This window comes from Tachyglossus aculeatus, chromosome 17 (genome assembly GCF_015852505.1).
Source record: "Tachyglossus aculeatus isolate mTacAcu1 chromosome 17, mTacAcu1.pri, whole genome shotgun sequence".
Lineage (NCBI taxonomy): Eukaryota > Metazoa > Chordata > Mammalia > Monotremata > Tachyglossidae > Tachyglossus > Tachyglossus aculeatus.
In genome coordinates, this window is record NC_052082.1 from 47,610,402 (window position 1) to 47,895,072 (window position 284,671).

Below are 284,671 nucleotides of genomic sequence, written 5' to 3' on the forward strand. Positions count from 1 at the left end.
CTCTTCCCACTGAGCCACGCTGCTTCTCTGTGTCCAACCTGATTAGCTCGTATCTACCCCAGTGCTTAGCACAGTGCTTGACACGAAGTAAGCTCATAAACATTAGTATTATTATTATGAAGGAAAGTGTTTGGTTGTAGTATTCACAGTGTAGGCCGCCAGGCATCTGTGCATGGGGTTTCTTCCGACTGTCCAAACAGGCTTCTGTCATTAGGTGAATAATGATGGTATTTGTGAAGCACTTACTGTATGCCAAGCACCGTACTAAGCGCTGGAGTGGCTACAAGCAAATCGGGTTGGACACAGTCCCTGTCACCATCAATCATCATCATCAATCGTATTTATTGAGCGCTTACTGTGTGCAGAGCACTGTACTAAGCGCTTGGGAAGTCCAAGTTGGCAACATATAGAGACAGTCCCTACCCAACAGTGGGCTCCCAGTCTAAAAGACTGTCCCACGTGGGGCTCCCAGTCTCAATCCTCATTCTACAGATGAGGAAACGGAGGCACGGAGAAGTGAAGCGACTTGCCCGAGGTCACACACAGCAGACAAGTGAATGGTCCCTAGCTCCCTAACAGTGTTTTAGCCAAAAGAGGCAGAATTTGGGTGTGCAGAACGGTCTCCCTCCCTCCCTTCGATGTCCAGTGAACATCAGAGGGAGCTCTAAGACCGGGATTTCCTGACCATTTTGACAGCTTAGAGGCCTCCTCTCCTCCTCATGATGGTATTTATTAAGTGCTTACTACATGCAAAGAGATGAGCGATAACCCACTCAATTATCCTTACCCAAGTCCTGCGGTAAAACCGGCTTTCACCCTGGCCTCCCGATTTCTCCGTGATGTCCAAAGAGCGGCCCAACTGCCGTCGTGCTCCTGTCTGCGGAGAAAGGCTGACTTATTCAGGCACCTGGCAGGGAGACTAAGGGCTGCCCGTCCCGTTTCACCCCAGGCTGGGGACTGTAACCCCCTCACTCGGGCTTGATCCTCATCTATATGTTACCAATTTGTACTTCCCAAGAGCTTAGTACAGTGCTCTGCACATAGTAAGCGCTCAATAAATACGACATGATGATGATCCTCGTCATCATCCATATTTATTGAGCGCTTACTGTGTGCAGAGCACTGTACTAAGCGCTTGGGAAGTACAAGTTGGTAACATATAGAGACAGCCCCTACTCAGCAGTGGGCTCACAGTCTAAAAGGGGGAGACAGAGAACAAAACCAAACATACTAACAAAATAAAATAATCCACCTCAGCATCCGATGAGGCCGGAAACTATTGTCTTTCAGAAAGACCATCTAATTTCCCTAACATCAACGAACCTTGACTTTTATAGGCTGGCGAGTGTCATGTCTCCTGCTAGTCTATTAATAATAATAATGATGATGGCATTTGTTAAGTGCTTACTATGTACCAAGCACTGTTCTAAGCACTGGGGGCGATGCAAAGATGATGATGGTGTTTGTTAAGCAGCGTGGCTCAGTGGAAAGAGCAAGGGCTTTGGAGTCAGAGGTCATGGGTTCGAATACCAGCCCCGCCACCTGTCTGCTGTGTGACCTTGGGCAAGTCACTTCACTTCTCTGGGCCTCAGTTACCTCATCTGTAAAATGGGGATTAAGACTGTGAGCCCCCCGTGGGACAACCTGATCACCTTGTAACCTCCCCAGCGCTTAGAACAGTGCTTTGCACATAGTAAGCGCTTAACAAATGCCATTATTATTTTTTTTAAGCGCTTACTATGTGCCAAGCACTGTTCTAAGCGCTGCGGGAGATACAAGGTCATCAGGTTGTCCCACCTGGGGCTCACAGTCTTCATCCCCATTTTGCAAATGAGGGAACTGAGGCACAGAGAAGTTAAGTAACTTTCCCAAAGTCACACAGCTGACAAGTGGCAGATCCGGGATTAGAACCCATGACCTTTGACTCCCAAGCCTGGGCTCTTGCCACTAAGCCACGCTGCTTCTCTAAATCAATCAATCAATCATATTTATTGAGCGCTTACTGTGTGCAGAGCACTGTACTAAGCACTTGGGAAGTACAAGTTAGATGATGGTATTAAGTGCTTACTATGTGCAAAGCACTGTTCTAAGCACTGGGGAAGTTACAAAGTGATCAGGTTGTCCCACGGGGGGCTCACAGTTTTAATCCCCATTTTACAGATGAGGTAACAGGCACAGAGAAGTGAAGGGACTTGCCCAAAGTCACACAGCTGGCAGTTGGCGGAGCCAGGATTTGAACCCATGACCTCCGACTCCAAAGCCCTTGCTTTTTCCACTGAGAATCAGGGTGTCCCACGTGGGGCTCAGTTTTTATCCCCATTTTACAGATGAGGCAACAGAGGCACAGAGAAGTTAAGTGACTGGCCCAAAGGCCGGGAGGATCTCCACCGGAGGGTTCCCACAATGTTTGACCTAGCTAAGGAAAGCTACCCATTCCAAAGAGTGGTAATGATGGTGGTATTTACCGAATGCCTATCAAATGCAATGCACCGTGCCAAGAATGAACAATGGTATTTATTAAGTGCGTGCTGTATGTCAAGGACTGTTCTAAGCACTGGGGTAGATGCAGGCGAATCAGGTTGGACACAGTGCCTTGCCCCCCATGGGGGCTCACGGTTTTAATCCCCATTTTACAGACGAGGTAACTGAAGCACAGAGAAGTAAAATGCCTTGCCCAAGGTCACACGGCAGACAAACGGCGGAGCCGGGATTAGAACCCAGGTCCTTCTGAGTCCCAGGCCCGTGCTCTATTTAATCAATCAATCGTATTTATTGAGCGCTTACTGTGTGCAGAGCACTGAGCGCTTGGGAAGTCCAAGTTGGCAACATGTAGAGACGGTCCCTACCCAACAACGGGCTCACAGTCTAGAAGGGGGAGGCAGAGAACAAAACCAAACATACTAACAAAATAAAATAAATAGATATGTACAAGTAAAATAGAGTAATAAATATGTACAAACATATATACAGGTGCTGTGGGGAAGGGTTACTCGGCCGTTCTGCTTCAGCAGAATGCCGTTTAAGTCCAGCAGAATGCCTCTGTCAACCGTGTAGCCTTTTCAGATGATTTCTAAAGGTAAAATGTGATCATTGACGCCGCTGCAGTTTCTATTTCCTAAGTTTTCCCTCTGTCCAGTCTCTCATCCCCCTTCTCAGGCCTCTTTAGAATGACCCCAAATAGTGGAGGAAGGGAAGGTACAAAGCTAGAGGGAGGGAGAGTGGCCGCCAGATATCTCGTTGGTCCCACCTGTCCCCACGGAGCCATGGGTCACTACACAGCACACGCTATATGTTTGGGAGGCCGCAGAAGCAGCTGGAACTCACCCTGCCCTTATAATAAGAATAATGATGATAATAATAAAAAATAACAGCACTAAATGTTAAGCGTGGTACTTGTTAAGCGCTATGTGCGCTTACTGAGAGCTGGGGTAGATGCAAGATACTTCTAGACCGTGAGCCCACTGTTGGGTAGGGACCGTCTCTATAGGTTGCCGACTTGGACTTCCCCAGCGCTTAGTACAGTGCTCTGCACACAGGAAGCGCTCAATAAATACGATTGATTGATTGATTGATACTCAGGTCCAACGTGGGGCTCACAGTCTGAGTAGGAGGGGGAATGATATTGAACCTCCGTTTGGCAGATGAGGGAACTGAGGCACGGAGGAAGGGAAGTGACTTGCCCAAGGTCACACAGCCGACTAGTGGTGTCCCAGAAGCGGCATGGTGGAGCGGATCGAGCTTGGGCCTGGAGTCTGGAGGTCATGGGTTCTAATCCCGGCTCCACCACTTGTCTGCTGTGTGACTTGGGTAAGTCACTTCACTTCTCTGTGCCTCAGTTACCACATCTGTAAAATGGGGATTTAGACGGTGAGCCCCACATAGGAAAGGGACCGTGTCCAACCCGATTTGCTGGTATCAATCAATCAATCAATCGTATTTATTGAGCGCTTACTGTGTGCACACAGTAAGCGCTCAATAAATACGATTGATTGGTTGATTGATTGTGCAGAGCACTGTACTAAGCGCTTGGGAAGTACAAGTTGGCAACATATAAAGACAGTCCCTACCCAACAGTGGAATCACAGTCTAAAAGGGGGAGACAGAGAAATGCTCTGCTCCACCCCAGCGCTTAGTACAGTGCCTGGCACATAGTAAGCACTTAAATACCACAGTTACTATTATTACTATTATTAATAATGTTCTGGTTAAAAAGCTGGCAAGGGAAAAATGTATTTTTTGGAAAAAGACTTGGAATAGAATTACAGTTCTACAATTAGATGTTACCAAGTCATTACTGAGTGAGGTTTAATGCCCCTAAAATAGCAAAGCCTAAATACTCCAGCTAATGCTAACCTTTTCTGATGGATCAGGCAGGTGTCAAAACTAAAGGAAAATAAATTAGCGTATCAAAAGGAAGACTTTTTTGGGGGGAATGGATCCTGGGTAAAGGTTCTTATCTAGGTTTCGCTTAATCAATCAACCAATGGTATTTATTGAACATTTACGGTGTGCAGAGCACTGTACTAAGTGCTTGGGGGAGTACAATAATACGTCACCTCCTACCGCCGTAGGTACCTGTGAAATGACTCACAATCTAGGAGAATGTAGATACAGGCATTATCGCTTTTACTCTACAGATGTTCCTGGGAATTTTCATTATCCCATCTTCCCAATTGGAGTGTTCACTTCCCTCTGGAGAATTGGAGGAAAAACATTAGGTGAAGATTCTGCCTCTCGCCCAAGAATTTTCACATATCTCAACTTCCCAACTGGGAGTGTTCACTTCCCTCGGGAAAACTGGAGGAAAGGAGTATTCGCTGAAGTTTTCAGCAGGAATTGCCGTAGAGCGCTGGTGGTGGTGTTCCCAGACCTAATGTGGACCTTTTTTGGATCCACTAGGCCACAGACCTTGCCCAAGGGCCTGAGAATTTACAGGATGGTATAGCCAAGCCTAAATTTCCTTCCATAAAGCACCATCTTTAAAGGAGAAAAGACTCTTTCATTTGACCTCGTGCAAATTCTCATTTATACTGTATGAGGCAACTGGAAACAGATTTCTTCAACACTTGCAGCCCCTCCTCCTGATTCATTAGGACCACCCAGGGCGGTTCAAAGCGTCTCAGTCAGTGACCAAGTCTACTTTCACCTCCTAGAAAATATCTGTATATAGTAAAGTCCGGGATGCGGAGGAGGAGGCGAGGAAGGATTGGGGAAGAGTTAGTGCCTTTATCCCGCTAAGTGACAGAAGCCTCCCCTTAAGGCGACGAATGAACACTGGTCACCGCCAAATAAAATCAGACCCAACAGCACATCACCCTTATTGACGCACTTAGCGTGGCGCTCTGTACAAGTAAGCGCTCAGTAAAGACCATTAGTCGATCGACAAAGTACCAAAAAAACTCTGCGACTCTTAGAGTAGGCTGAATTTACAATTTACTTCCAAAAAAAGGGGAAGTACATACATGAGGAAGGTAATGGGGTGGAGAACAACAATGGTTTGAGACCGTGACTTCTACAGTCTTACCTACAACGACCAATTCTGGCTTTTTTTCGGCAGTATTTCCCCTGCTGGCGTAACGTTCGCTTACGGTTTTAACAGGATTGTAGATAAGGAAACATTGTCAAAGTTTAGGCCGAGATGGAAAGAGGAGGAAGTGATCATACACCATGTAAGTTTATAGTACACAGCATTTCTTTAAATGACAACGCAGTCGCGGGAAGGAGACAGAAGTTAACGATACTAACACGAGAATAATCAAATTTGTATGTTATCCATGTACAGCAACTAACTGCTTTACAAAAAAGCAAAATAATACAATATATCGTCACATGTATTTACAGTGTAGTAAATATACTTTTCTGTCAAATTTTACACAAAAACTATTTACAGGTGAATATACTGCATTAAAAAAAAATCATGTGGCTGACACTGAGTGACCTTTCAGTGGTAAGTCTGTTGCATAACATTTTAATAAGACATGCTTCAATACGTCTGGAAAAATAAAGTAAAAAATCAAAAGTAAAATAAAACCCTAGAACAGAAAGCCCTAAAAACCTACCGATCAGTTAGGGGTAGAGCGATGGCAACTTTTCCCAAAAGCTCAGTTCCCAAAACCTAACAAAATATTTCTCTTTTACTGAAAATAAGTGCATGCAAATGAGAGTTGAGCCATTGGTTTAATAGGTTATGCACTATTACAATATAACTGAGTTAGCCTCCCTTCCCTTCAAAAAGGAAAACAAGGGAAATTATTAATGGTTTCTTTTTTTCTTTTTTTTTGGATTTTATACGTCTTGGGTAATGCACAACGAGTAACATGCTCTAAGATTCAAATAGTCAAACAATAGATTTCAAGTACCAGGTCTGAAAAAAATGGTTTAATTTGTTCACGGAAGAAGATTTGTGAGAAAGTTCCATTTCGTGGCCAAACTTACACAACATTCGTTTTAGTCACCTGGAAAAATCTTAGTTTCCCTCAGTTGTCCCGGCACTGTTATGCGATTGGAGATATCCTGCACCTAAATTGGTTTTCAGTTCCCTAAGATAAACGCTTGTCAATCACATAAACTTTGGTGCACTTCACTTCTGATCCGGGCCACATTCATCACCTGACACGAGAGAACGCTGAGGGGAATGAATCCTTAAATCAAAGTTAGGGAATCAGTGCCTTAGAAAACGGGCACGGGGCGGGAACAAGTCAAATGGGTTAAAAAGCTAACATTTTCTCTAGCATAATCGAGCATGGCAAATTGTTCAAATTCTCTTTCGAAGGAAGAATTAAACAGCATCCTAGTCTTCATCCTCAGATACCTAAACTCTTAGAAAAAACTACCTAAGATGAGCCTGAATGAAAATCATCGAAGTCTTACACTGATTGATCGGGACTAGCACCTAACCAGCTGGGTGGGAGAACCAAGAGGGCATACACACACGATAGTTCAGTACCTGGCCACGGGTCACTGGCCTATTCCAAAATCCAGTTCTAAATGCTCCTACCTAGCGCCTTCGTCGGGTTAGGCCCTCTGAATGATTACATTTCTACTGCAGCTTCTATAGGATCAAGAATTTCCCGTTGGAAAAAGTTTGCTGAAATTGCACAAGTCGTCAGTATTTCCCCACGCTACCTACTTCGATATAACTAACGCTACGTCCTCTCTTATTTTGGCAAACTATTTGCATATTAAGTTTGTGTTCATAGTTTTTCCAGGACTGTAAACAAATAAAAAGAAAAACCGTTATTCTCAGAATACAATAAAGGCAAGTTTTTATTTACATCAACTTGTTACGCTGTTACTTTGTGAGTAAATGTGGATTATGTGCTATATTATTAAAATCTGAACACTTACTTGTACCATTCTCTATTAACTTAGCTGTGGAATCGGGTTCACTAAGAGCCACTAATGAGGGAGCACTAGAGGAAGGAAACAAACAGAAAACCAAACACAAAATAAACCGCCCAAAGGGATTTCTTGCCTCCAGAGCCTTTCGTGAAGTGTTAAAAGTACGGACGTGCACGCGCCAGGGACCCGGTGCTGGGAGGCCGACGATACCTTTTGCAGTAAACGTAACCGTAGCCCTAAAGTTGAACCCTCGACTGTCAGGGGGATTTCAAAACACCCCAGTCTTGAGTCTTGAGTCTCTTGGGGCTGTTTGCCAACCGTCCGGCAGAGCCGGGGCATGGGCAGCACCTCTTCGCCCCGCCTTGCTACTTCTCTACTACAGGGTGACCGGGCTTTCACAGTGAATGGATGCAGTCTCAAGTCAGCATCAACTCCACGCCCCACCCCGCTACGTTTTTTTTTTTCTGTTTGTTTTTTCCCCAAATTCGAACTACAATTCCACAACACAACTTACCATGAAAATCGCTAACATAAATTGCACTGCATACGCTGTCTGAGGCTGCATTTCAGTAAAGGAAAGCAGGAGTGTCAGTTAATCACCCCCTCCAAAAAAAAAAAATCTCGTACCATTTTCACTGCGCTCAAGAGCACATGCTCACTGGGAGGGGAGATCGAAATTTCCTTAATTAAATGCCAACGTAGATGAGAATTCCCTTTTGGTAATCTCCACCTCCGACTTCACAGGCTATCCTGGAATTAGTTGCAGACGGGAATCTGAGACGGCATTAAGCAGGAGGAAGGAGAAGAGGAAGGGACAGGTAGAAACATGTAGGCATGCTCCGTTTTGACTGGCCTGAATTCACAGCAGAACTGTGTTTGTAAATTCAAAGTTTAACAGAGGAATATCTGGGGAAAAAATACCAGAACCAGCCCGCCCCAGCGTGCATTCCACCAGGTCTTCTATTCAGCCCCAGGCAGGTCGACTTTAGAGTTGGGGAATGGAAAGATGTGTGCGAGAACACTTCTCCCTCTTGTAATTATTGCTAAAGCCCAAGAAATATTTTCTCAAGAACATACAACAAAATGCACAGTCTTCTTAAAAGTACCTCTTCTGGTTTGGCTTACAGCGTGACATGCCATCGAGGCACAATGCCTGGGATTCTTTCGACTTTGGATAGTGGAAAAAAAGTCCTTGACAAAGAATCAGACTGAAGTAAAGTGGGGTCACGCCATTTTTTTTTTTCCAGAAAGCCGCTAACTAGAAAAGTGTGCAAATACGACCATCACTTTTCTTTAGAAGACAAACGGGGTGAAGGAGAGAAGCAAGGTCGAACTATATGACAAATGGCTTTCAAACCTCAAGAGCACTGTTCAAAAAACCCTAGCCTCTCCCCTCATTTAAAAGATCCTTTTCCAAGTTTCCTAATCTTCCAACTGCTCACTGGAGTTGTTCAGAAACACTGGCTTAAACCAACAGGATGACACTAACGGTTGTGTGGAGGGAGGGACGGACGGTGGAATCGAGGAAGAAAAGGGGACATTCGAGCCGGGCACTGCTTCAAGAGTTGATCGTCTGGCAACGTGGCTGACCGAATGGCAATGTGGAAAGTGCAGCATCACGACTGGAGGTGGTGGCGGGAGTGGTCACTAGTGAGAAGCCCACATACGGTTAAGTCTGTTTTCCGAAAAAAGAAAAAAAAACGAAAAGGGGGAGGGAGGGGGGCGAGGAGAAGAAGAGAGGAGGAAAAAAAGCTTCACACGATCTTCTTGATACTGTGACGTTTGAAACTGCCGGCGCTTCGCTGCTTCTGCACTTGGCTTGCGGACCCATGACGCGTCCTCCCACTGTTGGAGTGGCCAGTGGTCGGAGACAGCTCCACATTCTCCTTGTCAATGCCTGGAGGGAAACAAAAGGCAGCGGGGGTTACTCGACCCGGGGGAAAACTCTGCGATGGCCTTGGCTCGCTTTTAGAGGAGGTGCCCGCGTCCCCGCAGTTCTTCCCACTTATCCAAAAGACGACACTGGTGACGACAGCGGGGGAAACAGTCGAAGGTGCTCTTACGGACACCTCGAATTCCTTTCGGCAAAGGTTTATGGCCCAAAACAGCGCAGGGGAAAGAAAATAAGAAATAGGGTTGGGGGGGAAGCTAGAAGCAGGCAGGCTTTAAGGCTGGCCATCAGGGAATGGAGTTCCTGATGCAGACTCAGTACAAATCTTACCGGGGACTTCTAGCAGCCATCTGATTCCAGTTAACTACAGCTATTCACATCCCCTCAGAGATCATCACCTCCCGAGACACGGTGGGCTGAACTCAAGCTGAAGCCACCATTTTCAACGGAAAACCAGGTGAGCTTTTTGACGTTACTATGTCAGATAAACCATTTTCTGGCCACCTGGGGTTTTTTGATGGGTACCAATGACCTCATATTTTGCTTGGAGAAGGTATGCCCTTCAGTGTCTTGCTTGAGGCTCTCCCAAGTGGTAAGTTTCATTCCCAAAGACCACAGCTTTCCAGTACCTCATGTCTCCTAACCTAACAGGTTGTCATATATGTCACCTCGGTAAAATAAATGAGCATGGACTGCCTGCAGGTTCATTCAAGAGGTAAATGCAGAGAGTACACAGACTGAAGCCCAATCACTCCCTAGCACATAGATGGGTATAACTCAACCATCCACTACGCCTACACAAAAGAAAATCTACAAGTTTAAGAAAGAAACTGCCTGGAATACTGCATCGTGGCACAATAGGCACAAGGGCAGCCATTTTCCCAACAACGAGGTATCCTGGGCAATGTTTGTGAGAAATGCGTGCCCACCACTGTTTTCCAGAGAGATGAAGATAAGTAGAACCCTCAGAGTTTGGAGAGTTTGCACATGTGTTTGAAAACTGGAATGAGAGACTTAGATATTTGAAATAACCATCAGAAGTGTAAACTGGTGGCCAGATCAGTTGCCAGGCTGCCACTGGCAGTCTTCCCACCCCTGCCCACTACGATGCACCATCCCCGATGCACAATTCACTGGTGATTCTGCTACACTGGGAGCCAGAAAAAAAACAACCCAATTAGGGACTTGCTTTGCCCTCTTCCATCCTCAAGGCTCGGGGTGGTAAAAGGACACTGAGAAGGGAGAAACCAGAAGGGAGTCTTTGGAAGTCGGGATTCAGGATGTTCCAATATGATAATAATAACAATAATAATAATAGTATTTATTAAGCGCTTACTATGTGCAAAGCACTGTTCTAAGTGCTGGGGAGGTTACAAGGTGATCAGGTCGTCCCACGGGGGGCTCACAGTCTTAATCCCCATTTTCCAGATGAGGTAACTGAGGCCCAGAGACGTTAAGTGACTTGCCCAAAATGACACAGCTGACAAGTGGCGGAGTGGGATTTGAACCCATGACCTCTGACTCCAAAGCCCATGCTCTTTCCACTGAGTCACGCTGCTTCTCTAATATCTGGGAAGGCCACCAGGACGGCAGGAGGAATTCATCTAGGATTTCCCATTCGGAAGTATCTTCCTTCCTCTTCTCCAGTTTAGCCTTTATTCTGTTGGATTTTGGCTTATTACTTTGTTTGTCGGAGAGAACCAGACATGGCGTGGCAGTGGCTAGAGCTCTTGGGAATTCAGGACACGGGTTGGGCCAGGAACACTCAAACTAAAAGCCAGGGGCATGATGCAGCCTCAACTTGCTCTCATAAAAAAATCCCACGGGTCCCGTGGAAGAGTCGGACCTGGCACCAGAGCCGGGTAAGACCCCCCACGGGCCTGTTGCCCTGGTTACGGCGACACTGGAGCGTCTCCCCAGCACCCGGTGAGAAGACCCCCCTGGCCCTGATATGCCTTTCTGAGCAGAACCACCGTGTGGATGAATACCTCAGCTGGGCCCCGGGATGGGTGGTGCTTTCTGGTCGCAGCTGGGGCAGCTCGGCCCAGGTAGGCTCTGTTGCTGCGGAGGATTTGGGGGCCGGGAGAAGGGGAGGAGAGGACGAGGGAGGGGGTGGTCCACCACTCCCGCTTCTCTCCCCTTCCTGACTTTCGGAATCTGAGCTGGTTGGGTTGGGGCTGTTGTTCCACGCCCTTCCTGCACTCTGTTCCCAGCAACAGGCCAAAACTGCAAAGACGAGAGGGATGTGGGATGGGGAATGACTGGGAGGCAAATGTGCTCCATTTGGCTACGCCTGGATAATAATAATAATGTTGGAATTTGTTAAGCGCTTACTATGTGCAAAGCACTGTTCTAAGCGCTGGGGGGGATACAACGTATGTCCCATGTGGGGCTCACAGTCTTAATCCCCATTTTACAGATGAGGTAACTGAGGCTCAGAGAAGCTAAGTAACTTGCCCAAGATCACACAGCAGACATGTGGCGGAGCCAGGATTCGAACCCATGACCTCTGACTCCAAAGCCCGGGCTCTTTCCACTGAGCCACGCTGCTTCTCTATGCCAGCCCTGGGTGGAGACTGCAATGGCAGAGAGCCCTTAGCCTGGGGGCCTTGGACGTCAGCCCCCACCCACGAGCACTTTTTTTAATGGCATTTGTTAAGCGCTTATTATGTGCCGGGCACTGTTTTAAGTGCTGCGGTAGATACACGGTAATCAGGTTGGACAGTGCCCGTGTCCCACCTGGGGCTCACAGTCTTAATCGCTATTTTACAGATGAGGTAACTGAGGCACAGAGAAGTGAAGTGACTTGCCCAAGGTCACCTGGCAGAAAACAAGAGAAGCAGCGTGAGTCAGTGGAAAGAGCCCGGGCTTTGGAGTCAGAGGTCAATCAATCAATCGATCATATTTATTGAGCGCTTACTATGTGCAGAGCACTGTACTAAGCGCTTGGGAAGTCCAAGTTGGCAACATCTAGAGACAGTCCCTACCCAACAGTGGGCTCACAGTCTAAAAGGGGGAGACAGAGAACAAAACCAAACATACCAACAAAATAAAATAAATAGGATAGAAATGTACAAGTAAAGTAAATAAATAGAGTAATAAATATGTGCAACCATATATACATATATACAGGTGCTGTGGGGAAGGGAAGGAGGTAAGATGGGGGGATGGAGAAGGGGACGAGGGGGAGAGGTCATGGGTTCAAATCCCGGCTCCGCCAATTGTCAGCTGTGTGACTTTGGGCAAGTCACTTCACCTCTCCGCGCCTCAGTTACCTCATCTGTAAAATGGGGAGGAAGACCGTGAGCTCCCCGTGGGACAACCTGATCACCCTGTAACCTCCCCGGCTCTTAGAGCAGTGCTTTGCACAGAGTAAGTGCTTAATAAATGTCATCATTATTATTACTATCATAAGAGGTGGAGCTGGAATTAGAACCAGGGTCCTTCTGACTTCCGTCCCGTGCTCTATCCACTAGGCCACCCTGCTTCTACGTCCTTGCCTTAATCCAGCACAGCATGGCTTCCGGCATCCAGCTGGTCCACGGACCCAAAGCTCGCCGGGCTGGCCAGCAGCAAGTCATTCTTAGACCAGACAGTGCCGAGCTGAGCAGGGCTGGGTGCTCTGCAAACAGATGCCGGGTCAAAAGAAAAGAGCAAGACCAAGATAACGATGTAACTGTTTTCCTGCTCGCTGCTGTGGCTCTGCACTTCCCCACTCCGGTGCTTGTTGCAGCTAAGCCAGTTCAGAGAAGAGTTTGGGAAAGCTCCCCCTGCTCACCGGCGGGCTGGGTGTGAGCCCACTGTTGGGTAGGGACTGTCTCTATATGTTGCCAATTTGTACTTCCCAAGCGCAGTGCTCTGCACACAGTAAGTGCTCAATAAATACGATTGATGATGATGATGGGTGCACAGCCAGAGCCATTTCAAAGAGAAGCAGCTGCAGTCTCTTTAACCAGTAGGCTCTGCAGGACTGGTAGGTCTGCAAAAATTCAGGGTTTTGGGAGGGCCAGACATCCACTATCATCCAGGCCCTTTGAGTCTGGCTCCACGGCTCGGCTCTGCCTCGCGTCTCTACAGCTCCTACGGCAAGTTTCCAAGACGTCGGAGAAAATGTCTTTTTGTGGAGTCCGACTAAACCCCCAACTTCAACTCAAAGCTATTCTTTTCCTGGCCCAATACAATACAGTTCTATTAACGCACAAGACACACACAGGTTGCTGTTCTTCTATACTATTTTCACTCCATGCCGAGAAGCAGCGTGGCTCGGTGGAAAGAACACGGGCTTGGGAGTCAGAGGTCGTGGGTTCTAATCCCGGCTCCGGCGCTTGTCAGCTGTGTGACTTTGGGCAAGTCACTTCACTTCTCTGTGCCTCAGTTACCTCATCTGTAAAATGGGGATTAAGACTGTGAGCCCCATGTGGGGCAACCGGATTACCTTGTAACTACCCCAGCGCTTAGAACAGTGCTTGGCACATAGTAAGCGCTTAATACCATCATCATCATCATCCACTCCCTTGCTTCCATCTTTTAGACTGTGAGCCCACTGTTGGGTAGGGACTGTCTCTATATGTTGCCAATTTGTACTTCCCAAGCGCTTAGTACAGTGCTCTGCACATAGTAAGCGCTCAATAAATACGATTGATGATGATCTGAGGCTGCTTCTCAAATGCCTGGATTCCATAACTGCCTTGGACGGTTCTTTTATATCTAAAGTGGGGCCGAGGATCATAGACTAGAAGGGAAAACGGAATTACCTCAAGTTTCCTATTCACTTGCTGGAAGTAAATCTATGGGGCGCTTAAATGATAAATGAGGCTGATTAAAAGCCACGTAAACAAATCTAAGGTAGATGTGAAATAATAAGAATATGGCCCTAAAGAATTACCAAGGTGGCATGCCGGGGGCAGAAATGCTGTCTTAGGTAATCGCACGCCCGGGGTCCTAAACTGAGTTTTACACTCATTTCCTCAGCCCGTGTGTACAGATCAGGATTAGGAATAATTTGGCTAAGGAAAGGCCCACCTCTGAATTGGTTCCTTAGTCTCCCTCCAAGGTTCATACGTTGTTGGGTAAATTGCTCCTGGGCATCTCTTAAAGCTGTAGTCTCAGGAGAGGTAGCGTCCAAACTAGTAAGAACCATCTCTCTGAGGAATCCCTATTTCAGTCCACAGGCAAAACCTCATTTGAATTCAACCCTGGCAAACAGCTACAAGCAGCAGCATGGCTCGGTGGATAGAGCATGGGCTTGGGAGTCAGGAGGACCTGTGTTCTAATCTTGGCTCCGCCAAACGTCTGCTGGGTGACTTTGGGCAAGTCACTTCACTTCTCTGTGCCTCAGTTACCTATCTGCAAAATGGGGATTAAGAGGGAGAGCCCCATGTGGGACAGGTATTGGGTCCAACTTGATTAACTTGTATTTATCCCAGCGTTTAGAACAATAATTGAATAAGCACCATTATTATTATTACTTTCCACCTCTACTGTGTGACCCTGGAGAAGTCACTGAACTTTTGTACTTTAGTTCCCTCCTCTGTAAAATGGGGATTCAGTACCTGTTCTCCCTCCTACTCAGAGTCCCATCATCATCATCAATCGTATTTATTGAGCGCTTACTGTGTGCAGAGCACTGTACTAAGCGCTTGGGAAGTCCCATGTGATACAAAGACTCTGCCCGACCTGATTATCTTCTATCTACCCCAATGCTTAGTACAGTGCTCTTTCTTTTAATTTGTTTATGGTTTTTATTAAGCACTTACTTTGTGCCAGGCACTGTACTAAGGGCTAGGCACTGTTCTAAGTGCTGGGGTGCATACAAACTAATCAGATTAGACACAGTCTATGTCCCAATGGGGCTCCCAGCCTTAATCCCCATTTCACAGATGAGGTGACTGAGGTACAGAGAAGTGAAGTGAGCCGCCCGAAGTCTCCCAGCAGACAAGTGGCAAAGCCAAAATTAGAACTCAGATCCTCTGAATCCCCAGGTCCACGCTCCAACCACTACTCACTCTGCTTCCCATATTAGTGCTTGGCACACAGTAAGCATTTAACACATGCCACTCCTTCAAAACCGACTAGGTTGGCTGAATGGAGATTCGGGTGGAGTTCGAACGTTTGGCCAAACAAATTAGCGGTGACAGTGGCGGCCAAAGTTCCTAGGGATGGTCTGGGATTGAGTCCTAGTCAGAATTGGAAAAAGTTTTCAGCAACAGGTTGGCCCGGAGAAGCGGGGTGTGTTTGCCCCGTGGCAATCATTTCCTAAATCCACCCCTATCGCTGGCCCCACTTTAATGGCTGAAAAACCTGCACTGACCCAGAGGAGTCAAAGAGCGTGAACTGCCTCGTTTACTAGGAAACATATTACCATCACAGTATTTAACACCCTCTTGAGGTAAAGAGGGACTGAAACCCTGACACTTCCTTGGAAACTGAGGCCCAGAGTGTTAGGCGATTTGTCGGAAGTCAGTCACAGCGAGTCAGAACACGAAAACCCGAAACAGAATAGACCCCCCGGCCTGCACCTCCACGCGACCACAAGAGCCCCAGCCTTACGCTTCACCTTCTTGAAGTTTCCTTATTGAAAACCCAGAAATTACTTCAAGGAGCATGTTCCTCTATTTATAACCACGGGGGAAGGTCTGAGTGCCAATTTCAAGGAGCATACGACAGGGGTGGTTGGGTCTCCTGAGGGGTTTAATTGGAGGGCACATCAGATCTATCTATTTCCATCTCGCTTTGCCTGACCCGTAGGTTTAAGAATGGATACGGTTTTTCCTCAGTTGGAGAAAAACATTTTTGTAGCACTGTGATTTGAGGTTCACTGTTCCTCCAGGCTGATGGGCAGAAAATGTCTCGGCAGCTGAGGGGGATCCAAGTTTGGTTAACAATGGTGGAGCTCCCTGCAGTCAGCACACACGTGGGAGAGAAGGCAGTGTGGCCCACTCCTTTCCCAGGAAATGTCAGGGACCAGCTGAGGCTGAACTGTGTGTGAATCTTCAGAAAACGGCGATCCTCTGGACCGAAAAGCGAGCATGCGTTTTTTGCCTAACCCCATTTTCTGTTTCCATTCTACACTAGCTGCTTTTCCATCGGGGGAAGCCGTACTGGGGTGCCACGCTGCACACCTGCTTGGAGGTTTTAGGTGGAGTCCTTCCTGGGTGCTCAGGATGCCCCCTCACATCCTGAATGGAGAAAATGTGCCGGCCCGGGGCTTCCAGGAAGCACCCTGCAATTGAGCTTGACGAGAGAGGCTTGGTAGATTCCCTTTTGGCTACCTGAAGCCAGCCCTGTGCTTGTGGGGATTAGTAAATCACTTTTCATGCTGTGTGCCCAGCCCTGGTGCAGCAGGTCAAAGCGGTATCTCGTGCAAACAGGATGAAAGTAAACAGAAAGAGTACCTGAATGAGGAAGCGGCTGCATGAAAACTGCCGATTTAGAGCAAGGCAGAGAAGCTTCACAGACATGGGATGAAAGAAAAAACAAAAGTGAGTAATGTCCATGAGAGTAAAAATGGGCAAAGAAACCAAATATTGGGAAAAATGACTTGGGTTTCCGGCCTGAGCTTTCTAGGGACAACTAAAGAAGGGCGATGGAGCACAGAAGAGTCTGTCTGATATTGGCAAATAATTTCAGGCATACAGACTTGGAGCCAAGAGACAAATCTTGCAAAATCTGCACAATAATTGATGAATGTGTGCCCACTGCCATTATGATTGGAGTGAAAACAGAAATAGCACCTAATAAAATACATACCAACCAGTTGCTTAGTCTGAAATAATTTCTCTCTTTCAGAATTGGGTAGAAGTAGAGGGGGAGATCAGAGAAGGGAGAAAGGAACGTCTAGACTACAAAGATGATACAGACCTCCAATTAAGGTGTAAACTCATCAAGAAAAACATTTTAAAAAGCATGAAATGACTACCGAGGTTTCAGAATCCATCTCTCTGGCAATATCACTAATTATTCGCTAAGTGGGTCACTGCTTCACAAGGCACAGGGATGATGAGGACTGTACTCATTCAACTGTATTTATTGAGTGCTTACTATACAGAGCACTGTACTAAGCACTTGGGGGAGTACAACATAACAATAAACAGACACAATCCCTCCCCACAACGAGCTTACAGTATACAAGAGGAGATGGACATTAATATAAAAAAATAAATTACAGATATGGACATAAGTGCTGTGGGGCTGGGAGATGGGCTGAATAAAGGGAGCAAAGCAGGGTGATGCAGAAGGGGTTGGAGAAGAGGAAAGGAAGTCTTATTTAAGTTTAGATCACCAATACTGAAGCTAAATAAGGCCAATCATAAGGTGGCAACCTTTCGGGAATTCTAAGCATTTATAATCGCTGCCTGACCCATATAGTTTCCATTATGGAAGGCCAGAATTACGGGAGGAAAGAGTGGCCGATCAAAAGCCCTCAGATTTTCCTGCAAGTCACCCCTGTCACGGTGACATTTTCAAAGAGCGTGCATTCTTAATCCCAGCCTTGGGCCCAAGCTGCTAAATTCAGCTGGCTCCTCATTGATACCTGAAACACAGACCTAAAATTAGTGGCGGCATGCCCTCTCTTCCCATTACCTCTCTAACATCAATAGTTGAACATGCAGCTACTTGGCAGAATAGCCTACGAGACAGTCCTCTAGCCTGAAAGCTTGCTGTGGACAGGGAACGTGCCTACCGACTCTGTTGTTTTGTACTCTCCCAAGCGCTTAGTGCAGTGCTCTGCATGCAGTAAGCACTCAATAAATACTACTGATTGATGAAGCAGATTTCTGGCTCCCAGAGAATACTGCCCAATCAGATGCTTCTCACTCTACATCCTAAAGAAAGCTTGCATAATGCCCCTGGCCTGAAACATTTCATACTTTTGGTTTTAATCCAGTCCTTTCAGATCTCCTTTGTGATCCCCTATTGAGGTTTTCAGAGGCAGGGTGGGTCTCTATATAATAATAATAATAATAATAATAATAATGGCACCTGTTAAGCGCTTACTATGTGCCAAGCACTGTTCTAAGCACTGCAGAGGGGATACAAGGTAATCAGGTTGTCCCACATGGGGCTCACAGTCTTAATCCCCATTTTACAGATGAGGTCACTGAGGCACAGAGAAGTGAAATGACTTGCCCAAAGTCACACAGCTGACAATTGGCGGAGCCGAGCCAGGGTTTGAACCTATGACCTCTGACTCCAAACTTGTACTTCCCAAGCGCTTAGTCCAGTGCTCTGCACACAGTAAGCACTCAATAAATACGACTGAATGAATGAATGATAGGAAGACCTATTTTTACATTCCTATTTCCTGCTGCCCAAACATAGGTGATGGAGAGTAACTACTTTTGGAACATTTTTTTGAATGGTATTTGTTTAAATGCTTACTATGTTGCCGAGCATTGTATTAAGCCTTGGGGGTAGATAAAAACTAATCAGGTTGGACACAATCCACATCCCACATGGGGCTCACAGGCTTCATCCCCACTGTATGGATAAGGAAACTGAGGCACAGAGAAGTTAAGCGACTTGCCCAATGTCACAACACAGGCAAGAGGTGGAGCTGGTATTAGACCCCGGATCTCCCGACACCCAGGCCCAAGGTATTTCCACTAGGCCACACTGTCTCCTGAGAAATTCACAAACACTAATTACTGGTGCCAGTTACCCAAGGAAAACCCACCAGGCTTTTTACCAAGAGGTTAGAAGGGAGATCCCCCTGAAGACATAACCTTATAAAGTACTTTAAAGTGACTAAATCTGCCAACTCTTGACTTCCAAAATACTCACTGATTCTATTGCTACTGACAGACAAGACACTACTGACAAGTAGTCATGTAAAACATGTAAAAGTGCACATTTACTTTACTTTCCACATTTACTTTCTCATCTTCATATCCATCTGAGAAAGTAAAGCAAAGTAAAGCCAAGCACTGTATTAAGCCTTGGGGGTAGATACAATCTAATCAGGTTGGACACAATCCACATCCCACACGGGGCCCACAGGCTTCATCCCCACTGTATGGATAAGGAAACTGAGGCACAGAGAAGTTAAGCGACTTGACTTTACAGTGCTTCTCATCTTCATATCCCTGTTCCCTTCTTCCTCCTATCTGTGCTTCATTTTGTGCCCGTTTCCCCTGCAAGACAGTATGTTCCTTGAGGATAGGGAAAACTTCTTTGAAATCTACTGTGCTTTCCTAAGCACTTTGCACCCAACAGGCATTCAATACTACTGATTGAGTGTCTAAAACAACTTAAGTGGACAATGGTTGAAGTAGGGTGGATTTATCAGTTGACTTTTGGCCAGTGAAACTTATAAGAATAACTGTGTAAAATCTAAGAAGCTTACTTTTTTGGGGGCCAGGTTTGACCCTCATTTTAAGAGACAGATTCAGGGAGAAGGGGATGGAAAAGAAGTTCGAACCCTAAAAATCCATACCTGAAAGATAAAGTGAAGACTGCAGGGGAGAGCTTTTTTTAAAGATAAACTAATATAATTCTGGCCCTCCCTGCTTCTCCAAAGATTAAATCAATCCGGGGTGCACTTGGGCTAATTAATCGGCCACCTTCCTAACAGACAATCTCTACCTACACAGCCTGGCAGTTCTCCAGGGGGGTTAGCGCTGCAATAAACTACACTTTATAAGGTTATTCTCCAAGATCACCTAATACATTCCAGAACCGCCAAGCTTTCTGTCATTTGGATGGAGGTGTGAGAGCTGGAACTTCCCCGTACCAAGATGCCCCACTGCCTCAACTGGCTGAGCAGTTAAGTTTCCCAGATGTAGAGAATCAGGTTTTTCCCTTACTCTCCTTGACGCTGGGAAGCTGGACCAGTGGACTGCGTTCATCCGCCAGAGAGGGAACACCCTCGGAGGACAGCGGTTGAATTTCAGTAACTACCACTTTTCCAAAGGGGGATCGGTTTGATGAATTAGCACTTACAGTTGCCACAGAGCTGCATGGCTGCCTGTCTGGATGATGCCAAAGCACAGGGATCTTTAGCCTGTTTGATTTGGCACCGGAATAGGTAGCAGAGCAGGAAAACAGTCCGAGTTGATTTTGCAGTCACCTTGAGGGTGACCTCAACCCTGATGTAAATTCCCACCTGCAAAAAGCCACCTCATTCCCACACAGTATTTTCCCATCCCAGCTTTCTGGCCATGTCCCTCCTTGAATTACTCAAAAACTTTAAAAGCAATTCTCTGTGATTTTTTTTTTATTGATTTACTCATCTATTTGGGCTGATTATTTATATTACTCTCACCCTCAACTATTTCATCAGTTTATATAACCACGCTTCCATTAGACTGTAAGCCAGTCAAGGGTAGGAATCCCATCTTATACTTCTGGAAGACCCCCAGTGCCCAGTTCAGTTCGCTGTGCACAGTAAATGCCCAGAGAGTACTGTTGATTCACCTGACATGGTCAAAACTTACAACAATCTATCCGCTAAGAACCGCTTGAATCTCTCGATTTACAACTGTCCATTCACTGATATACCAACTGCTAGCTTTTCAAGGTTTCTGTCTGGCATTCATGAAGTCCTCTGAGAAATCTGTTCTGGATTCCGCTGATAAGGCACAGACTTAATTCAACCTAGGAGCTGATATTCCTGTGATAAGACCATCAGCAATGCTGTGCGGTTCAGCGAAAAGAGTCCGGGCTTGGGAGTCAGAGGTCATGGGTTCTAATCCCAGCTCCGCCACTTGTCAGCTGTGTGACTTTGGGAAATAATAATAATAATAATAATATTTGTTTAGCGCTTACTATGTGTCAAGCACTGTTCAAAGCACTGAGGTAGATACAAGGTGATCAGGTTGTCTCACATGGGGCTCACAGTCTTAATCCTCATTTTACAGATGAGGTAACTGAGGCACAGAGAAGTAAAGTGACTCGCCCAAGCTCACAGGGCAGACAAGTAGTGGAGCCGGGATTAGAGCCCATGTCCTCTGACTCCCAAGCCCGTGCTTTTTGATGATGATGATGATGATAATAATAATAATAAAAACCATTAAAAACTGAAGATACAACCATTCTGGTTTGGCCAGATTTACTTCTAGTCCAAGCAACAGATTCTGCATCTGTGAAGGCTCTAAACTACCCCGTGCTTAGCAGACAGGGCACAGACATCACTCACACACAGAGTTTGCTTCTGAACTACTGGTTCTGTTGAAAGACAGATTTGTGATTATATCTATTTTTTTATTTTAAGGGTGGGAGGAAGGGTGAGCTCCCCAAATAAGCCATTCTTTCAACCATCCTCTTAGTCTCCTACCCTCTTCTCCAAAAGAGGCACCATTTTCCAAAATGCCATGAGCAAACAAACATCAAAGACAAAAATGAAAAAAATATCCATATCTACACCACGTCAGCCTTTTGCAGGCAAAGGATCCTTGCGGGTGGAAAGGGCCTTTAAATGCACATCAAATCAATCGATTGTATTTATTGAGTGCTTACTATATGCAAAGCACTGTACTATACTTGGGAGAGTACAATACAACAGAAGTAGCGCTTAGAACAGTGCTTTGCACATAGTAAGCGCTTAACAAATGCCATCATTATTATTATTAATTAGGAGACACATTCCCTGCCCATAACGAGCCACCTCTGGAGAAATGCTCAGGGAAGCAGCCGTTACTTCCAAGACACTCTCCTCTTCTAATTAACATCTTTAAAACACGGTTTACAAAGTATGCTTGCCTAATTTCCTGAATCAAAGAATTACCTTATACACACTAGGGGAATGAATGAATAAAATCCAGAGTAAGAATGGATTGCTGACTTTGGAACAGCAAGACAGATCCAAATCCCCGGAGGAAGCAAGAATCGATAAAAGCTCTTTACAGTGAGTGCTGGGTCTTTGGCAGCTTCGCTGAGATATTAGGGTCTTGTCCTAACCTTGGGTAGGTGAAATGCTATTAGAATAGGAAAAATGGACAGGAAGCAAGAATGTTGTAAAACTGAACTAAAAGCGACAGAAGACACCCAAACAGGGGCTGCTAAAAATACTGATTATTACCCGGGAGAATTAGACTCGGTCAATCGTATTTATTGAGCGCTTACTGTGTGCAGAGCACTGTACTAAGCACTTGGGAAGTATAAGTTGGCAACATATACAATTTAAGAGACATTCCCTGCCCAAAAGGAGTTTATGGTCTGAAGGGGGAGGCAGACACTGACATAAATAAATTACAAATATGTACATAAGTACTGTGGGGCTGGGACGGGGGGGGCGATAAATAAAGAGAGCAAGTCAGGACAATGCAGAAGGGAGTGGGAAAAGAGGAAAGGAGGGCTTAGTCAGGGAAGGCCTCTTGGAGATGTGCCTTCAATAAGGCTTTGAAGGCGGGGGAGAATAATTGTCTGTTGGATATGAGGAGGGAGGGGGTTCCAGGCCAGAGGCTTGACATGTGTTATGTGGGCCTGACTTGCAAGTCACAAAAGAACTGAGAGATTGAAGTACAGCACTTCGTAATTAAACTCCTAACTATACCTTTGATCTCTCGATGCTTGTTGGATGAAAACAGCTTGTCTCTTTACTGATTTTCTAAACTGCACAGTTCGGTGTTTGTTAAATTAGCCAATCATTTGCACACATCAGATGGACTCTTAAAATGTAAAGGTGCCTGGGCAAAATATTAAGGAGAATTTAGATCATGAACAGTACCAGTGACTATGAAGAAGGGCTTTGCAGGTATTTTGTTTTCAAACCAGTTGGTCAACAGACATAGCACATGTTTTCAATACTTATTCTGGATAGAAAGTGACTGCGGATTAAGGGGACATTCTTCCAGGAATGCAAGTCCGTTGAGGAACCTGACTTCTGAAGAAACAGTTTGCACATGAATGTGGTGTTGGCCATGGCATTAGTACTTCAATGCAATTCCCAACACAAGAGTCTTTTACGAACATAACATTCCCACTTAGGAGAACATACTGACTGCAGGCTAAGATTTCAAACTCACCGGACCCTTGTGCTGGGGCTGGAAACTCTGTGAGAAATGAAACTTTTGCTCACATGCATGCTTTTGTACCTAAGGGCCTTTTCTCTAGCTACCTCACCAAAGCTTCTCCACCTGGGGGAATGGAAGATTTGGTCGGCACCCTTCGAACACAGAAAGTCTCCTCAGTACCCGGTCTACGCTTGGAAACAGAAAGCCCAACATGTCCTATGCAGAGTGACAAAATTCTAGCCAATGAAAGCATTAAGGAGGAACACACATCAACTCTGAAGCCAACGGAGCGTTACAAATGACTTGTTATAAGCCAATATCCCAGAGCATGCCTCCTTATATTAGTGGTGCTTGCGTGTGGCGGCTCGGATACAAAAATGGAATTTTTGAGGTCCCCGACTAAGAATGTCCACATGCGTATTTACAGAGACGCTATACCGACTGACCTGGGGAATGCTGAGAAGTTGCAAGTGAGGTCATGGAATTAGAAAGGTTAAGATTAGCAGTAATGCTCAGCTGGCTCTGCACTGCTGGAGGGTAAGGAGAGGTGGGGGTGAGTAAGGACTCCTCACTGGCTTCTTCATCAATTCCAGGCAAATACGTGTCGATCAAGGCATCGAGAAACTTCACGATCAGCTCAGCATAGTCTGGAATTTGGGTTTGCTGTAAGAGAAAGCGCAAGTCATTTGCGGCGCATTCCTTTTCACACTGATTCTCCTTGCGGTCATTAAGACGCACTCATTTTTCTCCTCTGAGATAAATGTACTATTTCCTTGCAGTTATTTTTTTGCACTGAAGTAGCGGCAAAGGGTTCCCTTTCAGAGACGATAGCCAGCCCACATTTAATAGCTTCAGATTAATTTGTATACCCTAAAATTCACCTCTTCTGCCTTTCGCTACTCCTGGGAAAGACCTGAACCGATAAAAGTTGAACCTGGACCGCTGGATGCACAATCATGATGAAAGACTCACGGCTGATTATTGCCAACTGCAGAAAAATCAGACAATTTCCCTCCTTCCTACCCTACTCCTGTTGATCATCAGTGTAGTAATAATAATAATAATAATGATGGTATTTGTTAAGCGCTTACTATGTGCAAAGCACTGTTCTAAGCATTGGGTAAAGCTCTAACCCCATAGGTAACTAATTAATTATGACACTTGTTAGCACTTACTATGTGTCAAGCACTGTACTAAATGCTGGGGTAGATATAAGTTAATCAGATCAGTCCCTGTCCCACATGGGGCTCACAGTCACAAAGTAGGAGGGAGAACAGGGATTGAATCTTCATTATTCCAGCTGTTTTATTGATTCCTAAACACTTTCCTTCACTTCCCTTCAGCAGAAGGAAGCAAAGAATCAGAGGGGGAGAGAAGAGATCTCTGCCCCTTCCACTCGCACTTCCATGCCATCTCCTTCCCTAGCCGACAAAGTGGAGAATTTGGCCTACATGAGTCACCAAATAAGTTGCTGGAGATGGGAAAGGGGAGGAAGGGACGGGGGAAGGAACCTATCTTCCCTGCAGCGGACATAACAACGTGCGAGGCTTATGCATCCTCGACTCTGTCGGGTATTAGAGCACGATGTATCTGAAACTTGCAGAGAAGCAGCGTGGCCTGGTGGAAAGAGCATGAGTTTCGGAGTCAGAGGTCGTGAGTTCTAATCCTGGCTCCGCCACTTATCAGCTGTGTGACTCTGGGCAAGTCACTTCACTTCTCTGTGTCTCAGTTACCTCACCTGTAAAATGGGGATTAAGACTTTCAGCTCTACGTGGGACCGCCTGATTACCTTGTATCTACCCCAGCGCTTAGAACAGTGCTTGGCACATAGTAAGCACTTAACAAATACCATAATTATAAGACATTGATGAATAGACTTAGGTAATACCGTCAGCTCACAGCCTGATTCCCAAAGTCTAGGGAGGTATGGAAGGTAAAATGTTCCTGAGGCATTCCTTAAATAGCTCCTCTGCCTCTTTCTAATGTTGAGAAACTGAAAGAAGGTATATCCATTCTTGGTTATTGAATCCGTCAGGAGAGGAAAACCGTTATGAGCAGAAAAGGTCCTTTTGAATGTTCTCCACTATACCTAAGCATACTGTTTTGTACCTCACAGAGGCTCAATAAATGCTTTAGTCATCAGTACTATTCACAGAAATATTTTTGAGGAGGCTGTAAGAGAATGGAACACATTACTCTTACCTTAGAAAATGGTCCCGCAAACCTCCACAAGCCATTAAAACCAAAACCTACAACAATAAATCAAGTATCATCAACTCTTGCACTTAATGTTGCCTTTCAAAAAACACCCCCCCCGCCCAAAACCCAAGAAACCCCAAGTAAGTTACAAGGTTTGCCTCATTGTCTAAACACTGAAAACAATTGTTCAATATGAGGCCAAACGGATAAAGCGGTCTGAAAACTGTCAGTGGGGAGAGCTTTTATATTTGAAATACACTTGGTTCTTTCGTCATGAACCCTTTCACTATGCGTTTTGGAAAGAATGCGGTTATCCGCAGGGTGAACCTCTCCAGATAGAATGAGATGTGTAGAAACAGTTGTAGGCATACACTCATTACCGGTCAAGCCATGTGGACTAGAACGCGAGGGGCTTTGACAAGAATGTAACCCGTGCATTACAGAACTGAGTGTTCTCATTATTTTTAATTTAGCATTAACGGCAGGTTGAAATATAATGCTTAGGAGATTCTAATTCAAAAAGGTGAGTACATTTAGTTGATGGAGAAAAAGCAAGAATTTTCATACAGAGACTATGTTTCAACACCCTCCCTCCTAAAAATAGTTACTTTGTAGGTAGGAGGTTTGGTATTGTGGTGGCGACTCTTCATGATAGACCACGCTCTGCACGATCCCATGGATCGGATTCAGTAGATTTGGATCTTGGCATAGCGACAGGAGGGTATTAATCTTGGAGTCCAACAGATTGTGCCTAAGTGAAACAAGAGGGTCTTTATTTTTCATCAGGTGACACACGGTAAAAGGTATAATAAAGGACTCCCTTTCTTATCCCAGTGGGACCCTACATTAAAACAACACAAATATCTGAAATTTCAAATGAAATTAGCCAAGTAGAATATACTGGTACTGGGGAGAGGGAGGTCAGGCTTCAAAGAAAATACACTTCACACAAAATGTTCATTTAGCATTACAATGAGTTCTTCCAGTCAACCGACACCCAAAAGTGATCATTCTAGCTTCTGAGACACTGAACCTGGATTACCTTGCTTAAACTCTTGCCTAAGTAATCGGAACGGCTCCCTTATCGCTGCCATGGAAAACACACATTCCCCCAATACTTCCATCCTTGCTCTGGATGTAAATGAGTTGTGGACATAAAATGTTCACATGCACTTCACAAAATGCCTCCTCACTGCCCACCCGCTGATTTGTGGGAACCTTCTGCCCCAGTGGTAACACCCCTGGTAGGGAGAGAGAGACTATGGAAGTGGAACCACGTATGCCACTAGCAATTCCTCTGCACAGGTTCTCAGTGCCTCAGTCTTTGTGTGTGGCTTGTCAAGAGGGGAGACTATCATCCTCATAACACACACACGCTAACACATACATATATAAACACACGCATACACACACACACACACATATATACCCACATCCACGTGTACACACACAAGCGCGGGCACACACATACATATATATGCATATTATAGTTGCCTTTCACATTCAGAGAAGACACCACTGCCAGAGGAGTTCACTTATGAGTGCATGTGTGGTTGAAAAGGCCCGGCCAAATGGAGCACATAAAGTTGCTCCTTGCTGTGCGGCACTTAATGTTTGTAGCGCCTGGCTCTGTTCTCTCTTTCGCCGGCTCGGCTCGCTCTCCAGAGGGAACCTTTGCTCCAAGGGAGCTACTCCCTTTTTAATGGCAGGGTGCCAGGCAGCTCTACCCTCAGCATTTGACTTCCGATTTTCAGCTGGGAAGCAGCACTGTGGGAGTAGGGGTGGGGGCTGCTGTTCCTACTCTACATTTGGGGAAATTGGGACTTAGACGCTCAACAGCGTAACCAAGGCCACAGTGATGCTCTGATGGAAACGCCTAACATTTGCAGTTGGGCTCCACAATGATGAGTCGAGGCGTGCCCAACTCCATTTGATCATATCGTTAAAGATGAGAAATGCTAAACGCCATCCCATCCCAGCTTCTCGGGGCTCCTAAATATTGCCCAATAATAGTTTTCCCAGGCCTCTGTAAAGCATCTGACTGAAGGGATGTGAAAAATAAGGATCTTAGCAACTACTTACACAACTGGAAAAACTTTAGGGAAGACAACACTGGCCTCGGCTAAATATTCATAAAGGATCCGTTGATCAAACTCATCTGTAGTGTATTTTACCAGTGTAGCCTGCCCAGGAGAGAGGAGGAAAATTAGATACCAACATTCACATCTACCACCAACGCTGCGATCTGTCCTTAAATGCTCCTTCGATGAAAGAGCTTCTTTAGTTTGCTATGTCTGCAAAAAAAAATCCTATAATGCTAATGATAGCTAAAAGTTTTCTTAGTCTTTGAGCAAGCCACTGATTTCAAAAGTGAACAGTATTAAAATGAATAAACACGGCTCCATGTCAACTGATTTGCAGCCACAGAGATAAGCACTGATGTCAGGCTTAGATTAAATCTGGAAGCTTTTCCCAGGACTCAGGAAATTCTCCCATATCTGGCCTGGTGAGATGGGAAGTAGGGATTGATTATCTTTAACTTTTTTTAAACCATAAAAGGCCTACAATACTCAAGGGCCACAAAACAATAGACACACACAAACCTTGCAAGTATTTTCTTACCAGGACAGTAAGCAGCAGGGCTTGGATTTTGGGATCCGTTAGAACTTCTTCATCCAGAAGTACATTTGATTCAGACACAGAAACTTTGCGCAGGTGTGGGTGCTGTTGGGGTGAAGAGATCCTCTGGGTTTCTGCACAGAACAGAGTGACGGCCACAGTCAAAAATACGATATGCAAGTTAACAATTTCCTAATTCTTACTCTCATTCGACAAAGTCTGAACTACCTCAAGATGCACCTTTTCTGACAACAATCACATTTCAGCACCTTGAAATCTTTATCATTTTTACCTTTGTGCCAACAAACTGTGTTAAGCACTGACATGGGGAAACGGTTCCCCTCCCACATGGGGCTCCCAATCAAAGACATAAGAAGACCATGTATCTTTATCCCCCTTTTCACAGCGCTTAGAACAGTGCTTTGAACATAGTAAGCGCTTAATAACTGTTGTTATTATTATTATTATTATCATATGAGGAGACTGAGAGGTTAAGTGACTTCCCCTAGGTCATTCTGCAGGTTAGTGGCAGGGAAGGGACTAGAACCCAGGTATCTTGACTCCAGGTTTCAAGCCTATTACACTACGCTAACTGCTCTCCTAGATGCTACTTCCCTGCCAATAAAATCTGATGAATCTGCATGCTACGTGTAGTATTTTGGCTCTTCTACTTTGAGTGGAAAGCTGCCGATTCTACAGATGACAAAATTTTACATAAGTAGCTCAACCCCCCACTCCCGGAAAGATGCTAAAAAGCAAAAAGAAGGCGAATTTCGTTAAAACAATTCTCTCGTCCATGTATATCATTAAATGAAAAAAAGGGGTGGTCTTATTTCTCACCCATTTCATAGTCATTCTCGGCCACTCTCCTCATTTTGGGAGGGGTGGTGATCCCAGATTCCATTTCTTGCCTTTTGGGAGCCTTTGTGTCTGATATCAAGTGGTCAAAGCTTTTCCTGGTTCCTAAAAACAAAACAAAAATTACAAAAATTATCCCAAAATTACAAAACACTCAAAGCCTAAGGTCTAAATATAAAAAAGAGGTCTGGGGGCAAAGTTGATTCTGACTGATCCATATTTGAGGGCCTGGGACCATTCTGTCTGGGCCAGATGGTCCTCCGTTGTGGGTGCTCACTGGTCTCTGTTTCATTTCAATGACAAACTTATTCCGTGTGGCTTTTTATTTCAGGGGAGGACACATTTTGCTGGTCTAGGCGGGCCTTAGATTTTTTGCTCCACAATGAATGTGATTGGTTACACAATCCACTAAACGTTTCACCACCTTAGGGTTATCATTGATTTTTAATCTAAAAAACTAGTAAGGTGGTCCTCCACAGAAGGAACATAATGATAAAAGAACATCAGTACTGCTAATAAAGCAAAAACTGACTGTGTCAGAAAAGTTGGTATAAAGCAGAGTGAAAAACATCCTAACCCTACTTCAAGCCAGCAGGTGCTCATCTGCTACCTCTGGCATGGGGATTGCATATTACTTCAAATTTACTGTAACTATTAGTTCCCTGTGCAATGTTAATGAAAATGGAGAAAGTTTTCCATTTTCATTTTACTGTTTTTTCTTCCAAAGCTACAGTTTGGCACATTTCACTTTCTTATAAACACTACACTTCCTTCTAGGCTAACTACAATTCACTCAATCAAGATATTGGTCAGAATTCCATTCATTTCTTGTCAAGAAACAGTGAGGACCGTGAATGGACTCTTGTCTCTCAATTTTGGACTTCCTATGTAATAAGTTAGACTTATGTTTTAGGATTATGTCCTAATATACTCCTGTTCTTGCAGGGGCAACAGGTCTGATGGGTCTTAGATGTTTTCTATTTTTCATTAATAAATGTCTTGACTCATATGAATCTTAAAATCTTAGCATTCCTTATACTCCTTTACATTTTAGAAAAAACGAAAGGAAATAGATTGGCCAGGTACTGTTTCTGAAAGCAGCAGTAAGTCTGAGGAGCCACTGCCAACAAAACAGACAGGATGACTTTACTTCTTTTATAATTTATTTATATTAATGTCTGTCTCCCCGTCTAGACTGTAAGCTCACTGTGGGCAGGGGATGTGACTGTTATACTTCCCAAGCACTTACTTAGTATTGTGCTCTGCAAACCAGTAAGTGCTCAATAAATACAACTGATTAACTGAAGCTGGCTTTCTTCAAAATACTTCAGTTGTACAATCAATCAATCAGTGGGGCATACTGTGTGCAGAGCACTGTTCTAAGTCATCATCATCATCAATCGTATTTATTGAGCGCTTACTATGTGCAGAGCACTGTATTAAGCACTTGGGAAGTACAAATTGGAAACACATAGAGACAGTCCCTAACCAAGAGTGGGCTCACAGTCTAAAAGGGGGAGACAGAGAACAAAACAAAACATACTAACAAAATAAAATAAATAGAATAGATATGTACAAATAAAATAAATAAATAAATAAATAGAGTAATAAATATGTACAAACATATATACATATATACAGGTGCTGTGGGGAAGGGAAGGAGGTAAGATGGGGGGATGGAGAAGGGGACGAGGGGGAGAGGAAGGAAGGGGCTCAGTCTGGGAAGGCCTCCTGGAGGAGGTGAGCTCTCAGCAGGGCCTTGAAGGGAGGAAGAGAGCTAGCTTGGCGGATGGGCAGAGGGAGGGCACTCCAGGCCCGGGGGATGACGTGGGCCGGGGGTCGATGGCGGGACAGGCGAGAGCGAGGTACGGTGAGGAGATCAGCGGTGGAGGAGCGGAGGGTGCGGACTGGGCTGTAGAAGGAGAGAAGGGAGGTGAGGTAGGAGGGGGCGAGGTGATGGACAGCCTTGAAGCCCAGGGTGAGGAGTTTCTGCCTGATGCGCAGATTGATTGGTAGCCACTGGAGATTTTTGAGGAGGGGAGTGATATGCCTAGAGCGTTTCTGGACAAAGATAATCCGGGCAGCAGCATGAAGTATGGATTGAAGTGGAGAGAGACACGAGGATGGGAGATCAGAGAGAAGGCTGATGCAGTAGTCCAGACGGGATAGGATGAGAGCTTGAATAAGCAGGGTAGCGGTTGGGATGGAGAGGAAAGGGCAGATCTTGGCAATGTTGTGGAGCTGAGACTGGCAGGTTTTGGTCACGGCTTGGATGTGAGCAAGTATTTGGGAAAGTACAATATAACAGAGTACAGATAAGTTATTTCATAAAATACGCAATGGTAGGCTTGATTATCAGTGTGGGCATACAATACTGTCATCCACCATTAATGCCATATGAATTCCTAGCATTCTGACATTATTGACAGATAAGGTCAATAGCCTGAGCAGCTGGAGAATCAAGACTCTCAGGATATCAAATCAGGAAATCTGGAGGGAGGCTGCTCAAGGGCATGACAGGGCTGTGTGCTCACATGTGTCAGGAGGGTGAGGGGAAAGAGGCACGGGCAAAGGAAAATCAACGCGGCCAAAACACAGGCCACTCTAGACTGTTTAACAAACAGTGAAACTAGCTGACGTGGCAATTAACATAAAACCCGAAGCCAAAACGTACAAATGCACCTACTCTAACACTTGAAGACTAAAAATTACAATGGGTGAATTGGGAGCCAGGGATAAATTGGATATAATCGGCAATTTTGAGATGCTATGGACGAAAGAAAAAAAAAAAAATCAATGATACATAGTGCAGCCAGCCACTAAAATCAGGCAGGAATAGGTGGAAAAGTGGAGCCGTAGGGAGAAACACAGGCAGTAATGAAGAAGTTCTTGCTTTTCTATAAAGGAAATCTTTTAGGTAGAAATTTATTACAAAAAAAAATAATAGTGGGCTGAACAAAAGATTTTCTGATCATGATCAGGCAAGTGGGCAGGAAATGTTAGATAAGAATGGGGAAGCTGCAAAATCAGAGTCAATACTAGTGAGGGAGGATTCCCACATCGAATGGATGAAAGAGGACAAAAAGTGGAAATCAGGTGTTTGAAAAGAGTGAAAGTCCTTTCAAGGATAACTTGTTCTAAAGCCCATGAGGCAAAATAATAAATACCTTGGATTTAATTGTAAGTAGTGAACAAGACCTGCTGCTGGAAATATACACTGGAGAGCCATTCTGCAATGCTAAATTTGCCTTTCTTGTTCTGAAACTCCAATGGCCCAAAGATAAGGGCAGGGCAAGTACAAAAATGAAATTATATGAGCCCAGGATGGACTTGAGGAGCCTTGCAAGAGCTTCCAGACACAACAACAACAACAACAATAACCCCACCCCCACCCCCAGATAAAATTAAAGTCTGGAAGCCACATATGGAATCACTGTGGCCATTTCATGATCATGGTATATAAAAGAACACTATGGAGAAAGCAGAGGCAACTCAATGACTTCTTTACTGCAGTTTTTCCTGAAGAGGATACTACAGAAGATCCCATCCTTGATGGCAGGGAAACTATATTCATTTGCTCTTAGCTTCTTGGAGTTTCAAACTGAAAAATTTGATGTACACAAATCATTAGGGCAGAATGGATTCTAAAAGAACAGAGACCAAAAAGATTAGGTCTTCACTCTGGAAGGTTGAAGGATGAGACACGATGGCACGATGAATAATGAATGAGGTGAACACAGAATTAATGTCTGCCCCGTCCCACGCCACCACAAAACCGAATAAAGGAAATGGTGAACTTCTCGCTACAGTGTAGGGGAAGCAAATGGGATTCATTGCCACCGAAAGCTGGGAAAGCCGAAAACATCAGCGGATTCAAGCCATTTGGATACATTCATAAATGAGCAGTCCAATAAAGGTTACTAAAGGAAAATTAAGACTATTGACGGAGAGTTGGGGAGGCTGCTACATTTCTAAATGTTAAGGTGGCTGTTTTGAGGGCAATCACACGGGTTCCTCCAAGTATTCTATTGGCACTGCTGAGGGTGAAGATGAGGAAATGAATTAAGGAATACATCTAACTCTCTGTTCTGGGCTCAGCATACTTACTGAGTGCCTACTGCAAGCAGAGCACTGTACTAAGCACCTGACAGAGTTTAATCGACTGAGAAGACACACTCCCTGCCCCCACACCGCCCCAGAGCTCACTGTCCAGATAGGAAACTCATCTGAATGACTTGTTCCACAGACGCCGCCGAATTAAAGATTTCAATACCTCCTTTTCCTCATCAACCACTTTTCCCTCCCACAAAAGCCCCAGATTTTATTCTGAAGGGCCAAGTAATTGCTTATCCCAGTCCTACAGAAAGGTTTTATCCTGCAAGGGTGTCAAAACAAAAAACAAAAAACCCAAAAAACTCAGTCCTAACAGCACATGCAAACTAACCAAGTACATGCAGACTAACCAAGCAGCTTCTTAGTGTTGGCCTGGGAAGGCTGTCCCATATCCAAACTCATGGACTTCCGGGTTCGGGGGCTGGTCTGCCCAACAGTCGGGTAGCTGGCGGCGAGATGTCTCTCAGAGCCCTTTGGGGAAGACCATGGTTGATTTTCCTTTAGTGTCCTGAAAGTGTCAAACAGTGAAAGTCTCAATTCAACCAGAGACATAGCCTTGTCTTTTTTTTTCCGTGAAATTTTCAATTACCAACATCAATCAGCCAATTGACTTTTAAAATGGCACCATTTCCTCAGAAGGGCCTCAGGGGACAAGCCAAAGTAGCACTAATTAAAAGAGTTCCAGCAACTGCCTGCAAGAGTCAACAAAACATCAGAATAGAAGGTATCCCTGTCACCCTGCTAAATTAAGTCGGTTTGAGGAACCACACCTTACCCTGAGTCTTGGAGGTCAAGAAAATAAACCTAGGCTGACACACTTGGGGAGTGAAGAATGCATTTTACCTTATCCTTATTCTTAACAGAAGTAGGTATGACATAAAAGCAATGTGAAAACAAACCTAAGTTAATTAGGGTATTGGAACTCTTGTAAAATACTCAGCACTGTAATTAAGGAAATCTTAAACCTTGGTCGTAGTGATAAGTGAAGCAGGACCCTGTGACATAGTACAGATACCCCCTCAAAGGAAAAGGATTAAGGAGCCCAGGTGATGAGGTGAAAACAAGTACAGGGAGAGACCGGTCTTACGGGAGTGCAGAAGAAAAAGTTATAAATCTCATTCTCAAACCAGGACTATGATATTTATATATTCTCTTTAGTGGCTTAACCCACTGGAAGGAGATGGGTTTGGGGCAGGCCTGGAAAGGAGGAGTGTTTCCTAATGAATATTAAAAGCCAGAAGCAAATCATCTGCCTAGACAGAGCGGCGTAATTACTTTTAACACTTTACTCTGTTACGTCGCTCTCTATACCACCTAGAGAAGCAGCATGGTTCAGTGGAAAGAGCCCGGGCTTTGGAGTCAGAGGTCATAGGTTCAAATCCCGGCTCCGCCAATTGTCAGCTGTGTGACTTCGGGCAAGTCACTTAACTTCTCTGGGCCTCAGTTACCTCATCTGTAAAGCGGGGACTAAGACTGTGAGCCCCCCATGGGACAACCTGGTCACCTTGTAGCCTCCCCAGTGCTTAGCACATAGTAAGTGCTTAATAAATGCCATTTTTATTATTATTATTATTAGAGGTCCCTAAAGAAACTCATTGTTTAACAAGAGTTCACTTGCCTACAACTGGGATCGTTGTGATGGATGGGATATGTGTCCATAGGAACATTTTCCATAGAGACATCAGTCAGCAGGAGTGATTTCCTATGTTTTAGGCTGCAGCGACTTCGCACTTCCTCAGACACTGTAAGCAAAGCTGAAAAAACAAAGAGAAGTTTCAGTGTAGGAACACAAGCTCAGCCCAATGTAAAGCAAAGAGATATAATCTTTCTCCGCCCCTATTTTCCAAGAAAGGTCACACCCTGGCACACATGCCCTGGCTGGTGTTGCCTTCGTCATAAAAGAATAGTCCTTGGCAGAACTTTGAGGTTTTCTCATCTTCAAATTATTGAACTCAAAGCCCAGCCCAGATTATTCCTACCAGTCGTTCGCTTTGTTTAGTCAGTCAAGCACTTGGATGAACTCAAGGCCCTAAGACTACCTAAGCCCACTTTGGTTTCATTGGAAATTTCCATGACAATTTCTGTGTAGATCTTTTGAGTTTTTACCTGCTAAGTACGCCACACTCTGGGTATTCACTTCAAATTTGTCACAGTTCCTATGTTTGTTAACCAGAGCTAGTAGTGTGTGTAAGATCCTTACTGTTCTTGCAACAATGATGGGAGATGGATGCCTGTATCCTAAAACAGAAGATGGCAAAAGAGTTAAAACGTTGCTGGAGAACAGCAGTCATTAATTCATTCATTCAATCGTATTTATTGAGCGCTTACTGTACGCAGAGCACTGTACTAAGCGCTTGGAAAGTACAAGTTGGCAACCTATAGAGACGGTCCCTACCCAACAGCGAGCTCACAGTCTAGAAGGGGGGAGACAGACAACAAAACAAAACATATTAACAAAATAAAACAAATAGAATAGTAAATATGTACAAGTTAGAGTAATAAATCTGTACAAACATATATACATATATGACATTTGGGTTTTTTTTGAGCTTTAGGATATTATAAATATAAATAAACCTGGTGACCTTTCAGAACATGAAAGCACACTGTGGGAATCAAATCCAAAAAAACCTCTTTCCTCCAGAGAACTGTATAACATAACATCTCTGGGCATTTTTCTATCACCACCTTGGAAGAGAAGTCATCATTTTTTCCACACAAGCTATTGACACCAAGGTGCTTTAATAACCCTCAAAGTAAACTCCCTGACTTGTTCAAAATGAAGCTGCTAAAAATGGAGTATGATTTGAACCCCATCCTGTGCAGGCACTGAATCTGCTGGTGGGGAAGGAAGAGGAGAGGAAAAGTGTGGCTTCCAGTGCCTTTTTTTGGGGGGGGGGGAGGGGGTATGGGGTTGGAATTTATTTTGCAGGACTTTCCTTGAAATGCTGGTTCCATACCTAGACTGCAAGCTCACCGTGGGCAGGGAATGTGTCTGTTTATTGTTGTACTGTACTCTCCTAAGTGCTTAGTACTGTGCTCTGCAAACAGTACATGCTCAAAAAATACAATTGAATGAATGGGAAAAAATCTTAGGGAGGCAAGTTTCACTTTACCAGAAAGAATGCCCCATAAGGGGCAGGATGGCATAGTGGAAAGAGCACGAGCTTGGGAGTCAGAGGTTGTGGGTTCTAATTCCCGCCCTGCCACTTATCAGCTGTGTGACTTTGGGCAGGTCACTTCATTTCTCTGTGCCTCAGTTACCTCATCTGGAAAATGGGGATTAAGATGACCTTGTATCTACGCCAGAGCTTAAAACAGTGCTTGGCACATACTACGTGCTTAACAAATGCCATCACTATTAATTATTATCGGCTCACCAAATATGCTGCCCCAACCCAGAGATGGAAAACCACACGTTATTGCTGCCCAGATCAAGGACCTGGCTGAGAACAACCTGTGAGGCACTACCGATATTAATTCTAATATTACTAAGTACTCAGCAGAGCACGCGACTGGGAGCCAGAGGACCTGGGTTCTAGGCCTGGCTCTGCCACTTGCGTGTTGTGTGACTGTGGGCAAGGCACTTCACTTCTCCGTGCCTCAGCTTCCCCAACTGCAAAATGGGGATTCAATACCTGTTCTCCCTCCCACTGAGAGTGTGCGCCCCATGTACAACAGGGGCTGCTGTATTTGGCCTGATTAACTTGCATCTATCCCAGCTCTTGGAACAGTGCTTGACACATATTAACAGCTTAACAAATACCATTAAAAAAGCCCACTGCATTTAGTATCTGTATTTAGGTATAGAATACATATCTGTAATTTTTTTCTATTAATGTCTGCCTTCCCCTCTAGACTGCAAGCTTACTGTGGGCAGGAAATGTGCCAGTTTATTGTTATATTATACTCTCTCATGCACTTAGTACAGTGCTCTGCAAATAGTAAACACCGAATAAATACAACAGTGAAATACTACTGAATGAATTTTGATGCTTAATATGTACAGGCTAAATATTTCATGCTAAATAACATTTATTTAGATGCTCAATGAATACTGTTCGTTATATATACATTCTGAACCATATTTCTTTCTTCAGAAAGAAGTTACACTTGAGAGTATGACAATGAAGGCAGGGCAAAAAATATTATTTAAAATCCACCGATGAATTACGCATTTCCTACGTAGCACAGTCTTAATTTGGGACCAAACAGATAAAGGCATATCGATTTGCTTAGAGTTTTTTTTTTAATCCCATCTGCTTCTTTTGGCAATAATCTTAACATAATACCCCTACCTTTTAAAAGGTGGCCTACTAGTGCAAAATTAAAATTAGAGTTAAAATTGAGTCCAACAAAATGATCCATTTGTTTGCAGTGCCATTCAAGCGGATTCCGGATTTCCATGAAGACTTCTTCTGGACTCTGTTAAAAAGAGTTGTAGGCAAAGGGTGGTAATTCAGGTTAGGTTTCTCTTGCAGTTACAGATTAAGCTTTAGAGGGGTTTAGACCCACAAAGGCATGTTGACTAAAATAACCATTTTCAGGAAAGGCCTGAATTCTGCCAATATCTGTGCTGTCGATATCTTGAAGCGATTCTCAACCACTGAGAAGTGGTGTGGCCTAGTGGATAGAGTGTGGGTCTGGAGTCGGAAGGACCTGAGATCTAATCTCGGCTCCGCCACTTGTCTGCTGTGTGACCTTCGGCAAGTCACTTGACTTCTCTGAGACTCAGTTACTGCATCTGTAAAATGGGGATTGAGGCTGTAAGTCTATACGAGTCATGGACTTGCCCAACTTGTATGTACCCCAGCACTTATTACAGTGCCTGGCACAAAATAAGTGCCTAAGAAATACCACTCAAACACAAACAAACAAAAAAAACGATTGGATATGTTATCAAGTCCCACAAAACCTACCCCAAGGCATTTGCAGAATGGCTGCATAAAGCTAGAGAAAATCCCCTGCAGATGTGGGGCGAACTACTGTAAAGGGGAGTTTTAAGGACACAGATAGAAAGTGATCCATGACAAATGACAGCTTTTAGGAAGCATAATAAGTTATCAATTCTTCAAACTTGCTTGTTTTTTTCTTCAATGAGAAATTGAATTCTCATTTGCATGCATCTGAATCGAGATGTTTCAGTCAGGGAAGAGAATCCCAACCAGTTCCTTAATAAAAACAAACCAACCAACCCTTGGGAATTTCATGTACAAATGAACTAACGGTAATAACACGGGGTTACATTGGAAGAGATACATACCTTGTCATTGAATACCCGGAGACTATCTAATGTGTGCAGATTCTGCTCAAGAAGTGCTGTCCCAGCTGAATACAAGTTAACTTCATCCAGCTGCAACACAGCCATAGCCACCCAAAAGAGGGCTTTGTGCATAGGAGAATCCTATTAGGGAAGAAATGGCTTGGAACGTTAATTGCTAATAATATCCGAATTACATGGTCATTCAAAGCACGTTCGTGGTCTAACAAAGCCCCCCCGCGACTCCTCCACCACATTCTATTTATTTTCTTTCTATGGGGATTGTGTGCTTAGGAAAAAATGTCTCTTCTCCAACCCAGGCAAACAAAGCCAGTACTGACTGGGTCTTTGTGATCTCTCTCCATTACAGCAGCCTCATTTTTATCCCTTCAAATGATCAATCTTGCTCGGCAGCTTCACTAGTGGTCCTCATCTGATGCTCAGGCCAAGAAATTAGACACTCAGGGCCGTTGCTGGATGGGCAGGCGAGGGAGAAGCAGTGTGGCTCACTGGAACGAGCACGGGCTTTGGAGTCAGAGTTCATGGGTTCAAATCCCGGTTCCGCCAACTGTCAGCTGGGTGACTTTGGGCAAGTCACTTCTCTGTGCCTCAGTTACCTCATCTGTAAAACGGGGGTTAAGACTGTGAGCCCCACATGGGACAACTTGATCACATTGTAACCTCAGCGCTTAGAACAGTGCTTTGCACATAGTAAGAGCTTAATAAATGTCATAGAGCTCACCTCCTCCAGGAGGCCTTCCCAGACTGAGCCCCTTCCTTCCTCTCCCCCGCGTCCCCCTCTCCATCCCCCTGTCTTACCTCCTTCCCTTCCCCACAGCACCTGTATATATGCATGTACATATTTATTACTCTATTTATTTTACTTGTACATATCTATTCTATTTATTTTACTTTGTTAATATGTTTGGTTTTGTTCTCTGTCTCCTCCTTCTAGACTGTGAGCCCACTGTTGGGTAGGGACTCTCTCTATATGTTGCCAATTTGTACTTCCCAAGCGCTTAGTACAGTGCTCTGCACACAGTAAGCGCTCAATAAATACGATTGATTGATTATTATTATTATCATTTGACAGCAGCTGGGTGTAGTGGCGGTAAGATTCTTTGGGGATCAGAAATTCCTCTATTCTCTCCTGCCTGAGATTCTCCTACCTGGTTCCTGGGAAAAGTTTGCTTGCAAGCAGAGAGTCAGTTGGATTGGAATCACCCAGCCCACTGAGCCCAGGTGTCCCGCAGAGGCATTAAGTGCACTTATTCCTCATGAAGACACTGCACCCTACCAAAGGACAATGACTCAGGAGGATAGGAACTTTTAATAATGATGTGAGTTCTCCAATCCCATCTTTAAGGCTGCCTTCTATACTATTTCAAAGAAAATTAACTTTGTAGCACGAGACCTTTCAAAGGGAGAAGGAAGATCTCAGTGACTAGTACTTTAACAGTTCTTTGTCCTAGTCATTGTAAAAGATTTACTTACCTTGGATAACTGCATTTGGGCATTCATTTCCTAATAATTACCTTATTCAAAAGTGGCTGTAATTTGGTCAGTGCTATTACTGTGGCTTCTATCAGAACTTGACTGTTGTAATTATCAGGTCCCTTTAGACAGCTCTCAAGTCCCTATTTTAGAAAAACAGAGAGTGAATCTGTATCCACTTTCATTAAGTTCTACACCATATGTAACTATAGCTTGGTGTCAGTGCAAAGATACATGAGCCTCAAAGCAATTTCTACAATGGGGAATACAATTTCATCTTTAAAAGCCTAGTATTATGTTATATAGGCATCCATTACTGATATTGTGACAGAATGGGAAATTTATAAATTGGGAAGGATATGTGCCTTTGATACACACGGACTGAATTTTGAACCTCAAAGATGGCAGAAACTCAGGCAGTGTAGCCATGTTAAAAGGCAATTTCTCCAAGGGCTCAAAAAGTAACCAAACTTAATAAGATCTCATTACAATAGAACTCTGTTGCTTCCTTGGCCCAAAAGTCACATCTCACATTTTAAAAATCTCTCATTTTTTTCCCTTCTCAAGGAATCACAGATCTGAAAATAACCACACATTTTGAAAGGGTTCATTCAAAAGTGAAATATAATATCTTGTTACATTCAAGACAGGACTCAAGTTAGGACACCATTCAGAACTGACGAATCAAGGAGGTCCGGGAGGGTAAAAAATACCTTGCTGAGAATACGAATAATCTGTTTTATCTGACCATGAGATACCCTTTTGCTGATACAACCAAAGACAACAAGAGCTCTTGGCTGGAGTGACGGATTATACTGGAATGCAAATCTGTAAAAAGCAAAAAAAATGAGCATCACATTAAGAGCTTTTTACTATTACCACATTCACACCGAGCTCCAGCTCAGGAAACCCACACGATAGTTTATGGAGTGGTAACACCTGCCTAAAGAAAATCACACATCCCCTTAAAGTTTAGATTTCATTTATGATACACCACGTACTTTTGTGCTAGTTCCGTCCATTGGTCCAGCCACTTGCACGTTGGAATATCTCTCATACAAGCCTACAAAATATGAGCGTATAGGCATACGTGATTAAGTATAACATTAAATAACGATAATGATAATAATAATGGTGGTATATTTTGAGGACTGTACTAAGCTTCTGGGAGAATACAATATAGCAATAAAGACACATCCCTGCCCACAAAGAGCTCACGGTATAGCTTACAGTCGTACAGTAAATATTAGCAATTTATGCATGTAACCCAGGCATAGCTGCACCATTCTCATTTGCTGCGAACAGAACTCATGTCCCTTTTTCCATTATTGATTTCCTGCAGCACCCCACTGTCTTGCCAATCTTACCTCCATAATTTCCAGCAGAGCCTCTGTCACAGTCTCCAGGGATGTCAAGGCAAACGTCTCCCTCTCGTAGGAACCGGGTGAGAACGACCTGTCCCGGTAACTGGATCGGAAGGCTATGACAGCTGCCGACTTGACTTTGCTGATGCCAAACAGCAAATAAAACTTGGGTAACGAGAACTCTGTCAAGCTGAGCCTCAACACTTGCTTGGTCTCCTCTGTTAAGTAAAACACATATAAATACATTAAACTCAACAGTCAACACGCAACATGGCCTAATGGATAGAGCCTGCGAGTCAGAAGAACCTGACTTCTAATCCCGGCCCTGCCCTTTGTCTGCTGTGGGACCTTGGGCAAATCACTTCACTTCTCTGGGCCTCAGTTACTTCGTCTGTAAAATGGGGATTAAGACTGTGAGCCCCATGTGGGACATGGACTGTGTCCAACCTGATTAGCTTGTATCTGCCCCAGAACTTAGTAGAGTGCTTTGCACATAATAAGGGCTTAACAAATACCATTAAAACACAAAACAAAATCGAATGTGAACTTTCCAAAACTCAGATGCTATTTATAATTCCATACCCCAAGAAGCAGAATGTTAGTTCAGGATCTGGAGACACAATTATTTTCCTCTATCACTCAAGCAATTAGCCCTCTGACTTCATATTTTTCTGATCGACTGGCCGGGTAATTATTGTCTTCCAGAGATGGAATATTTCCTCAAAGTGGTCTATAAAGCTACCAAATTTGCAAGTTCTATACAATGTTCTGAAGTAGGATAGGCTCTAGTCATGGTATAGTAGCTATATAGCATGGTATAATAACTTCCTTTGTATTACTTCAGGCAGGTGTGACAGGATTTTTAAATTTTCGATACATAGAAACATAAGAAACCTAATTATTGGGCCAGATCACTGGTGAGTTGTATACTTTCTTCGATAGAGGAGCCCCTTGCATTCACGACACAATTTGTTCCTGAAAACTGCATCTTAAGTCAAAACATTTTAAGTTCAATTTTCTCAGAGGAAACACGTCTCTCATGGGAATAATGCAATAAATGTGGGACTGGTTCCTAATTCCTACTCTACCCCACATTATCTCGATCTGAGCACTCGGTCTTACATGAGTAATAGAGCTACATTAATGTATCTGTACTGAATCAGAGATGTCCCAAGATAGAGTAGCTACCACTTCTACTTCATCAAAAGTACAACAGATATATCCATTCTCCCTGGTACCTCTGCCTGGTGATGAGATAACCCTCACTTTCTGCTCTTTGACCTCTCCCTCTCCCTGCCCTCTTTAATCTTACCCCTCAGTGGACTGTGTTTTGTGGCTTTTAATTTTTTTCCCCCACCTCCCCATGGCTCAGGGGCACCTCCCTAGAGCCAGTGCCACGCAGGAGGCCAGGGTGAACACCGATGTGTTGTACAGCTGAAACAGGATGTAAATTTAGAAACCGTTACTAAAGGGCCATTCACCTTAACTTGAAACATCTAAAGTCAAAATTTTCAAAATTTCCTGTAGTGACAACTGGATGCTTGGAGAAACTATGTGACAGTTGTCTTTTTTGACATTAGTCGCACCGTCAGGAATATAAAACAAAAATCCCTAATTTTTTTCTATAACACCAACATTTCCTTTAGTAACCCATTATGGATAGCTTGCCCATGCATTTAGTTGAACCTGCTGATAATAATAATAATGGCATTTATTAAGCGCTTACTAGGTGCAAAGCACTGTTCTAAGCGCTGGGGAGGTTACAAGGTGATCAGGTTGTCTCCTGGGGAGCTCACAGTTAATCCCCATTTTACAGATGAGGTAACTGAGGCCCAGAGAAGTGAAGTGACTTGCCCAAAGTCACACAGCTGGCAATTGGCGGAGCCTGGATTTGAACACATGACCTCTGACTCCAAAGCCCGGGCTCTTTCCACTGAGCCACGCTGCTTCTCATGATGTTCTGCTGCTTCTCACGCTGCTTCTGCTGATGTTTTTGGCTTGTATAAATTTCCTTTGTTAACAATCCCACGTGTTTACCAACTGCCGTGTTATGGGAATAAATGAAAAGCTCTTTGCCTGTCCACATTCTTAATATTTCGGAAACTTTAATCATGCCCTTCTCCATTTCTGCCTTGCAGGAGTTTAACTTGTTCAGTCTGTCCTCATATGGAGGGCTACTTATTTCTGTCAACATCTTGGTTGTTCTTTTCTGGCTCTATTATGCCCTACGACGCTAAGATGGGGCACCCAGAATTCTGGGTGTGTGTCTACTGTACTTTTGAAAAGCATCCAAATCATGTCCCTCTCTTTGGACAGCTAAAGAATTAATCCTCAAACTCTCCAGCCCAGGACCACTTCAGCTGGGTTTAAAAAAAAAAAAATCCTCATGAACTGCTCTTGCGTCCGGAGGATGAGAGGGAGAAGAAAAAGGGCAAGTGAGGATGGAACTGCGCTGGTCCCCAGATTTCAGCTGCTTTCCTGGGGGTGCCAATTTCTTGAGTAGGAACGCGCACGGAGAGACTCAAGAAGACGTGGAAGTGGCTGACTGCATACGACCAGTGGTCCGTAGCTCCCATTTCGAAAACCACTGTGCTTACAACAACGCAAAAATAACAGATGGAAGAGATATGAGTGAAGGAATCCAAAATAACACCCTGTTGGAACTTACCACTGAAATGAAGCTGTGAACAGGTGCACAGAGAATGAATGATGTTGATAACCAGTCCGTGAGTGGAAGCTCTAAGGGACAGAGGACCAGTGGCCACCAACAGAGTAACAACATGGAAGAGATACGGCAGGTGGGCTGCCACGTCAAGAGAGTTGTTAAAGGACAGCATCAGCATGTATCGGGCAAGGATGGCAATATCATCCCACATGAGGTGTTGTTCTAAGGTGGGAGTTGGCGACAGGCAGGTCTTGTCGATTATTTTGCACATTCTCCCGATGACCTGGAAAGAAGCAGGCACTCGGTCACAACATCGGGGTAGGATTATATCTAACTTCAGAACGATTGTCTGTCAAAAAGGCCTCGATCTGGGACTGCTGTAGAGTAAGTGTCGAGAAGGTAAGATGAGATGAAGGCCCTACCTTACTCGAAACCAGTTTCACATTTCCGGAAGCAAGAGCTACGGCTGTGTCTGCCATCACCTCAGCCTTTATTGACCCCAAGCCACCAGTTGCACTGGTTTTGATGAAACTGTCCAGTACGACATCGAGCAGATCTGTAATCTAATGGAGAAAATGGGTAAAAGGACTATTCTTGCTTTCCAGCCCCATCACTGTACCTGAGCATTTTTCCAAAAACTTTCAGGAAGCAGACCACTAGGCAAGAAAAACCCCTGCTCTTTCATCACAAATCTTCAATTAGAGAATAACTGTTAATTATTTAACACGGCATTTCCAATAATGCTCAGGAGGACTCATCATCAAGCTCCTAGTGGGCAGGGATTGTGTCTACAAACTCTTGTACTTTCTCAAGAGCTTAGTACAGGGCTTGTCACACAGGAAGTGCTCAATAAATACCAGTGATTAATTGGTAGATCTTCTTTAGAGCAGGAGTGGGCAAGCTGATCGTAAAGCAGAGCCAAACAAAATCCATACTAACCTTTGCCAAATCTGGCCTCCTGCCTCCCCCTTCTCCCTGCTTTCCCCCTTCCCTTCCTCCTCCATCCCCCCACCCCACCAAGGGACAGCAGGCGAGAGGCCATAAATAAGGCTCTTTGGACGTCAACTGCTCGATGGGCTCGTTTTGGGTTTGCCTCGTCTGCCAAAAAAGATCGCTCGAGTATTTCTGGGTTTTTCTGCATCTCGCCTAGTTCAAGATCAAATGGGTACGTTCTCTGGCAAACAAAAGTGGATTGAGATAGCAACGGAAAATATGTTCAAAACCGCCTTTTCTTCAGGTTTCACTAAGATTCAGTTCCCTTAAATGTCAACTGGACCCATAGGTACAACCTTGAAAGCAATCAGCCCTTACGACCTCTTGTTATATCAAGGTCTCACCTCAGCGTGAAAAGGACCACCCTGAAAATGTCCTACCTGTCCAAGACTTCCCCAGATCTTGGCTTGGATAGATGGATACATCTGTTTCTCATTAATCGTCATTGTTATGAGCTTGTCAAGGATGGCAGTGACTCGCTGGCGTTTGGCATCATCATTGTGTTTACAGAAACGCACAAGATTTGAGAGCCAGGGAGTCATATATTCTAAGCATAGGTGCTTCAGCTCAATACCTGGAAAATAAGTGCACTTTATTAAAACGGGTGTTCGATGAGCCTACCACTGAGTCATTTTTCTTTGGATAGCAGAATGATTGGCACACCTTGATTAAAATGTGGATATTCCAAAATTAAGTGTAGGTGTTCTGAAGAGAAAGAGGTAGAAGAGCAAGACCCATTACCTGAAAGAATTGAAATAGGGAGATATATGTATATATAAATATATATACACACACAGTACACATATGTCTAAGGGCACTTGAAAACTGGGGAAGAATCCTTATCAGGTTGACAGGGCATGTTTTCATCCCAGAAGAGTAATCCTATCTGCCTTATCTCCAGAAAACAACCTATTGCAAAATCAAGGCTTTCAATCCACAACTTATGAGGGAACTATAAAATGGAGTAGAATGCCAGAAAAAACATTTTCCACTTTTGTTTTAGGCTGTGGACTCTTTGAGGGCAGGGATCATGTCTACTAATGCTTACTGTACTTTCCTTAGGGCTTAAGTTCAGTGCTCTGCACAGAGTGTTCAATAAGTACTTCTCATCAAATGTTTATGGTCACCATCTGAGAAGGTCTTTTTTGATTAGGAGTTATGAGCTAATGTAAAGCTGTACAACATTTTTTTTTTAAATTCACATTTGTTTGATTCAGGGTCTGTTTCCAGTTTAAGGGTTTTATGCCTAAAACGATCCTTTATGTCAAGTGCACTACAAAGACCAAAAATCAGGAAATGGCTTGGATCAACTTGGGTGAGTTTTTCAATTCTCAGTTTTAGCCTTTCACTAGAAAGAGATAGTTCCTAAATCGGAATTGAGATTTAGGAATGTCAAACAAAATGTGTGGCTGTCTGTGAAATGCAATCATTTTAGCTTTTTAACTGCAGTCTAGATTAGCAGATTTCTTGAGGGGCGGGAAGGGAAGTGACAGGCCTGACACTATTTCATATCACCTGTTGATTAGCCCAGAGAGATGGCCTAACAACAATAGCTTCAGATGCCCTTATTTTTTTACTAACCAAAGTCTACTTTTTAAATTATCATTATTATTATATTTGTACCTTTTGAGCAAGATTGTCAACAACCCAGGGAGGCTATACTTTATGAACGCTACAATAAAGTGATCCCCTCTGAATGACCTCAGACTCATTATTAAAGTTGAAAAAAAAAATTACCACTACTTACTAGATTTGCTAAATCCAGAAATACACTCTTCCAAAAACTCCAGAGTGAGGTGTGGCTCATTAGCTGCCAAGGTCTTACTAATAGAGACAATAAAAAGGGTGTTGTTGGCAGGGATACACAGACCTGAAGTCTCTAGCAACTGGCCCTCAATCTTTAAATTAAAGGTACAGGTTAAGGCACACAGAAGATTATAGGCAGCTGACCTGAAAGAAAACACAAGTGAAGCCATTTAAAAACGTTTTTCATCTACCAAACAGGTCATCACACAGCAAGTATCAATAATACATTACTCTATCAGCAACCCATTCAGGGTAATGAATTATTTTTACATTTCAGATCAATAGGCATTATGAAGCTCAAGTTCTGGGGTCAGAAGGGAATTCCTTAAACTGCAAGGGATCGCCTTCTTTCGAGGGATCCTGTCTGACGTATCTAGAATGGCCCTAAAAGCCGCCTTCGGGAGCCAGGCCCATCCAACCCTGTATGCCTCGGATGCTGATCTGAAGCCCTGAAGTCCTGAAGCCACGAGGCTCAGGGGAGAGAGATTTAACATCCTAGCAGGGATGACTTGAGACGGTAAACCAGTGGGGCGATTACCTAAGGGCACACCAGCTAAAATGTAGACAGCCCCTCCCAACGTAGGCAACATGTATGAGAACAGAGACCTGGACGGGGAATTTAGTGGCTCTGAAGTAGGGGGGTGGAGAAGGCAGTGGAGGTTTTGGGACGGACCCCCACGGGAGAAATGCTCTAGTTTACGGGGTTCAAAACGGCTTCCGTAGTGATTATGTTGCACTGGATGCCTACGCAGCGTGGCACACTGACGCCGTATGGACCAGGAGGGAGGCTTATCCGCAAGCAACCCTCTCGTTCTCAGATGAAATCAAAATAACAGACACAAATCCAGTTTTTGGGGGGGCTGGTTTGAGGATGCAAATGAACCTACGTGTGCTTGGATAAAGCATATTTCTACAGAGAGCGTGGATGTGAGGTGTGAAATGATGCAACTAGATGCTGCAAGCTCTAAAAAAGTGGGGGCAGGGCGGGAAAGGCCCGGTTAAAAATCTCCAAATTTTTTAAACAACATCACTGAACTCTTTGGCTGAGCCATTCAACCAACACATGGCAAAAGGACTAAGAAACAACCAGGGGAAGTAGTGTCAGAAATAGTCATCATCATTTGAACGGCCTTGAAGGTTCTTTTTCTGGGAAAGCAGAAGTGGAAGTTCCTCCACCACTTCATCAGGACACACTATGTCTGCAAGGGGAAGAAACCCGTCGGGGGAAGGTTGTTCTTGGGGAAACGTAATACTGATTCAAGGGGACAGCTGCATCAGAGTGCAGAAGGGAGACACCCGTAACACAATTACTAACGATCGAGTAGCTCTGGCTGATGGTTAGAGACATTACAAGTGTACTGATTCAAGACTAAACTTCCGCCCATCCGCAGCTACCTCACAGGGATATGCGCAGTTCAGTTTGGCCAATTTTTAGTCGGAAGATAGTGCCCAGGGGAGGGAAGGAGAAAGGGTGGGAGGGGAGGGATTGGTGGGGGCTGCATCTGGCTACCTGGGATAGCTGATAACCGAGGCAGGATTTCCGGCACTGAGACTTCGTGTCTCAAAAAACCACAACAAACTGGGCTCTTAATCATAGTATCCAGGGAAATGCAGTAAAATGAACAGACATTAAGAAGCAGACTGTAAGCTGTTCCTTGAGGGCAGACAGCACACCTACCAGCTGTATGATACTCTCAAAGTCTTTGTACAGTGCTCTGCACAAAGTAAGCACTCGACAAATACCCTTAACTGCTAGAACCGACCCCAACACAGTCAACATCTGAATTCTCCTTCGGATCCCTTTCCGACAGTAACTTTTTTTTTTTCTCGGTATAATTTCTAACTACATAGCTGCTCGATGAAATATTGAGATTTTCTTGGTTAGGCAAAGAAACGGATTTGGGTCTTGATAAATCTTCTAGGGGCGTGTATTACAACACTCGAAAACTATACCTATTCAACCACTGTGGCCTAAGGGAAAGAACAAGGGTCTGGGCGTCAGGTTACCCGGGGTACTAGTCCCTGTTCTGTGATGTCAGTTTCCTCATCTGCAAAATGGGGATACTGAGACCAGCCTCTACCTAAGTCCCGGGGACATTGCGAGGACTAGAAGAGGTAACTGATTCGAAAGTGCTATAAAAATTCAAAGAATGATAATTCAGTCAGAAATCTGGGGAAAAGAAGAGCATGGCTAAATTTAGGTGGAGACAAGGGAGAGAGGTAAGTGGGGATGTGTCCTAAGAGAAGCAGCGTGGCTCAGTGGAAAGAGCACGGGCTTTGGAGTCAGAGGTCATGGGTTCAAATCCCGACTCCGACAATTGTCAGCTGTGTGACTCTGGGCAAGTCACTTAACTTCTCTGTGCCTCAGTTACTTCATCTGTAAAATGGGGATTAAGATTGTGAGCCCCCATGGGACAACCTGATCACTTTGTAACCTCCCCAGCGCTTAGAACAGTGCTTTGCACATAGTAAGTGCTTAATAAATGCCATCATTATTATTATTATTATTATTTTGGAAGCTGCCACTTCAACGTGGTCCATTTTATGAAGAAAGCTTCCCGTGGGCAGAAACCTCGTTTACTTTGATTTGCAATTGCCTGGAGCACTATGGGGAATGAAAGTTGATGAGTAATAATGAAAAATGGTAAGTGTGAAATTTATTAAGCACGTACTATGTGCTAAGCGCTGCACTGAGAGCTGAGGCAGGTACAGATTATGAAATCAGACATAGTGCCTGGGCCACCTGGGACTCTCAGTTTAAAGGGAAGGGAGAACGGGGATTTAACCGCCAGCGTACAGATGAAGAAACTGAAAATCAGAAAAGCGAAGTGACTTGGCCAAGGTCACACAGAAGGCACGTGGCAAAGCCGGGATTAGAATACAAGTCCTCTGACTCGCAGGCTTAAGCCCTATCCACTAGTCCTCACTGCGTATTTGATGGTGATGAGAAGGATGATGATTAAATCACATTTAGTCCTACAGGGATTTTTTGTAGACCCTGGTAATGGTATAAATATTTGCCTGCACAGAAGGCAACACCATTGCCTTCTCAAACAATGGCATTTATCGATCACTTCCTGGGTAAAGAGCACTGTACTAAGCACTCGGGAGAGTACGATACAACAGAGCTGGTAGACCCCTTCCTTGCCCAAACGTACTGCTGGGGTAGACCTGGGATAATCTGGATTTGTGCTCATTGGCAGTATCAGGAAGCTGCCAAAAACTGGAAAGGTGTAACTGCTGTTCTGGGCCCACGCAGAAATTAATAGCATTACTGGGGTACGGACTAAAGGGACCAGCCTGCAGGTCATTTGGTTTAAAAAATGGCATTAAACAAATCCGGTTCAATCCTCAGGACTCGGGTATGTATGCTGGCTACACAGTCATGTTTTCAGTGGGAAAGCCCTTTGGAAAGTGCCCCAGATAAAACGCCAACACATGTAAGATATCTTTTTTACCGTAAACTAGGGTCTGAGCTGCCCAGATTAAGCAACGCGATATTCAGGAGTGTTCCAGGGACATCCTTCGGCCGGATTTTCGTGTGCTGGGGGATGGAGTCGGGTTGAGACAGCTCCCACCGTGTCCGTATGTGGATGATGGACTGAACGATGGCTTCGCACTCCTGGTGCATGAAGGTGAGTGGAGTGCCTTGGTTAGCAATGGTCAAAGTGAACTGGTTTTCATCCACGAGGCAGATCTCCTCGATCTCTGAAGCGTAGTAGATGTCGTTCAGAAAAACCGACTGCCCCAAGACCCTCGTTCGTTCGGCTGATGTGACCTGAACAGCGGTCGAGCCAACCTGGAGGGGGGAAGGAAAACGGAATTGAGTCTCAAGAGTGACGAAAATAGGAAGCTCAGACATCACTAGGCTTTTGGTCTTTTACGGAGAGGCTACTTTCTGGATGGCAAATTTCAAGAAAGAATGTTTCATGGCGCTCCCGAGCAGCGAAAGCACTCACGCCCGATAAATTGCAGGACATCTTTCGCTGGTCAAAACACTTATTTCTCTGCTTACACCTATCCGTAGGCGTTTGTCTATTCAACTATACACTCTATTATTTATGCTGAGTCCACTATTTATGAATATTTAATGCCCCTCTCTACCTCCTGTCAGAATCGTAAATTCCTGGTGGAAAGGGAATATGTCTTGTGCCTCTGCTCGGCTTTCCCAAGAGCTTAATGGCATTTATTGAGCGCTTCCCACATGCGGAGCATTACACTAAGCATTTGGGAGAATACGACAGAGTTGGTAGACACATTCTCTGCCCACAGTGAGCTACAGTCTAAAGACAAACTAGTCTAGTCGCATGCATTGCAACCAGGGCGGGGAGGACGGGGTGTGTGTGTGTGTCACTTGATAAACACCGCTACTTCTGACAGTACGATTCCAGAGGCGGACTCTTCCCAACCCGAAGGCTTAGGCCTCACCGTTTAAAAAAGTGTTTAAAGACCACAACTGGCCTCTGCTCTCTCCTAGGAAGTCCTGGCTCTCCTCTCCGCTCGGTCTCAGGAACAGGGAGTGAAGGTTGTGAAACGAGATCGTTAATCATTCACGTAAGGTGAAACGAAGCTTACTTTAATAGAAACCTTGGTGTCTTTGTGGGCCAGTTTGAGAGCATTGTGGAACACCTTCAAATCCTCTTCTAAAGCCAAAGTGGCAGCCGGCAGTTTCTGCTGGTCGTGCTCGATGTGCTCGGCCAATTTTCCAGGCGAGTCTATGAAAATGAGTCTCTTGCTGCCTTTGAGGCCCGTCAGTAATCTCTCGTGGTATTTGGTGTACTCCCTGACCCAAGAATTACAGTTGTAGATGTAAACGGCAGACACATTTTCATAAGCAAAGCCAGGGAAAACGACAAACCACTTGGAGAGAAAGTCTGTTTTAAAGCGATTGCTGGGGCCCGCGTGGGTAAGGTCCACGACGATCTCATATGGCTTGGCATAATATGGCTTCAGAGTTAACAAGACATGGTATATCAGCAAATCCCCATTGATCTGACCGGTCTTGAACCTAGGAAAACAACATAGGGACACAGATAAGTCAATGGTTGGTTACACAATCAACCTATCTTTTGTGTTAATTCCTTTACCAGGATCTTGCAGATCGATGGTATGGATATAGTTGTGTTGGCTACACTGCATAAAGTAATAATAATAATAATAATGGCATTTATTAAGCGCTTACTATGTGGAAAGCACTGTTCTAAGCGCTGGGGAGGTTACAAGGTGATCAGGTTGTCCCGTGGGGGCTCACAGTCTTCATCCCCATTTTACAGATGAGGTAACTGAGGCACAGAGAAGTTAAGTGACTTGCCCGAAGTCACACAGCTGACAACTGGCTGAGCTGAGATTTGAACCCATAACCTCTGACTCCAAAGCCCGGGCTCTTTCCACTCAGCCATGCTGCTTCTAAGTATGTGATTCAAGTGATTCTTACTTCAAGTAAGAAAGTAAGTGATTCAATGGCTATTGAAGCCTGAAGGAACTAGTCTCCAGGGGCCTTCATCTGGAGCAGTAGTGAGAGACAGGTTAAAGAAAAATATGGGGAGGTTTGGGGTTATTTTTTTGGTTTTTTAAAATGGTATTTCTTATATGTCAGGTGCCGGGGTAGAAACAAGCTAATCAGATTGGACACAGTCCGTGTCGCACTGTAATCCCCATTTTATAGATGATGTAACTGAAGCACAGAAAAGTGATTCACCCAAGGTCACACAGCAGGCAAGTGGCTGAACCAGGACTGGAACCCAGGTCCTCTGATTCCCAAGCTCATTCTGCTCCCACTACACCATGCTGATGGAGTTGTGCTCACGTTATGGAAAAGTCACATCATAGTAATCACTGATTCAGTGGGAATTAATGGGTTAGGAAGTGGATGGTTCAGAGATACATTTTTCAGTATAAATTCCTCTATTACTCTAGACGATTACTTAATCATCACTTTGCCACTCACTGCTACCTTGCTACTAAATATTATAAAGTTATAAAAACATGAAGCAGAAGCATGACAATGGATAGAGCATGGTCCCGGGAACCAGGAGGACCCGGGTTCTAATCCCAGCTCTGCTATTTGTCTGCTGAGTGACCCTGGGCAAGTTACTCAAGTTCTCTGTGTCTCGGTTACCTCACCTGTAAAATGGGGATTAAGACTGTGGGACATGAACTGTGCCCAACCTGGTTACTTTATATCCACCGAAGTGCTTAGACCAGTGCCTGGTACACAGTAAGCGCTTTAACAAATGCCATCAAAAAAATGAAGGAACACAAACGGCTGGAAAGTACAATAAAGTGGAGGCAGAGGATCAGCAGCATCGCCTTCAGTGACGTCATACGCACAACCACTTGTCTCTATACTGAATCAATGTGGCCTATTTTGTGGACAAAAGACTCATGAGTGGGAAGAATGTTCTCTTATTCATTCACCATCATCACTCAATAGTACTTATTGAGCACGTATTGTGTGCAAAGCATTGTACTAGAGAAGCAGTGTGGCTCAGTGGGAAGAGCCCAGGCTTTGGAGTCAGAGGTCATGGCTTCAAATCCCGGCTCCGCCAACTGTCAGCTGTGTGACTTTGGGCAAGTCACTTAACTTTTCTGTGCCTCATTCCCTCACCTGTAAAATGGGGATTAAAACTGTGAACCCCCCGTGGGACAACCTATTCACCCTGTAACCTCCCCAGCGCTTACAACAGTGCTTTGCACATAGTAAGCGCTTAATAAATGCCATTATTATTATTATTATTACTAGGTGCTTGGGGGAAAGAGAGTGAAGAGACATGGTCCCTATCCTTAAGGATTTTATAATCTAGTGGGGGAGACAGGCACTAAAATGAATTACAGTCCATTAACTTTAGCAAGACAGAGATCATTGGCGACTTTAGAGAGAGAGGGAGCAGCGTGACCTAGAGGAAAGAACACAGGCTTGGGAGCCAAAGGACCTGGGTTCTAATCCTGGCTCCTCCCCTTGCCTGCTGTGTGACCTTGGGTGAGTCACAACTTCTCTGTGCCTCAGTTACCTCATCAGGGAAACGGGCACTAAGTCCGCCTCGCTCCTACTTAGACCGGGGCTAAGTCCAACCTGATAATTTTGTACCTACACCAGTTCTTAGCACAGTGCTTGGCACATAGTAAACACTTAATGAGTATCATTAGAAAAAAAGAGAGGACTCCATGGAGTGAAGCAGGAGAATACCACATTGCTGTGGAACCAGAAGGGAGATGGAGTTTCAGTAGGTATACAAAATCTGTTCGAGGAATATAGGCAGGAATGGGAGGAGGAAGACAGGGCAATAGTTGCCAACTTGTACTTCCCAAGCGCTTAGTACAGTGCTTTGAACATAGTAAGCACTTAACAAATACCATCATTATTATTATTATTATTATTATTATTATTATTAATGGTGGACCCCACTGCACCACCCAGCCATCGCCCTGCAGCCATCCTGCGTTCATTGAGCAGCAGCGTGGTGTAGAGGCTAGGCACGTGCTTGGGCAACAAACTTCACTTCTCTGTGCCTCAGTTACCTCACCTGTAAAATGAGGATTAAGGCTGTGAGCCCCATGTGGGACAACCTGATTGCCTTGTATCTACCCCAGTGTGTAGAACAGTGCTTGGCACACAGTAAGCGCTTCACAAATATCACTATTATTATTATTACTATTGTTCATTCATTCATCCAATCGTATTTATTGGGGAGACAGTGGGCGGGTTTGAAGGCAGAGGGCGAAAAGAGAAAAGAAGCAGCTACTGCGAACGACCAACTGTGCCAAAAAGTCAAGCCACTCAGCTATCAATTCAAAAAGGAAGAAAAACGCTATTAGTGCGCGTCTTCTCGGGATGAAAAGAAAGGCTCTCTGTTCATTGGACCAAATGAAGGGGAGAATTTACGGGAACACCACCAACAGAATACCCAAAAGGCAATGAATGGAAGTGTTAATTATCTCCTGCAAAACATTAGGCTGCATTCTTTCGGGCTGGATTCACATTCAGACACACGCTAATTCACTTCTCCATCTACTCAGGCCACACCCAGGCTGCGATGCAGGAAAGGTTATTGACTTCAGTGGTGTTTTTATAATTAAAAGTCTGCTGGCATTTCCATTACAAACCTCTTTTGAAGAGCTTGTAACTCAACCATTATATCTGCCGCAGATGGAAAGCTTGGCAAACCTCCCGCTTCGTCGGACGTGCCCAAATACCCAGGGAACAGACCCAATCCTTGCTTCCCTCAAAGATGCAGCTTTTGATTTAAAGGAGCTTTATAGTCTTTTCCTCCTTAAAGCATCCCGCTGCTTCCTGCTACAAAAATCTTTTCTAGCCCTTCGGAAGGGCCGCCACCCTTTCCCAAAACGCAATCTCCAGTGAGCTTGCTAGAACGGATCCCAAATAAAACCCTCTCCCTTCCCGGTGTGAGGAGAGGTCTGTTTATACCCCTAACAATATCTGGACATCCCTTAGAAGGCACCAAGCAGGACAGGGTGATAATTTTTTTTGTGTGTGTGTATGTGTGCGTGTGGTAACAAAATCATTTAAGAGGTGCGACTGGACTAAAGACGGCATTTCCCATTTGGCTCCGAAAGCCAGCAACTAGATGCAAGATTAAATAAAAAATAATCATCAGGTAAGAATACGGTCAGTGGAAAATCTACTCAGCCCTGGAGGCGGAGATTTGTCCCACACGGCTTCCTGTCACACCAGTGGCAAACTGGGCGAGACGGAGTTTTTTTCTGACGTGCCGTACTTGCAGCAGAAAGGAAATGTGTCATCATGTGGTTTAGTTTTAAAAGTGGAAAGCTAGCAGAACATATCCTTCTTTAGCTGCAGATTTACTTTTAATTTCAACATCTGTACGTCTCCTTTGCTTTAGGTTACAGGCAAACCGTGCTTCAAGAAGAGAAAACACCAAGAAGTGGTTTGCTAAAATATTCACTTTATAATCAGATTTGATCAAACCGTTTTGTAAGGTAGGTTTACATAGATGCTTTTTTTGTGGGGGTGGTGGTGAACTTTAACTTTGCTTAGAAATCCGTTAAAACTGGTGAAGGGCTGTAACTCAGGAATGCATTTTTCAAATATGAAGAACCTCACTAACAACTCAGGTCATAGGTAATAACAGTGGAATTTTTCTTCTCTTTTGATATGAGTCTAGCCTGAAAATCCATTTTAACTCTGTAAATGGAGAAGACGCTAGTTAAGCTTAAAATGATAACATTCTGATTTTCAAAAAAGTACTCTCTTTTCAACTCCCAGTCCCGTTATGCCTAGGCACCTCAGAATTTACAGTTCGGCGTCTTGCGGGAAGATCGCTTAGCTACGATAGGGAGATTTTAGGACCAAGTGGCAGGTCTTAATTTTGAATTCTCTTGCTTTGGAGAGGTTAAGTGAAACCCTTATTTTGTCAACACAGTTTGTTTATTTCTGGATGGCAGTACATCTGGCAGGGGACAATCAACAGTAGACCTATTATCCTGCCAGTGGTGAGCTGTGTTACAACTGCGCATCAGGCAATGTCGTGTGTCTTTAGCTACTATTTTTACATTGCCGAAGACCAAGATTCAGCACTAGCCCTCCATTTTAGGTTATTTGCAAATTACCAAAGATTTTAAAGCCCCATGTTTACTTACTCCAAAATTTTAGGTGTAACTCTGTTACTGGATCAGGTGTAAATAATCTGTGACAGAGACCTCCCACTGCTTTAAAATGTGAAAACTGGAGAACATTTTAACCTTCAAAATAACTCTAATATTATGATTCTGGTATTTGTTAAGGGCTTATTTTATAGTAGTAACAATAATTATTATTATGGTATTTGTTAAGCGCTTGCTATGTGCCAGGCACTGTACTAAACGCTGGGCTGGGTACAAGCAAACTGGGTGGATACAGTCCCTGTCCCACCTGGGGCTCAGTCTCAATCCCCATTTTATAGATGAGGTAACTGGGGCACAGAGAAGTAAAGTGACTTGCCCAAGGTCACAGCAGACAAGTGGCGGAGCTGGGATTAGAACCCATGACCTTCTGACTCCCAGTCCTGTGCTCTATAAATGCTGGGAAAGATAAAAGGTACCCAGAATGGACACAGCCCCTGTCCCACCTGGGGCTCACGGTCTAAGTAGGAGGGAGAACTGAGGCGTCGAGGTTTCTTGACTTACTTATAATACACTCATGACATCAGAATGAGAAAGTCTGCCCTAAATTTAATCCTAAAGCACCTAGTCTAGTAGACTAACCTACAGGCTAACATCAGCTTCTGGGTTTTGGAGCCCATAATTCAAATGCTAATGTTCATCCTGTTAGTTCTACAAGAGGTCCACACATCATGCTACAAGGGAGAAATCTGGGGGTCGATTTTCAATTAGCAGTCCACAGTACTTCCAAATAATAATTTTCTCTGAAAGAAATTCAGTGAAGACAAAACGATATTTATTTTCGTCTCCGAATACAGCTGTTATATAATCGAAATGACAATTAGTACTGCACATTATAACAGGTTATGAGAAAGTACACTGGATTCTTAATAAGAAGCCATTTTAATCAGAGCAAAGTGGCCTACGTGCTCTCTCTACTTCCTTCTCAAGAATACTGAACAGAAATATTCCGAGCCACAAGACTACTAAATATGGGGGTGGGGTGTATGTGTGTGTGTGTGTAGTGTAGAGGATTCACAATTGTTTCACTGGAATTTAACAATGGCAAGAGACAGTTAGGTTACCAGTACAGTACCATTCATTCATTCAATCGTATTTATTGAGCGCTTACTGTGTGCAGAGCACTGTACTAAGCGCTTGGGAAGTACAAGTTGGCAACACATAGTACCAGGAACCCAAATGCCAGCTTCACGTAAGCCTTTTAGAAAGCTGTATATTTAAGTTTCTTCAGCAGGAAACGTGTTTCCTTTTCAGGGAGCTGAAAAAACTTCAGGCAGAGCAAAATAAAGTGTAATATGAAAAGATAATGGAAATGATTTATACAGACATACACCATCTTTGAACCACCTGTGTTCCATCTTCAAAGAGCTGATTTGGGCCGGGCGATCATGTTGCATCAGGAAAGCTTTTGGTTTCTTTTCTGATGGCTTGTCTGGTCCCCATTTCTTTCATTTTGCTCTATTGCAAGTATAATGCTAAAGCCTACATTACTCCTTTTTTCCACAAAGATGGCTACCCTCCAGGGGTGGAGAAGTTTCTGCAAATAATTCTTCAAAGGCTTTAGAAAACACTAAAAAAAGATCTCCAAAGCAGAAGTAACAGTCTCCACGCTGCTGTACCCTGATATGTTGTAAAGGAAGAAACTGCTACATATTTCTCTGGACACCATTTTGTGAGGCTTCACTACACATTAGTAATGTCCTCATCTCCAACTGCTGCCACTAAAATAAGAACGGTTTCACTTTTTTCCGATCCCAAATGCCAGTCTCAAAGGAGGTAATAATTAAGTTGTTCAAAGGTACCAATAAAATGGCTGCCTTGAAGATCTTAAAGTTGTAAGCCTGAAATGCTTGAAATTCTACTTGGTTGGCAGCAGCCCCTTACCTGTCCCCTCAAATAAAAATCACATCATCGGAAGCACTATTTCACAAAGCCTTAACCCAGCATTTTTCTCTCCCTACAGATTTACTCACGGACGTGGGATTGATGGGGCAACGCTACCTGTGTGTGGCTTTCCTGGTAACGACGTCCTTTTCCCTTCCTCCCCAAATACTGGCAAACTACACGTATTTCTGGGATACAGACGGTACCGACTGGAATCACACCAACCCAAACCAAACGAACGGAAACAGTGACGGGAGGAATGAAAGTTTGAACCTGGTGACTCGTGAGGCAGATTACGAAGGCACATCCACGAGTACTCTTGGAACGCCAACATCATCTGCTTTTCTATCTTTAGCTCCTGATTCAAGAGAAGGCCTTTCTACACCACCCCCTACCCAAAACAGCTCTCTTACAACGTGGGGTAGTGGGACCACAAGGAAGATCCGGAATGAGAGTACCAAGGCGAGTAACTGTGAAGAAAACAATAAAATGGCGATGCTGGTTTGCCTAATTATAATCGCGGTGCTTTTTCTTATTTGCACCCTTTTATTTCTGTCAACTGTAGTTCTGGCAAACAAAGTCTCGGCGCTCAAACGATCAAAACCAACGGGCAAGCGCCAGCCCAGAAGCAACGGAGATTTTCTGGCAAACAGCGGCCTGTGGTCGGCTGAATCAGACACATGGAAAAGAGCAAAACAACGCGCAGGGCCCAACCTGATGATGCAGTCCACTGGAACTCTCACAGCTCCAGGGGAGGGAGAAGATGAGGAAGCAGCCAGGAAACTGGCTAACTAATAGATGAATCGATGTGGAGAGAAAAAACAAGACCACTGAGAAGGCCACGAGGAAGAAGTGAAAGGAAATCTGGTTCATTTTGGATTGAAAATTAAAGATACGCTATGCCCCCCAAATCGACACCCTTAGACATTTCACTCTACAATGGGAGAGCTGTGAGACAGTTATGGGGGTGGGGATGGGGAAGACCACCTAACCACTTCATTAACTGCACTTAAGCCTCCACACTGATCAGTTCTAAGGCCTACGATGCATGGAATGGATCGTTTAAGAATCCAAAGACTTTCCAGAAGTCTTTAAAGATCATGAGCTGAGGAATCTCGGAAAGAGCGGTAAAGAGGGCTCGACAATATTCGAGGCGCGCCCCTTTTAAGGGCCCTTGTTCGAAGCGCAAGTAAAAGCTGGTAAATTACAGAACTATTAGGAAGAGTTTGCTTCTCTATCGTAACAGTTCTCACTTTTCAAGGAAGAGATATGGGCAGAGCAAAGAAATGTGGATAGCTAACTGGCTCCAAGTACATCTTAACATTCAGCAGTACATTTCCACTTCCAAGGATTACCTTTAATAAGAGCCATTATGACAAAAAAAACCCCTCATTTTAAAGCAGGAAGCTATCCTGCCAAGATGTACTTTTGTTCTGGAGATGGCAAGATCTAGCTGGACAACCTTCATTACTTGAGGATGAATTTTACAACACGTGTTGCACGAAGGCACAGAAAACTTGCTTTATTAATATTATTAAAATAAACTTTAAATGAATAAAAGTTCACTAAACACACACAAACCTGAACATTTCTATTTTACTTAACTGTCCTTGGGCACGAACAGCAACAAACAAGAGGTCCACTGAGGCAGATGGGTGCCTAGCAGTTCTTCAATGTAGAGGACAAACACAGAGCAAAAATGCTTTTGGGTAAATGTTTCACGGAACATCTTTCCAATAGTCAATCGTATTTATTCAACGCTTACTGTACAGAACTGTACTGTACAGAGCACTGTACTAACCGCTGGAGAGAGTATAATATAATGATAAACAAATACATTCCCTGTCCACAACGAGTTTACAAGAGGGGGAAACAGACAGTAATGTAAATAAATAAATGTATGCCTCATTGGAAATAATAGCTAGAGTGGATTTCAAGGATGATAGGAGATCTTTAAATAAACAGAAGCAGCTACCTTTTATTTCCTCCATATGCCCAACCTGGTTATTTTGACTTACCCTGGTCTTTATCACAGTGCTTAACACATATTAAGCGCTTAAGCAATTCCACAGTTATTACATATCCAGAAATGGTTGTGTGTTGGCACTGGCTGGGCAGAAGGAGATACGTTTGCAAATGGCCAATAACAAGGCTACAGATATTTGGAGGAAAAAGCCTCACCAGAGAAATATTCCTAGAGAAAAAGACCTATTACATTCAAACCTAGAATCACAGGGTTAACTAAGAATTCATCTTTGATCTATCTCTTTGTTAAATATAAACTGCAAGCAGACTACTTGCTGCTTCTGTCCTCATTTGTAACGGACTGAAAACCAAGACTGGTGGCATGTTAAATTGAGACATAAGGAAAATGAGGAAAGTAAATCCAGACTAGAACCTACCCTCACTTCAGCAAACGCTTTAGAGAAGGCCAAGAGACACCCAGGACATATTTCTAATTTTACCAATTGTTCCTCACATTGTCAGTAACTTTTCTTCCGGTAGCTGTGCAGCAGACACTGCAAGAGTCTAGGCTGCACCGTAAAAAAAGTCCAGGAAAGGAACTGGCTCCTAAACAAGGCTGAAAAATATATTACTTATTTTTGGTAGATCATAGGGCTTCCAAAATTTGGATACAAAATTCACCAGGAATTAGGACCATCTTCTCTTGGAGTGCGATTTAACCCTGGTTTAAAGGGGGAAAACGAAACACAACAATCAACTGCTAAAAATCTGATGAGTTTCCTTATCAAGCTGTTTCTTTCGCTCAAATATCAAATCCTATTCCTTTCAAAACATGTAGGCTCAACCTGATGAGATCATTAGTGAGAGCAAATCCAGCCAAGTGACTATTTCTGTGCAATTATGCCATAGGCCAAAATTTTTCTGCCAAATTCAAGCCTCCTCTGGCAAGGACATTCAAATGCATCTATCAATCACAATCCATTTTATAATCAAACATCCATCAGTTGATTGACTGCCTGAACTCTCAGATGTAGTTTTTAACTTCCTGATTTAATTGACAGGTAAGCCTTGGCAGGCTGGCTTCATCCTGGATCCTAAACAGGGTAAGTATACCCTTCAAAGGACCAAGGACTGTGATTCACTTTCACTTTCCTCACATCCCTCTTACCGATCAACATTTTAACTGGCAGGCAAAAAGGTGGAACTGCTGAAATGGGAAATGCAACCTAGATGCAAAACTGTTTATTCATTCATTCATTCAATCGTATTTATTGAGCGCTTACTGTGTGCGGACCACTGTGCTAAGCGCTTGGGAAGTGCAAGTTGGCAACACAGAGACGGTCCCTACCCAACAACGGGCTCAAACAGCATGGCCTACTGGAAAGAGCCAGGGCCCGAGTCGGAGGACCTGGGTTCTAATCCTGGTTCTACTGCTTGTATGCTGTGTGACCTGGGGGAGGTCACTTCACTTTTCTGTGCCTCAATTATCTCATGGGCAAAATGGGGAGTCAATGCTTGTTCTCCCTCCTGTTAGATTGTGGGACCTGATTATCTTATCTACCCCAGCACTTGACACATAGTATGCATTTAACAAATACCCCAATTACGATTATTACCTGAAACAACACATCACAGTGGAGTCACTCCAAAAGAGGAGTCAAAATGGGCAGGCACGCTCCAAGTGGCACTGTCCACATTCATTAAAAAACTACACAGAAATGACCACCATCTATGATTTTCCTCCCTCACCCAGTACTGTGAACCGAAAGCAGGTATTTAAGATACCTTAGGCTTGCAAGGGAAATGTATTAGACAAAAAATCTGAATACCGGGATTGCTCAAAAATGTTAACCCACTCAACGAACACAAAATTTGGTTTAAAACGGTGAAATTCTTAGTCATCTCACTGCTCATGGCACTTCCTGGTGCAACTGTTGATAAACTTCCTCTTTTTTTCTGAAACCATTTTTGTCACTAGGGCAAACCATTTTTAATCTGAGTTCAACCACTATTTTTGCTTTGTCTTAAACCACCCAAATGTCCCCTTAGGACAAGAACAGAGCCTCTTGCAAGAGAAGTTCCTGAAAAGGTAAGATACAGTTTTCAAGTAGCAAGTTTCGTCTAGTCGGCTTTGTTGTAAACAGGATGCCTGCTTAGTCTGAATCTTTGGTCTTTCATTGTTGTCTCATAGTTTAAAAAATGAAGTTGATCAACATGGGTGGTTTGTATGACGATGTGGGCTTCATGTTGGGACTCAGTTTACTGGCTCCCAAACATATGCAGAGAGTTCTGTTATTGGAAAAAAAAAAGACTCCATGCTTTAAGGACTCTAAGTTATGTCTTTCTGGGTTTTCACTGAGGCATTTTATTCAACAAATCAGGACAGTCTGTTTACTACAAGTGGATTCGGTATGTAAAATTCTTCACTAACAATGGCCCCTGCCCTTTGTTGTGTTATGGTCTAAAAAATAAACCGAAGCAGGTAGGAGAATAAGCTGAACTACAGTATCAAATCTTGCTTTGTTTTCAGCATAGGCTACCTGGTAGCCGAGAAGCTACAGAATCGACATTACCATACCTGTACTCTGTTTTTAATATTAAAGTACCAAAGTCTTCTCCAAGGAAACATTCAGGTTCAGCTTCATTTAAAACAATCAAAAGGAGGACGATAAACTGCCCAAATAGTCAATGTTTTCTTTTTGTCAATTGTTCATTTTAAAATATTCAAAATGACTGTTTTTAGCAATTTTACTCTTCACCTCATACACAACTAGAAGAATAAGTACATATTTGATTTTATGTGCATTATGTGTTTAGGCTACCTACATATTTAAATAACGTCTGTCGCTCTAGTACAAAAACAATTTAATTTGCCAAACTCGTTCCCCATAGAGAACAAAGCTGAACTGGCCTAATATATTGCAGAACGGTTCTCCCCATGCCCTGCTGTAACATTTTTTTCTGTGCCTTGATTTTCCCCATTCTGTAAAGGGAGAACAATAAAACTGGCCTACTTCACAGGGAACAGAGTGAATTAAAGTCAGTTGGAATCAAAAGCATTAAAGAAATTCAAGTGGCTTGACTACGCCAAAGGCACTCTGAGCTCTGGTATAACAACTGAACATCCTAAAAACAACGAATTTGAAAATGATTCTTACTGTAAAAAGCTTCAACCTATTCTCAACAAGCTGTCTTTATAATCCCATTATGGATTCAGAATATCAGACTTGCAATATGAGAGCTTTCTCTGCCTAAGAAAACTCAACAGCTACTCCTATTTTCTTCCTTCACAGAGATGCCTAAGGCAAATTTTACATATAATCTTGATTTTATGACCCGTTTTTGATCTCCTTTGATTTCATAGTACAAATAAGAAGCAAGGCCTAGCCCCTTTCCTAATTACCGTTCTTTCCCATTTCATTCATTCATTCATTCAATCGCATTTATTGAGCGCTTACTGTGTGCAAAGCACTGTACTAAGCGCTCAATGAGTGCCCAAAGGCTTCTGGATTCTTTTCCTCTTATTTCCTCTACTATTTCCAAACTGACCTTCCCTGAAGGATATTCTGAAGCTGTTGGAATGTAAAGGATTTCTTGGAAGACACCCAAGGTAATTCAGGTCTCCCAGAATTTTCCAGGTAATTCACTAGATCCAGCAATTTGAAGTGACTTATTCAGCATGCTGTGGGCTTTTAATTGCGTTTAGAGCATCACAGGGCTGGAAGGGACTCCAAAGAACCATTTCTTTCTTCTCCCTGCTGTTGGGTCCAAAACCACCACCGGAAGGCACTCATTTAAATTCTTTTTATTGCCAGAGCTGATTCAGAAATGCTATTTAGGTAAAGCACATCCCATTGCCACACAGCCATTAGGACCAGGAATGTTTTTTTTCCTTCAAGATGGTATTTGTTAAGCACTTACTACGTGCCAGTATTAAGCCCTGGGGAAGTACAAGAGGATAATAATAATAATAATAATGATGATGGCATTTGTTAAGCGCTTACTATGTGCAAAGCACTGTCCTAAGCGCTGGCGGGGGATACAAGGTGATCAGGACGTGGGGCTCACAGTCTTAATCCCCATTTTACAGATGAGCTCACTGGGGCACAGAGAAGTTAAGTGACTTGCCCAAGGTCACACAGCAGACAAGTGGCAGAGCCAGAATTAGAATCCTGGTCGTTCTGACTCCAAGGCCTGTGCTCTATCCAAAAGGCAACCCTGCTTCTCATTACTGTTCTTCATAATATTTAACCTGCCTAAAAAATCTCTCGTAATTTGGGCCATTTTTCTGGGTTTTCAGCAGAAACAGAATACTTGCTTGCTACTACCCACCTCTATCGGCTTTGGTAACTACCCTGGTGGGCTCAGCAACACTGGTAGATTTTAAGCATAATTTTTGTTTTGAGTCCTCCATTTTTCCATCATTTCCTCCAAATGGCGGTGACTTTTCTGAAAGCATGCAGGTCTCACTCTTGGAAATGCTGGCACCTCTCTCATGTCCCTTATGAGGCTGTCACTGATCTTTCCAGTTTACCCTATCATAACAGACTCTAGTACTTATGGTAAATGTTGGATTCTCTCACAACTATTAAAGCTGTGAGAGATGGCGGGCCGGAGGGAGCCCGCGGGGCTGCGGGCCGCGCTGCGGGGCCTGACCGCGGTCAGCCGGAGCCTGGAGGCTTGTGTCCAGGTGCTGGAGGAGTCTCAAAAAACACTAGAAAAATCCATTCAGAGACAGAACTTCTTAAACTATAGTGTAGGTCCCGTCCAGAAAGGATTTATGCCGAAAGTAAAATATCCAGAGTGTTCCTGGGAATGCAGCAGTTTAACTCATCAGATTTTCTACCAGTTGCTGTAACCAGCCATATCGTGTATGTTGTCATTTCATTATGTAATTCTTCATTAAAGCTCTGCACAAACTTAAAAAAAAAATCTTCCTCCCTTCAGGGCCCTACTGAGAGCTCACCTCCTCCAGGAGGCCTTCCCAGACTGAGCCCCCTCCTTCCTCTCCCCCCATCCTCCTCTCCATCCCCTGTCTTAATTCCTTCCCTTCCCCACAGCACCTGTATATATGTATATATGTTTGTACATATTTATTACTCTATTCATTTATTTATTCTGCTTGTACATATCTATTCTATTTATTTCATTTTGTTAATATGTCTGTCTCCCCCTTCTAGACTGTGAGCCCACTGTTGGGTAGGCACTGTCTCTATATGCTCCCAACTTGTACTTCCCAAGCGCTTAGTACAGTGCTCCGCACACAGTAAGCGCTCAATAAATACGATTGATTGATTGATTGATTAAAGCCACGGAGTGAAAAGCCTCTCAGGCTCTGTCACACAAGTGACAAACTAGTCCAGCCCCTACCAGGTGATGGGAAGTCCATATATCCAGAACCGTTTAAAGGCGTGGAAACTCCAGTTCCCAGAGGTCTGAATTTGGAGAAGCAGTCATAAGCAGGGCTCTAAATTATCTTTATCACTCTGTCGCGGGGATCCTGGGGAGACAGATGAGCTCAGAGATTCCCAGCAGCTGAGACAGACTTATCACCAAACTGAGAAGGGAATGAGAAGCTAGCAGACCCTCACAATCCAAAATCCCCGGAGTACCCAGTGTACACCTTCAACAACAAATAAACTTGGTCCCTTCCTGTTACAATCTAATGAGAGAAGGCGCTAATGATATTGATTATAATTCAATGAGAATCAATCATACTCACTGAGTGCTTACTGTGTGGAGAACATTGTACTACGCGCTTGGAAGAGTACGATATAACAATATAACAGAATTGGTAGATACATTCCCTGCCCATAGCAATCTTACAGCCTAGAGGGGGACGTGTAGGATGAGAAATTACAATAATGACAGGACTTTATTCAACAGGAAAGAAAGAGTGATAGCATTGTTATGCCTCTGGTGTGGCTCCCATACTGTTCTCAAAATCTCAGCAATTTCAAATTGATTTCCAGGTTGGGCGGGGACCTCCATTTTTGAAAATCGGTTACTCCTAATCTTACCCCAAGTCCAATGACTGTTGTAAATTGTTATATAATAAGATATAGAATTTTAGCTACACATCTATACCTTTTTCTAGCTACTCCGAATATAATCCAGCAAATGTAACGGCACAAAAACTTCAGAATTCTCCTGATTCCACATCAACACAAAGAACCAAATTTCCAAGTCCAGTGTTTCAAATGATTGGGAACAGGGATCGTCCCACTGACAATTTAGTATTTCCTTACTGGCACAACAGAAAGCATGGGATAGTGGAAAGAGCACGGACCTAAGAGTCAGTGGACTTGGGTTTGAATTTCGGCTCTGCCACTTGCTTACTGGGTGACTTTGGGCAAGTAAGTTTTTTCTTTTATTTTTTTAATGGCATTTGTTATGCGGTTACTATGTCAGGCATAAGCTCAGGGGTAGATACAAGCTAATCAGGTGGGATACAGTCCACGTCCCACATGGGGCTCCCAGTCTTAATCTCCATTTTACAGATGAGGTAACAATAATAATAATAAGGCTAGTATTTGTTAAGAGCATACTATGTGCCAAGCACTGTTCTAAGCGCTGGGGTAGATACAAGGTCATCAGGTTGTCCCACGTGGGGTTCACAGTCTTAATCCCCACTTCACAGATGAGGTAACTGAAGCACAGAGAAGTAGAGTGACTTGCCCAAGGTCACACGGCAGACAAGCGGCGGAGCTGGAATTAGAACCCATTTCCTTCTACTTCCCAGGCCCACGGTCTATCCAGTAGGTTATTTCACTTCTCTGAGCCCATTTCCCAATCTGTAAAATGGGGATTAAATACCTGCTCTCCCTCCCCTTGAAACTGTGAGTCCCACGTGGGGAAGGGACCGCGTCTGACCCGATTATCTTGTATTTGGTCTAGCACTCAATACAGAGCTTGGCATATAGTAAGCCCTTAAATACCACACATTTTGCCATTACTACAACTTGGAATAATTTCTGGAGGACCAAATGCAAGCAAAGAGGCGCAGCAAATTGAAAGTCAAGCTCGTGGTGGGAGGCCAGGGAGTTTTAGCACCGGCTGCAGGGACTTACACCATCACCTCAGGACTGGACTGGCTTCATATCAGTGACCAGATTCAATCCGACAATCTCATCCCTGGGCTCTTCTGGGGCTGTTGACTCGAGCTCTTCTAATGCTAGATTAAAATCGTTCCTCGCAGAACTAAGTTTCTACTGAGCCTCCCTCATGATGATGTCAAAAGAGGAACCTTAGCATAGTTCCTGAAACGGAGAGTGTGGTGGTAAAGATGCCAGTACATGGAGAAGCAACAGGGCTATAATGGGTATGTATATATTAAGAGCGTATGTCTATTTCCCTAAATGGTTCATTTTGAATAAGAACCTTGCCAGTCAGACAACTGTATTTATTGAGCACTTACTGATGCAGAGCCCTGTACTAAGTGCCGGGGAGAGAATTCCGGGCCTCCAAGTGGGCATCGTTAGGTCTTCTCGTTGGGATTCTGACCTACTCCCCATTATCCATGCGGCTTGGAATTTATGGAAAGGAGAAACTTTTTTTTTTCCTTATGGTTTCATTGTAGGATTTTCAAATGCACTCCTGAAAAGTGGCTTCGGAGAGCTGACATATAGCCAGCGGGAGGGGGAGGAAAGGGTAAAGGGCAAACTGAGAAAAGTGGAGATAGTGGAATTTTGGGTCAGTTAGATTTAACCTGTAAAAGTAGAGTGGAAAAAAAAGAATCAAGAACCTGAAGTTAGCATTCTCTGTGGCTATACAGGAAACTAAATAAAATAATAATGAAAAAACCCCCCACCAAAACTTCACAGGCTTGAATCAGATCAATAATTCCATTTTGGCATTCATTCATTCATTCATTCATTCAATTGTATTTATTGAGCGCTTACTGTGTGCAGAGCACTGTACAAAGCGCTTGGGAAGTACAAGTTGGCAACATATAGAGACGGTCCCTACCCGACAGTGGGCTCACGGTCTAGAAGGGGGAGACGGACAACAAAACAAAACATATTAACAAAATAAAATAAATAGAATAGTAAATTTGTACATTATTACTATTACTATAGCCCATCACCAACCCCTGGGGCTGAGAAAAAAAATGGCATTATGTCCTTTCCTAATAATGTCCTTTCACAGTAATATTCATTCATTCAATCGTATTTATTGAGAGCTTACTGTGTGCAGAGTACTGTACTAAGCGCTTGGGAAGTACAAGTTGGCAAAGAACTTGGACAAAGAACAAGAAAACATTGTGGTGACTCTCCCCGCAAGCAAAGCCACAACAGAAAAAAAAAAACCCATTGGGCTCCACATGTGGCCATTGCTTTGGATTAACTTTTAATTTATGTGAACTTGTTAAAAAAAAAAGCAATTTTTTTCTAAAGTGTAGAAGGAATGGTTGGGTGTTCTATGAATGTTGTTGACTGGCAACTAATGCTATTATCTCTAGAAATGGGGAGAAGGGAAAACTTACTCCCCAAAACACCTTTCCAGAAGGAGCAGAACAGATTCTGGAGGTGCCAACAGGAAAATGACTAAAAAGCACAAGGGGATAAAGAGCCGTAAAAGACTTGGAAAAACAACACTGCCAAAATCCACCCCTTCCTCTCCATCCAATCTGCTACCACAAGAATGCAAGCACTTATCCTATCACTATCCTATCCTAGAGAAGCAGCGTGGCTCAGTGGAAAGAGCCCGGGCTTTGGAGTGAGAGGTCATGGGTTCAAATCCCGGCTCTGCCAGTTGTCAGCTGTGGGACTTTGGGCAAGTCACTTCACCTCTTTGTGCCTCAGTCACCTCATCCGTAAAATGGGGATGAAGACTGTGAGCCCCCCGTGGGACAACCTGATCACCTTGTAACCTCCCCAGCACTTAGAACAGTGCTTTGCATAGTAAGCGCTTAATAAATGCCATCATTATTATTAGTATTATCCCTCCTTGATTATTGTATCAGCCTCCTTACTGACCCCCCGCCTCTTCATTCAATCATATTTATTGAGCGCTTACTGTGTGCAGAGCACTGTACTAAGCGCTTGGGAAGTCCAAGTTGGCAACATATAGAGACAGCCCCTACCCAACAACGGGCTCACAGTCTAGAAGACTTTGAAGTGGGGGACAGCAATTTTTTCCACTCCAGTCCATACTCCATTCTGCTGCCTGAATCACTTTCCTTCAGAAATGTTCAGAACACGTTTCCCCACTCAAGAAGCTCCAGTGGTTGCCCATTCACCCTCGCATCAAACAAAAGCTCCCCACCACTGGCTTTAAAGTATTTAATCACCTTGCCCGCTCCTACCTCACTGCACTGCTCTCCTACTACAATGCAGTCCATATACTTCATTCCTCTGGTGCTAACCCTCTCACTGTACCCTGCTCACGTCTATCTGGCCGCTGACATATTGCCCAAATCCTAAACTCTGGCCTTGAATGCCCTCTTTCCTCATATCAGACAGATGAGCCCACTGTCGGATAGGGACTGTCTCTATATGTTGCCAATTTGTACTTCCCAAGCGCTTAGTACAGTGCTCTGCACACAGCAAGCGCTCAATAAATACGATTGATGATGATGATAATTGCTCTCCCCCACTTCAAAGCCTTCTTGAAAGCACATCTCCTCCTGGAAGCCTTCCCTGAATGAGCCCTCCTCTCCTCTCACTCCCTTCTGCGCCGCTCGTACTTACTCCCTTACCCATAGCATATATGTACCTACCCGTTATTTATTTACTTATTTATTTATTTACATTAATGCCTGTCTCCTCCTCTAGACTGGGAGCTCGATGTGGGCAGGGACTGTGCCTGATTCACTCATTCATTCAATCGTGTTTATTGAGCGCTTACTGTGTGCAGAGCACTCTACTAAGCGCTTGGGAAGTCCAAGTTGGCAACATATAGAGACGGTCCCTACCCAACAGCGGGCTCACAGTCTAAAAGGGGGAGACAGACAACAAAACATATTAACAAAATAAAATAAATAGAATAAATATGTACAAATAAAATAGAGTAATAAATACATACAAACATATATACATCAATCAATCAATCGTATTTATTGAGCACTTACTGTGTGCAGAGCACTGTCCTAAGCGCTTGGAAGTACAAGTTGGCAAGTCGGCAACATACATATGTTCTGATGTTCTGCTGTACTCTCCCAAATGCTTTGTACAGTGTTTTGCACACACTAAGTGCTCAAAATGAATGAGTGAATGTTAGTAAACTTCCTCCTGAATATTTGGGTAACTGCAACCTCCTTGTAGGCAAGAAACATGTCCGCCAACTCTGTTATACAGTACTCAAGCACTTAGTACAGTACTCTGCACACAGAAAGCACTCAATAAATACACTGATTGATTGGCTACATTGGCCCATGGTGAATCAAAGGTACACAATTAGGAGAAACATCACACCGTGCTTTTATTATTTAAGCTAAGCCAATAATTACCCCAAATATGTAACAAATGCCATTATTAATATTCTAATCCCGCCTCCCGTCAGCTGGGTGACTTTGGGCCAGTCACTTCTCTGGGCCTCATCTGGAAAATGTGTGGGACACCCTCATTACCTTGTACTACCCCAGCGCTTAGAGCAGTGCTTGGCACATAGTAAGCGCTTAACAAATGCCGTTATTAATGTAACTCCTAGTGCTCATTAAGTGCTTTGCTCGTTGCAAAAGGTTAATAAAGCCTAACTACTGACTGATGACCTTTAACCAGATTTTTTTTCCTTTGCAGTATCCACTTCAACACCGCTTGCAGCCTAGCGAAATGGCCATCAAATATTTTATCGTCATTTTTTTGTGTGGCAATGTGGGGCACGGCTTTCGAGCAGCAGCAGCGTCAACTCAGCCTCCTCTCTTTGTTTCGACGGTAACGGGGACCTCAGATGACATGGAAAATACCACCGAAAAGTCACCCGGCCAGTCACCCCAACCAGCCAGAGTCCCTTCCACCCAGCCAACCCAACCTGCCGAAGTCCCTTCCAACAAGCCAACCCAACTGGCTGGGGTCCCTTCCGACAAGCCAACCCAACTGGCCGGGATCTCTTTCGACAGGCCAACCCAACTGGCCGGGAATTCTTTCGACAAGCCAACCCAACTGGCCGGGATCTCTTTCCACAAGCCAACCCAACTGGCCGGGATCTCTTCCGACAAGCCAACCCAACTGGCCGGGGTCTCTTTCGACAAGCCAACCCAACTGGCCGGGGTCTCTTCCGACAAGCCAACCCAACTGGCCGGGGTCTCTTCAGACAAGCCAACCCAACTGGCCGGGGTCTCTTCCAACAAGGTAACCCAACCGGCCGAAGTCTCTTCCAACTGGTCAACCCAACCAACGTGGGTCCCTTCCAGCCAGCCGACCCAACCGAGGAGGGTCCCTTCTATCCAGCCAACGCAACCGGACAAGGCCGCTTCCAGCCAGCCGACCCATCCGGCCGAGGCCGCTTCCAGCCAGCCGACCCATCCGGCCGAGGCCCCTTCCAGCCAGCCGACCCATCCGGCCGAGGCCTCTTCCAGCCGGGCAACCCAACCCGCCCCTTCCCGCCAGCCAACGCATCGCCCTGCTATTTCGATTTCCTCGACATTGCCAGACGGGTTCCCCCAGTTTCTTTCGGAAGCTAACAGTAAAGCGGGTTCTCAAACTGAGTCCCAGTACTCTAATACAAATTCAGCAGCTGCGCTGTTAATTGGGATCATTTTGACTGCTATGATGCTACTTATAATAGCAATTGTTCTATGGAAATGCTCGAGAAAACCTCTTCGAAACGACCAGACCTGGGCTGGTCGCTCTCCATTTGCAGATGGTGACACCCCTGACATCTATATGGACAATATTAGGGAAAATGAGGAAGTCACAAAACGCACCTCCATTATTTCACTCTTACCTTGGAAGCTGAGCAAAAACACTCTACTAGCAGATGACTTGGATATTAAGTTGTTTGAATCGAGGGAAAACGTGGAATCATCAAATTACCCGACCGAAGAGGAAATGCAGGACCCGACAGACCCTGCGTCAAAGGACAGCGCTGACGACTTGGCACTTGGCATTCCAGCTTGTCCGCTGAATGATCCAGATCTCCCACCACCCCCTCCATCTCTTGTTGATCTGGAAACACTGAACAGCCAGGAATGCGAGCCACCCAATTCACTCCTTCAGCCCGGCACCTCTGATCTGCCACGGCCCCTGGAGGATCCCAACCGGGTCCAGAGGGCCGACTCTGACGCCCAAGAGTCACTTCCTCCACCTCCTGTTGACCCCCTCGGTTTGCCACCTGCCCCGGAAAGTTTCAACGCCCAGCAAGACCACGCCACTGAGGAGGTCAAGTCACTTTCCCCTGAGCTTGAGACTCAATCTCACCACTTCCCTAGTCCTCCGGATCTGGACCGCCACGACCTAGACGAAACACTGCCACCACCCCCCGATGAACTGCTGTAAACTATCCCTGCTTGCCGTTCGGTTGATCTTACCAACTGGCTGGTTTGAGTCGGGAAAGTACTACGACATGAAACCCCAGCTTTCGGTTTGGAAAGTCTGTAATGACCCGCTTACCACCCATTTACAAAGTCCGTGTAGAAACGATAATGCCAAGGAAACAGAAGAAATGACTAACAGTGTGAGTCTGGTGAGAGACAGGGATTGTGTCCAACCTTATCATCTTGTATCTATCCCAATGCTTCGGACAGCGCTTGGCACAGAGTAAGCACTGAACGAGTGCCACCATTCTTAGGAATAACAGTATCTTCTGTTGATGATGCTGCCCCAAAAAGAGATTACGGACTGATGCTAGTTGATTTCCAAGACACACAAAAACCTCTGTTGGCAAATTATCCTCAGAATTCGGATACCTCTGGGAAATAAATGTCAAGAAACGGGCATCACATGAATGGACAGAGACCTTGTCACAAACAAAATGTTTTCATGTATTTCCTAACTGAGAACCCTGAAAGAAAGCATTTTATTCATTTACTATTCTAAGTGATTAAAAATTTAAAACATCAGTGGCTGCAGAGACTTTGATTAAAATGAAACCTGAAGTTTGACTCCGGGATTCTTAGCAATCACTCACTTAAAAGAGTGACCAAAAAAGCACTTTTATAAGCACTATAATTTAATCAATCTTATTTAAATATGTAGTCAGTGACCATAACAACCTAATTTCCTGTTGGGAAAAAAAAGCATTTTTTAAAAAACCACATCTTCACACTTTTCTACCTTCAACCCAAAGTTTTTAATGACGCTAGACTATATCAGAAGGAGCATGGCATGGTGGATAGAGCATGGGCCTGGGAATCAGAAGGTCACGGGTTCTAATCCTGATTCCGCCACTTGTCTGCTTTGTGACTCTGCTTTTCTGTGCCTCAGTTACCCCATCTGTAAAATGGGGATTGAGACTGTAAGCCCCACGTGGGACAACCTGATCACCTTGTATCTACTCCAGCGCTTGGAACAGTGCTTGGCACATAGTAAGCACTTAACAAATACCATCATTATTATTATTATTGTTATTCTTGCCCCAGCGCTTCCCACCTCCAAAGCCCTTCTAAAATCTCACCCCCTCTGGGAAGACTTATCAGATTCCTAAGTACTCCAGTCACTTCCACCCAACCCCACGGTTAGCACTGAATCACTTCCACCCTATCCTCAGTGTTTATTATTTTACTATTAGTAATGATAATTTATTTTGTATATTCACATATCATTTATACAGCTATTTTGCCCTGATATATCCTTCTAGACTGTGAGCCCGCTGTTGGGTAGGGACCGTCTCTATATGTTGCCAGCTTGTACTTCCCAAGCGCTTAGTACAGTGCTCTGCACACAGTAAGCGCTCAATAAATAAAACTGAATGAATGAATATCCGTACAGCTTCCCGTTAGATATCTGTTCTTCCTCCTATTGCCACTATTTGCAAATACTTTCTTATCATCTGACCCACCCCAGTAGATTGAAAGGTCCTGAAAGGCAGTCATCCTGGATCTCGTACCTATTATCTTCTCTCAGGAGCTTTATACAGTGTTTTGAAATCACTTAGTAAGCACTGATACCACTGAGGATGTTGCCAGGGTATCGGTGCAATGGTATTAAGAATTCTGGTGCACAGAACCAAAGCGAAAGATTGGCCTGATAATATCTTCAACCTCGTAGATCATTTTTAAATGGAGAGACCAATAGACTTGAATTTGGAGCTGTGTAATCCTAGTCATTAAAATCAGTAGCTGTTTCTAAAACAACTGAAATTAAATGAAGGGCGTAGAAACTTAGAAACAATTCAATATAAGGGGATGCCAGATTTCAGTTTTCAAGACTTTGACAAAACAGAGCACCATAATTATTAAGAGTAGCACTGCCTAGTGGATAGAGGACAGGCCTGGGAATCAGAATCAATCAATCAATCAATCGTATTTACTGAGCGCTTACTGTGTGCAGAGCACTGTACTAAGCGCTTGGGAAGTACAAGATGGCAACATATAGAGACAGTCCCTACCCAACAGTGGGCTCAAAAGTCTAAAAGGGGGAGACAGAGAACAAAACCAAACATACTAACAAAATAAAATAAATAGAATAGATATGTACAAGTAAAATAAATAGAGTAATAAATATGTACAGACATATATAAATATATACAGGTGCTGTGGGGAAGGGAAGGAGGTAAGATGGGGGGATGGAGAGGGGGACGAGGGGGAGAGGAAGGAAGGGGCTCAGTCTGGGAAGAAGAAACCTGGGTTCTAATCTCGGCTTGCCCCTTTGCTGTGTAACCTTGGGCAAGTTACTTCACTCCTCTGGCCCTCACTTACCTCATCTGCAAACTGGGGATTACGGCTGTGAGCCTCAGTGTGGGGCATGGACTGTGTCCAACTTGATTAGCTTGGACCCCAGTGCTTAGGAGAGTGCCTGGCACAGAGAAAGCACTTAACAGATGCCATAAAAAAAAAGTATTTTTCAAAAGCACAAATCCTAGACAAGTAAAACATCCACTTTACCCATTTCTGGGTCTGCTGTTATCCTGTGGAGGTGATGGCTCCACATCACCCAGAAATTCTGTGCCGATCTCTGCAACAGCTGCTTTCTCGCTGTTACACTGGGCTCTCCTCACCAGCTTGAACTCTTCGCTCTTCCCCATCACACTTAACTGCACATCACTCTCCAACCCCTTGCCCATGTTGCCTCCTCTCTAACTGGACCCCCCTGTGCCCCCTCATATCTGGCCAGCCATGTCTTTCCCCCCGTATCTTCAAAATCCTCCTATAAAAATCACCCCTTCAAGAAGTCTACACTAATCGATTCCCGACATACCAAGTTATGTCAACAGTCTCCCTTAATCAATTATATCTACTGAGCACTTACTGTGTGCAGAACACTGTACTAAGCGTTTGGGAGAGGTACAATACAACAGAGTCGGTAGACATGTTTCCTGCCCACAATCATGAGCTTACAGTCTAGAGGGGGAGACAGATATTAAGATAAACTATGGATATGTACACAAGTGCTGTGGGGCTGAAGGAAGGGAATGCAAAGCATGGCTCAGTGGAAAGAGCTCAAGAGGTCATGGGTTCAAATCCCGGCTCCGCTAATTGTCAGCTGTGTGACTGTGGGCAAGTCACTTCACTTCTCTGGGCCTCAGTTCCCTCATCTGTAAAACGGGGATTAAGACTGGGAGCCCCCGTGGGACAACCTGATCACCTTGTAACCTCCCTAGAGCTTAGAACAGTGCCTTTGCACATAGTAAGCGCTTAATAAATGCCATTATTATTATTATTATTATTATTATATACAAGTCCCTTGGCACTTAGGTACTCAAACCCATCTACAGCACTTAACTGCATATGCAGACAATCATATATTCCATTATGTTTTCAGCTACTCCCATCTGCCATAAGGGGACTACTACCTGTTGTATATTTGTTCTTCCTTCCTGCGGCTTCTTTCTGTAAACACTATATGTCTGTCTTCCTCCCCAAATTACGACGGAAGTAAAATCCGCGGCGTGTCCGAAATCCATAATGCTGCTGACTTCAAATAATACACTCAAAAAATTAATTTATCAGCTTCTCCGGCTCAAGGATGGACAGCTTCCTTCCCCAAAAAAGGAATGACTACACTTAGCAATGCCACGATGAAAGGCCGATCAAATGAGAAATGTACTTTGCCAATCAGAGTGAATATAAGACCTAGTTTAAAAACCCACTTTTCATAGAATGGGGATAACTTCTTAACACATTAAACTCGACAAAAGAAAATGCCAGTGCTGAAACAGTTTTGGTAGTGAATTCACAAGCACTGGACTTCCTACGAGAGGCATTCATTCCATTAAAAAATATTCACTTAGCAGAAGACTTCAGAGATTAACAATCAGATTTCAAATTTCACTACTCAGGATTCAGTAGTGGGAATTGGGGAGTTTTGCAAAGAGAGGTGGAGGGAACTAAGGCACGGGGATTCTATTAGTGGAACAGACTCATGGGCGGCAGGTATTATAAAGAAGGGCATTACCTTGAATAATTTTTCTTTTTCAAAACTGAAAGCAACCTTTCAAAAGACAGACAAAAAAGACATTTTAAACTGGGGGTGTGACTCTCTCTACATCAATAAACTGGCCATCAGGCGAAGGCAATCTGCTGGAGTTCCCATAGCACCTTATTAAACTTTGATTTTAAGTACCACCCACCTTTCCATTAGAATCCCTCAACAAAGCAAGAGTTATCTAAATCGGCATCTTAAAGAAACCACCAAAAGGCTGAGGAAAAGAAACATGCTCACCAAATAATTGTGAATGGGCACGGGGACTCTATTAGTGGACCAGACTCATGGGCAGCAGGTATTATGAAGGAGGGCATTACCTTGAATAATTTTTCTTTTTCAAAACTGAAAGCAGCCTCTCAAGACAAAAAAAAAAGACTTTTTAAACAGGCGGTGTGACTTTCTCTACATCAATAAACTGACCATCAGGCGAAGGCACTCTGCCTGGAGTTCCCACGGCACCTTATTAAACTTTGATTTTAAGTACCATCCACCTTTCCATTAGAATCCCTCAACAAAGCAAGAGTTATCTAAATCGGCATCTTAAAGAAACCACCGAAAGGCTGAGGAAAATAAACAGGCTCACCAAATGACTGTGAACTGTCGTCCCCCTCGCCAAGACCCCCCAGCCAAAAAATAGTTGATTTGTATGCCTCTACTCAAATGTGGTGGCAGAATTAGTTAAGCTGTGGGGCAAACTCCACCGTTCCTGCAGAGTTCAAATCAGGGCAATTACTGAAGCACTCAGAGCCACATCCTTGGAAAACCGGCAGGAACTGAGGGACCCAATTTCCAGCCATAAAATGTGATCCGAATGCAAAGTAAAAGGCGCCGGAGAAAGCGAAACGAGACGTAGCCGGCTGAGCGGACCGGGGCCCAAATCGAGGCAGAGCCGCTAAGTGGGGAGGGGGTGGGTCCAGCCTACATTTTCAACCGGATTCACGGGTCCGTTCAACGTCAGGTCGAGAGCCTGTCCGTTTCGGGAGCGGGCGCCCCTCGCAATAAATTGGAGTCAGCACCAATGACAGCTCTGCAGTCCTCCGATGTGGTGCTGCTGCTGATCAGGTGGTTGCAGGGCTCCAGCTCATAGCAACACAATGCAGCTGAAGAGGCAGGCTCCATCCACAGCCAGAAACTGGAGCTACTCCCCACACCGAGGCGACCTTTAAGCTCAAATCTTGGGAGAGGAAAAAACGAAAATGTGCTGATGTGGAAGACGACGTTCCGGTAAGCCCACCTTTTGAACGCTGACAGAAATCAACGACAGATTTTCTTAAGGGCTGGTTTGACGGTGGGCGATATAGTCTGTCCTAGCAAGTGCATGCACCAGAAATTTGCTGCAGTGGCAGTTGAGGGATTTCGTGCTAAAAAAGATTTGCCCTGTAAGTAGACAAATGGTTTTCCTCTGTAAATCGGGAAAAGCGTATTCAGGAAAACAGCATCTTGAAAGATGTGGAACTTGGGGGCAGCGTGGGGTCTGAATTTCCAAACGTCTAAAACGCTTTTGTACAAAAACAGCAAAAAGGTCTTTGGAAAAAGACTTCTTTCAAGGTAGTTTTCCTTAAATCACCACCCGATAAAGAATAATATCCCCATTCTCAGAGACTGCTACATTACTGCAGAGATTTTAAATACAGATGACAGCCATTTTTTTTAAAGTAAGAAAGCAAATAATCCGAAAAAAATATAGCCCGGAATCAGGGTTAATGGTCGGAGCCTCTTTCTACGCAAGAAACTGTCATTTTGGAATGGGGTCTCATATTTGAGCATTGAGGCTTTGGAGAGATGGAGAAGTAGGAGAGTGAAAAGGAGGGAAAAAAAACAAGAGAGTGAGGAGACGCAGAGAAAGGGAGCAAAAGAGGAAAAAGTCTCCCTCTGCCAGACAGTTCCTGTAAATAAAAGACAGCTTTGTGGGTTTAATCACTGAACAGTTATAAAAGGAGCCCACAAAAGAGTTGTTTTGGGGGGATAATTCTGCCTAATGCTAAGCAGTTTCTTCAGAGAGATGCCTTAGCTATATTTGCACGTTAAAAAGGGTATCATTTTGGTGTGTCTGTCTATTTCCAGGCAACGTTGGAATATCAGACACTGAAAATGTCTCCCTGCCTGCTCATCCTTCTATTTCTTATACCTAGCGTTCTGTGCGTTTGTCCTCCCCAATGCCTGTGCTCAGGAAGCCACAGGCATGTGGACTGTTCAGGCAGAAACCTGTCGACGTTGCCACCTGGACTTCAAAACAATATTGTGCACTTAAACCTGTCGTATAACAACTTCACCGATCTCGATGACAAGTTAACTCGGTACAGCAACTTGAGGACCCTCGACCTTTCGCACAACAGGCTTGTGCACCTCCCCGCTGAGCTCCCCCGGTCCCTGTGGGAAATCTTCGCCACCGACAACATCATCAAACTTCTCCACAAACTCGACACGGCTTACCAGTGGAACCTTAAAGTTCTTGACGTGTCCAAGAACATGGTGGAGAGGGTCGTCCTCATCAAAAACACCCTGGGTAGCCTCAAGTTTCTCAATCTCAGCAGCAACAAACTCTGGACCGTGCCGACCAACATGCCCTCCAACATAGAGATGGTGGACCTCTCCGACAACTCGCTAAGCCAGATTCTGCCGGGCACCCTGAAGGAGCTGCTGCAGCTCACCCACCTTTACCTGCACAACAACAAATTCGCGTCCATCCCCGACCAAGCTCTGGACCAGCTCTCTCGGTTGCAAGTTATAACCCTGCAGAACAACCGGTGGTCGTGCAACGACAAAGAAAACATCACGTACTTGCTCAAGTGGGTGACGGAAACCAACGCCCAAGTGATAGGCTTTCCGTGCTCGAACCAAACGCTCCCCTGGCAGGAGAACACCTCGTATGCTGCACCTCCTGCGACTTCGAGCACCCTCACCGTTCAAGGGATACAGGCGGTGACCACCATTAGTTCTTGGAGTTTGATAACTCAAGCCACCCAAGTGACCAAAGTCCCCAGACAATTTCAAGCGGAGTCAACAGTAAGTGCCACTCTCAGCCAAAGTGTCCTATTTACAAGCACAGATAAGCCTTTGGCCCTCTATCCGGAAGATCTGCCCACCGAACAGACAAGACCACACGAAGCGGCGGCAGCCACCCGTACCGTTCGCCTTCAAGATGCAATCGCTGCCAACGCCACAAAATCGCCAACAACTCCCGGGGTCCTGAGCGTTACTAGCGGCGTGCCCACCAACTTCTCCGAAATGCCTCAAAGCACAACCGTTACCTTGAGAAGGGAGGAGACCACCACGAGTATTTTACATACACACTTACGCTCCACAGCAACTGTTTGGAAAGTTTACGCCTCTTATATCTTGATGCTCAACGCGGCGGTCGTTCTGATTACCTGAGGGCCTGGGGTTCAGACACTAATGAAACTACTCCTTTCTGATGTACAGTGGGGACTGAAAAATGCCTGTCTCTAACCAGTGATTCACATTACATTACACACACAAGAAGGCCGGTCTTGCTAATCTGATCCTGATCCAAATGAAGTAACCTGTCCTAACTACAAGAAGTGCACAAATAATGTGTTGGTACGTGCTGCTATTTATTTTACTGTCTTACCTGAGCAGAAACTAACCTGAGTTTTGGGTTTTTTTTTTTTAAATTGAAACGTTTATTTTCTATTTTAGCTTTTTTCTTGCACAATATCTAAAGCATTTAAACTTTAATGAGTATTTTCTGTATGTTTACATCATTAAACATCTGGAAAAATAAAATGTGTAGCCTGCATTCATTCCTCTCTAGTCCTTCCCCATGATGACATCTCACTGCTTGGATTAAACAACTTACTCTTTCCATCAATCGGAAAACAATTCTCTGGATATCTTGGTTCGAAATAGTAGAACGTTCCCTCAAACGGGAATATACAAGCAACTTGCCGCTACATTCACCGTCCCCCTATTAAATGAAAATGTAGTTCCTCTGCCATATCTTAAACGAATTCGCCACACACAAACCACGTGGAAGCGGCATGACCTCGTGGAAAGCGCATGGCGCCAGAGAACGAGAGGACCCGAGCTCTAATTCATCATCAATCGTATTTATTGAACGCTTACTGTGTGCAGAGCACTGTACTAAGCGCTTGGGAAGTACAAATTAATTGTGGCTAATCTAAATCTAATTGTGGCTCTGCCACTTGTCAGCTGTGCCACTTTGGGCAACTTACTTAACTTCTTTGTGCTTCGGGCTCTTCATCTGAAAAATGGAGATTAAATACCTGTTTTCCCTCCTAGTTAGACTGTGAGTCCTGTGTGTGACGGGGCTCAGAGTCTTAATCCCCATTTTACAGATGGGGGTACTGAGTCACAGAGAATTGACCTGCCCAGGGTCACACGTCAGGCAAGTGTGGTGGAGCTGGGATTAGAACTCATCTCTTGTGGGCCCGTTGCTGGGTAGGGACCATCTCTATATGTTGCCAATTTGTACTTCCCAAGCGCCTAGTACAGTGCTCTGCACACAGTAAGCGCTCAATAAATAGGATTGAATGAATGAATGACAGGGACTGTGTCCAACCTGATTAACTTCCATCTACCCCAGTGTTTAGAACAGTACTTGACACACAGTAAGCCTTTAACAAAGCCAATGAAAATGAACCCACAAGCCCCCCAAAACACCAACTACAAAAACAAACATTACTCTGTGTCTTCTGAGAAAGTCTGGCCTCTTTCCAGGATACTCCATAATGGACAATGGCCCCAACACCACCTGGTGAGAAGTTCTGCATTTTGAACTCAAAGTTAGAGAGCAGCAGAATGGCCCGGTGGATAGAACCCGGGCTTGGGAGTCATGAGCTCTAATTCCGGCTTTCCCTTTTGTCTGCTGTGTGACCTCGGGTAAGTCACTTAACTTCTCTGTGCCTCAGTTCCCTATCAATCAATCAATCAATCGTATTTATTGAGCGCTTACTGTGTGCAGAGCACTGGACTAAGCGCTTGGGAAGTACAAGTCGGCAACACATAGAGACGGTCCCGACCCAACAGCGGGCTCACAGTCTAGAAGGGGGAGACCGAGAACAAAACCAAACATACTAACAAAATAAAATAGAATAGATATGTACAAGATAAATAGAGTAATAAATATGTACCAACATATATACAGGTGCTGTGGGGAAGGGAAGGAGGTAAGATGGGGGGGATGGAGAGGGGGATGAGGGGGGGAGGAAGGAAGGGGCTCAGTCTGGAAAGGCCTATGTGGGACAGGGACTGTGTCCAACCCTATTATCCTGTATACATCCCAGAGCTTAGAACAAGAGCCTGGTACTTAGCAAGCGTTTAACAAATACCATTATCATTTTATTATTATTATTATTATTATTAAAGAAGTTTACTGGGTTTGATTTTAGGATGTGAAAAACGACAATGGTAAGTAATGAGAAACAATAGGATTGGATTAGCCTAATAAAAGCATTACGCTGATCCTGCTTGCCAGTCTAAGAGAAAAAGTACCCTGCATTTTCCAAAGCATACTGCTTTCTATTCTATTCTAGTCTACTCTGGACTGTGAGCCCACTGTTGGGTTGGGACTGTTGCTATATGTTGCCAACTTGTACTTCCCAAGCGCTTAGTACAGTGCTCTGCACACAGTAAGCGCTCAATAAATACGATTGATGATGATGATGATGATGACTGTCTCTATATGTTGCCAACTTGTACTTCCCAAGTGCTCAATACAGTGCTCTGCACACAGTAAGCGCTCAATAAATACGATTGATTGATTGATTGATTGATTGATTGATTGAAATAGAAAGTTCGTTGAAGGGAAGCTCCTGAAGACTAGGCTGCATAAGGGAGGGGGCCAGGGCAAACGGGACATGATACCTTCACAAAAATGCCACGGTCATTTCAAACACAGGTATCGATGCCGAGGCCCGTTCTTCTCAGCGGATGCCAGCCAGGCACACTTGTAATGAGATGAGCAAGAATCAGGCAAGATGTCTGGCCTGTAGGTTGTAGTTAGCACACCTTGGTCTAACTCCGTATTGTGAACAAGAAGTGTAGGCTGTTGAGAATTTAATGAGCTTGTACTATCACGTTACTCTACTCAACAGGTGACAAACTGAACTTGAGGTAAATTTCTTCAGGTATAAAGACCCCTGGAAAAAGAGACTGAGTTACGTACGGCATTTTATGTATTTTTAATTAACATGTAAAACACCCCAAGTGGTCTATGAGCCACGGTGGGCTTTTCCTGTGGCCCAAATTTCTTCAGGTATAAAGACACCTGGAAAAAGAGACTGAGTTACGTATGGCATTTTATGTATTTTTAATTAACACGTAAAACACTCCAAGTGGTCTATGAGCCACGGTGGGCTTTTCCTGTGGCCCACATTCTATATTTTCCTGCTTTTTCCTGTTGGGCCCCACACCTAGGTAGAGGAGATCAACCTGCCCCAAGGTATTAGCATGCGGATTGTCCTGTCGCTCCATATTTACTTGCTTCAACAGATGATTCATGATAATGTTGACAGAGCACACAGCAGGAGTCTCATCCCCATTTTACAGATGAAGAAACTGAGGCCCAGAGAAGTGAAGTGACTTCCCCTAGTACACACACAGCATGTCACTGAAAGAGTTGGGATTAGAATCAAGGAGTCCAAACTCCCAGTCTCATGCTCTTCTTATCAGTTTTATAATAATAATAATAATGATGGCATTTATTAAGTGCTTACTATGTGCAAAGCACTGTTCTAAGCGCTGGGGAGGGTACAAGGTGATCAGGTTGTCCCATGGGGGGCTCACAGTCTGAATCCCCATTTTACAGATGAGGTAACTGAAACCCAGAGAATAATAATAATAATAATAATAATAATAATAATAATAATGGCATTTGTTTAGCGCTTACTATGTGCAAAGCACTCTTCTAAGTGCTGGGGGGGGAATACAAGGTGATCAGGTTGTCTCACGGGGGGCTCACAGTCTTCATCCCCATTTTACAGATGAGGGAACTGAGGCTCAGAGAAGTGAAGTGACTTGCCCAAGGTCACACAGCAAACATGTGGCGGAGCTGGGATTTGAACCTCTGACTCCAAAGCCCAGGCTCTTTTCCACTGAGCCACTCTGCTTCTCTAATCAATCCTATTTATCAAGCACTTATGACTAGAACAAGTTTTCTTCATATTATTAACAAGGCAGGTACATTTATTGTCACCCAATCTCCTTGCTCTCCAGTAACTCCAATATCACTGTCACGCATGGGCATTTTCCAAAGGCATCAGTTTCCAGCACCTGCCCACCCAGTTTGCCAGGAACAAACAGGCAAATAAATGATCGTGAGGATGATGTGACTTTGTGTGCCCCAGTGATCAAAGAAGAGAGTTTTGCATCAAACCACCATGCAGACAGAAATGTGACAAGGCAACGTTCCTGATCATGCGGCTACCAGAAGTGATGCCGGCCCTGCTCGGGAAACTCATATTTGGTTAGGTCATAACCACTACTCGTTTCATTAATAATAATAATAATAATGGCATTTATTAAGCACTTACTATGTGCAAGGCACTGTTCTAAGCCCTGGGGAGGTTACAAGGTGATCAGGTTGTCCCACTGGGGGCTCACGGTCTTAATCCCCATTTTACAGATGAGGGAACCGAGGCACAGAGAAGTAAAGCGACCTGCCCAAAGTCACACAGCTGACAATTGGCAGAGCCAGGATCTGAACCCAGTTTTTAGGACTAGCTATTCGGTTAGGTCATAACCACTACACATTTCATTAATGAGACCAGTTTTTAGGACTAGCTATGGTGGGAGAAGGCAGAACCAGAACAACAAATCCTCTCTCTCTTGTCCCTTCACATCCGATGAGAAGAAACCCTGATGGGGAAGGCAATTTGGAGGGAAACTACGTGACTTGGTCTTTTTCGTTTAGGTGGGGATGGAGCTCTTGAGGCTGGGCTAAACGGCATGATCATGCAATACTGAGAAAATACTTTCCTTGTAATAATACTTGGAAGAAATAGTAGCTTTGCAACAATCACCAAGAGTCAGATAAGACGGGAAATGGAAACCAGGACTCCAGACTTCCAGGCTACTTTCTGAAAATCAGTCCACGCTCAGTTTTAATAGTATTACTCCAGTTAGGGCATACAGAATTATGTCTTCCATTTTCCTATTAGTGCTGCTCATCATGAAGCAAATGTATTAAGGAGAAAAGACTATCCAAAAGAAAAAAAAAATACATCCTCACATGACTAAAAGCACATTTTATGGTCTGGACAGAAAACACTGACCTCACCTTACTGTCTAATAAAATGGTAGCCTCCTCACTCCTCATTTTATTTTATTTTTTTTGTATTGGCTCTAGATTCTGAGTAGATCATACTTACACAGAGAAAATCGCACCCAATAACACTCTTTCCATGTTCTTTTTTTTTTTTTCGGAGAACAGAGCTCCAGACTAGAGTTAGGGATCAGGTTCTATTCTTAGCCATGTCAATGACTCATCAAGCAACACAACTCCGTTTAATGAAAGAGCTAGAATCCAGCTGCTCTCTATCTCACAGAAACTCCTCGGAGCATTAATTGAGGTCTTAAATATTTTCAGCTCCTGGAGGGGAAAAAAGGGATATTGCTGAAGCAACTAAACAGTATGCTCAAGTTCTCAGTGAAACAAGACAAAACTAGATTTGAGTGTGTATACTGACTGGGTTCTGGGAACTTCAACGACCGATTGAAGGGAAAATAAAATAAAAGCTTGGATCCCTTATTCTTCTGTCCCATCTAACACTTCAGTCCTGAACGCTGCATTACAAAAGTCACGCAACGGATTGAAGAGTGAATGCTGATTCACTCTTAAAAGTCCCATTAATCCAAGTGTCCTCAGGGAGAGATTAATTTTATGTGCTGCTCTCCTAACCCTTCCCACAAAAAGCCACTCAATGGTAACTCTTTTCTGCACAACCCCATTCGGCAGCAAAATGAAGTCTCCAATTAAACTGGAGTCAGGTGATTGATTGGTCCTGGCCCCGTTTCTCCATTCACCTTAAACAGCCACCACAGTGCAGGGAGGACAAAAATAGATACAACAAAGGAAAAAACCAAAAATGATGGGGGTTTGGAGGTTGCGGGGGGGAAAAGTAGAGAGAACCTGGCATCTGGATTCCTCAAATACACAACTAATTCTGCAGTTTTGGGGCTGCCTTCGAGATGCTTCAACAGGAAGCTCCTTAACTTGTAGAAATTTTAGTCCTGTACGGTGAAGAGTTCAAAGAAAGTCTTTCCACTGAAAGGTAATAAAAACCCTCCCCCAAGTGCTAATTTGTTAGGCTGATTAGCTTGTTCATCACTTGGAAAGGTGTAAGGCAAAGTGGGATTTTCAGGTAACAAGTTTCTAGGAAACAGTCTTTCACAATAGCAAAGCAGAATGGCTTCTCAAACCTTAAGTGCCCTCTTTCCTAACTGCAAAGAAAATCCATAAGGGAAACAGAGCCAATATAGATATTGTTCACACAACAATCCTGACCCGACTCTTTAGATGGGTGGGATTCCTGCCATGGCCACCAAGCAGGAAATAAAAAAGGAATGGGACTCTAGAAGCCAGGATGATTCAAGATTTCTTGTTTCCAAAAGTCATGCTGCAAATCTCTCTGGTTTTGGAGAAATCCTCCATTTCCTTTAGGTTACAAGGGGAAGATGAGAGAGAATAGAATTGGATCCTAACAACGTAAAACAATTACCAGAGTAAACATCAAGTTGCATTCACAACTTTAAAAATATGAGTTTTCCTCTTCATTTAGCCTACTCAGAGTGGATGACAAAATTAAATTAGGCTTTTATAAATTCCCTCAAAGGTCTTCCTTCGCACGTCTGAAATACCGGGAAATGTCAAGTTTCTCAATTTTAGCAGCAATCTCTCCACCAACTTCCAGCAAATGTTGCCCATAGTCACAACCCAAACAAAACACAATACAAATGCTTCTGGCACCTGAGAGATGGAAATGCCTTGGCAAACCTTTACCTAAACAAAAAATTCATTACATGCAGAAAGGTCTTGTTTGGCTTTTTGTGAAATGAGCAAAAGCTGGATCATGGCAACAGTAAGTAAACTGAGGAAGCAGGAGGTAGACAAGCATATTTGAAGGGGCCCTTGCTTGATGAAGAAAGCCTCAGCTTTGATTCCTGTTTCTCAAACAATGCCAGGCTATAAACTAAACCGGGAACAATACCCATGACTTTATACATCAATACCACCCAGGCGAGGTCCAGCAAATCTTTCCTCATACCAATCCACAGCCACCAAATCCAAACGGTAAACTCTACATTATCCACCTGAGGCTTATCTCTGGCCTTCCTGGAGCTGGGGGTTTCGGTGTGCATAAATATGATTGATTAATTGCTTGCTTGTGTGGTGGGAAAAATGGCAGTAATACACCCAGGATGGAAGCCTTCTGGCCTTTGCCATGAACAGGAGCTTGGGTTATCTACCCCCCAGTTACGCCTCCTGCGAAAATGGTTGGTGGTTTTTGCTTTGGTTTAGAAGGGCTTCTGCTGCTCTCTCCCCCCACACACCCTCAGAGAGGGGAGGCCCTCCCAGTTGGCAGTGTGTCTGACATATTTAGCCCGTGGATGGTAAAATGCGAGCGACAGAAGCAGTCAATCAGATGGAAGGACTCCTGGGAGACACCCTCCAGAGGCTGGAAGTTTTTCCAGCTCGGGCACGCTGCCCGAGAAGCAGACACGATGGGGTGCCTGAGCAGAAAAACTTTCAACCTTTTCCAGAGTGCTAAATTGAAGGTCTTTTTGATGATCTGTCATCTTAAATCCCCTTCTTCTGATTCCTTCAAGACAGGCATATCCTGCAATAACAGGTTGAGCTCCTTCTTCCTCAATGAAATGACTGGGTAATATATGTCTCTGAAGACTAGACTATGAGCCCATTGTGGGCAGGGATTGTCTCTGTTGCTGAATTGTGCTTCCCAAGTGCTTACTGCAGTGCTCTACACACAGTAAGTACTCCATAAATGATTGAATGAATTAACGAAGAAGGACACCTTGATTTGAAACACAAATTAACTGCTGCTTTCAATTAATTAAGCTCTCAAACACATGGCAAAAGCGCATTTTAAAGAAAACTACGTTTCCTAAAGGCTTTAGGTGGCGATATGAAGTACCACGAATGTTAAGAGGATACCATTTAAAAAACCTTTGAAGCGTTAATCTTCCCTAAATTAAACCTGGCATCAAGATGCTGTGTTTGCCTGGGATTACTTCCTTGCAAGATTAACCTGCAGAGGAAAAAACAGCAAAACCGAGTCTCATAAATTGGAGGTGGCCTCTGATCTCTTGACCACGTCCTGCCTCTGCCCTGGAACTCCCTCCCTCTTCATATCCGACATGACTCTCCCCACCTTCAAAGCCTTATTGACGGTACATCTCCTCCAAGAGGATTTCCCTGACTAAGCCCTCCTTTCCTCTTTTCCCACACCCTTCCACATCACTCTGATCTGCTCCCACGGCGCTTCTGTCCATATCTTTAATTCCTTTATTATATTCATGTCTGTCTCGCCCTGTAGACTGTGAGCTCGTTGTGGGCAGGGAATGTTTCTACCAACCCTGTTGTACTGTGGTCTCCCAAGCGCTTAGTGCAATGCACTGCACACGGTAAGCGCTCCATAAATACGATCGAATGAAATACACCCCAGAAATGCAAAAGATGCTTAAGGATTTAAATTAGGTTACAAGCCGGCAAGAGAAATATAATAATAATAATAATGGCATTTATTAAGCGCTTACTATGTGCAAAGCACTGTTCTAAGTGCTGAGGAGGTTACAAGGTGATCAGGTTGTGCCACAGGGGGTTCACAGTGTTCATCACCATTTTACAGATGAGATAACTGAGGCACAGAGAAGTGAAGTGACTTGCCCAAAGTCACACAGCTGACAAGTGGCGGAGCCGGCATTTGAACCCATGACTTCTGACTCCAAAGCCCGGGCTCTTTCCACTGAACCACGCTCCTTCTCTAGTATCTAATCTTTGGCTACTAAATCTCCTTCCTTTCAGGCTATTTTTTTCAAACCAAAAATATGAATGCAGGCTTCATCTGCTTTTTACCAAAGGTCACTGTGTCTGGCAGCCCAAATGACCTCTCAGGAAACCTCGTACCTCAATGTAGTTTCAATTTTGGATGCTAATATTAAATCCACCCTACTTCCTGTATTGTAGCTCTACTTTTCCTTAATTAGAAATAGTGGTCACTTTTAAATCTACACCTTGCGTGCTAAATAATGGTGAATTTTACACAGTTGGTAATTTTAAGCTAGGCTTCTTACTTCAAGTACTTTGGGGGTGTTTTCTTCTAAATTGATGTTCTTTCCCAAATAAGGAATGAATTGTCAGGCAACATCTTGAACAAACACCAAGCTCATTTTACACATGAAACCCCCAAGTAATTAAATCAATGGTATATATGAATTATCTGAGTGCAGATCACTTATACTAACCATTCTAAAGAGTAAAATAGTTAGAAGACATGAACCCTGCCTTCTTAGAGGCCATCAGCATCAAGCTCCTTGTGTTCAGGTAATGGGTCTTGTGCTTCTGTACTTCCCAAGCACTTATTACAGAGCATTGTATTCAACAGGCACTCAATAAATACCACTATCTTTACCATTATCATAGACAACCTGAACTTGGTCAAAGATGAGAATAGGTGTGTCCAATTTTTTTTCCATGAAGCAGTGAAATACATGTTCTATTTTCTGAGCCAGAGCTCTTTTTCTATGAACACAAAAATAAAACGGAAACGTAGCAAAAATCTATATCTTCAAGGGTGTATATGAGTCATTGACATGTCAGCAGTTGCTATCATTTGGTATCAAAAGTTGTGTTTTTTAGGCTATCTTTACAGACAATTCTGTCCTAAAATTACATGCAGAGGGAAGTCACTCATGTTAACTTCATTTAAGAATACGTAAAGCCACCAGCCACAGATCTTGATGACTGCTGCATCATAAAGGACAAATCATTTAGGCAGACATCCATACTACAAAATCCCATGAGTGCTGGGGTAAAAGTAGCAATGCATACGAAATACTACTCCAACAGCTAATCATTTTTATCAAAACTAGTCCCCCCTGCAACCACCAAATAGTTTTAGCTTCGCACCTCCCCCAGATGGTATAAACTAGCTTCAATCTGCTCCCTATCTCACCATATAGGCAATGATGATGCTGCCCAGAATAGAGCCGAGTGTATAGGCTTCAATAAAGAGGACCATCTTATCTCTAAGGGTTGCTGAAACATCACACATGCAAACTTTGAGAGGGACCAAGGAGTTATTTTTTCAGGAGTTGTTTTTTTTCCCTGGATGAGGAGTGTATTTCCCACCCAGTCCTTCTCACAGAGGGAATACGGACAAAACCTGAGCTGACAGATGAGAACTTCTGGGAGTTCCTAGAAAGAAAGGCATTACATCAATTACAAGTATTTTTTATTCTGTATGGTTGGAAAGAGTAGCACAGCACTCAGATTATGCTGCCTCGGGAAGAAAGCTAAATTTAAAACACAAGAGACATGGATTCACCTGGGAATACTGAGAAGGGGAGAATGAACAAGAATACAAAAATGGCCTGAGCACAACTGAGAAAAACTTCAGAATAACCATGTTCATTTTATAACACGTTGAACTCCAAAGCGGGTGGCCTTCCCCCAACCCCACTTTGTAGCAACACGAACACCCGGTCTTACTGAAAAGTTCACGTGAAATGTCAAATCCTGTGTCTCCTGTCAATACTGCGGAGGAAAGTGGGGAGGTCCCCATGCCCAGAAACGTAAGGAAGCAGACTGAAAAGAAAGAATCTCTAGGCATGGACTTTCTCCTGCTTCAAACAGTCACCAACCTTCACATAGAGGATAGCAAAGCTCGCAGAGAATTCGCAAGCTCCTAAATCAAGTTGTTCAAGTCAAAAATAATAATAATAACGGTGTTTATTAAGCACTTACTATGTGCAAAGCACTGTTCTAAGCGCTGTGGAGGTTACAAGGTGATCAGGTTGTCCCACAGGGGGCTCGCATTCTTAATCCCCATTTTCCAGATGAGGTAACTGAGGCACAGAGAAGTGAAGTGACTTGCCCAAAGTCACACAGCTGACAATTGGCGGAGCCGGGATTCGAACCCATGAACTCCGACTAGTTCAAAAATATCAGCAGATTCTTGGAGAATCGGTTATATGAGCAGCAACATGGCCTGGTGGATACAGGCTGGGAGGCGGAAGGACCGAGGTTCTAATCCCAGCTCCGCCGTTTGACTTTGGGCAAGTCACTTCACTTCTCTGGGCCTAAGGTCCCTTATCTGTAAAATGGGGATTAAGACTGTGAACCCCATGAGGGTCGAGGACTGTGTCCGACCTGAGTAGCTTGTACCTACTCCAGTGTTTAGTATTGTGCCTGGCACAAAGTAAGCACCTAACAAATACCACCAAAAAAAAAAAAGAAGGCTAGTTAGGGATAGAGAGAGGAAAGTAAATTGCCAAGCGCTTAGTACAGTGCTCTGCACACAGTAAGCGCTCAATAAATGACTGAATGACTGAATGAATGAATGAATAAAGGCTGTTTAAGGGTACATCAGGATGGAAGTCGAAGAGGGAAACCATGGTAAGACTCCTCCAGGCATCCTGACACTCCTGTCAGATCCAGGATAAAGGACCGAATGGACCTTTAAAGTCATTTCTTTCCTTATGTCACAGTTTCTCCTTCCTGCCCTCTGTTCAGCACCCTATTAGTAATAATAATAATAATAATGGTATTTATTAAGCACTTACTGTGTGCAAAGCACTGTTCTAAGCGCTGGGGCGGTTACAAGGTGATCAGGCTGTCCCACAGGGGGCTCACAGTCTTAACCCCCATTTTACAGATGAGGTAACTGAGGCACAGAGAAGTGAAGTGACTTGCCCAAAGTCACACAGCTGACAATCAGCAGAGCCAGGATTTGAACCCATGACCTCTGACTCCAAAGCCCAGGCTCTTTCCACCGAGCCATGCTGAATATGAATAGTGCAGGGTCAGTCTCAGAGAGGGGAGGTGGTGGTGGCAGAAGGTTCTTGCTTGGGCTTCTATCCTCTGACGGATACAATGGGATTTGTTACCACTGGTGGGAATTGGTGTCCTACTTCTCCCTGCCTGTTTTTTTTTTGGAATGGTATTTATTAGAACAGTGCTTTGCACATAGTAAGCACTTAACAAATACCATTATTATTATTATTATTATTATTATTAAGCACTTACTATGTGCCAGACACTGTACTAAGCACTGGTGTAGACATAGGATAATCAGGTTGGACACGGTCCCTGTCTCACGTAAGGTTCAGGGTCTTAATCCCTATATTACAGATGAGGTAACTGAGGCACAGAACAGTGAAGTGACTTGCACAAGGTCACACAGCAGATAATTCTATTTGTTCTGACGACTTTGACACCTGTCTACATGTTTTGTTTCGTTGTCTGTCTCCCGCTTCTAGACCGTTGTTGGGTAGGGACCGTCTCTCTATGTTGCCGACTTGGACTTCCCAAGCGTTTAGTCCAGTGCTCTGCACACAGTAAGCGCTCAATAAGTACAATTGAATGAACGAATGAATGAAAGTGGCAGAACTGGGATTAGAACCCAGGTCCTCGGACTTCCGGATCCACCTTCTTTTCACTCGGCCGGGCCGCATCTTGCTTCTCCAACGGGGAAAACAGAAAGATATTTATGAGAGCAAGGCTACAACATAAAAAAGTCCCACCTCTAGCTTCGACCACGGAAAAGATAAGACGGGCTAGAGGCTATTAGGAAGGGCAAGACACATGAGACACTAAAGCCTTTCCTAAATGAAACGGCCTAAAGTTCCCACTTAGTTCCTGCCACTGTGCTCTGCACCCAGGAGATGCTTAATATTATTCTATTATTTTAATGGCTAACAATTTGAACTTTGGCATTGGGTGATGAAAAACACCTTTTGGGGTCTCCTGGGCCTGTTTGAGAGGCCACCGCTCTAGATCTGTTCATGATACATTAAGGGGGCAATTTTTGAGAATATTCTGGGATTTTGCTGGGTCTGTGATGACCAATACTCTTTCGGAGAAAAGTGATTACTTCCATTTAGTTAGTGCTTTCTTTGTGACACTTCATCTTCAGATTGTTGCAGTGGCCTTTTTAAAAAGACACTTCAAACGCAACTTCCTCGGGTGGGCTAATTCCTAAGAAAATTATCTGAACCTGCGCCATAAACTCCTCAAAATTATTGTTCACTTGACAAAACGGAAATAACAGCAACAATTTCTGAAATTTACTGGGGCTTAGTCAACAAAACGGAGTCTCTTTATGACAACACCAACGTTCTTAATGTTCCTTTCCTTTCGTCCATTCCTTGCTGTATCACTTTTAGAAAGCTTTAAATTCCTTCCAACAATCAAGTTGCTTTAATTTTTTATATTAGGGATTTGCTTCTGGCAGAAGCATTAAGAACATTCCTTGGATTTCATATGCCCAAAGAAAAATCAGGTTTAAAAGCCAAAATAGCCAGAGTTGTAATCAACCGGAATTATAAAGGATAACTTTTCAAATATAAACTCTAATGTAGAATATGTTATCTTTGAAGAGCCAACCAACAATGAACTGGACATTCATTTGTGGATCTAAAATCTCCTTTCCTAAAACTAAAATATCTTACACTCTTAAACAATGCTAAAAAAAGGCAAGTGATTACTCAGAAATGTGTAAATTGGTAAAGTTAAGGTTGATCGAAATAGGCCTTCACTAAATGAGGTTAATTCCGCATTTTGAATTCTTTCACCTTTGTCTTAATGATTTGTTTATGCTGGTTGCTTTGGGAAGCTTTGGCCCTATAGGAGGGATGCAACCAAGAGCACAAATCACCTCTTCAGAATGAGATTGCATCACTAGCGCAAACAAACCATATTTAAATGGCAAGCAGTGAAGAAATGAGAGACAGAGGACTGCTGCATTTTCAACTCTGACAAGACACCAAAAAAGGTAAAACCAACTTTGAAGCCTTTAGGCTTTATTAGTTCCAACTGCTACTTTAAAATAGGTAGTACATTTGATTGCCAAGTAGAAATATTACATTGCTATTTGACTACTTCCTGGCCACCTAACAATTTGCTCTATTTTATAAATGTCACAAAGTGCCAACAGTTTAAGATGAAATGCTTATGTTTTCCTCGTTTTTAGTTGAAAGCTCCAAAACATTATGCTCATGCTTTCGATACTGCCACTTGAGAAGCAGTGTGGCTCAGTGGAAAGAGCGCGGGCTTTGGAGTCAGAGGCCAGGGGTTCAAATCCCGGCTCCGCCAATTGTCAGCTGTGTGACTTTGGGCAAGTCACTTCACTTCTCTGTGCCTCAGTTACCTGCAAAATGGGGATTCCTATGATTCATTCAATCAATCGTATTTATTGGGCGCTTACTGTGTGCAGAGCACTGGACTAAGCGCTTGGGAAGTCCAAGTTGGCAACATATAGAGACGGTCCCTACCCAACTGTGGGCTCACAGTCTAGAAGGGGGAGACAGAGAACAAAACAGAACATATTAACAAAATAAAATAGAATAAATATGTACAAATAAAATAAATTAGGAATTAGGACTGAGAGCCCCCAGTGGGACACCTTGATCACCCTGTAATCTCCCCAGCGCTTAGAACAGTGCTTTGCACATAGTAAGTGCTTATTATTATTATTATAATTAAATCAGTAAAATCTTAATAGATCGCCAAACGCAACAGAAAAATTGTACTGATTACAATTTGTAGTCAAATGAGTTGACGGGGTTCTTACTGTACCTGTAAGGGGGAGGAAAACTAACATTATCTTCAACAGCAATCTGATACCCTGATTCTATTTTGCTTAGGAAGGTCTACTACCTATATAGTAATTATGGTATTTGTTGAGCACTTACTAGGTGTCAAGCACTGTTCTAAGCGATGGGGAAGATACAGGATGATCAGGGCAGAGAGAGTCCTTTCACTCATTCATTCATTCATTCAATCGTATTGAGTGCTTACTGTGTGCAGAGCATTGGACTAAGCGCTTGGGAAGTACAAGTTGGTAACATATAGAGACAGTCCCTACCCAATAGCGGGCTCACAGTCTAGAAGGGGGAGACGGACAACAAAACAACACATATTAACAAAATAAAATAAACAGAACAGTAAATATCTACAAGTAAAATAAATAGAGTAATAAATCTATACAAACATATATACAGGTGCTGTGGGGAGGGGAAGGAGGGGGAGAGGAAGGAGGGGGCTCAGTCTGGGAAGGCCTCCTGGAGGAGGTGAGCTCTCAGTAGGGCTTTGAAGGGAGGAAGAGAGCTAGCTTGGCGGATGGGCAGAGGGAGGGCATTCCGGGCCGGGGGGAGGACTTGGGCCGGGGGTTGTCGGCGGGACAGGCGAGAACGAGGCACGGGGAGGAGATTAGCGGCAGATGAGCGGAGGGTGCGGGCTGGGCTGGAGAAGGAAAGAAGGGAGGTGAGGTAGGAGGGGGCGAGGGGATGGACAGCCTTGAGCCTTGTCCCACATAGGGCTCACAATCTATATTCCACCTAAACAGAGCTAGAGATCTTTCTCTGACCTGATCTTAGATAAAAAACATTCGTCAAATGTTCTTTCAGTACAGAACAAGGATGCTGTTCAAGGTCTGGATGGTCAGTCTACTGCTGCTGAATGGAAAGGTTGATTTACCTGATGGAAGGATTGCTTCTTGGGGGATGGCATGGGGGCAGAGTATAACCCCGGCCTCAACACCAAGCCAAACAGAAACTCCATCATCAACCACACCACAGCCACCATCCACGGTCTCAAACAGCGGCAGCACCACACTCAGTTGTCCAGTCACCATCCAACATCTTTTCTGGATGGCAGCTTTGCTGTTCTACGCACAGGAGTGTGGAATGAATTAGTGACTTTCCTAATTGTGTTTACTCTCTGCTGAAAACTGACAACACCAAATGTTGCACTTTACTACCACACGGGATGGGGAGCTGCCATGGTGATGTTGTCCTTTATTTTCATGATTCATAGTGCCTATGGCGGATACTCAATACACGCTACATGATTATATGCTCCTCGTGGTCAGGGAACACATCTACCGAATCTGTTATATTGTGCCCTCCCAAATGCTTAGTACAGCGCTCTGCACAAAGTAAGCGCTCAATAAATACGATTGATTGATCGGTTACCCTGTAGACAGTCTCTTTCCTCCAATTACAAACTCGCTTGAAAAACTGATACAAGTCTAAAGCACTTTTAATCCTTGACTATTTGGCATTTTATAAACTCGAATTTGAGCTCAAATGGTAACAGAATGGAGGGATTAGAAAGGGGAAAAAAATTCTTTAAAATCACACTCCCTTCTACCAAAAACTAATGCTTTCGTATGGAAGACAGGTGGATAAGGAAATAAATTTTGAAGGTTTTGGTCTCTGGTCCTGCTTCACACCCCCTGGGACATCTTATCTGGGGGAACTTGTTAGGCCAGCTCAAGTTACATCACCAGGCAAATCCGAACTATAACTTTAAGCAAATAAAAATTCAAAGCCCCAAACTCAGGAGTTTGATTTACAACTTAATAGGCTTATGCTCATTTTTGTTTTAATGAGAGCTTGTCTGACTGGACGTAGCCGTAAACAAATTAGTCTTCACTAAGAAATAAATTTTACGTAGGAAACAGAATACACGTCGACTGCTCCTTTCTGACACTACACAAATATTCCCCAGATTTGAGCATCACTCGACCGCATCACGATTAAAGTAGGGGCCAATAATAATAATAATAATTATCTGTTCGCCAGGATTTCCTGGGCACCAGTGATGATACATGAAGCTGCTGCTGTGAATGGTCAGTTGCAGGCTAGCATCCACATCTTTCCCCGTCTCAGTTGGTCCCTTGAAAAGGTTTGGCAAGAGTCACTGAGGTTGCACTATCCGCACTCGTGCCTTGTTCCCACAAAGGTTAGAGCCGAAGCAGTTAGGACACCACAATAAAGGCCACGATGCCACAGGTGTTGATCAATTTATTGATCCCAGGAGCCACATAAGCTTATCTTCAGCAGTTTAATCGATCAGTGGCACTTATTGAGTGCTTACAGTGTACGCAGCTCTGTACGAAGCACTTGGGGAAGTACAACAGAGTGGACAGACATTATACCTGCCCCCAAGGAGCTCGGAGTCTAGAGGGCGAGACAGACATTGAACTAAATTACAGAATGGGAAAACGTGAGCGTATAAGGTTAGTCACACAAGTGCTCTGGGGTTGGGGATGTGGCGAAAATCAAGTGCTTAAGGGGTACAGATTCGAGTGCAAAGGCGATAGCTGAGGGGAAAATGGTTAAGGGAAATGAGGGCTGAGTCAGGGAACTGTGCCACTCTTCCTCACTGTTGGCAGATTAAGCCCCCAGCTTATATTATTCCAAGTGCTCCAAGTTTATACAATTCCCATTCCTAGAGAAGTGCCATTAGTCTGCCTCAGTATGGCATTTCTTATAGCCTAACGACTGCCACATTAGGACTGAAGATACAAAAAAAAAAAGAAGAACACATGATGAAGCACTTACCTGTACTAAAAACATAGCTCTCTGCTTAAAGAGGGAAATGAGGAACTTTTCAGGATTTGATAATGACCGTGCTTTGAACTCCTGGGCCAGGGAAGCGGGAAGCAACAGGGGAGATCGGTGAGGGGGTCTAAACAGAACACTCACAACAACGGTCATTGTTGGGAGATAGAATATTGAACCGGATAGGCCATTATGATCCATTAGGGAGTCTGCTGCAGCCCATTTTCCCTGATAGGGACTGCCAAAAAGCCAAGAAAATCCCAGATACTAGCTATGTTAGGGATATTTTCTTGAGGTTTTTCTTGTATGACACCATACACATTAGAACACATTTTATACTGGCAACCACTCCAAAGATTCCTTTAGTATTTGACTGTACAATTTGCGAAGGGGACAGAAATGAACTTCAATGTTCTCCAGGATTCTAAGAATCAGAAGCAAAATTCTGGCTAGGGTCTCCGACTTCTCAAAATGAACGTGCGCTTTATGAAAAAGACCAACCTGCTAAATTGGCCTTCAGTTCAGGGCCGTGGAAGTTGACCCCCAAGCTAAAAGGTATTGGGAGTCCAAAATAATACAACTGGAAATATTTGATTTTGAAATAGACACCTAAAAGCTGGACCATTCTTTGGGAACGGTTTTAATACTTCCCAATGGAAGGAGATGGGCTGCAACAGTTTCTCTAGTGGGTCTGATAATTTTGCAGGTATTTTGGATTTCAGTGCACAGTTAAGACAGGATTAAAGCAACACTTGGGATGTCCTGAAACATGGGCAAGGAAGTTCAAAGAGAAAGGAGGGAAGGAAGGCTTCAGCCAGAGATAGAAAATTCCATAAAACCCTCCATTAGACAATTAGCTGCTCACTTAGGCTCGTTGTGGGAAAGGAACAGGTCTACCAACTCTGTTGTACTGTACTCCCAAGTGCTTAGTACAGTGTTCTGCACCAGTAAGAGCTCAATAAATCACAGTGATGATGATATTCAACCACCTCGCAGACACAAGGAATTACTGGACTTTGAGAGGCTCATTTTCTTTTGTTTCCCCTAGCAACTTCCCTATATGCATGTCTTTACTGTGCCTGTGGTTTTACATGATCACATTAATGTGTCCATTTCCTAGAAGCAGGGAAGATGCTTCTTTTCCCTTTACGGTTTTACAGTGTAGATGACTGTGTCCACCCACAAACAGGCTGTTGATAAGGATGCATATATTCTTCATAAAAAGACCACAAAGCAAATACCGTGTCTATGGCCCTCATCTTCATAGGCTCGGCAACTCATCTTTCAGAAATAAAATGTATAAAACGGCTTGAGTGAAGGCACTTCAAATTCTCCTAGCAACTTCTCCTATTTGGAGCATGAGCATGTTTACTCTAGTTCACAATCCCAATGCTGAAGAGAGTTAGCCACTTCAATACCGATCGATTTCGATATAGGGTCATGCTTCCTAACAAATCTTGACGTTCATTACATCCGCTACTAAAATCCTGAATCCTAAGCTGGGGAGGGAACAGTGTGGTGTTTCTCTTACCTCCGTGCAATGTAATAAAAAACTGGATTCCCGGCCTTGGAAGTCCCTGCTTGATAGAAGATATTTAATGTTTTCAATGCTTTAAATTCTTCTTTTTCATGTACCTGGTGTCTGAAATTCAAAGCAATTGAGAGCATAAGTAATAATGGTGGAATCATTTTAGAAGTCTAAATCAGAGGAGAACTGACAAGGTTTTCGCACTATGATTTGAAGACCTGGGGTATTGGGAAAGTTAATGAACATTCTGCTACTGTGGTACTAACTCTCCCATGCTTCAGAGTTCACTGGGGGTACCTAACTGCTTATTCAACGATGCGTCTTTCCATGCTCTGGCTGTTGCCAACTATATCTCTCTATCTGCCTCCTGGGTCCTCTGTGTGTAAATAACTTCTATCTGCCTGTCTCCTTCATTAGACTATAAACGTCTTGAGAGTAAGGACTTTGCCTTTTTCCTCTACTCTCCCAAGAGCTCAGAATCATTCTGATTTAGTAGCTGCATGTTAAATACTGATGATGTGCCCAACACAAACAGCAATCAAAGTGCATGCAGACAAGTAGGATGAGGAATGGACAGAAGCCTACAAGGAAATAATACTGGTGACCAACAGAAGTGCCCTGTTGAGTCTGGGATATAGAAATTCTGCCTGATTCAGTTTTATTCTGTTTCTCCCTTTATCTTCCTGGCTGTTCCTTCTCAGTCCACTTTGCTGGATCTTCCTCTGCTCCCTACACTCTAAATCGGGGGGTGTATCAAGGCGCTTTCCTGGGCTCCCTTCCCTTCTCATTCTCCATCCACTTCCCTGGAGAGTTCATCCACCACCTCTACATGGATGACTCTTAAAACCACCTCCCTCAATCCTGACCCCTCTCCTCCTCAGCAATTCTGCTTTTCCTCTTGTCTTTTGGACAGCCGAGTGGCTGTTCCACCGGCTTACCAACCCCAGCAGGTCCAAATTGGAACTCCTCCGCCTAGCTTTCTGTTCACTGTTCTGTTCACAACCACCTTGGCATTACTCTTGATTTCTCCCTCTTTCAGCTCCCATATTCAACCCGTGGCCAACTTCTTCCTGCCAAACATTCGCGGGATCTGCCCTTTCCTCTGCATCCCAAAAAGCCTCCACGTTGGTCCAGGCACCTGTAATATCCCGGCCTGACTTCCAAATCAGACCTCCTCGCTGATCGGCTCAATTACTGCAACTGATGGACTTGATTTTTTTTTTCAACCACTTCAGATGTCACGTATTCCACCAAGAAAAGGAAGGAATTTTGAAGGATGTGTGAAAGGATGCAAACCTTGTCATGAACTCCTCAAATTTGGAGCTGGTCAGATTCAGGCTGGACCAGTGGGTATCTGCTACGGGCTTGTGCTCAGGAGGGCCCAGGTACGCAAGAAGTGTAGCCATCTTGTCAAAGGGTCGTCGTCCAACAGCCTTGTGGTCCCTAGAAACAATTCACCTTTTAGAGAAACAGCAGTTTTTCCTTTACAGCAACTCCGTAAGTTATTATCTGGTCAGACTTTCCTTTTTCAGGACATTGTGGGTTACTACTAGTTCATACAGCATATGTACGGAATATATTTATAGGTCACGTCTATACCACGAATAGGTTTATGGGCTTCTGACCCAGCTAAAGGACTTACATACCTAAAGAGGGTAAAAAAAAAAAAATCACATCCTATTCTAGAATTCCTGAAGGATAACCTTTTAGACCACCTAACACGGTAATGACAAAACTGCTCACCAGTTCTCAGGAAGAGTGGAAAAAACCTACCCCTCAGTTATCTCCATTAGGGGTCTAAGACATATTGGTTCTGATATTTTGTTACTGCTTGTGGGTCAAAATAGACCTTTATAATAGCTCTATGAAAAGTGAAAGCATTAAAAAAAAATTCTGGCAGGGATAAAATATTCCTGGCAGATCAAGATTCTAAATGCAAGTAAATTGTTTATTCTGAAACCTTATGTAATGAAGTATAATTTTTTTGAATTGTGACACGGTTCTTTCTGGCAGACTTCAGTGTTCAACTAATCTAATGGCTCTGTCAGAGACAAGGAATTTCTGATGCAAATACAGGAGTGTCTGGAAATTGACCTATACCTTTGCTGAACTGATATAGTACACTCCTTTAAGGGATATAGGATACCATGCCCATGTTCACCTGATTCCCTGGCCATCCTCTAAAATACAAATTGGTCCTTGAATCCCATCTTAGGATTTTTACTTTGTTTACTCCTCTACCAACTATCTGAAATGCCAGATGCCAGAAAGCTTGAAAAATGTTTTTCCCCCTCTTCATTTCTCACTCATCTAGGAGAGATGGGAAACAGGAGTTTATTTATGATGGGAAAAACATCCAGGCTCTCTGTCAAGCAAGAATTCTTCAAGGAGGAGAAAAAATCAGGAGAACAGCCCTTGCAAATGCCAAAGACACATAATGAATTCCTAATTATAATAGAAAGTACTTTTGCAGAATAACACAACCCTGCTTTAAGCATTGCCAGAGCTTCTCCCCAGGCCCCCAACAACCGTCAACGTGCAAAGAACACGGTAGCTTTAAGTATGGAGACAAATGGTTTGATCTGGAAACTTTAATATCAGATTCTTGGTGAGTTCCTCATGGACAAGCAATGCGCTATCATCTCCACTATACCATTTCCTCCCAAGCACCAATTACGGTGCTCGAAACCCAGTAAGCGTTCAGTAAATACCACTGATTGTTTTCTTACTTGAATATCTGACTTTTTCCAGTGTGTCTGCTCCCCATCCACCTATTAGACTAAGCACATTTTGTGGATCCAGGACCATGTTTGAATGAAAGACCCAGTGTTTAGGCCCACGCATTGCCCACTGAAGGATTTAATAGGCATTGATGGCTTGAGGTCTGCTGTCTTTTCCGGTCGCAATCAGATCCAGTCAGACCCAGCTTGAGAAGAGCTGGAACCGGCCTGAAGGCACCAGCCCATTATATTTTAGCCCGTAAAATTTCCAGGGCATTTGATTAAGACTGATTGCAGCACCACCACCTCTGGCTTACTGATTTATATTCTATCATGGCTTTTGTTTGCAACATAATTTTTCAGTATAAAAAACAGTGACTGTTGCCCTCTCTCAACCTCGATTCTTAATTCATCTGGACAGATTGCATTTTTAACATGCACATTAAATCATTTCATTATGATCTTAAATGCATCGTCAATCCTCCTCACTACTCCCAAGACTTAGGTACCCCACCTGTTGCTGGAAAGATATTGGCCGATCTTTTCTTGGTTGTTCCAGAGCAAACGATGTAAAGCAAGCACATTGCCGTCACTGATGAAGGAGAGGCTGTGATTTACTGAATCACTTGCAGGACAATCAGACGCTATATCGAGGAAAAACCTACAAACACAGCAGATTGCTCTGTTAGGGTTCTCAGCCCAATACCGCATCTGACCCTTACAAATCACACTCAAATATGTATTAAATTTCTCTGCGGAACAAGTCTTCCATAGATTACATGCAAAAACAAACGGGTGTTAGCCAATACCCTAGGCAATCCATTGAAGAAGAATAATGTAGTGATATTTTTTCCTGATTTTCACTTTGAAATCAATGAAAATTATCAACAAAACTCTGATTCAGCCAACGACCCCATTAAACAAAAGATAAAACAACCAAGACAGAAGACAATGAGGACTACTCCGCCTCTCCTCTCTAAACCACCCATCACAAGAAGAGTAAGAACTATGTGGCAGTTACTTGCCAAAAAGCATATGGTCTAGTCAAACTGGAAAAACAAATGGTAGAGAACAGAACATCCTCAAACATTTTCTGCATTTCATCAGGAAGAACTTTGCAAAGGAGTTCCAAGTCGCTGCCATGTCGCTTACCTTCGGGCTGCATCAAAGTTGCTCTTCACAAAATCATTAAAAGGCCTCATATGCTCTTCTTTTGTGAACAGGACGTGATTGGCGATACTCTGAAGTATCTACATGATAACATAGTATTAGAAACCTCTGCACGTACGCATCAGGGCAATCAAATCCATACAACTACTCTGGAAGCCATTTCTACGTACAGTGAATGAGCCAGTCACGTCAGAGTGGAATTCACTTCTCTCGATTAAATAAAATGTATGTAATCTCCAAGCGTATGAATTAACATTCATTTCCCGAACTTGATAATGACTAAGTAACAAAGCTTGAACCCCTCTCCAAGAAGAGATGTTCAAGACTTTCCTTAGGCTGGCAGAATCCACCCACGCTCTACCAGCTTTTTCACCAGCACAAAACTCAGTGGGAAAGACTCTTGGAGACAGTGCTGGGAAAAAATAACCCATTTTGGGGGGTTTGGAAGGGGCCAGAGGGAGGTGAGGGGTTGGGGGAAGTTAGGCAGACCAAATGAATGTAATGGCCTGACAGCTGTGTGAACAAAGCCTTTCTCCACTTTCCTTCCCACTCTGCAATCTCAATCACCAAAAGGCCATCACTGTACAGGACTAACTCACTGACGAGGGTGACCAAGTTATAAAGGACTTCCTTTCTGGCAGGTTGGCTGCCCAATAGACAGAGGTGGAAATGGCTTTATCGTGCTCAATTCCCCAGACCCGAATTGGCTCTCCCCTCCTGAAGATTTAACCGACAGTAATCTAAATGGCGGAATTATTTTCCATCTAGGAACCATCCTTTCATGATGGTATTCCTGATCAGGCATTGGGCCACATAGGCAATGAGAAAATTTACATAAAAGTAGGAGAAAATATGCAATTTAGTCTAGCATGTTTCCAAATGTATTTTGAACTTGGAGAGCTAACACCGAGCAGACAAAGCCCAGTTCGGTTCTGGAATGAAATGGAGGATATTTAAGGCAGCTAGAAAAGTAAGACTCCAAGGCTCACATGCAGCAATTTAAAACTTCACCTTTGACATTAACTTCAAGCCCCTCTCAATTCTAGGTGGAGGCTTTTTATCTAAGATCCCAGCCTCATACGGCGAGACAATGGCAGGATTGATGAATCTGAGGAACATGGCACTTCCTACTGCACCAATACTGTTCTGAGGAAAACGCTGGCTAACCACCTAGAAGGAAAGAACGGAGCATTATGAGTGTGCGGTTTGGAGAAAAACGATGAGGTGGGGAAAAAGACTGATAATGGTAAGATTCTCAGGATGTAGTCACTCCAGATAACACAACTGTCTAGATGCACGGGGAAAAAAAAACATTCCTAATAACAGTTTTTACAGTCTTCCCCGTAGGACAGTCAACAGTGCTTCATACCTAATTCTATTTTGGTAGAACCTCAGAACGTAATTACAACGTAGAACGAGGGAGAAAAATGAAATTGATATGAGTTAGGAAAAGAGCCCTTAATTTCAAAGCCGAGAGCGTTTAATTGCTCTGAAGGTTTACTATGCCAACGAAGAGGACTGCATCTTTCACCAACTCTTTCAACGGTCCCAAGGGAAACAATGGTCTTAAGCAGGTGAGAATATGGACAGTGCTTTTACGTAGAAGCTACTCTTGCAGTTCCACGTTCCTGAAATAAATCTGGGGTGAGTGACACATATTTGGCTACAAACCATTCTTCCAACTCCGACAGTTTCTTCAGTAACCCACTCATGGGGCAAAAGCCAAGTTTAACCCTTCTTTCGGGCCCTGCTGAGTTAAAATGAAAGGGTTACTTACAAGTAACGCTACTGTCAGTTCCTTCTCTTCACCATCATGCTTTACACCATAAGGACTTTCATGTTATTTTAACCATGGAGAAGGGGGAATTCTTTGGGACCTACAAGAAAAAAGGACCCCACCAGCAGGAGAGAGAGAACACCCAGATATCCACCTCAGTTCAGCCAGTTTTGCCAAATCATTTAAAAATAAATCCATCAATAAAAATTAGGTTTCAGGGGAAGACTTGCTGGGTGGGCCAGGAGAAGAGTGTGAGTATTCAACATTTAGCGGTATTTCCTCCATCTGCCTACCTCAGGATGGAGGTGAGGGGTTTGTAGAGGGAAAATTAGAGGCACTGAAGAGAAAAGACTTTTTTTCCTGCCTCCAACTGCCTCGTCAAAATACTCCTCTTCACATGAGCTCATTACAATCTGGTGTTGAGTTCTCAATACTTGCAGGGTGTTTTTTTTTTTAAAAAAAATCTCTGACGGGACTAGGACCTATCCGTTCTTGTTACAGTTTTAATCTACTTCCCTGGGGATATGAGTGAATGGGGCCCCACCTTCTCTGTGTTGAAGTCTTGCTCTCTGAAAGGTACAGCCGCTGGCTCCCATGTAGTTTATTAGGTCTCCGATCAAATGAAGGAAATGGAGAAAGCCCGGTTCCCGACTTCAGTTTTAATGAGGACATACCTCGCCCGACATGGATCTGCCATATCTTAACTCACTAGAGATCAATAACCTGCACTCCCTCCTACTTAGATTGTATGTCCCAAGTGGACCTACAACTCCAGCACGTAGCACAGTGCTTGGCACATACTAAGCACTTAATACCACAATTATTTTTATTATTATCTACAGCCTAGATATTTGTATTGCATTGAATAAGGGCTTGAAGGTAAGAGGGTCTACATGGAACTATACATCTCACTGTGTGAGAAAGGACAGAAAGACTGACCCACGCTCTTCACCTTCCATTCATATCTCCAGAAGTCCAGTTCAGCCTCTCAAATAAGGAAATAAATTTGAATTTGCTGATGCTTCTGGCAATTTACTCTTTTGCATAATTACAAAGTAGTTCCCCTCTTCCTCTGCATGGCAAAAATAAACCCATGGGTGAGAAAGAGGAGTAAGAAAAATATTCCTAAATATACGTCTTTAAGCCGATTAAGTGGGCTTTCTTTCTCCCAATAGCCCAGGAGGCTGCAATTGTTCAGTTTGGCCCCAAGGACAGTAAAATCGATTTAGAATCTAGTAGATAGATGACCCAAAACCCTGAAATTGAAAGGAAAGAAAAAAAGACTTCAAAATCTCTGCCCTTTTGCTGTTTGCAATTTTTCAAGTGGAACCTCCAAATTCAGAAATTTGGTGTTCTGGGGAAGACTAGTGAAACAGGCATGTAGAAGCTGGCTGGGCTACAGAAAGCTTAAAATTTGGAGCTGAAGGTCTTGGTCAACCACCAGAGATCTATTTTCAGGGACAGGGTTGAGGAACTTAAGAGTTGTTGGGTTGTCTGATCGAGAACAGCAGCTTGCCGCTCCTTCAAAATGTGTTACCATAAAGCGTGGGGTGGTAAACCCGGTCAAAAAATGATGATGCCACTGATATTTGGGATTCTCTTTAACGTCCTTGGGCAAAATATATAATGAACTAGAAAGCTCTTCTTATCTGATAATTTGTTACTTTTCTGACCACGTTGGGAAAACTCGCAACTCCTGACTAAATACTATATACAAAGTTCCAAGTATTATTCAGATACAAATGCCAATATTCCATTAACTTATTGCACAACAGACCTCCTGAGGGTAGGTTCTTTCATTTTAGAAATGGGTAGCAGATAATGTTGTGGTATTTCCTTTTCCAGGTGCCCATCTGTGGTAACTTAGATGTAGGCCTACTTTGTAGACAGAGGTAAGGACTAATTTGACCTCTGAAGGCCTCCTCAGTCGGAGAATTCCATGACTTTATAGTGGAAGTCTCACATTCGAAGCCAATACTAAACGTGTAGCTTTAACCTAAGGGAGCATTCTCTCTCTGACTTCTTAAAAGGCTTTTAAAAACTTGATCACCGTTAAGTCACTGTAGGCAAAACACAAACACAAAAAACATAAATGTCACACCAGGGATCGAATAATGGTCTTCCTGCTGAACATTCGGCCTGTAACGGGGGCACATGGATGAACTTTTTCTCTAGTGGCTTGCCACGGGCCTATTATCCATGAATCCCTCTAAAAACTTATGAGCATTTTACCTATGAATTTATACCTATGAATTTATTGTCTAAAATGACTGAGCAGAGGACAAAAAAAATTACTTAAAAAAACCCCCCAGAGTGCTGTTTCATTTAAGACCTGACCTAGAGATTTCTTTTTTTTTTTCCTTTTAAAACCCCACTGGCTTTTCTAGTTCATGCCCATTTTGCAAAATCAGCTAGTTTGGAAATTCTTGATGGATTATTCAAACCACTTTCAACCTTCTAACTGAAAGTTACGGTGACATGAAACTTCAAGCTGGAAGCCGAAGGAGCCTTAAAAATGGCAGGCCCGGCTATAATTAGTTTTGAAGCCTGAGTGGATAAGATTGCCACGCTAATACTTGCAATAGTCAACAAAATAAAATGTTCACTAGCATAAAGGTTGGAACACCACTTCACTCTAAGGGAATAATGGGGAAAAAAACAAGTACAATTAGGAAACATTTGAGTGAGTGGACAATTCATAAGTGCTCACAGTATGTTGGGTCATACATTATACAGCAATATTCAGATAAAGCTTTGGATATATTAAGTGTAAATAACACGGGCTTCCTTGTGTACCAGAAAATGAGACAGTTAACTACTTGAAATTCCTTTTACCTGATTTTTGTAGGACTAAAACACTTCTTTGAGGATTTGTAGTTGTATAGGCTATTTTACCAGAAGGAGGGGTGTTCTTTAAGGTCACCTTTAGTTTTTCTAGGGAGAGTGAGGAAAAAATGGAAATCCTGGTGGTACAAGGCTTAAAGATGAAAGTTATAAATGATTCAGTTGATTTCAGTTGTGTGCACTTTTAAAAGGGGGTGGGGGTGCCTGTTCTCCCATATCCCCCCTCCTCTAACCTGCTAAATCTTAAAGAACATGATGTTTTCATCCAGCTTAATTCAAGTGGAGTTTTAGAGCTGGTTGATCACCCCACAATTTCTTTCCAAAACACACAATCACAAATACAAGAATGTGGTTTCGTTTATATTTGACACTACGGGTACGAAACTGAATTGCTGAGAATTTTCAGTCCTACGAAAACATGCAGCTTGCCGACCTTTGGCACATTTTTTGAAAAGAACACTTACTGAGTTTAATATATTTTTCTTCATTTTAGAGGCAACATAATTTAAAATTTATCATGTATTTAAGTTGGAAAAATGAAATGAAAAAAACTGTAAAACGAATTCTTTTTGGCAAATTTTCAAGGGACGATGCAATAAAATCTGATTTTTTAAAAACGAAAGATCCTTTTGCTCTGTGCCTTTCTTCCAAAAGGTGAAAATTAAGGGGAATGCTCTGATTCATGGCTGGTAAGGCTGAGTATTTAAGATGTATCATTTTGATTCAATAATAAAAAAAAACCCTTTAAATTTCAGCTTTACGTTAAAAGTTCTCTCATGAAATTTATGGCACACTGTCTTGTATGGCCACACGAGAATGTCAGTACAGTGCAGAATTAGGAAGCAAGAACAGATCTTCTATCTCCATCTTAATAAATGCTGCTAGGAAACCAATGCCAGGAAGTACTATTTATACGCTTTTTAAAAATACCAGTGGAAGTGCTAGTTTGTCTAAAGTGTTGCCAATGATCATAGAAACAGGGATGCTAAATTAAAAACTATCCACTTCTAATTTGAATCCACACACTTTCTGGTGAGACTTCTAGTTTCAGAATAACCGAGTCATTCCATCAAATTAAGCTACCAGCCAAGTGTTCCTTTGATGATGCAACCTAAAACGAATACAACCAAATACGGACGTATGTGAGTGCAAACACAGACCCTCATATTAAAAATCACCAAGACGGTAACACATACTAGGTGTTTCTAATATGTGCAAATTTTTCAAAGATATGGTTACTGCTCACTTCTAAAATGAAATGGAATTCATGGGAATAAAATCATTTAGTTACAATAAATACCATCTTTGATTGGTTACCCAACGAGGTAAGGCGTTCTCTCACACATTTCCCTGACCCAGCTCCACACTGATTTTCTGGTAGAAATAGGGAAAGACGCTTCCATCGAGAAATGATAAAGCCTGCAAAGGCCTGAAAAGGCACATATTGAACATAAAGTGACACCCTTTTAGCCCAGTCTATAGGATTTGAACGGGATCACATCTTGCGTCGATCTGATGTTACGCCTTACATTCCCTCCTGATTTTTCCAGGTGGCCCCATACCATCTGTGCTGATGTAGAAAACGCTTTTTCCAAACTGAACTTCAACCTAAACACTTAAGACATGACTTCTGAAAATACTCCCAGTAAAAAGGAACATTAAAATCAAAACCCCAAAGCAATTACACAATTTTAAGAGGGCAACAAGTTAAAATGGACTACGAGCGTGCTCTAGAGAAACGTGAAGCTAGGATTTTAGTCTGCAAGGTGTACCACGCAGTGGTATTAGCGGAACAATGAGCATTAGCGTTGCTGATTTTAATAGAACGGCTGGATGCTGTGTTAACTCACATGCTGAGAAGTGGGACGCTGAAGAATTAGAATGAAATACGTCATCAGGCAGGAGAAAGAGCCTTAGAGTCCAAAACTAAGGGAGGTTAGATTGATGTATACCCACTAGAAGAGAGCCCTATCGTCAACAGATCTTGAAACCAGGGCCAGAGGAAGAGCGGGAGAGGAGCAAATGGAGCGAATAGGAAATGGTCCGGGCCTCAGGACAAGTGAGGAACTCTAACTGGTGCCTCGGCAGACCAGCTGGAAGTACTGGTCTGGGGTGGGAGAGGCAAACCTGCAAACCTAGCCCAGAGAAGTCGGTGCAGTGAACAGCAACCTAAAGCCTCCCCCGGCTCTGGAGGGCCGACGCTTTGCGACTTGGTGCCATTTACCACCTCCGCAGATTGCTGTGGCCTGGGCCCCAGATTCCACCCTGCTTTCCCCCCCAAAGAACACCTGCTTTCCAGTTGGACTGGGCTACAAAGGTGGCAGCTGTGCAAAAGCAGCAGCAGTCAATCGATCACTGGTATTTATTGAGCGCTTACTGTGTGAAGGACACTGCGCTGGGCGCTTGGGAGATCACCATACAACAGGGTTGGTAGATATGTTCCCTCCCAGTTCGACTTGCGAGCGAATATGAAATCACAGCCTCCCGATGTTGGGAACTTCATGGCCCGGGTCCTAACCTGGTGTGAGACTGGTTTTTGTAATAGCACAATTCCGCCAAAGCAGAAACAAGTCTTTCGAATGGAAGGAATGTGTCCTTTGTGCAGAGGCTAAGAGAAGCAGCCTTTTACTAATTTCTTTCTCCTGAATGAAGTAGGAGTCAAAATGATATCTATGCACTGTACTTGCAAGCCAGACGTTACTAGGCTCGAAAGCACCCTGGGTTGTGCTTTCAGGGCTTTCGGTAAGGGTCTGGGTGTCACTTTTTAGACTATTATCTGGATCGTGAAGAGCTGATGGTCTTCACTTGGGGAGGAAAGGAAAATCAAGGCACTACTGGCTATACTACCTCTCTTAATGATGTTAGGCCCTTCTGGGCCCAGTGAACAGGTCTGCCTTTGCAGCTAGGGCAAATACTTAATTTTCCCTGCAACGGACAGATACTTACCATTACTGAAGGTCCAAAAAGTTCTTTTTCCTTCAAGTGACTAAATACAAAAAAAGTTCCCTGCCTCATATTTCTGTGCATATCAGTCAGGATTAAGAGTGAGATTTTAAGAATAATATCAGTATCACCAACTGCATACCAAACTTTCATGATTATGCATTTAATATTTCGGATCTAAGGACACTATATAAAAAAACTTAAATTTTGAAATTACTATTATATTTCTGTTGGCTTTATAAATAAGTCAGATTATCAAAACAGAGGGCTGTCTCAAGTTAATAAAATAAAAACATCCCTCCATATATTTTGCCAGTAATAGAACATACTTTGGCTGAGTTTATCCTTTCAAAGTGCTAGGCTTTCAAGTCGTAAATTCAAAGTTGATTCTCTTGAATTCAGGGATAGTTTACCTTTTGATTTTTGCGCTAAACAAGCACAAGCATGAAAATTCACTGTAGACTGACTAGGCAAAATGTGAGGAAAAATGGTAACTTAGCAACCAGTAAAATTTTGAGGAGAGAAACTTTATCCCTTCTAGATCCCACACTTCTAGTAAAAAAAAAACCACTTACAATAACTGCAGGGCCAGAAATAACACACTCGGCAGTTCCTAAATCCTTGAAATTAAGTTTCTTTTGCATTCATTCACATTTAGAAATGATGGCAAAAACAGAAGAATTATACCCAGTACTAAGAAATGCACCCTCCTCTACCCCCCCACCCCAATATGCCTTTTGCTGAAATCAAATAGGCACACAGAGAATATTTAAAAATGTGACTCACTCCCAGGGTTAATTGAAATGAAAGCTATTTTGTGCCAGAATTAGTAGAATGATTTTACAGTGAAGGTCAAATAGGCTGAAGTGAAGATGCTCTTAACAAACGGCAGAGATTGTTTTGTTTTGCTTTGAAAGAAATGGCTAATAAAAAGTACTCCAAACTTACTGATTTTTTGTTTTCCTTTTTTTCTTTTACTGTAGCTTTATTCAGTAGAGAGTGGCAAGTTGCCTACAGAACAGAGATGAGCACAAACAAGTCACAGCACCAACTACATACAGCAACAAAAACAATGTTGACTTGTACATAAAATTACACAATAAAATGTAACACAAACAGAACAGAAAATGAGATATTTATCAACTAAAGTTTGATGATGGATTTTAATTCTGACTTTTTTCATTGTATTACATTTTATAATTAAAGGACTAAATACAGAGCAAGAAATGTTGGGGTTTAATCATTTCTACTATTTCTGGCTACAGTGAGGGCATATGTTGATTGATGATCACAAAATCAGGCATTAAATTACTATTTCTAATTTTAAACCATTATCCTTCCCCAAATAGATTTGGGGATATATTAAAAAAACCCAAACCTGACATTTCAGATAAACTTGAAGCCAAATCGGAATATAAATAGACTAAAGCTTATTAAAACACTTATGAGCCCTCAGGGGTCCATACAATTTACCGTCTCTGAAATGCTTCTCTGTGTGTCCTTTAATTGACTTCATAAATTGTCAGAAACACCATTCTCTTTCAGTATGAACAACTGAAATCTCAAGTATAATCCTGTCAACTCTAAAGGATAAGCACATGTCCAAAAGATTCTTTTGGAAAGAAATAATTTTTTACTTTCAGAATCACATACTATTTCAATTTCACACTCCTCTACACTGATAGCACGTCCATTTCTGTAATAAATTTTGTACTCACAGGAGGATCACCAATCTCCTCATTCTTAGCTATAACAGTATCAGCTAAAGCACAAATAAGCATCCTGATAGCTTCTTCTAAATTAAAAACAAATAAACCATTTAGACCCATGTGGGGGAGGTGACAACATGAAAATGTGAACCTTCTACAAACTCTTAACGCTGACTACGGTTTTGTTATTTCATTTTTGAAAAGTGATGTAAAAATCATTACAAACCAAAAAAATAACCTGAGACAAAAATTTTGGTTTCCTTCCCCAGATCTCCTCTGGGTGGGAGTTCTTTAGAAACTGATGGAAGCTATGACTGTAGGATACAAACTACTTCACCGGTTGTCAAAATTTCCAAAATTTACATTCCCACTCTATGATTCCAAATCATGATTCCAACCATGCTTATTTCAGATCATCCAGGGAATACCCCAACATGGTGAGGAAGTAACATCTATTTGGTTGATGGACAGGTTCAAACACTTAATCCAGTGCCAAACATCCTCTGGGAATTCATATCCTTGCTGCCTTCCTTAAACAGTAAATGCCGGTGTGTTTAGGGATGAAACGGATGCACAACGAATTCTCATACCATCAAAAAAATTCATCTTCCCAATGGTACAACTACAAATAATTGACATTTTTGGCACAAGGATTTTCAAAATCTTTGTGTTCGGAAACCTGTGGGCTCACTGAGAAGATCCGAGCGATAGTTACTAATCGTGTGTTTACTGTTCCAGTCATTTCATATTTAAAATCAGTAGTTTACTCCCAGCTTACAGCATCTAACCCGGTGATCACATGAAAGTTTCTAATATCTGGACTCTGCAGATCCGGAAATTTCAGTTCACCTAACTTGTCAGGGCGCTTACCAGAGAGCCAGCTAACCCAAGTTTAATAACCCGACTGATGAGAACATTTTCGGAGCTGAATTGGCCTCGGCCTCTTGCTTTCTGGATGATTGAATTTTTACACAATTACCCCCAAATGCCAACCAGAAATTGGTATGAAAAAGAATCATGTCCAAAGATAGAAAGCAGAGGCGGCAGAGCTGAGGTGAAGAAACTGCATCTTCAAAAAATAGCTCAGGACAAGGCAAATTTCCCCCAAACAACATAACAGTGAAGACCAGTTATCACATACAAATGATCTATTAGGACCGCTACATCTTGTTGATCACTTTTCATAAGTTTCTTAGGTCAATGACAAGTGACAAGTTGTTTGGGTGTTAGGCTCATATTTCCAGAAAGCGAAGAGAGATGGGTAATTTCTCTCCTCCCCCAAACAGCACATTCACAAGTAAGAAACTATTTTAGCTTGGGATTCATCCCAGCTGCTTCTTTTCCCTGCAGAACATAAAATAGCAAAGATGCCATGACGCTTCAGGCACAGCGAAAGAATGCAAATGAGTAAAAAAAACTCAAAGCAAGTAAACAAGAGAGCAAGCCAAAAGCGGAGATCTAGAGGGGAACGGCAAGGCAAAAAACTACCAGTGGCCTACACTCAAAGAACACTGGGCGAAATACATTTTTGGTCCTGATATTTACTAAAAATTCAGTAGGAGCAGCGTAAAATAGGCAAATCACCACGGTACATCTTCGCTCCAGGCAATCTGGCCAGTCCAGAAGCTTTGAGAGTAAACAGTTTGGAATGAAAAACAGAGAGTTTAGAAGGTAACATCCCAAGGGGGTAATTCTTAAAGTCAGAGACACGAACTTTAGATGATATAATAAAATTTTATAGTGAGTGCCTCCCCACCTCATGGACTTGTGGCTGAAGTGAATAAACTGACTATGAAACATGTCTGGGCTCTTATCAAGCCAAGTGCCATAGAAGCAAAACATAATCATATTATTCAGTAAACAGACAGCAATGAGGAACTGGGTGTCTATTTTCCTAGCAGAGGAAAATTTTTTATGTCTCAACACTCTGAAACGAACAAGAGTCCTTAGTGTCCTTCTTTCTGTCCTTCGTGCCTTGTAAATATGGCTTCTCCACTTACCATGGCAGAAAGATTACCGAAAACAGTTCAAGTATTACCCAAACACAATTAGCTGGAAATTTTTCCCATTTGTTTTCCATCCTTCCTCTTCCTTTTAGGAATCCCAGTCAGGATTCACACTGCTTCCTCATTTATTTTGACATTCAAGTTCATCAGTCCCCCCCGAAAAGCCCCTAAACAAGACCCCCTTTTTGTTTCGTTTTTTTAACAGCCAAGAATATAGGCCCAACCACAAAAAATCTGGATCAAAGCCTAGCACAATTTGTGCTCATTAAAATTACAAGCCATTTGCATTTGCTTGAATCTAAATTTAAGTCTGCTACTATGACATCAGTTTGAGCTCAAAACTAACCTCATGGCCAAATAAAGGACCACATTTAAACTATAATATTTTAGGTTTCGGGTCATGAAACTACCAAAGAAATCCAACAAGCTTTGAAGCAGTATAAATTAGGGGAACGGGCTCAGGTCTGGGTGTCAGAGGACCTGTGTTCTAATTCCCGCTCTGCAATGTGACCTATGGCAAGTCTTAACTTTGCTGTGCCTCAGTTCTCCTGTTCTCCCTCCTATTTTGGCCGTGAGCCCATGCAGAACAGGGACCGTGTCCAACCTAATTAACTTGTATCTACCCCAGAGCCTAGATCAGTGTTTGACACATAAGTGTTTAACAAATAACATTAAAACAAAACAAAATCAAAAGTTTTTTTTAATACACCTGAATAAGATGGAGCTCTAGGTGGAGCGCCAGAGTTCCAGAGCTTGTAACGTGCTTCACTGGTTAATAAAACCCTCTATCACATACTCTGGTCTTTCAGATTATTGAATCCGCTCCATTAAATTTTCACAATGGCGGAAAGATCATGATGAATTCACAACTGTCATTTTTTCTACTTTTTAAACTGGGAAAAACTATTCATTAATTGTTTGTGTATATCTGGAATCCCCTGATTAGAAAGAAATATGTTGTAGCTCAAAACTGATTTTTAAAGGGCTGTTTCATCAGTGCAAACTGAAGTACAGTGCTGAAAAGCTGTGACTGCTGGGTGGTTTTTTTTTTGCGAAGCAAATAAAATAGGAGCATAAGGCTGATAAAAAACGACCCCTCAAAGCCCACCTTACTTCCTTGCCATAACTGACAATTCAAAGAGAAAAGACACTATAAGTCTGTGTCAAAATGAAATCACTAATTGACCACACGCTAAGAAAACGTCACTCGTTTCACTTCCTACACCGAATTTTCATAACTTTCCCCCTAAACCGAACAGCTTGCTCCTACTACTTCACTGAGCTTCCTTCCTATCCTCTTTCTAAGCTTTCTTCTTCTAAGATGTATTACTTGAGTAATTCCACATTTTCCTGGTCATGTTACTGCAGTTCGGGTAGACTTTTTTTATTTAAATGTTTACTTTTTTAAAATATAGTATATATTGTAAATATTTGTACCTTTTCTCTTGCTCTTTTATCCATCTGTGTCTACTGGTCTTTGACTCTTTTAGTGGTAATGGGATTTATTGAATGCCAACTGGGCGTGATGCAGTGTCCTCAGAGAGAAGTGATATATTTCCTCCCCCGAGGAGCTTACACTCTACTTTGTGATTTCCAAGGAGACCTCCGTAATAATAATGTTGGTATTTATTAAGCGCTTACTATGTACACAGGAAGGCACTCAGTGAACAGTTGTCCATTACGCTAAAGAGTACCAAGGAGAGGATCATGGATTGCTTGGGAGTGGTCAATCTAATTTTTAGAACCCTAAAGCATCTTTGTTTCAAAGAACTTACACTGCTCTCAGTGACCTCCATTTCATCCTCCCAGATGCCCCTGAAGCAAGGAGGGGGAGGTATTATCCCCATTTTTCTGAAAGTAAGAGGGAGGCAGATAGAAGCTGTCTTGCCCGAATTCTTATGGTCTTAATCATCGGGAGAACTGAAACTAGAACACATAGGTTCCTTATTCTTAGAGAAGCAGCGTGGCTTGGTGGAAAGAGCACGGGTTTGGGAGTCAGAGGTTGTGGGTTCTAATCCCGGCCCCGCCACATGTCAGCTGTGTGACTTTGGGCAAGTCACTTCACTTCTCTGTGCCTCAGTTACCTCATCTGCAAAATGGGGATTAAGACTGTGAGCCCCCCTGGGACAACCTGATCACTCTGTAACCTCCCCAGTGCTTAGAACAGTGCTTTGCACATAGTAAGCGCTTAATAAATGCCATCATCATCATTATTATTATTATTATTATTATTACTCCAGGGCTTAGAACAGTGCTTGGCACATAGTAAGCGCCAAAAAAATACCATCATTATTATTACTCCTTGTCCAAGGCTCTTTCCACTGCCTCCAAATGACATAAAATAACCAATAGTTACCTTATGAAACACTGAAACATAGTTTCTCGGGGAGAGTTATACAAATAATAAAGTTTAACAGTTACTCGTTTTCATTCTGTACCCATGCCTCAGCATATTTTAGGAGCCCATATATACAAAATCATATACACTTACATTTTAATATGACTGGATATGTGAGGCATATCTTAAAATTAGGTCTACTGACGATTTGTTTCTTATTGAAATAATGCTTCTTGCCTCCAGAGGCACAATATTTAATATTTCACTTTATTTTTCGAGTCATCATCTTAAAGGTGTAAAAAAAGTCAAATTGGTCTTTTGATATATTTAGAAAATTCAGGAAAAAATGAGGCAACCCCAATGGCATTTCAACCCTAACCTCTTAGAATAATTAGATTTAGCAGCCTGCCCTGAACAGACTTCCACTGCAATGGAATGGAGAAGTCACACTTGAATTTCTCAATGTTTCTCAAGAACCCTGGGCAAATTATCAGGCCAAAAGGCTAATGTGTCAATAAGAAGTCAGAGAAGATGATTTAGCTTCTATACATGGTGCTCTAGAATCAGAAATTGAAATGATTTGGCCATGAGACTGATGTTATAGGGCTAGTATGAGGGCACTGCTTGCTCTGCAGGGAAAAATTTCTTCACCCAGCTGGTAGAAACACTTTTAGTTTATTACCACCAAAAGTTGTGAAAGCTGAAAAAGACCAGTTTGTTAAAGAGAAGTTTGGGGATGTTTTTGGACAAGTGGTTCATTATGGACTATTCCATGGAAGGCTCCTGATATAGAGAGGGGAAATTGGGATTTTATATGCTCCACCCCTAATCACTGGATTTGCTGACAGGGAGGGCAATCATCACATAGTTCTTCTGGGATTCTATAACTTCTAAATGGTGGACACTAACGAGTCTCTCTCAGAATACTCCGCTCTCAATTTGGTTCTCATCATCCCAAAATCCCAGAGTCAAACCTCAAGAAGCAACAAGTTGCTCTAGCAGATTTATCTTTCTCCGCAGTGGATGGAAGAGAGTGAGGTTTAAAAATGGAATCTACACAGCAACCTCCAATCTGAAGGGAAGTCTTCATACCAGCATAATCTATTTATTCGTGTGAAAGCTATTACTCTTTTGCCATAATTCTGCCCCCGAAAGCAGTTGTCCTATCTGTAACATATTACTACATGAAATTCAGATTCCACAAAGAACCACCCATTCTTCAGTCATGCAACAAGAACAAAAATTGTACACTCCAAATTAAGGCATACCTGGTACAAACAGTGGCACACGCTGCGAAGCTGAGGGGGAAACTCTGAGGAGGAATTGATGATAGCATGGAAGAACTTTTCAGTCATTTGTAAGAGACTTCGTTGGTTATCATCAAGGCTTTCTGTAGGCTCTAACCTATAGATTGGGATAAATGAGAGATCATTCAAAAGGGAACCTTCCTCAAGAAAAATAATTATTTTAGAACATATACCATTCCTGGTAGTCAATTTGATAACCGCGGTATCGCACCTGAGGAAATAGCCAGTCTCCTTTCAGGGGTGAAGTAAAAAAAAATGCTGTTTTTACACAGATTACATTCCTGGTTTGGTCTTAAAATAAGGATTCGATTACCAAGTACGAATTGGGCTAATTCTCCAAATGTTAACTCAGTAACTAGCCTGTGGGTGCAGGATGGCCTTGGGTATAGAGCACAGGCCTGGGAATCAGAAGGACCGGGGCTCTAGTCCCAGCTCTGCCACTTATCTGCTGTGTGACCTTGGACAAGTCACGTCACTTCTCTGTGCCTCAGTTATCTCACCTGTAAAATGGGGATTTAGATCCACTGTGAGCCTCATGTGGGATTTTGTCCAACCTGATTAGCTCATATCTATTCCAGCACTTAGTACAGTGCCTGGCATATAGTAAATGCTGAAGAAACACCTTTTTTTTTTTTAAAAAAAAAAAAAGACCACCAAGATTTAGATCCAACAGGCTACTTCAAATTTCCTATCTGTGACCCCAACTGCCTTGGCTAAGGGGTCAACGGTGAATTGCTAGAGTGACCTATATTCTGATGAATTCTATTTTCTTGCTCCTTATGTTGAGGCAGAATTCCAGTAGATACTTAGGGCTTGGCAGAGTATTATGCCAGCTTTACCCTCCTTCCCCTCTCCTCTCCGGGCCTGGGGTGGGACGGCAGGGGAAGGGGAATCTAGCTACAGCCCAAAGCCAACTCGACAGTTCTTAGGCAAGCACAAGGCATACGGAAAGAGCCTGGACTTTGGAGTCAGAAACAGTCTGTCTCCCCCGCTCTAGGCTATAAACTCGTTGTGGGCAAGGAATCCATCTGTTTATTGTTGTACTGTAATCTCCTAAGTGGTTAGTACAGTACTCTGCATACAGTAAGCGCTCAATCAATACGACTGAACGAACTGGGTTCTAATCCCAAGTTTGCCACTTGCCAGCTCTGGGACTTTGGGCATCTCACTTAACTTTCTAGGCCTCAGTTTCCTCACCGGAAAATGGAGATTCAACATCAGCTCTTCCTTGCATAATAATAATAATGATGATGACATTTATTAAGCGCTTACTATGTGCAAAGCACTGTTCTAAGCGCTGGGGAGGTTACATGGTGATCAGGTTGTCCCACAGGGGGCTCCCGGTCTTAATCACCATTTTACAGATGAGGTAACTGAGGCACAGAGAAGTTAAGTGACTTGCCCAAAGTCACACAGCTGACAGTTGGCGGAGCTGGGATTTGAACCCGTGACCTCTGACTCCAAAGCCCCTGTTCTTTCCACTGAGCCACGCTGCCATGTGACAGGGACTGTGTCCAACCTAAGTTGTATCTATCCCGTAGTATGCGCCTAACAAATACCATTGAAAAGCAAAAGGAAACCCAAAAAGCACAGTCCTCATACCATCCTCTCAAGAAATGAGGTTGGGCCCCTGGTCAGACGCAGCTGTTTATCAGGCCAGGCAAAAAGACAAAAGGCAGGAGTTCAGGCCCTGATATGCAGCCCATGTGGGGTTCTAGAGGCAGGTTTATTAAGAGAGGAGAAAGAAGCAGCAAGCCAAAGCAGCGGTTTCCACTTTTGGGTTACTGGGGACAGTAACGGGGGGTGAACAAAGGCGGAAGAGTATGGATTTCCAAAAAATTATCAGATCCAAAGTCTAGGAGGCTTAAGATGAAGAAGAGCGCTAGGAAGGGAGCTACTGAGTAGTGGAAAACCGGGGGATGGAGTAGAAACAGGAGGATGATACCACGTAACAAAGAGAAGCAAAACATGGTTGAAATGGGCTTAAAAGGCACAGGGAAGTTCCGTAAGGAATCGGGCTGTTTCACGAGGCAAACCTTGTAGGATCCACCTCAAAGCTGACGTGCTGCCATTCCATCGACGTGATGACAGTCCTCAATAAAGGTTCCAAAAGCTTTTGCAGATACGTAGCACCATAAACCTACAGTGAATGACAGACAGCAATTATGGCCGTGCCAGCTGCAGATCTCCCCCCCCACACCACATTCTTCACAGCCAGATATATAAGAGCTTTGAGGAGACACAAACCTTAAAACAGAATGTCATTATTTTACTGGCCAGGCTGTTCCCCCTGAAGAGAGTCTGCATGGAATCTGCCAGCTCCACTTCCTTAGAAAACATGTTCCAAAGCAGCTGGTAGAGTAAGTGGCGTGAATCAAAGAGAGTGACGAGAACGCGAGCTAGCTCATCCTAAGAACAGGAAAGTAACAGAGTGTCACACGAGCCCAACGGCACCAGCAGGAAGATGAGGACGGTCAAACTAAACTTTGTCAAGAGAGCCGAAAGTCGGAGGGTTGGGCTTTCCCCTCCACCCTAGACGACGGGCCAGTTCTGACCCGTGTGTGGCCGTGTGGGTTACGACAATAGTGGTCATTGAAGGGCACAGCCCAGCTCTGAGAGAAGCAGCGTGGCTCAGTGGAAAGAGCACGGACTTGGGAGTCAGAGGTCATGGGTTCCAATCCCGGCTCCCCCACATCCGCTGTGTGACCTCTGGCAAGTCATTTAACTTCTCTGAACCTCAGTTCCCTCATCTGGAAAATGGGGATGAAGACTGATCACCTTGTATCCCCCCATCCCCCTCCCAGCGCTTAGGACAGTGCTTTGCACATAGTAAGCGCTTACCATTCTGGAGAAGCAGCGTGGCTCAGTGGAAAGAGCTCAGGATTGGGAAGCAGAGGTCATGGGTTCTAATCCCGGCTCCGCCACTCTGGGCAAATCACTTGACTTCTCTGTGCCTCAGTTACCTCATCTGGAAAATGGGGACTAAGACTGTGAGCCCCACATGGGACAGCCTGATTACCTTGTATCCCCCCACAGCACTTAGAACGGTACTTGGCATATAGTAAGCTCAGTGTCAAAAACTGCTGGATTCTGAGACCCTTCTATGGCTAGTCCAGGGTCTTGTGGCAAACACAAGATGGAACTGAATCAAACCGAACTCCACTAGTTAGTGATCTGGCCTCTCCCTAGTTTAGACAGTCACCTCAAGCCAAATGACATTGAGGTCCAACTTCTGCTATATGCACCCCGGCTTACCAACTGCTATTCTATCGCCTTCCTTGATAATCAGCTCCCACTATACCTACGCAAAACATAATCAACCATAATCTGGCATTAAACAATAATCCTTTTTGCCTTAGTACAAATAAGGCGAGTCCCCCCGCTTCCACCTGCCATGCGCTTAGCGAGTTTAGAAATATAGTTTCTGGGAAGTGCTCGTCCTTGTGTTTTGCTTTCCAGAAAATAAAACTCCCATAATGACCGCATCCTGCCTGCTGGAATAAAAATAATGGGACATCTTCATCATGCCAAAGGCAATCGGGATCACAAAACGGGATCCCAAAGGACAGATCGACTCACCCACTGTGAACAAGGCACCACGTTGGCCAGGGCCATTGCTATGGGAAGCTCTCCTTGATCACCCATCATCGTGACTAATTCCACCAGCCTCTCGAACCGGTCGGCCAACACGGTCTCTGCTAACGTGTCGAACTCGGTGCCCTGCTGGAGAATTTTCGTGAGGACTTCCATGAACGTGGCTCTCGTTTGGAGATCTTTGTGATAACCTAAACCTAGCAGGGTAACACGGGCACAGGCTTAATGAAAAGCGACTTCTGGGCATCACGTTCCCATAGGCGACAGAGACACGAAAAGGTTTCGGCTTTCGCTCAGTCCTCGGGGTCGTCTCCCCGACCGCCTTACCTATGGAGTGCATAAGGCCGCTGTCCACATTAGCGTTGAGCAAGTTTGACATAGCAAGCACAGTACAGTGCCTCAGGGAAGCCAGTCTTCGAGACATCCCACGTTTCCTGCCTCCCGTTTGGGCGTTTTCATCTTCAACCTCACTGCAGTCATTGAGAAGGTTCATGAACAAAGTGAAATACCTAAAAATGAGACGACCTTCTCTTAGTAGAGGAAAGCAGATCAAAAGTCTCCATATATCTTCTACATTAGGCTAGTACACACAAAAGCCACTCATCAATACTCCTCAGGAGTGGCCTTGTTATTTGGTTCACGCCTTGCTAAGATTTTTTTATTCCTGACGGCTCATTAGGAACTGGGCTGCACTGAATGGGACTGAGCTCTAACAAGCAAAATCAGTAGCACGCCCATTTTGCACCAATTACATTGTAGAATAAAGAATGAAATTTGGTGACAGCAGCGGATAGTTACAAGGGACTAGGAGAGCTCGGGCCTGGGAGTCGGAAAGGCCTGGGTTCTAATCCCGGCTTGGACACTTGTCTGCTGCGTAACCTTGGGCAAGTCACTTAGCTTCTCGGTGCCTCGGTTACCTCAACTGTAAAATGGGGATTAAGATTGTGAACCCCACGTGGGACACGATCTGTGTCCAACCTGATTAGCTTGTACCGATCCCAGCGCTGAGGACAGTGCCCGGCACACAGTAAGCTCTTAAAAAAATACCATTACAAAAAAAGAAAGTGTGGACTTTTTCAGAAAATGATTTTCAATTCAGAGGCAAATTCAGTGATTAACAGCAAAAAGTTGCATGCTCTTCCAAATAAAGGGAAAGGTGGGCCTGTCGACCCAATTCTTGCGAACACGTTTCTGTCATATACTTTAGGTAGAAAAAAAAAAAGAAAGATGATTTGCTTCTGCTATGGTTCAGGCTTTTAGTTGTTTAAGTGCGTAAAATTTACTTAAGAAATAACTGGGACTTGGCTTCCATCAATTCCACTCCATCTCCTTCTTCAGGTTGCAGGGGGAGTCCAGCAAGAAGAGACACAACTGCTTCCATGCTTGCCTGGTCCAAATCTCTGAAGGGATTAGTTCAATAACGTTCATTAATAAATTTAATTAAAAAAAAAACAATGATTTGGGGGAAAGCTGCTTCAACCTTAACCTCTGAAAACAAGGTCTCTGAAAACAAGAATGAGAAATTTATGACTCTATCTAGTCTCACAAATTACTAGAATGATCTGCACTGCCAAACCACCGCTCTATACTCCAAACCATGATTCTCTCCACCTTCAAAGTCTTATCAAGTCAGATCTTCTCCAAGAGGTCTTCCCCAATTAAATCCTCTTTGCCCCCAACTTCCTCTCTTCTGCGTCATCTACGCACTTGGATTTGTACCCTTTGATTATTTGATATTCACCCCACCCTCAGCCCCACAGCACTTATGAACATATCCGTAATTTATTCATTTACGGTAATGTTTTTCTCCCCCTCTAGAATCTAAGCTGACTGTGGGCACAGAACCAACTCTGCTGTACTGTACTTTTCCGAGCGCTGCAGACAGTAAGCACTCAAATACCACTGATTGACTGACTGATGAGGGTTCAGTTTGTGGGTGACTTCAGTACAGTTCTCAAAATAGGGACGCTTTCCTTCCAAATTATTTTTTTTCCCCACCTAAAAACTTCGTTTACTGTCTTCATGTGAAAAATTGCCTCCACGGCATAATCCTTCCTCCGTCCCCGACGCACCCCAGATTTTGAGGGGGAAATAAAAGACTCTTTTTGTAAGCAGTGATATCAGCGAACACTGGAATAAGAAGAGGAGAAGGTCAGACCACCGTAGATGCAAGCAAGCTCACACAACGGGAGTCTGAGACGGGCATGCACTGGATGGGAAGAGGAGGAGGATATGACTGAAAGCTCGTCTCTAGACTAAGCTCGTTCACTCATTCAATCGCATTTACTGAGCGCTTACTGTGTGCAGAACACTGTACTAAGCGCATGGAAAGTACAATTCAGCAACAAAGAGAGACAATCTCTGCCCACAATGGGCTTACAGTCTAGAAGGGGGGGGAAGCAGACAACAAGTAAACAGGCATCAACAGCATCACTATAAAGAAATAGAATTACAGATACAATAAATACAATTATAGATATAACAAATGGAATTAAGGAATTAGAGACTAGAATTTGCCCTCGTTGTGGACAGGGAATGTGTCCGTTTATTGTTGTATTGTACTCTCCCAGTGCTCTGCACAAAGTAAGTATGCAATAAATTCAATGGAATTGAATGAATTGGATGAACGGGGGGAGGCTTGATGGAGATGCTTGAAGCTCTGAAGTGGGAAGAGAAGTGTCAGAATCGGCTAGCCCTGGAGACGTGGCTCACAGAGACATCCAGAATCCAGGATACGAAGAGAAGGGTCCAGCTCTAGAACTGCAGAAACCAGCGAATTATGAGGTGGGAAGAAAAAGAGGTTTGCGAAGACGTGTGAATTCCGAAGTAAGAAGGGTAGAAGGGAGGAGTGGCTACCGTATTTTGCTGAGTGCCCACTGCATGCAGCACTTGGGAGAGTAAAATCAAGTATGAAATGCAGTCTCAAGTGTCTTGTTACTTTTCTCTTCCTTCTCCCCTCATTTTATTCTTCTCCTCCTGATCCTCTTATTTCTAGCCTTAATTTCCTGAAAGTAACATTCACTATCCTATTTGGGGGTTGCAAAATGTAGGCAAAAAAGAGGGACAATTGAACGAATAGACAGGTTGTCTTGGCTGAGTTCAACCATAAACTTGCCTTTTTTTTAGCTCTATGCGCCTAAAAGGTTTAAAAATGCTGTGTGCTGTGACATTCTACTAGCAACTCTGACCCTCATTAAAGGCCACACACACAGTCTAGAAGACTTGATGGGTACTGTGAAGTTGTCATTTGGCTCAAATCTACTGCAACCTTGTGGGTGGGTGTCCCGTTGGGTGTTTCTTGCCCCTGAGAATACAGTGATGCATGCTTTCTTGATCATTTTGCCCGTCAGAGCTGGACAATAAGGGCTTTCCATTAGATGGCAGGCCCATTTTTAGAGCGCTAAATGCTATACATTTCCCCAAGTACTAATTATATGTGCAATCTTGGAATCTACTTATATTTCTCACGATGAAACGCCATGATTTTATCCTTTTCTCCCTTATCTAATTTCACTATCTTCACTGAAGTGTACTAAACACTATCCAACAGCATTTTAAGGTTAGAAGCATCTGAGATTTGGGTGGAACTATGACCCTGATCTAAAAAATATCTGCATAATTCAAAAACAAATCCCTACGAATGCATTTAAAATGGAAGTTATTTGTGACAATTCAGAAATTGCCTTCTGTTATACATCGAGAAAACCTCAATTAGAAAAATCTCTTCTTTACCTTGTTAAACATTTTACATCTTCATCTGTTGCTTGGTTCGATGTCCCCATGACCCAGTCTGTCAGATATTCCACCATCTTGTTCCTACAATGCAGTCCCCAGAAAAAAAAAATAAATACATGTTTTCAGTCATGGGGTTTAAGACGGTGAGCGCCGTGAGCCCCATGTGAGGCAGGGATTGTTTCCAAAGAGATTACTTTATATCTACCCCAGCGCTTAGTACAGTGCCTGACACACAGTAAGTGCTTAACAAATACCACAATTACTATTATTATTATCACTAATAATAATAAATAATAAAACAACAGATTGGGTATGCCAGTTTACCAAGGACCCTGACCCTCAACATAGAGGGGGCCTCTAAAACTCCTATGGATTACATTCGCCTCGCAGAGATCGTGTGGTCTTGTTTTGGAAAAAAAAAAAACAAATTAGTTATCTTGACAACCTTGGTTTATAGGTGGCTGTGACTCGATTGAAAATTGGGATAGAAATACATCAAATATGCTTTCTGCGTTGTACAAAAGCGAAATCACGCATTCCTAATAAAAGTGACATAACAGACGGCCAAAAATAGAAGGGAAGCCGAGTCCCTAAATTTTTGGCTATTTCTACCTCCTATCTGCAACATCAGAAAATCAGTCTAGAACAGCGCTCTGGACTAAAATATCCACCTGGGAAAATGAATTCTGGTGGCATATCACGCTGAGTTGAATTACAGGATACTCCAGCAATGACCACACAAGAACTTGCTGCCCTAATTTTAAATTAAAGCCCCAAAAGCAGTGACCCAAACCAGATTTGTGTCAATGCACGGCAAGTACACCCACTCTTTCTGTAACGCGAGGGTTGTGTTTTTGCGAAACCGTGTGGTAAAGGAAAATCTGAGCAGTAGAATTTATTTGTTCCAAGGCTGTGTACAGGTGCACAGGCAGCCTGGTTTTTGCTGGTAACAGTAGGCTCAAAAGAGCATTTTCTATTTGAAACACCCACTATTACAGAGTGGAGTATGGCTTATTTTCAAAACCTTCTCTAGATGTTTCCACGCCCATTGGATGCTTTCCTTAAATGGCTTCCAAAACTGTAAGAGAACACCTACTAAATTCAGAAATAAGGGCCAAGTGATTGGAAGCCTAGATGAGTGTTTGGCAAATAGGGAAAAGCATTCAGAATATCCCATTCAAATAATGACCAATTTATCTTTAAATATACTATTCACTAAGATGTATTCTTACTGAGAAAAATCATTTTACATTACAGTCAGCAGCAACACTGCGTAGGTTACTCACCTAAATTTCATTTCTTGGCAAAACGAAAGATCATCACGCCTCTCCATCATTACTTCAACTAACTGGCACAGTTTAGTTTTAATCTGAATCGCATGTACCAAATTCCCAAGCACACGAACATACCTGCTCAAGGGAGGAAACATTTTCAGACATTTTAAATTATTTATATTAATGTCTGTCTCACCCTCTAGGCTGTAAGCTCATCATGGGCAAGTAACGTGTCTACCGTCTGTTGCACTGTACTTTCCCAAGCGCTTAGCATAGTGCTCTGCACACAGTATGTGCTCAATAAATACCACTGATCATCACGATTTCAATTCAGAAACTCTTTGACAGTTTTTAACAAACTGCATGTTTACTTACTGTGCCACTATCAATCAATCCACGCTATTTACTGAGCACATAGTGTGTGTGGAGCACTGTACTAAGAGCTTGGGAGAGCAAAATCTCAGAGAGTTGGGAGAAACGTTTCCTGCCCATGACGAGCTTACAATATAGAGGGGACTAGACTATTACGCATATTTAGTGCAGCTGATCAGAGAACAGACATCTATTAATTTCTGTATATATGTATATGTTTGTACATATTTATTACTCTATTTATTTATTTTACTTGTAATATCTATTCTATTTATTTTATTTTGTTAGTATGTTTGGTTTTGTTCTCTGTCTCCCCCTTTTAGATTGTGAACCCACTGTTGGGTAGGGACTGTCTCTATATGTTGCCAACTTGTATTTCCCAAGCACTTAGTACAGTGCTCTGCACACAATAAGCGCTCAATAAATACAACTGATTGATAGATTGATTGATTCTGCACCTCTGGTACGGAATAATTAAATGCATTTTCCAACCCCCACCTCCTGCAATGACTGTCTACTTACCTGACTAGATTGAGCATCATTGTTTCTATGCTAGCTTGTCCCAGGTGTTCCGAGCTGCCTTCGGTGTGATTATCCAGCAAGTTCTTCATTATCGCTATGGTCTGCTCGACAAATTGGGTATTGGTATCGTTCAGCAGCACCTACGCCCAAAAAAATCAATAAAGTAGTCTTTGGCAGCAACATTGTCCACCACGCACGACTAGAAGAGGAATCAGTCTCAACACCTCGAAGGAAGCAGTAAGTAGGGAGGAGGAAAGGAAAGAGGAGGGGGAGAAGGCAGAGCAAAGAGGGAGGAGGCTGTCGGAGGAGAAAGGATAGGAGAATAATAATAATGTTGGTATTTGTTAAGCGCTTACTATGCGCCAAGCACTGCTCTAAGCGCTAGGGTAGATACAAAGTAATCAGGTTGTCCCACATGGGGCGCACAGTCTTCATCCCCATTTTACAGACGAGGGAACTGAGGCCCAGAGAAGTTAAGTGACTTGCCCAAGGTCACACAGCTGACAAGTGGCGGAGCAGAGATTACAACCCACGACCTCTGGCTCCCTAGCCCGGGCTCTTTCCACTGAGCCCCGCTGCTTCTCTAAGAAGCAAAGAGAAGGAAAGGGAAGAGATGACAGTGAAGCGGAGAAGGAAGGCGGGAGGGCGGGGGGGGGTCCTTACGAGTGTAGGAATGGTTCCTTGTTGAACTGAACCTGGGACACTAAGCAGGGCCATCCTGGAGCAGAGCACTGTACTAAGCGCTTGGGAAGTACAAGTTGGCAACATAGAGAGACGGTCCCTGCCCAACAGTGGGCTCACAGTCTAGAGCCTACGTTCTCTGCCTTCCTCTAGTATGTTTGGTTTTGTTCTCTGTCTCCCCCTTTTAGACTGTGAGCCCACTGTTGGGTAGGGACCGTCTCTATATGTTGCCAACTTGGACTTCCCAAGCACTTAGTACAGTGCTCTGCACACAGTAAGCACTCAATAAATACTACTGATTGATTGATTGATGGATTGGAGGGTTCAGTGACACTCGGACTCAACGATAACCAAAACAGCTCACTGAGGAGTAATGCAAATCCAGGCATGCACACGTGTACCCTGCTAAAAATGGGAGTTCTCTCCCATTCACCACTAAGAGGAAGGCACACAAAACAACGTCTCTCAACACACCATAATATATGTAGGTACATAGACTCTTCCAATGGGGACAGAGCAGAGCCTCAATATTAAAGGACATTCTCTTGAACCAATTCCTTCAAAACAGGCCCACCCTCTGCCCTTTTGACAAAAATGATTCTGTGCACAATGCAGGCACTAATTTCTTTTTCCTAAGGCCAAGTGGTGCAGTTTGAATCACCTCAGCTAAAGGATAGACAGGGGAACATCTCACCTGCCCTTGAGAGTCGAAAAACTTGCTGATGGTGTTCTTCAACTTGTTAAACAGCATCGGATAAAGTGCGGGGCTTAATTCGAGACCCACCAAGTCCTTAATATTCGTCCGTATTTGGAGTCCCACTTTCTCGTGGTTGCACACCATCAGGGAGAGCAACCGGTCCATGAACTTGCTGACGGGCGTCTCCGTGTTCCCTTCGGTGGATACCATCGAAATCATGGAACCCTTTCGCTCGCTGACCGGGCCCATGGGTGGGCTGTAGGTGGCCAAGCCCGCGTTGCCGCGGTGCTGCAGGCAGACCCCACCGAGAGCGCAAAGGAAGCCCGTCATATTGATCCACTCCTGCAGGGAGTCCGTGTCGGACAAATCGATGGATCCGCCCCCGCTCACGTGAGACATTCGCCGCTTTACAATGGTCTTGTGAAGACTTTCGGTTACCTGAGTAGAAACGAGTTGTAGAATGAACGACTGCATCTGCACGGGGCTGCCGCTCCCTAAGAATATCACCAGGACGTTGACCTATTTTCACCCGGTGCAACAGGTTTTCTAACAAGTCATAAAGACCCCAGAACTCTATCTAGCCTGACTGACTTTTTGTGAAAAGGCAACAAGTAATTTTGCCATCGACCCCTGGCCAACGTCCTACCTCTGTCCCGGAATGCTCTCCCTCCTCAAATCCGCCAAAAGATCACTCCTCCCCGCTTCAAAGCCCTACTGAAGGCTCACCTCCTCCAAGAGGCCTTCCCAGACTAAGCCCCCCTTTTTCTCAGCTCCCCCCACAATCCGCATCACCTCAACTCACTCCCTCTGCTCTTCCCCTCTCTCCCTACCACACAGCACGTATGCATTTATGTATATATGTATAATTCTATTTATTTATATTGATGCCTGTATACTTGTTTTGATGGGTACGTATCTATAATTTTATTGACTTATATTAATGCCTGTTTACTTGTTTTACGTCTGTCTTCCCCCTTCTAGACTATAAGCCCTGTGTAGGCAGGGATTGTCTTTCTTAATTGACAAACTGTAGTTTCCAAGCGCTTAGCACAGTGCTCTGCACACAGTAAGTGCTCAATAAATACAATTGAATGAATGAACGAATGAATTTTTCTCCACTTGGATGAAATTTATCCAGAACGCCTACCTCCTTCCAAGGTTTAACACCCATTCAAAACAAGAGCCGTTTTTAAAAATGCAGTTCTTACACATATAGACCAGATGATTCTCTTTGATACATGAAAGTAAAAAGAAAATGAGGAAACAAGCATTATTTTCAGGCTGTGTCCTCAGAGTTCACAGGATCCATATTAAGGGAGCTCTGAGATATCAGTTTATTCATTCATTCATAGTTACTGAGTGCCCGTGAGCACTGTTCCTGATCATGGCAACGTTGCAACTACAAGAGGGGGGAGATATGTTGGCATAAGTTGGGTAGGGACTGTCTCTATATGTTTCCAACTTGTACTTCCCAAGCGCTTAGTACAGTGCTCTGCACACAGTAAGTGCTCAATAAATACAACTGATGATGATAAATGATATATCGTTGGAGCGGGAGGGAATATAGAAACAATCAGTAACAATAAGCTCAGTCTCGGTTGCTGTCCCCAAGAAGTTTATAAAATAATTGTTGGGATTAGCAGGACAAATGCAATCAAGAACAGGTGTACCCCAGGATCCATATTTAGTACCCTCATGACGTGGGTGCATGTGCACCATCACATTATGAGAAAGTTTATATTTAAATATAAACTATCAGTTTCCAGTTTCAAAGCCTACCCCAATACGATGGCTAAGCCTTTTCAAGTAATTAAAAATCTTGCTGCAGATCACAGTCAAGTCACCCTCTTCCCTTGTCTCGTCCCTTCCACTATTCCTCCTAGGGACTTCAGTGACCCCTGTGCACCCAAATAAGGCCTCCTCCAACTGACTCCTCATCACCCCTCCGCCATATCCATCTAGTAATAATCCCATTTATTAGCAACGGTATTTATTAAGCTACTCATCCTTTTCTTAAAAAAAAAAACCAGGGACACACCCAGCTCCCACTCAGGCTACGTACTGACATCACCGCTTCCATCAGATAGGAGAAGGAAAGCGTTGGGAGCCCTGGATGGGACCCATCAGGGTGTCATTTTAGCCCACCTATTTGGACCCATCAGGTTCCCCACCAAGTTTCCTGCTGCAGTTTATGAATGGACAGTGCGGGAGAGGTGAGCAGCTGAGTGGGTTTCTCTCACTTCAGCTATAAGCAGCGCAGAATCAAGGTGGGAGAATAGGAGATCTCTGCCCTTTCTATTCCCACCCCAGCTGGGCTTCCTCCCTGCTGAGCCCCTTCCCAAGAGGAGAATCTGGTCTACAAGTCACTGATTTGAAGGGGTGTGGCAAAGCAGAGGGGAAGAAACGATCTTCCCTGCAGCGCTCGCGAGTCACATCGGCTGGGATTTACGGATCCTGAGCTACATCCGCAATTAGAGTGGGTTACAGCTCTGGATTTTGTGTACTGTCCTCACTCAGGATCAAGGCCACGATTATCAGTGGAGACTGGGGACACAGACATCATGGAGAAGCAGTATGGCAGAGTGGAAAGAGCAATGGCCTGGGCGTCAGAAGGACGTGGTTCTAATACATGGTTCTTGTACATATCTATGCTATTTATTTTATTTTGTTAGTATGTTTGGTTTTGTTCTCTGTCTCCCCCTTTTAGACTGTGAGGCCACTGTTGGGTAGGGACTGTCTCTATATGTTGCCAACTTGTACTTCCCAAGCGCTTAGTACAGTGCTCTGCACACAGTAAGCGCTCAATAAATACTATTGATTGATTGATCCATCCATCCATGCATTCATTCATTCATCCCCTCCTTCCTCTCCCCCTCCTCCCCCCACCTTACCTCCTTCCCTTCCCCACAGCACCTGTATATATGTATATATGCTTATACATATTTATTACTCTATTTATTTATTTTGCTTGTACATATCTACTCTATTCATTTTATTTTGTTAATATGTTTGGTTTGGTTCTCTGTCTCCCCCTTCTAGACCGTGAGCCCACTGTTGGGTAGGGACCGTCTCTGTATGTTGCCAACTTGTACTTCCCAAGCGCTTAGTACAGTGCTCTGCACACAGTAAGCGCTCAATAAATACGGTTGATTGATTGATTCTAATCCCAGCTCTGCCACTTGTCTGCTGTGTGACCTTGGGCAAGTCACTTCACTTTTTTATGTCTCGGTTACCTCATCTGTAAAATGGGGGTTAAGACCGTGAGCACCAAGTGGGACAGGGGTTGTGTCCAACCCAATTAGCTTGTATCTACTTCACTGCTTAGTTCAGGGCCTGTCCCATAGTAAGCGCTTAACAAATACATTTTCAAAAACGAGTAAATGAAACGTATGCACAATCCAAAAATCTATTTTTAACTAATCGCGTGAGCTTCTGCCCTAGATACACAGCCAGAGAGGCTCACATTGCTAAACGAGCCGGTCTGAATTTCAGTTCTCTTGATTTCTCCCACCCAACCCCTCAAAGATCTAATGGTCGGTGAAATGTCCAAAAGCTGGCAGCAACGGACCGAGATAATCCAAATTACATAATATGGTGCTAAAAATTAAGACTTGCCAACAATATAAAAAAATGGGAAATTATTTTTCACCTACTGTTATTAAAAAGTTCACATACAGAGATGAGGTGAGGCACCTGCAATCCACTCACCTGGCCATCTTCCATTTTGGCTTTTGGATAGTTAAGGATTAGCTTCGTAGCTTGTTCCCATTTCGTATGAGTGTCTTCCCATGCCTAAAATCACGGAGATTTAAGTTACTGATAACCCCACACCGTGCTATGTTCTTCGAAAATACACCCGAAATATCATCTGGCGAAAAAAGTTTCCATCATTTAATGGCTACTACAGGTACCACAGAACAGCACTTCCATCTAAAATCGGTTTGTCGAAAAAGCCAAAAAAAAAAAAAGCAAACCCAAAAAACTATCTCGACTGCAAATCTATAACACGTGCGCACCCCGCCCCTCCCAACCTTGCACGCCCACAAGGGAGAAAACAAAAACTGGGAGAATCTTTTCTTGAGAAACACACACAGTTTCACTTGACATTTCAGCATTCTCCTGAATCGAGTACACACCTCAGTGTTGCCGGCAGTTGGATGTTCAATTCGTCTCAACAATGCCATCACCCTTTTCTGAAGTGCCGCTCTTCCTAAACAGAGGGAAAAGAAATAGATTAAAATATATCTCACCACGGCTGAAAGAGGGTCACCTCGGCAGCACTCCCCAGGCCCTGCCCGAACAGCAGAGCATCACCTTGGTAAAGCTCTCGCCTGAACGAGGATTCTTTAACTGACACTTGCTACTGTTTGTTGTTGTTTATGGTATCTGTTAAGCGCTTACTACGTGCCGGGCACTGTTCTAAGCACTGGGGTAGATCAATCAATCAATCGTATTTATTGAGCGCTTAATGTGTGCAGAGCACTGTACTAAGCGCTTGGGAAGTCCAAGTTGGCAACATATAGAGACAGTCCCTACCCAACAGTGGGGTCACAGTCTAGAAGGGGGAGACAGAGAACAAAACCAAACATACTAACAAAATAAAATAGAATAGATAGGTACAAGTAAAATAAATAGAGTAATAAATATGCCCCCCAGCGCTTAGAACAGTGCTTTGCACATAGTAAGCGCTTAACAAATGCCAACATTATTATTATTATTATTATTATTATTATTATTATATACAGGTGCTGTGGGGAAGGGAAGGAGGTAAGATGCAAGTTAATGAGGTTGGACACGGTCCCTGTCCCACCTGGGACTTAAGAGCTTTAATCCCCATTTTTCGGGGGAGGTTAAAAAGCATTTTCTGTCTTTCTTCTCCCAGCCATCTCTCCAACTCAAGTGTCCAGGCAGGGTGGTGGAAGGGCGAGACAGGCAGAAGAACGGCCAGCACCCTACAACACGGGAAGCAGCGTGGCGTAATGGGTAGAGCGCGGGCCCGAGAGTCAGGTGGGCATGAGCGCTAATCCCAACTCTGCCACTGGTCTGCTGTGTGGCCTTGGCCACGTCACTTCGCATCTCTGTGCCTCGGTTACCTCGTCTGTAAAATGGGGATTAAGAGTGTGAGCCCCGTGTGGAACAGGGATTGGGTCTATTGATTTGTACCCAACCCAGTGCTTAGTGCTGTGCCCGGCACATAGTAAGCACTTAAACAAATACCACAATTATTATTAGTACAACAGTAGCTGTTAATCAGAGCTAACTGGGAGGCTTGCACAGGGTGCGACTTCATAGACAAAATAACCTTATCTGCGCAGCCTCAATCTATTGATTAGCAGCTCTTCCATACTGTGTCCACAGTATTTTGAATCTACCTCAGCATTTAGGACACTGCTTGACCTAGAACGAGCATTTATCGAATACCGCTATTATTATGACTTGGAAGGTCAGCAATCCCCAAACCTTGGGATGAAGCAATTCTTTGGGCTTCTGGAGATTTTAATTCATGAGTCACAGATAGATATAAAATGCTTTATTAAGATTGTAGTGCATTTATCTCTCCAACGTAGGTTCTAAATGACCTGCGTGTAATAGATGCACATAATACACACTACAGAAAATAAAAGCAGATACCATAGGAGCAAGTTGGAGAAATTTGCCCTAGACACTGAAATGTGCAAGATATTTATGCCTCTGGCCGGATTTAAGACGTTTCCTGCTGTCAAATCACAATATTTAATCTCCTGAACATTAACTGGCTAATGAGTCATCTTAGAAAAGCCCCCATCAAGGCATAAGGATGCTGTGAATCTTTTTCGTTCTTCCATCGGGTTTGGGCCGGGCAGCCACAGCTGTTAAGTTCCCAGAAAAAGCATTCGGTAAAGCTAAGGACACAATTACGTTCAATATGGATATTTGGCCAAAGAAGTTCTTCAACAAATGCCTGTAGAATATATGGCACAGCCAGAAGTTAATGATTCCCTTAAGGAAGTGTGAGTAATCCTTCCAGCTAATTCTAAAAAATACTTTCCATCATCCACAGCATTTTTACCTAGCATTTTGTTTGTGGTGAAAAGATCAATAGTATTTATTAGGTGCTTATCGTGCACACTGGACTAACATTTGAGAGAGAACTACAGTTAGTCGACATGGTCCCTACCCTCAAGGAGCTGACAATCGAAAAAGGACCTTATTCCAGTTAGGGTTAACTTTCAAAAAGAGGTTTTTACCTGTAGACATCATATTGCTGACGGAGGCAAACTCCATGAAGGTATTGTAGTTCGGCAAGAAATTATGCACGGAAACTTCATCTACCCCACACCTAATGTCAGCTTCTTCGCAGAGGTGGCGGAAACAGGACATGGCCACAAGGACGGCCTCGATGTCGGGGCTCCACAGGAACATGTAGAGAGCAACTTCTAGCTTAGTCTGAGCTTGGCGGCATATTGGAGTTCCGCTGCATCCGGCTGTACTGTCCTTGGGGGACATACATTGCAAGTTCGGTCATTTTACTTAAAAAACAGATAACAAACCCATAAAGATCTCTCCAGATCCCACTTCTTCATGGTACAACGAACCACGGTAAATGTTTTTCCCTTTAGCCCTGCAACAGATTCAGACACCCCCAAATATCACTCAATTATAAACTCAAAGGAGACCTTAAATTGGAACCTGGTTCGGCCTTCTGGCCCCAAGCAGTCAGCTTTACACTTAAGCCACCCAAAGCTTTCTGAAGGATAGATTATTAGAGAATTCTCCGAGGTCGGAAAGAAAATAAGCTCCCATGAGATCTACTTCGGTCTGCGATCCACACAATAGCACACTGGTTGATGTGGGAGCAGGCTACGAAGGCTGAATTGTTCAGGAGACCTTTTCCGAGAGGGCCCCTGACAGTATTGGCAGATTCAGAAATTTGTTATGGATCACAGATGACGGAGAGAGGAAACATAGGTGCCCACACCAAAAAAGGGCAGCTCAGTAACCTTATGTTAAACCAAGTGCACTTGGAATTAAGAGTTACTTTTGGACTGGTGTGTGGTAATACTTTATTTAGGCAGCACAATTGTGCAAGGCAGCGGATTTTTAGCAGAACGCACATTGTGGAAGGAGTGAATTTTGTGATGCATTGGAGCCAGGCAGAAGGCTTCTGCTGCAAAGAGCCGGTGAGGAACTAGTGTTTCTGTAGTTTACTAGGATGAGAAATTCAGGAACAGCCCGAAAACTGAGTATATGTAGGGGTGAGAGGAAGGAAAAGAGGGAGATAGGCGAGAGGAGAGAAGACTGTTGGGTACGAGCAATTCGTGCAAGATGAAGGCTGACAGAGCACACTTGACACATGAGGCCTGCACCCGATGAGCTGCTTCATTTGCCTCCCCAAACAGTCTACGTGCTGAATTAAGGGTTCGAAATAGAAAACAGACGATCTTGCCAAACTGAAATTTTAAAAATAGCAAAGTTTATAATGTGTTTCCTTGCTTTTATTGAGATATCGGGGGGTGGTGTCCTAAAAATTAATTTAGGAAACACAGAACATTTTAGGTTAGATCGTCTGTAGTCCAACGTAAATCCAAGCCTGATCGTCCTTGTGTAACAATACAGATACATACGAAAAAGTGAAAAAAGGCCAAAGAAAAATGGCTCAAGATGAAGCCACTGAAAGCCGCTACTTGACCAAGAACTCCTCAGAACAGAAGGGCTAAAATTAACAAGAAGATTGTGAATTTGGATGCTTACCATGGATGAGTTTCCTGTTCCCTTCCTGAGGGATGCTCCCGGAGTACAGGTGCGTATTAACTCTTCATGGTCTAGAGAGATTTGACTAGCACCCCCACCAGAAGAGACGTCACATGCTACCCCATAAAGGAAAAGGAAGTGGCAGGAACTCCTATCTGACTGCTAGAGAGAGGAAAGAAAGTAAGTGCTTCAGGAGCTCTAAAAGGAAACAAAAAGGTCAAGTGCTTTGAAAATTTATCACTTTTTCAGTTGAAGGATCCTTGAAAACCTTAATGTTTGAAGTTCACTTATTAGAGGCCAGAAAGGTAACTAAAGTTAGTGGAATGCCTTTGGAATAGCTCCAAATTACTTTGAATGATGGGGTAGTATACTACAACAAAAATATTGCGTGAGGTCTCCGTTTTCAAATGAAGAAGCTTGCCTTTTGACAATACATGAACAGTCAGTAATTGCTAGGGATGACATACGGGAAACAAGCCAGTAAATTCCTAATTAACCTCTGGAAAGAATCTTTCTCCGCAGACAATAGTGGGGTAGACTTTCAATTTAGGGGTACTGAAGAATCTGGATACCCAAAAAATGCCTCCAAGAAACTGGGAATTCAGAGATGACTGATCGCAAAGCTGTTGGCTGGAAGCGATTATTCCAAAATGGGAAGGCATCTATAAAAGAGAGTGAATTATTCAATTCCAGACTGTAAATTCCTTGAGGCCGGGATTATGGTGTCTTTAATCATTCCTATCAAATTTTAGTAGAATGGCTATGCACGATAAGTGTGCTCACACGAGACAACTGATTCAAGTGCATTTAGCGTGTTTCTCTGGGACCTGTGAATCAGGAACTGTGGTTGGATTTAAGAGTAATGTCAGTTGTTATCCAGGCAGTCATTTCTGGACAAGCTAGTGTTATCAAGCCTGGGAGGGTTCAGATGCCCCTATGGTGCCAATTTTGAAACCAAGATGGGGCCTTGGGCACAGCAGAGGCAGAGAGACCCCAGGTGTCTCCTCAATCTCCACTGGCTCCCTAGTTTGCAGAGCATTCTCTCACTGGCTCCATGACCCAACCCCCTTTCCCAAGTTGCCATAAAAAAGAGGAAGAAAAGGAAGGGGAGGAGGAGGAGGAAAAAGAGAGAGATGGAGCCAGTCTTTGGGTTCATGGCCCTCCCCAAGGGCCATGGGGAAGTTCCTGGGATTAGGTCCCACGGGGCAGCCCAATCCCATATCACAGTTTCCTTACCATGGCCAACACGAGCTCTTCCGTTGCAAGACTACAGCAACAGCCAGGAAACATAGATGCCCATTCCAAGGGGGAATTGGTGACGGTCACCCCCACGGCTTGAATGGGCTATACTTGCAATCTTTCTTATCCCAGGACTCTGGCTAATATGAGGGTTCCCAGTCAAGCTAAAAAGTCTCAAAATGGTGTCTCTGTGACCTAATGAAAGCCGTCCTTTCCTGGTCCTTAGCATCTCCAAAATCCCTGGCCCTCATTCTGTCCCCATGCTTAAAAATTACAAGCTGGCACTTCTTGAGAGGGTTAGGGTCAGTGGGTGCTGCCTCTTCCTGGGAATCTGCTCCCTTAAAGTGCAAACAATGGTATTTCTATGGTGCTTACCATGAGCTGGGTACTATGCTAGGTGCTGGAAAGATACAAGACAATTAGATCGGATCAGATCCCGAAAGCTTTCCTTGGGACAGGGTTGGGCACAGGTTCAGAAACTACACCTTCCCTCATTCCTCTCTAGACAGTGAGCATGTTGCCGGCAGGGAATGTGTCTGTCTGTTGTTGTATTGTACTCTCCCAAGCGCTTAGTATGGTGCTTTGCACACAGAAACCGCTTAATGAATACGAATGAATGAATGTGATTATGCTGGGGAGAAGTGTATGGTCTCTCCACTGCCTCTCTCACTTGTGGGAGCTAGAGGAAGGGGTGCAGAAAACTGGCTTGCTCACCACAAATACTAGATACAGTGGCTAAGGTCACTTTCCACTTGATTCGAGACAATCTGGTGAGCTTTGGGAAGAAGCAAACAACCCTTATAGGGTCATTATATGGGCAGAGAGTACTAAGAGTGATCATTATGCATTATCATTATGTTTCGACAGCTATGGCACCACTTCAAATTAATCACTGCTTTTTACTGAGGATTTATTGCAGGCAGAGCACTATATAAGTGCTTGGTAAAGTCTGCTACAGTGGGAGAGGTCACTGCAAATACGCTGTAAGCCAGCTTGTCCGTTTGTATAGGATTTTCCTATCAGGATGTCACACTGCCAGTTGTACTTTTCCGGTGGTTTTTACCAGTAATTGGTTAGCTTGCACTGTGTCACCCACACTCCCATTTGGTTCCCTTTCACGGCAAGCTGCAGAGCTGAAGCAAAAATAATGATCTGTGGCTAGGAAACCAAACTTCTCTGAGTACCTTTTTAAGTAGCTACTTTGCCCTCTTTCATCTCAAACCACTGTTGAGCGGAGCAATCAATTCTGCGGAACAAAATCGCTGGGGATCCTTTCTGACCCTGTAGCTGGGGGTTCCGAATATGCCGAGGAGAACTTCAATGTCCCCCACTTAAGGCACTCATCCTATCTGGAAGCTCAGAAGGTATCTCAACTTCACCACAATCCATCACTGTTACCCTTACCTTCCTCAGCCGCAAGTTCTGCGGCAGAGAGGTGAGTCCCTGGGCTGCTTCCACGATTGTTCTCTACTCCCCCAGCTTCCTGTCCATTGTCACCCCCGCCTTCTCCTTCTGCTCCTCCACCCCCGGGTGGCATGGAGCCCTGGGCACAGAGCCTCTGCTGGCACATTTCCCTTGGCAACCATGGCAGTCTCCCACGCTCCCTCCCTTCTCTCTCATTTCATACCTGGGGCCAGGGTGAGCTCAGTGGAGCAGCGGAGCCCTGAGACGCTCGGAGTCGGCTCCACAGTCTTTGGTGAACTCTGCGGCCACCGCGGGGAGGGGGCTCTGAGCTGCTTCAACCGTGGAGCCAACATCTCCTCAACTCCCCTATCCCCTTCATCTACAGCGCAGGGTCTCCTGGAGCCGTTGACACCACAGGCTCTCTCCAGCCCCCTCCGCATCACGGCCCGGGATGGACCCAAACACTCCATGTTTCCCCAACCCCTTGGCACTTTGGGGGTGCCCCCCATCCCCTTCGTCCAGGTCATGTGGCTCTAAGATGGCAGATCTGACCCCTGGGTGGAGATCAACGGGATCGCTGGAAGAGAGACCGAGAGTGATGAACGGGTAGCCCTGGAGTCCAAAGGGGTGCCACCTTCCTGCTCAACCATGTGAAGCCACAAAATCTGGCTGACACCACAGGGACTGGGATCATCTACAGTTGGGCCAAGGGGGGCTGATTTCCAGCTAGGAATGGGCTTATGCAAACGTATGGATGCATTACAGCCCTCCGCAGGTAAAGCTACCCGCACTCAGTGCCATCTGCTGATACCTCCTGGAGAGGAGGGAGATTAAAGGCGAGCTGCCAACCCTGTCTTCTCTACTCTACACCTCTCTCGGAGTGGTAGCAATCCTTATTTCGTAACTTCTGAAAAGTAAGGGATGTGTGGGCTATCATATATTCTCACCCTTTGGCCAGCTGAGCAAACCCTTATGTTCAATAGCCTTACCTAACATACCGCATTTGTTGCCTCACAAGCAAATTAAGATAACTGAAAAACAATTTCAAGAAACACAGTGAATTCCTACTGCTGGTCTCTTCAGGTACTGAGCTTTACAGCTTATCCATCTGTAGAAAATGTTGCCAGCTGCCTGGAATCCCCACTGAGGTAGGCTTAAACTGCAGCAGGAAAGGTCAGTTGAGAGATAGGGAGGAGCTTAACTATCACACAGATTAAACAATGAACCACCAACAGGCTGTGATATCTCCAGCCCTGGAAATATTTTTAAATAGGATCAACCACCTTGCGAGGGCGTCATTAGGAAGGGCACAGAAAACAAAACTCGAAGATATTCACTCTATAAAGCAGCTTGAAGAACACACCTGGAACACTGCATGTGATTCTTTGCTACTCGTAAGAGAGGGCTGGAGAAGGAACATATGTGGAGAAAGACAATCATGGTGATCAGGGAAGCGAGGGGAATCTGATTAAGAATAAACTGAAGATGAAAGCTGACAATTGTAGTTTACGAGATCACAAAAGGTATGAATAAACAGTATTTCTTGACGGCTTACTGCCTGTAGAGCACTGCACTATGAAAGTGGTAGAGTAGAATAAACTAGGGAGGCAAAATCCTTGCTCAAGAAATTAACAGCCTGGAGGGGAGACAGACACTACAATAAATTACAGGTGAAGTGAAGGGAGCCAAGAGAATGTGAAGATGGATAAAGGAGTCCAAAGGGGCAAGTGGAAGAAGCGGAGCTAAGTACCCAAATTCTTCGGAGTCACTGTGGGGATAAACGGTGGGGATAGGAGAGATTAATCAGGGAAGGTCTGGAGAAGGTATTTCAGAAGGGCTGTGAAGACGGGAGGAAGAGCGGCAGTCTGCCAGATAAGGAGAGTATCGGAGTTCCAGGCAGAAGGGAGGATGTGAGCGAGAGACCAGTGGTGACAGAGGTGAGAATAAGACACCACACAGACAATTATTGTTTTCCAAGTTCCACACTAGGCAGAAGGAGCAGGCCTCCAAGCCTGAAAGTGGTAGATGGAAAGAAAACACAGAGAAGCACTTCTTTACAAAGCTAAGGCTAAACATACGGAAATCATTACCCCAGGAAGTTGGGCAGGCCGAAAACATCTGTAAGGTTTTCAAAAGGCTTGAATAATAATAATAGATGGCATTTATTAAGCACTTACTGTGTGCAAAGCACTGTTCTAAGCACTGGGGAAGATACAAAGTGATCAGGTTGTCCCCACGTGGGGCTCATAGTCCTCATCTCCATTTTACAGATGAGGGAACTGAGGCCCAGAGAAGTGAAGTGACTTGGCCAAAGTCACACAGCTGACAAGTATAACTTGTCCCAAGAATAACTTCATGGGTGGGCGGGAAAATTAATGGGAAATTAAAGTAGAATGAAAATTAGGAAAATGGAGAAGGAGAGGGCAGAGGTGAGATGATTTATTCCTAACCGTTAGGATGGATGTCAAGGAGGGCTACTTATCACACTGTTCTCTTCAAGCATCCTGTTGCCAGGATTGGAGATAGACAACGCTGGGCTGAATGGATCATTAGTCTGACTCAGTAATGGCACTGCTTCTCCTCTTATTTTAGAAGGTTTAAGTGTAAAACTGCCAGTTAAAGCTCTATCAGTATTCTCAAGGGTCCGACCAGGATTTATTCTTTGACAACGGAGAACAGAGAACACAAAAGTATTATTCAGGGTGCCATCAGCAATTTTTTTTAAAGTTCCATTTATTTTCGTGCTCATTCTTTTCTGGGCTAATACTACCGTGGGCTTACCTTATTTTTAAGAAGGAATTTATTCCTGCAGATCAAAATTTCCCGCAGCCATTTGAGAATTTCTGTGCTGCTAAGCATCTGGTGACTAGTTAGCTTCTTGCAGATGTAAAAAAGCATTTGAGAACTGCGGGAATATAGAGTTCATTATTAGCACCACTGACTCATTTGGTCCATCCTCCCAGATATATCTGGCATTAACAGAACATCAGGGACTCAGTAGATGGTCTAATAAGGCTTACTGGATAAGGCAGTGGGGGTTTTGTACACAGCCTAAATGGAAAGTACATAGTCTGGTGACTCAAGTGACCTACATTTTTTTTTAATAGCATTTGTTAAGTGCTTAATAGGTGCCAAGCACTATATACTAAGCACTGGGGTAGATACAAGCTAATCAGGTCGGACACAGTCCATGTGGCACGTGGGGCTCACAGTCTCAGTCCCCCTCAGTCCTCAGGTGAGGTAACTGGCACAGAGGAGTCTAGTGACTTGCCCTAGGTCACACAGCCGACAAGTAGCGGGGCCGGGATTAGACTCCCAGGTTCACGCTCTTTCCACTAGGCCAAGCTGCTTCTTTACAGGCTTGCGGAGTCGATACAGCATGCTGGGTCCACCACTGCTAGCCCAAGAAAATGCAAAGGTTTACCCCTGTTTCACCTGCCCCCTTCTTCCAAAATCATTCCGTTTAGCAAACAGATTAGCATCCTGATTCTGACACACAGAATGAATTTTTTGGATTAAAAAAAGCATCACACTTTTCATTATAATTTGCCAGCACAGGTCAGGAAACCTAAGAAGTCAGTCAGTTCTTGGCCATTTTGGGGGCACCTTTGACGGGAACCTAGTGACAAGGTAATCCTTCAACTCTCAAGGACCCCGCAGATTCTCTTTAAACCGAACAGCTAGGAGGGGGGCTGAGTTTTAATCTCTTTCCCTTTAAGGGAACCCTCCCCCCATTCCCTGCCAATTCCTTCTTATAAAAGTTAAAAAGCTTAGAGGAAAGCCACATTGGTTTAAATAGCCTGAGAAGAAGAGTCCATAGGTGCAGGACACTGTCCGTCTCTGCTGTGGGGATAAGTGAGAGAACAAAATTCATTTTAGGTGAAAGAGTCCTTCAAAATGGAAGCTTCCTTCACCGGACGAGTAGACAAAGGATCTCTTTATTGCTGTCAAAGTCACTAGCCTTCTGTTTGGTCATCTCCCAAACCTACAAATACCACAACATCAGCCCCTAAAAGGGTTCCCAAACAAAAATCATCATTTAAGGATCCGTATGACTATCCAACATCAAGGCATCCTATGTTTACAACCCAATTTGTGGCTTTATATTTTGAGGTCGGGCAGGCTGCTTCTGGACTCTTTTTAAAGAGTCTTCATCCCTTTTCTGGAACTACAAATAGATTCCAGATGAATCACACTTCAAAATATATTTGCCTTCTACGAAAATCACAAAATAGTTAACCAGGCTGCCCCAGTTATAATCTTGTTTTGAAATCTGGAGATTCTTTTGATAGGCCACAGGTAAAATTCTAATTACAGAAATTCAGGAAACATTTTGAAATTAGGCAAAATCTGGAGAATGTACTAAATATTAATTCCATGGCCATGCTGTTAAAAACCGGGCTTTTAAAAGACAAAGAAATAACCTAAGACTTTCAGTAAAAAAATAACCAATACGGTAAAACAAATTTATTTTTTAAATGTACCTACCTAATCTCCCAAAATGTTTCTATAGGTGCATCGGGATTCCATAAATCAATACTCTCTAACTGATGAAGAACCAACAAAGCCTGCATTCAAAATAGACATTTTCATTCAAAATAGCAACTGTAAAAAAAAAAAAGCTCAACAAATATGCAGCAGAATCTCTTATAAATCCTTAGAAATAAGTCTTTGGGCAAATCAGGATAATTTGATCAACACATTGCTTTGTGGTGGATATACCTGGCCATATTGCCTCTAGTGTTAATGACCAATTTTCAGACATACGGAGAGAGCATTCAGATATTTAAATATTTGAAGATAAGTAAAAAAACAAACAAGTATTTCCAGTTTATATCCTTTATCTTCAGGAGACCCAGAGATAAATAAAAGAGGTAAAATAAAATAATCTTTTCACCTACATAAACTGTTACGTTCATATAGGCAGCGAAAGGAATAAACCCCAGCATTCTTTACTCCTTACCCACATACATTACTTCACCTCCGAAAAATTAACCTCAAAGAATTCCAAAAAAACGCAGGGGATCTCATAAGAAAATAGGCAACTTGAATAAAAGCCCCCCAACAGTTACACCATATTTTGTATGCCCTCTCCCTCCCCACCAGCCCCAAAGAAGTTGGACGTAAATTTCCTGCCATTAACTGTGTAGAAAAGTCAGACAAAATGAGGGACCTACAAAAACGAAACTGTAAAACCAGAGCAGAGTATTTCTCCCAACCTTCCATCTCTGATGTGTTTCTATTTTAAACTATGTGGGAGATTAGCATTTAGTTCATTTAAAATCAGAACTTTAAAAAAAAAAATGCAGCTCCTTTTGACAGCAGTAGAGTGGAAAAGAAGCCAAATGCACAAACTGGAGAGTCAATCCTTGTACTTGGTATTTCATGGCAACCCCCTTTTCCTCAAAGAAGCTGAAAAGCTGCTAGGGATAAACCTTTGGTGAAAACTATGAACAAACTGACTTTTGCTTCAGTAAAAAACTCAAATCTTCTAGAACTGGCATGCCTCTGGAAAAGCTTTAGAACTAGGGAGTGATGTGTAGACAAAAGAGGTTCCAAGTCATGAATTCCCCAGGGTTTGACTTACAAGATTATCCTGCCTTTAAAGGCTTCACTTTTATTGCCTTCATTGTATTCGGGGAGCTCAAATTCCACTCATTTCTTGGAAAGCAATTTTGCTTATAGACCATTTTGGATTGCTGCAGACATGTTATATGGGTATGAAAATACTATACATGAAGATCACTTCTGTGGACCCTCTCCCCCTCCCCCCCGTCTTACCTCCTTCCCCTCCCCACAGCACCTGTATATATGTTTGTACATATTTATTACTCTATTTATTTATTTTATTTGTACATATTTATTCTATTTATTTTATTCGGTTAATATGTTTGGTTTTGTTCTCTGTCTCCCCCTTCTAGACTGTGAGCCCACTGTTGGGTAAGGACCGTCTCTATATGTTGCCACCTTGTACTTCCCAAGCGCTTAGTACAGTGCTCCGCACATAGTAAGCACTCAATAAATACGATTGAATGAATGAATGAATGGACACGGCCCCATTTTTTTTTATTGCCATTTCCATCTCATTTCTTTAAACTTGACTGAGGATATCTGAAGCAGCGTGGCTCAGTGGAAAAAGCACGGGCTTTGGAGTCAGAGGTCATGGGTTCAAATCCCAGCTCCGCCACTTGCCAGCTGTGTGACTTTGGGCAAGTCACTTCACTTCTCTGGGCCTCAGTTCCCTCATCTGGAAAATGGGGATGAAGACTGTGAGCCCCTCGTGGGACAACCTGATTACCTTGTATCTACCCCAGCGCTTAGAACAGTGCTTTGCACATAATAAGTGCTTAACAAATACCAACATTATTATTACTATTATATCTGCATTTTAAAAACCGACGGCTTAAGTGTATATTCCAACAAAAGTTGCCACCGGAAAAGTGTTCAACCACAGGGATGAGTTAAGTAGACAAGCAGGCAACCATTCAGAGCGGCTGCCTGGCTTTTAAATAGCAATTAAATGCTGAGCTCTGGGGGACAGCATGGCTTGATGGATCAGCCAATGCATTGGAATTAGGGAATCTGGGTTCTCCTCCTAAAAACCGGCAAGTAAATCTTTAAAGGTAATTACTTTACCTCCAGGGCTTCTGGTTTCACATCTATAAAGTGGGAATGACTCATGAGACTGTTACGTGGCTTAATCGGGTTAAAAAAGAAAATTAGAGAGGAGCCCAACATAATAATGTACGATAGGGCCAACCACCTGCAGTGAGAAACTATTCATACTAGTGGCAAGGGGCTCTGTCCTTGGGTCTCCAGGTGACCACTTGAAGAAATGCAAGCTTCTCTTCAGGAATATTCTAATTTCCTGAAGAATAAATCAGGATGTCAGCACACTCGGTAAGAAAAAAAAATGACAGAGGGGTAATGCTGTCAGAGGCACTATGTCCAAAAAATGCCATGGATTCAAAACTCATTATAAGAGGGCCTGGGCCATTAGGTGTTACAGGCTACCTAACCTACTGTGAATACCAATAAATGCTTATCACAATAATAATCTAAGTGGCTTGTTTTCCTTCAGGAAAAGTTGCTTGACAATTCTGATCTTGTTAGAATCACCGTGGTCATCATTATGCTATTTTGTTACGCGCTTACTATATGCCAGGCACTGTACTAAGCACTATGGCAGGTACAACACAACCAGCTCCTGCATAGGAGTCAAAGTATGAGGGACGACAGGTATTGAATCCCCATTTTGCAGATGAGGAAGTGAGGCACAGAGATGTTAAGTGACTTGCCCAAGGTAACACCGCAGGTAAGTTGTATAGCCGGAATCAGAACCCAGGGCTTCTGACCCCCAGCCCTGTGCTCTTTCCAATAGGCCACACTGCTTCTTTGAAAACCTTCGAACTACATGTTCACACTTTACCATCTCTGCTGTGGTAGAGAAAGGAATATCCCCTCCAAACGGAAAATAGATTTTACATTTTGCCTAGAGGCTCAGTAGGAGCAAAGTCATAAGAGGGTATTTGATGTGAAGTATTTTTCTAGTTCACTTTAATCGATCTCCAAAGAGATCCCTGAGAGTTGGGAAGAGAGGAGGCGGAGAATTAACAATCTTCACTACTGCTATGTCAGTGCTGTCTTTGACAGGAAGCAGAGGACTGATATTGCCTTTCCTAAATTTGGTGGGGTTTTTTTTTAAAAAAAAAACTTAAGAAACAAAGGGGGTTGTACTTTGGGCCCTGATAGATTAAAGAATGAAAGGATAAGGGACAAATTAAGGTGAGACAATAATAATAACTATGATGGTAAACATGAAGGGCTTCCAATGCGCCAAAGCACTGTGCTAAGCACTGGGGCAGGGACGGATAATCCCGTCGGACACAGTCCCTCTCCCACCCAAGGTTCACAATCTAATATGTACAGCGAGCAGCTCTCAACCCCCTTTATCTGGGGAAACCGAAACTAAAGCTCATAGAGGTTAAGTGACTCGTCCAAGGTCATTAGAAAAATGGGTTTAGAGTAGAATTCAGGCCTTCTGACTCCTAGTCCCGTACTCTTTCGATGAGGCCACAATGCCCTACAATGAAGCGCTTAGTAAAGTGTTCTGCACACAGTAAGCGCTCGAAAAATACGACTGCATGAATGAATGAAAATGAGCACAAAATTACACCTAGCTGCAAAAAAGGAAAGCCCACCTATCTTTCTTTAGCATCTCTGAAGGATGTTTAATTGTGATTTGGCTTTAAGTAATTTAAGTGAAGGAACATTTAATAAAAAATCCATAAGGACCAAACCTAACAAATTAGAGATCTGAGCTATACTTGATAGCCAGTATTATGCCTTTCTGGAGTATCTACGTGCACATAATGCTGGGGTGGGTGTTGAGCAGAATTCAACTGAAAAGACATAGACCTTGATTTACAGGAGTTTACAATGCAAACGCAATAGGGGGTCTACAAAAGATTTCCAGGAATCTCCCATCACCACAAAGCATTCATTCTTTCATTCAATCGTATTTATTGAACACTTACTATGTGCAGAGCACTGTACTAAGCACTTGGGAAGTACAAGTTGGCAACATATAGAGATGGTCCCTACTCAACAACGGGCTCACAGTCTAGAAGGGGGAGACAGACAACAACACAATGCACACACATGTTCTCAAAAACATGATCAAGATAAGCAGAGCCACCCTGTTAACCAAAGCAAGGCAGGTGATGAAAGGCTTTTCCCTTACCTCCATGGCTTCTTGGGCTATTTCTGGCATGTTTGACTGGGGAACAAGCTGGACAAGTCCTGTGATTAATTCTGCTGTACTGCCCTGGGTTTCAGGCCCTTGTTTCCTCGGATTCTGAACGGGGGAAAAAAGAAACGCTTCCTTTTTCATTACAAAGGCTTCGGAAGTTTCTCTTAACCGCAACTCCATTTGGACCGAAATTCAACCACGGATAATTTGCAGGGGGGAAATAAGAATTATGGGGTGTTGAATTTGGATGGGGGATAAAATACGAGTAGTTTTTCAATGAATGCAGGATTGTGACATCAAAACATCAAAATATAGACAATTTCCACTCCAAATAGGCTGCACAGGCATCTGTTTTCTTGGCTGCCCTCTAGTGGTAAGTACTTTTTACTAGGCAGCAGCAAAGAAAATCGCAAATTACTTATAATAATAATAAAATAATAATAATAATAATGATAATAATAATAATAATGGCATTTATTAAGCGCTTACTATGTGCAAAGCATTGCTCTAAGCACTGGGGAGCTTATAAGGTGATCAGGTTGTCCCACGTGGGGCTCACAGTCTTAGTCCCCATTTTACAGATGAGGTAACTGAGGCACAGAGAAGTGAAGTGACTTGCCCAAAGTCACACAGCTGACAATTGGCAGAGCCGGGGTTTGAACCCATAACCTCTGACTCCAAAGCCCGGGCTCTTTTCCACTGAGCCACGCTGCTTCTCTCATTTGTCTCATTATGTCTCATTTGTCTAAAAGCTGACAAAAATTTAATGTTCAACTGTAGATGACCCCAACCATGTGGCTTTGTAATCTTCCTTACATATCTTCCACATAAGCATGAGAGAATCTAAACTAATTCTGAGATGCTGGACAGCTGCTGTGGTACTGTGTAACGCAACATGGCATTAATTACTCCCCAGAAATGAGAAGTTTTCTAAAAATTACGACATCTGCACGCAGGGCAACAAAAAATAAAAACCCTACTTCATACGTATTTTTCATTCGGGGGTCACTTCCATTTTTAAAAAATGTTTACTCGAGCTTTTCATGGTCTTGTCTCACAAAACTCAATCCCTGTTCTTTTTGCTTGTTTTTTAAGATTATTTGTAATGCTCTTACTATCTGCCAGGCACTATTCTAAGCGCTGGAGTAGATACAAGCTAATCAGGTTGGATACCGTCCCTGTCCCACATGGGGCTCACGGTCTTAAGCCCCATTTTACAGATGAGGTAACTGAGGTCCAGAGAAGTTAAGTGACTTGCCCAAGATCACACAGCAGATAAGTGGCAGAAACAGGATTAGAACCCGGGTCCTTCTGACTCACAGGCCGATGCTCCTTCCACTAGGCCATGTGGCTTCTCTGCTTTCGTCAACTGTTAGGCTGTGCCTAATTTCGAAAAGCCCTTTTAAAAAGTCCTTGCTGCGACCCACCGTCGACACTCGAAGCGGTGTGGGAGGGGAGGAAATGTGATCCATACAAAATTGGAATCATCCAAGTTGTTCAACATCAATCAATCAATCAATCAATCATATTTATTGAGCGCTTACTATGTGCAGAGCACTGTACTAAGCGCTTGGGAAGTACAAATTGGCAACACATAGAGACAGTCCCTACCCAACAGTGGGCTCACAGTCTAAAAGGGGGAGAACATGCTTATTACCCATCTGAAGGAGGCCGAATCTTGGTATATTTCACACTAGGTTATGCCAGTGTGGCTGCTAATTAGCTTCTAACACTGATGGACTCGCCTGGGAGTTCCTCTTGTTATTAGTGACGATTATCGCATGTTCCAATGAACCTGAGAACCAGAGAAAAGTAGATTGGGCCCTCTCCCTCACACCCTTCATTAGAGGCTTTGCCTTGGTTGGCAAGATGTTCAATGAAGGAGGGGTACAGAGGTGACGGCCCCACTGCTAAGGAAATGATTTTATGGGATTCTCTACGTGTGGAATAGCTGCGGGCAGCTCTCGATCCGTAGCTTGGCATCTCGTGCTTGTAGCTCCTCTTGCACCTATTTATCTCAGGAGCAGCAGCTCCTCACCCTTATCCCAAAAATGCTGATAAAGCAGAAGTGCCGCTTCGGCGACATCCTGAAAATTAAACTTCACAAAATATAAGCTCCTCGATCATGTTGGCAATTATGGGAAAGCATAGGAAAATGCATATTAAGATATCCCCTAATTTGGCACACTCAGTCGTCTCGTAATGCAGTGGTGTGTGCTTGAAGAACTTTGCGTGACCGAAAACTTGTGGGGCCGTATTCACCCTGTGTCTGATGCCATGGGCCCATTCACAACTGTTTCTACACTGCGTCAGGCTGTTTCCAGACAGATGCGTTGTCAAAAGAACATTCCCTAATTGTACTCTCCTTGTATTCTATGTACTCATGCTCTTCAGAACATGAAGCAGAGAAGACAATACTTCTACAAGCAGAGAAGAGAATACTTCTTGTATTCTGTGTACTCTATTGTACTCTTCTTGTATTAAAATGCCATTATTATTATTATACAAAACGAGGAGTGAAGACACACATTCTGAGAGAAATGGATGTATGTTGGCAGGGGGAAATGTGAGCTGCACACTACCAGAGAATTGGCAAGACCTTAGTCTAGTTCACACTAATTTCAAACTTGCTTGCAAAATTATATTACAAAACTAACTTCAGTATTTCCACGTATCCCAAAAAGTTTACTTACACAGAGCAACAGCTTTGGATCAGCATGGATTAGTTTCACCATGGACAACAGGAGATATTTATAACTTCTTGTTTCCAAGTCTGTAGGTTTTTCTTTAAATTTAAGACTTGTCATTTTTTCTTTGAATGTAAGACTCTGAGGAAAATATATTAACAGTAACCTCTCAGTAACATTTACATATGTACACACATACACACACACACAGTGACAAAAACCACTTTAGAAAGTTGACATAGTAACAGAAACTTAGACCTAATGATATGTCGTCCAAGGAATATGCAGTTTCCCCACAAATAGCTAAATCTAATTACACACTGCTATTCTTTTGAAGAGCCTCAGTGTGGTGATGCTTCCTACTCAGTCATGCACTAATCATGAACTAGCTCTCTGCCAGGTTTTACTCTCTTATATTTTTATGCAGTAAAGCACTAAAATGCTTTGTTCAAGGTGGAAGGATTACTTTAAAACAGTTTTACAGGAAAGAGAAGATAAGCATTGCACTGTAAAAGAAATGTGAAGTGCTTATAAATAGCTCCTCACCAGACTAACTGTCCCAAATGTTCTGAAACAGAACTCCTAATTCTTCAATTCCCAAACTTCTACTATTCGTCTTAAATGATTTTTACTTTGCTGAATTAAGATAGGGACGCCCTAAAAACATTCAGTGTATCTGTTCTGGTCTCAAACACTTAACTGCGATTTATTTTGGTTTTCATTCTACTACTCCACCTGCCTTGAAATTCAGAATACCTCAACCGAATTATTCCGAAAAACACTCATTCAAGAAATACAGAAAGAACTCTTTGAGAACGATTAAATCATGGAAACTTTGCTTCAACTACAGAGGAGTGGCAGAGCACTGTTAATACACGGCTCAACTTTTCCTGCTTAGATAAAAAGTTCACGATTAAGGACTTCATTCATCCCAAAGTCAACAATAGTGATTCAGCACCTTATGTCTCCTATTTCAGTGTTGAAGGCATGGTTTCTTTCTCACTCTTGCTAGTAGCCATTGACTCACTTTGAACCTCAAGGACTGAGAATCTCTGTGACCCGTTTAAAGGGGAACGTAAGTAGCTGCAGATAAAGGGGTATGCCTTCCAATAATGATAAATGTTCAAAATGGCATTTGAAAATGAAGAACCTCAGAGACTAACCAGAGCTATAAAAAGAGGTTCTATTTAAGATCTTTGGTTCCCGAGTCATTCTCATTCCCAACTCAATCAATCAATGGTATCTGAGGGCTTACCTGGTGGAGGGCACAGTAGTAAGCACTTGGGAGAATACGATACAGTTGGCTGGCACAATCCCCACACCGAAGGAGATTACGGGTTAAAAGGAGGAGTCTAGCTCACTAGAAGGCTCTAAGAGGAGGCAACAGAAGAGCCTAAAGGACCTACGCTGGAGTTTCCTCAGGGTGGTTCTTAGATCTGAGGGGCTCAAGGAATTAAAAAGCGACTTTACGGGATCGAGGGCTCCCTCGGGAAACACAGGGCACCATTCACGCCGTTACACACGACTGAAGCGAGTGGGAACTGGAACCGCATCAGCCATTTTCCTGGCTTCCTCAGAGATCTAACACAGCTCACAGGCTCAAATGCTTAGGTTCACAGGACTTCTACTTCCAGCTGTGACCCCACTGATTTTATCGAGGGGAGTCTCACTATAATGCTTTTCATTTAGCACTCAAGCATTAATGCCGATATTTCTCACAATATCCTCTCTTGCGGGGATATGGTGCAGCGGGATCCAGGAGCCTGCTCTGAGCAAAGGTTTCCGGGAGTTGGCTGTGTCCCTCTGGGTGCTGACTGGAGCCAGCCACAGGAACCCTCTGGGTGGCAGATGGGGTTAGAAGAAATGAAAGGGGTTGTAGCCATGGCAGCAGCAGAGCCACTGCCCCCAAAGAGATCGAGTGGGTAAGTGGCACCACTTCCAGAGTTGCCTTGGCACAGGGCTAATGGGCTTCTGCCTCAGCCGGGCAGAAGTGGCCATTTCATTTAGGGCTCCATTTTCCTGGAACAAATTAAGAGTGCCCAAGTGGGGAGTTCCTGTACCTCAGGTCCAACTGAATCCCAGAAGCGCCGCGGGCGTGAGCAGCATATTGCATTAATGTCCCGAAAGGCCTTTTTGGTCACAGGGGGAGGGCCAAAGAGTCACCCTAGAAGGCCACATCCAGTCGCCACGGCACAAGCAATGACGGTGTTCAGCGTCACTTGCTGCTTGTGAATTACGGTTTGCCCTCCAGCGCTCTGCAGTTTACCCTTCGATAAATTGGAGCAGATGTGTAGGCAAAGCAAGCTGTATTTCAGGATCCTAAAAGCCAAAGTTTGGGCTTTGGATGCTTAGACTGAACAGCTGCAGGAAAGTAAGGGCCACGTCTCTAACTTTTTTCACATGCAGGAGCATATAAGGAGCTACCCAGCCTAGTGGAAAGAGCACGGGCCTGAGAGCCAGAGGACGTCGGTTGTAAACTCAGCTCTGCCAGTTATCTATGTGACCTTGGGCAAGACGCTTAATTTTTCCATGCCTCAGTTTCCTCATCTGTAAAAAGGGGATTCAGTGCCTGTACTCCCTTCTGCTTAGACTATGAGCCCCAGGTGGGCAGGGGACTCAGTCCAACCTGATTAATTTGTATCTACCCCAGTGCTTACAACAGTGCTTGACCCAGAATAATACAATAATAACGATTATAATGTTAATAATATTTGGTACCAAAAATGATTTTAAATCAGGTAGCCTCAAATACAATGAGTCTGATTCTTCCAAGGGCTGAAGTTATTCCCTCAGAGGACTTTAGGCATCTTAGAAGAGTCACTAATACTTTCAGTTCACTAGGAGATGGCTTCATTAACCAGTCCCCTCAAGATCAAAGAGTTAATGGCCCTCCCTAACTGTCTAAAGTGCTACCAGGGAGTAACTACCCAAGTCACCCAGGCTCAATATGCTGAATACTTGTGAAAGCTTCATTAATGATGAATTCATTCAACTATGAGTGATGCCCTTGTACAAATAACCCCAAATTGTGTTAGTTAGGATTTCTGTTTTCCACATTTGAATTCCCATATTTTAACCATTAGGAAAAAAAAAAGTGTCAGAAACGAAGAGGGCTTTAATGTCTGGAGTTCTTCTCTAGCAAGTAGTAAAATATTACTGCTATGATCTTCTCGCTTTAATTTAAACCAGTTTGAAATTAGGTAATCCTAAATTACATTGGTTGGCTTTCTGAATCCGAACATGCAAGGCACATGGTTTCTGGTATTAGAGCACTTGCCAGTTATTAAAAACTCTCCTTCAGGAGAGAACCACTTAGATATATAAATCACCATTCTTCATGATTAGGGGAATTCTGGAAAGGGAAGCATGGGGCAGAAAAGAAGCTGCACGCTTATCTGTCATGTAGAATGATTCGTTTAATCCATAAACCATAAGCGGAGGCATGCTACGTATTAATCTGAAATGTCACGATGGGACTGCAATGGTAACTACACAGAGAAGCTGGGAAAATTGAGGACTTTTCTGTGGTAGTTACAATGGGTCATACTTACAGCCACAGAAGCCCACTGCCATGCAAAACAGTGACTGGTTGGCATCTGATCATGTGAGCGACAGCAGCCAATAAGAACGGAAAATAAGAAGCAGAAGACAAAGCACCACCAATCAATGTCAAGAGTTGCCATGTACAATTCCCTTGCTACACATACATATCAAGAAATGAACTACACAGTTCTACAAGAGTATTTAATTGACGCAACAATAGGTGAGTTGGGAATACATTCGAGGGGTTTTTTCGGAGCACAGCTGGGACCACCTGCCTTAAAGATTCCCAGCGAATCACCCAGCTAAATCAACGCGGCACCTTGCCAGCGCTAAAGGCAAAATGCTCAAAGAGCTCTTTCAGAAATATCAAATATTGATTTGGGGATTAAATAACTCTGGGAAACATGTACTTGATTTCCCAAGGCTCAGAAATATATTTTTTTCAATCAATGGTACTTACTGAGTGCTTACTGTGTGCAGAGCCCTGTACTAGGAGCTTGGGAGAGCACAATACAACAGAGTTGCTAGACACGTCCTTGCCCTTCCCTGCAAAACCAGTAACAAACGGAGAGAGATTTTGTTCTGCTAAATTGAACTGTTCCTTCTATCTCAGTAATTATTTTCCCTTCCCTTACCCAAATGCAGTGCTGACCAGGATATACCTAGGAGGTTTTTTGGAGGGGGATTTAGAAGGAGAGGGTTTTTTTTTTCTAATACAAAGATCAAACTTTACACGGAAGTGGCCTAGAAACAGTTTCAGGTGGTATTTAAACAGTACTTTAGAAAGAATATTATTTTCCTAACCTAAATAATTCTAGTGCACCCAGTTAAATATGAACAAGTATCATTAGTGGGCTTGAGAGCAACCATTCATCATCACGCAGCACACTGTGAGGTTTACAGAACAGGAAGGGGTTTTTGTTTTACAAATTTTTGACTCTTTCAACTGTTTCGTCCAGCCTAAAGTTGATGGTTAAGATCAGCAGGAATGGAATGAAGACACGGAAAATGTCATGGAAAATGAACTGTGGGCAAAGTGGGGAGCGGTGGGGAGGGGAAAAGAATCAAGCCCGTGGTGGGCTAATCTTACCGTGGCCATTCGTATTGCTGGATGTGCTCCACAGCCCTGCACTGCTTTGTGAAGCGTTTCACCAAACATGCTGCGGAGTTCAACTGAATGGCAGTATACCGCATCAATCTTGGGCCACCAATCCAGAGCAGACTAGGAAAAAGACAGAAAGTGAGGGAAAAATACAAACAACAACCCAAAGATACCACATTTTCTCCGGCTAGGATAGCTGAATTCAAGTAATATTTCCTCATAGAGTGCAAAATTCTTGTGGGTATGGATCGTGTCTACCAACTGGCCTGTACTCTCCAAAGCGCTTAATACAGTGCTCGGCACGCAGTAAGTGCTCAATAAATATCATTTCGATTGATTCATAGAAAGCCTATTTTTAAGTACAATACATGCAAACACACAACAGTTTCCAACTTTCAAATAAACACTTGGAACTGAGGAATCATTAAAATATTTTTTATATTCCATTCATGAGTAAATGAATTCATGGTCCCCTTTTAGACTGTGAACCCACTGTTGGGAAGGGACTGTCTCTATATGTTACCAACTTGTACTTCCCAAGTGCTTAGTACAGTGCTCTGCACACAGTAAGCGCTCAATAAATACGATTGATTGATTGATTGATTGAGTAAAAGAAACTGCACGTAATTGCAACGTACTACAAGAATGGTTTTACCATCATCTGTGAATTAATCTGAAAAAAACATGCCCCACGAAGTTGATTCCGAAGATGTCAGATGAAAAAATTTGAAAGCCTCATGATATACGAGAGTTAGAGTCTCTGCTTTTAAATAACATTTATTTAAAAAATTCCCAAGGTCTTACAAATACTGTATTGAATCACAGGGCAGTTTGTTCCCAAAGCACAACAAGGATATTTTCAAACCAATTTTAGTCGATTAAATTTAAGTCTTGAGAAATTCATCAATTCAAATGCATATGTCAATAATACACAGAAGACATAAAAGACTACCAATAATCACTATGAACAAATAAACAAATTGGTCCAAATGAAACATTCTGAAGGAGATTCAAAACAAAACTATTTTAGATTCCCCTTACACTGGTTTGGTAACAAAGTTTAAATTTACGGTTAAAAGCCCAATACGTACAGGCACGGTTATACTGTCAAAATGGATTTTTCTATAATTATGTTGGAAAATGTTACATGTCAAGCTTCAAACTCTAAAACTCACAAGGGAAAAATGGTGAAGTCCACAGAACAAACTTACAAGCAGAAGTACTTCATATCTTTACTGTCCCTATTATTAAGTGGTTATTAAAACATTTCTGCAGTTACTGCGGGGGAGAGAGTCAGAAAAGTCTACTAATGGGTGGAGAATTGGCAGTCTGGGCTAATGAGTTCTTTTCCCAATTTCCTCCTTGCTTAATCCTGGGGAGGATGAATTCTCCATGCCTCAGTTTCTCCTTAGTTACGTCACAAGGGTTTTTTCGAGGCGCAACAGTAATTTGAGTTCAACGTGGTCAAAATTAATGAAGAAAAAGCCACGTAAAGACAGTCTTTGGGCGATTCAAGTCTTAAAATACTTACTGCACTCAGTATTAATTTGGATTAGGAAACTAGGCCCCACCCAGGAGGTACAACTCCTCTGGGGCCAATTTTGGACTGTGCAGCTGTGAGGGGTGGGGGCGGGGGAAATGCGTTTTTGGACTGCATGGCTGTTTGTGAATTTCCATCCACTCATCAATTTCAAGAATCTGCTACTCTATTCAGACTACCCCCAGCAAGCTAGCAAATGGATACTTTACAGCCTGAAAACGGACCTGTTTTCCTCAGAATTGGAAAAGCCGAATTACCCCGGGGCACTGATAAAATGACACGTCTGGACGGAGGCTATACAATAAAAATGTCTTTCAACTTATTTGTTGCTCCTCCTCTAAAGTGGGAGGAACAAAACAGAGCGATAATGAAGCCTTGGAAAGAGTTGGAATGAGTTTTTCAGGGTCTGCTAAGTGGGTGAGTAATCTCCTTAACGTGCATCTGTCAAAGACTGATAATTCCGAAGGTTGGGCTCTGGATGCAAAAATACTACTATGTCATTCCTCGATGAGATTTTTGTTGCTGTGCTTTTAAACTAGGCCCACTCAATCAATCAATCAATCGTATTTATTGAGCACTTTGTGCAGAGCACTGTACTAAGCGCTTGGGAAGCACAAGTTGGCAACATATAGAGACAGTCCCTACCCAACAGTGGGCTCACAGTCTAAGAGTCACTCAATGGACGGTGAATCATTAGATCTGGGGTTCTTGTCTTGCACCTGGTGAATAATAGTTCACACTCCTTCTATTGGGCGGTTTTTTGTACTCCAAAATTGCGTCCAGCTAAAAGGCCACGGCTGTGGACACGGGGTCCAAAGTACAGTGGACACGTCATCGGGAGGACTAATTCTCTGGAGAAGACACTAATGCTACGAAAAGTCCGGGGAAAACGTGGAAGAGGCAGACCAGCAGCTAGATGGCTAGAAGCCATAACAACAATAATGGCAGAACGGTGAGCCAAGTTACAGATTATGGCCGAAGAGGGGATGTTCCGGAGAAAAATATATCCATAGAGTTGCTGTGAATCAGAAACGACTCGATGACACTTGAGAATAATAATAATAAAAGGCCGTGTAACAGCAGGGCAGCATATCCGGTAGCTGCCTTGATAAATCCCTACACTTCTGGAATACCTACATTTAATATGCACAGTTAGATGTTGCTGTTTACTACTACTACTACCATATTAAGTCCAGTTCTCGTGGAATATAAAGGTATGCTTCAAATGCCAGACCCATGGCAGGCAAGGGGGAGGAGGGAGGACACAGGACGCATTTCTGCTTTCAATGCTCAAGGGATTCACCGCCGATACGGAGGCACAATGTGCAGCCAGGTAATAAAGAAGCCAAAGTGGTCTAAAAGAGTTAATGCTTCCAAAATGCCTAACAGTTTTTACGCACCACTGAGAAAACAGGCGTTAAGAAAAAAGGGCTCCATCAGGAATTTGGAATATGGCATGGCCTAGCGGAAGGAGGTTGGGCCTGAGAGTTGGGACACCTGGAATTTAGTTCCTGCTCCACCCTTCAGGTCCTGTGTAACCTTGGGCAAGTCATTTAACTTCCCTATTCCTCAGTGTCTTCGTCTCTAAAATGGGGATGGAACATCTGTTCTCCTTCCCTCTTAGACTGGGATCTATATGTGGGACAGTAACTGTGTCCAACCTGATTTACTGCTGTACTGTATTCTCCCAAGCGCTTAGTACAGTGCTCTGCACACAGTAAGCACTCAAATACGACAAATGAATTCTCCTGCATTGATTCCTGTGCTTAGAACGGTGGTTGAAGAGCACACAGAACGTGCTTAAAAAATGCCATCAGTTTTACCATTACACATGAGTTGTGTGGCAAATTTTAAAAGGCCGCCTGAACTGTCAATATTTTCGGTTGTTTTTACAGTTTTTCTTTTTCCCCAAACCATCTTCTTAACTCTGAACTTGAAAAGGTGCCTTATCACTTGATTCCCTTTACACAAACTAGCTCTAGGGGATGGTTAAATCGATAAACGTTCAGTGCTTCACAAGCCTGTGGCTCAACTTCAGAACTTCCCACCAGTTCCTTTCCCACCTGTATCTCATAGGGCTGTGTAACGATTAAACAGTGCAGGCAAGGAAGTTGGTCTTACTTATTTTATAAATAAATGGTAGGGAAGCAGCATGGCATAGTGGCTAGAGCTCGGACCCGGGAGTCAGAAGGTCATAGGTTCTAATCCCAGCTCCGCCACTTGTCTGCTGTGTAATAAGAATAATAATAATAATAATGGCATTTATTAAGCGCTTACTATGTGCGCAGCACTGTTCTAAGCGCTGGGCAAGTCACTTGACTTCTCTGGGCCTCAGTTCCCTCACCTATAAAACGCGGATTAAGACTGTGAGTCTCATGTGTTGCCAACTTGTACTTCCCAAGCACTTAGTCCAGTGCTCTGCACACCGTAAGTGCTCAATAAATACGACTGAATGAATGAATGAATGAAAGTGGGACAGGGACTGTGTCCAATCTGATTAGCTTGTATCCACCCCAGTGCTTAGTACTGTACCTGGCACATAGTAAGCGCTTAACAAATACAAAAAACAAACAAAATATCATATTAGAAGATACTAAAACTCTTCCGGACAGGAAGACTAAATTTCAGAGGCTCAGAAGAAACACAGGGAGTTTCTCCAAAATAAGCATTTATTAATGTCTACAAACTTACTGAGTCTGAGATGCTCCATTAACATTGATCTTCGATGAAAAAAATGAACCAAAAACTTGTATTTAAGGATTTGGTTGCTTCAAAAAAATGAAGACAACCCTCAAGTTAGTAACGAATGGGTATAGGAGATTGAGTTGCTTCAACATTTAACTGTACAACTGATAATACTCTGAATTCTAGGCTAAAATTCAGTGCATGGATCCAAGAAACAAATTTTCATTTGACGTCGTGTTTTGCAGCTGTAAAGTACCCCTACAGGGAACACATCCCAGATAGAATGGAAACTGTAGCAAAAAAACCTTAGTACCAGGTCACAAAAAATGCACACATCTGTTCTAAAAACGAACGTGGAAGGTCCCTGGGCTGTCGGCCCTCCCAAGTTCAGGTTCAACAGCTTTTAGTCTCAGACAACGGAGAAAGCCATGATGAGAACATCTGACCCAACAAATCCAAATGACCAACAGGTCAGGTTTTAAGAAGGCACTTTATATACTTAATGTTTCGTATTCAATCTATTTTTGGTGGAGAAACAATGTTTCTCTGCAATGCTTTCGAAAATTTGGTGGTGATTTTCTTGCAAGAGACATTTTTTTACGGGTCGAGCCTTCTTACAGACAGAGACTGGACTCTCAAACATGCAATACTGTTAACAGCCTAAAAAGGTGCACAATCACTTTCACCATGTACACTGAGGCATGCATGAAGTCACACTCCATCATGCTTGAAAAACCAAAAGAGTATATCAACTGAGCCACTTACAGCAGTGCCAAGTCCATGCTTGAAAGTGCTCTATATAGTCAATTGTAAACAAAAACATTTCACAATTAAAGAATCTAGCTTTAAAATGCAAAAACAATTTCACACCCCTGGATTTTCCTTTAAAAGGTGGAAAATACAGATGTTAAGGGACTGATTGCAATGATCAGCTTTCAGAGTAATTTGGGGCAAAAGGGAGGAGAATGAAAAGCTAAGTTAAAATGTCTTTCGGCCTATGTAAACCTTCCAGGTTTAGATGCAAGACAAACCAGGAATAAATTGAGAACTTCAGAGTATTTAGTTCCGCATTTCCATCTCTCAGAGGATCAAGTCCTTAAATGTGCTGGTTGGATGTCACCTTGAAGTGGGATTTAGTAGAAATGTCTACTACTCTCCTCTCTGCATTGGCTCCAACTAAGAAAATGTGGTAGCACATGGCTAAGCGTATGATTATATCTATGCTTGGCTCACAGTAGGAACATATTAAATTCCTTTGTGGGAGGCTCTTGTGGTAGGCGTGTGCCCTTAGAAAGTTTATTTTTTTTTTAAATCATCACACCCAACTTGGTTTTCTGATTGTCTTAAAACAGGCTCCGTATATCTAAAGGGTCCAATTCCACAAACCACGCATGGGGACGGGCCGAGTTAATGATGAACATAAGAAAACAACCCGAAGGAAACCTTTTCGGAAACAGAAGTCGGTATTATCTTGGGCAACATTGGTAGCCTCAAATTTTGGGGCTGCGTCCAGTTGTTTGGCTCCAGAGTTTTGGAGGAACCAAGTGGCTCCTTCACAGTAAAGAGCCAAAGGAATAAAGCAAATATATGCTAGGGATTTCACATAAAAATAACTACTACTGGAGAGATGGGCCGATCCATGACCACCTAGCAGTTAATGACACATATTTGCACCACTCACTTTGAAACCGTCTTGCTTTTTCTACTTAGGGATCGCCATACTGGGTTACAAACTGATCCTCAACAAAAAGGAGGTCATCACTACAGGGACATTAATATCTATTACACTTACATTTGTGATAATTCGATGGAGTGAATTTACCAGCACGTAATGAAATGTGGATGGAGAACTCTGGGCCAAGCAGATCTACAAAGAAAATATTAAAAATTGTTAAATAAATGATCTTAAAATGTAATATAGCTCGATCAGTGGCCTATTATGATAGCATCATTATCATCTTCACCAGGATTTATTAAGCACCAGGGGACAGGGCAGTGTACTAGACGCCTAGGAGTCTAGTTGAGAGGCAGCATGGCGTAGCGAATAGAGCCCGGATCTGGGAATCAGAAGGTCATGGGTTCTAATCCCAGCTCTGCCCCTTGTCTGCTGTGTGACCTTGGGCAAATCGCTTCACTTCTCTGGGCCTCAATTACCTAATTTGGAAAATGGGGGTTGACATTGTGAGCCCTACATGGGATGGAGACTGTGCCAACACAATTTGCTTTTCTCCACCCCAGCGCTTAGTACAGTGCGTGGCACACAAAGCACTTAAATGCCATAATTATTATTCTGTAAAAAAGGAAGAGACATGATTCCTGCTCACTTTGTTATGTAACATTTAGAGAAATTGATCCAGGCAGATCAAAGGTCCGGAACTCACACTATTATTATTATTATTAATGATATTTGTTAAGCGCTTACTATGTGCAAAGCACTGTTCTAAGTGCTGAACACAATTAATTCCAAACACTGTAGACTGTAAACATGTTATGGGCAGGGAATGTGTCTGCTAATTCAGTTGTACTGTACCCTCCCAAGCTCTTAGTACAGTGCTCTGCACATAGTTAGCGCTCAGTAAATACCACTGATTGATCGATGGTATCTGAAAGAGTTTTCTTGGGTGTTTTGGGTAGGACACAGCAGCAGAATTAGAGGACATTCTTCCAACTGCACATGTCTGTCTGGAAAACGTGCAACACCGTTTTGGAAGAAGCCGTCGAGCACGTATGGGAGGTGCTGGACACGGGGTGAATATTGCAATGTCGAGTCTCCTTAATAGAGGGTCCTGCAAGAACGCGATCCCTACATTGTGGGAGAAGTGGGTCTTTTCAAGAAAAGTCAGTATTAAAATTAGAGATTTGGGGCCGATACTGGTACGCTGATTTTGGAATGACTGAAAGAATCTGAAAGCACAATTTGTTTCTTAGGAAGGTCCTCACCTTAAAGTGTTGGTTGTTGTGAGGGTTTATGCGAAAACAAGAAACTAAACAGTCAATCATTAGATCCACATCTGCATTCTGGTTGCCTCTTGAGAAGGGTTTAGTTGGATTAAACAGCAGGTTCTAGACATACACAAGAACACGAAAACAGAATTAAACCAGTCCCACAAATAGATTCATAAAAGGATTTAGGCCAACAAAAATCCTTACAAGACAGTAAGTATTTGACTAATCCTCACAAATGACAAAGCAATGAGATATCTTTTGGGTACCTTTACACCCAAGACTAACACCGTGCTTCACGATTTTGATACCTGTTAAAATAGTTACTTGCCCAGAGCATAAACTTTGATTTTTGTTTGTGACCTGGCCTGGGTTAGTTTATTCATTCATTCAATCAAATTTATTGAGCGCTTACTGTGTGCAGAGCAGTGTACTAAGCGCTTGGGAAGTCCAAGTTGGCAACATATAGAGACGGTCCCTACCCAACAACGGGCTCACAGTCTAGAAGGCGGAACACTTATCTGCTGTGTGACCCTAGGCAAGTCACCTCACTTCTCTGGGCCTCAGTTACCTCATCTGGAAAATGGGGATTGAGACCGTGAGCCCCACGGGGGGATTACCTTGTATCTACCCCAGTGCATAGAACAATGCTTGGCACCCAGTAAGGGCTTAACAAACATAATAAGAAAAGAGCCCAGGCCTGGGAAACAGAAGGACCTGGGTTCTAATCCTGGCTCTTCCACTTGTCTGCTGTGTGACCTGGGGCAAGTCACTTACCTTCTCTGTGCCTCGGTTTCCTCATCTGTAAAAGGGGGGTTAAGACTGTGGGTCTCACATGGGACAGGGACTATGTCCAACCTGATTAGCTTGTATCTACCGTAGCACTTAGTACAGTTCCTAGCAAATAATAAGCGCTTATCAAATCCCATTAAAAAAAAATGTTGATCCTGACAGTGAGCACTATCTGCAGGGACCCATGTAGAAGCCACAACTAGAGAAGCAGCGTGGCTCAGTGGAAAGGGCACGGGCTTTGGAGTCAGAGGTCGTGGGTTCAAATCCCGGCTCTGCCACTTGTCAGCTGTGTGACTTTGGGCAAGTCACTTAACTTCTCTGGGCGTCAGTTGCCTCATCTGTAAAATGGGGATTATGATTGTGAGCCCCACGTGGACAACCTGATCACCTTGTAATCTCCCCAGCGCTTAGAACAGTGCTTTGCACATAGTAAGCGCTTAATAAATGCCATTATTATTATTAATAATAACGATAATAATAATAATAATAATAATAATACTAGCTCCATCACTTTACTGCAGTAGGACCTGGGCATTTCACTTAACTTCTTTGCTCCTCAGTTCCTTCATCTGCAAAACTGGGATTCAATACCTGTTTTCCCTCCTACTTAGAATGTGAGTCCCATGTGAGACCTACTTATCTTCTATCGACCCCAACATTTAGTACAGTGCTTGGCACATAGTAAGCACTTAAATACCACAAGTATTATTATTATTAACTTGTACTTCCCAAGCGCTAAGTACAGTGCTCTGCACATAGTAAGCGCTCAATAAATACGACAATGAATGAATGAATTATTAAATTCAGATTATGGGGTCTTTCACATCATATAAAGGGGGGCTGATTATAACGAAAACCATTCTTAAGTAAACGGTTTTAAAGATGTTCATGGAGATTTCCACTTATCACAGTCTGCAATGAAAAGACAGAAGCACAAAGATGTTCTGAACTATAGTCAAGGTTCCACAGGGGCAGAGTCGGTACCAGATCAAAGGCCTGGTTTACAGTACACTCAGTGCTTTTCCATCACAGCAGGGTTTTCAACCTCAACTTCTATGTAGTCCAAAAGCTCTAAAAAGATCCCCAGCATGTAGTGAAATGACTACCAAAAGGACAATCAGTAATGGTAAGTCACTTTTTTGGTCACCACAATTTTTCAAAGACAAAATAACAGAATCAAGCCTTGCCTCGGGCATTTGGTATTCACCTCACCCTCAGCCCCATAGCATTTACGTATATATCTGTAAATTATTTATTTATACTAATACGGGTCTCCCCTCTAGACTGTAAGCTCTCTGTGGGCAGGGAATGTGCCTACCGACTATGTTGTACTGTACTCTCCCAAGCGCTTAGTACACGACTTTGCACACAGTGAGGACTCACTAAACACTGTTAATTGATTGATCGCCAATTCCTTAAAGTGCAATATTAAGTTGGGATTTAGGTTCCCAAAGGAAAAGCACAGACTCTGAGTGCTTCTGGGCTAAAAGCACACTAAACTTTTACTCTAACTGTGATTCTTTTCGACGGCATCCCTCTCTCCCTGGCTGCCTGTGATGTCAATATATATCCAAATCCACAACATTATTGACACTGACTGTACTAACAACCTGAGAGAACAGACAGCTGCGAGAAATTGAGTAGTTGACAGGGGAAAACAGGGTGCTCGGGAGACTTCAGTGAAACAGAGGAAAAGAAAGTCCGGAAGCACTGTCAAATTATTACAGACATTCATAGAAGCCTCTGTGAAGGGGAGCTATCAAAGTATTTTATGGTTATGAACGTGTAACCATTTGCTATTTAATTTTCTATTAGGGAGTTAACCTGATGAGTGAATTGATTTTTGCCAGTGAAAACAAGAAGTCAAAAGGCCTTACCTTAAGATCAACCACCATGGACTGTACTAATAGGAAAATGACAGAGTTATCTTCCCAGTTGATGTAGGTACTTGCTTTGCACAATTTGACACAAGCAATAGCAGCACTTTCAGTCAGCTGTCTACTTCCGCCATGGCCAGCGAGTGCTTTTCTGAGATTTTCCAGAAACAGTTTCTGCAAAATTCAGAACACACCAAGAAAAATACACTCTTTAAATTCATTTATTAAACTGGTAACTTGATTGGTTTCAAGTACTGAACTTCTCATATTTTTGAAGAGAAGTCAAAAGGATCGATTCCGATGTTACTGATTAATATTTAAGCCCTGCATAACACAATCACTTCTGAGCTCCAAATTAGTCGTGCTAATTGAAGAAAGGGATAAATGTGGTAAATGAATTGGAGGGATAATCACAAATCCCCAACCTCATTTTATTTTGATTTTGACTGATTGGTTGCCATTAGTTTCGACCTTCTCTTCCAGCAAAACTTTCACTAGAGCTGTTAACTCTAGTAAAGTTAACTTGTGCTTCAAATTTTCTTTCTTTCTCCCTGCCCTTTTCCCTTACTGATGAACAGAGAAATGACCGAAAGGAAAACAGGCAAATAGAGGTCGTAGAAAATCCATAAACTGAATAAGCAGTGCCATAGAAATCAAAAAATGACTACGTTCCAATATCTATTTAAACATGAGAAGCACAAGATATTTGATTGCTCTGAATCTGTCAATACCCAAATTCACATTTGTATATAAGAGGGACATCTTACATTAAGGAGAGGTTCAGTTCCACCTGGTATCCTCCGTAAATATAACAAAGAAATTGCACTGAAAGCATAATGCAAGATTCCCAGAGGAATTATTTCCACCACTGACACACCACCATTTCCTATCTGACAGATGATAATGCCTGACTCGGCAATAGTTAAGGAGACAAATGAAGAGGACCTTTCCCAATTAAAATAGTGCAGGAAATTTACAAAGGCAAAACAGAATTATTATACTGAAATTCAGTCAAAGCAATAAGTTAACCTTCGAGCTCTTATGAAAAAGGGCAAAGGCTTTTTCATGTTTCCAATTTGGAGGACCTCAGTTTTACATTTCACCCAAAAGGCACGTATTACTTTGGCCATATCGCTCCATAAACACCATGCAGAAGCACAGACTCTAAAATGACAATGAGAGGAGGCCAATCAGTACGTAAATGTTAAGGACAGACACAACTGCATAATTCATTTGATGCAACATCGCGGTGGCAATCTAACAGGCCAATGACACCTACATTCGCAAAAGACGAACTCAGCTTCAGCAATGTCCAAGGGATCAAGAAATTCCTTCATTTATTCATTCATCATCAATCGTATTCATTGAGCGCTTCCTATGTGCAGAGCACTGTACTAAGTGCTTGGGAAGTACAAATTGGCAACATATGGAGAGAGTCCCTACCCAACAGTGGGCTCACAGTCTAAAAGGGGGAGACAGAGAACAAGACCAAACATACTAACAAAATAAAATAGAATAGATATGTACAAATAAAATAAATAGAGTAATAAATATGTACAAACATATATACATATATTCATATTTACTGAGCACTTACTGTGTGAAAAGCACTTTACTAAGAGCTTGGGGGCGCACAATATAATCACTAACAGACATATTGCTGCCCACAGCTCATGGTCTAGAGGGGGAGATAGACATTAAAATAAATAAATTACATATACGGACTGCATGTCATTTTATGTCTATCTTTCCCTCTAGACCGTAAGGTCGTTGCAGGCAGGGAATGTGTCCATCGACTCTGTTATACCGTACTTTCCCAAGCGCTCAGTATAGCGCTCTGCACACGGTAAGCACTCAACAAATTCCGTCCACTGATTGATTCTAGCGGGACACCCCTTCTACTGCCACACTCCGTCCTGCTCTCACTCCTCGCCTCTCCTCTTTCCCTCCTGTTTCCCACCAAGTCTTGGGCTTTACAGTCTTCACTTTCTCCTCCTCCCCATTCCCTATCCCAAGGACTCACCTGCCCGTGCTGCCTCTCTGGTTCCGCCACTACCGTCTCCCACCTGGTCACCGCCTCTAGCGACACCGCGTTAGCTAGATGTGACGGGAGAGCAGAATTGGTGGCGGTGACAGCTGCTACTGTTTAGGAGACGGTGGTGGAGGCAGTGACACCGGGAATTCCCTGGCCACCAAATCCCCACAGTACAGGAGGAGGACAGAGGCAGCCAGAGAGAGGAGGCAGGGGGTAGCAGGAGCACCCAAGAGGAAGAAAATGTAGGGGGAAAAGGAGGCAAAGAAGAGGAAAGAGGAGAAAGCTATGCTTAATACAGATCGGTCCCGACAAACTATCTGTGCGTTATTGATGAGGATCCCCATCTTACCTCCTTCCCTTCCCCACAGCACCTGTTTATATGTATCTATGTTTGTACATATTTGTTACTCTATTTATTTATTTATTTTACTTGAACATATCTATTCTATTTATTTTATTTTGTTAGTATGTTTGGTTTTGTTCTCTGTCTCCCCCTTTTAGACTGTGAGCCCACTGTTGGGTAGGGACTGTCTCTATATGTTGCCAACTTGGACTTCCCAAGCGCTTAGTACAGTGCTCTGCACACAGTAAGCGCTCAATAAATACGATTGATGATGATGATGATGCTGTTTTAGTAGCGATGCTGTAACCCTGGTACAAATAATGATGATAGCATTTATTAAGCGCTTACTGTGTGCAAAGCACCATTGTAAGCGCTAGGGAGGTTACAAGGTGATCAGGTTGTCCCATGGTGGGGGGCTCACAGTCTTCATCCCCATTTTACAGATGGGGGAACTGAGGCCCAGAGAAGTGAAGTGACTTGCCCAAAGTCACACGGCTGACAAGTGGTGGAGCCGGGATTTGAACCCATGACCTCTGACTCCAAAGCCCGGGCTCTTTCCACTGAGCCACGCTGCTTCTCCATAAATGGCATGTGTCTTCTGAGGAAGTGGCTCCGATCCAATTGTTACATCAAATTGGTTACTGGACCACTAAGTGAAGTCACTGTAACCAATCCTGGAAATTGTAAATAGACGTTCAATTCACTTGGGCTGTGAGTCCCATGTGAGATAGAGACTGTCCAACCTGATTAGCTTGCATCCCCCCCAGTGCTTGGCACAATTATTATTAATGATGATGATGATGACAATATACTAAAAGTTACCAAACAGATAAGCAGCAGAGTACCCATTTTTGACTCGCAGAGTTATCTTTTGGGGTTGTTTTGAGATAACTGATAACTAAGCCAGGAAAAAAAACAAATACCTTCAAAGTTTTAAACATCACCCCACCTAACAATCTAAAATGACAGCAAAAAAGCTTTAAGATTTAGGCAACTGAAGACTGTAGAAAACAGTCAAACATACAGTTCCCTAATAATGCAATGAAATTGAGAGAGGTGGAGGGAAATAGGGAGAATATTAAATTCTAACATCATCCTCTCTCTACCGCAAGTCACTGAACATCTTAGATCGTTCTTCTGCAGCTGGCCCTAAAGGAGGTAGTGATGGGATTATTCCTAGACTCTACCCTTGGCTTCCTTTAGGGAAAGAAATCCTCTCAAATCATGATTTGTTAAAGCTGGGCTATATTTTCAGCCTCCAGAGAAACATGAAGGGGGCTTTACTGAGATATAATTTAAAAGACACCGTAAATTTCAAGCAATGAAAAGTGCTGTAACCAAGCCTAAAAAATACAACACAAATATAGATAGGCCCCGTCTAAGAATGAAGGGCATTGGTCAAGAATGAGCCTTTGTGGTGAGTTGAACCATCTTGCTTAGGTCTGAAATGGCTTTGAAAATGATTTTGCCTTCCTCACCTTATTTATTTTGGTTTCTTCCACAACATCCTTGGATATATCCTGAATTATTTCTGGGCACAGGACAAGAAGAATGATTTGCAGTGGCCAAACTGCTGCTTTACGTTTCGTGCTTTCAGCAAAGCCATCCACCAAGTCAAACAACTTTTCAGCACAATCTGTATTGGAAAAAATTCAACCAAATGACATGTTTAGAAAAGGTAGGGCATAGTCCCCATACATTTGAGTATACCCATAATATTTCTTAGCACGCAAATCGTTCTGCCAAAGTCAGTGGGAGAAGAAAACATAAAATGAACTACCAGAAGGCTCTTCTTCCTAAAATTCTGGGTACTCCTTTGGATCCGTAAAGGAAATCTGACAATGACATGTGATTTTACCCAATAATAGCATGACCATTTGCTGTAGCCAAAGCTCCTTATAATTCGGACTTGCAAAGGAAATGGGAACTCTCCCCAGCTTCATGAGCTGCCCCACCTCTTCAAGTGCCAGAATTCAAATTAGCACCAGAAGGAATGAAGTGCCACTTGGACACAAAGAGACATTAGGTTATTAGCAGACACAAGGATCCCCACTAACCCAGGCCATAAAAAAGCAAAACCTAACACAAGAGAGATAGGACAATTACAAAAAGAAAGCAAATAACCACTAATATTGGCTTAAAACTCAAAAACCCCGATTCTTCGTTCCTTAGGACCTCTTCTTTTCTAAGTTCAACAGATGCAGAAAGAAAATGAGGAGATCCCAAAGGGATGTTCCTGGGGATGTTCCTGCTAGTCCCATTAAGTGCACTTTGACAATTTCCTGAAAGGCAAGCACTTTCCAAACGGGAGGAATCGTTTCCATTTTCCCTGGAAGATTAGGCCTAATGTAGGAGGCTCTGTTCTGAAAAAGCCGAAGTTGCCAAAAACCAAGTAAAGGGATTGCTTTCCTCCCAGGCGCAGGGGGAGTAGAGAAATTCTGCATTTGTAGGGTTGATTCCATGAAACCACAAGTCTCTGGCTAAGGTGGGAAATGAGGCCTGAGATCGTTCTGCCCGATAGAGGAGTGTGCTGCAACCTTGGCAGCCACTGTGAGTGTGAGTGGGTGAGAAGCATCATGGTGTAATGGATAGACCATGGTCCTAGGAGTCAGAAGGTCCTGGGTTCTAATCCTGGATCTGTCACTTTCATTCATTCATTCAATCGCATTTATTGAGCGCTTACTGTGTGTAGAGCACTCGACTAAGCGCTTGGGAAGTACAAGTTGGCAACACACTTGTCTGCCGTATATCCTTGGCAAGTCACTTCTCTGTGCCTCAGTTACCTCACCTATAAAGCGGGGATTGAGACTGTGAGCCTTACATGGGACAGGGACTGTGCCCAACTCAATTTGCTTATATCCACCCCAGTGCTTAGTACAATGCTTGCTACATAGTAAGTACTTAACGAATACCACTTTTTTTTGGGGGGGGGGGGGGTGATATTGGCTCAGTGGAAAGAGTCTCCAAAGGCTTTGGAGTCAGTGGTCATGGGTTCAAGTCCCGGCTTCACCAATTGTCAGCTGTGTGACTTTGGGCACGTCACTTAACTTCTCTGTGCCTCAGTTCCGTAACCTGTAAAATGGGTATTGACTGTGAGCCCCCGTGAGACAACCTGATCAACTTGTAACCTCTCCAGCGCTTAGAACAGTGCTTTGCACATAGTAAGTGCTTAATAAATGCTATTATTATTATTATCATTATTCTGTCAGTCTCTGAGCCGTCTTATGATAGGCCTCACCTACAGCTCGGAGTAGAACTAAGAACAGAGGTGGAGGAAGCCACTGAGGCCAAGGGAGATCCCTCCAAAGGTCAAGAAGGGTAAAACAAAGTAAAACAAAGACTCAAAATACAGAGGAAAGCAAGTGGAAAGATCAAGGGAAGGAGAGAAAGCCAAAAGTCTTGCACGTGTCAGCTAGCACTACTACAAAATGGAAAGCCCACCACAAGAATGAAAAATCAGTCACCTTTTCCTCTACTAAATAACTGTCCCAAATTCTCCCAAGCAGATGAGAAACTTGCTTCTAAGTAACCAAGACAAGAATCTTTGAGTTGCAAGTGTCTGCTAGGATGGCAGATCACCACCCAGGAAGCAGTGACCTGAAATCTATTGTCCTAGAGTAGGAGCTAACTGGAGGGGGTGGGAGGGAGGGCACAGATTTTAAGTCTGTACCTAAATTTAATGTTATTCAGGAATTAGGGGAAAAGCTAGAAATTTAACTGTAAGTTCAAAAGCAAGTCACAGGAAGCTGTGGTCTCTTCTAACTCCCCCTGGCCCTGAGCCAGCAGGACCCAAGAAGGACAAAGTGCAGGTCATTATGCCCCAACTCACTGTCAAGGATCCCTTCCTCTGACACTTATCTGGGAAGGAAAGGTGCATAATGGATGAAGCTGGTCTCCTGGGAAACAAAGGGCATAAAGACAGGCTTTTATCTGATAAACCTAGTTTAAAAGGAAAGTCAGTAGTAAGTTAATCCTTACCAGCCATGTCTGTCTGGGGAGTCTGGTACAACTTTGTAAATTCATCAGGATAGTTCTCTACCCAGTTCCAAAATGCCTGTAAACAAGGAAACAATTTCCTTCATATTATAATAGTGATACTATTATATTATATTAGTGATTACTTCTCAATTTAGGAAATGAAGTTATTTGTAATGTCATACAGAAAAATGGCCAATGTTTTTTTTTTTTACTGTGACTTACTCAGAGTGAAGAAATTCCGATATAAAAACAGAAAATTCAAGGACTGATTCTTGCCAAGAAGCAAAAATACTTACTTTTTCCAGACTGTTTATAACTGCCAGCTGAGCTACTTTTTTAAGGGCTTTAAACTTAAATGCTGTCTCTGTAAGAAATAGAAAATATTGCATCTTAGTGAAATTTAGCTTTAATTCATCCACCCAAGTCGGGTAAATGACCTGCAAAAAAAAATCATTCAAATTAACATATGGCATGGCCGTCATAAATTATGCGCACAATACAATGGATTAAATACTACATTTATTTAGCTCCCTTCAAAAGCACTCACAGTGCTCAAGTTAAAAGCAGTTCCTCTAAATGTGAATTTAGAAACATTGCAGTTACTGATCAAGGTGAGTTGAAAAGTTGAGAAGAGCCTGAATGTTTCCCATTCACCCTTTGATGAGATTTCACAGAGAACCCTGAATAGGAAAGGAGGATCACTACTTATTCACACCAATGTGTTAACAAGCTACTACATCCTCCGGTCATTTCAGCTTAAACACAGGAGCAATTCTTACTAGAAAGAGAAATCCTATCTTCTGATAGGATTTAAAATTGGAATGTCATTTGTGAGCAAAGCTGTACATTAATACATAGGAGATTCAGCATAATAAAAATACTAAATTCCATGCAATGTCATGGTATTTCATGAGTAGCAAAACATGAGTTGTGGAAATTGTACTATTGCTTCATTATCACCTCTAGTACTGAAAGAGAGTTTCCATCAAATTAACTCTCAAAAAACATTTTGTATGAATATTTTCTGGTAAATCTTTTCCAAAGCTAACAGAAACAAAGGAAATAAAAGTTTTTGCAAATTCATTATATCAATTTAGGAATGAGTAGATATCAGTAACTTTTTTCAGTCATATCTATTGAGGACTTACTGTGTGCAGTGCACTGTACTAAGTGCTTGGGAGAGTACGATACTGAGTTGGTAGAAACGTTCCCTGCCCACAGTGAGTTTAAAGCTTATCAATCGTATTTATTGTGTTTGTATGTGGAGCAATGTACTAAGCACTTAGAAGAAGTAAAGTCTAGAGGGGGATACCAACATTTTTAATAAACCCTATTCATTTAATAACCTCTAAAAGCTTTAAATTCACTAATTAAGTCCTATCAAAATCACTATGGCCCGGAACCTATATTACAAAAGTGAACTTGGGCATAAAAATGTTAGGTGACTGGGCAAAGGAGCTGGATGAATCAGGGGCAGAGATGAAAACTGAAATCGACCCCCGGCCCACGTCATCCCCTGGGCCTGGAATGCCCTCCCTCTGCATATCCACCAAGCTCGCTCTCTTCCTCCCTTCAAGGCCCTGCTGAGAGCTCACCTCCTCCAGGAGGCCTTCCCACACTGAGCCCCTTCCTTCCTCTCCCCGTCCCCCTCTCCATCCCCCCCATCTTACCTCCTTCTCTTCCCCACAGCACCTGTATATATGTATATATGTTTGTACATATTTATTACTCTATTTATTTATTTATTTTACTTGTACATATCTATCCTATTTATTTTATTTTGTTAGTATGTTCGGTTTTGTTCTCTGTCTCCCCCTTTTAGACTGTGAGCCCACTGTTGGGTAGGGACTGTCTCTATATGTTGCCAATTTGTACTTCCCAAGCGCTTAGTACAGTGCTCTGCACATAGTAAGCGCTCAATAAATACGATTGATGATGATGATGATGATGAAATGGAGAGCCCAGACAATTAGCTACTCTGACCATCAAAAAACAATACCTTGGTGGTATTCTGCTACTGCACTCTTTTAAAAGAAATTCTGTTCAAGTCCACTTCCCCGAAGATTTACAGTAACTAATGAAGCAGTGCTGTCTAGTGGAAAGAACTCGAGCCTGGGAGTCACAGGACCTGAGTTCTAATCCCGGCTCCAGCACTTGTCTGATGTGTGACCTTGAGCAAGTCACTTCTCTGTGCCTCAGTTACCTCAGCTGTAAAATGGGGATTAAGACTGGGAGCTCCCTGTGGGACAGGGACTGTGTCCAACCTGATTATCTTGTATCAACCCCAGCAATTAGCACAGTGCCTGTTACACAGTAAGAGCTTAACAAATACCATTTAAAGAAAATAATAGCTACAAGACAACTACTGGGCCAAGTTATAGCCTGGCCTCAGGTCCTTCCTCAAAATCCAGGAAAATAAGAAAGCTCTACTGCTCGAAATTTTCCCAATCGTCCCCAGCCCAAATTTGGCACTCAATAAATGTTGCTCCTGCAGGATCTGAAAAAATCTTTACATGACCAGATTCTGGATGCTCATTATTTTCCGCAGAGCTGCTTTCCCAATTCTGCCGAGGTTTGTTGGACGTATGAGGAATAAGGAAGAATTCCGACTTCTGGATTCGCAAAGGATGAAATCCCATTTCTACAATTGTTAGCTACTCTCTATTCATTCTTAGAATTCATTTTTACATTCCCATTCAAGTTCTCCTCTCACGGATTCGATGTTTTATGAACTCTGACACTTGAGTTGAATGGCTTCATTTTAACATACCCTGCAGCAGTCGCTTCAGCTTTGCACAGTCCACATTGATGTACTGTAACAATTCTATATCATGGACATCAACATTATCTTCTGAGCACACAGTCAGTTCCTGTAACCTGAAAAATAAAAGCAAAAATTATTCTCAAAACAAATTTACGGCTACTGGGGAATCTTAAAATCGCAATCATTATTCTAGGCCCATTATAGGTGTCACATAGAAATTTTCTGGAAAATATTTTAAAAACCATAGCTATTCACAAGCCAATGTAAACATTACTGGAGCACATAGTCAAGTAAATACTAGAAATGATACCTGAATTATTAAGTGCTACTGTCTTGTCCAAGGGCCCAGAAGACTCAAACAAACCCTCCTTTCCCTCTTAATTCTCCATACTCAACACTCCTGCTTCAAATGGGGGGGGGAAAAAAAATCAGTGCCCCAAGATGAGCACGGGGCTGGTCAAATTGACCACTGCAGAAACGGGAGGCAGAAGAAATGGAACTTTTTACCAAAAGAAGCAGCCCACTCTCTCCCAAGGGAAATTTACTACAGCCCACTATTTCTCTATCTTGGAGGGAGAGTTAGACTCAACACTAAAAATTACACCCATTAACTTTAGAAAATTGTCTGGATTACATACCAAAAATGGATTTTGATTTTAATGGATTTCTAAGTAAGGAGTACGGCAAAGTTAGAAAATAAAACGTTAATTATCTTTGAAAATGCTACTATGCTTTTCTAACCAAATATGGAAGCAGATCACGAAAGCATACTCTAAATTGTGTATTTCAACCTTTTTTAAATGAATCAAGGTACTTCACTGGAAAAAAAAATTCCCTTGATTTCCATAAACCCTAGGGTTTCCTTGCCAAGTATTCGCTCCGATATCTCGGTCTTGCCTTTCCCTCAGCTATCTCGGTACTATTAATGTTTATAATCGTGAGATTTGTTAGGAACTTATTGTGCCCTAAGCACTGGGAAAGGTTACATTACAACCAAATCACACACAACCACTGTCCCATATGGGAGGGAGAACAAGTATTTACTTAATTCCCATTTTACCACAGGAAACTAAGGCTTAGAGAAGTTAAGTGACTTGCCCAAGGTCACCCAGCAGGCCAGTGAAAGAGCCAGGACTAGAAACCTGATCTCTATGTATTGTAACGGCCTTAGGTTCTTTCCACTATACCATGTTGCTTTTCCATTTTTGTAGTCAATTAATGGCATTTATTGAACGCGTACTATGCGCAGAGCTCTGGGAAGAGTACAATAGAGTTCTGTAGACATGATCCACTCTCCTTGAGAAGCAGCTTGGCCTAGTGAAAAAAGCATGGGCCTGGGAATCAGAGGACCTGGGTTCTAATTCGGGCTCTGCTGGCTGCTTGATGTGGAACCGTGGGCAAGTCACTTCTCTGAGGCTCAATTTCATCAACTGTAAAATGGGGATTGCCTGGTCTCCATCCTACTTAAACTATGAGTTCCACGTGGGACGGAGACCATGTCCGACAATTAACTTGTACCTACCCCAAGGCATAGAACAGTGCTTGACACCACTTAATACAATAAATTTTAAGCAAACAACAAACTCTGGCACTGATTTATCTTTCTTCTTTTTTATAGTATTTGTTAAGCGCTTACTATGTGCCAGGTGCTAAACACTGGAGTAGATACAAGGTAATCAGGTTGGACAGAGTCCATGTCTCATGTGGGGCTCAGAGTCTTAATCACCATATTACAAATGAGGTAACTGAAGCACAGAAAAGTTAACTAACTTTCCCAAGGTCATAGAGCAGACATGTGGAGGAGCCAGGATCAGAACCCAGGTCCTTCCAACTCCCAGGCCCATCCTCTATTAGGCCACGTTTTTCTTAGGCTTATTATAGCCATTCTAACTAATCTATGTTTGCCAATTTATGTCTACTTACCTTCCCCTGTAGACTGCAAGATCACAGAGGATAGGAATTGTATTTTCTATTTGATTGTAAGCCCCTTGAGAACAAGGATCATTTCGTTAGCTTCTGCTGCGCCATCTCCCATTTGCTAAGTATAGTGATCTGCACCCAGAAGGTACACGATAAATACCGCCCATGCTAGTATATGGGCCCAAATATTAAGTCTGATATTTACTTTCAAAATATGTGTGAAATTCAGAAATCTCCATTTCAGACAAGAAGCTGTCTTGTTTGTCCAAACCAGGCAACGGAGTACAAGAAAAGCAAAAATGCCTAAACGATTTTCAAAAATTGTTTGAGGCAGAGGGCAGACATACCTCGTCTCCTTACTGGAATACTTCACGGTCTAAATGATATGACAATTGCCTTTTGTTTACGATTTCAAACATTTTACGGCAATATAAGCAGGGTGATCTAATGACGATTACCTTTTGTTTACGATTTCAAACATTTTACGGCAATATAAGCAGGGTGATCTACTAACATACCTTTAGACTCCAAGTCACTACCATGGGATTCCTATGCTGTCCTAGGCTGTAAAATGGGGATTGCCTGGTCTCCATCCTACTTAGACTATGAATTCCACATGGGACAGAGACCATGTCCAACTTAATTAACTTGCACCTACCCCAAGGCAAATGCCGCAGCCCACTCTCTCCCAAGGGAAGCTTACTACAGCACACTATTTCTCTATCTTGTGGGGAGAGTTAGACTCAGCACTAAAAATTACACCCCTTAACTTTAGAAAATTTCCCCTTGGTCCACCCAGGCTGCCAATGTGTCTCAGACCTGAAGTGGGATTTCAAGCACAGCACACCAAAGCAGCTCTTGAAGTCATCAATGCAGAGAAAACTTCAACGGCCCACGCTGGGAATGGGAAGGTCTCTGACGCTATGCATTACATGCTAAAAATCCCCCAGCTGTGCAAAGGGCCCAGAAATATGCCTCAACAGGAAGCAAGGTTCAAAAGATCAGCCCCACTAACTGTCGGCAGGTTGACCCCTGTGCATGTTAGCAACAGATGGCTGGCTCATGTTTAACTCCCTTTTGAACAGCTATTTCTGTTGGGGGGAAGAGTTTTCACAAACTTAAAATTCACATTTGGAACCTGAGAAGACTCAGGACTATCAACTGAAGGGAGCGGGAAAATCCCCAACATTTTGAAAGTAAACTAACAGCTCTTTGATCGACTGACTGATTGATTCGAAAAGAATGAATTTAGCCTGATTGATTTTGAAAATGTCACTGCAAAGAAACCAACTAAATTCTGTCCTACAATGCTGCACCAAGTTGAATCTGGTTCTATTGCTACATACCTTCTCATTCTCTGACCTACGCTTAGATTCTAAGACCTGTTTCAAAAATTGAAAATTCAAATAATCAATCAATGGGAATCATAATAATGGCATTTATTAAGCGCTTACTATGTGCAAAGCACTGTTCTAAGCGCTGGTATTTACTGAGTGCTTATTTTATTCAGGGAACACTGTACTAAGTGCTTGGGAGAGGTACGATAAAGTCAGTAGACATGAGCCCTGCCCTTTTGGAGACTACAGTCTAACAGGTATGAAATAGGCAGGGTGACTCAGGACCTAGCTGGGTATTATGAAGTGACTCCAGAGCCTTTGTGGATAATTGAGAGGAATTAATTTTACCTGTACTTGTGCATGTATAATTGCATAATCAATTGTTTAATCAATTCTTCACTCTGATTTCTCCCTTTGTAAAAAGTGAAAGAGCCTTAAGGGCAGGGAACTCACCTCTTGCTTCTTGCTTAGAGAAGGAGGGTGACCTACTTGTAAGAGCATGGGCTTGGGAGTCTGAGGACTTGGGTTCTAATCCTGACTCTGCCACGTTTGCTGTGTGACCTTGGGCAAGCCACCTATCTGTTCTGTGCCTCAGTTACCTCTTCTGCAAAATGGGGATTAAGACTGTGAGAGCCCCATATGGGACAGGGACTGTGGCCAACCTGATTAACTTGTTCCAACACTTAGAACAGTGCTTGGAACATAGTAAGTGCTTAACAAGTACCATATCAATACCATAATAATTCTGATTCATTCAATTGTATTTATTGAGCCCTTACTGTGTGCAGAGCACTGTACTACATTCTGATGAACTTTTCCGATACTAAACACTGTGTCTGCCACCCTATGGGGCCTCAAATATCATTACTACTATTTCGGTACTTGCCCATTTCTATCATTTGGGTGCTACTTGCTTTTTAAGGCGACTTCCTCAGATAATTTACACATTCAACACACTAAAACTTGGGGGTAGGGAGAGTGTTGGCCAGTTGTAAAAAAATAACACAACTGTAACAACAAAAAACCCTTCTCAGAAGTGGTTATATATTTTATCTCAGTTGTCAGATAACAATTTTTTTAAATCAGTGATTAAAAAAAGAAGAATTGACATGAGGACGTGAAAGAATTGGAGGGGCATGAAGGAAGGAAAGGCGTTCTCACATTGCTTGGGATTAACCACTTTAGAACCAGTTTAAATGTGCAGACTCGAAAAGGAGTCATGTCTAATTTCGATTGTTTTTCTACTAAATTTTAAAGTGTTCAAGTTCTTGCTTGCCATAATGTGCACAATTTATAAGGAAAATGACTACAGGCCTGTATCACTGCGAACTGATCTGGGCGAAAGAAACTGAGCTCATGGATAAACAATGTAAATTTCTCTAACCAGATTTCCCTTCCAAGAAAAATCCTTTTATCTTAATGTACCTTGAAGAGGGCCAGGCTTCAATCACGGTATTTAATAAATCTTTCTCGTTTTTACTTCAAGTCGATGCTGTTCCACACTAACCTGGTGGAAATACGGCTGAAGACTGCATTGAAGTTATTACAGCTGAGAGAGAAGAGAACTCCCGAGGCAGAATTCCGCAGTTCAGCTGCATGTTGGTTTCCTTCCCGATAGGTGTGGATAAAATGGCAGATTTCCGGCAGCAGCTGCTTGACCAGCATAGTCTCATCCAATCGCATCGTGTCCTTTGGTTGCTAAAGTGGGGGTGACAATTGCACTGCACATGTAAAAGTGATCATGTGAAATTTCATCTTCCAACAATAATAAAACATCTTGGTATGCTATGGGTCAGGCTAAGCCATTACACTGTAATTCAAAAAGCTAATGCTTAAGTGCTAAATTTTAAACAAATGCTGACCTGTATTTTTGAGATTTAGAGGTACAGAGAGAAAATTCTATAAACAACATAATTATTACTTCACTACCAGCTCTTTATTTTCACCCATTTCTGATCTTTCATCACCCTTTGCTGAAAAAGAACTGCAAAGTTGCACTGCTCTCCAAGTTAGATCTATGGGTTAATAATTTTAATATGACTACTGCTGACATCACCCCAATAAATCAATTTCCATAACCCCAAGAATGTGCAAGTGTGGCCAAATAGTCAAAAAATTCAATAATTGCTCACAATACAAAGTCACCTTGAATTTTACAAATCTGTTTCCCAGCTGAATCAATGGGGAGTGAGGACAACTTTCCCTTCTCAATGTACACCAGGTTTAAAAATCACATCGGCTTTTATTTGGTCTGCTGTCGCTATTGCAAGTATATGTTTCAATCTTCTGGGATGTATTTGCTGATACACATAAAACTTTCAAGGGACTTTAGCATTTTTCCATCGGACGCCTTGGCTCCGTTTCCTCCTTGCCATTTTGTGCTCTTCAGATTGTCTCTGTTCCACTCTCTCTCTCTCCCGCTCCTGTTTTTCTAATCTTACTGACTCTTGTCTAGTTTCTCTTTGTCTCCCTTCCTGATTCACCTTTCTCTTCTCTCCTTTTCTCGGTTGACTTGCTGCCAGTATCTCTTCTCTCTCTCCATCACCCACACTCTCACTTGGCCCACTTTTCTCTCAACCTCCTCTCTCCCTTTTTGTCCATCTTTCCTTGTACGTTCTCTTCCCGTCTCCCTCTTCTTCCCCTCCAGAGACCTGGGTTACGGCGAGGTGGAAAAAAAGAGGTTCTCGGTTCCCATTTCTGGCTCTGCGATGGGTGCTGAGATGATTCCCCCAAGTAGAAACAGGACCCGAGCATCCCCCAACTCCCTCCTCCGCTGCCTCTACTGCCTGTCATGACGGTTGTGTCTCTACTAGTACCACAATTATAGTGCTGATCGGAACAAAAGAATGGCTTTACGGGTATGTGAAACATCTCAATGCATGCTTGGATGTTTTTATTTCTTTTGTCTTCCCCAACTAAAACGTAAACTCTTGGAAATCGGGACCATGTTTTATGCTTTCTCTCACTCCCCCAGCACCTAGAACACAGCCTACAATCAGTGGGCAATAAATGTCATTGACCGCCTGATTTTGCACAAATAATACAGCATTCATTCAGCCCCAAATAAGCTACATCTTCTTCGTTTCCATCTAAGGTCAAAGTGAGAGGAAATGCTCAGGGCTTAATTGAGTGTGGCTTCACTAGGTATCAAAGGCAATTTGGAAGAACTCCGGGTTGAACTGTGTTTTTACTTAAAAAAAAAACAAACAACAACACAATACCTAACCTAACCAAAATGAGATTCATTTAAGAACTTGGAGTATGCATATTAAATGCATTTTTCTAAGCACTTCAATAACCTAATTCCAAATAGCTACAGAAACTGCTACTTGGGGAGGCAATATGATGTAACAGGAAAGGTGCAGCACTGGGATTTGGCAGACCTGGGTTCCAGTCCCAGTTCTGCCCCTTGTCTACTGGGGAGGCCCTGGACAAGTCATTTTTTCATCTCCCCATACCTCAGTTTCTCTATCTCTAAAATGGGAATAACATTACCTGATGCTACCTCACAGGGATAATAATAATAATGGGATCTGTTAAGTGCTTATACTATGTGCCAAGCACTTTTCTGAGTACCGGGGTAGACACAAGGTAATCAGGTTGCCCCAGACTTAATCCCCATTTTACAGATGAGGTATCTGAGGCACAGAGAAGTTAAGTAACTTGCACAAAGTCACACAACTGATAAGTGGCAGAGCCGGGATTAGAACCTACCACCGCTGACTCCCAAGCCCGTGAGATAACTAATGTACGGTGCTTTGGCAATAAAAGTGCTAAATAGAGCTTTTCAAGCACTAAATACAGTGCTCTGCATACAGTAAGCGTTCAATAAATACCACTGATTAAATACCACTGATGGGCTGAAAATACCACTTGCTTGGTTGATTTTTTAAATAGTTTAGAATTTCCAATTTTTCTGAAATACCTGTTTTACCACCATTTCTGAGTGGCTTAATTGAGCCTGTTTTTCCAGGATGTGCCTGTCCATCTGCCACTCCCTCTGGGCCCCTTTTAGACCCTGTGCTTCAGGTGGGGCAAGGCCTCAATTTGAATCAACATCCGTGGAGCCTCCCCAACATTTTGAGCATTTAATAAATGCTAATAAATAATTAGTACCATTGGAGCTGGAATTCCTGGTCTCTAGGACCATACACTCAAGGTAAGCGAAGAAGAAAACACCAGACTAGAACTTGAGATGCCTCCTTGCTCAGGTCACTAGGACATACCTCCTCTCTGAAATAATTTCTCTACGCTAGTAACAAATACTGACTGTTCCTCTACCTCTACCTATAAAACGGTGCTGGCTCTCTGGGGTCAAGTCCATTTTTCTACATGCCTAGCTTTATAACATGCTGAGGGAAAATGAGGCATCTTAACTTAGTACAGAAATAAAGGAGAGGGATAGGTCAAATTTTTTGATCTGGTGACCAACATCTAGTCGGTCTCTCTTTGTAAATATGATTTTAATTTTTAAGGAGTAGGAAAATGCACCTAAACACTGAATCTGTTACTGACCCTTCAAGGCCCTGCTGAGAGCTCACCTCCTCCAGGAGGCCTTCCCAGACTGAGCCCCTTCCTTCCTCTCCCCCTCGTCCCCCTCTCCATCCCCCCCCATCTTACCTCCTTCCCTTCCCCACAGCACCTGTATGTATGTATATATGGTTGTACATATTTATTACTCTATTTATTTATTTATTTATTTTACTTGTACATATCTATCCTATTTATTTTATTTTGTTAGTATGTTTGGTTTTGTTCTCTGTCTCCCCCTTTTAGACTGTGAGCCCACTGTTGGGTAGGGACTGTCTCTATATGTTGCCAATTTGTACTTCCCAAGCGCTTAGTACAGCGCTCTGCACATAGTAAGCGCTCAATAAATACGATTGATGGTGATGATGATGATGACCAGTTCTACGAACAACTTTAGCTTAGGGAAATACATTCTATCATGAATGTGAATTTATATTGAAATAGTCTGTATACAAAGACAGTTTTTTCACCTCGCCCACCCTTAACATATCTGCCTTAAGTCCACTCACTATTAAGGTCTGATTCACAGAGTCTGGTGTCATTTACAAAATGGATTACTCACCCCAGCAAGACATTTTTCCAGTGTATCCAATATAATCAATTGAGAGAGATACAAATTCTTTTCGGCGGCTTCTCCAAATATTCTCTAAAGGAAAGAACATTCAAAATATAGTTAAAATTTAAATTAAAATCCCTCATAGCAAATTAGCATACTGCAGCTGACTATAAAGACTCATTTTCTTTTACACAGACCAACACACACAGGAGCTACAGAGTCAAATAAGGATAACACTCCCCTTCCTTTCCCTTCCTGAAGATCTGGATTTGAATCTAAAAATATATATAAAGGGAATTCATTCATTCATTTAATTGTATTTATTGAGCACTTACAGGGTGCAAAGCACTGTACTAAGTGCCTGGGATAGTACAATACAACACTACAACAGACACATTCCCTGCCCACACAAGTTCACAGTGGGAGGGGGAGACAGACATCAATATACGTTAAGTAAATAAATTCCAAAGACAATTCTTTTATTCTGATATTTACAAAACATTGCCAACATCAGAACATAAATCATTACTGGCATTATATTATCCGATCATGATGTGCGAAAAATTGTTTTTTTTCTACTTTGTGTTTAAAGGCCAAGCAGTCAGGCTTGAGGCATTAAAATCCTGGTTTCAGTGTACTTTAAATTCACCCTGCCACCTGAGTGGCAAGAAAGCGAGAGGGGGACAGGGTCGGATTTCTTGCTAAAGAACAGACTATTTTTTAACACCAGCTAAGTGTACGTTCAAGTATGCACTTTCCTCGGACTTGTATTTTATCTCCAACATAGTACTTCCTAACAGGATTCTGATGGTCCCACACATTTATTTTACAACAGAATCTGACAGAGTCCACAGGAAGAAAGGACAGACTACCGGAGCCTCATAAAAATCAATAGTACATTTTAAATCTAGAATGTTAGCTCATATTCATTAGCAACAAAAGGCTTGATTCCATTCCTTGCTTTGATACACAACCATGTCTACTTGGACTTGGAAAACAATAAACCTAGACTATAGGGATGGCACACTTTTTCAGAAGTCTCTTAAACTGTGTACACATTATTGAAAAATCCTTTAAAACACTTGGTCTTCTGCCGTATAGGTATAAACAGTCAGTCAGTGCAACAGAGGTGGACAGTTGAGAACTAGTCACAAAATGAGAGAAAAAGGGACCCAGATCCTCCACAAGAAAAAGCCAAGTGTTTTCTCCAACGATAATCAGAGAACAAAACCTCAGCCACTTACAGCATTAAAATTCCACTAAAATAGATTGTGTAAATTGTGGAACTTACCATATTATTAACATTCTTCAGTATATTGGTGAGACCACTTATAACCAGAGAAAACTTGTATTTGGAAATGTTGATAAGACACTCCTTGTTGTGTTCAGTACTGACTTTGGTGTGCGTGTTCTGCTGTCCGGCTTTTATTGGAAGCTGGAAAAAAAAAACCCGAAAAAGTGGCACCTCTTAAGACTTGTACTTCACACAAATTCTACACCCCCTTCAGATCAAATCGAGGCTGTGTGCTTCTGGAAAAAGGAGGATGGTGATGTTCTTGACTGAGAGAGGAACGGTAGGAGGAGGAAGAGATTTCGGAGGGAAGATGAGTGCTTCAATTTTAGATTTGTCAAGCCTGAGGTGCCGGCGGGACATCCAAGAGCAGCTGCCCTGGAGGCAAGACGAGATGCAGGGCTGGTGGGGGAAATTAGAGGCCAAAGCCAGAGAGGAAGGTCTGGGAGTTGTCCTCATAGATGTGGTGGTTGATGACGATGAGTCCCGTCCCCCTCCCCGCCCCAGACTGCAGGCTTGTTGTTGGACAGGGAATGTCACTGTTTTTTGTTGTCTTGTACTTTCCCAATCTCTTAGTACAGTGCTCTGCATAGAGTAAGCACTCAATAAATACGACTGAATGAATGACTGAGTTCCCAGGGAATGGCTGTAAAGCGATAACAATATAGGACCCGGAACAAGGCCTTGACGGTTATCTAGAACTAAACAATGAGAGGCTGAAGACGAGCCAGCATTTCAAACAGGGAATGAGCAGTCAAAGAGACAGAAGGAAAACCAGATCAATAATGGCTCCGCAAAACCGAAGCCTGATAGTGTTTTGAGGAGGAGGGAGAGGTCAGTGGTGTCAGAGGCAGGAGAGAGGTCAAGGAAAAGTAGGACAAGAGTAGAGCCCCTTGGATTTGGCTATAAGGGGATCTCTTGTGACTTTGGAAAGTAAAGATTCAATGGAGTGAAGCAGTTGAAAGTCTAATAGGAGTGGGCCACGAAGACAGTTGGAGGAGAGAGAATGAATGCAACAAGTCTAAATGAGCCATCCCAGGAGTCTGGATGAGAATGGCAGCGGGGAGAGAGGCAACAGAGAACTATAGATATTTATGAATGCTTTATTAGTAGCAGTCCCAAGTAAAGGGTGCTTTATCTACTTGCTAAAACAAGAAAAGTTAATGGAAATGCAAAGGTGAAAGGGCAAGTAGTTTAACAGGCAGAAGCCACAGCAAAAACTAAGCAAAAGAATAGAACGTCTTCTGTTTGGAAGGTAATTGCAACCTAAAAAGAAATACTGCCTGACAGAAAAATTTAGTAGTGCTGAAACACCACAAAAACCATTGTTACAGAATATTTAGGTGTTGGAAACCTATGAAGTGTTTAGCCCCCAGTGCCAAAGCTTTGCTTCTGCATATATAAGAGTGCACAAAACACAAAAATATGATACACAAAAGAGTTAAGATCAATTACCAAGATATTGAGGGCAGGGGAAAACCAACAGTGTGGACGGGAGGGGTTTGACAAGAGAAAAACACAAAGAAAAACGACAACACATTTTTATCGTATTCCATCAACTTCTTGCTTAGAATTTCCAATCTCAACGAAATGTAAAGTAACCATCTTTGGACCATCGCTCCAGACTTGGCAATCCTCCCTTTCTGTTGGAAAGTCTCCTAAAAAGCATGTTTGCTTTCTTAGAAAACAGAACTTACCCAGTCATCTTTCTTACGGATTAAAAATCATAACTACAGTAGCAGTCAAAACAAAATGAGGACCATCCAAATACTCCAGGAATTGTTTTTTCAACCAAGTTTTGCTCTTCACTCATCAGATAATATGACTCTGCAGCTCCACTCTAACCACCACGGTGTCCTCCTGTTGATTTTTATTTTCTGCATGTTTCAGGATTGCTATTGCTTCATTTCTCCCCTGATGTCGGTCACCACTTCCCTCGCCCCACTTTCCCACCCCCCAGCACCTTGGGGTTTGGGGCCCGTGTCTAATTCACACCTGTGTATTCTCTCACAGTGCTTAGAATAGTGCTTTGCACACACCAAGTGCTTAATGCTATTACTACTCTGTCAGTTTCTGGAAGAACCAGCTCTGCCAAAACATGTGTTTTCCCTAAATGTTTTGCCTAGGATGTGGTTAGGGAGCTGGGAACGTTAACCTGACAACAGATCTCTGTTTGGATGAAGGATATTGCAGTGTATACTGCCATTTCTTACGGCACAAGGATGCAGGTGCGCACTGCCAGAATGAGCGAGCTCAAACGGCATCAGTGTTCCTTTATGCGGGGTTTTGTGACAACACTGTGACTCTCTGGGAAATGATGATGATGGGGATGATGAAGTGTCCTTTGCAGTTGTTTCTTCTGAAGTCATTATTTTAAAAGTGGATATTCAGTCTCTTAATCTTCAACTTAAGGCGAAACTAAATTGAAAAATCTAAATGGGCCTGAAAGAACTGTGATCCTTAATATACACTTGACAAGATACTTCCTTCTTGAATTATTTGAAGGAACTCAAAATCTGTATTTTTTTGGATTGCATTTCAGTTACAAACAAAAGATAGGCAAGGCAGAACTTTAAGAAGCAAAACCCTTTGCCACTTCAAACATACAAAAACTTTAAAATAGAATGGATATGCTTCATTTAGCTTATTGATGGACAAGAGCATTTTTGCATCTTCTAGGGAAGAAACGTGGCCTACTGGAAAGAGCCTGGGCCTGAGTCAGAGGACCTGGGTTCTAATCCCAGCTCCAATACTTACTGCGGTGTACCCTCAGACAAGTCACTTCACTTCTCTGAGCCTCAGTTCCCTCACTTACAAAATGGGGATTCAACACACACTCTCCTTCCTACTTAGACTGTGATCCCCATGTGGGACCTGATTATATTATATCTACCCCAGTGCTTAGTACAGTGCTTGGCATAGAGTGAGTGCTCAACAGACTGCACAATTATTATTATTCTAAGAACAAAACCATCCCTTTTTCTATTAACACTCCCAACGGTGTTTCTTCCTTGTGCAAATCTTGGGAACACTGAGGCAGAAATGCAAGTTTCCTTTCAACCGCAGACAAGCAAGTGCCTTTTCACTGGGATGATCCGCATAGCATCGAAAGGATAAATACTTGGGATGCAACTATTTCAAGAGATAAGACGATTCAGCACAAGGAGGCAAAACTGAGCTATGTTAACCCAGCTCTGTGAACACTGGCCACTTTGTTTCTGCTTTAACTCGGAAAATTCTTTGAAAGGTCACAGACCAATGTATCCCTTGTGTGCAATTTACCAAAGTCAGTGAGTTACAGGCCCTCGGACTATATCAGAATGTGGAAAGAAATTCTTTGTTTAAATGTTCTTAATAGAAGTCTTATCTTAAAAAAAAAAAATACCATGAGGAGAAAAAGAAAGGAGCACCGACTTAATAATCTATAGATGCGAGGCCAGTTACTAGGCCTGTAGTAACATTTTAAAATTAAAATTGGTCAAGCCAGGCTGCTTGGGATTGGCGGAGGGGGTGTCAAGAACTCAGCACCCTCTTCCTCTCCCAGGAGGGGCTGCCCACCATTCAAGTACTCACTCAGGCCCCTTGAAAAGCTGAGAGTGTTGGGGGCATTTTGGTGATCTAGGTATGGGAGAAGGAACGGAGGCATCAAGAGGCTACTCTGGTATGTCAACCAAATTTATACAGTAGTTTCTGGATTTGCCTTCTCTCTTTCCCCTTTCTCTCCATTCTACACTGTAAGCTCTTTGTAGGCAGACACTGTGTACAATTTATATCCTCTTTGTACATTTACTGAATGCCTGTTACAGTGTCTTGCCTCTACAGTGGGAGACGCTCAAATATTAGCTAAGAGGAGAGACTACAGCAGGGCTACTTTCTGAGAAATCCAATTTGGTGATTCGAAAGCAGTTCTCAGAGCCCTCCTCAATACATGCTTGCAAATATATATTTCAGTCTCCACTTCAAAATTCAAAGACCTCTTACCAAAGCTCTAACACTGAAAACATAACCATGAGCATGCTCCTTAAATTCAGCACTTTTCAAGTGTCCTTTATCTGGCTCTAAATTTTGATTAGCTAGATATACATATTAGGCACTTACCGATCAATCGGTGGTATTTACTGAGGGCTTACTGTGTGGAGAACACTGAACTAAGCACTTGGAAGGGTACAATACAGTTGGTAGACAAGATCCCTGCACTCCAAGAGTTTACAACCCCAGTGGAAAAGACAGACATAAAAATAAGTTACAAGTAAGGGGAAGCAGTGGTGGGCTAGTAGATAGAGCACGAGCTTGGGAGTCAGAAGGACCGTGGTTCTAATCCCAACTCCGCCACTATGATGTGTGACCTTGGGCAAGTCACTTCACTAGGCCTCAGTTACCTCACCTGTAAAATGGGGATTAAGACTGTGAGCCCCATGTGGGGCATACACTAGGTCCAACCTGATTAGCTTGTATCTACCGCAATGCTTAGTACAGTGCCTGGCACATATTAAGCACTCAACATGCACCATAAAAAAGAGCCACTTTAGAGTATTTATTTTGGACTAACCAAACAATCTTTAAAACTGAACCTTTTAAAATAAAAATGGGGATGATATTTTGCCCTTAAAACTACCAATTTTGTTTGCAGTAGGAAAAACTGAGTGGAGTTAGATTCCCGCCTGAGGAAGTCTAGGAGATGAGGTTGTTGAGTGGCAGAGAAGCTCTGGCACCCAGAGGAAACCTTGAAAAGAGTGCTTCTCCATGCCTCAAAACACGGCTCAACTCTCAATCTCGCACATCCTCTGCCTCCGGTTTCACTATCACAAGTAACTGCTAAAACCACCAATTCCAGCTTCACAGCAGCGACTCGAGTCACTGCTGTACGGGAAAGGAAAAACCCCTTCTATCGAACTTGAATGCTTTTAAAACATTCCCAAGATAAAAAGTGACAAAGCAATCTTAAGATAAATGGCATTCAGCCCTAGAGAAAAAAAAGATTTACTAATGCTATCTCTGCACAAATCATCCAGTGAAAGTGCAAGAGAAATTATGCTATTATGGTTAAGATGTTAAAAGTGATAATATTCATATTTCTGCATAATAGCACTGTTTAGGACCTGACAAAGAAGCAATTAACGGCAGTACTAGAATTGTAATTCCGCTTTCCAAAGGAGTAACATTATGCCACAATCTCAGAGAGGAAAAGTGGCTTCTTTATATACAGGATTTTTTTTAATGGTATTTGTTAAGCATTTACTATGTGTCAAGCACTGTTCTAAGTGCTGGAGTAGATACAAGTTAATCAGGCCAAAAACAGTCCCTGTCCCACCCGGATATCCCAAATTGGTCTGGGTCCGGGAAGTGGATGAATGGGGCCATGTCCTCTCACCACCTAAAGTACAAAACCTCGCAATTGTTCATGTAAGCCCAGAAGATCACTTTAGCAAAACTACAAAAAACGGGTAATTTTTCCCATTTTATTGCCCTCTCTTTCCTCAAAGGCTTAAGAAAGGTGAAGAACATCCTGGTTGTCTAGCAGATATAGTACAGCTTTGCTTACGTGCACACATAACCACACTGCCACATACTCTTTATGTAGGTACCTGATTGATCTGGGCTGTTTTGGATTTAAAGTACAATCTTCTACAGTTGGGCTTACACGGCTTGAGATTGCTTTCTATTCTCCCAAGTGCTTAGTATAGTGCTCTGCACACAGTAAGTGCTCAATAAGTACAATTGACTGACTTTGTGTGTTTCCACGGATGAGAAGTGTTCTAAGATAGGGAAAATTGTCTTGTATACCAAGTAATGCATTTTTCTGTATTAGAACTCATATAGACTTCTTTCCCCTTACTGTCCAGACTTTTAAAGATCAGAACCATGCCTGTCTCCAATCCTGAGGATACATGAGGTCACAATGAAACTATGTATATTATCATGTGATCAAATGCCCCTAGCGCTGGGGTTGATTTCTTCAGTAATTTGTTGACAGTTTATATTATTTTTTTAAATGCTTGTGGGTTTTACCTCAGGCCACATTAGGCTACGCGGGTGCCCACAATGGGCATCACTCTAGACATTCCAACTCTGGGCTCTCCCGCTCTTCCAAAGCTTCCCACAGATCTGACTTTTCAAAACCAATTCAATTCTCTAAATGGAACAAGTTTTAAGTACAGTACTGCAGATCCTGAAAAACAATTATGAATGAAGAGGACCAAATCAATCAATCAATCAATCAATCGTATTTATTGAGCGCTTACTATGTGCAGAGCACTGTACTAAGCGCTTGGGAAGTACAAATTGGCAACACATAGAGACAGTCCCTACCCAACAGTGGGCTCACAGTCTAAAAGGGGGAGACAGAGAACAGAACCAAACATACCAACAAAATAAAATAAATAGGATAGAAATGTACAAGTAAAATAAATAAATAAATAAATAAATAAATAGAGTAATAAATATGTCTACCAAATAAACTTGGTAACTTGGTAAACTAATTGTTGAAAACAGGAGTGTGGTAATAAAACTACTTTTATTTATTTATTTATCTTATTACATTCCAACTCTCTAGACCGTGAGCTGGTTGTGGGCAGGAATGTGTCTGTTCCTATACTGTATTCCCCCCCAAGCGCTTAGTACAATGCTTTGCCACAGTAAGCGCTCAATAAGTACGACTGAATGAATGGATGTGATTCAAACTGAAATGACTGAACCACACGAAACACATACTGCATCCCACTAAGGTAGAGTTTCTCCGACTGTAGTTAATGTGGTGGTGGTGGTGGTCTGCTAGAAACCCTCAAATGTTTCACTTTCACCACTTGCAGAATGGCACTGGGGGGTGGGGGAAGGACAGGTTTCTCTCTGGTCCTGATAACGTTTGGCTTTCCTCCCCTAGGAGAATATATGGATGGTTTGTGCTCAGCAAGTGACTTAATGGGATTTATACTGCTCTTCCTGAATTGTCCAATCATTCAATGAGTAACTATGTAATGTGCATTTTCACTGAGCTCGAAGTGCTGGACACAGATTAACTCGATGATCCCCTTCTCCCAGACAGAGAGGTGAAAAACAGAATCCAGACTGAAAGAGGTAATAAGTGAGGCATCAAGTTGTAGAACTAGGAGGCTGTTGTGGGGTCTGACCTCCAATAAAGGAGTGAGACCCAGATGCACTAAAGACACATCCCGTTTCACCAGCCTCCCCTCCGAACCCTACTCAACACAAATGGCAGGCCAAGATGGGCAAGCCCAGAATGCTGGAATGCAGTCAGGTCACCCACACAAACAATGGTCACAGCGATAACGCCCCACCGAGTGAAATGTGCAGGAAAGCAAGACTGCCATACAGCCACTGGCTGGAGCACTGAAAGGGGGCCCGTGCAAACTGGGAAGGCGAGTAAACAAGTTGACAGCAGGCTGAAGTGGGGTCTCAAACCCTGAGACCTCTGGCCTGTGAAGCCCTCCCTCTTCATATCCAACAGACAAACTCTCTCCTCTGCTTCAAAGCCTCAAAGGCACTCTTCCTCCTTTCTGACTATGCCCTCTTTTCCTTTTCTTCAGCTCCCTTCTGCATCACCCTGACTTCCTCCCTTAATTCATCATCCCCCCCACCAGCCCCTCAGCACTTATGTACATATGTGTAATGTATGTATTTCTATTAAGGTCTGTCTCCCCCACTAGACACTGTGGGCAGGGAACATATCTGTTACATTGTACTCTCCCAAGGGCTCAAGTACAGTGCTTTGCACACAATAAGCTCAATAAATATGACTTGACAGTAGACTATTAGGAGATGGCTGCAAGAGATGGGCAGCCTGAGGGGCAGGAGTTGGGAGAAAAGGGGGTTTTCCTTGCTCAAAATCTTCACACAGATGAGACCTACCAAAAGGCAGGCTTGAAAAGAGCAACAGGCCCTTCCTTTACCACAACAAGGACCTGGGTGGAAGGATGACTGGATAACGGAATGGATCCCACCGACAGTAGTGTCACCTCTGAAAATGAGATTTATACATATATACAGTCTGTGTGTATATAGATAGATAGATGTATGCATGTAGATGCCTGAATGCATATATACATACGGTCGTGTGTGTGTATGCAGTCATGTTTGTTTGTATAACTATATACGTGTATGTGCATTTATATATATATATATATATATATATATATATATATATATACATATATATTATGTTTAAATCTCATTCTCACTGAAGAGATGAGAAACTAGCCAAAGTTGGTTAACTAAATTAATTAGTTCATGAAGTACAAGAGCTCAGTGGGTTGCACTACACTTGAAATCTGACCTTTGTCTCTCAGGTGATGCTTAGCAAGGCCAAGCAGAGCTGACTGCTGGACTAAAGTAACCATGACTTTTGCTGAAAGTCACATTATCTTGACTTGTAGGTATTACTTTCTTAATTCATCAGAGGACCAACGGAATGAGGAGTACTCCCACCTTAGTTTGTAGGGAATTCATGTACTTTAGGAGATGGGAGAGGTGGAAACCGCCTGAATTTCAGAGATAGGAACAGAGAACTCTAAACAACAGCTAACAACATATTTGAATTTTCATTGTTGTGATGTTTTCCTAATCCAAGGAAGTCAGGATGTACCTGCCAATTATGAATCTGTTTTATTTTAACTATTTCCAATGACTTTCACTGCTTTCTGGTGTCTGAACATCAATATTTGAACTAGCTCACTAAATATTTTCTGCTACCTCTGATTGTAATTTTTAATAAGTTTAAAAGCCAAGCTTAGAAAGAGGGGAAGCCAGAGAAGTCGCTAAGACCTAGCTGTCAACTTGTCCTGGATTCGCACTGCCTTTGAACAACAATATCCCCAGTGTACTAGCTACAACTTGACATTCCTACATTCCCAAGCTTTAATCCCGAGGAACGGAAAAGGCTTTTCATTTGACGGAGCCGAAGCACCTGCCATCACACTTAGCTTACTGTTTTGCTCCAGCCAACCGCGTGTGCTGTTTAGTACCATACGTAGTAGCAGCCATTCTTCTTTGCTTGGGCAGAGCGTAGGGGAATTTCATTCACAAAAAGCAGACGCTACACAGACCAAAATAAACTTGTGAGAAACATGAACAGTGTGTGCAGCCAATAGGAATTTAGTTTCCAATTTTATGCCTGCCCACGTCACAATTAATGTATCTACCTGTAAATAAATTAAGCCATTCTTCCCCTTTCACAATAAAGACACCTTAATCTTATGAGGTAAATGCTCCCAGTTCTAGCAATTTTTACTCCAGGGCAATCGATGCAAATACAGTACAGAAAACTGTTTACATTATCTTGGATTTTGGAGGGGACTGCTTGGGACTTGATATTCTTACAGATAACATCCACCCATCCACGTTTAGTTTAGGAAAAAGGGTGCCCCATGAATTGATATTTTAAGACTCCACAGGAATTGAAAACTGGGTCCCAAATACTGTACTTGCCCATTGTTGGGTAGGGACCATCTCTATATGTTGCCAACTTGTACTTCCCAAGCGCTTAGTACAATGCTCTGCACACAGTAAGCGCTCAATAAATACAATTGAATGAATGAATGAATCACTACCATATTACACTCATTCAATTTCATAACCTTATGCCTTAAAGCTGCCCCACAAGGGACATTTATAAAGGAGTACACTAACATTCATTCATTCATTCAATCGTATTTATTGAGCGCTGTGTGCAGAGCACTGTACTAAGCACTTGGGAAGTACAAGTTGGCAACATATAGAGACGGTCCCTACCCAACAACGGGCTCACAGTCTAGAAGGGGAGACAGGTAACAAAACAAAATATATTAACAAAATAAAATAAATAGAATAGTAAATATGTGCAAGTAAAATAAATAGAGTAATAAATCTGTACAAACATATATACAGGGGCTGCGGGGAGGGGAAGGAGGTAGGGCGGGGGGAGGGGGAGAGGAAGGAGGGGGCTGAGTGTGGGAAGGCCTCCTGGAGGAGGTGAGCTCTCAGTAGGACTTTGAAGGGAGGAAGAGAGCTAGCTTGGCGGATGTGCAGAGGGAGGGCATTCCAGGCCAGGGGGAGGACGTGGGCCGACGGCGGGACAGGCGAGAATGAGGCACAGTGAGGACCTAACAGACCTACTGAGGGCTATCTATACAGATAATAAACTGGCTCTTAGAAGCACTACAAGTTTCACCAACAAACCATAAACCAAGGAAATACAAATGTCTACAAAGACGGATCTAGTCCCTGAATAAACTATTCCCTGGGACTATGGTGCTCACTTTCCTACATGGAATCACTGTCACTGTGCAAGTTTTCTCTGCCCATTTGGCTAGACTGCTGCTGCATCACACAAAAACTCCTCACCCTGGGCTTCAAGGCCGTCCATCCCCTCGCCCCCTCCTACCTCACCTCCCTTCTCTCCTTCTCCAGCCCAGCCCGCACCCTCTGCTCCTCTGCCGCTAATCTCCTCACCATTCCTGGTTCTCGCCTGTCCCGCCACTGAACCCCCGCCCACGTCATCCCCCTGGCCTGGAATGCCCTCCCTCCCCACATCCGCCGAGCTCGCTCTCTTCCTCCCTTCAAGGCCCTACTGAGAGCTCACATCCTCCAGGAGGCCTTCCCAGAGTGAGCCCCCTCCTTCCTCTCCCACTCCCCTCCCTCCCCACCCACCCGGCCTTACCTCCTTCCCCTCCCCACAGCACCTGTATATATGTATATATCTTTGTACATATTTATTACTCTATTTATTTTATTTGTACACATTTATTCTATTTATTTTATTTGGTTAATATGTTTTGTTTTGTTCTCTGTCTCCCCTTTCCAGACTGTGAGCCCACTGTTGGGTAGGGACCATCTCTATATGTTGCCAACTTGGACTTCCCAAGCGCTCGGTACAGTGCCCTGCACACAGTAAGCGCTCAACAAATACGATTGAATGAATGAATGAAAGTTCTTCCAGCACCGCCAGACTATTTGGATACAGCAAGAGTGCAGGGTCAAAAAAATGGCTTGCCTGTTTAACACATGCCCACAGGATCAGAATCGGAGAGTACTAGCAGTCAATCGATCAATGATACTACAATGTGAGTTTTCTTTAATGCCGGGTTTTGCAAGAATGCAGGCAACCTGACTCCATTTTTTTAAATAGTATTTATTAAGCACTTACTATATGCCAGGCACTGTTCTAAGCACTGGGGTAGATACAAGCTAATTAGGTTGGACACTGCCCATGCCACCTGGGGCTCACAGTCTTAAACCCTCTTTTACAGAGGAGGTGACAGGCACAGAGAAGTTAAGTGACTTGACCAGGGTCACGCGGTGGAGCTGAGATTAGAATCCAAATCCTTCCGACTCCTAGGATCATGCCCTATCTAGTAGGCCATGCTGCTTCTCACTGCTACTTCATTGCCACAACAGCTCAAGAGATCCAACCTTCAACCCATCCCCACTGGATCAACAAGCCTGTCTGGGTGGATCAGGTGGGCAAGAGGCGGGCAGGCGGATGGCTCCGCCTCAGCAACTTTAGGACACAGGAGGGAAAGGAATTGCTGCCACCCAGCCCCGGCTCACCCCCTGCCCTGGTGGTGACTGAATCGGCGACTGGATCATCCTTCTCCTGCCAGTTAGGGGCAAGTGGAAAGCCACCACCTTGGCTCTCTCTCTGGCCCCTTTCCAGCCCCAAAGTGAGGGGAGGGCCTAGTTACGGCTGCCCACCCTGGCCAGAAAGCTAGGGGACTGAAGCTAATGACCATCACCCTCCGGAATGCCAAACCCATGGGTTTCTATTTAATAATAATAATAATGATGGCATTTATTAAGCGCTTACTATGTGTAAAGCACTGTTCTAAGCGCTGGGGAGGTTACAAGGTGATCAGGTTGTCCCACGTGGGGCTCACAGTCTTAATCCCCATTTTACAGATGAGGTAACTGAGGCCCAGAGAAGTGAAGTGACTTGCCCAAAGTCACACAGCTGACAATTGGTGGAGCCGGGATTCAAACCCATGACCTCTGACTCCAAAGCCCGTGCTCTTTCCACTGAGCCATGCTGCTTCTCATACTATACTATACTATTTGTAAACAAATACTATACTATTTGTTTACTCTTGATGGCCAGAAAGGTTTCTTCAGTGCTTAGAAACCACATCCAAATGTTGGATGTTTGGATCCAAACATCCAAATTATGTTGCCAACCTGTACTTCCCACGCACTTAGTACAGTGCTCTGCACACAGTAAGCGCTCAATAAATACGATTGATTGATTGATTGATCCAAATGTGTATGGTTACGGACTTCACAACATTACCAGCTAAAGCACTACTCTTCCAGGACAAATTCAAAATTGCAAACTTTCATTTCAAGGTGCCCCTCTCTAACTTACAATGCATTCCTCCTGACTGATATATATCAGTAATGCCCCCACCTCAAAATCCAAACCCCTGCTTTCCATGGCCCTACTAGAAAGGCACACCCACCTGGGAAATCTGATTCGCTTACCGTCTAAGAAATTTAACAAATGTGAAAGATAAGCATTTTTTTTTTTACCAGCTCTAAGCCAAAGGCAAGAGAAACAATTTCTTTTAAAGCAAGTCAAGGGTTAGGATTAAAATATAAGGCAGGATTTTAAGTGTGGTACTGTAGCATTAGACATAATGGATGGAGACAAAAGGATAAATATTCTTCAAAAGGCTTTGACTTCTGGCATTCATTCACCTATCCCTGGAATGTAACCAGACAAATTCAATGTCCCGTAGATTTATTCCTCTCACATTGGTCTACACAAAGAACCAGGTGCGCGGGTCAACTTTTTTCACCCCTCCTCTCCCCATGAGGACATTAAAAGAAAGACACTAATTTCAGGAAATCAAATGGTACAAAACAAGGCAGTGGAACTTTTTAACGTTTAAAGGATCACAGAAAAGGTTTATGGAACACTCAGGGAAAGCTACTTAAGAAGATCATCTTGCACTGCACTGAAAAGTGGTCTGATGGGGGATTTTCAAATACAGTTTTTAACACTAGTCCCAAAATGGTTCTGAAAAAATTTGGTCTCTGGCATAGGTGTTTTTCCAACATGCATCCTCTAAGATCTTACTACTCAAATATCCTTATAACAAGCCCATGAGGAAAACACTTGTCACAGGCATAATAACAATTAAAAATCAGCCCACCCCCACCCAATTCATAATCTGCCATGCTTCCCAATACTGGAGAACTACTATTACACGCGATGTTCTGCCACACAGCTTGTCATCTACAAAGTGAACAACAATTACAGAGTTAGAAAATGTTCTTTCAACAACACAAGCCTGTTTGGGCTGCCGTAAAATAGAATAAATTGCTTGCATTCACATATGGCATATAGTAAAGGTGAAAATGACAGGGTGAGATTTCCACAACATGAAGTTTTGTGAAAACAAGCCCTAACTTTATAGGAGAACTGGGTGAATGTTACTTGCCTTATCATCACCGCCCCCCGTCCCAAAATTGAGATTAAACATGAGGGGCCTTTGGATTTCCGGTGTCCACTAGAGGAATGACCCAGTAGCACTCCATATCTGGAAAATGCCATGGCCTATAAAACTGGGTTTTATGAATCCTCAAGTAAGGGGCAAATAGGGAACCTGATCTATCATTTAAGCAAAAGACATGGATTTGAGTCCTCAAGACTTATTTCCCACTGGCTATGTGAATCAGAAAATCTACCTGTTTTTTTTTTAATGGTATTTCTTAAGCACTATATACTAAGCTCTGGGGTAGATACAAGGTAATCAGATCATCCCACGTGGGGCTCACAGTCTTAATCCCCATTTTACAGATGACGTAACTGAGGCACAGAGAAGTGGACCCGTGTTCTAATCTTGGTTCCTCCCCTTGTCTGCATTGTGACCTTGGGGAAGTCACTTCACTTCTAGGCCTCAGTTGCCTCATCTGTAATACGGGGATCAAGACTGTAAACCCTATGTGGTGATGGACTGTGTCCAACCTGATTATCTTGTACCTACCCCAGCGCTTAGAACACTGCTTGGCACATATTAAATAAACATTTAAATACCTTGAGCCAATAAGCCAGGAGCAGAGCTGGGACTCCAGAACTCCCAGGCTCCAGAATACCCACTGAGTTACTCCATTCTGCAACTGCGCCCTAGTATGACGAGGCGCAGAGAAGGCCGGGGTGCCAAGAGAGACTGAGGCAGAGAGAAGTGAAGTGACCTACCCAAGGTCACAAAGCAGACAAGTGACAGAGCTGGTAATCCCAGCTTCTCTGACTCTTAGGACCATGTTCTATCCTCTAGGCCAGGCTGCTTCTCAAGGCCATGCTGCCTTTCAAAATTAAGACGAGGGTTTAGGAGGAACGCTGAGAAGTTCAGCTTTTGACCATGTTTTTATGGTATTTGTTAAGTGTTAACTATGTGTCAAGCACCGTACTAAGCACTTGTGTAGACACTAGTTAATCAAGCCACATATAGTCCCCGTCCCAAACGGGGCTAAAAGTCCAAGTACAAGGGAGAACAGGTATTGAATCCCCATTTTGCGGTTGAGGACACAGATACGGAAGAGTGCCCATGCTCTTTCCATTAGGCCACACTGCCTCCCACGCTGAATACTGAATTTAACAGATAGAATTTAAGGTGCTGGTGAGTGAAGGTTGGGGCGGGAAGGAGACGATTCCCCACTCCAAACCACTGCTCATATTTCCCCCTTCATGGAACTCCCTCCCCACCTCAAATCCACCAAACCATGTCCATTCCCACCTTCAGCACCCTCTTCAAATGCCATTTCCTCCCAGAGGCATCCCCAGGCCATCCTCCCATTCCTGGTCACTCTATCCACACCGCCCACTTTAGGAGTTACGTACACACCTGTTTGTTACATTCAGTTCTGCTATAATATGTGGTTTCATTATGCAAGTTTGATAGAACACTGTAGAGGAATTAGGGAATGTTATGCCAACAATGCGCATCCATCTGGATGAAATGAAATGCAGTGTCAGAAAGAACAGTTGTGCACATACCATCCACCAAGGTGTTAAGGACACCAGTGTTTCTTCTTCGATCGACAGCACCGAGTACCTACTGTGGGATGAGCAACTCTAAGCGCTTGAAAGGGTACAAGATTTAATAAATAGGATTCCGGCCCTAAAAGATCTTGCAATCCAGCAGGGAAGACAAACTGAAATAAATTACTTGGGGAAGGAAAAGGGTATAAGTGATGGTGTTGATCCACAATGTGTATGACTTAGTTCGTAAGTAATAGGGTATGGAAGATGTACACGAGTGCTAAGGAAGAATGAGAGTATTTAAATGCTTCTGTGGTGCACAAGAGCTGAAGAGGCTGTTGGGGGAAGATTAGAAATGAATTGGAGAAGGCCTCCTGGATGGGATTCTAGAAGGGCTTTGAAGATGGTGAGATCTGTGTATGGCCAGACATGCAGGGGAAGGCAAGTCTGGCTAGCAAGGAGGAGATACAATGGGTAAACTGGCTTGGGAGGGACACAGAATGCAAACTAGGGTGTAGTGGGAGGAGAGAATGGATAGAGAGAGGAGGGAGGAGAGCTGATTGAGTACCTGAAAGTCATGTGGTAGGAGTTTTTGCTTCATATGGACTGGAATTATTAATAGCAACAATAATACTAATAGTGGTATTTGTCAAACTGGGTGCCAAGCACTGTAATAAGCGCTGGGGAAGAAAGAAGATAATCAAATTAGATACAGTCCCTGTCCCCGACGGGGCTCACAGCCTAAGTGGGAGGGAGAAGAGGTATTTAATCCCCATTTTACAAACCCTTAGTCCTGGGCTCTTTCCACTGGGCCTCACTGTTCAGATGGGCAATGATTCGAGATTTTTTTTTAAAGGCATTTGTTAAGCACTTACTATGTGCCAGGCATTGTACTAAGCACTGGGGTAGATATAAAACTCAGACTGGATACGGTCCATGTCCCACATGCGGCTCATAGTCTTAATCCCCATTTTGTTGATGAGTTAACTGAGGCTCATAGTGACTTAAAGGCAGGAACTAGATCTTTCATTTTTGTTATCTATGTTGCTAACGAAAATGATGAAAAGAAGTGGGACCTGAAGGGGATTCCATGGGAAAGGTCTAAGACCAGGCAGTTATCAAGACGAGGGGAAAAGAGCAGGAGACTGAATTACTGTCAAAACCCAATCTGCAGACCAAGAGGAAAGTAGGAAAATCAAGTCCAAGTTGAAAGGGAGTTCAGAGGGGAGAACGCTTGGCTCTGATATTTTCCGTAATTCCATGTGATCCTTTTGTATGTGTTCCTTTGTTAGTGTGCAACCCAACTTCACTCAATCACTCATTCAATCATATTTATTGAGCGCTTACTGGTTGTAAAGCACTGTGCTAAGCGCTTTGGAGAGCACGACCTAATAGACACATTCCTGCCCACAATAAGCTCATAGTCTAGAGGGGGAGACGGACATTAATACAAATAAATAGACAATTACAGATATATACACTTCTGCTCAGAACCGCCTTCAGGATTTCACTCTCTCCACCCAAAATCAATACCCCTGGGGATCAGGAAAATAAAACCTGCCAGAGTTATCGAAAAAGAAGGGGGGAGGCTCTGAGCTGCCGCTGTATTGTCATGGCCCCCTGAAGTATGCCTTTCTTACAACTGAGCCTACAGCGAGTTCCCTGGAATGCTGCGGAACTGGATAAAAAGGGGACACTATACTGCAACGGTCGGTGATTCCCCTGGCGGCGACCGAGCCGTCACTTAGCAAGGTAGCGGACAGAATGTCATGAGAGAAATGAGGTCTACTATTCAAATCACAGGACTGCAGTTCTCAGACAAATGCCTACTGCATTTGTTGACGTCTGACCAGCCAAGACGACTCCACCAATCGGACTTTGTGGACATAAAATACCTCTTTGAATCACTGTGGCTCATGTCTTCCTACATACTGAGCAGCGTCTGTCTGCTCGAAGCTTCCCTAAGTTATTTCAAAACCGCCCCGTTTGAAGGAGAAGTCGTCTGAAGACCACGAGGCCAGAGTTCTGGCTCACCCATCAATTTCCTATACGATCCCAGGCAAAACACTTTACCTAAGGCTTCGCTTTCTCCTCTTCTACGAGGGGATGATGATGCTAATAAACATCTGTGGTCTGCCCACTGATCACCGGCTAAACTCATTTTTCCCCCACAACACTCATACGCAAAACACTGTGAGATCTTTGCTAGAAAGGCACTTCATAAATACAGAGGCCAAGACTCTCCACTAGACGGTCAACCCTTGAGGTTAGAAAATGTGTCTTCTATTTTACTCTCTCAAGCATTTAGTATAGGGAGTGCACACAGTAGGCGCTCGGACATTATTGATCCGCTTATCCCGATGAGATTTGGGGGTGGGACATGAGACATTGGATGGAGAGGGACTGTGACTACTGAACCAATTTACAGACGAGATTACCAGTTAAAGAGCTTCCCCAAGGGCAAAAATCCAGACGATACCAGAAGCTGGGCCAGAACCCGGGTCCCAAGAACCCCAACCACTGCTTTATCCAACACACCCTATTGAATCCAGCTGCTTTCTCCAATAGTTCCGTATTACCAGGAAGCAAAACTCTAATCACAGAGCAAAAAAAGTCAAATTAAAGTCCTTTAAGAGTGCCACAGCAAAAGTGTCTATCGAGTCTGTTATACTGAACTCTCCCGAGTGCTTAGTACAGTGTGCTGCACACAGTTCACACCTAGTAAATACAACTGATCAAGAGTTTACCAAGCCTCTCGATTGTTTCCGTGGTTGCAGTGGACCACTCTCCTCCACAAAGTTGTACTTTAACCAAAAAAGGACTTCTGCAACACAAAGGATGACAAAACTGTAAAATACAAGTGAAAAGAGCAATGCCTTGTAGCTAACGAGCCAGCTATTCTGCTTCAGGTGCGTCATTTGACATGGCCAGCTTGGAGCTTTGAGGTTCTCCAGTACAGTCATTCTTAAATCCCCTTTTTTCTACCCACATCTTCCTCCCCCGCAAAGTAATACTACATTCCAAATGAGGCTATACTCTACATTATCTTGCCGCAGTGTGCTAATTGCTGTAAACTGAAAATGTGTTATTTATTACTCAGCCATTACACTATTAATCTAGTTTGTTGAGAAGAAAGAGAAGAGCTTGACACAAATCATCTCAGTCCTTCGAGGTCAAAGACAAATTTATGAATGACAGAACCCTCAAAACAGACGGCTTCAAATTCTGGATCTTCTTCAAAGCTAGAGTCATCTTTCAGAATTCAAGCTAAAATGTTTTCAAAGAACTGAATTTGAAATGAATTGAACCCAGTTCAATCAGTGTTAACTAAAAGCCTGTTGAAAATTTAAACTGGCCACAAAGCCTTCCTTCTGGTTGTTCCCAAAAGCATTCCCCAGCACACACGCCTCTAGAAAGAATGATCCTATCCTTGCCTGCATCTTTGGGTCCTGTAGACACATGAAACTCCTAATGAAGTCAAGACACTGGGACAAAGAGGACGGGTGTACATGCCCAACGCCTTCATAAATACGAAGTTCATTTTGCTTACTCTTACAGCATATTGATATGTCTAACACATGCCACCTCCTTTGCTAACAGAGAGACCTGGAAAGACTTAATGGCTAATCATCATCATCATCAGTGGTTTCGGTTTACTGATTACTATGTGCCAAGCACTGGACCAGATACAATCCAGTCATATCAGGCCCAGTCTCTATTCCACACGGGGCTCCCGGTCTAAGGAGGAGGGAGAACGGGTGTTTAATCCCCATTTTTAGATGATGAAACCGAGGCACAGAAAAGTTATGTGACCTACTCAAGGTCACACAGCAAACAAGGGGAAGAGCCAGGATCAGATCATTTCAGGCCTGTGTTCTTTTCTCTAGGCCACGCTGCACCCCTACTCTCTTGCTTCTTTCAACTTATAACATATTATGGTTTGTCTTGTTGAATCACAGAAAGTTAAGTGACTTCCCCAAGGTCACAAAGCAGACAGGTGGTGGAGATTAGAACCTTAGGTCCTCTGACTCGCGGGCCTGGGCTCTTTCTGGCAGGCCAGGCTGCCAAAACATAACAATCATTAGGGGATTTGTTAAGCACTGACTTGACTAGGACCCAAGGGTAGGTACATGACAAGCACCTACGTAGCATTCATGTAATTTTTTTAATGGTCCGAAAGTGCGTACTATGCGTCAGGCAATGTACTAAAGGACTGTGATAATCAATCAATTGAATTCATGGAGTGATTACTGTGTGCAGAGCACTATACTAAGTTCTTGGGAGAGTACAATGCAACAGAGTTGGTAGACATATTCCCTGCCCACGGTGAGTTCACAGTCTACAGGGGGAGACAGACATTGATATAAATAAATAAATTATGGATATGTACATAAGTGCTGTGGGGCTGAGGGAGGGGTGAATAAAGGGAGCAAACTGGAGTGACACAGAAGGGAGTGGTGGAAAAAAGGAAATGAAGGTTTCATCAGGGAAGGCCTGAGGGGGCAAGGTGATTGAGTGCTTTATAGCCGATGACAGGAAGATACAAGATAATCAGATTGATACAGTCCCTGTACCATGTGGGACTCAGAGCCTAAACTGGAGGGAGGAGGATTTAATCCCATTGTACAGATGAGAAAACTGAGGCACAGAGAAGTTAAGTGACTTACCCCAGGTCCCACAGCAGACAAGTGGTGTAGTCAGGACCAGAACCCAGGTTTCTTTTTGACTCCCATGTCTGTGATCTTTCCTCTAGGCTAGGCTGCTTCCGTTGGTGGTATTCTTCTCCTGCCTCCGTCGTGCTGAGTGCCACAGCACAGGCACACCACTCGATGCAAGATAAAATGGCACTGGCATTCTTTTTGCGGGAGACCTGGATCTAGATCTGGCTCCGCCACTTGCTCCCTGTGTGATCTTGAGCAAGTCACTTCGCCTCTGCGTGCTTGTTTCCTCATCTGTGAAATGGGGATCAAATACCCATTCTGCCTCTCCATAAACGATGAGCTCCAGATGGGTCAGGGACCGTGTCTTCTCTGATTATTTTTTATCTACCCCAAGTTGGACACGTGGTAAGCGTTTAACAAGTGCCCTTAGTATTACTGTTATTAAGATGCTAAAGGAAGGTCACAGAGTAATCAGGGAAAGGGCCGTTAGGTTGCTCTGTCTAGGAACGATGCTCTACGTACCAGACAACACTTGTCATTTAGTGGTAAAGGGGAACAACAGTTGTACACAGAAGAGTAGAACTTTCTTTGAATCACAATGTAATCATAGGATAAGAATAAATCCATCCCCCGAGTACCAAGTAAAACAACAGTCAGCATAGTACATCCTCTAGAGTGGCAGTAGTGGGATGCTTAGAAAATCATCTACTGCAAATATGAAGTTACTGGGTTTGTCCTTTGAATTTACCTTTCATCCTTTCACTCCCATTTGAAATTCAACTGTGAATTCCATTGAAATCGGGCCCACTTTCTACATTTTTGTTTACTGTACCACATTGTAAATAAGTACTAAAAAGTTGCCCACCCCACCCATCCTCTATAGAAAGGCAAATAAATAAAGCCATCAAGTCTCTGGACTCATTTCTCCTCAGCCACCATAAATTTTCACTCAGCACGGGTTGGTGGCTATTCACAAACTTAAAGTACATGATTAAAAATGTCCACGTGTGGACACAAAGGGCTCTGGAAAGGAGGGCAGTGGGATTTTTTTTTTTGAGACAGGAAGATGCTAACAAAAAGTTTTTAAAAAATTAATGTGATGGGCCAATCAATGGCTGGTTTTTGATACCGAACCACACTCAACCATCATTTTAAGCACTTTGCCTCGTATGTGCAGATCTGTCCACTCGGTACACAGCATTTTAAAAAATAAAAAGTTGGCAAGACTAGATGCTACTGCACTGAATTCTGTTTAATAAAATGACCTGGGTACGTACAAGTTCACTTTTTTTGCTCGTGTTTATGATTTTTTAACCTGCCCTCCAATTATAAGCATTTTTGTAAGATTCCCACTGGATGCTATTTTGTAACTTCCGGAAGCCCTACACCTCAGCGAACCACAAAAGATTCTCCTACATTCCCCTGGGCCACAGCACAGGGGCTGGCTTCTCTTTATGCAGGGGCAGCCGGCCGGCAAAGGACGCAGCCTCCCGGGAGGTCAGTCATCCTTCCAACCAGAGAGGGATGGGGCCTCCTCTCTGCCTCCCAGCACCAAGGGCTAATGAGTAGCAAAGCACCCTAACATTGGGCGCCAACACCTTGGGAGTCACGCTGGGTTGGAAAGTTAAGAACAAGAATAATAATAATAATAACTGTGGTATTTAAGTGCTTACTCCCTTTAGTCTACTACTGTCCACCTCTGCATGAGTGGGGGTATTCGCCTCAGTGACTGACTCCCTTAATCCAGGCTGATTAAATGGATTTTTTTCCAAAATACTCACGCGTATTTCCCATATCATGACCTGAATACTTGGTTTAAATAAACTGTGGTGGGTTGCATGAACTGATTTTCATTTTACATGCTGGAATTGGGGCCTAAACTCAACTTACAAACGTAGGAAAATGCTATGCAAATCAGTAGACTCTGAGCCCCATGAGGGCCAGGGACTGTTTGACCGACCTGATTCTTCTGCATTCCAGGTCGGTGGTTAGTCCAGTGCCTGGCCAGGTAGCGAGCGCCTAACGAATGCCACAATTATTATTATCAGCAGAGCACTGAAACTTCTTTAAAAACAGGTCTGAGTAGCAGACTCACAAAAAAAGCTGGGCTCTGTTACCCCACCACAACCCAAAACCATTTAAAGTGCAAATAAGCAATGAAATTCATGTGGCTGGCTAATGATTCGAAGGGGATGAGTTACTCTAAACTGGACTTTATTGAACCCTAATGCTGGTCTTTTTTTCCCAAATGAACAAGCTACTACGCAATCTCTAGACAGGTGAGACAGGAATTGAAGCAATTCTGCACACACATCCTTTAGACTTCTCTTGGGGGCCTTTTCCCTACAATCCCCAAGCTAAAAATCTTGTACAGCCAGAGAGAAAAGTGCCTCCCAAAAATAAAGCTTCCTGAAATACTCCAAAATTTTAAGAATCTTCTCCATTTTGTCCAATGTTGGGCATTAAGTGTCTTTCTGAAATTGCCAAATTTATAAAAAAAAAAAATCCCCATCAAATTCCCCTGTGTTGATGGTGGAAACCAGCAAACTGTAATCAATCCGCCCAAAGAAGATTTTATTTTTCTCTGTCACTGACTTGCTGCTTGACCTTGGAAAGTAACTTGTTCATTCTCTGCCTCAGTTTACTTACCCAAAATGGCTGCTGCTTCCTTTTATCATGATGAGAGAACTTTCGGATAATTGGGATAAAATGTTCTGAGATTCTCAGAGAAAATCTTATTTACATAGTGCTTCTTTCAATACCTATCACCCACAATTCAGGCTCGTGCTTTTTGCACATTAAAGTTGGTTGGATTTTGCCCTTGTGATGCTGGGGGTGGGGGGAGGGGGGCTGTTGGGAGAATGTTCTTCTTCTTCTTGCTTATAACATACGGAGTATAGAAAAATGCTTCTGTTTAAAAAGCTCAAGCCCTTAACTTTTAACAGATGTTGGCAAGCCTGATTCCATAATATACATAACAAAGCAAACGACAAAGCCTAAGGCCTTTTAACACTGGGACACAGAAACATTTTCCTGCATTACTGGACACCTAATCAGAACCAGTCCTTTCTAAACTTACGGAACTATCTTTTTCCCTGTAAGTGTGCACTGAGGTCAACGAGCAATGGGTGCCTCCAATAAAGTAGCTGAAAATGGAAAAATATATGGTGAAAAATACTCAAAAATGAGTCACATTAAGAGTGCAAAATGTCCAGACCCAGGTTATGCTGCTGTCAACCAGATGGGTTCCCTGGCTCTCATTACTCGATTATGATACAATTAGACTGACAGAATCTTCTTAATCCATAAAAACAAAAAGTCACATACCCCATTTAGTTTAAAAAGTTGCATGTAATAAGAATATCCTCCAAATATTTTTTTAGAAATCAGGTTGACAATTTGTCTGCGATGCCTTAGAAATAGAGCTTCCTGGAAACAAAACGATGAACTGGATGGTTTTTTGAGATCGCCTTCCATCTCCATGATTTTACAGTATAGATTATTACTCCCCACTCCAACCGTATTTCAGACACACGAGAAACACCATCCGGAGCTACCAGAAAATGTTTATGGATCACATGAAAGAATCTCACCCCCACCCCAATCAGCCTCATGTTTACTACATTCAGTAAACAAACAAAAGCAGAATCTGCTCAACCTTAAACCCATTTCCTCACTGCAGGAAGGAACTGCTCTGAAGTATGGCAGCTAGATATGTCGTGGTGCCATTCAGAAAACCCTTCACATATGTAAGAAATGAGTCCCATGAACATCACCCTAACCCCTTGGTGCAAATCAAACTAGTACCGAGACTCATTGGAAAAGCCCATGCCCGCCCCAATCAAATCCAGGTATGAAGGCTGTCTACTCCAAGAAACATGTACCAAGTCCCATCTCCAGGTGAAGAAATTATTTTTCTTGTCCTCTTTACCCCTAAATTTCTCAATGAGGTTGTTCTGTAAACCAAAGGAAGTAACGTTTTAAAAAACAACACGGGCAAATATAAACCACCCTTTCCTCAAAACAACCTCCCACTTGCCTTTGCTGTTTTCCCAGAGACTTGGATGCAGTTTCCCACTGTCCTTCCAGCCTCCTCCCTCCCTCATTCCCATCCTTCTCACTTGAGAGAGCATTATCCTCATTCTTGGAATGCTGGTAAAACCCCAAATGGACAGGAGCATCAATCAAGGAACAACAACAACAAAACGAAAAGGACTGGAAAAATGATATTGAAGAGGGCCTGGTTATAGGATGAAAACAGGGACCACTGAAGAGATTGTAGATTGTCAATGAGAAGGCCCTTGTCTTCTGTCACCATTACAGGGGAAATGGGTTGATGCAATGGAGATGAGAGGGGAGAAAGGGAAGGGAGAGGAAGATAAGGGGGAAAGAGAAAGGCGGAAGAGAAGGGGGGAAAGAGAAGGGGGGAAGAGAAGGGGGGAAGAGAAGGGGGAAGAGAAGTGGGGAAGAGAAGGGGAAGAGAAGTGGGGAAGAGAAGGGGAAGAGAAGTGGGGAAGAGAAGTGGGGAAGAGAAGGGGGAAGAGAATGGGGGAAGAGAAGGGGGAAGAGAAGGGGGAAGAGAAGGGGAAGAGAAGGGGAAGAGAAGGGGAAGAGAAGGGGGAAGAGGGGGGGAAGAGGAGGGGGAAGAGGAGGGGAAAAGAGAAGGGGAAAAGAGAAGGGGAAAAGAGAAGGAAAGAGATGGGGGAAAGAGAAGTGGGGGAAAGAAGGGGGGAAAGAGAAGGGGGAAAGGGAAGGGGGAAAGGGAAGGGGGGAAAGAGAAGGGGGGAAAGAGAAGGGGGGAAGAGAAGGGGAAGAGGAGGGGGAAGAGGAGGGGGAAGAGGAGGGGGAAGAGAAGGGGAAAAGAGAAGGGGAAAAGAGAAGGGGAAAAGAGAAGGAAAGAGACGAAGAAAAGAGAAGGAAAGAGACGGGGAAAAGAGAAGGAAAGAGACGGGGAAAGAGAAGGGGGGAAAGAAGGGGGGAAAGAGAAGGGGGGAAAGAGAAGGGGGGAAAGAGAAGGGGGGGAAGAGAAGGGGGAAAGGGAAGGGGGGAAGAGAAGGGGGAAGAGAGGGGGGAAAGAGGGGGGGAAAGAAGAGGGGTCAAGAGGAGGGGGAGAAGAAAGGGGGAAAGAGAAGGGGGGAAGAGAAGGGGGGAAGAGAAGGGAGAAGAGAAGTGGGAGAAGAAGAGGGAGCAAGAGGGGGAAAAGAAAAGGGGGAAGAGAGGGGGAGAAGAAAAGAGGAAGAGAGGGGGAGAAGAAAAGAGGGAGAGAGGAGGAGAAGAAAAGGGGGGAAGAGAGGGGGAGAGGAAGGGGGGAGAGAAAAAGGGAAGAGGAAAAGGGGAGAGGAAAAGGGTAGCGTATGGGGGTGGCTATCGGCGGAGATGGAGCTGAGAGTGCCTGAAAAGAATCCAGGCCTTCTCTACCCAGATCCAAAAAGGGGAAAATTGTGTTCTTGGCTGGGGAGCGGAGGGGATGGAGGAGAAGGGGCACAGTCCCCAGGATGCTGAATTCACGCGAATGAGGGTCTCACGGCTCCCGTGGGAGGGGGCCCGGGGCAGGAGGGGGCCGGGGAAGGCCCGGGGGCGCCTTCGAGCCCCCCACCCCCTCGCCCCCTCCTCCGGGCGGATTCAAGGCAGATGAGCGGGGCCGGGGGGGCCGGGGGGGGCCGGGGGGGGGGGGGTCCGGGCCCGCCGGCCGTGGCCCGTTACCTGCTCGTCGAAGCGGTTGACCACGGCCTGGACCCACTCCACCGGCTTGTGCGCGGCCATGTCCGGCCCGCGGGGGGCCCGGGGGGCCGCGGCGGCCCGGCGGCTGAGGGGAGCCGGGGGGGGGCGGGCGGGCGGAGGGAGGGACGGAGGGAGGGAAGGGGCGGCGGGCCGGGGGAGCCGGGGGAGCCGGGGGAGCCGGGGGTCCCGCTGTCCCGCTAGCAGCCTCTCCCCTCAGCCATCACGGCCCCACAGGCCGCCATGACACCCCACCGGAAGTGGGATCCTTTTCCACGGCCGGAGACGCCGAGCGCCAGCCGCCGGGGGGGGGGGGAGGGGGCGCGCGGGGGGAGGGCGGGGGGCGGGGGGCGCGCGCGCGCGAGAGAGAGAGGAGCGAGCGGCGCCTCTGCGCCTGCGCGGCCGCCCGGGCGCCGGTTTCATTAATGAAAGCGCGAGCCCGGACTCGGACGGTGACGTCACCTCCCCCCTCCCCCCCCCGCAACTGCAGCCCTCTCCTTCATTCATTCGTTCCATCCTATTCAGTGAGCGCTCACTGTGTGCGGAGCGCTGGGCTAAGCGCTTGGGAAGGACATAGGCGGCCCCTACCCAACAACAGGCTCACATTCATTCAATCCTATTGATTGAGCGCTCACTGTGTGCAGAGGAGCACTGGACTAAGCGCTTGGGAAGAACATAGGCCGTCCCTAACCAACAACGGGCTCACATTCATTCAATCCTATTGATTGAGCGCTCACTGGGTGCGGAGCGCTGTGCTAAGCGCTTGGGAAGGACATAGTTGGTCCCTAACGAACAACGGGCTCACATTCATTCATTCAATCCTATTGACTGAGCGCTCACTGTGTGCGGAGCGCTGGACTAAGCGCTTGGGAAGGGCATAGATGGTCCCTAACCAACAATGGGCTCACATTCATTCGTTCCATCCTATTAGATTGAGCGCTCACTGTGCGCGGAGCGCTGGGCTAAGCGCTTGGGAAGGACATAGGCGGCCCCTACCCAACAACGGGCTCACAGTCATTCATTCATTCATTCAATCCTATTGATTGAGCGCTCACTGTGTGCGGAGCACTGGACTAAGCGCTTGGGAAGGACATAGGCGGCCCCTACCCAACAACGGGCTCACAGTCATTCATTCATTCATTCATTCAGTCCTATTGATTGAGCGCTCACTGTGCGCGGAGCGCTGGGCTAAGCGCTTGGGAAGGACATAGATGGTCCCTACCCAACAACAGGCTCACATTCATTTAATCCTATTGATTGAGCGCTCACCGTGTGCGGAGCACTGGACTAAGCGCTTGGGAAGGACACAGGCGGCCCCTATCCAACAACGGGCTCACAGTCATTCATTCATTCAATCCTATTGATTGAGCGCTCACTGTGCGCGGAGCACTGGACTAAGCGCTTGGGAAGAACATAGTTGGTCCCTAACGAACAACGGGCTCACATTCATTCATTCAATCATATTTATTGAGCGCTCACTGTGTGCGGAGCACTGGACTAAGCGCTTGGGAAGGACACAGGCGGCCCCTATCCAACAACGGGCTCGCATTCATTCATTCATTCAATCCTATTGATTGAGCGCTCACTGTGCGCGGAGCGCTGGGCTAAGCGCTTGGGAAGAACATAGTTGGTCCCTAACGAACAACGGGCTCACATTCATTCATTCAATCATATTTATTGAGCGCTCACTGTGTGCGGAGCACTGGACTAAGCGCTTGGGAAGGACATAGGCGGCCCCTACCCAACAACGGGCTCACAGTCATTCATTCATTCATTCAATCCTATTGATTGAGCGGTCACTGTGTGCGGAGCGCTGGACTAAGCGCTTGGGAAGAACATAGTTGGTCCCTAACGAACAACGGGCTCACATTCATTCATTCAACCATATTGATTGAGCGCTCACTGTGTGCGGAGCACTGGACTAAGCGCTTGGGAAGGACATAGGCAGCCCCTACCCAACAACGGGCTCACAGTCATTCATTCATTCATTCAATCCTATTGATTGAGCGCTCACTGTGCGCGGAGCGCTGGACTCAGCGCTTGGGAAGGACATAGGCGGCCCCTAACCAACAACGGGCTCACAGTCATTCATTCATTCAATCTTATTGATTGAGCGCTCACTGTGTGCGGAGCACTGGACTAAGCGCTTGGGAAGGACACAGGCGGCCCCTATCCAACAACGGGCTCACAGTCATTCATTCATTCAGTCCTACTGACTGAGCGCTCACTGTGTGCGGAGCACTGGACTAAGCGCTTGGGAAGAACATAGTTGGTCCCTAACGAACAACGGACTCACAGTCATTCATTCATTCAATCCTATTGATTGAGCGCTCACTGTGTGCGGAGCACTGGACTAAGCGCTTGGGAAGGACACAGGCGGCCCCTATCCAACAACGGGCTCACAGTCATTCATTCATTCAATCCTATTGATTGAGCGCTCACTGTGTGCGGAGCGCTGGACTAAGCGCTTGGGAAGAACATAGTTGGTCCCTAACGAACAACGGGCTCACATTCATTCATTCAATCATATTTATTGAGCGCTCACTGTGTGCGGAGCACTGGACTAAGCGCTTGGGAAGGACATAGGCAGCCCCTACCCAACAACGGGCTCACAGTCATTCATTCATTCATTCAATCCTACTGATTGAGCGCTCACTGTGCGCGGAGCGCTGGACTCAGCGCTTGGGAAGGACATAGGCGGCCCCTAACCAACAACGGGCTCACAGTCATTCATTCATTCAATCCTATTGATTGAGCGGTCACTGTGTGCGGAGCACTGGACTAAGCGCTTGGGAAGGACATAGGCGGCCCCTACCCAACAATGGGCTCACAGTCATTCATTCATTCAATCCTATTGATTGAGCGCTCACTGTGTGCGGAGCACTGGACTCAGCGCTTGGGAAGGACATAGGCGGCCCCTAACCAACAACGGGCTCACAGTCATTCATTCATTCAATCCTATTGATTGAGCGCTCACTGTGTGCGGAGCACTGGACTAAGCGCTTCGGAAGGACATACGCGGCCCCTAACGAACAACGGGCTCACATTCATTCATTCAATCCTATTGATTGAGCGCTCACTGTGTGCGCAGCACTGGACTAAGCGCTTAGGAAGAACATAGGCGGCCCCTACCCAACAACGGGCTCACAGTCATTCATTCATTCAATCCTATTGATTGAGCGCTCACTGTGTGCGGAGCACTGGACTAAACGCTTGGGAAAGACATAGACGGTCCCTAACCAACAACGGGCTCACAGTCATTCATTCATTCAATCCTATTGATTGAGCGCTCACTGTGTGCGGAGCACTGGACTAAACGCTTGGGAAAGACATAGACGGTCCCTAACCAACAACGGGATCACATTCATTCATTCAGTCAATCCTATTGATTGAGCGTTCACTGTGCGCGGAGCGCTGTGCTAAGCGCTTGGGAAGGACATAGTTGGTCCCTAACCAACAACGGGCTCACATCATTCATTCGTTCAGTCCTACTGATTGAGCACTCACTGTGTGCAGAGCACTGGACTAAGCCCTTGGGAAGGACATAGATGGTCCATACCCAACAACGGGCTCACATTCAATCCTATTGATTGAGGGCTCACTGTGTGCGGAGCACTGGACTAAGCGCTTGGGAAGGGCATAGACGGTCCCTAACCAACAACGGGCTCACAGTCATTCATTCATTCAATCCTATTGATTGAGCGCTCACTGTGTGCGGAGCGCTGGACTAAGCGCTTGGGAAGGTCATGGGCGGCCCCTAACCAACAATGGGCTCACATTCATTCATTCAATCATATTGATTGAGAGCTCACTGTGTGCAGAGCACTGTACTAAGCGCTTGGGAAGGACATGGGTAGGGACTGTATATGTTGCCAATTTGTGCTTCCCAAGCGCTTAGTACAGTGCTCTGCACACAGTAAGCGCTCAATAAATACGATTGATGATGACATAGGGAGACGGTCCCTAACCAACAACAGGCTCACATTCATTCATTCAATCATATTGATTGAGCGCTCACTGTGTGCGGAGCACTGGACTAAGCGCTTGGGAAAGACATAGAGAGACGGTCCCTACCCAACAATGGGCTCACAGTCATTCATTCATTCAATCCTATTGAGCGGTCACTGTGTGCGGAGCACTGTACTAAGCGCTTGGGAAGGTCATAGACGGTCCCTACCCAACAATGGGCTCACAGTCATTCATTCATTCAACCATATTGATTGAGCGCTCACTGTGTGCGGAGCACTGGACTAAGCGCTTGGGAAGGACATAGGCGGCCCCTAACCAACAACGGGCTCACATTCATTCATTCATTCATTCATATTGATTGAGCGCTCACTGTGTGCGGAGCACTGTACTAAGCGCTTGGGAAGGACATAGGCGGTCTCTAACCAACAACGGGCTTACATTCATTCATTCAATCATATTGATTGAGCGCTCACTGTGTGCAAAGCACTGTACTAAGCGCTTGGGAAGGACATAGAGAGACAGTCCCTAACCTACAACAGGCTCACATTCATTCAATCATATTGATTGAGCGCTCACTGTGTGCGGAGCACTGTACTAAGCGCTTGGGAAGGACATAGAGAGATGGTCCCTAACCAACAACGGGCTCACATTCATTCATTCATTCAATCATATTGATTGAGCGCTCACTGTGTGTGGGGCACTGGACTAAGCGCTTGGGAAGGACAAATCGGCAACATAAAGAGACGGTCCGTGCCCAATAATGGGCTCACAGTCTCGATCTCTCCATGGTCTTTATCAGCGCTTAGAACAGTGCTGGGTGCATAGGAATAATAATAATAATAATGACCGTATTTGTTAAGAGCATACTATGGGCCAAGCACTGTTCTAAGCACTGGGATAGAGGCAATAATAACAATGATGATGGCATTTGTTAAACGCTTACTATGGACCAAACTCTGTTCTAAGCACTGGCAATAATAATCATAATAATGGCATTTGTTAAACGCTTACTATGGGCCAAACTCTGTTCTAAGCACTGGCAATAATAATAACAATGATGGCATTTGTTAAGCGCTTACTATGGGCCAAACTGTTCTAATCACTGGCAATAATAATAATAACGATGGCATTTGTTAAGCGCTTACTATGGGCCAAACTGTTCTAATCACTGGCAATAATAATAATAACGATGGCGTGTGTTAAGTGCTTACTATGGGCCAAACTGTTCTAATCACTGGCAATAATAATAATAATAACGATGGCATTTGTTAAGTGCTTACTATGGGCCAAACTCTGTTATAAGCACTGGCAATGATAATAATAACGATGGCATTTGCTAAGCGCTTATTATGGACCAAACTCTGTTCCAAGCACTGGCAATAATAATAATAACGATGGCATTTGTTAAGCGCTTACTATGGGCCAAACTCGGTTCTAAGCACTGGCAATAATAATAATAATAATAATGGCATTTGTTAAACACTTACTATGGGCCAAACTCTGTTCTAAGCATTGGAAATAATAATAATAATAACGATGGCAATTGTTTAGCGCTTACTGTGGATCAAACTCTGTTCTAAGCATTGGCAATAATAATAATGATGGCATTTTTTAAGCGCTTACTATGGGCCAAACTTTGTTCTAAGCACTGGTAATAATAATAATAATAATAATAATAATAATGGCATTTGTTAAACGCTTACTATGGGCCAAACTCTGTTCTAAGCATTGGCAATAATAATAATAATAATAACGATGGCATTTGTTAAGCGCTTACTATGGACCAAAGTCTGTTCTAAGCATTGGCAATAATAACGATGGCATTTGTTAAGCGCTTACTATGGACCAAACTCTCTTCTAAGCACTGGCAATAATAATAATAACGATGGCAATTGTTAAGCGCTTACTATGGGCCAAACTCTCTTCTAAGCGCTGGGATAGAGGCGATAATAATAATGATGATGGCATTTGTTAAGCGTGTGCCAAGATCCGCCCTTTCCTCTCCATCCAAACTGCTACTTTGTTGGTACAATTTCTCGTCATATCCCGACTGGATTACCGCATCGACATCCTTTCTGATCTCCCAACCTCCTGACTCTCCCCCCTTCAGTCTATACTTCACTCTGCTGCCCGGATTATCTGTATACAGAAACGCTCTGGACATGTCATCCCCCTCCTCAAAAATCTCCAGTGGTTGCCTATCAACCCTCGCGTGAAGCAAAAACTCCTCACTATTGGCTTCAAAGCTGTTCATCATCTTGCCCCCTCCTACCTCACCTCCCTTCTCTCCTTCTACAGCCCAGCCCGATGACTTTGGGTCTCATTATAGGCAAAATGGGGATTCAACACCTGTTCTCCCTCCCATTTAGACTGTGAGCCCCATGAGGGATCTGATTATCTTGAGTCTACCCCCAGTACAGGGCTTGGCACAAAGTAAGCGCTTAACAAACACCACAATTATTAATGGACAGGGTAATGGTGAAAAAAAAAAGAATTCCCACACAGATGCCCTTCAGTACAGGGCTTGGCACAAAGTAAGCGCTTAACAAACACCAGAATTATTAATGGAGAGGGTAATGGTGAAAAAAAAAAAGAATTTCCATACAGATGCCCTTCACCGTAGTCTCAAAGCCTCAGGATAAATGAAAAGCCTCAGAAACTTCAATCCACAAGTCAAACACCTTCCTACTTCTTAGGACTCAACCTCCTCAGGGAAACAAACTGCTAGACAGCCATCTCCCCTTGCCATCCCCTATCACCTCCTTCCTTTCTACTGAATTTAAATCCTGGTTAGTAATGACAATGTTAATTAGTAATGAGAAGCAGCATGGCCTAGTGGAAAGACTACAGAATCGGGTGTCGGAAGACCCGGGCTCCAGTCCCAGCTCCGCCGCTTACTTTCCCGGGGTCACGTCGCTTTGTGGTGCTTCATTTTCCTCACCTGTAAGATGAGAATTAAACACTCCTCCCTCACGCTTCCCGAATGTGAGCACCACATGGGACAGGGACTGTGTCTGATCTGCATCTTCTATTGCCCCAGTGCTTGGCACAAAGTAAGCACTTTAAGGTATATAGTCAAGCACTTACTATGTGCCAAGCAATATTCTAAGCACTAGAGGAGATACAGGGTTATCAGTTTGGACACGGTCCCTGTCCCATATGGGGCTCAGAGTCTAGGTAGAAGGGAGTAAGATGTAATCCCCGTTTTTACAGATGAGGAAACTGAGGCCCAGAGAAGTGAAGTGACTTGACCAAGGTCACACAGCAGATAAGTGGCAGAGTCACTTATATAATTAATATTTTTATTATTACTACTTGATAAAGTATTCTAGCTCATTAGAACCTCAACCCCCAGTTCCAGAAAAGGGCGTCAGGTTCAGTGGGTTCGCTAGCTCTGACCTCTACCCTCTCTCACCCCGATTTCAACTGAATTACAATCTGAAATCATGGGATAGGTGGTTTTCCTTAGCTGTAGCCCAACATCTGAAAAGTGGTAGGCTACATTTTAAGAGCTTTTATTTTAGATTTTTATTCTTAAAGTTTACACTAAGAAAAGCGCATTTAGCCAAGCCTTCATGATCATAATAAGGTACTTCAGGGTGTATATTATGGAGAAATAATTCCCACCTTGGAATTTTAATGACATTTGGTCTTCAGCCTGGAGCCTAACAATGCAGGAGGATTATTATGCAGTGACTCACACCTGCCATGTCTAGTTGGCTGTGGAGTTAAAAATTAAAATGAGAAAACAGCACTTCATCCCCGCGGGGTGCTGAGCGGGATCTCCACACCCATTTTTCTGAGAGAGCAGCCTCTTCCCAGAAAGATAAACCAGTGAAGTCTACCTTGCACTAAACTGCGGACTTTCTCCATTTCGAAGGATCCATCAAAACACCCTTGACACTGAAGCTGATCGGGCCACTCTCTGTGGCAAGAATCCTCAGCAATTAGTAGCAAGTAATGCTACTACTGATGCTATTATGCTGAAGTTAAAACCCAGGTTGCTTTCAGATTCCCCTCTTACCTTTGAATTCTGCTACTACTACTACCATTACTACTGCCTGACATTGAAACCCAGGACCCGTCCAGAGTCTCCTGCTACCTTTGTATTCTGCTTCCAAAATTTCAGTCTATTTCCACTGTGTCACTCGCAAGATGAAATATTTAAAACCAGGTCGGACATCAAAGATGGGGTAAAACAAAGTCCCATCAATGCTTTTTACTAGCAATTCAGCTTTCAATGAAATGACCTAAATTGGATTAAGCTAAGGAATCATCAACATCAGAAGAACTATTATTACGTATTTCTAATATTGTATGTCTATTGTTACGGAAATTGTCATTTTAAATGCCTTGATTAAGGGCCAACAGGGTACTGAATGCTATTAAGTATACATATGCAAACAGAAAGCCTAAACCCAAGGAGAATTCATTCTGTTCTAAAATAGGAATACAAATGCAGAAATGTATTTATATATTCTGACCTGTAAAGCAGCAGAAATCCTTCAATTGGGAAACATTAGCAAATAGAATAATCACCCGGGTTTTTATGAATGATGACAGGTTAATTTATCTGGCCTGGATTAATTTGAGGGGAGGTGGGAGGAGGAGGAAGAGAAGGAGAAGGGGGAGGAGAAGGAGGCAGAGAAGGAGGAGGAGGAGGAGGAGGAAGAAGAGGAGGAGGAGGAGAAGGGGGAGGAGAAGAAGGTGGAGAAGGAGGAGGAGGAGGAAGAAGAGGAGGAGGAGAAGGGGAGGAGAAGAAGGTGGAGAAGGAGGAGGAGGAGGAAGAAGAGGAGGAGGAGAAGGGGAGGAGAAGAAGGAGGAAGAAGAGGAGGAGGAGAAGAAGGGGAGGAGGAAGAAGAGGAGGAGGAGGAGAAGGGGGAGGAGGAAGAAGAGGAGAAGGAAGAAGAGGAGGAGGGGAAGGAGGAAGAAGAGGAGAAGGAAGAAGAGGAGGAGGAGGAGAAGGAGAGGAGGAGGAGGAGAAGGCAAAGGAAGGGGAGGAGGAGGAGAAGGACATGGAGGAAAAGGAGGAGGGGGGAAGGAGAAGGAAGAAGAAAAGAAGTAGGAGGAGGAAAAGAAGGTAGAGGACAAGGTTTAAAGGAGTTCATGAAAGCCAGTTCCAATGTATACATTTTCTACTTAGTTGTAAAATAAAGCCATAAAGCAATCTATCCATCAATTACATTATCCATCAATTATATTGATGGATTGATTGATTGATTAAAAGAACTTAGTTTCTATAGGTCAAGGATTCCAAGCAGGTTGCTCAATTACAGTGAGGGAGAGGTCAGAATAGATCTTGAGAGATGTCCCAAAGCAGTCATTCCTGGACATGGGTTATGTTACACTGGCCCACAGTATGGGGGTGGGGGTTTGGGGACACTTTCATATGCCTTTGAACTCCCTAGTCTATCTTCCTGTACATCTACCAGTTAGACTGTAAGCTCCTCGAAGGCAGATACTTGTTATATTCCCAGCTTGACTACTGCATCAGTCTCTTCATTGGCCTTCCTGCCTCCAGTCTCTTACCTATTCAATCCATTTTCTGCTGCAGTGGATACACCACAGACCCAGGACTCAGAAGGTCATAGGTTCGAATCCCGACTCTGCCACTAGTCTGCTGTGTGACCACGGGCAAGTCACTTAACTACTCTGGGCCTCAGTTATCTCATCTGCCAAATGGGATAATGATGACAGGTTCAGCCCAATGTGGGACAGGGACTGTGTCCAACCCAATTTGACTGTATCCACCCCAGCCCTTAATACAGTGCCTAGTACATGGTAAGCACTTAACAAATACCATTATTACCATTATTCTTAAACATCAATCTGCACATGATAATAATAATAATAATAATGCATTTATTAAGCGCTTACTACATGCAAAGCACTGTTCTAAGCGCTGGGGAGGATACAAAGTGATCAGGTTGTCCCATGTGGGGCTCACAATCTTAATCCCCATTTCACAGATGAGGTAACTGAGGGCCAGAGAAGTGAAGTGACTTGCCCAAAGTCACACAGCTGACAAGCGGTGGAGCTGGGATTTGAACTGATGACCTCTGACTCCCAAGCCCGTGCTCTCTCCACTGACCCACGCTGCTTCTCCATCTCCCCACGTCTCCCCATTCCTCAAAAAGCTTCCAATGGTTGCTGTTCCTTTCTGCATTGACTTTAAGGCGTACAATCAGCTCTCTTGCTCCTACTTAATCCCTCTAGTCTCCCATTACACACCAGTTCACACTCGTCATTCCCCTCGAGCTAATTTTCACTGTGCCTCATTCTCCTCTCTTCCACCACCAACTTAATACTATGTCTTCCATCTTCCCTGGAACTCCTTTGCCCTTCACATCCCACAGACCACTCCTTTCTTCATCTTCAAACCTCTTCCAAAATTACATCTCCTCCAGGAGGCCTTCCTTGATTAATTTCTCACCTCCCCACCTTATATCCTCACAGATGCCGCGTGGCACTTCCCTTCCACCCAAGCACTGAAGTATTCACAATTTCCTATAGCCCTTAATAAGCCCTTAATAAGACATATCTTTCTGTCTTATTACTACCTCCTTATCTGTAATTGATTTTAGTGACTGTCTGCCCTGTTACATTGTTGTAACATGATCCTTGAGGGATGAGGTCTACTAATTTCCCTGTCTGCTATGTGACCTTGGGCAAGTCACTTAACTTCTCTGTGCCTTATTTCCCTGATCTTTAAAATAGGGATTAAGTCCGTGAGCCCCATGTGGGACACGGACTGTGTTCAGCCTGATAAGCTAGTATCTAGCCCAGCGCTTAGTTCAGTACCTGGCACATAGAAGCCCTTAACAATTACCATAAAATAAACAATTGCATCCCAGCGATTAGAACAGAGCTCGGGACACAAGGAGGCCCTTTATCAATCTTATTCATTCATTCACTCATTCATTTATTCAACTGTATATATTGAGCGTTTACTGTATGCAGAGCACTGTACTAAGTGCTTGGGAGAGTACAATATAACAATGAACAGACACATTCCCTACCCACAACAAACTTATAGTCTTGAGTGATTAATTCTCAGCTAGGGACAACCTCCTGAGTCATATTGCAGAGAGAGCGTATCTCTTCAGTTCTGCATCATCGTCATCATCAATCGTATTTATTGAGCGCTTACTGTGTGCAGAGCACTGTACTAAGCGCTTGGGAAGTACAAATTGGCAACATATAGAGACAGTCCCTAGGTTGCTGAGGGCTTCTTGACTCCTTTGTTTCCTTTTCTCAAGGCTTAATTTGTACCGAAAGCTTTCCCCTCCACACTTCTTCTAGTCTCCTCCGCCGAATGAATCCTCTCTCTGTCGGAAGGCACGAGGGTTGGGGCGGGAAGGGGAAAAGTTTAAAGAGTTTAAGGAGATAAAGCTCCTCTACTTCCAGGCCTGACAGCAGGTCCTGTCAAGGCGCCTTCTCACACACTTTAGCAAAGGTGCCAGAGTCAATCCAGTCATCTCAAGGGTATTTACTGAGCTCTTACTGTGAACAGAGGGCTGTACTAAGCACTTGGAAGAGCACAATACAAGAAAATTGGCAGACACCATCTCGTCCCTGACAGTCTAGTGGGGTGAGCCCTCACTAGCGTCTGGCTAGCCCAGGATCTTCTGGTCTTCCAGACTAAACACCCCACTTGATTCCCGCCTCTGGTTTTGAGGGTGAGAGAGTTAAAGTCGTCATTGCGAAAGTGTTCCCACACGAACTCTTGAGGGGAAAGAGGCAATGCAAATCGAATAAATACATTAAAAAGCTTTTGTGAAACTCTGACTTGTTACCACAGGCCTGGGTACTGGGAAAGCCCTTCATTTTAATGCAAGTGATAGTCAAATCAGAGCACCTATTTAATTATAAGGAAGGCTCACAAATCACCCAAGGACAAGGGCCAGGTCAAAGACACCTACATTTTTTTGTTCTCCCTAAACTTAAAGAAATGCAGAATGAAGAGAGAGAAATTCCAAAGAATTATACCACCCAAGAAAAACACCCTGCCCCGGGCCTCGGCGTTCTACTTCAGAAAACCCTACCAGAACTGCGGAAAGGGGCATAAGAGGGGGGATGATGTCTAAGTTAACCAGGGCTCTCCGTTCACTTCCCTTTAAGCAAAGACATCGGAATGCCTATATGTCAAGTCCTTGGGTTTTGTTGGATAATCACAGGTTCCGCTATTGGATTAGTCATATCATGAATTTCACAATCACCCTGTAATTGACCCAGAACTTTAAACTGTCCTTCCTACTGGGAAGCCTGGAAGCCAGTTTATTGCTGGAATTAAATAGCATGTCGTTCACAGGGACGGAGGAAATCTGACACAGTGCTTTTCTCGGGGTCTCAACCTGCGGCCCATCTTGGGCGGCAAAACATCCCAACGGAATTCCTGGTGAGATATTGTATTCAGTCACATACCTATTGAAGGTAACAGCATGTGCAGCCCTGCATTAAATGCTTGGGAAACAGACTGTCCTCTGGAACCAAAAGATGTAGCTTTCTTCAAGATGGAGTCCAAATCAGATGGAGAAGTGAACCTTGCCGCCTAGCCAGGGCTTCAAAGATGGTGTCTAACCGATATTTCCTCCTCTCCTCCCCCACCCCACATGTCCTGTGTGACGGCCTCATAAGCAACAGTGGATCACTGGGCTCCCAACCAAACTAAAAGTCTAAAAAGTGAGATATTGTTCAAGTTTGCTAAGGGATCCCCCTGTTTAGAGTTTATTACTCTATTTATTTTATTACTCTATTTTATTACTCTATTTATTTATTTATTTATTTTATTTGTACATATCTATTCTATTTATTTTATTTTGTTAGTATGTTTGGTTTTGTTCTCTGTCTCCCCCTTTTAGACTGTGAGCCCACTGTTGGGTAGGGACTGTCTCTGTATGTTGCCAATTTGTACTTCCCAAGCGTTTAGTACAGTGCTCTGCACATAGTAAGCGCTCAATAAATACAATTGATGATGATGATGATAGAGCAGCATAACCTAGTGGGAAAAACATAGGTCTGGGAGTGAGAGGACCCGGATTCTAATCCTGGCTCTGCCACTTGCTCACCGTTTGTCCATTTTCTAGTCACTTAACTTCTCAGGGCCTCAGTTTCCTCATCTATAAAATGGGGCCTCATAACCCATTTTCCCTCCTACTTAGACTGTGAGCCCCATGATTTTCTTGTATTTGCAGCAGTGCTTAGTACAATACTTGGCTCATAGTACGTACAAAACAAATGCCATTATTATTATTATTGCTATTATTATTATTACAGGACAGTTGGGAATATTCATAGCTTGACTCTGATTCCTGCTCAATAAGATTTTGAATTTCTATCATACTTTTTATTCTTAAAGTGGCTTTCAATCAATCAATCAATCAATCGTATTTATTGAGCGCTTACTGTGTGCAGAGCACTGTACTAAGTGCTTTCATTTCATTACCACTTAACTCATTCATCCTCTCCATAATTACCGAGGCAGAGAATCATAATCTCCCTTTAAGAGATGAGATGGTAAATTTCTTGAGGAAGGCGGAGGGAAAACAGGTATTTAATCGCAATTTTACAGATGAGATAACGGAGGCAGAGAACTTAAGTGACTTGCTCAAGATCACACTGCAGATCAAGTTGGAATTAGAACCCAGATCCTCTGACCCCCAGGCTCATACTCTTTCCACTAGACCACACTACTTCACATCTCCTGATCGCAAATTCATACCGGAACATACCGCCACCTCACTTGCTGCCTTTGGGGAATTTCACTGTCGCCTGGATGTTCTGCTGCTTCACAGGCAAACTGTGTCCATTTACTACCTAGATCATTTCTAGACTGTGAGCCCACTGTTGGGTAGGGACCGTTTCTATATGTTGCCAACTTGTACTTCCCAAGTTGTACTTGTACAGAGCTCTGCACACAGTAAGCGCTCAATAAATACAATTGAATGAATGAATAAATGAATGTGCAGAAGGAACCCGTATTTCACGTTCGGCAAGATGAGCTGTGACTCTGGGAAAAAGAGGCTAACTCAACCCACCCAGACAAAGTGGAAGCTGGATCCCCTGGAGATCTTGGAGGCCTTTCCAGACTGAGCCCCTTCCTTCCTCTCCCCCTCGTCCCCCTCTCCATCCCCCCCATCTTACCTCCTTCCCTTCCCCACAGCACCTGTATATATGTTTGTACATATTTATTACTCTATTTATTTATTTATCGTACATGTACATATCTATTCAATTTATTTTATTTTGTTAGTATGTTTGGTTTTGTTCTCTGTCTCCCCCTTCTAGACTGTGAGCCCGCTGTTGGGTAGGGACTGTCTCTATGTGTTGCCGACTTGTACTTCCCAAGCGCTTAGTACAGTGCTCTGCACACAGTAAGCGCTCAATAAATACGATTGATTAATTGATTGATTGATCTGGGGGAGCCTCCGGCCTGAAATACAGCCCTGAAATACAAACATCCACAATGGGGCTCACTGCGATTGGCCCCTCCATCCATTGAAGACTTCCACCTCCGATTAGATCACCCACCCCCTGAGTCCTGACTGGACCGTTTCTGATGTTTGGGGGGCTGTAGAAAACCTTGAAAGGGGCTATAAAAAGCCATTCAAATTATAGCTACCCACGGCCCTTCAGTGAAACACATGACCGGATTTAAACAGATACCAAGGTCAGAAGACACCCACAGCCTTGGCAACATCACCTCGGGCTCAAATGCCCTCCCAACTGCGGCTTAAAGAGATATTGTCCTTCCGAGAAACCCTTGTTGGTGTTTCCTGAGACTAAGGCAACTCCAAAGAGTAGCCGATACAGTACACACTGCTCCTCGGGGGCGGACTGCGGAGAGAAGGGGAAATTCGGCCAGGGGGTCGGGCTGGAGGAAAGCGGGGGGCTGTGGGGCTCACGCCCCTGGCCCTGCATTCAGCAGAGCTAGAGCAGGCCGAGAAGACTGGGGTGGCACGGGGCATGGGGGCATCTCTGCTGTCCACTCTGGCTGGGCACGGGCTCTCACAGGCAGTGAGAGCAGAAAAACCCGATCTTTCATTCAATCATTCATTCAATCATATTTACTGAGTGCTTACTGTGTGCAGAGCACTGTACTAAGCACTTGGAAAGTACAATTTGGCAACAGATAGAGACAATCCCTACCCAACAACGGGGTCCTGATCTCCGTTATATACATGAAGTACTGAGGCACAGAGAAGTTAAATGACTTACCCAAGGCTACACAGCAGACAAGCGGCTGAGTCAGGATTAGAACCCAGGTCCTTCTGACTCCCAGGCACGTGCTCTATCCACTGGGCCGCGCTGCTTCACCTTAAGAGGAGCTGGGCTTTCTGCAGCCACTTTAGGCTCCAGTTGATCCTCTTCATCTGGTTCATCTTGAGGGATCTGTCCACTGATGAAACTCTGAGATCCATGGGGAAGACAAGACTCAAATTACCCAGATTTGCGGGGGGAATGTAGCCCCACCTACTCCCTGATTTTGATCAGTAGATACAGCAGACTGAATCACAAAGCATCCAGAAAGACAAACAGGTCAGGGGCACATAGGACTAAAGTGAGTCTTATGTGCTAATGTTCTTGCCTAACGTCAACTTAGGCACCCAGACAACGGGCTTTTTCTTCCTGATTTAGGAAAATAGGATCTGCAGGTAACCAGACAAACATCCACTTCCAAATTCCTTCCATGTGTCCTAAATTCTCCTTCTCCCTCTTTCCTTCTTTCCTTCTATCAATCAATCAATCAATCATATTTATTGAGCGCTTACTATGTGCAGAGCACTGTACTAAGCGCTTGGGAAGTACAAATTGGCAACACATAGAGACAGTCCCTACCCAACAGTGGGCTCACAGTCTAAAAGGGGGAGACAGAGAACAGAACCAAACATACCAACAAAATAAAATAAATAGGATAGAAATGTACAAGTAAAATAAATAAATAAATAAATAAATAAATAAATAGAGTAATAAATATGTACAACCATATATATATATATATACAGGTGCTGTGGGGAAGGGAAGGAGGTAAGACGGGGGGATGGAGAGGGGGACGAGGGGGAGAGGAAAGAAGGGGCTCAGTCTGGGAAGGCCTCCTGGAGGAGGTGAGCTCTCAGCAGGGCCTTGAAGGGCCTTCTACCTCCTTCTCGCCCTCATTCTCTTCTGCCTTTCTCCCTTTCTCATCTTCCTTTTTCTCTTCTCCCTCCCCTCCCCCTTTCCTCTCTCTCTCTCTCTCTGTGTGTGACTCTCTCTCTCCCCATTCTTTTCCTCTCTCCCTCTCTCTTCCTCTCTCTCCCACTCCTTCTCTCTCCCTCCCCCACTTGAAAGAAACGACAGAACGACCCCCCCCACCCCACCCATCCTTAGTATGTCATTTTTGAAAACCGGTGTGAAAGAAAGGGCAACTCCAACTAGTTTTCAAGAACTAAATTAGGGTTTGAATCACTTTTCACCACACTGGATTGCAGGATGACTGGTCTGTTTCAGCTTTCAGGAGGACCTGCCTCTTCAGTGGATTTCACGCAGCGGGGCCATCCGAGGACCTGAAATCAGAGGTGTAATAGCCTTCGGTGATGAAATGCCAGCCCCACTGACCGGCATACAAACCCCGCTTAAACAGAAGCCGCGAGGCCTAGCAGAAAAAGCCCAGACCTCGGAGTCGGAGGACTTGGGTTCTAATCCCTGTTCTGCCACCTGTCTGCTGTGTGACCTTGGGCAAGTCTCTCTAAATCAGTTACCTCATTTGTAAAACCAAGATTAAGACTGTGAACTCCAGATGGAACATGGACTGTGTCATTCATTCATTCAATCGTATTTATTGAGCGCTTACTGTGTGCTGAGCACTGGACTAAGCACTTGGGAAGTTCAAGTTGGCAACATCTAGAGACGGTCCCTACCCAACAGCGGGCTCACAGTCTAGAAGGGGGAGACAGACAACAAAACAAAACATATTAACAAGATAAAATAAATAGAATAAATATGTACAAATAAAATAAATAAATAAATATTTATTTATGTCCATTCAACCTGATTACCTTGTACCTACCCCGGTGCTTAATACAGTGCTTAGCACATAGTAAGCACTTAATAAATACTATTGAAAAGAAAAAGAAGAAAGAAAGGAAGAAAGAAAGGAAGGAAGGAAGGAAGAAAGAAAGAAAGAAAGAAAGAAAGAAAGAAAGAAAGAAAGAAAGAAAGAAAGGAAGAAAGAAAGAAAGAAAGAAAGAAAAAGAAAGAAAGAAAGAAAGAAAGAAAGAAAGAAAGAAAGAAAGAAAGAAAGAAAGAAAGAGAAAGAAAGAAAGAAAGAAAGAAAGAAAGAAAGAAAGAAAGAAAGAAAGAAAGAAAGAAAGAAAAGGAAAGAAGGAAAGGAAGGAAGGAAGAAAGAAAAAGAAAGAAAGAAAGAAAGAAAGAAAGAAAGAAAGAAAGAAAGAAGGAAAGAAGGGAGGGAGGGAGGGAGGAAGGAAGGAAGGAAGGAAGGAAGGAAAAGAAAGAGAGAGAGAGAGAAAGAGAGAAGAGAGAAAGAAAGAAAGAAAGAAAGAAAGAAAGAAAGAAAGAAAGAAAGAAAGAAAGGAAGAAAGAAAGAAGGGAAGGAAAGAAGGAAGGAAGGAAGGAAGAAGAAAGAAAGAAAGAAAGAAAGAAAGAAATAAAGAAAAAGAAAGAAAGAAAGAAAAAGAAAAAACAAGAAAGAAAGAAAGAAAGAAAAAGAAGAACTAGACCAGCGTGCTGTCTAGGACCACAGGGGAGCTCATGTTGAGTGGGATCCCATGGACTGGGTGATCTATGGTCTGGAGAAGCCACTGGCCTTGTGGAAAGAACCCAGGGCTGGGAATCAGAAGGACGTGGGTTCTAATCCTGGCTCCACCACTTGCCTGCTGTGTGACCTTGGGCAAGTCAGTTCACTTCTCTGGGCCTCAGTTACCTCATCTGTAAAATGGGGATTAAGACTGTGAGCCCCATATGGGACAGGGACTCAGTTCAACCTGAGTAGCTGGTATCCACCCCAGCACTTAGTACGATGCTGTAAGCGTATAGTAAGCAAATAGTAAGTGCTTAACTAATACCATAAAAGAGGGAGAGAGAGCGGGACTCTGTCACTTGTCTGCTGTGTGGTTTTGAGCAAGTCACCTGACTTTTCTGTGCCTCAGTTTTTTCATCTGTCAAATGGGAATTAAATATCAGTTCTTCCCCCTTAAGACTGTGAGCCTCTAGTGGACTGTATCCAACTTGATTATCTTGTATCTACCCTAGTGTTTGGCACCGAGTAATATACCACAGTCATTAGGGTCTGCTGGACAGTCTACTGTGATGCAATCTGAAAAGAAGAAGAAAGAAGAAGAAGAAGAAGAAGAAGAAGAAGAAGAAGAAGAAGAAGAAGAAGAAGAAGAAGAAGAAGAAGAGGAGGAGGAGAAGAAGAGGAGAAGGAGGAGGAGGAGGAGGAGAAGGAGGAGGAGGGGGAGGAGAAGAAGAAGAAGAAGAAGAAGAAGAAGAAGAAGAAGAAGAAGAGGAAGAAAAGAAGAAGAAAAAGAAGAAGAAGAAGAAGAAGAAGAAGGAGAAGAAGAAGAAGAAGAGAAGAAGAGGAGGAGGAGGAGGAGGAGAAGAAGAAGAGAAGAAGAGGAGGAGGAGGAGGAGGAGGAGGAGGAGAAGAAGAAGAAGAAGAAGAAGAAGAAGAAGAAGAAGAAGAAGAAGAAGAAGAAGAAGAAGAAGAAGAGAAGAAGAGGAGGAGGAGGAGGAGGAGGAGGAGAAGAAAAAGAAGAAGAAGAAGAAGAAAGAAGAAGAAGAAGAAGAAGAAGAAGAAGAAGAAGAAGAATGGCATTTGTTAGGTGCTTACTATGTGCGGAGCAATGTTCTAAGCACTGGGGGGATACAAGGTGATTAGGTTGTCATTCATTCATTCATTCACTCAATCGTATTTATTGAGCGCTTACTGTGTGCAGAGCACTATACTAAGCGCTTGGGAAGTACAAGTTAGCAACATACAGAGACGGTCCCTACCCCACAGCGGGCTCACAGTCCCATGTGGGGCTCACAGTCTTAATCCCCATTTTACAGATGAGGCAACTGAGGCCCAGAGAAGTTAAGTGACTTGCCCAAAGTCCTTAATTTTGCAGTCTTCACTCAGACACATTCCCCACCGGAGCCCAGCTTTACTCACGAGAGTCAGGGCCAGGGGACATCACCCCACAGGAAGACCAGAAATTCTGAAAACACCTGTCAGGCCCAACTGAAATCTATGTTATGATGTAAGAGGAAAAACCGTGTTTCTAGGGGAAAGCTGAGGCATGACTCGTCCTAAATTAGATGAAACCAGTGTTTTTTTTATTTGTGGGACAAGATGAAACTTAACCTTTTTGCTCTTAAGTGCTTTGGTTTGTGTAGTACTCATTTATTTATGTGTTAAGCATCAGGCCGTATAGGATAAACAGGTTGCGGTGTGAAGCAATTGATTGCTCTGCATCAGAGGCTGAATTAAATGGGCATTACCCTTGGATCGGTCAACACGGGGGTATTTTAAAAAGTTATGGGGAGCGTAAGCAGAGGCCATTACAGCTGTCCAGACTCCTTTGGGCTCTGGAGTCTGGCACCCCAGAGACACATTTTTGAGATTGGATTTTGACTTTTGGGGTGTGTCTTCTCCTAATGGTTTGGCTAATGGTGCCCGAAAAGGCACTGACTGCATGATGGACCAGACAAAGAGGGCACCCATTGTGTGAGATCAGAGGGCTTCTGGGAGACTTCCTGCTATAATAATAATAATAATGATGGGGACTTTTTGAGGAGAAATATATTCTTGGGGAGATCCACAAACACAGCCTTTTCCAAAGCAGGACGTGTTCGCCCTCCTGCCCTTAATAATAATAATAATAATAATAATAATAATAATAATGGCATTTATTAAGCGCTTACTATGTGCAAAGCACTGTTCTAAGCGCTGGAGAGGGTACAAGTTGATCAGGTTGTCCCATGTGGGGCTCACAGTCTTAATCCCCATTTTACAGATGAGGGAACTGAGGCACAGAGAAGTGAAGTGACTTGCCCAAAGTCACACAGCTGACAATTGGCGGAGCCGGGATTTGAACCCATGAACTCTGACTCCAAAGCCCGGGCTCTTTCCATTGAGCCACGCTGCTTCTCTAAAAATAATAATAACAGTATTTGTTAAGTGGTTACCATGCACCTGGCACTGTTCTAAGCACTTGAATTGTACTTCCCAAGCGCTTAGTACAGTGCTCTGCACACAGTAAGGGCTCAATAAATACAATTGAATGAATGAATACAAGATAATAGAATTGGACACAGCCCCTGTCCCCAGTGGGTCTCACAGTCTTAATCCCCATTTTACAGATGAGGGAACTGAGGCCCAGAGAATCAATCAATCAATCAATCGTATTTATTGAGCGCTTACTGTGTGCAGAGCACTGTACTAAGCGCTTGGGAAGTACAAGTTGGCAACGTATAGAGACAATCCCTACCCAACAGTGGGCTCACAGTCTAAAAGATAAGTGAGAAGTGAAGTGAAACGACTTGCCTAAGGTCACACAGCAAACAAGTGGCAGAGCGGGATTTGAACGCGTGACCTCCTGACTCCCAAACCGGTGCTGTATCCACTAGGCCACGTTGCTTCTCCGAGGAGCCCGGGTTCAGGCCTGAGGAAGTGATGCTGACATTCAGATAATTTCAGGTGGGGGAACTGCATTTTTGCCCATTTCCAAAAAGCAGATTCGTGCAGTGTTCGGACGAAGGTTCAGGGAGGGTTCTGAGTTTCAATCAATCAGTTTCTTCCCACTAGCCTGCTGCTGAATTCCCACTTAACAGTTGCTGTGTCATAAAATGGAGAGGAAATGACTATGGTGTATTTCCTTAAACCCATTTGGGTGGTCCCTATCTGCTCTTAATTTGGGGGTTTGAAGGCGTGTTAGACATTGGGGACATTTGGATCTAAAGAGGAAGCAGCATGTTTTAGTGGAAAGAACTCGGAGGACCTGGGTTCTGATTCCACCTCTGCCCCTTACCTGTGATGTGACCTGGGGCAAGTCACTCGACTTCTCTGAGCCTCAGTTTCCTCATCTGTAAAACGGGGATTCAATATCTGTCCTCTCTCCTACTTAGACTGCACGCAGGGGCTGTGTTCGACCTGTATTTATTACTCTATTTATTTTACTTGCACATATCTATTCTATTTATTTTATTTTGTTAATATGTTTTGTTCTCTGTCTCCCCCCTCTAGACTGTGAGCCTACTGTTGGGTAGGGACCTTCTCTATGTGCTGCCGACTTGTACTTCCCAAGCGCTTAGTCCAGTGCTCTGCACACAGTAAGCGCTCAATAAATACGATGATTGATTGATTGATTGATTCTCCCGTCTTCCTCTCCGTTCCCTACCCTTCCCCCAGCGATAGTTTAGGAGCAGAAACGTATTACTAACCCTTCTCCTCCCCTCCCCTCTCCTTCTTCTGAAAGTTGAAACAGGAACTAGCTGCCAGAGCAGGGTCAGCTGCAGCGGAACTGATCCAGGCCTGGGGCTCCAGGCCCTTCAGTGAGGATTTGAGAGAAGAAGAAGGGTCAGAAAAATCTCCTGGGACTTCTACGCCCAGGAGATGCTGTTGGCTATGTAAGAAGTCAGCCCTAGGCACCCAGAGAAAAATGGCCTTCTCCCAAGCATCCAGCTTGCCCATTTCCTTCTGGGGAATATATTAACAGTGGTATTTGTTAAGCATTTATTACGTGCTAAGCACTAAGCTAAGATCTGGAGTACATAAGGATAATCAGATATTGTCCCTGTCCCTTATGAGGCTCAACGGTCTAAAGGAGAGGGAGAACAGCTATTTAAGCCCCATTTTACAGCTCAATCGATCAATCAATCAATAGCATTTGAGCGCTTACTACAGAAGTAGCAGGCACCTTTCCCTGCCCATAAGGAGCTTACAGTCTAGAGGGGGAGACAGACATTCCCATGAATAAATCATTTATAATATAAGTTCTGGAGTACATAAGGATAATCAGATATTGTCCCTGTCCCTTATGACGCTCAACGGTCTAAAGGAGAGTGAGAACAGCTATTTAAGCCCCATTTTACAGCTCAATCAATCAATCAATCAATAGCATTTGAGCGCTTACTACAGAAGTAGCAGGCACCTTTCCCTGCCCATAAGGAGCTTACAGTCTAGAGGGGGAGACAGACATTCCCATGAATAAATCATTTATAATATAAGTTCTGGAGTACATAAGGATAAGCAGATATTGTCCCTGTCCCTTATGAGGCTCAACGGTCTAAAGGAGAGGGAGAACAGCTATTTAAGCCCCATTTTACAGACCGATCACTCAATCAATCAATAGCATTTGAGCGCTTACTACAGAAGTAGCAGTCACCTTTCCCTGCCCATAAGGAGCTTACAGTCTAGAGGGGGAGACAGACATTCCCATGAATAAATCATTTATAATATAAGTTCTGGAGTACATAAGGATAATCAGATATTGTCCCTGTCCCTTATGAGGCTCAACGGTCTAAAGGAGAGGGAGAACAGCTATTTAAGCCCCATTTTACAGCTCAATCGATCAATCAATCAATAGCATTTGAGCGCTTACTACAGAAGTTGCAGGCACCTTTCCCTGCCCATAAAGAGCTTACAGTCTAGAGGGGGAGACAGACATTCCCATGAATAAATCATTTATAATATAAGTTCTGGAGTACATAAGGATAAGCAGATATTGTCCCTGTCCCTTATGAGGCTCAACGGTCTAAAGGAGAGGGAGAACAGCTATTTAAGCCCCATTTTACAGACCGATCACTCAATCAATCAATAGCATTTGAGCGCTTACTACAGAAGTAGCAGTCACCTTTCCCTGCCCATAAGGAGCTTACAGTCTAGAGGGGGAGACAGACATTCCCATGAATAAATCATTTATAATATAAGTTCTGGAGTACATAAGGATAATCAGATATTGTCCCTGTCCCTTATGAGGCTCAACGGTCTAAAGGAGAGGGAGAACAGCTATTTAAGCCCCATTTTACAGCTCGATCCATCAATCAATCAATAGCATTTGAGCGCTTACTACAGAAGTTGCAGGCACCTTTCCCTGCCCATAAAGAGCTTACAGTCTAGAGGGGGAGACAGACATTCCCATGAATAAATCATTTATAATATAAGTTCTGGAGTACATAAGGATAAGCAGATATTGTCCCTGTCCCTTATGAGGCTCAACGGTCTAAAGGAGAGGGAGAACAGCTATTTAAGCCCCATTTTACAGACCGATCACTCAATCAATCAATAGCATTTGAGCGCTTACTACAGAAGTAGCAGTCACCTTTCCCTGCCCATAAGGAGCTTACAGTCTAGAGGGGGAGACAGACATTCCCATGAATAAATCATTTATAATATAAGTTCTGGAGTACATAAGGATAATCAGATATTGTCCCTGTCCCTTATGAGGCTCAACGGTCTAAAGGAGAGGGAGAACAGCTATTTAAGCCCCATTTTACAGCTCGATCCATCAATCAATCAATAGCATTTGAGCGCTTACAACAGAAGTAGCAGGCACCTCTCCCTGCCCATAAGGAGCTTACAGTCTAGAGGGGGAGACAGACATTCCCATGAATAAATCATTTATAATATAAGATCTGGAGTACATAAGGATAATCAGATATTGTCCCTGTCCCTTATGAGGCTCAACGGTCTAAAGGAGAGGGAGAACAGCTATTTAAGCCCCATTTTACAGACCGATCCATCAGTCGATCAATAGCATTTGAGCGCTTACAACAGAAGTAGCAGGCACCTCTCCCTGCCCATAAGGAGCTTACAGTCTAGAGGGGGAGACAGACATTCCCATGAATAAATCATTTATAATATAAGTTCTGGAGTACATAAGGATAATCAGATATTGTCCCTGTCCCTTATGAGGCTCAACGGTCTAAAGGAGAGGGAGAACAGCTATTTAAGCCCCATTTTACAGCTCGATCCATCAATCAATCAATAGCATTTGAGCACTTACAACAGAAGTAGCAGGCACCTCTCCCTGCCCATAAGGAGCTTACAGTCTAGAGGGGGAGACAGACATTCCCATGAATAAATCATTTATAATATAAGTTCTGGAGTACATAAGGATAATCAGATATTGTCCCTGTCCCTTATGAGGCTCAACGGTCTAAAGGAGAGAGAGAACAGCTATTTAAGCCCCATTTTACAGCTCAATCACTCAATCAATCAATAGCAGTTGAGCGCTTACTACAGAAGTAGCAGGCACCTTTCCCTGCCCATAAGGAGCTTACAGTCTAGAGGGGGAGACAGACATTTCCATGAATAAATCATTTATAATATAAGTTCTGGAGTACATAAGGATAATCAGATATTGCCCCTGTCCCTTATGACGCTCAACGGTCTAAAGGAGAGGGAGAACAGCTATTTAAGCCCCATTTTACAGCTCAATCACTCAATCAATCAATAGCAGTTGAGCGCTTACTACAGAAGTAGCAGGCACCTTTCCCTGCCCATAAGGAGCTTACAGTCTAGAGGGGGAGACAGACATTCCCATGAATAAATCATTTATAATATAAGTTCTGGAGTACATAAGGATAATCAGATATTGTCCCTGTCCCTTATGAGGCTCAATGGTCTAAAGGAGAGGGAGAACAGCTATTTAAGCCCCATTTTACAGACCGATCACTCAATCAATAGCATTTGAGCGCTTACTACAGAAGTAGCAGGCACCTTTCCCTGCCCATAAGGAGCTTACAGTCTAGAGGGGGAGACCGACATTCCCATGAATAAATCATTTATAATATATAATTTAAAGATATGAACTTAAGTGCTGTGGGGTTGGGGGTGAGGTAAATATCAAATGTCCAAAGGTCACAGATCCAGAGGCAGAGGTGACACAGCGGGGAGGGCAAGCCAGGGGAAAGAGGGCTTAATTGGGGAAGGCGTCTCGGAGGAGATCATCATCAATCGTATTTATTGAGCGCTTACTGTGTGCAGAGCACTGTACTAAGCGCTTGGGAAGTACAAGTTGGCAACATATAGAGACAGTCCCTACCCAATAGTGGGCTCACAGTCTAAAAGAGGAGGAGATGTGACCTTAAGAAAGCTCTGAAGATGGAGAGAGTGGTGGTCTGGCATATATGACTTTGGGCAAGTCACTTAACTTCTCTGTGCCTCAGTTACCTCATCTGTTAAATGGGGACTAAAACTGTGGGACAACCTGATCACCTTGCAACCTCCCCAGCGCTTACAACAGTGCTTTGCGCATAGTAAGCGCTTAATAAATTTAAGCGCTTTTGTACAGATTTATTACTCTATTCATTTTACTTGTACATATTTACTACTCTATTTATTTTGTTCATGATGTGCATACAGCTTTAATTCTATTTGTTCTGACGACTTTGACACCTGTCTACATGTTTTGTTTTGTTGTCTTTCTCCCCCTTCTAGACCGTGAGCCCGTTGTTGGGTAGGGACCGTCTCTATATGTCGCCAACTTGTACTTCCCAAGCGCTTAGTACAGTTCTGTGCACACAGTAAGCGCTCAATAAATACGACTGAATGAATGAATGAATGAATGAATAAATACCACCATTATTATTATTATATGGAGGGGGAGGGACTTCCAGGCTCCGGCTGGAGATGCACAGGCCCAGAGAAGTTAAGTGACTAGCCTGAGGTCGCCCAGTAGCCAAGTGGCAGAGCTGGGATTAGAACCCAGGTCTCCCAAGTCTCAACCTGGTTCACTGCCCAGCTAGTGCCCACTAGGTCACAGTGCTACTCAGCGAAGCTGGGTTTGGATATGTAACCCTACTGAGAGCTCACCTCCTCCAGGAGGCCTTCCCAGACTGAGCCCCTTCCTTCCTCTCCCCCTCGTCCCCCCTCCATCCCCCCCATCTTACCTCCTTCCCTTCCCCACAGCACCTGTATATATGTATAGATGTTTGTACATATTTATTACTCCATTTATTTATTTATTTTACTTGTACAGATCTATTCTATTTATTTTATTTTGTTAGTATGTTTGGTTTTGTTCTCTGTCCCCCCTTTTAGACTGTGAGCCCACTGTTGGGTAGGGACTGTCTCTAGATGTTGCCAGCTTGTACATCCCAAGCGCTTAGTTCAGTGCTCTGCACACAGTAAGCGCTCAATAAATACAATTGATTGATTGATTGATTAATCCGGCCCCCAATCTAATCCCGGCTCCGCCGCTTGTCAGCTGTGTGACTTGGGGCAGGTCACTTAACTTCTCGGTGCCTCAGTTACCTCATCTGCAAAACGGGGACTGAGACTGTGAGCCCTAGGTGGGACAACCTGATTACCCTGTATCTACCCCAGCACTTACTACAGTGCTCGGCACATAGCAAGCGTTTAACAAAAACCAACATTGTTATTATTATTATTATTATTAAATCACCAGCTCCTTGCCTCAGGCTGGGTAGACGGTAGAGCAAAGCTTTAGGTGGGTATTTTCCTTTCTGCCTAGATCCCTCCCGGAAAGACAAACCGGTTGGCTTTTGATCCCTATGGGCAAGGAGGGGTGGAAGGTTTTCCTTAGGGGGGAAAAAAGGCTCCCCAGGACTTCTCATGCTTCTCCCACCCCCCAAGGGAAGTGATTGCATGATCATCATCATCATCAATCGTATTTATTGAGCGCTTACTGTGTGCAGAGCACTGTACTAAGCGCTTGGAAAGGACAAATTGGAGACAGTCCCTACCCAACAGTGGGCTCACAGTCTAAAAGGGGGAGACAGAGAACAAAACCAAACATACTAACAAAATAAAATAAATAGAAATTGCAAGGGGACACGGCGGGGGCTGCTCCCCCGTAAAGCCCGCTACCCGCTCTTTCTAGAGGAAAAGTGTTAAGCAAATTTCTATGAAACGTGACATAAGAAAAAACACTCAGCATTTGGACGGGAAGGCTCTGGAAGGGTTCCACTTTCCCAAGAAGGCCAAAATGAGGACAGGGAAAGGAAGTGGGTGCACCCCTTTGCCTTCCTTAGAAGGCAGATGCTTGGCCACTTTTACGGTGTAAGGGGCTGTTCCGCCCACAGTGCTCGCTCGCTACAACATCTAGGATGAGATGGGAGCAGAAGAAATAATAATAATAATAATAATAATGGCATTTGTTAAGCGCTTACTATGTGCAGAGCACTGTTCTAAGCCCTGGGGGGATACAAGGTGATCAAGTTGCCCCACGTGGGGCTCACAATCTTTTAATCCCCATTTTACAGATGAGGTAACTGAGGCTCAGAGAAGTTAAGTGACTTGCCCAAGGTCACACAGCAGACGTGGTACAGTGGGGATTTGAACCCATGACCCCTGACTCCAAAGCCCGGGCTCTTTCCACTGAGAAGCGCTTCCTGTGTGCCACGCACTGTACTAAGCTCTGGGGTAGTTACAAGTTGATCGGGTTGGACACAGTCCCTGTCATTCATTCAATCGTATTTATTGAGCGCTTACTGTGTGCAGAGCACTGGACTAAGCGCTTGGGAAGTACAAATCGGCAGCATATGGAGACAGTCCCTACCCAACAGCGGGCTCACAGCCTAGAAGGGGGAGACTATTCTATTTATTTTCTTAATGAAGTGCATCTAGCTTTACTTCTATTTCATTCATTCATTCCATCGTATTTATTGAGCGCTTACTGTGTGCAGAGCACTGTACTAAGCGCTTGGGAAGTCCAAGTCGGCAACATCTAGAGACGGTCCCTACCCAACAGCGCGCTCACAGTCTAGAAGGGGGAGGCAGAGAACCAAATGTAGACAGCTCACAGTTTCAATCCCCATCTACATGTTTGTACATGTTTGTTTGCTTGTTTGTACATATTTATTACTCTATTTATTTATATTTTACTTGTACATATCTCTTCTATTTATTTTATTTTGTCAGGATAATAATAATGATCACATTTATTAAGCGCTTACTATGTGCAAAGCACTGTTCTAAGCGCTGAGGAGGTTACAAGGTGATCAGGTTGTCCCACGGGGGGCTCATAGTTTTCATCCCCATTTTACAGATGAGGTAACTGAGGCCCAGAGAAGTGAAGTGACTTGCCCAAGGTCACACAGCAGACATGTGTTGGAGCAGGGATGTTTGGTTTTGTTGTCTGTCTCCCCCTTCTAGACTGTGAGCCCACTGTTGGGTAGGGACTGTCTCTATATGTTGCCAATTTGTACTTCCCAAGCGCTTATTACAGTGCTCTGCACACAGTAAGCGCTCAATAAATACGATTGATGATGATATATGTTTGTACATATTTATTACTCCATTTATTTTACTTGTACATATCTCTTCTATTTATTTTATTTTGTCAGGATGTTTGGTTTTGTTCTCTATCTCCCCCTTCTAGACTGTGAGCCCGCTGTTGGGTAGGGACTGTCTCTAGATGTTGCCAACTTGTACTTCCCAAGCGCTTAGTACAGTGCTCTGCACACAGTAAGCGCTCAATAAATGCGATTGATGATGATATATGTTTGTACATATTTATTACTCCATTTATTTTACTTGTACATATCTCTTCTATTTATTTTATTTTGTCAGGATGTTTGGTTTTGTTCTCTGTCTCCCCCATTTAGACTGTGAGCCCGCTGTTGGGTAGGGACTGTCTCTATATGTTGCCAACTTGGACTTCCCAAGCGCTTAGTACAGTGCTCTGCACACAGTAAGCGCTCAATAAATACGATTGATGAGGATGATGATGATCTACGTGTTGGCATTGTTTCGGCTCTAAAAGTGAGAGCGCCTGGGTTCGATATATCTTAGAGTTGCTTCGGGACGCAACGCTATATAACTGTTGGCGCCAAAGAAATGCCTTTATATTCTCCCATCCGTAATGCATTTTAATGTCCTTTTCCCGCTCTAGACTATGACCTCCCTGTGGGCAGGAAGCGTGTTTACCAACTCTAATGATGCCATTTATTAAGCGCTTACTACATGCAAAGCACTGTTCTAAGCGCTGGGGAGGTTACAAGGTGATCAGGTTGTCCCACGGGGGGCTCACAGTCTAAATCCCCGTTTTACAGATGAGGGAACTGAGGCCCAGAGAAGTTATGTGACTTGCCCAAAGTCACCCAGCTGACAATTGGGGAGGCCGGGATTTGAACCCATGACCTCTGACTCCAAAGCCCATGCTCTTTCCACTGAGCCACGCTGCTTTTGTATTCTCCCGAGTGCTTAGTAATAATAATAATAATGATGGCATTTATTAAGCGCTTACTATGTGCAAAGCACTGTTCTAAGTGCTGGGGGGTTACAGGGTGATCAGGTTGTTCCACGGGGGCTCACAGTCAACCCCCATTTTACAGATGAGGGAACTGAGGCCCAGAGAAGTGAAGTGACTTGCCCAAGGTCACACAGCTGACAATTGGCAGAGCCGGGATTTGAACCCACGACCACTGACTCCAAAGCCCATGCTCTTGCCACTGAGCCACGCTGCTTTTGTATTCTCCCGAGTGCTTAGTAATAATGATAATAATGATGGCATTTATTAAGCGCTTACTATGTGCAAAGCACCGTTCTAAGCGCTGGGGGGTTGCAGGGTGATCAGGTTGTCCCACGGGGGCTCACAGTCAACCCCCATTTTACAGATGAGGGAACTGAGGCCCAGAGAAGTGAAGTGACTTGCCCAAGGTCACACAGCTGACAATTGGCAGAGCCGGGATTTGAACCCACGACCACTGACTCCAAAGCCCGGGCTCTTGCCACTGAGCCACGCTGCTTCTCTTCTTAGTATAGTGCAGTACTCTGTCCACAGTAAGTGTTCAGTAAATACCATAGATCGATTGATTAACTGAAATATCCCTATTTTCAGGTGCCCAAGACTTCGCTTATATATTTCCCAAGCGCTTAGTACAGTGCTCTGACACAGTAAACGCTCATTCATTCAATCGTATTTATTGAGCGCTTACTGTGTGCATGAATGAATAAACAGAAGCTGGAAAACAGCCCGGGCTTTGGAGTCAGAGGTCGTGGGTTCAAATCCCGGCTCCGCCAGTTGTCAGCTGTGTAACTTTGGGCAAGTCAGTTAACTTCTCTGGGCCTCAGTTACCTCATCTGTAGAATGGGGATTAGGAATGTGAGCCCCCTGTGGGACAACCTGATCGCCTTGTAACCTCCCCAGCGCTTACAACAGTGCTTTGCACATAGTAAGCGCTTAACAAATACCATCATTATTATTAGAACTAGAAGCAGCGTGGCTCAGTGGAAAGAGCCCGGGCTTTGGAGTCGGAGGTCATGGGTTCAAATCCCGGCTCCGCCAACTGTAAGCTGTGTGACTTTGGGCAAGTCACTTCACTTCTCTGGGCCTCAGTTACCTCATCTGAAAATGGGGATTAAGACTGTGAGCCCCACGTGGGACAACCTGATCACCTTGTATCACCCCCAGCGCTTAGAGCAGTGCTTTGCACATAGTAAGCACTTAATAAATGCCATCATTATTATTCAGCACTTAGAACAGTGCTTTGCACATAGTAAGCGCTTAATAAATGCCATCACTATTAGTAGAACGAGAAGCAGTATGGCTCAGTGGAAAGAGCCCGGGCTTTGGAGTCGGAGGTCAGGGGTTCAAATCCCGGCTCCGCCAACTGTCAGCTGTGTGACTTTGGGCAAGTCACTTCACTTCTCTGGGCCTCAGTTACCTCATCTGTAAAATGGGGATAAAAACTGTGACCCCCCCCATGGGACAACCTGATCACCTTGTAACCTCCCCAGCACTTAGAGCAGTGCTTTGCACGTACTAAGCGCCTAACAAATACCATCATCATCATTATTATTATTATTATTAGAACAGTTCTTTGCCAACTGTCAGCTGTGTAAGTTTGGGCAAGTCACTTCACTTCTCTGGGCCTCAGTTCCCTCATCTGTAAAATGGGGATGAAGACTGTGAGCCCCCCATGGGACAACCTGATCACCTTGTAACCTCCCCAGCACTTAGAACAGTGCTTTGCACATAGTAAGCGCCTAAGAAATACCATCATTATTATTATCCTTATTATTAGAACAGTGCTTTGCACATAGAAAGCGCTTAATAAATGCCATCATCATTATTATTATTATTAGATCAGTGCTTTGCACATAGAAAGCGCTTCATAAATGCCATCATTGTTATTATTATTAGAACAGTGTTTTGCACATAAAAAGTGCTTAATAAATGCCATCATCATTATTATTATTATTAGATCAGTGCTTTGCACATAGAAAGCGCTTCATAAATGCCATCATTGTTATTATTATTAGAACAGTGTTTTGCACATAGAAAGTGCTTAATAAATGCCATCATCATTATTATTATTATTATTATTAGATTAGTGCTTTGCACATAGAAAGCGCTTCATAAACGCCATCATTATTATTATTATTAGAACAGTATTTTGCATATAGAAAGTGCTTAATAAATGCCATCACCATTATTATTATTATTATTAGATCAGTGCTTTGCACATAGCACTTCATAAATGCCATCGTTATTATTATTATTAGAACAGTGTTTTGCACATAGAAAGTGCTTAATAAATGCCATCATCATTATTATTATTATTAGATCAGTGCTTTGCACATAGAAAGCGCTTCATAAACGCCATCATTATTATTATTATTAGAACAGTATTTTGCACATAGAAAGTGCTTAATAAATGCCATCACCATTATTATTATTATTATTATTAGATCAGTGCTTTGCACATAGCGCTTCATAAATGCCATCGTTATTATTATTATTAGAACAGTGTTTTGCACATAGAAAGTGCTTAATAAATGCCATCATCATTATTATTATTATTAGATCAGTGCTTTGCACATAGAAAGCGCTTCATAAACGCCATCGTTATTATTATTATTAGAACAGTATTTTGCACATAGAAAGTGCTTAATAAATGCCATCACCATTATTATTATTATTATTATTCGATCAGTGCTTTGCACATAGCGCTTCATAAATGCCATCGTTATTATTATTATTAGAACAGTGTTTTGCACATAGAAATTGCTTAATAAATGCCATCATCATTATTATTATTATTAGATCAGTGCTTTGCACATAGAAAGCGCTTCATAAACGCCATCATTATTATTATTATTAGAACAGTATTTTGCACATAGAAAGTGCTTAATAAATGCCATCACCATTATTATTATTAGAACAGTGTTTTGCACATAGAAAGTGCTTAATAAATGCCATCATCATTATTATTATTATTAGATCAGTGCTTTGCACATAGCGCTTCATAAATGCCATCGTTATTATTATTATTAGAACAGTGTTTTGCACATAGAAAGTGCTTAATAAATGCCATCACCATTATTATTATTATTATTATTCGATCAGTGCTTTGCACATAGCGCTTCATAAATGCCATCGTTATTATTATTATTAGAACAGTGTTTCGCACATAGAAAGTGCTTAATAAATGCCATCATCATTATTATTATTATTAGATCAGTGCTTTGCACATAGAAAGTGCTTAATAAATGCCATTAATAATAATAATAATAATAATAATAATAATAATAATAATAATAATAATAATAATAATAATAATAATAATAATAATTGGAAGAGAGTAGATGAATCAGTATAGGTTTTATCCAGAAGAGGGCAGGAGAGGCCACTAAAATCTTCGAAGTTTTGAAAGCTTTTACTACCAGGAAAAGCCACTGAATCACAGAGACATAAGCCACCGTTGGATTTGCACATATATATATATATATACGTATACGCATATAACTATGTATGCATACACAGTATGGAATGCATACATACATACATACATAAATTCATCTGTCCTTCAATTTCAAAGATGGCACCTCTGAACACAAATCCCAAATAAGCTGTCATCATCAATCGTACTTATTGAGCGCTTACTATGTGCAGAGCACTGTACTAAGCGCTTGGGAAGTACAAATTGGCAACATATAGAGACAGTCCCTACCCAACAGTGGGCTCACAGTCTAAAAGGGGGAGACGGAGAACAAAACCAAACATACTAACAAAATAAAATAAATAGAATAGATATGTACAAATAAAATAAATAAATAAATAAATAAATAGAGTAATAAATATGTACAAACATCTATACATATATACAGGTGCTGTGGGGAAGGGAAGGAGGTAAGATGGGGGGATGGAGAGGGGGGCGAGGGGGAGAGGAAGGAAGGGGCTGAGTGTGGGAAGGCCTCCTGGAGGAGGTGAGCTCTCCGTAGGGCCTTGAAGGGAGGAAGAGAGCGAGCTTGGCGGATGGGCAGAGGGATTGGGGGCATTCCAGGCCCGGGGGAGGACGTGGGCCGGGGGTCGATGGCGGGACAGGTGAGAATGAGGTACGGTGAGGAGAACGAGGTATGGTGAGGTACGGTAAGCTGTCACCCGCAGGGCCCCTTGCATCAGACCTCTGGGACCCAGCGTGGGGAAGCAGCGTGGCTCAGTGGAAAAGAGCCCGGGCTTTGGAGTCAGAGGTCATGGGTTCAAATCCCGCCTCTGCCACATGTCTGCTGGGTGGCCCTGGGCAAGTCACTTAACTTCTCCGAGCCTCGGTTGCCTCATCTGTAAGACGGGGATTAAGATCGTGAGCCCCACGTGGGACAATTTGATCACCATGTATCCCCCCCCACAGTGCTTAGAACAGTGCTCTGCACATAGTAAGCGCTTAACAAATGCCATAAAAAAAACAAAAGAAAAAACCCACCAGAGAGAAGCTGCCGCACCCCTATAATAATAATCATCATCAATCGTATTTATTGAGCGCTTACTGTGTGCAGAGCACTGTACTAAGAGCTTGGGAAGCACAAGTTGGCAACATATAGAGACAGTCCCTACCCAACAGTGGGCTCACAGTCTAAAAGTCTAATAATAATACTGATTAAGCGCTTACTGTGTGCAAAGCCCTGTTCTAAGCGCCGGGGAGGTTACAAGGTGATCAGGTTGTCCCACGGGGGGCTCACAGTCTTCACCCCCATTTTCCAGATGAGGTGACTGAGGCCCAGAGAAGTGAAGTGATTTGCCCAAAGTCACCCAGCTGACAGTTGGCGGAGCCGGGATTTGAACCCACGACCTCTGACTCCAAAGCCTGGGCTCTTTCCACTGAGCCACACTGCTTCTTCCCTATGCCACCGGGGCTCCCGTTAGCCTCTGCTCCAGCCCAGGAAGGACGCAAATGGCAGCCAGGTGAGGCCTTCTCAACTTCTGCAACACCGGGAAGGCCACCGCCGCAGCCACGGCTGAGGCCTCTGTGACTCCTGGTCTGAGCCAAGACCAGTAATTTTTCTTATTCTTATTGTGAACGGTAAACAGCGGTGGTACTAAACTCTACAACTGCCCTCAACCTCCTTAATGACATCGCAGCAAAAGGAACCAAGGGACTGAAACAGCCTTTGGACTGTTTTTAGACTGTGAGCCCACTGTTGGGTAGGGACTGTCTCTAGATGTTGCCAACTTGTACTTCCCAAGCGCTTAGTACAGTGCTCTGCACACAGTAAGCGCTCAATAAATGCGATTGATGATGATATATGTTTGTCATCATCCTCATCAATCGTATTTATTGAGTGCTTACTGTGTGCAGAGCACTGTACTGTACTGTGCAGAGGACTGTACAGTACAGTCCCCACCCCACACAAATTCCCTTTCCCTTGGCCATTTATTGAGCGCCAAAGCGCTCAATAAATACGACTGATTGATTGATTGACTTCCCAAGTGCTTAGTATAGTGCTCTGCACACAGTAAGCGCTCAATAAATACGATTGAATGAATGAATATTTATTTATTTTATTTGTACAGATTCTATTTATTTTATTTTGTTAATATGTTTTGATCTCTGTCTCCCCCTTCTAGACTGGGAACCCACGGCTGGGTAGGGACCGTCTCTATATGTTGCAAACTTGTACTTCCCAAGCGCTTAGTACAGTGCTCTGCACACAATAAGTGCTCAATAAATACGATTGAATGAATGAATATTTATTTTTTTATTTTATTTGTGCATATTTATTCTATTTATTTTATTTTGTTAATATGTTTTGTTTTGTTCTCTGTCTCCCCCTTCTAGACTGTGAACCCACTGTTGGGTAGGGACCGTCTCTATAGGTTGCCAACTTGGACTTCCCAAGCGCTTAGTCCAGTGCTCTGCACACAGTAAGCGCTCAATAAATACGATTGAATGAATGAATGAATCAGCCCCCTGTATCGCTCCCCTCTCTCTCCTTGGCTTTCCTGAGGCCCACTGAGGGACAAGGTTGTGGGAGGAGAGGCTGGAGAAGACCCTGTGACTGTGCTCTGACTCATGTCCGTCTACCCCCTTCTATGGGTTGCGTCCTAGGAAGGGGTCATGGGTTCTAATCCCGGCTCCACCACTTAGCCAACCTACTCACTGTACCTTAATTTTATCTATCCCGCCGCCGGCCTCTCCCCATGTCCTGCCTCAAGCCTGGTACGTCCTCCTTCTTCATCTCCGACAGACAATCACTCTCCCCACCTTTAAAGTTTTACTGAAAGCACACCTCCTCCAAGAGGCCTTCCCTGACAAAGCCCTCCTTTCATCATCATCATCAATCGTACTTATTGAGCACTTACTATGTGCAGAGCACTGTACTAACCGCTTGGGAAGTACAAATTGGCAACATCTAGAGACAGTCCCTACCCAACAGTGGGCTCACAGTCTAAAAGGGGGAGACAGAGAACAAAACCAAACATACTAACAAAATAAAATAAATAGAATAGATATGTACAAGTAAAATAACTAAATAAATAAATAGAGTAATAAATATGTACAAACATATATACATATATACAGGTGCTGTGGGGAAGGGAAGGAGGTAAGATGGCGGGGATGGAGAGGGGGACGAGGGGGAGAGGAAGGAAGGGGCTCAGTGTGGGAAGGCCTCCTGGAGGAGGTGAGCTCTCAGTAGGGCCTTGAAGGGAGGAAGAGAGCGAGCTTGGCGGATGGGCAGAGGGAGGCCATTCCAGGCCCGGGGGATGACGTGGGCCGGGGGTCGATGGCGGGACAGGCGAGAACGAGGTACGGTGAGGAGATTAGCGGCAGAGGAGCGGAGGGTGCGGGCTGGGCTGGAGAAGGACAGAAGGGAGGTGAGGTAGGAGGGGGCGAGGGGATGGACAGCCTTGAAGCCCAGGGTGAGGAGTTTCTGCCTGATGCGCAGATTGATTGGTACCCACTGAAGATTTTTGAGGAGGGGAGTAACATGCCCAGAGCGTTTCTGGACAAAGATAATCCGGGCAGCAGCATGAAGTATGGATTGAAGTGGAGAGAGACACGGGGATGGGAGATCAGAGATCTCCTTTCTTCTTCACCCACTCCCTTCTGTGTCGCCCTGACTTGCTCCCTTTATTCATCTCCCCTCCCAGCCTCACAGCACATATGTACGTACCTGTAATGTATTTATATTAACGTCTGTCTCCCCCTCTAGACTGTAAACTCACTGGGGGTTGTTTATTGTCTGTTTATTGTTATATTGTACTCTCCCAAGCAGTTAGTACAGTGCTCCGCACACCGTAAGCACTCAATAAATACGGTTGAATCAATGAATGAAGCAAAGAATACTGGTTGCAGATCTGGGGATCTGCACGCCCACATCACTCTTAATCCTGGATTTTTCCATTAAAGGTGGTTGATGATGATGATGGCATTTATTAAGCGCTTACTATGTGCAGAGCACTGTTCTAAGCGCTGGGGTAGATACAAGGTAATCAAGTAGTCCCATATGGGGCTCACAGACCCAATCCCCATTTTCCAGATGAGGGAACTGAGGCCCAGAGAAGTGAAGTGACTTGCCCAAAGTCACCCAGCTGACAAGTGGCGGAGCCGGGATTGGAACCCATGACCTCTGATTCCAAAGCCCGAGCTCTTTCCACTGAGCCACGCTGCTTCTCTGGATAGGGACCGTCTCTCTATGTTGCCCACATGTACTTCCCAAGCGCTTAGTCCGGTGTTCTACACACAGTAAGCGCTCAATAAATACGATTGATTGAATGAATGAACATCGGAGAAACACCGTGGCTCAATGGAAAGAGCAAGGGTTTTGAAGGTTGAAGACTATGTCATCTAAGTCACATGGTTCTACCCCACAGTGCTTCTCACTTCAGAGAACTGAACTCACCAGCCTGAAGACATTCCTCCAAGAGGAACCGAATTCCTCGGATGGGTCTCCAAATCGGCTTGAGGGAGTCCAGTTGTTCCATTTCTCCCTGAAAACTCTGCAAACCAATGAAATGCTCTGATCTAATCATGATGATAACTGAAGTAGTATGCCCTGGTAAGAGAGCACCAGCCTGGGAATCAGGAGACCTGGATTCGAATCCCGGATCTGCACTTAATGGTAATGGTATTTATTAAGCACTGACTGTATGCAGAACACTGGACTAAGCTCCTGCCGTGTGACCTCTGGTCAAATCACTTAAGGTCTCTGGGCCGCCACTTCCTTATCTGTAAAATGTGGATTAAATATCTGTTCTCCCTCCCCACTAGACTGTGTGCCCCATATTGGACAGGGATTGTGTCCAGCCTGAAAATATAGTATTCTACCCCAGCACTTAGCACAGTGCGTGGTACATAGTAAATTCTTAACCATAATCCATCAGTCAGTTGTATTTATTGAGTGCTTTTACTGTGGGCAGAGTGCTGTACTAACTTGCTTGGGAAAATTCCATTAATTGCAGCGTAAGGTCCTGCTGACCTCTCGCCCACATCCTGGCTCTGGCCTGAAATGCCCTCCCTCTTTATATCCGACAGACAATTTTTCCCCACCTTCAGAGCCTTATGAAAGGCACATCTCCTCCAAGAAGCCTTCCCTGCCTAAGCCCTCCTTTCCTCTTCCCCCACTCCCTTCTCCATCACTTTGACTCACTCCCTTTATTCATCGCCTCCAGCCCCACTGCACTTATATCCATATCTGTGATTTTATTGATTTATATTATTGCCAGTCTCCCCCTCTAGACTTTAAGCTCGTTGTGGGCAGGGAATGTGTCTATTGTTATATATTGTATCAATCAATCAATCAATCGTATTTATTGAGCGCTTACTGTGTGCAGAGCACCGTACTAAGCGCTTGGGAAGTACAAGTTGGCAACATATATTGACAATCCCTACCCAACAGTGGGCTCACAGTCTAAAAGGGGGAGACGGAGAACAAAACCAAACATACTAACAAAATAGAATAGATATGTACAAGTAAGATAAATAAATCAATAAACAGAGTATATATACATATATACAGGTGCTGTGGGGAAGGGAAGGAGGTAAGATGGGGGGATGGAGAGGGGGACGAGGTGGGGGATGGAGAGGGGGACTTGTACTCTCCCAAATGCTTAGTACAGTGCTTTGCACACAGTAAGTGATCAATAAACATGATTGACTGAATCAATTGTTCTACTGTACCCTCTCAAGCGCTTAGTACAGTTCTCTGCACACGGTAAGGGTTCAATAAATATGACTGACAGACCGACTGACTGGTCTTTTATTTCCTTAGTTTATGCTCTACAGGTCAAAGGACAGCACCCAGTCCACAGTGGCTCATCCATCAGTGCTGTTGACTTACTGACCAGTCTGTGCCTCCAGGCAGCTGCCAAACCATCTAGGATGTCTCTGGTGGCCTACAAATACCTCCAGAGTTTCCCAGCAGACCTGTAAGACAGGTTGTCCTTGTCCGAAGATCAACAGACAGCGCGGCTGTCACAACAGCCCATGAGTAAACTGAGGGAAGGACGCAGAGTCCGGAATTCCAAGCCCCAATCTCCCGAGCGGGTCAGACTCCTGGACCGGGATGAGTCCCTGCGTCAATCAGGCTTCGGATCAATATTTACTAACCGCCCTAACTACTCTGAACATGCAGAAAATCAGAATCTCTAAACCCAAATGGGATTTGCGCCCTTTATTCACCCCGCCCTCAGTCCCGCTGCACTTACGGACATAGCCATAATGTACTTATTTATATTAATGTCTTTCTCCCCCTCTATATAAGCATGATGTGAGCAAGGAACGAATCTACAAACTTGCTTATATTGAACTATCGCAAGTGGTTAGTACAGTGCTCTGCACACAGTAAATGCTCAATAAATATGATTGATTGCCATTTACGTTTTTATCTGCTGCTGTGTGACCCTGGGCAAGTCACTTAACTTCTCTGTGGCTCAGGTCCCTCATCTGCCAAACGGGAATTTAGACTGTGAGCCTCACATGGGACAGGGAGCGCGTCCAAGCCGATTTACTTGTCTGTATTCACCCCAGCGCTTAGTACAGGGCCTGGCACATATAAAAGCTTAACAAATACCACAATTATAATTATTATTATTATTATGTTTGCTTTAGAATCCAGAGCTTGGATGGATTTGCTGTACTCTCCTCAGAGAAGAGCTTTGGGGACTTAATGCTTAGAACACGCAGGAGGATCTGAAACTGCACAGATACACTGGAAAATGGAGGCAGAGACTAGGCAGGGTGGGGTGCAGTGAAGTTAACAAACTATAAAACTTTATTGATTGAACTTTAGTTGCCTCCCTGGAAAAAGCCAAACAATACAACAATATAACAGACACGTTCCCTGCCCAGATGAGCTTACATAATATAAATATATGACGGATAAGTAAATAAGTGCTGTGGGGCTGGGGGTGGGAGTGGCGAATAAAGGGAGCAAGTCAGAGCGAAGCAGAAGGGAGTGGGAAAAGAGAAAATGGGGGTTTAGTCAGGGAAGGCCTCTCGGAGGAGATGTGTCTTCAACAAGGCTTTGAAGGTGGGGAGAGTAATTGTCTGTCAGATATGAAGAGGAAGGATGTGGGCGAGAGGTGGGTGATGAGATGGATGAAACTGAGGTACAGTGAGTAGGTTGGCACTAGAGGAGTGAGGCACGTAATGTTGGGTTGGAGTAGGAGAGTATCGAGGTGAGGTAGAATCAATCAATCAATCAATCGTATTTATTGAGCGCTTACTATGTGCAGAGCACTGTACTAAGCGCTTGGGAAGTACAAATTGGCAACACATAGAGACAGTCCCTACCCAACAGTGGGCTCACAGTCTAAAAGGTAGAAGGTGATCAAACGCTTTAAAGCCGACGGTCAGAAGTCTGTGTTTGATGAGGAGGTGGATGGACAACCTTTGGCGGTTCTTGAGGAGTGGGGAAACACGGGCTGAACGCAGAAATAGTAGAAGTACTTCCTGCAAAACTACAAAGACCTTTAGACCTGCCTGCTTCCTGCTGCACCAGACACTTACCAACAGTGCCGCAGGGAAGGATCAAATTCCAGGCAACTTTTCCTCTTTCTGTCTGGTAGGAATAAACTGCAACGTGCTAGACTGTCTCCTAATCTGGTCTGCCAGTTCTGTTAGAAGAGTTGGAGGGAAGGGACGATACCGTTTCACACATCTCCGGAGGCCAGAAAAATCCTCTCTGTGACAGGATAGGAGTGACCGAGCGTGTCACATGTCCAGGGAAATTGCAACAGAGGAAGTGAGATTGAGAAATAGCAAGTCCAAGGATAAACGGTGTGGGGGGAAGGGAGAGAGAAGTGGGGAGAGAAAGGAGGGAGCTGGGAAGCAGGAGAAGGAAAAGGAGAAAAGTGAAGAGATCTAATCCCTTCCCAGACTTTGAAAGTTAATAACAATAGTCTTTGTTAAATGCTTACCACGTGCCTATCACTCTCCTGAGTACCGGGATAGATACCATCAGATCAGACAGAGTCACAGCCTTATTTGAGGCTCACAGCCCAAGTGGGGAGGGGAAGATGTATTTAATCTAAGATATGTAAGGCACAAGCAAGGAAATAAAAGAGAAGCAACCTGGCTTAGTGGCTAGAGCACGGGCTTGCGAGTCAGAAAGCTCTAATCCTGGCTCCCCCACGTTTCTGCCCTGTGACCTTGGACAAGTCACTTAATTTTCCTGGGCCTCGGTTACTTCACCTGTAAAATGGAGATTGGGAGTGTGAGCCCCGTGTGGGACAGGGACTGTGTCCGACCTGTTTAACTTGTATCTACCCCAGCACTTAGAACAGTGCTTGGCATATAGTAAGTGCTTAACAAGTACTATTATCATTATTATTATTAAGCAGCATGGCTCAATGGAAAGAGCCCAGGCTTTGGAATCAGAGGTCATGGGTTCAAATCCCAGCTCCGCCACTTGTTAGCTGTGTGACTTTGAGCAAGTCACTTAACTTCTCTGGGCCTCAGTGGCCTCATCTGTAAAATGGGGATGAAGACTGTGAGCCCCATGTGGGACAACCTCATCATCTTGTAACCTCCCCAGGTCTTAGAACAGTGCTTTGCACATAGAAAGCGCTTAATAAATGCCATTATTATTATTATTATTACAATATTAATAATAATAATACATAAGAGATCGGTCCAGGAGTTAACACTATGTATTTTCCCAAGTGCTTAGTACAGCGCTTGGCACAGAATAAGCACTTCATCATCATCATCGTCAATCGTATTTATTGAGCGCTTACTGTGTGCAGAGCACTGTACTAAGCGCTTGGGAAGTACAAGTTGGCAACATATAGAGACAGTCCCTACCCAACAGTGGGCTCACAGTCTAAAAGGGGGGGGGAGCACTTGACAAAAGCACTTGACAAAAACCATAATTATTTAATCCACACTTCAAAGATGAGGACGCTGAGATACCAAGAAGTTCAGCGACTTTCCCAGGTCTCCTAACTCCCAAGCCTGTGCTCTTTCCAATGGGCTACGCTGTTTCTCAGGAAAGGTGACAGGAAAGACTTGCCCTGGACAATCCAAGGGAATGATGAAAACTGGAAAGGGAAGGATGAACTATATCATTAACAAATTAACACCTTGTAATATTCCTGCAAAACATGTCTGACATGATCTAAGCATTCACTCGTTCATTCAGTGGCATTTATTGAGCGCTTACTGAAAACCACCCTGATCAGACCGGCTGGGGTTGTTTTTCCTGCCGTGTTCTTGGGCTCCTCAACCACAGGGCAGCAGAGGCACTTGCTCAACGTCACACAGCATGGCAGCAGTGACGTCCCCTCTAGACTGTAAGCTCACTGTGGACAGAGAATGTGTCTCTTCATTATTATACTGTACTCTCCCAACCGCTTAGTAAAGACCTCTGCACAAAGTTAGTGCTCAATAAGTACAATTGACTGACTGGTGCCAGTTTGCCATTTTATTCACAAGATTAAAGACCCACAAATAGTTTCCCAAGCGCTTACCTGAGTGCTTTGCACCCAGTAAGACTATGAGCCTGACATGGGACAGGGACTGTGTCCGACCTAATTATCTTGTATCTACCCCAGCGCTTAGTACAGTGTTTGGCCCTTAGTAAGCACTTAACAAATACCATTACAAAAAAACAGTGCTCAATAAATTTGATTGATTGGCTGATTTTTCAGGTTCCCTCACTGCATATTCATTGGCCCAGATATCCATCGCCAGACCAGGGAGACACACAGCACTAAAACGAGGAAAGTGGGGGATGGTAAAGGGCCCTTGGTTTCCCTGGCAGGATGTTTACAGAACCCAGGTTTCAGTCTAAAAGAGTATTTTTGGAGGAAGTGGGTTTTTCAGTCTGACTTAGCCTCTTCACACCCCGACAAATTAGTCGGCTTTCCCAGACTGAGCCCCTTCCTTCCTCTCCCCTTCGTCCCCCTCTCCATCCCCCCATCTTACCTCCTTCCCTTCCCCACAGCACCTGTATATATGTATATATGTTTGTACAGATTTATTACGCTATTTATTTATTTATTTTACTTGTACATATCTATTCTATTTATTTTATTTTGTTAGTATGTTTGGTTTTGTTCTCCGTCTCCCCCTTGTAGACTGTGAGCCCACTGTTGGGTAGGGACTGTCTCTATATGTTGCCAACTTGTACTTCCCAAGCACTTAGTACAGTGCTCTGCACACAGTAAGCGCTCAATAAATACGATTGATTGATTGATTGATTTATGGAACGCTTACTGCGTGCGGAGTCTGTCTCTCCTGTAAGCTTGTTATGGGCAGGGAATGTGTGTGTGTGTGTGTTTATTATTATATGTATTCTCTCAAGCATTTAGAGAATGTCTCCCCCTTGTAGACTGTGAGCCCACTGTTGGGTAGGGACTGTCTCTATATGTTACCAACTTGTACTTCTCAAGCATTTAGTACAGTGCTCTGCACACAGTAAGAGCTCAATAAACACGACTGACGACGATTGACTGATTGAAATCTCGCCTAAAAGGGATGCACATTAGCTGTCATGCCCTGCCTCAGTTCCACTAGGGACTAGGCTAGTTGACATAAAGCCAGACCATGGGCCGTAATTATCAGCGGTGGGACGTCTGGGGCTGGGTCGCCCAGAAATTGGTAGCGTCCTAGATGAGATGTCACTTAGGCGGGGCAGAATTGGAGTTTGAGGATCAACAACTCTGTCTCTCCATCTTTATCAATGGGAATTTCTAACGGGTGTAGCAATGGAAGGCTCTCTCCGCGGGATTCCCTTTGGACCCGGCTCCCTCATGACACTGAACCTTGCCCAGCTTGAGGCAGGACGGGGCCGTTCTTTGACGCAGGCCTCGGGGGGCAAGGACCCCAGGAAATGCCAGCGCGACATCGTGATGTGATATTTTACGTCACAGAACAAACACAAGCATGCTGGCTGGACAGTTTCCAGAGCACAGAAAGATAAATGGAAGAAAAAAACAAACAGAGGGCTTGGGGCAATGGGACGGGCCTGGACCATGGCCCTGGCAGTTTTCCGAGAGCCGGCCTCTGGCCTCTCTGTCAAAAAGAAGATCCAGGTAGATCCTGAATCTACACACTCCTGGAGGTCCGGGTCAGAGTCGCGGCGGCTATTTGGGGGCAAAGGTGTAGGACAGCTGGGGAACAGGGAAAAAAGGGGAAAAGAGGAAAAAGATCTATATATCCCAGGAGGTGGTCTGGCCCAATATTCAATATGGCCCAATATGGCCCAATATGAGTGAAAGTGGTGCTCACCTGCCAGAGGTATTCCCTCATCGGTCTTTTCTTTCTGCTCATCCTCACAGATAATAACCTCTGGTAGCCATGTCGCCATGTACAAAGAATGAGGCAGGGCAGACACTAGAAGGATGCAAGACCAGGGCAGGAGAGATTTGGGGGGGCCAATGACAGAATTAAAAAATAACAGCCCCCTGAGATACACGTGACCTCATGGGAGTTATGCCAGCGTGCAGGATCGTGGGACGATATCATATTGGCACCATTTTTCAGAAGTCCACCCGATTCCACCCAAGTCCATCCGAGCCTAGAATGTTTCTCCTGGATATCCTGAATCCCACATTGGCTCAACTGTTCCAGACCGCTGCATTCCCCTCCCTGATCCCTCTGATGTCAGCCGCAGATCTCGCACTGCCAACACGGAGGCCGGAGCAACTGGGGCGGGGAGCTCCACGCTGAACAAATGAACCTCAGAAACACAGATGCTCCATGCTGAATTTGTACTACTACTACTACTACTACTACTACTACTGATGATGATGGTATTTGTTAAGCACTTACTATGTGCCAGGCACTGTACTAAGCACTGAGGTGGATACAAGCAAATCGAATTGGACAGTCCCTGTCCCATGTGGGGCTCACCATCTCAATCCCCATTTTCCAGATGAGGGACCTGAGGCGCAGAGAAGTGAAGTGACTTGCCCAAGGTCACACAGCAGACAAGGGGCACATCCAGGATTAGAACCTTTGACCTCCCACGCCCGTGCTCTACGCACTAAACTATAATATCCAGGGGACAGACCAGCTGAAGCCAGTCTGACCTGTAAAAGCAGTGTGGCTCAGTGGAAAGAGCATGGGCTTTGGGGTCAGAGGTCATGGGTTCAAATTCCAGCTGTGTGACTTTGGGCAAGTCACTTCACTTCCCTGTGCCTCAGTTACCTCATCTGTAAAAGGGGGATTAAGACTGTGAGCCCCCCGTGGGACAACCTGATCACCTTGTAACCTCCCCAGCGCTTAGAACAGTGCTTTGCACATAGTAAGCACTTAATACATGCCATTATTATTATTATTAATATAATAATAAATTATAAATAAATTATTATTTATTATTATTAATAATAATAATGACTGGCCACCCTTGGTGAGAGCAGAATAGCAGCTTCTTTCTATGTCCTGTGTGTTTCTGGACATGGGACTTATAGTCACCTGAGAAATACTGTCGTGCAAGCGTGCCACGGTACCATGTACTGTGACCAGAACTAAATATTCCATGATACACAGTACCGTAACCGGGACTACGTACTCCATGTAGGCTTGGAGCTGCCTCGGGGGGCTGAAATTAGGGGATTCCACGCCTCTCTCGCCGTTGGCACAAGTTTCCCCTCCCATCAGGCCAGTGAAGCTGCAGGGTTGAAAAGACGAGGCCTTTCCTAAGCGAGATGCAGTCAATCAATGGTATTTATCGAGTGCTCACTGTGCGCTGTACTAATACTTAGGAGAGTACGCTACAATAGAGTCAGTGGAAACGATCCCCACCCACAAGGGGCTTACAGTTTGGAGGGACAGATAAACCGAGCAGAAGAGAGAGTTTCTCCGCTAGGCAGATGACCTCCCCAACTATTCCGTAAGCACTTTGTGAGCAAGCACTTTGTGAGAAGCAGCGTGGCTCAGTGGAGAAGAGCCCGGGCTTTGGAGTCAGAGGTCATGGGTTCAAACCCCGGCTCCGCCAATTGTCAGCTGTGTGACTAGTCACTTCACTTCTCTGGGCCTCAGTTACCTCATCCGTAAAATGGGGATTGAGACTGTGAGCCCCACGTGGGACAACCTGATCACCTTGTAACATCCCCAGAGCTTAGAACAGTGCTTTGCACACAGTAAGCGCTTAATAAATGCCATTTAAAAAAAAAGGGGACTGTGGCTGCAAACACTGTTGTATTGTACTCTCCCATCATCATCATCATCAATCGTATTTATTGAGCGCTTACTGTGTGCAGAGCACTGTACTAAGCGCTTGGGAAGTACAAGTTGGCAACATATAGAGACAGTCCCTACCCAACAGTGGGCTCACAGTCTGTTATATTGAAACAGCATGGCCTAAGGGAAAGAACCCAGCACGGGCTTGGGAGTCAGAGGTTATGGGTTCAAATCCCAGCTCCGCCAACTGTCAGCTGTGTGGCTTTGGGCACATCACTTCGCTTCTCTGGGCCTCAGGTCCCTCTTCTGGAAAATGGGGATGAAGACTGTGAGCCCCCCGTGGGACAACCTGATCACCCTGCATCCTCCCCAGTGCTTAGAACAGGGCTTTGCACATAGTAAGCGCTTAACACATGCCATCATTATTATTATTATATAGTATATAGCACTTAGTACAGTTCTCTGCACCTAGTAAGCGCTCAATAAACACCATTGGTGATGATTCTGCTTCTAGTGAACCCTAGAGGAGCAGACCCAGGCCAGGAACCACTCAAGAGGTTCAGCCCTTCCCTGTCTCCTGCCTATTCCGTAGGGAAGCGGGGAAACGCCAAGGAGGATCTGACCATCCGATTTTCCCACAGAGCTCTGAGAGGCCTGGATAGCCAGTGGAATCAGAGCCCGGATCTGCCCAGATTGCTCGCTGGAGCCAGCCAGGCCTGGGAGATTTGGCCAAAGGAGGACCAGCCAGGATCCCTTGGGACTGGGAAAAAAAAACAACTCTGTAAAGACCCCCGTGTGGACCCAGATTCCTGAGTGTGGGCTAGAAAGCGACTTCCCTTTGCGGATGAGGAACCAAGATCAATCATCTCAAGCATTTGGTGCTTGGTTGGATCCTAGCAGGGAGAACTAATAGCAGTAGAGGTGGCGGTAGTAATAATAATAATGATAATAATGCTTTTTAAACGACATTATTATTATTACTGTTATTATGCTGCTATTCGTTAGCACTTACTATGTTCCACGCACTGTACTAAGCACTGGGGTAGATACAAGACAATCAGTTCAGGCGGAGTACCCATCCCATATGGAGCTCACAGTCTAAGAGGGAGAGAACAGGTATTTCCCCTGCCTGTACAGATGAGGAAACTGAGGCACAGAGACGTGAAGTGATTTGCCCAAGGTCTCCCAGCAGGTAGATGGCAGACCTGGGACTCAAGGGCAGGGAGCACATGTACTGACTCTATTGTACTCTCCCAAGAGCTTACTACAGTGCTGTGCACACAGGAAGCGCTCAATAAATATGACTGAATAGAATGGGACTAGAACCCTGGTCCCCGACTCTCAGGCCCATACTCTTTCTACTATAATAGTAATAATAATAATAATAATAATAATAATGGCATTTATTAAGCGCTTACTATGTGCAAAGCACTGTTCTAAGCGCTGGGGAGGTTACAAGGTGATCAGGTTGTCCCACGGGGGGGCTCACAGTCTTGATTCCCATTTTACAGATGAGGTCACTGAGGCCCAGAGAAGTGAAGTGACTTGCCCAAGGTCACACAGCTGACAATTGGCAGAGCCAGGATTTGAACCCATGAACTCCTGACTCCAAAGCCGGTGCTCTTTCCACTGAGCCACGCTGCTTCTCATAAAATACTTCTCATAAAATGTGATGCTTCTCATAAAATACTACTACACTAGTAGTAGTATTTTAATTGTATTTATTAAGTGCTTACTGTGTGCAGAACACTGTGTTAAGTTCTAGGAAAGAATATATGGGTACTACTACGACTACCACTACTACAACTATTAGTATTTATTCAGCTCCTACTTAGGGAAGTGGACTATATGCAAGGTTCTTGGGAAGTACAAAATAAAGAAGTGCCGCATTCCCTTCCCACAAGGCATTTAAACTCTAATGGAGGAGACAAACATAAAAAAATACTTACATCTAGAGTAGCTAAATGATTGAATGTACATCTCAACTGAAAAAACCTGGATTTAAGAGTGCTGAAGATAGCTATAAAGACGTTCCTAAGTGCTGGAGCCAGTTGGCTGATTGAGTTTTGTGGTTTAGGGGACTGGGCAATTAATCGGTGAAGTCCTGGTTGAGGAGGTGGGAGTTTAGAGGGCTCTGAATATGGGGAGAGCTGTGGTCTGTACAGTGGCCCTCGAGACTGTAAGCTCGTTGTGGGCAGGGAATGTGTGTTTATTGTTGTGCTGTAATAATAATAATAATAATTGGGTAGGGACTGTCTCTATGTGATGCTAATTTGTACTTCCCAAGCGCTTAGTACAGTGCTCTGCACATAGTAAGCGCTCAATAAATACGATTGATTGATTGATTGATTGATTAATAATAATGGCATTTGTTAAGCGCTTACTATGTGCAAAGCACTGTTCTAAGCGCTGGGGGGGATACAATGTGATCAAGTTGTCCCACGTGGGGCTCACAGTCTTAATCCCCATTTTTACAGATGAGGTAACTGAGGCTCAGAGAAGTTAAGGCCCAAGGTCACACAGCAGACTTGTGGTGGAGCCAGGATTCGAACCCATGACCTCCGACTTCAAAGCCCGGGCTCTTTCCACTGCGCCGTGCTGCTTCTTTACTCTCCCCAGTGCTTAGTCCAGTGCTCTGCACGCAGTAACCGCCCAGTAAATACGACTGAATGAAGGAGTGACCAACCCTGGTGGGCTAGAGGGGGAGACGAGCAGCAGCAGGAGGAAGAGATTGAAATGAGGGGAAAGGGGAAGGAGGGAAGTGACATGTGAGCGGTCAGGCCTGGAGCTTGGGTTTCTGGTCGGGAAGGGAGCAAGCAGGGACAGAGAATGAATATAATTCCAATTTCTTGCCTTGGCAGAGTGAGCAGGGTCAAGGCTGCCCAGTCCGGGCCTGGATCCTGTTAGCCAGCCACTGGAGGAGGGGAAAGGAGAGAACCAGACAGCAGGCCTTCCTCCCTTTCTTCTGGCTGCAGCCAGATGCTACAAACATCTGGAGTGAAAAATTGTGTGTGTGTATGAGGGTATTCATTAAGTGCTTATTATATGTCAAGAATTCTTCTAAGCACTGGGGTAGATGCAAGTTAATCAGGCCGGATACACTCCCTCTCACACATGAAGCGTACACAACCCTCCTCCCCCTCCCTCCCCTCCGCCATACCTCCTGCCCCTCCCCAAATCTATATGTATATATGTTTGTACGTATTTATTTTATTTGTACTTTGTACGTATTTATTACTCTATTTTATTTGTACATATTTATTCTATTTATTTTATTTTGTTAATCTGTTCTGTTTTGGGCTCTGTCTCCCCCTTCTAGACTGTGAGCCCGCTGTTGGGTAGGGACCGTCTCTAGATGTTGCCAGCTTGGACTTCCCAAGCGCTTAGTCCGGTGCTCTGCACACAGTGAGCGCTCAATAAATACGATTGAATGAATGAATGAAATCTGTACAAACATATATACAGGTGCTGTGGGGAGGGGAAGGAGGTAGGGTGAGGGGATGGGGAGGAGGAGAGGATATGTTTGGTTTTGTTCTCTGTCTCCCCCTTCTATACTGTGAGCCCGCTGTTGGGTAGGGACTGTCTCTATATGTTGCCAATTTGTACTTCCCATGCGCTTAGTACAGTGCTCTGCACACAGTAAGCGCTCAATAAATACGACTGAATGAATGAATGAATCTAAGTAGGCGGGAGGACGGGTATTTAATCCCCATTTTATAGTTGAAGAAACTGAGGCACAGAGAAGCTAAGTGACGCGCTCAAGGTCACACAGCAGACAAGTGACTGCCTGCTGAAACAAAAGTTGGTAGTTTAGTACAGTGCTCTGCACACAGTAAGCGCTCAATAAATACGATTGAATGAATGAATGAATAACAGGTAAATGCATTGAGTTGATGCTTCTTATGATTTTGGTATTTCTAGCGGTCATACTTTTTAAAATGAGTTCATTCGGCTTTCCTGTTTTTTTTAATGGCATTTATTAAGCGCTTACTATGTGCAGTTCATTCAATCGCATTTATTGAGCGCTTACTGTGTGCAGAGCACTGTACTAAGCGCTTGGGAAGTCCAAGTTGGCAACGTATAGAGACGGTTCCTACCCAACAGTGGGCTCACAGTCTAGAAGGGGGAGACAGAGAACAAAACAAAACATATCAACAAAATAAAATAAATAGAATATGTACAAGTCAAATAAATAAATAGAGTAATAAATACGTAAAAACATATATACATATATACAGGTGATGTGGGAAAGGGAAGGAGGTAAAGCGGGGAGGATGGAGACGGGGAGGAAGGGGAGAGGAAGGAGGGGGCTCAGTCTAGCAATGCACTGTTCTAAGCTCTGGGGAGTTACAAGGTGATCAGGTTGTCCCACGGGGGGCTCACAGTCTTAATCCCCATTTTACAGATGAGGTAACTGAGGCCCAGAGAAGTTAAGTGACTTGCCCAAAGTCACACAGCTGACAATTGGCAGAGCCGGGATTTGAACCGGTGACCTCTTGACTCCAAAGCCCGGGCTCTTTTCACTGAGCCACACTGCTTCTCAATAGCTTCTCCACAGCTTTTAATGTGAGCGTAGTTTTCTTTCAATATATAGCGAATATTAATTTTTTTGCATTTTGAATGGGCAAAAAAATCAAATCATAGACTTCAGTATCATTATAAAGTGAATAGGCGACATGCACCTTTACTTTTCAAGAAGTGTTTTCTCAGAAAAAGCATGGTTTAGTGGAGTAATAATAATGATGGCATTTATTAAGTGCTTACTATGTGCAAATCACTGTTCTAAGCGCTGGGGAGGTTACAAGGTGATCAGGTTGTCCCACATGGGGCTCACAGTCTTCATCCCCATTTTCCAGATGAGGTAACTGAGGCCCAGAGAAGTGAAGTGACTTGCCCAAAGTCACCCAGCTGACAGTTGGCGGAGGCGGGATTTGAACCCCTGACCTCTGACTCCAAAGCCCGGGCGCTTTCCACTGAGCCACACACAGGCCTATGGGTTCTGGACTGTGAGGCCCAGATGGCACAGAGATCGTGTCCAAAAGTGCTCTGCACACAGTAAGCGCTCAATAAATACGACTGAGTGAATGAACGAATGAACTTGTATCTTCCCCAGACCTTAGAACAGTGCTTGACCCACAGTAAGCACTTAACAAATTCCAGCGGCGGAGCTGGGATTAGAACCCGGATCCTCCGAATTCCAGGCTCGAGGTCTTTCCACTAGGCCCCACTGTTTCCCCCTCGCAGCCTTTTAATTGCCAGCCTCCTGTGGGACAGGGACTACGTCCAATTTGCTTAGCTTGTATCCACCCCAGCGCTTAGTACGGTGCCTGGCACACAGACTGTGAGCCCACTGTTGGGTAGGGACCGTCTCTATATGTTGCCAACTTGTACTTCCCAAGCGCTTAGTACAGTGCTCTGCACACAGTCAGCGCTCGATAAATACGATTGATTGATTGATTAATAAATACCGTGAAAAAAAGGTATACGGACATTTCTTTGCATGTGCCCGCGCGGCGAGTTGAAGAAGGCGAGGTAACCAATTTCCAGGGCCCCCCGAGAGTTTCCCAGAATGCCCCATGCTGCCACAGCATCCTAGTCAGGCAATGTTAATTTACTAAAACGATCAGTAGCACTGAGGTGATGGAATTGGGTAAGGGTCAATCCATCGAATACGATCGATTGATTGATTGAGATGTCATGAATAACGAGGCAAATGCGTCAAAAACTCTAATAGCAAACGTATCCCGTGAAGGGAGCCAAAATGCCCTGTGTGGCCCTCTGGCCCCTTGTCCCCTCTGAGCGGGACAGAGGCCATCAGCACCTCTTTTCCTAGAAGTTCCTGGGCAGCTTCCAGCTGAGCTGGCGAGCAGCTATCGGTGGCTGCCGCCCTGATTTGACCTGGTGACCCATATGTGTTGCAACGTGACTTTGTGGGTGTCCTGGAAACGTGGTGTCCGGCCTGCGTCATCTACGGGGGGCGCGACCTTCCTGTGTATATATATATATATATATATATACATATATATATATACACATATATATATATATATATGTATATGTACATATACATGTTTGTACATCTTTATTACTCTATGTATTAATTAATTAATTTATTTATTTTATGTATATTTATTTTATGTATATATGTATATATGTACATCTTTATTACTCTATTTATTTATTTATTTATTTATTTTACGTATTTTTGTTTTATGTATATATGTATATATGTACATATTTATTACTCTATTTATTTATTTATTTTACGTATATTTATTTTATGTATATATGTATAGATGTACATATTTATTACTCTATTCATTTATTTATTTATTTATTTTACGTATATTTATTTTATGTATATATGTATACATGTACAGATTTATTACTCTATTTATTTATTTATTTATTTTACCTGTCCATATCTCTTCTATTTATTTTATTTTGTTAGTATGTTTGGTTTTGTCCTCTGTCTCCCCCCTTTTAGACTGTGAGCCCGCTGTTGGGTAGGGACCGTCTCTAGATGTTGCCAACTCGTACTTCCCAAGCGCTTAGTCCAGTGCTCTGCACACAGTAAGCGCTCAATAAAGACGATTGATGATGATGATGACCTTCCTTTGTTGTTCCGCAAGATGCAGTGGGGAGAGGTGCCCTTGAAAATAGGGGAGCAGAGTTGAGGGGGGCGGGGGAGAGCTACAGTAACTCTACCTTTGGTTCAGAATCCCCCACTTTCTTTTCATTCATTCATTCATTCATTCATTCATTCATTCAATCGTATTTATTGAGTGCTTACTGCTTGCAGAGCACTGTACAAAGCTACACTACTACAATAAACAGACACAATCTTTGCCCACAGTCAGCTTGCAGTCTAGACAGGGAGACAGACATTCATATGCTGACTTCTACTTCCCAAGCGCCTAGTACAGTGCTCTGCACAAAGTAAGCGCTCAATAAATACGATGGAATGAATGAGTGAACAGGAATCAATAAATAAATTAAAGGTATGTAAATAAGTGCTGTGGGGCTGGGAGGAGGGCCCACCTTCTAGACTGTGAGCCCACTGTTGGGTAGGGACCGTCTCTATATGTTGCCAACTTGGACTTCCCCAGCGCTTAGTACAGTGCTCTGCACACAGTAAGCGTTCAAAAAATACGATTGATTGATTGATTGATGTGCCTTGGCTCAGTGGAAAGAGCCCGGGCTTTGGAGTCAGAGGTCACGGGCTCAAATCCCAGCTCCGCCGCTTGTCAGCTGTGTGACTTTGGGCAAGTCCTTTCACTTCTCTGGGCCTCAGTTCCCTCATCTGGAAAATGGGGATGAAGACTGTGACCCCCCTGTGGGACAGCCTGATCACCTTGTAACCTCCCCAGCGCTTAGAACAGTGCCTTGCACATAGTAAGCGCTTAGTAAATGCCATCATTATGATTATGAAAAGAGGCGGAGGTGCGATGGGGCGGCCCATTTGGCTGACATCCCTACTCCCCTGAATGACTACTTCCTCCAGCGAGGGTCAGGTTCCCTTCAGCAGGAAGCAGGAGGATGGGAGAAGCCCCCCTGGGTGTGGCCGGAGGAAGCCCCCAGACCCCCAGGCTTCTCCCCTTTGGCTTCAGAAGGGATCTAGAGAAAGCAGCAGAGTAAGTAGATTCGCTTGGGAGAATTAAGCTTACTTAATTAGCTTGGGAGAGTGTGAGCTGGGGTGAGGTGGGATAAAAGACTGGATAAATAGGAAGGAGGGAGTTGATCGAGTGCTTTGAAGTCAGTGAATAGGCGTTTCCACTTGAGAGGAGTGGGTGACCAGGGGAGGTTTTGCAGGAGTGGAGTGATGTGGGAAGAATGACATTTTAGCAAAGTGATCCGGGCGGCACAATGAAGAACAGACCAGAGAGAGACGCCCAATACCTCTTTACCTTATCTGATTGGCTCTGCCCCATATGTGCCGACAACCGCCCGGGGTAGGTGAACACCTCTGGTCCTCCAAGGATTTATGTTCTGAGGACATAATGTTCGATTTGGTTTAAAAGGAGGATTAATGATTGGCATTTATTGAGCACTTCCTGTGTGCAGAGCACTGTACTGAACTGCACATCATCATCATCAATCGTATTTATTGAGCGCTTACTATGTGCAGAGCACTGTACCAAGGGCTTGGGAAGTACAAATTGGCAACATATAGAGACAGTCCCTACCCAACAGCGGGCTCACAGTCTAGAAGGGGGAGACAGAGAACAAAACCAAACATACCAACAAAATAAAATAAATAGGATAGATATGTACAAGTAAAATAAATACATAAATAAATAAATAAATAGAGTAATAAATATGTACAACCATATATACATATATACAGGTGCTGTGGGGAAGGGAAGGAGGTAAGATGGGGGGATGGAGAGGGGGACGAGGGGGAGAGGAAGGAAGGGGCTCAGTCTGCACATCATCAAGGTACCACTGAGACATTGATTAAAAGGGCAACCACCAAGGAGCCAGATAAATTGTTCACCTGATTCGGCCAGAACACACGCCTTCACCACCCATTTTGGCTTAATTTTAGGGAATTAAGGGATGTTTGTAGGGGAACTTGAGGCTGTTTGGATCGAACACCCTGAAGTGTTAGACAAAACCATTTGTACACATGCCCCGGGTTATCAGACACAGGCAGAACCAGACGGTGAGTTTTCCTCCAGACGGAGTTTTGTGAGAACACAAAACTCATATTTATGAGTTTATCAATCAATCAATCAATCAATCAATCGTATTTATTGAGCGCTTACTATGTGCAGAGCACTGTACTAAGCGCTTGGGAAGTACATATTGGCAACACATAGAGACAGTCCCTACCCAACAGTGGGCTCACAGTCTAAAAGGGGGAGACAGAGAACAGAACCAAACATACAACAAAATAAAATAGGATAGAAATGTACAAGTAAAATAAATAAATAAATAAATAAATAGAGTAATAAATATGTACAACCATAATAAATATGTACAACCATAATAAATATGTACAACCATATGAGTTTATGAGTTTATGAGTGCTCATATTTATTACTCTATTTATTTATTTATTTTACTTGTACATATCTATCCCCTTTGTTATAGGGGACCCGGAATACAAGTTTCTCTCTTCAGCGTATTGAAGAACGTGTGTGTTTATTTGCATTTTGATTTTTAGATCTGACAAGCGAGGCTTTAGGAAGGGGTTGTGTATTGTCTGATAGAAAAGGAGCCACGTACTTCAGCCACGGGTCACTGGAGTTATTTTACCTCTGCTGAAATGTAATCTCGGAGAAAGAGTCTCATCTCCAGGCAAATATTATCATTATTTAATGGTTTCAGCCATGGAAACCCCCGGGGCCTAGATAATGGTTTAGGATCAGAATAGTCCTAAGCAGCCCTGCGGGTGATTCTACAAATATAAGCTACGGTCATGCCTACTCGTGTTCCCCTTGATGACAATCAGCTTAGAGAAGTACAACATTTCCCCAAAATAACGCGCAGCAGAAAATTCCCCAGGCTGCTGCTTTCACAGGAAACTGACATTTCCTCTCCCGGCTCTGGGAGGTCAGGAGATTCCCCTTAATATTTGTAAGGGCATCGGGTTGGCTTTTGTTCTTGGAAGGCCTCCTCTCCCTTGGGGAAAAGTGGACTCTAGTCAACAGATAACCCGGACTGGAAGGAACATCGGGCCACTCGGTCGGACAGGATGCACCCCGGCCAGAAAACGATTCTCCTGCCAACAACGCACTCGGCTGCTCTTCGAATCTCAACGGGGCTGGCTGTACTCGACGGATCGAGAAACCTGGGCCGGCCAAGTCCACCAGCTAAATCGCCAGACGCCTCGACGTGGTGAAAGGCCTACCCTTAGATGAGGACCCACTGGGGACCGAGTCATTGCCCATCCGAGTTGCCCGTTACGTTGTAAATTCCTCCATTAGATCGTAAACTCCCATGGGGCAGGGATTGAGTCTTCTTGTTTCTTTTGTTGTACAGTGCTCAATTAATACCGTTACTACACCCTGATATTTGACAGTAATAAATTCTATACTATCCTCTGTGTAAAAAAAAAAAGTGCTTCCTTTCCTTGATTAATTTAAGAAAGCAGCTTGAAAATGCCCCGGTTAAGCACTTACTACGTGTCAAGCACCGTTCTAGGCGCTGGAGCTAATCCGGTTGGACCCAGTCCCTGATCCACCTGGGGCTCACAGTCTCACACCCGTCTTACAGATGAGGTAAGTGAGGCACAGAAAAGTTAAGTGACTTGCCCAAGGTCACACAGCGGACGAGTGGCGGTGCCGGGATTCGAACCCAGGCCCTTCTGACTCTGAGGCCCGCACTCTAGCCACTTTCCTCGGAGTCATACAGAGCAGGTCACCTGACTTACAAAGCCTCAGTTGGCTTAGTTGCCAGAGCCCAGGTGTAATGGTTGCCCCTTGTGGGTGACAATCCCAGACGAGAGAAGCCGAGAACTCCAGAGCCTCTATGACTTCTGGGTTCATTCATTTAAGCGTATTTACCGAGCCCACTTACTGTGTGCAGAGCACTGAACTAAGAGCTTGGGAGAGTAGAATACAACAATAAACAGACACATTCCCTGCCCGCGATGAGCTTACCATCTAGAGTCGGGGAGATAGACACCAATACAAACAAATAAATAGCACATATGTACACAGGGGCTGTGGGTCTGGGAAGGGGGAAGAACCAAGGGAGCAAGTCAGGGCGACGCAGAAGGGCGTGGGAGAAGATGAAAGGAGGGGCCTAGTCTGGGAAGACTTCATGGAGTCAGGCACAAACTCCTCACCCTCGGCTACAAGGCGGTCCATCCCCTCGCCCCCTCCTACCCTACCTCCCTCCTCTCCTTCTCCAGCCCAGCCCACACCCTCCGCTCCTCTGCCGCTGCTAACCTCCTCACTGTGCCTCGTTCTCGCCTGTCCCGCCGTCGACCCCCGGCCCACGTCCTCCCCCTGGCCTGGAATGCCCTTCCTCCGCACATCCTCTCTCTTCCTCCCTTCAAGGCCCTACTGAGAGCTCACCTCCTCCAGGAGGCCTTCCCACACTGAGCCCCCTCCTTCCTCTCCTCCTCATCCCCCTCTCTATCCTCCCTGCCTTACCTCCTTCCCTTCCACACAGAACCTGTATATATGTATATATGTTTGTACGGATTTATTACTCTATTTATTTCTTTATTTTACTTGTACATATCTATTCTATTTATTTTATTTTGTTAATATGTTTTATTTTGTTCTCTGTCTCCCCCTCCCAGACCGTGAGCCCACTGTTGGCTAGGGACCGTCTCTATATGTTGCCAACTTGTACTTCCCAAGAGCTTAGTACAGTGCTCTGCCCACAGTAAGCGCTCAATAAATACGATTGATTGATTGATTGATTGATTCATGGAGGAGATGTGCCTTCAATAAGGCCTTGAAGAGGGGTGAGTAATCGTCTGAGTTGTAGCAATGGCTATCTACGGGTTCTGGGGTAGTGGCGGAATGGCAGCTAGCCAGCATTAGGTGGCCCCAGGGAAGATCTGGGACAAAAATCCTAAAGCCCAGCACACCCAACAGTTCTGAATGATATGCTCTAGCCCTAAGTGAGCTTGGCTTCTCACCCCGGCTCAGTCCTCCACTTCCTCTTTTACCTAGGAAGAATTCATTTTCCAAGGTGCCGTAGATCATGTCGTCCTCCAGCTTGACTGGCCCAGCAAACGGAAAGCATCCTGGCCCCCATTTCGGGGAAAGTCATAGAGAAGCAGCGTGGCTCAGTGGAAAAAGCCCGGGCTTTGGAGCCAGAGGTCATGGGTTCAAGTCCCGGCTCCGCCAACTGTCAGCTGTGTGACTTTGGGCAAGTCACTTCAATCAATCAATCAATCGTATTTATTGAGTGCTTACTGTGTGCAGAGCACTGTACTAAGTGCTTGGGAAGTACAAGTTGGCAACATCTAGAGACAGTCCCTACCCAACAGCGGGCTCACAGTCTAGAAGGGGGAGACAGAGAACAAAACCAAACATACTAACAAAATAAAATAAATAGAATAGATATGTACAAGTAAAATAAATAAATAAATAGAGTAATCAATCTGTACAAACATATATACATATATACAGGTGCTGTGGGGAAGGGAAGGAGGTAAGATGGGGGGGATGGAGAGGGGGGCGAGGGGGAGAGGAAGGAAGGGGCTCAGTCTGGGAAGGGTTCCCTCATCTGTAAAATGGGGATTGAGACTGTGAGCCCCCCATGGGACAACCTGATCACCTTGTAACCTCCCCGGTGCTTAGAACAGTGCTTTGCACATAGTAAGCGCTTAATAAATGCCATTATTATGATTATTATTATTATCCATTCAGAGGATTCTGTTCTTTATATTTCCCTGGGCCCCGCTGCCGGTGTGAACGGAGCTGACATGGATTGTGAGGGAGGGAGAATGAGAAATCAGGTCAGGGAAAGGTTGCCGAAATGGCATGGAAATACACGCACCTCCCTCAATGAAATTCCAACTTGTTACTGCCAAAAATAAGGAAAACTCATTAAAAGGAAGTGATAAGGCACAGGCAGGCCTGATCTGGGCTTATTCAGTAACAGATGGCTGCCTGGCCTGCAGTGACTCACCAGAGCAGGGCTTGTCCAGTGACCTTCAGACACAGAGGTAAAACTGAAACAGTGAGAATGGAGTCCAAATCAACTTCCCATAACTACGGAATCGACTCTCGCGTGTCTCACTTCAGCTTTTTTGTTGTCGTTTTAATGGTGTTTGTTAAGCACTTACTATGTGCCAGGCACTGCTCTAAGCGCTGGATTAGATACCAAGTAATCAGTTTAGACACGGTCCCTGTCCCCTATGGGGATCACAGTCTCAATCCGTAATTTTAATCCCCATTTTGCAGATGAGGTAACTGAGGCACAGAGAATAATAATAATAATAATAATAATAATGGTATTTATTAAGTGCTTACTATGTGCAAAGCACTGTTCTAAGCGCTGGGGAGGTAACAAGGTGATCAGGTTGTCCCACGGGGGGGCTCACAGTCTTAATCCCCATTTTACAGATGAGGTAACTGCGGCACAGAGACGTGAAGTGACTTGCCCGGAGTCACACAGCTGACAATCGGTGGAGCCGGGATTTGAATCCATGACCTCTGACTCCAAAGCCCAGGCTCCTTCCACCGAGCCTGCCCAAGATCACACAGCAGACAAGTGGCAGAGCTGGGATTAGAACCCAGGTCCTTCTGACTTCCACTCTAGACCACTCTGCTTCCTTATTATTATTAATAATAATAACAAATGTATAACAAAAATATAGAATATACTAATAAATGATGATAATTAAATAATAATACATGGTATGTAATAATAATCAACTCTAATATTTATTTCAGTGCCTACTGTGTGTCGATTCCTATACTGAGCCCTTAGGATCACCTACAAACATGGGTGCCATTTTAAATGTGTGCCCCACCCCTCCCAGCGGAGGTCAAATGCTGATAATAGCAGGCACTGCCGAAATAATACTACTAATAATAATGGCATTTATTAAGTGCTTACTATGTGCAAAGCACTGTTCTAAGAGCTGGGGAGATTACAAGGTGATCAAGTTGTCCCAAGGGGGGCTCACAGTCTTTATCCCCATTTTACACATGAGCTCACTGAGGCCCAGAGAAGTGAAGTGACTTGCCCAAAGTCACACAGCTGACAACTGGCGGAGCCGGGATTTGAACCCATGCCCTCTGACTCCAAGCCCGTGCTCCTTCCACCGAGCCACGCTGCTTCTCACTCTAGTCACTTTCTTCCAAGCATCCCTCCACCCTTCAACCACAGTATCTTCTCATTTCTGTGAGGTTAGAAACAGCAGTTGTTAAGGGTCCCATTTTACAGAGGGAGAAACTAAGACAGGTGTAAGAAAGGGATTTGTCCAAGGAGCCTGGAATTCCTCTCCTCTCATCACAGGGCCCTACTGATCTTTGTTTATGTCTTTATGGGTTTTTATGGTATTTGTTAAACACTTACTACGTGCCAGACACTGTACTACCCACTGGGATGGATACAAGCTAATCAAGTTGGACACACTCCCTGTTCCACACAGGGCTCACAATCTTTATCCCTATTTAGCAAACCAGCTCTTCGTACAGTGCCTGGCACATAGATTGATTGATTACGATTAAATACGATTAAATACGATTGATTGATAGAAAGGGTTCAAAATATACCAATTAAAAAATGACGAAACTGAGACACAGAGAAGGTTTATCCCTATTTAACAAACCAGCTCTTCGTACAGTGCCTGGCACATAGATTGATTGATTACGATTAAATACGATTAAATACGATTGATTGATAGAAAGGGTTCAAAATATACCATTTAAAAAATGAGGGAACTGAGACACGGAGAAGTTAAGTGACTTACCCAAGGCTCCCAAAGCAAGGACCTCAAAGCTAAGTAATAATAATAACGATGGTATTTGTTAAGCGCTTAGTATGTGCAAAGCACTGTTCTAAGCACCGGGGGGGGTAGAAGGCGATCAGGTTGTCTCACGTGGGGCTCACAGTCTTAATCCCCATTTTACAGATGAGGTAACTGAGGCCCAGAGAATAATAATAATAATAATAATAATGGCATTTATTACACGCTTACTATGTGCAAAGCACTGTTCTAAGCGCTGGGGAGGTTATAAGGTGATCAGGTTGTCCCACGGGGGGCTCACAGTCTTAATCCCCATTTTACAGATGAGGTAACTGAGGCCCAGAGAATAATAATAATAATAATAATGGCATTTATTAAGTGCTTACTATGTGCAAAGCACTGTTCTAAGCGCTGGGGAGGTTACAAGGTGATCAGGTTGTCCCACAGGGGGCTCATAATCTTAATCCCCATTTTACAGATGAGGTAACTGAGGCACAGAGAAGTGAAGTGACTTGCCCAAAGTCACCCAGCTGACAATTGGCAGAGCCGGGATTCGAACCCATGACCTCTGACTCCAAAGCCCGGGCTCTTTCCACTGAGCCATGCTGCTTTCCCAAAGTCACACAGCTGACAGTTGGCGGAGCCGGGATTTGAACCCATGACCTCTGACTCCCAAGCCCGGGCTCTTTCCACTGAGCCACGACTCAGTTTTTTTCCTTCCTCCTCCAGTTTAGCAGGACCTCAAAGCGGAGTCAGTTTTATTCCTTCCTCCTCCAGTTTAGCAGGATCTCAAAGTCAGTTTTTTTTTCCTTCCTCCTCCAGTTTAGCTCCTTCTCACTCCCTGCCCTGTGCTCTCTCCACTAAGCCACGCTGCTTTTCTAGTGCCTCAGTGTTTTTGTTTCATTCCTCTAGACTGTAAGCTCCTCTTCCAAACAGCGAGGAGTTCCTCGTGGGCAGGGATCAAGTCAATTATAATGAATACTCTCCCAAGGGCTTAGAACAGTGCTCTGCACACAGTAACAGCTCAACAAATACCATCGATCGGTTAATGAATTGATTGACAGGTCGTTCTGTCTAGAAGGGGGAGACAGGCGACAAAACAAAACATATAAACCCAATAAAATAAATAGAATAAATATGTGCAAGTAAAATAAATGAATGGAGTATTAAATACGTACAAACATATATACATATATACAGGTGCTGTGGGGAGGGGAAGGAGGTAAGGTGGTGGGGATTAATTCATTCATTCATTCAATCATATTTATTGAGCGCTTACTGTGTGCAGAGCACTGTACTAGGCAGGAGGGGGATTATAAGAGAGACACAAATAAAGTCCCTGACCTCTAGGAGTTTACAACACAATATATATGCATAGATACGCATAACCCTCTCTACATATAGTCATGTCTAAGAATATGTGGACAGGTGTCAAGTCATCAGAATAAATAGAAGTAAAGCTAGATGCACATCAGTTGCGGGCAATTAACACTTCCACCACCTCTGTTATACTTCCCCAAGTTTTTTCGTACAGTGCTCTGCACACAGTAAGAACCGGATAAATATGACTGATTGATTGATTGATTGGTTCCAGTGACTCCTATAATCCTGTCTCCAGAAATTACGTTTCTGTCATTCATCCCCTATGTAAATTTTATGTGTTTTGATCATTCAGCTGCCTGTTTTATGGTTATTAGCAGTCAGGCATCTGTTACTGTGTCTCCTCTATGAGATTACAAGCTCTATTAAGGCAGGGACTAGGTCTTACATTTCCTTGGTAACCCCTGTAGCATCCAGTTGAGAGAGGAACACGATAACATTGCAACATGCAAGGGAGAGACCACCTTGGAAATGCAGCTTTTGGACACCTTTCGTTGTTTGAATTCCACTAAAAAAAAATCAACAAAAAACACCCCAAAAACAAAAAAACCTTGATTTATGTTCCACTCCTCCGGGCCTTGCCTTCTCCTCTGATTGCTCCCCTTTGCCAATGACATACACCCCCTATGATTGCTCTCCTGTGAAAGAGGAGGGAGGTGACGAGGAGGGAAGGGACAGCAGAAGAGGTGTTTAATGATCTTTTTGATGTATACAGAGCTCTGAAGCCATTGAGTGCTCACTCAATTCCTTAGGCTGCCTGAAATTACACTTTTTTATATTAGTTATCATGGCTTACAAACAAATGCTCCATCGGTCCCAAGTCTAGGCTCCATAAAGTTCAAATGGATTCTAAATTTGACCGAGAACACTTTGTTTGTGTTCCGGTGACTTGAGTTTCAATTATGAAAGGGAAGGAAGGACTGTTGTGGCCTCTGCTATCTTCATCAACCACCTTCTGGCCCCTGGACTGGAGTTTCCTTAAAATTTCACATGATGAACTCACAAAGGAACCGCTCTCCTGCTCCAGTTTATATTTAAATGGCTGAGAATGCAATAGCGTTTGCTTGGCCTTTCTAAGTTTCAGGGTTCCCGTTCCCTTTAGTTATTTTAGAAAATGCTCCTTTTAGAAAAAAAAAAGATGAAAAATGTGATCTTTTTCGTTCACTTTCTTTTAGCTCCCCTTCTACGTTTTAACCCCAAACCTCTGTATCTAAACAAACAACCCCCTGTGCATTTCTGTCTGACTTTGTGATCTAAGCTCCGGATGCTATCTGTGTTTAAATCTATGGAGAAACCTCCCTCCGTTGGTCCTCTTTGGTTTCAGGCCCAAGTTTCACCCAGCCAAGGCAGACCAATTGCATGGCGGCTTTGTAATAGTAATAATAATAATAATGGCATTTGTTAAGCGCTTACTATGTGCAAATCACAGTTCTAAGCGCTGGGGAGGATACAAGGTGATCAGGTTGTCCCACGTGGGGCTCACAGTCTTAATCCCCATTTTACAGATGAGGTAACTGAGGCACAGAGAAGTTAACCTGGAGACCAGGCCGAGAGTCTTTGAGAGAAGGGATCGACAAGGGCTTAACGGCCTCCTTGCGTATGACCTGCCCCTTGTAAGCCAGACCCTCTGACTTGCTGGGATCAGTCAACTTGATTATCTCAACAGGAGCCCAAGTTCCTTGCCTGAAATGTGGCCTGGCATTCTTGGAGTTCAGGTTCCGTGGATGCTGGTTAATCCGAGTCCTGGCTCCTTCGGGGGATGCTGTGGCTTCATAATAATAATAATAATGGCATTTGTTAAGCACTTACTATGTGCAAAGCACTGTTCTAAGCGCTGGGGAGGATATAAGGTGATCAGGTTGTCCCACGTGGGGCTCACAGTCTTAATCCCCATTTTACAGATGAGGTAACTGAGGCACAGAGAAGTTAATCTTGAGAGTCTTTGAGAGAAGGGATCAACTAGGGCTTTACGGCCTGCTGGCCCTGTATGACCTTCAAGGCCCTACTGAGAGCTCACCTCCTCCAGAAGGCCTTCCCAGACTGAGCCCCCTCCTTCCTCTCCCCCTTGTCCCCCTCTCCACCCCCCCGTCTTACCTCCTTCCCTTCCCCACAGCACCTGTATATATGGATATACGTTTGTACATATTTATTACTCTATTTATTTATTTTACTTGTACATAACTATTCTATTTATTTTATTTTGTTAATATGTTTGGTTTTGTTCTCTGTCTCCCTCTTCTAGACTGTGAGCCCACTGTTGGGTAGGGACCGTCTCTATATGTTGCCAACTTGTACTTCCCAAGTGCTTAGTACAGTGCTCTGCACACAGTAAGTGCTCAATAAATACGATTGATTGATTGATTGACCTGCCCCTTGTAAGCCAGACCCCTCTGACTTGCTGGCATCAGTCAGCTTGATTATCTCAACAGGAGCCCAAGTTCCTTGCCTGAAGTGTGGCCTGGCATTCTTGGAGTTCAGGTTCCGTGGAAGCTGGCTAATCCGAGTCCTGGCTCCTTCGGGGGATGCTTTGGCTTCATGCCAGACAAGTCGCTCTGCTGAAATTCCCACTTCTTTTTTTACACAAAGTAGCCTCCTGGCTCAATGGAGGACACTGTAATTTCATGTCTTCATGTCTTTGGGGGCAGTATGGCCTAGTGGATAGAGCAAGGGGCTGGGAGTCAGGAGACCCCACCTAGCCACTTGTATCCTGTGGTACTTGTCACTTCAGACAAATCATTTTACTTCTCTGTGCCTCAGTTTCCTCAACTAGAAAGTGGAGATCTAATTCCCTGTTCTCTCTTCCCCTTAGACTGTGACCCCTGTATGGGACAGGGTTTCATTCATTCATTCATTCAATCGTATTTATTGAGTGCTTACTGTGTGCAGAGCACTGTACTAAGCACTTGGGAAGTACAAGTTGGCAACATATAGAGACAGTCCCTACCCGACAATGGGCTCACAGTCTAGAAGGTTTTTATTAATGCGTATCTACCCCAGCACCTGGTACCTGATAAATGCTTAATAAAGCCAGTGTTATTATTATGTCTTCAAATTGATAGCAGCCCACAACATTATAGCCATTTCCCTCCTCCTTCATGCATCAGCAATGAATCTGAAGCATTCAATTAGATCTGATCACCAACTGTCAGAAATCGTACAGTTTGGACGAGGCGTCCCTCCGCCCCCGCCCCAAAATCTTCCTTCTTGCAAACTCCCCTCCTCGGAATATGCATATTTCCCTCCTTGGAATATCCTTTAGGACATAGAAAGCCCTACTGAGAGCTCACCTCCTCCAAGAGGCCTTCCCAGACTGAGCCCCCTTTTTCCTCTCCTCCTCCCCATCCCCCCGCCCTACCTCCTTCCCCTCCCCACAGCACCAGTATATATATTTGTACAGATTTATTACTCTATTTCTTTTACTTGTACATATTTACTATTCTATTTATTTTCTTAATGATGTGCATCTAGCTTTATTTCTATTTGTTCTGACAACTTGACACCCGTCCACATGTTTTGTTTCATTGTCTGTCTCCCCCTTCTAGACTGTGAGCCCGCTGTCGGGTAGGGACCGTCTCTATATGTTGCCAACTTGTACTTCCCAAGCGCTTAGTACAGTGCTCTGCACACAGTTAGCACTCAATAAATATGATTGAATGAATGAATGAACTTTAAAACAGACTCCATTCCATTATTTTTATGGAATGCCAATGAGACGCAACACCCCACAGAATGCGGTTCAAAATTGGTACACCATCTCTGGAGAGAGGTAAATATTGAAGATGGAGAATGGGAAATTCCTTGTGGGCCGGCAGAATATCTACCAACTGTACTGTACTCTCCCAAAGGCTTAGAATAGTGTTCTGAACCTGGTAAGTGCTCAATAAATACCACTGATTGGCTGATTGATTGGAGGATGGCTCTCCAGTATGGTTGAGTTGATTCAAGTTGCCCCTTGGGGTCTTTCAGAGTGACTGTACAGGAGAAATTTTCAAGAGGAGAGGGGGAAGACTTGTTGGATAGGCAGGGAGAGGTTATTCCTGGCATATGGACTTCTTTGAAAGCACGCACAGCTGAGCAAGGGAGGAGGGATCCAAGGATGCAATGACAGCACGACCTTGCCTACAGTGAAAAGACAAGGAAAAGAGGAGGAGGGCAAGAGATTTGGTCTGAGAGAAGAAATGGAAGAGGGAGTCTGGCAGAAAGGTGCCATAAAGGCAAGGAAAATGCTTAACTTTGATTTGGGAGCAGAGACAATTTGAGGAAAGCTTCGCAAACCGTTCTCCAGGAACTTGAAGATACAAATGTGTGGATAACTTCCATAAATTATTTGCAGGGAGGGAATATATCTTGTGTTTCTGTTGTACCACGCAAACATTTTGAGGAGACAGTCAATAAAAATCATCACTACTAATATTTCTACTACTTCTCAGGCTATAAGAGAGTTCTTTGTTTTTCTGTACTTTTCAAGTGCTAGTTTGGTGCCCCGCACCAAAAAGGCACTTAATAGATGCTCCTACTACTACTAATAAAAACAAAAATAAATAAGGCATTCACTAGGCACTTACTACGTGTCAAGCACTGTACTAAGCACTGTAGAATAAACAAGATAATCAGGTTGAACACAGTTCCTGTTCCACATGGGACTAAGTCAAAGGATATGATTGACTGACATTGATGGATAGGAAGGAGAACGGGTTTCTAATTCGCATTTCACAGATGAGGAAACTGAGGCCCGGAGAAGTGAAGTGACTTGCCCAAGGTCACAGCGCAGGCAACTGTCAGAGCCGGGATTAGAATCCAGGTCCTTTGACTTCAGGCCCGTGGCGGTGTACTATACTCAGCTCTTGGGAAAGCTAACGGCAGCAAAGTTACGTTCCCTGTCCAGAGGTAGCTTATATGCTATCGGAGGAGACAATCATAAAAATATTTACAGTGCGGTCAAATCAGTTCAGCGGACGTGTGTACATTACTACTACTTACTCTGCCGGGGTTTAATACAGATAATCGGTCAGAGCTTGATTGAAGAAGATTGAAGATTGAAGATTGAAGAAGTCACTTCAAACCTAACACCTTCAGGAAAGATGGGGAGGAAAGGGAGGTTGTCCCTTAAATAGGTGTCAAGGGAAACAACAATAAACAGTCAGCTGTGCCAACAGGAGAGTATAATTTGGCAAGCAGGAAGTCTCTGCTTTCAGGGTTGGCTCCAAACGTGGTGTAAGAGACGGCCTGCGGCCAACAATTTTTTGGCTCGGTGCCTCCGCAGCTTTGAAGGAAAGGGAAGGGGGAAAGAGGCCTCCCCTTACAACCACTGGAACGCCTTCCTCTGCTGTGAAAAGCCGCCGCTCGAAGTTGTTGCATACGTGTACAGTTTTCCTTCACTTCCCACTTTCTAACTTTTTGCTGGGATCACCCAAAAAAGGGAGCGTGGAAAGAGAAGAGTTATGGGGATCTTCTCATTTTTGTTCGCCACCTGTGTAACTTTCAGCAGAACTATGCAGCACAATTGTTTAGTAGGGCGGGTGTGTCTTCCTGATGTAAAGGGGACGGCAAAGGGAAAATGGCATCTTGGTGGCATTGGAGCTTCCCGGGAAGGATCTGTCACTCTGAATCATTTGGAAAGATTGCAGGTTTAAAAGGACAAAACAAGAAAAAGATCCCAAATGAAAATGGATCTGGAGTTTGAGCGTATCCTGAAGGAGCAAGAAAAAACAAAAATGGGGTCAGTTTTATAGAGCAAATCGTACAATAAAACATGTGGGTTGAGAGTTTGGTTTGCTTTTCAGATTCTTTTTGGTCAGAACCAGTTGGCCCGGGCCTGGAATTTATCACCACAGGACGTTGGGGAGGTTGAGAATATTAGTAAGTCCAAGAGGGGGTGGGTAAATCCGTAATGGACTAGTGGAGGAAAGGTTTGGGAGACAGAGGGGAATAATTAGGGGGAATTACATGACACATTCCTAAATATTAGGACGAATGTCAGAGATGTAAACTATCACATTTAGTCCCTCCAAAATATCCTTGGACTGTGAGCCCAAGGTTAGGCAGGGACTGTGTCTGCCCTGATTATCTTGTATGTGCCCCAGCATTTAGTACTGTGCTTTGGCACATGGAAAGTGCCAAACACATACTACAGTTATTATTTTCCTGTGCCACCCTTGTTGGAGACAAAATACTGGGCTGGATAAATAGGTCTAATCTGGTAATGGAATTTCTATTTTTTTATCCCAAAGTCAAACAATAATAGGGGCTCAGTCGCTTACTTCTTTCAGTCAAGCAAGTCTGGCTGAAGAGTGCCTGGTTTCAGAAACTTTTAATGCAACAGGATACTCATTGGTCTGGCAGCACTGAAGAGTCCCTAATTATTCATACAATCAGTGGTATTTATCGAGAGCTTACTGTGTACAGAGAACTGTACTGAGCGCTTGGGAAAGTGCAATACAACAGAGTTGGTAAACGCGATCCTTGCCCCCAGAGACCTTACAGGGTCCTGTTTAAGAATGAGCAGAAATGCTTAAAAATGTGTTAAAAATTGAATTTCTGGAACTTTGCACAATTCTCCCTTGTTCCTATGACTCTAACCTTTGCTTGTATAACTCACCTAGTCTGTTGTCTGAGATTCCAGTATATAGGTAGGCAGATTGAGAGAGTTTGACTTTGGCACCGTAGATAGTTTTAATAAAACTGATTTTTGTCCACTGTGATTACCTGATTTTCAGTTTGGGGGGAATTATTCTGGGGGCCAGCCCCTGCTTTTAAATCACAAACCAAACATGCTCTCTCTGTCTCTCTGCCTTGCTCTCTCCTTCTAAAAGGTTTTACTTAGTATAAAAGAGTGTCTAGTCTCTGTTGCCTGTCTAAATCTTTTAGTGATTCGAATGTTTCTTCCGGAAAGGAGGGTAGAGTTCACAGAATCTGAAATCCCAGGAGCTTTTGCTCATAGATTTGGTACTTTCTTTGGATGGAGTAAGAAGGAAGCAGCACGGCCTAACCGATAAAGCAGCCTGGGAATCAGAGGACCTGAGTTCTAATCCCAGATCTACCATTTACCTGCTGTGTGACATTGGGCATGTCACTTAGCTTTTCTGTGCTTCAGTTCCCTCATCTGCAAAATGGGGATTAAGACTGTGAGCCCCATGTGGGACATGGGCTCTGTCCAACTTGATGCATAGCACAGTGCTAATATGATTCATTCAATCATATTTATTGAGCGCTTACTGTGTGAAGAGCACTGTACTAAGTGCTTGGGAGAGTACGATACCACAATAAACAGACACATTCCCTGCCCACAACGAGCTTACAGTCTAGAGCCACATAGTAAGTGTTTAACAAATATCATTAAAAAAAAGGAACATACCTGAGGCTAGGTGGGAAGGAGTGAGAGTTGACTCCTTTTTTTTAATCACTAAATTGAAGTCTAGTGAAATACCAGTTTTCTTGGAAGCAGTTAGTTACACTAAATAGAAACCTAGTTTGCTCATCCAAAGGCACTGAAACAATTTGGCACTTTAATTAGATTTCTCGCAGAGAACCGCCTCTCTGAATTGAGTTTGCTACGGGTCTAGCTTTGCAGTGTGTCTAACCCCGGGAAATGTATAGTGCTTGTTAAATGGGAGGTAAAACCCGGCAGAAGAGTCGACCACCCCAAACCCAACCCAAGAGATCGGAAAGTATGGCAGGTGCCAGAGGCCTGGGGTCCTTTGGAGTGTGAAAGGGGTCTCCTTGCCAGCTTCGGGGAGGTGGGGGTGAGGCATGCCTGAAGTGAGAGAGGAAGATGGTCCTGAAGAGATCTGGCTTCAGTCCCCGAGGCCAGTCCACAATCAATCAATCAATTGTATTTATTGAGCGCTGGGGAGATTACAACACAAAAGAGTTGGTAGGCAGATTCCCTGCCCACAAAAAGCTTACAGTCTAAAGGAGGATGCAGACATTAATATAAATAAATAAGCAGCGTGGCTCAGTGGAAAGAGCATGGGCTTTGGAGTCAGAGGTCATGGGTTCAAATCCCGGCTCCGCCAATTGTTAGCTGTGTGACTTTGGGCAAGTCACTTAACAGCTTTTCTTCTTGGCAGATGGGAAATTTCATCCCAGACTGAGCCTGCTCCTTCCTCTCCCCCTCCCCATCGCCTCCCTTACCTCCTTCCCCTCCCCACAGCACCTGTATATATGTTTGTACAGATTTATTACTCTATTTGTACATATTTATCCTCTCCCCCTCCCCATCGCCTCCCTTACCTCCTTCCCCTCCCCACAGCACCTGTATATATGTTTGTACAGATTTATTACTCTATTTGTACATATTTATTCTGTTTCTTTTATTTTGTTAATATGTTTTGTTCTCTGTTTCCCCCTTCTTAGACTGTGAGCCCGCTGTTGGGTAGGGACCGTCTCTCTATGTTGCCAACTTGTACTTCCCAAGTGCTTAGTACCGTGCTCTGCACACAGTAAGGGCTCAATAAATATGATGGAATGAATGAATGAATACCTCGTCTGTAAAATGGGGATTAAGACTGTGAGCTCCTCAAGGGACAACGTGATCACCTTGTAACCTCCCCAGCGCTTAGAGTAGTGCTTTGCACATGGTAAGTGCTTAATAAATGCCATTATTATTATTATTAGTGGCCACAAGAGCCGACCAAGGTGGCAACCACCGGATTTAGGGGAGAGAGTTAACTCCTGGAAATTTTGCCAGATGAATTCATCTCTCTCTGGGAGGAAAGAGGAATTCTGCTTCTATTTACCCGGCAACAGGATGAAGCTTAAAGGTGGTAGGTTCAAACCAAACAAGAGGAAACGCTTCTTCATACAGAGATAAGCATATGGAATTCATTACCACAGGAAGTTGCGCAGGCAGAAAATGGAGTTGGAAGCAGGTTCGAAAAGGGTTTGAGTAAATTCATGGATGAGGCATTCCATAAGGGTTACTCACAGGAAAATCAGGGGTGGGGAGGGGGGAAATTAGGGATGCTAGGTACAACTCCTCATCAATCGATCAATCAATAGTATTTACTTGGTGCAGAACACTCTACAAAGTGACTGGGAGAGTACACTAGACTTAATTATGTTACTTTACAGAGTAAAGTAACTCTATGTTACAGAGCTTACTATTTGCCAAGAGCTGGAGTCGACGTAAAAGTCATCAATCAATCAATCAATCAATCAATCATATTTATTGAGCGCTTACTGTGTGCAGAGCACTGTACTAAGCACTTGGGAAGTACAAGTCGGCAACACATACAGACAGTCCCTACCCAACAGCGGGCTCACAGTCTAGAAGGGGGAGACAGAGAACAAAACCAAACATACTGACAAAATAAAATAGAATAGATATGTACAAGATAAATAAATAGAGTAGTAAATATGTACAAACATATATGCATATATACAGGTGCTGTGGGGAAGGGAAGGAGGTAAGATGATAAGATGTCTGATCATCAGATCAGACATAGTCCCTGGAAAATGGGGAAAATGGGGCTCACAATCAACCTGCTGTTTCACTGTGACATAGTTTGGCTTGTTGTGTCCTCCAGCTCCCAACATTTATAAAAAAAAAACCATCCAGAATCCCCATTACAGGGAAAGAGGGAACAGGGAAATTATATTTTGCATCTGTTGTACTCTCCTAAGCGCTTAGTACAATGCTAAGGTGCTCAGTAAATTCCACCAACCAACTGATTGATATCTGAAGACAGGATGGAATTCAAATTTTAAAATGACTGTGAAGTGTTTCTGCGACTAACGCTCTGTGTCTGTCCTGGATACCAATCCAGAAGAGAAGGGTTTTTTTGTGCGTTTTATTTGAGATCATTTATCATGATACCTCTGTGGGCAGGGAACGTGTCTACCAACTCTGTTATATTGTATTCTCCCAAACACTTAGTACAGTGCCTTGCACATAGTAAGTACTCCATAAAAATAAAGGATGGATTGACTGATTGAACATCGGTGCTTTAAAGAAGAAGTAATCCCATCATTAAATCAAGGCCCTGCTGAGAGCTCACCTCCTCCAGGAGGCCTTCCCAGACTGAGCCCCTTCCTTCCTCTCCCCCTCGTCCCCCTCTCCATCCCCCCATCTTACCTCCTTCCCTTCCCCATAGCACCTGTATATATATATATATATATATATATGGTTGTACATATTTATTACTCTATTTATTTATTTATTTATTTATTTTACTTGTACATTTCTATCCTATTTTATTTTGTTGGTATGTTTGGTTCTGTTCTCTGTCTCCCCCTTTTAGACTGTGAGCCCACTGTTGGGTAGGGACTGTCTCTATGTGTTGCCAATTTGTACTTCCCAAGCGCTTAGTACAGTGCTCTGCACATAGTAAGCGCTCAATAAATACGATTGATTGATTGATTGATTAAATCCCATCATTAAATGCACTGTGTCCTGGGAGCCCCAATTTCCCTCCAACCATCCGGTCGAAACTCTGTCCTTTGGGAAATCCCTTCAACAGCTCCATCAATTGTAGGAGCAATCGAGAGAAGGAGCGATAATCGGTGCACCCCCCAACTCGGGGCAGCGAATTCAGTAGGTGCGAGGTAACGGGGCCTTCTGAAAGGCTCTTTGTTTGAAGAGCTCGATTTTCTTCAACTTCTCGGCAGTGTCTGTGCTCGGAAATAAACGGCCTGATTCTTCAACTCTGGTCAACAGAGCGCTGTTTGAGAGCATCGTTCGTCCTGGGGAGGAACCATGGAAACCTAATTTGGGATCTGATGGTAATCAGGACTGGGGAGCAAGAGCTTAATAAATGCCATTATTATAACTGAGAAGCAGCGTGGCTCAGTGGAAAGAGCCCGGGCTTTGGAGTCAGAGATCATGGGTTCAAATCCTGGCTCCGCCAATTGTCAGCTGTGTGACTTTGGGCAAGTCACTTAACTTCTCTGTGGCTCAGTTACCTCATCTGTAAAATGGGGATGAAGACTGTGAGCCCCCCGTGGGACAATCTGATCACCTTGTAACCTCCCCAGTGCTTAGAACAGTGCTTTGCACATAGTAAGCGCTTAATAAATGCCATTATTATTATTATTATTAAGAGGAAACTGTGAGCTCGTTGTGGGCGGGGAACGTTTCTACCAACTCTGTTGTATTGTACTTTCCCAAGCGCCGAGTACAGTGCTCTGCACGTGGTAAGCGCTCAATAACTATGATTGATTGATTGATTGATTGATTGAGAAGGGAAAGAATGGCTAACAGAATGATTAGCTTCCTGGAGCAGCCCAGCTCCATCGGAGCAGAGAAGCCCATCCATCCTCCAAATCACAAAGGCCAATCCCATATCTCCAAGAAATTAGAGCGCCAGGCCTCCCCTGACTAAGCCCTCCTTTCCCGTTCTCCCACTCCCTTCTGCGTCGCCCTGACTTGCTCCCTTTTATCCATCTCTCCTCCCGGGCCCAAGGCACGTCTGCATATATCTGTAATTGTATTTATTTATATTAATGCTTGCCTCCCCCTCTAATAATAATAATTATTACTATTATGGCATTTCATAAGTGCTTACTACGTGCCAGACACGGTATAAGCGCTGGGGTGGATACAACCAAACTGGGTTGTTCACAGCCCCTGTCCCATGTGGAGCTCACAGTCTCAATCCCCGTTTTACAGATGGGATAACTGAGACACAGAGAAGTGAAGTGACTTGCCCAAGGTCACACAGCAAATAGCAGAGCTGGGGTTAGAATCCACGACCCTCTGAGTCCCAAGCCTGTTCTCTATCCACGACGTCACCTCGCCCCCTCCTACCTCACCTCCCTTCTCTCCTTCTACTGCCCAGCCCGCACCCTCCGCTCCTCCACCGCTGATCTCCTCACCGTACCTCGCTCTCGCCTGTCCCACCATCGACCCCCGGCCCACGTCATCCCCCGGGCCTGGAATGCCCTCCCTCTGCCCCTCCGCCAAGCTAGCTCTCTTCCTCCCTTCAAGGCCCTGCTGAGAGCTCACCTCCTCCAGGAGGCCTTCCCAGACTGAGCCCCTTCCTTCCTCTCCCCCTCGTCCCCCTCTCCATCCCCCCATCTTACCTCCTTCCCTTCCCCACAGCACCTGTATATATGTATATATGGTTGTACATATTTATTACTCTATTTATTTATTTATTTATTTATTTTACTTGTACATTTCTATCCTATTTATTCTATTTTGTTGGTATGTTTGGTTCTGTTCTCTGTCTCCCCCTTTTAGACCGTGAGCCCACTGTCGGGTAGGGACTGTCTCTATGTGTTGCCAATTTGTACTTCCCAAGCGCTTAGTACAGTGCTCTGCACATAGTAAGCGCTCAATAAATACGATTGATTGATTGATTGATTGACGTCACGCTGCTTCGTTGTGGGCAGAGAACGTGTTACGCGGTGCCCTGCACAGGGTGCATGCTCAATAAATACGATCGACTGACAGACCGCCACAAAAGTCCAACCTACACGTCACGGCGGTGGGGAACAGTGAAGCAGCCAGCAGTAGGGGAACACCTGTTGGGGTTATACCATCAGTAGGGAAGGTTTCTGACTCAAAAATCACCGAGGGTCTCATGGGGCCGACAGGCTCCACGGGCATCCTGAAGATAACCGGCTCACGTAGGCGGCTCAAATCACAGTGGCTGCCAAGGCGGTTGCCCTGGCAACCACCTGCTGGTCCCCGTTACTCTGGCGTAGCATTAACATAATTATGCTGAGGTCACTTTGGCCATAATGGTCCTGAATGTAAAATTCTTGCCTATGCGATGTAAAATGCTGCACCTCTGCCTACTTATTCGCTTGCTGTGCCCACTCCCCCTTTAGACTGTAGTCAGCTCATTGTGGGCAGGGAATGTGTCTATTTTTTGTTACATCATCATCATCATCATCATCAATCGTATTTATTGAGCGCTTACTGTGTGCAGAGCACTGTACTAAGCGCTTGGGAAGTACAAATTGGCAACATCTGGAGACAGTCCCTACCCAACAGTGGGCTCACAGTCTAGAAGGGGGAGACAGAGAGCAAAACCAAACATACCAACAAAATAAAATAAATAGAATAGATATGTACAAGTAAAATAAATTAATAGAGTAATAAATATGTACAAACATCTATACATATATACAGGTGCTGTGGGGAAGGGAAGGAGGTAAGATGGGGGGATGGAGAGGGGGACGAGGGGGAGAGGAAGGAAGGGGATAATAATAATGATGGTGTTAAGCGCTTACTATGTGCAAAGCACTGTTCTAAGCGCTGGGGGGGGATACAATCTGATGACCTTGTACCCCCCACCCCGCCAGCTTAGTAATCAATCAATCAATCAATCGTATTTATTGAGCGCTTACTATGTGCAGACCACTGTACTAAGCGCTTGGGAAGTACAAATTGGCAACATATAGAGACATCACACTCTTCCAGGCACTTAGTACGGTGCTCTGCACCCAGTAAGCACTCAATAAATACGATTAACTGACTGACTGACTGAAACTCCATGACGGGACTCTGACCAGGAGTGAGCGACGCTGATATCATCCATTTCTGCACGCAGGTTCTCTGGTCCGAGATCTCCGTGACTGGACGGGGGCCCGATCGTTGTTTACAACGGGGGATTCCTTCACCGTAACACCAGAGGCAGAGGCAACGACCTTGCTTTCTGAACAGCAGACTGCAAGCCCCACGTGGGACAGGGTCCGTCTCTGACCTGAAAAGCTCTGTACCTACCCCAGCGCTTAGAACAGTGCTTGACGCACAGTAAATGCTTAGCAAATACTGTACTCTCCCAAGCGCTTAGTGCTGATTCCCAGGCCAGTGCTTTGTCCAGTATGCCATGCGATGAATATTCATTCATTCATTCATTCAATCGTATTTATTGAGCGCTTACTGTGTGCAGAGCACTGTACTAAGCGCTTGGGAAGTACAAGCTGGCAACATCTAGAGACGGTCCCTACCCAACAGCGGGCTCACAGTCTAGAAGGGGGAGACAGACAACAAAACAAAACATGTTAACAAAATGAAATAAATGGAATAAATATGTACAGACAAAATAAATGCCATTATTATTATTATTACTATTATTATTATTATTATCGTAACCTCCCCTTACATCACAGGAGAAAGGGGAAACCAAAACCCTCCCCTGACCTCAGTCCCTGAGTTCCTCTCCCAGGTTCCAATTCACCTCCTCGGATTTGGGCTGGGTCCTTTCCAAAGTCAACTGCTGTGGCCCTCCTGGCCTGCGGCCCTCCTGGCCGTGTGCCCTGAGGCAATCGCCTCCCTCACGTAGCGGGACCTGGTATGGACTGAAGTCCCACTAATCTTTGGAAATCCAGCCTCTTGCACTGCAAGTGCCCCTGGCCCCGGAGTCAGCCTCCGCACACCCGGATGGGGAAGAGGAAAGGGAAGAGGAACGGCAAGTAAATACGATGGCATTCATACGCAA

At 43.9% G+C, this 284,671-nt stretch overlaps 4 protein-coding genes across 5 annotated transcripts; 3 read left to right on the plus strand and 1 right to left on the minus strand.

Moving 5' to 3' along the window:
- Positions 1-5,416: 5,416 nt before the first annotated feature.
- NF1 (neurofibromin 1) lies at positions 5,417-208,795 on the minus strand. Its single transcript, XM_038758896.1, has 58 exons — positions 208,733-208,795; positions 183,401-183,544; positions 182,116-182,199; positions 178,531-178,721; positions 173,773-173,879; positions 171,299-171,366; positions 171,003-171,078; positions 168,503-168,660; positions 164,647-164,820; positions 161,975-162,097; positions 160,827-160,901; positions 154,798-154,929; positions 150,171-150,305; positions 147,469-147,582; positions 143,214-143,293; positions 141,507-141,630; positions 136,083-136,244; positions 134,579-134,825; positions 132,488-132,561; positions 132,060-132,143; positions 128,349-128,789; positions 126,974-127,113; positions 126,092-126,214; positions 124,803-124,886; positions 122,354-122,470; positions 121,398-121,579; positions 121,056-121,267; positions 119,724-119,885; positions 119,513-119,616; positions 117,438-117,573; positions 111,065-111,127; positions 103,564-103,722; positions 102,535-102,632; positions 101,897-102,043; positions 99,959-100,105; positions 98,666-98,776; positions 51,131-51,563; positions 50,014-50,354; positions 46,497-46,699; positions 45,130-45,323; positions 44,179-44,319; positions 43,760-44,039; positions 41,095-41,309; positions 40,729-40,790; positions 40,441-40,555; positions 39,769-39,870; positions 38,237-38,377; positions 37,272-37,398; positions 35,080-35,211; positions 34,592-34,727; positions 33,324-33,481; positions 28,843-28,965; positions 28,006-28,136; positions 27,466-27,566; positions 25,992-26,134; positions 25,387-25,433; positions 23,631-23,847; positions 5,417-9,238 (listed from the first exon to the last, which is right to left on the minus strand). The coding sequence occupies exons 1-58, from the start codon at positions 208,790-208,792 to the stop codon at positions 9,096-9,098; spliced, it is 8,523 nt and encodes a 2,840-aa protein (XP_038614824.1). The 5' UTR covers positions 208,793-208,795; the 3' UTR covers positions 5,417-9,095.
- On the plus strand, positions 55,309-59,647 carry EVI2A (ecotropic viral integration site 2A). Its single transcript, XM_038758895.1, has 2 exons — positions 55,309-55,513; positions 58,158-59,647. Exon 2 carries the CDS (start codon positions 58,181-58,183, stop codon positions 58,871-58,873), a length of 693 nt encoding a protein of 230 aa, XP_038614823.1. The 5' UTR covers positions 55,309-55,513; positions 58,158-58,180; the 3' UTR covers positions 58,874-59,647.
- EVI2B (ecotropic viral integration site 2B) lies at positions 62,052-72,990 on the plus strand. Its single transcript, XM_038758892.1, has 2 exons — positions 62,052-62,132; positions 70,783-72,990. The coding sequence occupies exon 2, from the start codon at positions 70,816-70,818 to the stop codon at positions 72,478-72,480; it is 1,665 nt and encodes a 554-aa protein (XP_038614820.1). The 5' UTR covers positions 62,052-62,132; positions 70,783-70,815; the 3' UTR covers positions 72,481-72,990.
- OMG (oligodendrocyte myelin glycoprotein) lies at positions 77,541-80,307 on the plus strand. 2 transcript variants are annotated; one of them, XM_038758894.1, is made up of 2 exons: positions 77,541-77,790; positions 78,699-80,307. In XM_038758894.1, exons 1-2 carry the CDS (start codon positions 77,771-77,773, stop codon positions 79,939-79,941), a joined length of 1,263 nt encoding a protein of 420 aa, XP_038614822.1. In that variant the 5' UTR covers positions 77,541-77,770; the 3' UTR covers positions 79,942-80,307. The 2 variants fall into 2 exon arrangements, with proteins under 2 accessions (XP_038614822.1, XP_038614821.1); XM_038758893.1 differs by having other exon boundaries at positions 77,543-77,790; positions 78,631-80,307.
- Positions 208,796-284,671: the final 75,876 nt, after the last annotated feature.

Bases quoted from the DNA above. Each gene is read 5' to 3' on its own strand.
- EVI2A (XM_038758895.1), top strand. From the start codon at position 58,181: ATGGGGCAACGCTACCTGTGTGTGGCTTTCCTGGTAACGACGTCCTTT.
- EVI2B (XM_038758892.1), top strand. From the start codon at position 70,816: ATGGCCATCAAATATTTTATCGTCATTTTTTTGTGTGGCAATGTGGGG.
- OMG (XM_038758893.1), top strand. From the start codon at position 78,658: ATGTCTCCCTGCCTGCTCATCCTTCTATTTCTTATACCTAGCGTTCTG.
- NF1 (XM_038758896.1), bottom strand. From the start codon at position 208,792: ATGGCCGCGCACAAGCCGGTGGAGTGGGTCCAGGCCGTGGTCAACCGC. The intron at 40,556-40,728 runs GTACGTGGTGTA...TGCTTTTTACAG, and splicing joins TGGACGGAACTAGCACAAAA to ATTTGCATTCCAGTATAATC. The intron at 35,212-37,271 runs GTAGGGGTATTA...CTTCTGTTTTAG, and splicing joins AGTAGGCCACCTTTTAAAAG to GATACAGGCATCCATCTCCC.